At 40.8% G+C, this 288,358-nt stretch overlaps 2 protein-coding genes across 6 annotated transcripts in view; both read left to right on the top strand.

Annotated features, from left to right (window-relative positions):
* Positions 1-66,359: 66,359 nt before the first annotated feature.
* Positions 66,360-196,796, top strand: Kank1 (KN motif and ankyrin repeat domains 1). 5 transcript variants are annotated; one of them, XM_071600589.1, is made up of 12 exons: positions 66,360-66,485; positions 143,201-143,320; positions 171,697-174,378; positions 184,618-184,815; positions 185,150-185,258; positions 186,289-186,531; positions 187,739-187,826; positions 190,445-190,664; positions 192,649-192,791; positions 193,344-193,544; positions 195,273-195,371; positions 195,835-196,796. In XM_071600589.1, exons 2-12 carry the CDS (start codon positions 143,284-143,286, stop codon positions 195,895-195,897), a joined length of 4,083 nt encoding a protein of 1,360 aa, XP_071456690.1. In that variant the 5' UTR covers positions 66,360-66,485; positions 143,201-143,283; the 3' UTR covers positions 195,898-196,796. The 5 variants fall into 5 exon arrangements, with proteins under 5 accessions (XP_071456690.1, XP_027810577.2, XP_071456693.1 ...); XM_027954776.2 differs by lacking the exon at positions 66,360-66,485 and adding an exon at positions 123,350-123,436; XM_071600590.1 differs by lacking the exon at positions 66,360-66,485 and adding an exon at positions 123,632-123,676.
* Positions 196,797-276,712: 79,916 nt separating this feature from the next.
* Dmrt1 (doublesex and mab-3 related transcription factor 1) overlaps positions 276,713-288,358 on the top strand; it is a 103,387-nt gene continuing 91,741 nt past the window's right edge. Inside the window, exons 1-2 of the mRNA XM_027954779.2 lie at positions 276,713-277,060; positions 280,105-280,288. Coding sequence (XP_027810580.1) covers positions 276,713-277,060; positions 280,105-280,288 — 532 coding nt within the window. The remainder of the gene's footprint in view (positions 277,061-280,104; positions 280,289-288,358) is intronic.

A 288,358-nucleotide genomic window follows, 5' to 3' on the forward strand; every position in this document is an offset into this window, starting at 1 on the left:
AAGCCTGAACACTTCTTGCTCTTTCCCTTGTCCCCCTTCCTCCTCTTTTATAGTATTCATTTAAACAGTGCTGCCCTTTCCTAGAAGGTCACAGTGTGGCCCTTCCTTGGGGAGGGATCCTTCTGTTAGGAGAGGTCCTCTCCTCTCTGTCGGATTCTCCCCATCTCTTTGGGGGGGGGGGCGCTACTGCATAGTCATTTCCCCCGGTGCTCCCTTCAGGCACAGCTCTTCCTTCTAGCATCATAGAGTGGTTCTGTCAGCTTTTGAATTTTTTTTTTTTTAAAGAGAGAGAATTTTAATGTTTATTTTTTAGTTTTTCGGCGGACACAACATCTTTGTATGTGGTGCTGAGGATTGAACCCGGGCCGCATGCATGCCAGGCGAGCGCGCTACTGCTTGAGCCACATTCCCAGCCCAGCTTTTGAATTTTGTAGACATACTATCAGAGTATTTGGTCTTCCCATCTGGCTTTTCTCACCCTGTGTTGTAAGTACAGGACTGATCCATATTTTGGTACGTGATTATGGGCTGTTCATTGTCATTGCCATGTGTTGCTACCTTGTGTGACTGTCCCACCGTATATCCCTCCCATTGTAGATATACATTGGGTGGTTTCCCGTTTTGAACTAATGAATGGTACTGTCAGGAGAAATTTTGTGCATGTGTTCTAGTGAGCACACGTGCATATTTATTTTGGACATATATCTGGGAGTAGAATTGTTGGCCCCACGGTTCTGCTGGAGTAGATAGTATTCAAGTGTTTTTTAACACTTTATACTCTCGACAATGGTAGGCGAGTTCCTGTTGCTTCTTCAGTTCCTTGCCAGGGCCAGCTTGCTCTTGTCTGTTGTCTTATTTCAGCTCATCTTGCAAATGTGTGTTACTGAAGTTTCCAGATCATTGATGAAGACAAGCACCTCAAACATGGTTCAGCCTTTTTACTTTCAGCACAGTGAACTAGAAAAGCTAAATTGGTTAAGGAATCGATCTAGAGACTATCTGAGTTATTAAACTCATCTAGCTTTTCTCTTTCTCCATGCTATAAAATTTACTTCTCATCCTTTTTTTTTTTTTGATTTATTGGGAGATGTATTTCAAGGGATTTATGTCTAATAAAAGATTAAAGAACAGAAACTTTACTGTGTTGAAAATTAAGCATTCAGTTTGTTTTCAAGCTTATGCTGTTTCAACTTTTGTGGTTGTTGCTGGGGATGGAACCCAGGGCCCCATGTGCTGGGCAAGGGCTCCACCTCTGAGCTACATCTTTGGCTCAACTTTTCTAATTTGTCCAATAAATCTGTTGGCTTTTGCCTTTCACTGTGATATTTTGATCGGGAAAGTTGTCTGAGTCATGCTCTGTAGTTGAGTGGGAATCAAATTTCATTTGAAAGTGCAAAAGAAAATTTGAATTCCTGATGCATTACATTTGAAGGGAAAAAGAGAAGGGGCCTGTCAACAAAGGGTTAAGTTGGAAAATGGGAGCTGAATGTCAGAGCTCTAAGTTTTTGCTGTTTCTGAGAAATGAAATGAGTAGTTTCTAGAAAACTTAGCACCTGGTTTGGTGGGCTTGGGTTTGTTGTGTTTCCTGTTGGCCCTCTGAAATTTCCTTTTTCTCCTTCTACTCAGGGCACCCATTTGTTTTAGTTGATCTTTTAGTGGATTGTGTGCCTCTTTAGGAATGCCCACATGCTCTGGGGCTGGGGCTCAGTGGTAGCGCACTTTCCTGGCCTGTGTGGGGCACTGGGTTCAATTCTTAGCACCACATGTACATAAATAAAATAAAGGTCTATCAACAACTAAAACAAATATTTAAAAAATCTTTAAAAAATGCCTACGTGCAAATATCACCTAGCTCTGTATTTATTCTTTGTATATTCTGCCTTCCCCTAAGTAGCATTAGGGACCCTGCTGAGCAAGGAATAGATGCTGTGTGGTCTTCAGTACCTGTAAGGTACTTGTAGGTGCTGTCTGGCCTCTTGGTGACAAGGTGAAATCCTGGGTTACATAACCTAGCAGGCCTTGGAGAACGTAGGCTTCTGAGGAATAAGATTTCTCTGCTTCAGAGACAACACACTTTAAACTCCTTTTAGAATTATAATTCAGGAATGCAGGGAGAGTTTGCCAGATTCCTCCCAAGGAGGGAAAGGGTTGCCGTTGACTTCAGCAGTTTCTCAGCCCTGGCATGTTTTCCCTAACAACCAGGAGAGGTCATTCCTTTCAGATAACTGACTGCTGATGGCAATTTTTGCATATGGTTTTTACTTTTCTAGAGTTGAGAGAATTCAAGGCTATTTCCCTAATGAGGTCTTATGAACTTGGTTGTGTTCTGCCGTCTCTACTGGGCAGGTGGGGGCCAGCGGGTGTGGTTGTGGCTCCAGAGTAAGATCTGTGAGCTCACAACTGTTCCTAGGACTGGGAATGACAGAAATGTGGGTGGGAGGCACGGGGCAGAGACACTGGCCTGAGGAACAGCAGGGCTTTCTGTGGCGTGGCCAGGTGGGAGGGCAGTAGCCAGGTCGCCCTTTGTAGGCATTCGGAAATGCTTCTTGAATGAATAAGTGTCATTTTATTAGTAGATACTAAAGAGGTCAGGTGGCCTGAGGTTCCGACTCACCAGTCATCATTAACCGTGATTTATATGCCCACCGTGTGGCACCTGTCCTTTAGGAGATTCAGAGTTTCCTGCTTCCGTTGTTCAAGTTCAAACATTTTGGTTATAAAGAGATTGTCCTAGTGAGGTTTGACACCCTCCCCGCCCCCCCACACACTTTAAGTATGCATCTGAATCTGGGTTTTGTTCTCCAGAATTTTTTTACTTTTTCTATGAACTCAGAGCCACAAAGGAGCCATATTTTTATTGATTGATTGATTGTGTGTGTGTGTGTGTGTGTTGCTGGGGATTGAACCCAGGGCCTTGTGCATGCAAAGCAAGCACTTTGCCAACTGAGCTCTATCCTAGCCCAGGAGCCATATGGTTACGCTTCTGAAATTTGGTGCCGTCTGTTTTTGTCAGGAGAGTGTGGATCAATTCTTAGGCTAGTAGAGGGGGAGAAGTGTTTCTCTGTAGGCCTGGCCAACCTCAGGAGGCAGAAAGCGCCCATTTGGATACCCTGGGGAAATGGAAAGCCTCGTCGAGGCCTTGCTTTCCCTTGCCTGCAGCCCCTCGTGTGCAGAGGTCCTCGCCGTCCAGAGCAGCCCAGCCTCTTGGAGACGGAAGCGACAGAAGTTTCTGGACTCCACTCTGCTGAAGGGAAGGTGTACCTGCAGTTGGCCTCTGGAGGCCAAAAATGGGTGATGAGGCCGTGAGGGCTCTCCGCCAGCCCCCAGTGATTCCATAAAGTAGCTGCAGAACGGTGTGAAAAAACAGGCACTTTTCCCTGCTTTGTGAACTTCAGGGGCAGAAGGAGGAAATACTGCGTAAGGGACTGAAATTTATGTAGATTATAAGTCATTTTCTTGGGAACTTTTTCAAAGAAAAGTGTTGTCACCCTCTGACCTCACCTCTGATTTGCCCAGTGACCTTGCTTACTTGTAAACGAGGCCCATCTATAACTGATGAGGGTCCTGGCTTGGCGCTGCTGTGCACTTAGGCCTGGGTCCCTGGTGGGGCTAGGATGCCAAATCCATGCACACCGTGCTCCGTCCTGAGCCTCCCCTACTCTCCCTTGACCCTCAGTAACCCAGGGTGGCTTTTCTACTTCATCCCCATTTTTCCCCTTTATTTTTGGACTGGTCAGATTGAGGGGTTCTGATTCTACCTAAGGCAGTGGTTGGGAGTGCAGGTCCTAGAGTCTCTGATTTGCTGCAGGGTGTATGTTTTCCTTGCCTCTGTGTTTGGAAGGAAACATTATCTTCATATCTTTATGCTGTGGTGTTTAAGTGTGTCCTGGTGAGTTACATGCAGAAGTGTGCAGGGAGGGAAGATGAGAGAGGAGGACCTTGGATATAGTAGTTACTGAATGTGAAATTCCTAGAACAATCTGAAAAGAGCTGCCTTGTTTGCTTCTGGCCAGAAGAGCAGAGAAAGGGCCGTAACCCAGGTAGCCCACAGTGGAAGCTCAGCAGGAAGTAACAGGATAGAGCCAGGCTTGGAGGACCTGGTGCTGGAGGAAACCCCAACTCCATATCACCACCCTTCTCCCTTCTCTGTAAGCTCTCAGCCACTTTTGCCTAAGCAGAACAATCCTGGACTGCCTGCAATACAGGGTAGTGAGAGCCCTGCACAGAGGAGCAGAGGGGTTTAATGAGATGATCGATGGGTGAGCCTTACACTCAGATGAACCACCAGGTGGTTCAGGATTCAGGGATTCCTGGAGGTTACCGGGCAGAAATTGTGGTTGGGGCTCTGGTTATTGCGGGGACTGGGATAGGGAGAGATGTCATATTTTTGGAATTCCAAATTGGTACTATGCTAGTTACCCAGAACTTTGCTGGAAGCCTCCGGGGATCCTAAGGGCCTGGGAAGCAAACCATTCAGTCTTGTAACAATGTTTCCAGAGTTTGGAGCATGAATGCCCTCCATAAAGTACCCCGCAGGCCATTGGCTGTCAGGATGGTGGTTCCTGGGCTCTGAAGCTTGGGCAAGCTAAAGCTAGCACAGTAGCATTTATACTTCCAGGGCTCCCCTGGCATGGAAGTCTTGATGCCACTTCACTTACCTTTCCCTCATCAGTGGATTCGGTGATTTGGCTGGGGAAATCCAGAGGATTGGATTTATTTCTCAAAGCCACATTTCACATGAACAAAGTGTAGCCCTGTTTTCAGTCATTAAAATTAAGAACTTCCATCAGTACAGATTAAGAGTAAAAAGTCAAGTCACAAAGAAGATATTTGGCAAACCTACCCCACCTCCCAACAACAAAATGGCTTGTCAGGATATGTAAAGAACAGTGGCCAATCAGAAAAAAATTTAAATTTGATCAAAAGTAGTCATCAGGAAAATGAAAATTAGGAGTACTATAAAATACAAATGTATACCCACTGAAATGGCAAAAATTAAATGGCAGACTAAAAACCTATACCTACATACTTGCAGAAATGTAGAAAAGTTGAAACTCTTAAATATTGCTGGTAGAATTGTAAATTGGTTTAACCATTTTGGAAAGCTATTTGAAAGTAACTGTAAACGTATCTTAACATGTATCTGAACAGATATCCTATGACTCAGCAATGATACATATCCAACAGAAATGAATCTGTTCATAATAGTGCCAGTTAGAAACACTTTGAATACCCGAAGGTCAAAGAAACTGGTGGCACAATTACACAGTGGAGTACTACACAGCAATAAAAAAGGACAAACTGAGGCAAGAGAAAGAGTTAAAATAGGCAGAAAGGAAACTTGGGCCCCTCCAAGGTCAGGTTTCTATGTGGCAGGACTGAGATTACAGATATAAAAAGCCAGGCTTCACCAAGGACAGGGCAATTCCTGTGTAAGCAGAAAAACCTGATAGGCATCTGTTGCCTAGTGCCTAGAATAAAAAGGCATAGTAACCTGATTGGACCAAAGGGTGCGTGAAGAGCTCAGGCACACTGAGTGCCTTATCCAGGATTTGGGTCAGAGGCTAAATAATAAATCCTGTTACCTTGCTCTCAACCTTGTGCTCATGGATTTCATTCTTAGAATTCAAGGACAAAGAACCCACCCAACCCTGCTTCATACTATAACACTACTAACATACATTATTCATAAATATTATGTTGAATAAAATGTCAGAAATGAGTGGATTATGTGATTTCCTTTATGAAAAGCTCAAGAGAAAAAAACTAAGACGTGGTAATGGAAGTCAGAGTAGGACAGGGCTCATATAGAGATGTATGGGGGGCAAAGGGAGATTCTGGGGTAAGCAAATAAAATCAAGACATATTAGTACAAAAAAACCCCACAAATAAAACCCCCCAAACTCCTTTAGACTTGCTTAAACCAGCATCGACAGGAATTTATTGGGAAGAACCCAGTGGAACGCAGTCAGTCCTGGGAATTATGCTGGTGTCATGTTTTGTTTGGGGCAGTCATGATGTCTCCTTCCCAGCATCTGTACCTTTTGTCATTTCTTTCTGCAGACAGCTTTTCTGTGCTTTAGCTCCCACAGTAGAAAGGGCACACTAGCTCTTGTTGACCATGACTTCCATGTCAAGCTCGACTCCTCTTTTATACTTTGTAGTTCACTGTTTCTAGCCCTGTCTCCCTCCCTCCCTCCCGATTGACCTAGCCATGTCTCCTTGTTTTCCTCTGGGAATAGAAATCTACCATGGTCTGGTGTGCTGTGGCCAGAGAGGCTGGGCTCATGTAGGAAAGTTAGAGCAGACACAAGGGTCAAGATGGGTGGATACTGAGACAGGTGGGTGAAAAGAAAATGGTTTTCATGCTACCACACATTCTGTGGAGTTTCTGCTTTCTCTCATCTTTTCCAGACACTGTTGGATTGAGGGAAAGAATCTTAGGAAATTCTTTCTTTCCAGATTCAGTCTCTGTTTCCAAAAGATATCTGACAGCTTAATCCTGGTCTTGCAGATGTAGCTGTGATCTTCAATCATTTTAAGGTTATAGGATAATTTCTTTTATTTTTGGTAGTTGTAGATGGACAGAATGCCTTTATTTTTATGTTGTGCTAAGGATAGAACCCAGTGCCTCACAAAATGCTAGGCAAGCACTCTACCACTGAGCCACAACCCCATCTCAGATAATTTCTTAAATACATGAAGATTCAGGCCTTCTGTATATAACTCTTTGTACTAAATTATAGGAAAAATGATACCCACGTTGGTATGAATTGTTAAATAACCTTCCCCACATCTGTCATGGTCTTCTAACCCGGATGGAGCTTGTGGGTGTCCAGATTCAGGACTTTCCGGGGCACAGCATAACATATCTTTCTTCCAGTGTCTTGGGTAAGTTGTGGATTGCCTGTGAACCTTGACTTGGCCTATGCCATTATGAGGCGGCTTAGCATTGTCCTTGAGCTTCTAAGCACTTAAAACTGTGTGCTTTTTTTCCCATTTGCTCCCTCCCAACTAGCACTGACTCTCCCCAGAGCCTCTGTATATGAAAGTCTGCCTGCTTAGTGCTAGTAAAGTGTTCTGTGTTTCCCTGGACATCCCCCGTCACAGATTTACAAGTGGTCTTATGGAATATTTTCTTTTAGAAATTAGATTTTTAATTGGGCATGGTGGTGCACCCCTGTAATCTTAGTGACTTGGAAGAATGAGACAAGATCATAAGTTCGAGTCCAGCCTCAGCAACTTAGCATAGACCCTGTCTCAAAAAGAGCTTGGGATGTGGTTTAGTCCCTGGCACTAAAACCAAAAAAAGTTGGCTTCAAGTGAATTAATAAGTTTTCATTACAGTAGCTATGAGAAGAGTCTTGACTTTGGGTATTAATTTTCTTTGACTTCTAGAAAACAAGTGTGAGAGATGTCGTGATTTTCATCAAGTTCTGTTTTAATTGATCATTTAAAAAATTATTTGAATCATCAGGTCTTGGCAAATTTTCTAGGCAGACACTAATACTAGAAAGCTTAAAAAGAACCTGGGACTTTTTGAATTTATATTTTTTATTTTTATGATTTCTACATCCCATAAAATCCCAGACAATTGCATTTCCTTATTTTGCCAGAAGACTAGCCTGCCGGTTAAGTTTATAGCCTTTATCCTTGTTTTATCCCTGATCAGTTAGACATTAATTACATGCCTGTGGAAGGGTTGGCTGCTGGACCTTTTCTTCTTTGAACTTACTATTGTTCTCATCAAGGTCTTCTAAAGGTCAGCCAAACCAGTAACTCCAGTGCTCCCCCTCCTCCTAAGCACATTGGGTAAAGTGAAAACTTGATTAGAAGAAGGCAGAAGTTATTTCCATTTCATTTTTCGTTGTGCAAATGGTTAGCATGAAGATTCACCAGCACTAAGGCCTGCACATCTGTCTGCCTTCTTCAGACTAGGTAGTAATTGTTCCACTGACCATGAACAGTTTTAAAAATGAAGTAGTTCCATCACTCAGATTATACTCAGTGACTTAAAACAACATTTTAATTTCTTGGTCACATCATTTGACAGCTGGAGCTCTATGACAGGGATCTTCTTGTTTTTAGATCCAGGTTAAATGAACCACCCCACTCTAGGGTAGACTTTTACAATATAGGGTAAGAAAGGAAATGACCAGCAGTCCATTCATGGCTATTAACACTCTGCTTGTATGTCACTTACACTAGCATTCAGTCAGCTGGAGCAAGTTGTAGGGCTCACCTGCCACAGAGGAGTCTGGAGGTGTAGTTAATTCTTCCATCTGCAGACTCAGTCACATGACATTGGGAGGGGTATAATCTTCTTTCAGGGAGGGCAGAAAATAATTGGAAACAATATAATCTACCATAATGGAAAACTATATTTAATTCAGAAAGGTTTAATGGCCTGTATGCTGATTTGGAAAGTTTTTGGAACTGATTAAATCTGTTTTTTGGGGGCTTTATTTAGAAAAGGTTATGCCTCAGAAATCTGCCTAGATATGGAAAATAAGGTCTAGTATTTGAGTGACACTGATAGATCTCTTAAGAGCTGTACCCATAATTTGGTAACTTTTCATTGTTTCTCAAGCGTCTAGATCTGTATTTTAATCAAGAAATTACATTTCTTACTCCTGATTTTTATATCTTGGTTTTTCACATGCTGCTGTCTTATTCAATTAATTTTCATGCAGTTGCCTGTATTAATATGGTTTTGGCAACCAATTAAAGGTGATAGTGCTGTTAAGAAAAGGGTAGAAATGGGCCTTTTTGTTAAATTTTTTAGGATTGCTGGGAACGTGCTACACACCTATAATCCCAGCACTTCTGGAGATCAAGGCAGGCAGAGTGCAAGTTTGAGGCTACCCTATGCAACTTAGCTAAGTTAGCAACTGTCTCAATTTCCAGTACTGACATTCCTACAGCCTCCCTGATATACCCATTTTTATAAGGTAGGAGCATCTGTTTAGGCAAAGGTCTTAGATGCATTCTGTAACTTTTTATTATTTCTTTAATATTACTGGGCAGTGAACCTAGCGCCTTATGCATGCTAGGCAAGTGCTCTACTACTGAGCTACATCCTCAGCCCTTTCTAAAAATTTTGAGACAGGGCCTCAGTAAGTTCCCCAAGCTGGCTTTGAACTTGAGATCTCCCTCAGCCTCCTGAGTCGCAGTGATTACAGGCCTACATCACCATATTCAGTGGTTCTCTAATTTTTATGAGAATGTTGAAATCTCCTTCACTTGGTTGACCTCTAAAGCAGACCAAGCATAAGCTGGTGGACACAGAATTCTGTTCTCTGGCTCTTTCTGAGCGATTGAGTTGCTCCCAAGTCTTATTGGAAACTCATTTGTGTTAAGTGTGTTCATTTATGAAATTCTAAAGGATTTTACACTTTAGTGCCATTGAAGTATTGGGGTACTTGGAATGTTGAAATTCCTTTTCCCTGTAATTTTTAAAGTTGAATTAGCATCTATTATGTTCCCAATTTATGTAATGGAGAAATAGGGAATAGCTGAAGAATTACAGGAAACCTTTACACATCACCATCCCTCTTGCGTCTCGGTCTTTGCAGCCTTTTAAGGAACCACTGGAAAAGTTGCCCGAGGCCTTGATATTGGGAAATGCTGGGACATTTCTTGGGAGAGTATTTGACTTATCTTGTCACTGTTTTTTCTTGTTACTTTGGCCAAATCTATTGCCCACTGTTTAAAAAAAACAAAAAACAAAAAAACCCATGTGGAACTTCATGATGACTATTTTTACTAATTAATTTAGGTCTTGTTTTACTATTTCAATACATTTTCCCTTACTCTGGATTTATTATTTCTGTTTTTTTTTTTTTTAATTACATCTAGTTTCGAAAGTTGCCTCAAACATTTTTTGGAACAGGATTGGGTATAAACACACGTATGATGCTTGCCCCATGCAGTTGAAATTTTAAGGGTGCCATATGTACATGAAGTACACCAGAAAACACTCCTTTCTGTGCTTGCCGAGGCTTTTTATTGTTCTACTAGCAGGTGTGTATGCTGGCGGGGGTAACCCTTGGATTCTGCACTCAGGCCAGGGACCTGAGTAGGTTTAACTGGCAGTACACAGACACCAGACTGGGCAGTTCTTTCTGCACAATAGATCTGGAAGGGGCTTCCCATTAACTTTTCAATTTGGAGTTGGTATTTTCTGATAAGCTACTTTGGTGTCTAATCCAGGTCACTCTCCAAATGCTGATGTCCTGCCTGTGTGCTGCCCATGTGCTCCTGGCACCCAGTCTCTGACCTGCCCTGGCTTTCACTTCGCTACACTCTCTTGGTGCTGAAAGCTATGGGAGTTAAGCCAGAACTGGCCAAATGCTAAACACCTGCACTGCTCTGCTGCAGCTTCCCGACAACTAATGCCTTCCACTTTGAATTCTGACTTATTGTCATGCCTTTTGTTTTTATTGATGAATAATATAAGACATGATCATATTAAAAATCTGCATCTCCTATTTCTCCTCCTTGCTCTCTGGCCACTCCCCCTCAGCTCCCTTTGTGGGTTCCTCATCCTTGCTTTGGGGAGGACTTGAGGGCTTATCCCTGATCTTCTCTTTTCTGTAGACCCTCCTTTGTGGTCTCATCCTCTCATGGCTTTTGGTACCATTGGTAAATCAGTCATCCTCACTTTTATTTCTCCTGCTCCGACTTCTCTCCCAGTTCATTTCCATTCATCCCCTTTCCTCCTTACCTGGATGCCTGGTGACCACCTCACCCTCAACATGGCCAAAACAGAATTCCTGATTCTTCCCCCAACTCATTTTTTCCCACAGTCTTCTCTGGTGATAGATGGCAAAACCTAGAACCTCTGAAATCATCTTGATTTCCCCCTTTTCACACATCTCACATCAAAGCTCGTAGCAAATCCCGTTGTTCCACCTTCAGAATATGTGGAGAATATGCCGACTCCTCCGACTCCTCCGACTCCTCCCCCCCTCCCCCCCTCCCCCTCCCCCTCTTCCTCCCCCTCCCCCTCCTCCTCCCTCTCCCCCCATTCACTGTTCCATGTTCTGTCACCTGTGTAATCCTAGTAGCCTCATCACTGGTTTCCCTGTAGTCCATTCCTAGCAGCTCTGCTTTAAAAACAAAAATTCTCTGCTCAAACCCTGTATTAACCCCTATTTCCATAGGAGGGAAAGTTTCCACAGTGACAGCCAAGACTCTCCTGACCTGGTGCCTGTGGTTCTGCAGCCTGCTCTTCTGTCTCCTCCCCGCTTGCCCTTGCTCAGTCATGCCTGTGTGTCATGCCACAGGAGCCTCTGGGCCAGCTCCTTCCTCCTCCTGAAGTGCTTTCCTTGGCTCCATGAGGTCCTTGCTCAGTGTCACCATCTCAGTACCTTGAGGACGTGAAGTTATAGTCGGCCTTCTCCTGGCACTCCTGGTCCCTCTTTACCAACTCAGCCTTTCCTTTTTTCCCATCTCAACTCAACCAGTAACACACTGTAATTTACTTGTTTTATTTGTTGTGTTTACCCCAGTAGAACTGGGTCTCTGTAGATGTTGACTGATGTACATTAAGCTGTTAGAGCGGAGGCTAGAATCATAGAAGGGACTTAAGTACCTATTTGTCTGATGAACTGCTGACAATCTACTCTGCTGTTAGAAATCCCTCATAGGAAGAAGTGTACGTTTCAGTTTGTTTTTCTGGGGAAGGGGCATTCCCCACCCCACACCCCACCCCCCCAAACACTGTTATGTACTCATTGTATTTCCTTCTGTTTTGGCTTCCAGGATGTCAGGGACTAAGTTTTAAGCTCACTCGCGATACTCCATGTTGGTAGAATAATACACTCTTCCCTCCTTCTTTCCCACCCTTTTCTTGATTAAAAGATGTTCTATCATTCTGTTTATTTTTTGACAGTAACTCAGCCTTTTGATTTTAGATCCTTCAGGTATCTTTAGGGAGGGTATGATTTGTAAGATTTTCAATCTAGGTTACAGAGGAGCCGAAATCACTTATTACTGAGATTTGTTTGTCTTTCAGCTAGCTGACATTCTTGGTGCTTTGGCCTGGTCAGCACAGTTGTTCAAGGTCATATGCCGCTTACCAGTTTGATCAGTGTTCTGAAACAGCAGTTTGGAATATGCTATCTCTCCAGAGGCTTCTGTTTGAATTAATAGTAAAAGGCGAAAGATTTATACGATCTGAAGAGAAACCAGAGTATTGAATTAATAGTGATATAAGCATTAACATACTTGTAAACCACTGTTGTTCACTTCTTTGGTTAGTCAATCCCCAACTCTTGCTTCTTAAACCCAAGGCTCTTGATTTCTGACAGAGTATCCTTTGAAGTGTTTCTTGTCTCTCTTCCATAGAAGGAATTGTTGGCTAAAACTTGAAAGGATTACATATCTCTATGGGGTGTTTGGTCTGGACACATTATCCCAGTGTGCGATTGGTGGGTAGTTTCAGGAGGTACCCAAAGCCACAGAGCAACTGTCCTCCTGGAGCTTCAATTTTGCCTGAAATCTTCAGAGAAATCTATGAATGTGAACAATCTTTGCAAATTCGGATACATAGATGCTTACAAAAGAAGCAGAATTTTATATTTCTGAGTTGGACAAATTTGAGTTAATAACTCTAATGAGCTGCACTTGTATTTAAGCTGATGAGCTCATTTAGCACTGTGATAGGGCAGCCAGCCACAGAGGGTTGTGCCAGGGTCCATGCTACCCTGGCGGCTGCTTGTCCCTTACAACTAGAACTGGAGGAGGGGAGGGGTTTGCTGTAATTCCCAAAACTGTTTTTTTTTTTCCCCAAAACTGATTTTTTAGCACATCAAATATGTCACCCAAAGGATCATTGTTCAAGTTGAAAACTTTTAATTACATTCTGCATGCAAACCCACATGCGTTCCTAACTCCACTTATCAGGAGAATGAGGTTCTAAAAACACAAAGTACTGGGGATTCTGATTTTATTGTGTGATCTTACTCATTTTAGAATGAGAAAAATTAGTGTTAATGAAAAAAACCTGAAAAGTCCTAAATTTTTCAAGGAAGGTAGCCATCCTGGCATTGTTTCTGAGGCATTTATACCAGGGAATGAAACACAGGATGATGACTGTGCTCTGGCCCCACAGGTAGGAAGGAGTTAATAGGCAGGAGCACAGTCAATAGCAGGAGACCCAAGAACCATCAACTTTTCTTAGGTATTATTTGAAATATGGTTTTTATTTTGGGGGCAGTGCACGTAAGCCTATGGTTGGTTCTCATGTGGAAACACCCTTGCACATCAGCTCTATGAAAGATTTTAAGTGTTTTACATATGTATGTTTGTATACTTCAAAAAGTCAAATTCTGGCCTGGCATGGTGGTACACACCTGTAATCTCTGCGGCTTGGGAGGCTGATGTAGGAGGATCACAAGTTCAATGCCAGCTTCAGCAATTTAGCAAGATCCTGTTTCAAAATTTACAAAATTTAAAGGACTGGCTTAGTGATTAAGTACCCCTAGATTCACTCCCAGATACATCCCCGCCACCCCCCCCCCAAAAAAAAAAAATCCTGTAAAACTGGTAAGTAGGGGCTGGGATGTGGCTCAAGCTGTAGCGCGCTCGCCTGGCATGCGTGCGGCCCGGGTTCGATCCTCAGCACCACATACAAAGATGTTGTGTCTGCCGAAAACTAATAAATAAGTATTAAAAAAAAAAACAAAAAACTGGTAAGTAAAAACAGTAGCTCCTAACTCAACCTTTCTTACCCCTGACTCCTTTCCCTCAGAGGTAACTACTTGGATACTGAGATCTCTTGTCTGTCTTCTGATATCATTGAACTGCAAGAAAATGCTGATTTTTTTTTTTTTTTTTCCTTTTCCTTAAACTGGCTTAAACCCTATGAAAAAGGCACGGCTTGTTGTTGTTGTTTTTGTACTAGAGATTGACCCCAAGGACACTTAACACTGAGCCATACCCTAAGTCCTTTTTATTTTTTTATTTTGAGACAGGGTCTTAGTTGCTGAGACTGGCCTTGATGTGATCCCTTACAGGTGCGTGCCACTGCACCTGGCTGAAACTAACAGTTCTTGAGGAAAATATCCTGTGCTGTTATTTCTTGATTTTTCCCCCCCTAAATCTAACTTTGCATACTATTTATTAACTTTATGCAACAAAAGATGAAGATAAAATTCATGACTTTGCCAACACTTCTAACAGTTTTTAATTTGATCAACGGTGTTTAACTTGTGATAATTCACAGCTGAGACATGTAATGTCAATGACATTTCCTTCCTCAGGGTTTTCTCATCCAGAGTTCACAGCTGTTGGGGTTGCTTGTTAGCTTAATGTGTTGCTCACTGACCCCAACCCGAACCCTGCCCTTGCTCTCCTCTTGACTCCTCTGGAGAGATGAGGATCAGTGCTGAGGTGCCCCTGTTGTTCTTAGACCCCTCCTCTTCTCTCTCCAGATCTTGTAGCATCCTTTCCTGTGGTCTCTCCCTATCAGTGGTCTTGGTGGAGGACACTGGCCAATATCCTCTGAGAAAGCTTTCCAGGGAGGTATGCTTTTGAGATTTGGCTTATCCAAAATGTCTCCCCTCTCCCCCTTTCATCCTTACTCTTGTTAATTAAGGCTTAAGTATATAGTTCTCATTTAGAAATCATTTTCCCTCAAAATCTTGAAGAGGTTGCTCCCTAAATGTGTAGGTTTTTATGGGAACCATTTTCTCTATGAAAGTTCTTAGTATCTTTGTATCAAGAATTGTCATTGGTCTTTTTTTTTCTCATTTTTCTAGGCACACAGCAACCATCTCAATCTACAAAAGTAGGTTTTTCAGTTTATGGAAGATTTCTTGAATTATCTTTGACATCCTTCCCTTTTTCTCTTGGTCAAATTCTCATTCTCAAATTTTGTCCTTCAGGAGTGATCCCCTGATTTCCTTACTTTTACTCTTTGTTTTCTGTGTCTTGACCTTTCTATTCCCTTTCTGGTGCATTTCCTCAGCTTTGCTTTACAACCATTTTTACTGAATTCAAAAGTGATTTTCGGGCTGGGGTTGTGGCTCAGTGGTAGAGTGCTTGCCTAGCATGTGTGAGGCCCTGGGTTCGATCCTCAGCACCACATAAAAATAAATAAATAAAAATAAAAGTCTATCAACAATTAAAAATAATAATAATAATTGTCAAATGGCTAATGCATTCCTCACAGTTAAAAAGAGAGAATATTGAGAAGGCTTCCAGTTCCTACACCAGCCATCATAGCCTTCCTCAGGCATGAGAGGTAATAATCTGTGGGGGTGTGGTGATACCACTCTTTAAAAAGGGGGGATTGGGCTGAGGATGTGGCTCAAGCGGTAGCGCGCTCGCCTGGCATGCGTGCGGCCCGGGTTCGATCCTCAGCACCACATACAAAGATGTTGTGTCTGCCGAAAACTAAAAATAAATATTAAAAATTCTCTTTCTCTCTAAAAAAAAAAAATTAAAAAATTAAAAAAAGGGGGGGGATTACCCTCTTTTGAAATTATGGATGAGAATGTACCTTACATACAGTTATGCACCGTGCTTTTTTCATGTAACCATGTCTTAAGACTCCTTCCACACAGGTAAGATTTTCCCTGTAGATTTTAAACACAGATTTTCCCTGTTTTATTTTAAACACAGCAGCCTGGTATCTTTTTAATAGATATTCCATATTTGTTTAATCAGTTTCCTATTGATCTTACTAAATTCAACAGTGCCACAGGGATAGCTTGCACATATATTTTGTCCACATGCAATGGCATGTGGGATGAATGTGGAATCACCATGTGAAAGGATATGGCTATGTGTACTTGTAATAGATTTTGCTATGAATGTCTTCCATAGAAACTGTGCTCATATGTGCTCCTATCAGCAAGGTACAGAAATACCTGTTTGTATCTGTGCCAACACAGTGTGTTATGAAATTTTTAATCTGGCAATCTGTGAAGAATATCTCAAGTGGTTTTAGTTTGAATGTCTTTGGGAGGTTGAGTATCTTTTCCTGACTCCTCCTGTGGAGGAGTCATTCATATTTACCTTTCTGTAAACTGTTCACATCCTGTGCTATTGGGTTGTTAGGTATTGAGTTGTATCACTTTGTATATAGAAAGGAAATTAGTCTGTTATCTATGATTAAAAGTTAGGGTTGTTCCCTGTTTGTTGCTGATCTTTTTTCATTTTGGTTCTGAGGCTTAAACCCAGGAGAGCTTTACCAAAGAACTACATCTCCCTGCCCCAGTTCCTTTTACTTTCTATTTTGAGACAGGATCTTGCTAAATTGCCCAGGCTGGCCTAGAATTTGAAATCCTCCTGTCTCAGCCTCCTAAGTTGCTGGGATTCTAGGTGTGCGCCACCATACTTGGCTTACTGTTCACCTTTTAACTGGGATTACACTACATTTTTACATGCAGATGAATTTATTAGTTGTTTATTCTAAGATATTTGGATTAAGTGTTATGAAGAGAAAAGAGGCGTTCCCTCATTAACCATTTTGCTTTTCATTTGTCCAAGGTTCTTCTGATACTTCTATGATTTCAGTTCCATGTTCTGTTTTGTTTCTTGGTGGCTGGGGTTGAACCCAGGGCCTAGTGCACGCCGAGCATGCACGTTACTGCTAAGTTATATCCCCAGCCCTGCTTTCAGCTTTTCATATTTAAATTATTTATCCTTCTTGAATTTATTTTAGTAAGTATGGATCCCAGTTTACTTTTTGTTTTCAGAAGGCTGTTGGTTTTCCTAACTACATATTTAAGAAACCATTTTTCCTCTTTGACAGGAAGCGCTAAGTCCAGGTCCCATATGAATTTGTGCCCATGTCTTGACTTTTCTAGTATTTGTGCTTTAGTTGTTAACACTATTCCAGTTAAGAATACTTTTATATTGAGGAAATCAGGTTTATTTTAGATATTTTACCATTGTTGATAGCCATCAAGTCTACAGTGGCATTTAAAAATGAACCATGTGGGCTGGGGTTGTGGCTCAGTGGAAGAGTGCTCGCCTAGCACATGTGAGGCACAAGGTTCGATCCTCAGTACCACATACAAAATAAACAAATAAAATAAATGCATTTAAAAAAATAAAAATGAATCATGCAACTTTTAAAGAAAATGATCAGGATATTATGTAATTCAAAAGAAGTATAGAGACCTAGGCTGGTAAAAGTCAGTTTTAACTCAAGGTTTCTCTGTATTTGTGTGTTACTGGGGATTGAATCCTGGGCCTTGTACAAGCTAGGCAATCATTCTACCACTGAGCTGCTGCATCCCCAGCTTTTTATTTTGAGAAAGGGTCTCCCTAAATTTCCGAGACTGGCCTTGAACTAGTGCATTCCTCTGGGACCATAGGCATAGCCATTGCAGCCCGCCAAGTTTTGCGTTTCTTTCCTCTTCCCTCCCATGAGAGGGAAATAAGTTGTTACAGCAAAAGTAAGAAGTATTTATTCCCCTTTGGAATCAAGATTGGCTTATAATTCAGAACACTGAACCCTGGGGGAGGGAAAAAGATTTTTCTGTGAAAAGCCTTTATTTTCCTGAGTTAAAGAGACTATATGAAGCAGAGACCGTTTCAGTCTGAACCGTGGCAGCCTTTTGGTTTCTCCACAGTGTTTGAAATAGCCCATAAAATGGAAAGGACCAGCACCATTGGTACTATGTGCCTGTGGGTATCTGTGAGCTAGACACTGCTGCCTTATGTCGTGGCATCAGAAGAGGACTTGCTAAGATGCCCATCTCGTTACCAGACGGCATGCCTGTGAGGGAGGCGGTTCCAAAACTCTTCTCCAGGTGATAGTTTCAAACAGTAATTGAATATCAACACAGACACAGAGCTATTCTGGAGTAGTTAACATGAGACCCTGTGGTCAGCCTCACTTTGGACCACTTTACAGGGGAACTGGACTCTACTTAGGCATACACTGATAGGATGTATACAGTAGCTCAGCAGTATTCTTTTATTTTTAGCTTTTTAAAATTTTTGGTACCGGGGATTGAACTCCTCAGGGGCACTCGACCACTGAGCCACATCCCCAGCTTTATTTTGTATTTTATTTAGAGACAGCGTCTCACTGAGTTGCTTAGCATCTCACTGTTGCTGGGGCTGGCTTTGAACTTGGAATCCTCCTGCCTCAGCCTCCCCAGCCGCTGGGATTATAGGCATGCACCACTATGCCTAGCAGCTTTTATTTTAACTATTTTAAACATTTTTCAAGTATACAATTTGGTGGTGTGACGTATATCCACATTGTTCTGCAACCATTACCACCTTGCATCACCAAACATTTCTCCTCATCTTAAACAGAAACTCTGTACCCATTAAACACGTCTCACTCCCTCTTCTCGCCAGACCCTGGTAACCACCATTCTATGTCTATTTTAGTATGTTTAGGTATATAGTTGATGCTCAAAAACTTAAGATTTTCATATATGGAATGTTACCAAGCAACTTTACGTGAGCGTCCTGTGGGCTGTTGAAGCCTTATCCTGAGACCAAAATAGCTTTCATTTGTTTTGATGCATCTTGAAAGTGAGTGAAACTGAGTTTATTATAGAGCAATGCACTTCCAGATTTCTGGAGTGTGGGTCAAAATCTTAAAGTAGCACCTCAGTCAACCTTGTTTTTCTTATCTCTTGGATAGAGAAATGTACTCGCTGTTGTGGTATAATCAACCTTGTGTGCACAGCTGCAGGAAGGAGCAGCAAGGTGGTAAGCTCAGAGGCTGGGTGACTTGTGGAAGATAATGGGGCATCTGGCACCATGCATGTCACTGCTGGTCAGAACAGTTTTGGAACTGGATTTTTTTTTTTTTTTTTTTTTCAGCAATGGGGACTCTTTTGAAAAGGAAGGTCCTTTTGAATATTTGCATCTCTTTGAAGTCAGCACCATGGAGATAATTGTGACTTATTGCTAGTCAGAGGCAAAGCTCTCTCTGTGTGTAGGTGGGTGGGGGGTCTCTTACCCTAGAACAAAGGTTGTTGGGGAGAAAAAAGGGGATAATTATTTATTTTGCCAATAAAATTTGTTGAACTCCAAGGCGGGCAGTTTCGAGGAGTCACAGCTGGTTTAAGAATTTGTAGTTCATCACATTTATGTCATAGAAGTTAATCTTGGGTTAAGAGCATCAGTTTGGGTTCAATCTTTAGATCTGCTGATTTGTGACTTCAGGCATGTTTACCTTTTCTAAACCTCAGTTTTTTCATCTGAAGAATGGACATAAAGAATATTTGTCATAGGGCTCTTTCTAAGCAACAAATGAGATAATGCACAATGCATTTAAAGTATGTGATATAGCCTGAATATTTAACTAATGAAACCTCATCTGCCCTTGGACAAAGCATCTGAAGTAGAAAATTTATACATATTATGTATATGTGTATACATACACATGTATAAATAAATTTTCCTCCTGTTCCAGAGTACTATTAAGATCATCTAATTCTGAATATTCAACGTATTTGAATCCCAGTGTTTGAGTGTCTAAACTGTGCTTGTTAAAGATGACACTGCTTGGGTAGAAGCCAAGGATTAGAGAGCTGGCCAATCAAAACTGTAGTGGACAGACTGAATGAGACTGATGGAAAGGTCAAGGGAGCTTTGAACACTTCCTACACGTTTTTCTCTTAGAGAAATAGGTTGGAATTTGCTTCCAGTAGTAAGTTCATTATCTAATTGTCTCCAAGCCATGCCTCCCCTTTCTTATGTTTATGGAAAGTAAAAGGAGATCTCAAGACAAGTCATTCTTTTCGGAGGATCTGGAGATTCACCAGCTGACACTCCCAGATTCCACAGATCAGGGTTGAGATAAGGAGAATAACACAAATCACCCGGGCCCAGTTTTCCACTTGCGTTTTTATCCACAGACACAAGCAGAGATTTGCAGCTTGGGGAGTAGGGAAAAAGGAGTAGGCAGAGGTAAGAGCCAATTCTGTTGTCTAATGCATCCAAATAATGCATCTGCTCTGTAGCTGCCTGTCTTGATTCACTCCGAAAGGGCATTGAGTAATAGTAGGAGTGAGAAGAATGAGCCTTTAGACCAACCCAACTTGTGGAAATGCAGAAAATGTAATGCAGAAATGTACGGTCTTCCAGTTTATGCATCCAAAACAATGGATTTGTTGGAAGAACTTTTTTGAAAGACAAGATTGTGCTCAGTGGGTACATGTGCCTGGGTCTCAAAAATCTGTGCCTTAATCACATTGTGCTGGGGAGGCTGTGGATTTCACTATCCAGAGAAGGATGTGTGAGATGTGGTGTCTTCTCAGGTACTAGGAGATTTTTTTGGGGGAAAAAGCAGGAGAAGCTGCTCCTAAGCAGAAAAGGCTGTGTGGGCAATAATGACATGCCAGGAGCATGCTAAAGAGTGGTTTAATTATCCCCCACTTGGTTTTATCTTAATCATTCCTAAGATGGTTTCCCCCTCTTATTTGCACAGTGGCTTGCTGGCTGACATTTACTCTTGACTGTTGATCCTTGGAATGTCCTTTATAGTCAAGGTACAGATGCAAACAGACAAATGCTTCCAGTGCTTTCTTCCCCTGACACATTTCTCCCAGAAGCTTTGTATACAAAACTAAAAAAAAAAAAAAGGAAAAGAAAAATCATCATTCTTATGTAGAACATTCTATGAGTGTCTATAAAATTTTGCTTTGCCTTGCCTGTGGAGAACAATTGTCCTGAGTCGTACATTTTAATTCCATGGGTAGAGAAGCCTAGAGGCTGGAGAGAGGGGTGGCTGAGGTAGGAAGCCAGGCCAGAGAATTGAAAAGGATGTCTTTCTTTGAGGTTGCCCTGTCACTCCTACTGCCTGCTCTGTGACCATGGGGCCCACTGCTTCACTTCCTGTCCAAGTTGGCACAGACAGTGACACAGTGACTCTGCCCAGTATTCTCTAACTGCACTTGGCAAGCGTCCCGTAATAGAGTCACCCAGAGAAACAACTTGGCCTCCTTTTCTTCCTGCTGCTTTGGGTATGTGTCCCTTGCATTTTGGAAGGGCCCCATTGAGTCCCCAGACCTCACCTTTGATATACTTAGCACTGCCTTCCTGAGTATCCTGTTTGCCTGTTTCTTTTATGCTTAGGCTTTGAGTCTTCCCTAGAGGAAGCGTATCACGTTTTTTTCCTGGGGAGAGGGGAGAGAAGGAAGGATATATTCCTATCTATTAATTTTCTCCTCTATACTAGTCAGGAAAATAACTCACATTCTTGAGGGTCCACTATTTACTAAGAGCTTGGAGTTTTTCATTCGTGACCATCCTCCCTGAGTGAGATTTGGAGGGGTCATTGTACTTGGGTCACATAGCTAGGATGTAATAACATTCCAAGGAAAATCACTTTACCCATTAAGTGACACAGACTTTATAGTAAAACTGCTAAGAGAATGAGTTGTTAGGTAATCAATTTGGGGTCTTCACTTTTATAGTGCATAGGAAGTAGCATGTTGCCCGTGGAATCATGGTATTCTGTTCTTGACAAATATTTCCTTTGAGTCCTCACAGCCTTTAATGTCCAAGTTTCTAGTAACAGATCTGTTCTAGGCAATTTAGACTTTCTACCATGTTCCCTCCAAATTCTTCAGACTCCGCCTACTGCCCAATTCCAAAGCCACTTCCACAGTTCTTTAGTGTTTCTTACAGCATCACCCATATCCACATACCAAAGTCTGCTGCAGCTTCCTATCCCTGCTGTAAGAGAACCCCAAAATTCAATACTAGAGATAAATTTATGATATTGCAATTGTGCAGGTCAGAAGTTCAACATAGGTCTCATTGAATAAAATTAAGGGGTTGGCAGGGCTGGTTCCTTCTGAAGTTCTAGAAGAAAATCTTTCCTTTTCCCAGCTTCTAGAGGCCACCTGCATTCCTTGTCCTGTGATGCCTCCATTTTTGAAGCCACCAGTGATAACTAGAATCTCTTTACACATAAAATTTCTTCTGCTGTCCCGTCTCCCTCCCTCACCTCCCTGCTTTGAATGATTCATGGTGACATTGGGCCCATGTGGATGATCTAGAAAAAAAATCATCCCATCTCAAACTCCTTAATCTTAATTCCATCTCCAGAGTCACTTTTGTCCTGTACATGACATGTTCACAGGTTTGGGAATCAGTTGGGCATCTTCAGGTGGTGGTTTTCTGCCTACCCACAAGGTAACATGTAAAATACATAACACAGTTAACTCTCTGGTCTTATTTTGCCAATGGCACCCAGATAGGTGGAACCTGAAGTTTCTAATATAGGCGTTTTATTCAGGGTACAGCTGTTCCATCTGTCTGGCAGCATGCACCTTGCAGGACAGGTGTGAGATTAGCAAGAGCTGGTGGAAGAGTTGAAGTGCCCTCCTTCCCTCCTTTAGTGAAAAGAAATGAGAAAGAGATGCTGGAAGCCTACTTGAACTATGACAATCCTCCTCACTGTGAATTCCAGAACTAAAACTAAAACATCAACAAACATCCTTTCTTAACTGAAATACTAGTGCTAATATAAGGTTGAATTACCTCCTAAAGAGGTCCTTCCCCTTTGAAGACAAAACTAAGCTGCATTGCCATTTGATTCTCTATTCTTTTTTTTTAATATTTATTTTTCAGTTGTAGTTAGACACAATACCTTTATTAGTTTTTATGTGGTGCTGAGGATCCAACCCAGTGCCTCATGCGTGCAAGGCGAGTGCTCTACCGCAAAGCCACAACCGCAGCTCATGATTCTCTCTTCTTTTGTGGAAAAATTGGACCCCTCTCTGGCATTTGGTATGCAACTGAGCAGGGTCTCTGTGGGTGGACAACCTCCCTTCCCAGAACACCTGGAATTTGATACTAGTTCCTATCTGAGAGCTGGTTAGCCTGTTGGGCCCTCACAAGTTAAATCTTGTCTCAGGAAATGATTTGCAAGAAGATCAAAGCACAGATAGGGTAAATTAATTTTCCACAAACCACAGGTTTGAGAGAATATAAACATTATCTCTTACATTTGCCAATATCCTCAATGAAGGAGTAATTTTTGAGGCTTTTTTTTAAAAGATTATAATTCTTTGTTTGATCGTGTCTTAATATGTTGAAAAAGAACTCTGAAACTTGTACTGAACTAAAGTAAAACAAGGTCCTGAAATAATGCTAGATTATTTCAGCACCTGTCTCATTTAGAGAAGTGGTACTCAGCAGCATGAGAGGGGGAGTATCCCCCCCACTGGATGTTTAGCAGGTCTGGAGGTATTTTTGATGATCATCATGAATCAGGAGGTGCTACTGCCTTTGGAAACTAGAGGCTGTAGATGCTGCTGCAGGTCCTACAACACCCAGGATTCCCCCACAAAAGAATTAAAGACGAAATGTCACTGGGCTGAGATTGAGGGACCTTGAGTAGAGGAGATGGCTTTGTTTTTCATTATTTGAATGTCTCTTAATACTACTCCTGGATTAAATTTTTCTGAGGATGCAGGTGTATTTCTTTATTTTCTCACTCATCCCAGCAATATGTCTAAAGTGGGCTCAAAAGTCTGTCTGGTTGCTTATCCTCACCCTTGTTAAGATGTTGTCTTTTTTTTTTAAATCCCCTTTCCTTGTAGCAGAGGTACTGAGGGGGCAGCATTGACAAACAAAGGGCATAATCAGCCTGGTAGGGACAATGGAAAGCATACAGGCTTTGGACTTCTCTCAGCCTGTGCTTGCTTATCTGTAAAATAGAGGTCATAATAGCACCCATCTTGGGATGCTTATGAGTATTGAAGAAAGATGGAATTGCCAAGTAATAAGGGCTCAATAAATGTTGTCTTTTCCCAGGCAGCTGAACAGGACACTGTATACAAGGACCTAGGACCCTGCTTTTTATTAAAAAAAAAAAAAAAAAAAGCAACCTTATGCATTCTGGGGTTGTTTTCAGCTCTCCAGGAAGGAGAAAGGAATTAATAACTTTTCAGTAAAGGTTACTCCATGACTGACAAAGCTATCTCAAATAGCTAAGAGGCATGTTAGACCTCAGGCTAGAGCTATTTTTAAACCAAAGTTGACAGCAGCTAGTTCAAGTTGGAACATTCCTGACTTAATTATAGATACCTGCAAAAATTCCCTCAAACAGGTGGGTTTCAGCACTTTGGTATTGTTTGACAAAAACCTTTTTTTGTTGTTGTTTATTTGAATGTTGGCTTAGACATGAGAATAGGAGTCAGATTTGGGTTTGAATTTTGTCTCATGGGATCTGATCCTCAGTCTTTCCGTGTGTAAAATGGAAACAATACTCCCTCAAAGCATGGTTAAAAGAATCAAATTAAGACATATGGATAGGCTGAGGGTGTGTAGCTCGAAGGTAGAGCACTTGCTGGGTGTGCAGGAGGCACTCAAGGACCTGGGTTCCGCCCCCCAGCACCCCCAAAATGCAAAAATGAAGGAAAAAAAATTGTAAGACATCTGGCATAGGACAGTGAGTACCTGATAAATGTTCCCTGATAATTACACTGGTTGAAATGTTTCCAGTTTTTAGATGTCATGGACATTTTTTCAAGATTGCTCAGGGTATTCTGTGGTTCTATACAAATTTAGGGCTTCCCCCCCCCCCCCCCCCCCCCCCCCCCCCGCTTCTTTGAAAAGCATTATTTGCCTTTTGGTTGGGATTGCATTGAATCTATATATAGCTTTGGGTACTATGGATGTTGTAATGACATTCTAATGCCTGAATCTGGGGTCCTTCATTTATTTGTATCTTTTTCAGTTTTTATAAATTACAGTTTTGGTTCTACAATTCTTCTGCCTTGGTCAAATTTATTTTGATGTTGTTGTAATAAGTGAGATTATTTTCTTTGGGATAGTTCATTGTTAGTGTGTAGAAATGCAATAATTTGTGTGTGTTGCTTTTATATTCTGTAACTACTGTAAATTCATTTCTTAGTTCTAATAGTTTTTGGAGTCATTAGGGTTTTTTATAGGTAAGACTGTCATCTGCAAACAGACGATGTAACTTCTAATTTTGTGTCTTGTCCAATTATTCTGGCTAAGACTTTCTTAATTATATTGAACAGAACTAATAAAGGAGGATCTCCTTGTCCAGTTCCTGATTTTAGAGGAAAAACTTTGACTTTCTACCACTGAGTGTATTAACTGTGAGCTAGTTGTATGTAGACTTTATTACTTTGAACTACATCCTTCTGTGCTTAATTTATTGAGAGTTTTTAATCATAAAAGGATATTGTGCTGGGTGCACGCCTGCAATCCCAGCCACTCAGGAGGAGACTGAGACAGGAGGTTCACGAGTTCAAAGCTAGCCTCTGCAATGGCAAGGTGCTAAACAACACAGTGAGACCTTTCTCTAAAATACAAAAATGTGCTGGGGATGTGACTCAGTGGTTGGGTGCCCCTGAATTTAATCCCAGGTTACCCTCCCCCTGCCCCCCAAAAAAAGGATGTTGTGTTTTTTTTTTTTTTAATCCTTTTTTTTCATCTACCAAAATGACCATAAGATTTTTATCCTTTTTTCTGTTATTCACATATACATGTTGAACCATTTTTGCATCCCAGGGATCCTGTTTGATCTTGTTAATGTGCTGTTCAATTTGGTTTGTTAGGATTTTTGCATCAATGTTCATCAGAATTGTTGGCTTGTGATCTTTATTCTTGTGGTATCCTTTTGTGGCTTTGGTGTCAGGGTAGGCAATGCTGGTCTTCTACAGTGAATTTGGAAGTGTTCTTTACATTTTTTGGGGGGTGGGGTGGGGAAATACCTTGAGAAGCATTGGCTTAATTCTTTTGATGTTTGGTAGAACTGTGCAATCCTTCAGTGTTGGGCGTTTTGATGAGAAGACTTTATTACATATTTCTTTTTTTTTTTTTTTCGTACTGGGATTGAACCCAGCAGTGCTAAACCACGGAACCACATCCCCAGCCCTTTTAATTTTTAATTTTGACAGGTCTTGTTAAGTTGCTGAGGCTGGTTTTGAACTTTCGATCCTCCTGCCTCGGCCTCCCGAGCTGCTGGCATTACAGGCATGCACCACTACACCTTGATGCATCCTTTTAATCATTATTTGTTCAGATTTTCTATTCATGATTTAGTTTTCTTAGGTTGTATGTTTCTAGGGATTTATCTTTTTTTAGGCTGTTCAATTTGTTGGCATTCAAAAATGGGCTGGGGTTGTGGCTCAGTGGTCAAATGCCCCTGAGTTCAATCCCTGGTACCCACCTCCAAAAAAGGATGTTGTGCTTCTTAGTAATTTCTTAAAATCCTTTGTATTTTTGTGGTATCACTTGTAATGGCTCCTACTCTATTTTATTTATTTGAATTTTCTTAGTTTATCTAGTTAAAGGTTTGTCAATTTTGTCTTTTTGAAAAGTTTCATAGACTTATGTTTTTCTAGTCTCTATTTCATTTCTACTGATTTTTATAATGTCCTTTCTTTTAAGTTAGGGCTGTTTTTTCTTCTTCCAGTTACTTGCAATATGAACTTAAGATGTTTATTTCTGGTCTTCTTTTTTAATGTAGGAGTTTGCCATTGTAAACTTGTGTCATAGAACTGCTTTTCCTATATCACATAAATTTAGTATGTTGAGTAAAATAAAGCTGGGAGCATCATGCTACCTGATTTCAAAGTATACTATAAAACTGTGGTAATCAAAACAGCATGGCACTGGCATAAAAACAAATATACAGATCAAAGGAACAGAATTGAGATCCCAGAAATATATCTGCTTATTTGTAATCAATTGATCTTTGATAGAGGTGCCAAGTACAGAGAATGGGGAAGGGACAGTGTCTTTAATGGATGGCATCGGGGAAACTGTCTATAGGCAGAATGAAAGAAATCAGATATGACCATATGCAAAACTCAAAATTTCAAAAATTTAAAAGGAAAACCTAAAACACTCTCAAGTTTTTTTTTTTTTTTTTTTTGGGGGGGGGGGTACTGGGGATTGAACCAAGGGATGCTCTTTCACTGATCCACATCCCAAGCCGTTTTGATTTTTTTATATTGAGACAGGGTCTCACTAAAGTTGCTTAGGGCTTCACTAAGTTGCCCAGGCTGACCTTGAACTTGTGATCCTCCTGCCTCAGCCTCCCAAATCGATGGGATTACAGGCATAAACCACCAAGCCTGGCTTTAAAAAAAACTTTTTGAAGAGTAAAGAATTTCTTGACATTTACCTGGGCAATTATTATTATTATTATTATTATTATTATTATTATTATTAGATGGGACCTCAAAAAAAGTGCAGGCGATAAAAGCAAACATAGACAAATCGGATTGCAATGAAACTAAAAAACTCTGCACAGCAAAGGAAACAGCAGTAAAGAGCTTACAGAATGGGAGGAAGTGTTTGCAAATCATACATCAGATAAGTGGCTAATATCCCAATTATATAAGCAACTCAAACACTTCCATGGCAAAGAAACAACCGATTAAAAAATGGGCAAATGACCTGAATAGACGTTTCTTAACACATACAAATGGTCGGCAAGTATATGAAAATAATGCTCCACATTGTTGAGCATCAGGAATTGCAAATCAAACCTATAGTGAGATAACACACCATGCTCAACAGGATGGCCACTGTCAAAAGCCAGAAAACAGCCTGTTGGCAAGGATGTGGAGAAATTGGAATTCTTGTACTCTGTTGGTGGGAATGTAAATGAGTATAGCCATATGGAAAACAGTGTGGAAATTCCTCAACAAAACAAAACCACTGTCTCATGAGCCAGCCATCCCTTTACTGGGTACATATCCAAAGAAAACTGTCAGTAAGTCAGAGATCTCTGTATTCCCATTTTCACTATAGCATTATTCATAATAGCCAAGGTATGGAATCTAAATACAATGAATGGTGTCTAAATTCAGCCTAAGAAGGAAATTTTATCATTTTAAAAAATATGAGTTAACCTGAAGAACATTATGCTGAATGAAATAAGCCAGGCATAGAAATAGACAAATACCACATTTTCCCACTTATATGGAATCTAAAAAAGTCAAACTAAGAAGCAGAGACAGAATGTTATGCTAGGGGCTCAGGGTGGAGGGATTTGGGAAATGTTGGTCAAAGGATGCTAAGTTGTTAGAAGGAATAGATATTAATGTGTACTTACAGAATTAAGACATTCACCACAAAAAGGATAGTATGTGGAGTAATAGATGTGTTAACTAACTTGACTTGTCATTTTGCAAATGTATGCCTATCAAAACATTGTGTTGTACTGTAAATATATTGATTTTTATTTGCTAACTATCTTTATAAACTGGTAAATAGCTATTCTGTTGGGTGTTAAAAAAAAAAAAAGTGTCATATTCTGAAGTGCCATTAGAGGTAATAAGAAGTTTTCATCCATCATAACAGTTTTTCTGTACAACTCTATGTATGTTGAGAAAATTGATGTTTGGAAAACTTCCAGTACTGCCTTTTGCTTGCTATTTCATGGAGAGTAAACAAACCTATAAGATTTGTTCTCATTCCACCAAAAAGAATGACTGTTCCATTTCCCGCTATTTCCTGCCATCACTCCCCGATCACTGCCACCAGAAAACTAGCAAGGGACAGTTTATGAAAATTTTCATAGGAAAAAAACACCATGAATCCTACTGATTTAAAAAGAGTTGATTGTACTGCTGGGCTTGGTGACACATCTGTAATCCCAGTGGTCCAGGTGGCTGAGGCAGGAGGATCTCGAGTTCAAAGCTAGCCTCAGCAACTTAGTGAGGCCCTAGACAACTTAGCAAGACCACGTCTCTAAATAAAAATATAGAAAAAAAGCTGAGGACATGGCTCATTGGTTAGGTGCCCCTGGGGTTCAATCCCTGGTAATCCCCCCTCCCCCCCCCCCCACACACAAAGGTAGGTTGATACAAGATGGCAAGATGTGACATTTCCTGAGTTAATTTCTATTCTTGTCAATTTGCCCCTTACCATTTTCAAAATCTTGAGTCCAAATCCTGGGCTTTTCTCCACACTATCTCTATTTAATTCTGATAATTTCTCAATTTTATTTTCACTAGCTACCAATTTTCTCAGGCTTCATTTATTTGCATTTGTACACACATTGCTTAATAAATTCAGATTGAATGTTGCTCGCCCAAAATGCTGAGACCAGGACTGGGGTTGTAGCTCAGAGGTAGAGTGCTCACCTAATGCGTTCTAGGCCCTGGGTTAGATCCTCAGCATCACATAAAAAATAAATAAAGGTATTATGTCCAAATACAACTAAAAAATGAATATTAAAAAAATGCTAGAGACCAGAAGTATTTTGGATTTTGGATTTGTTCGGTCTTGAAATATTTACAAATACCTAATGTGAGATATCTTGGGGATGGCGTCCAAGTCCAAACAGATTTCATTATGTGGTACATAATACAACTTAACTGTGTAGCCAGAGGGTTATTTTATATGGTATTTTTAGTGTTCCTCTTGGGTGAAGTGACTGCAACCTGTCACAGGAGGTCAGGTATGGAATTTTCCACCTGTGGTGTCATGTCTGTGTTTTAAGTTACCAACTTTGGAACGTCTCATATTTCAAAGTTTTAAATTAGGGATAATAATACAACAGCTCCTGTTGTATTATTTCCCTACCTTGAGGTAATTCTTGAGGGCTCATTCTGTTGTCATATATATTTTGATATCATTGTAGCATCTGGTACAAGAGGGCATTCTATAGTCTTGGTACTTAATATAGTCATTATTGACGAGCCACCACAACAAATTTGAGGATAGCAATTGATGGAGTGACCACCCAACACCTGGTGGAGGAATAAGTGAGGTTGAAGCTGACAGGTGACAAAAAGAGATGGAGTATGTTTAAGTAGACAGGCAGAGTAAGAGCTGGGGGGGGGGGGACGACCCTGAGAACATAAGTGGGAGATGGTGGCGGGAGTTGCAGCTGAAGCCTCGTGGGTGAAGTGAAGTTAGTCAGGACAAGTGGTAGACTTGGAAGAGGATATTCCAGAGAGGAGAGAGCCTCCTGTGTTCAGAACCAAAAAGAACTTAATTTGTGATTTCAACTTGAAGAGTGCAGTTGACTGTGTTTGGGTGTGGGGGGTTTCAAAAAGGGCCTAGTAAACCATGTGAAGACATTTTGAACTTTATCTCAAGGGAGGCAAGAAATCATTGACAAATTTTAAGTTGATGAGTGGTGTAACTAGAATTTTCAGGTTGGGAACATATCTAGCTTGGGTCTGTGAGGATACCTTGCAAACTGAGGCATCTGTAATAATACCCAGGTGAGAGAAATTGTAACTTTGATAGGGCATGGGTCCAGGAAAGGTGAACATATTTGAATTTTAGGAGTAGGATCTCTCTGAAATGATTGAATGGGGAGAAGAAAGAGTAAAGTTCAGTGAGTGAGTGCCCAGGTTTCTGGAAGGACCCAGCTGCTGCTCAGTGAGAGGAAGCCTTGGAGGTTTGTGAGGGGGATAATGAGCTCATTTGTGGCCAGATTGAGTTCCAGTGTCTTCAGTTCATCCAAAGGGACATATCCATCGAAACTCTGCAGTTACAGTTCAAGGAAGAGCTGGGTCTCTCATACAGATGTTAGCTGCAGCTAAGAGGTACTAAGATCACCTGGTTGGGGTGGAAGAGCAGAAAAGGGTTTAGGTAGAACCCTGAAGAGCAACCTTCCAAGAAGACTGAGGATGAGTGGCCAAAGGGGTTGGAGGAAACCTGCGGGAGCATTTCTGGGAGGGAATGGTTCAGCAGTGCTAGATCTTGCAGAGCAATGAGAATTAAATTGCTTCTACTGGATTTGGCAAGAACAGTTTTAGAGGCTTGATGACTGCTGAATCTAGGAATGAGAGGGAGGTGAGGAAGGAGCAACAGTACAGGGAGATGGATTACTTCTTCCTGCCTGTATGGGGTCCCTTCTGGATAGGTGCAGTCCCTGGGTGTATGGCATGTGAGTGGACAGTGGATGGAACTTCAGCTCCCATATCCCACTTTAGCTGGGTGCACTTGTTCGCCATGCATACTGCACTCCTTTTACATGGTAGCCTACGGTAGATCATTGTTCTCTACCCAGGGCAGTTTTCTCACCCTTGGGATATTGGGAATGTCTGACCACATTTTTCTTAAAATTGAGCCAGGCAGGGTGCGTGCTACTATTCTGGCAGGGTTGGGAGGCCATGGATGTTTTTAAACACCCTAGAGTGTACAGGACAGTGCTCCCTACCCCCAAAACAATAATTCTCCAACTCTAGAGGTCAGTTGTGTAAAGGTTGAGAAACCCTGCTATAAATGAACCTTTGAAGATATCTGGCCACAAAAGGAGGGTAAGCCAATCAATAAATGGGCAAAGGAACCGAATAGACACTTAACAGAAGAAATTTGATTGATCAAAAATGTATGAAAAAATGTTCGACATCTCTAGCAATTAGAGGAATGCAAGTCAAAACTACGTGGAGATTCCATCTCACCCCAGTCATAATGGCAATTGTCAAGAATACACTTAACAATAAATGTTGGTGAGGATGTGGGGGAAAATGTTCACTTATACATCGCCTAGTGGAGCTGCAAATTGGTGCGACCACTCAGGAAAGGAGTGTGGAGGTTCCTCGAATAACCTGAAATGGAACTACCATTTGACCCAGTTATCACATTCCTTGGTATTTACCCAAAGGATTTAAAAATCGGCAACTACAATGATGCAGCCACAATTCATAATAGCTCAATTCATAATTACTAAGCTATGGGACCAACCTAGGTGCCCTTTAAAAGATCAATGGATAAAGAGAATGTGGTAGATATACACTCAAGGAATATTATTCAGCCTTAAAGAATGAAATTACGGCATTTGCTGGCAAATGGATGGAACTGGAGACTATCATGCTAAATGAAATAAGCCAATGACTGAATGTTCTCTGATAGGTGGATGTTAACTCACGATAAGTGTGTGTGTGTGGTGGGGTAGAAATTCACTGGATTAAATTTACTGGGTTGGACAAAGGGGAATGAAGGGAAGGGAAGAAGGATGGGAATAGGAAAGACAGAATGAATCAGACATAACTTTCCTATGTTCACATGTGACAACAGGAGCAGTGTAACTCAACATGTACAACTACAAAAATGGGAAGTTATACTCCATGTGTGTCTGCTATGTCAAAATAAGTGCTGCAGTCATGTATAACTAAACAGAACATTTTTTTTTTTTTTTAAAGTCGGTGATAGCTGGAGCTGGACCTGAGAACAGGGTCCTCAGATTACTCTGCTGCAGTCTTACTGGCTTGTGGCAGTTTTTATCTTCCCTCTCCTGTCTCTGTTGGAGCTCTTCAGCTGTTTAATCTCCTATAGCTGTTTTCACTACTTCCCTCACCCCCATAAATATGTATTGCAAAGTAATCTTGTATCTTTGTTTCTGTTTCCTGATACATTGTAAGACATCTGTATTTTAAATAGTCTACATCAGGAAATTCTGCTTTGGCAACCAGGAGACCTTGCTTTGGTTGATCTGAAGTAGCCCATAATTCATTGCCAGTTTGATAAAACCTTAATGCATGGTCAGTCAGCCCATCCTGCCAGGCTTGGAAAAGACAGGAAGTATTCCTTGTCTTTGGAAGCAAACCATGCTTCTGGCTTTGAGAAGAAAGACAGTACAGGTGGTTCTCACCAGATAGGGTTGCAGTAGCGCTCCCAGCATTTTGGGAACAAATCAAGTCATTATCTCAACACTGTCAAAACTGTGTTCCCAGATCAGTTGTTATTTGAAACATTTGGGGCTGATGTGGAGGAGAAGAATTAATTAGCATCTCCCTCTCCCAGTGTCCGTTTTCAGTCTTCTCAAATTGCAGCATGAGAATCCCTTAGACATGCCGGCTGCTCATTTGATAGTCTGTTTTGCTTGGTACAAAAGGTTGCTGGCTAAATTTTGTGAGTCCCACTAAAGTGAGGCTGACACTGTCTTGGGTCCAATGAACAATAAGATATACTGTAACATTTCATCAATGGGGAAGACCTTGATTTCACAGAACAGTCTTGGAAAGCCCTGGGTAAGTTTGAAATTCTGGATGCCTTTTCTGTTTTCAGGATTGTTTCACCCTGTAAAATGTAGTGTGTAAATCTAAACCCCTTGAAAGAATGAAAACAAACTTGAAAATTATGGTTTGGCAAGAATATGTGCAAGACAGTGAGAACATGTGGGACAAGAACAGGAAGTGTCTTAATTTAAAAATGGTGGGGGCGGGGGATGGATTAAAATGAGCTGCTGGCCTTGTTGAATGCCTGGCCTTGGTTGTGGGTACATTCTTTCTGAATTAATTACTGTGTACATATTTATTATAGGTCTCTATTAAGTCATCTCCCATACAGTTTAAAAGATTTCTCTTCCTGCATCATGAGTAGCATTCAACAAGTGATAAAAGCATCTATTTCTGTAGTACACTAGCCCAAGCTGTGATGGGAGAAAGTGGTGGTGGATGGGAAGTTTTAGGCTGAAGAACGTGGATGTAAAATCTTTCCATTTATGGCAGAGCCGTTGATCATGTACTTAAGAACCAGGGGAAGGTATTGGTCAGAGGATATGTAGCATTAGATAAGAATTTCAAGAGATTATTGTACAGCAAGGTGACTATAGTTCATGAGCATATACTGTATTCTTGAAAACTAAAGAAAATGGACGTTATATTCTCCCTCACAAAAATGATAGCTCTGTGAGGTTAGGCACCTGTAAATTAGCTAGATTTAACCATTTCCTCAATCTATATACACTTCAGAACATTTTGTCTACTATAAAAAATACACAATGTTATCTGTTCATTTAAGCAAAATAAATTTTAAAAAGCCTTAATCATTTAACAGTTTTTGTTCTTTTTCTTCATTGAGGACTCCTGGAAATGTTGATGTCGATCCTGTTAACTTCTTCATCCCATGAAATCCACAACTATGATAGCACATTTTCTCTGGTTAAGGAACTATTTCTGATGCATTTTTAATTTTGGCTAAATGCATTTATTATGAGCATTAAAAGTTATTTAATTCATTGAGAAAAATACTCATTAATAAATATTTAAAGGAAAGTAATTAAGATAATGCTAAGCCTTAATATCAGCAGTCATTGTCAACTGAATTGCAGGCTCCCACTGCAAGTGGTTTTGAGGGTTTTTCCTCAGTTCAGACAACCCTTACAAGGTGATTCTTTAGGGATATGTCCCAGCTCTGTTTTATTTTAGTTATTAATCTAAGAGGTCTTTCCAAATGTCTGCTACTAACAGATGGGGATCCCTGGTGTCCTTGCTGCAAGTAAACTTGGTACTTAATAGGCTTTCTGTTGTTGTTGTCACTGGAGTAGGATTATATGCCATTTTATTTATTTATTTATTTATTTATTTATGGTACTAGAGATTGAACCCAGGGAATGGTGCCTAACCACTGAGCCACACCCCTCCCTCGCCCTTTTTATTTCTTGAGACAGGGTCTTGCTAAGTTGCTGAGGCTGGCCTTGAACTTGAGCTGCTGGGATTAAAGGCATGTACCACCAAATATTATATATATAAAATATATATATTTTTTTGAGCTCTAAGCAGAGTAGTTGAGTTCATTCCAACAAAGTATAGAGCTCAAAAATTATATATATATATATATATATATATATATATATATATATATATATATACATATATATTGTGTGTATATATAATTTTTGAGCTCTATAGTTAAACAGAGTAGTTGAGTTCATCCCAACAAACTTTTACATGCATGGAGTTTGATTTCAGTTCATGATCTCCCCTTTTCCCTCCCCTTTTTCTTCCCATCCTCCCTCTCCTCAACTGTTATCATTGTGCTAGACTTCCTTTTGCTTGTCTGTTTGTATATATTTGATTTTTTCCTTTCTACCTAGGCATAAGGGTGCAGTTCCTTGTGGGATATTTATCTATGCACATAACATAATTTTTTAAGAATGTGTTTTCCATTGTCTCCTCTTACCAATCCCTCTACTCTGCCTCTTGATCTTCTTCCACACCACTGATCCTCCATATGTCTTTATGATATTCTGTCCTTCCCTCTCCCCTTATTTTACTCTAGCTTCCACATATGAGAACATTTGACCTTGAGTTTGACTCTGGCTTATTTCACTTAGCATCATATTCTCCATTTCCACCCATTTACTAGAAAACTTCATAGGCTTTTAAACCCTCAGCAGCATGTATAGATGCCCCTTTGTGCTTTCCAGGTCTATTTAGCAGTTAGTAGTAGGGATATTTGCCAAGAATGTTTGAAAAGTGAATGAACAAATTTATACTTATTTGCACAAACAATATTCATGACTTTTGTGAAAAAAAAATCTAATAGGTGTTATATGAGTAAATTTCTATAATCAACTTACCCCCCAAACACACTGTATATTTATATGGATATATTTTCATAGAAAAAATATGAAAAGATAGACCAAAATATTAGCAATAGCGATGTTCTCTGGAAATTGTGATATTTTTCTAATAAAGATTTTAAAGTTTTTTTAATGATCTTATATTTATGCAATAAAGATAGAGGAGGAAATTAAGTACAAATGAGTAAATGGCAGAAATTTAATAATCTGGTTGAATTGTTGATAAGTTTATAGATAAAATAGTATAAAGTTAATATTTTCATTTTAATTTTATCAATAATTCCAAAGAAATGAGACATTATTACCCTATATACATGTATGATTATACTACCAATATGACTCTGCACCATGTTCAGCCAGAGGAAGGAGAAGTTGTGTTCCATTGGTGTAGAATATGTAAAAATGCATTCTATTGTCATGTATAACTAATCAGAACAAATTAGAAAATGTAAAAATATAATAATTCTGGCTGGGGCTGGGGCTCAGTGGCAGAATACCTGTCTAGCATGTATGAGGCACTAGGTTCGATCTTAGCACTGCATACAAAATAAATAAAATAAAGGCATACTGTCCATCTACAACTACAAAAATAAAAATAATAATAATTGCAAGAATTTTTTTTTCTTATTCTACTTGTAAATAGAGGGAAAGGGAGGATATGTGAATTTTTTTCTTTCTAATTTTATTTCTTCCTATCTCCTCCTTTTGGATAGTTCTTCTAGGTTTCTTGTTGAAAACTCTGTTGAGTGCAGAGTAGGACCCTGTCAGGACCTTCTGCAGAACTTCTCTGCAGCCGTCTGTAGTAGGTAGACTGCTTGCAGGTGCCTTGCTAAGACACCCCCACCCATGCCAGACAGTGTCCACTGGGCAAAGTACACTTAGTAAGCTGTGATGGAGCCTCAGTTCTCCTGGCTGACTTGGTTCAAGTCAATGGTCAAGTAGTTGTTCATGGCAGGATCCAACTAAACTGATGGAGGAAAGTCCACAGCACTTTAAGGTAGCGCCTTTTTATGGTTAGCTATTTTGATTCCTTCTGAATAGAAGACTGGGTATCCTGAGAAAGGATTGTCTTTTTTTCCTTCCTTTTCCTCTTCCAGCTCTAACAGCTGTCTCAACACACAGCTTGAGGTGAGAGCAACCTGGCTTCAAGCATAGGCTGCCTTGTGGGGGTGAACCGAAGTCACCCCATTCTCCCTCTATCCCAGCCACCTGGCCCCTTTGTTCTTTCTTTTCCTTGTTCTCTGTGGGGGGGGGGGGGCGGGTAGTGACTCCATGACACAGGAACTGGGAAGCTGGGAATAAATCCCTGCACAGGTGGCTGGCTATTGTCTCTTTGGAGGAAGCAGGCGCAGTTCTTCCAGGGACAGCTTCCAGAGGGTAAGATGATCCTTATCTGGGGCTAGGGGATGGCAAGTGCAAAGTGGTTAGGTCAGAATGTTCCCCAGGAAAATATGCAAAGTAGGTTGAACACTGGAGAAAACTTCCTGCATGGATTTTTGATCTTTTTTTTTTTTTTCCTCTACATAACTGAGGCTTTTCATGTGTGCAGTGTCAGCAGTCTCAATACCACTTGATTGGATGTAGGATAATCAGAATCATGAGTGCCTGTCTGAAAAAACACACACCCCTCTCTCTGTAGATTAAGCAGACTTAATCTGTGGCAGGTTCTTCCCAGGTTGAAATTTTTAGTATTGTTTTGGATATTGGTAATTCTAAAAAGAAGGTTTGACTTTTTTTTTTTCTTCTGGTTTTATAAAAGCTGTTACTCATTACAAAAAAGAAACCATGCATTACTTAACAGAGCTAGCCACTACTTTCTCCCCACCTTCATACCTAGACTTGATTGCAGATCTTAAACAGCGTATGCCTTTAGGTTAAGCAACAAGAACAGATAGGCCATATTCTCAAAACCGCATGGGAAGTGACTTTTACTCCTGCTGGAGGAGTAAAAGCAGGAGGCCGTGGCATCCTGAGGAGACATACAAACCCTGGGCTGTAGCTCTGTTGAGTTGTGGGAGGGAAGGGGTTAATTAGGAACAAGAGGCCCAGCTCTCTTCTCTTCCTAACTCTTCCCTTTTAGCCTGTTTGTTTGTGGAGCTGGGGACTAAACCCAGGGCCTTGTGCATGTGAGGCCAGCACCCTACCACCTGAGCTATATCCTCATCACCACCTCACCCCACCCCCAACTTATATTTTAAACTTTATTTAACTCTTTTCCTTTCCCCAGACTCTGGAGTAATTTCCTAGTTCTAGCATTTCCTCCAAGGTAGTGTAGCTTTAAATCTTGCCCTCTTTTTGCAGTGTTTTCTTTGGTACTGGAGCTTGACCCAGGGGCACTTGACCACTGAGCCACATCCCCAGCCCTTTTTTTACATTTTATTTAGAGACAGGGTCTTGCTGCATTGCTTAGGTCACTAAATTGTTGAGGCTGGCTTTGAACTCGATTCTCCTGCCTTGGCCTCAGGAGCTGCTGGGATTATAGGGTGGGCCACTGCACCCAGCTGTGCCTCACTTCTTGAAAGAAGATGAGTGGGAGAGAGGGAAAACTGGAGAAGAAAGGGGAGGCCAGGGAAGAAAGGCAAGATGGGAAATTGAAAATGAAGAACGAGACGGGGTGCAGGGGGATGGCAACTCTCAGTGTCACCAGGGTTATGGTAATAATCCCAGGCAGCCCTCCTCCTGGCCCCAGGGTTTTCCCAATTACAGTAAACAGAAAAATAAGGCAAGAAGAACGAGAGCAAGTACAAAACAGAAAAATTTTCTTTTTTACCTAGATTGTCCAGATGGGGCATAGTTAGCCATGATATTTAATAGCAGATTCAATATACAAGGTTATTGGGTTTTATAGGCATGCTTCCCAGAGTTTTAATCTGAAGTTTGTTCACTTAAATTCAGAGGGTTCAGTTTTTAAGATTTTTTTTTCTTTTAAATGGATTTAAGATTCATCAGGGTAGTTTTTACATACATTCACATAATAGTGTGATCTTGCCTAAGTAAGTCTCAGTGTTTTGTAGTTATAAGCAGGGTCATATGAACAGTTCAAAGTCATTCTGCTTTAGCTTATTTCTCTTGACTGACTTTGCTCCCCAGCAGGTCTCACTTCTTCCTTTCACATAATCTATTATAGTCCAGGTGTTTCAGAGGATTTGTGATTTTCTCATCCAGGCACAGAAAGCCCTCTGTTCCTCTGCTCTCTCTCCTGTCACTGCTGAGGAAGCTGCTTGGCAGCGGCTCTGGCTCTGTCTGATGCAGTTGCTGCAGCACTTCAGGCCCAGAGGCACCAGCGGTTCCCAGGGTGGGGCTCAAGAGGAGAGGATGACAGACGTAAGCTCCAGTAGATCAGTGGTTAGCAGATACCATCCAAAGTGGGCACCATGGCAGTGCTGGCCCTGTCAAGTGAACAGAATTTATTATCTTACACCTCAGGGATGAGATCCTCCTCAATTCCTGGTAGCACTTTCTAGGTGGCTCACCAAATTGTTGACCTCCTCAGAAGGTGTGTGTGTGTGTGTGTGTGAGAGAGAGAGAGAGAGAGAGAGAGGGAGGGAGAGAGAGAGAGGGAGGGAGGGAGAGCAAGCGAGTGCCGACCTAATGATTGCTGTGTTAGTATGATTTTTTTTTTTTTTGGGGGGGGGGTGCGGTATTCCAGGGATTGAACTAGACCACTGAGCCACATCCCCAGCCCTATTTTGTATTTTAATTAGAGATAGGGTCTCACTGAGTTCCTTAGCACCTTGCTTTTGCTGAGGCTGACTTTGAACTCGATCCTCCTGACTCATCTTCCTGAGCTGCTGGGATTGCAAGCATGTACCACCGCATCCAGCTAACTTTTTGTTTTTTAAGTTTTTGTCTTAGAATAATTCTGATCCAACTACATAATTTAGTCCGTTTTTAGTTCCATATGTGGCATAATGTTCTCTCCTGATTTCTAATATTGCCAATTTTTATACACTATAAATTATTTTCTGGGAAAATGTGATGAAAATTTTTTGCAAGATAAAATAAAGTCAACAGGTGGGAACAAACCAAGTGTCCCATCAGTGGAAGAATGAGCAAAATGTTATATATCCATAAATGGAATATTACTCAGCCATAAAGGGGGTTGAAGTACTGAGATGTGCTATAAGGAAGGTGAATCTCATAAACATAATGCTGGGCCAGGGATGTAGCTCAGTGGTAGATCGCTCGCCTCCCTCACCCCGGGCTCTGGATTTGATCCCAGCAGGTTTCACAGGTTCAGCTGTTCCAATGCTCTGGGCCAGAGGTGAGGCAGAACATCATGGTAGAAGGGCTTGGTGGAGGAAATGGCTCACCTTGTGGCAGCTGGGAAGCAGAGGTTTTGCTTTTGGAAACCAGAAAGATGTTGAAAGAGCTCATGCTCTTATCTGACAGTATGGCGTGTGTGAAAATGCACCCAATCCAAAAGTGTGCTTATCCCATCTCTGCAAAGTTTGAAGGCCACTCTGCCTTACTGAGACTATTCCCAGAGCCCCATTTATAATTATACCCTGTTCTGTGCTCCAGACCTTGTGCTTGGTCCTGGAAGCATAGAAGAAAACAACACCTGGTATCTGCCCCTAGGTAGCTCTCAGTCTAGTGGAGCAGACTGGCCATTATACAGAAAGTTACAAATGAGCAACACTATTATAATGGTGTCTAAATTTACAAAAATAAGTAAAGGGGGATCTAATCTAGCTTAGGCAAGGAAGGCATTTTTGAGAAGTAACTTGAGACCCGAAGGACTAATAAATACAATTGGCTGGGAGAAGGCTGGGAGCAGACTCTGAAGGATAACAATGGGAATAGCATATGCAAAGTCCCTGTGGTAGGAAGGGGCTTTGGCCTGCTTGGGGAACAAATTGGGATTGTATGATTGCTATGGGAGAATGAACAGGAGAAGAACGTAAGTAGAACAGGAAAATTCATTGGGAAACTCAGATGTTTGCCTAAGGTCAGTTAGCTGATGAATGGGCAAGCCAGCACTCAAACCCAGATCTGTACATGCCCTTCATCTCTTAGCATGCATCAAACAACATTTGGTAATATTGCCTGGTAACATTTAAAAAATCTTTAAATGACTCATTTTCTTCCACATGGCTTCTTTATCTTTTTTTTTTATATTTATTTTTTAGTTCTAAGTGGACACAATACCTTTATTTTTATGTGGTACTGAGGATCGAACCCAGTGCCTCACATATGCTAGGTGAGCACTCTTCCTCTGAGCCACAACCCTAGCTCCTGATCTTTTAGTTATAATATAAATTGTTTTACTATTATCAGCCAAACATCCGAAGTACTTATTTGAATGAACCATAAGAAACTTGGGATTTTGCCTGCAGCTTCAGCCTTGCCAAAAATGTAATTTCTTTAATTCTTATTGTTACATTCTTGTCTAATCTGCTCAAGTCTGTGCTATGCCTTTGCCTCCTCCACCCCCCCCCCCCCCCCCCCCCCCGCCCCATGACATTTTAGGGATCTTTAAAGAAAATATTATGAAATGTTTCCTCTTGATTAGGGTCTTTGTGTTTTTATTTGCAGAATGAGCTATTTTTATACCATTAAATCCTTTGTTAGAAATGTTCAATTGTAGCTGTGTCACTTTCACTTAAAAAGAAAAATCATTCAGCAGTTTTTTTTTTTGTTGTTGTTGTTGTTGTTCAGTTTTCGTGCTGGGAGGAACCCAAGGCCTCTGGCCTGCTAGGCAAGCAGTCTGCTACTGAGCTATGTCCCCAGGCCACCAGGGCTCTCCATAGAAAACAATTTAGTTGCTCACAATTTCTACCTTCTAGGCACTTGTGTGTTCAGAAGTATTTAAATTCCGTAGTTCCTTTAAGCTAATAATGATAGAGAGACATTGTGCACTGAGGGATATAAGCAATAGGCTTTACACATCCTTGATTCATATAAATTCTCTGTGACAGGGTTGTAGGATAATTTTTATTTTACATTTGAGCCTTAAAGGGACTGATTTTTTTCCAAGGCGCTCCTATGTGGGAGACTTCAGGTCAGTTCAGATCCCCTAGAGGATCCCTGCTTTTCGGCACCCTGTAATTCTAGTTTCATGGATGAATTCATTTTAGGCAGTTAATTAGGAGCCACTTCAAATGCTGAGAATCTGTGTAACAGAGGGGATGAAGTAAGAGTGAGTGATGTAATCAAGTATTTTCTTACAAACTGTGAAGGTTTGTTCCAGAGACAAGGTATAGAAAAAATGGAAGCCAGTTGTTAAATTTCTGTGGTACATATACACCATGGAATATTATTCAGCATTAAAAGAGAATAAAAGTTATGGCATTTGCAGGTAAATGGATGGAGCTGGGGAATGTCATGATAAGCAAAGTTAGCCAATTCCAAAAAACCAAAGGCTGAATGTTCTTTCTGATAAGTGGATGCTGATCCATAATGGGGGCAGGGGACACAGGAAGGACGGAGGAACTTTGGATTGGGCAAAGAGAATGGGAGGAGGGGAGAGGGCATGGGGGTAGGAAAGATGGTGGAGGAAGTCATTACCCTACGTACATGTATGATTGCACAAATGGTGTGACTCTACATCATGTACAACCAGAGAAATGAAAAGTTGTGTTCTGTTTGTGTACAATGAATTGAAATGCGTTCTTCTGTCATGTATAAGTGATTAGAAAAAATAAAAAATTAACAATAGATTTCATTAGTTACTCCTTTCCAGTCAACTTTTTTTACTCAAAGCTTCCCTCTGAGCTTGCTTGCTTACTTACTTTATTTATTCATTTATTTATTTATTGGTTCCTGGGATTGAACCCAGGGGTGCTTAACCACTGAGCCACATCCCCAACCCTTTCAAATGTATTGAGAGAGTGTCTCACTAAGTTGCTTAGGGCCTCACTAAGATGCTGAGGCTGACTTTGAACTCGTGGTCCTCCTGTCTCAGCCTCCTGAGCTACTAGGATTACAGGCATGTGCCACTGTACCCATCCTGAGTTTACTTTTAAAGGAATATTAGAAAAACCAATAAATTACACCTAACAGGTTAAATGGAAATGAAATCCAAATACAATGGCAGTTTGAATGATGACTTTGTATTTATAGCAGTGATTCTCATACTTTAGCATATGTCTGCTATAGTAAAGCAGGGCTACAGTAAAGCACAGATCACTGAACCCCAGCTGTAGGCTTTCTGACTCAGGGAGTCTGGGGCTGGCCTAAGAATTTACATTTTTGACAAGTGTGTATAAGGGTTTTCCAGAGAAACAATAACATTTTGTTATAAGAATTGGTCCAAGTAACTATGGAGGCCAAAAAGTCCTAAAATGTGCCACTGGAAAGCTAGAAAACCAGGAAAGCCATTGGTGTCATTTAGTCTGTGTCTGAGGACAAAGAAGTCGGGTAGTCGCTGGTGTAAGACCTATTCTGAGCTCAAAGATATGAGAACCCTGAGAGTTGATGTGTGAGGGCAGGAGAAGACAGAAGCTCCAAGCTGAGATAGTGAGTCTCTTTCTTTAGTCTTGATGGTGTAGTCAGGCCTTCAATGAATTGGATGATGCCTGCCTACTTTAGCTAGGGAAGTCTTCTTTATGAAGTCTAATTTATGCTAATCTTTTCCAGAAACCCACCCAGAAGTGTTTTAGTGCTTAGTTAAGCATCTCTTAGCTTTGTGTGCCAACTTGACTAAGCTAACTCTCACATTAGGTAATGGCTACTGGTCTAGGGATCACACTGTGAGAACCACCAGTAGGTAATAATATATAGAGCCACTAGACAATATTGATTGCTAATGGAATTAGGGGAGCTGGAAGCTAGTCCCTGAGAAAGCCATTTCCTAGTCTCAGACCACATTCATATCTCAAAAGCAGAATGAGATCTAGTATTCACCAGTATGCAGCACCTTCATGGACTCTATGGAGCCATCTGTACTATTGAGTGGACGGAGGAAACACCTATCCCCGCCTCCCTTACCATATACACAATAGTACCCGACTTAGATATGCATAATGCACACACTGTTAGCTCTGTGATGACTAAACTCTTCCCTTCTGCTAGGTATATTGTATAGTCATTCACACTGCTGAATTGAGTCAAATGAGTAAATATAAATCTGGATTCACTTACTAAGTAACATATCAATTCAAGTTTGTACATTATCAGAATTGTCCCTCCTCTGGAATGTTGCAGTGCCACAAGCTTGGCTAAGTTTCTCCCTCTCTCCTTGCAGTGACTGAGAATTAGCTGCAGTAACTACATGTGTAAGATTCCTGGTTGGCAGGAAATTAAATCAGAGGCCGGTTTAGTAAGCCTTAGGAATTCTTTCAGATTTGATGTGTCCAGACTTGTCCTGGAATATGAAATACTGGATTTGACAAGATCTGTGGGTTCCCTGTGCATGTGTTTTTAAAAATGTTTCTCAAAATACAATTAAGAAAATATTCCTTTGAAATGCTGAAATTAACCTTTGGTGTGGTGGTAAAGATGCTGACAGACTCTTCTAAGTAGAAATAAAACAAAGCAGCCTTCAACCTTTCTGACGTTACAATAACATTATTAACTTGTGTGTAGACAAACATCCTTGGTCCTATTTAAAGTCATCATTAAGTTTTTTCAGAGCTATACTTAAGACAACTACTTTTTAATCACACTGCTTTAATTAAATACTGCAAAGTTAGGAGTGCTATGTTCCAACTTCTTAGATTCTATTTTGGCTTAGTTTGGGGAGAAATTCAAAGAAATATAACTGAACACAGCATTTTCAATTAATTCTGAAGAGGGGAAAATTCTGGAGCTAAGTGTGATAATGAACCTCAAAAAGTCATGAGAAGCTGGGTGTGGTGGCGCACGCCTGTTTGTAACTAACTGCTCGGAGGCTGAGGCAAGGGGGATCCTGAGTTCAAAGCCAGCCTCAGCAAAAGCAGGTGCTAAGCAACTCAGTGAGACCCTGTCTCTAAATAAAATACAAAATAGGGCTGGGGATGTAGCTCAGTGGTCCAGTGCCCTGAATTCAATCCCCAGTACCCACTCTCCCCCCCCCCCCCCGGCCCCCGCAAAAAAAAGTCATGAGAAAAGGGCTGAAGATGTAGAGTGCATGCTCACCTAGTATGTGCAAGGCCATGGGCTTGATTGCCAGCCCCACAAAAAAATTTGAATTCATTATTTAACTTAATTTTGAAAAATTAAGGATCATATTCATTAAAAATATTTTTTCCTTTGTATGTGTCTGAGGAAGAGAGAAGTTTCGTGAGTTTCATGATTCCCAGGGAAGCATTTGAGAATCTTCATGTGTTGGTTGTGCTTTCCTCTGGGTGTGGGATGAGTCTGTTTGGAGTCAGCAGCCAGTTCTGGAGTCCTAGTGCTGCCAGGTAGTAGATAAGCCCCAACACCACCACTTATCTTTGAAGCTTGAGTTTTCACATCTGTGAAGTCAGGCTAACCATATTAACCATCTCACATGGCTGTCAGTGCCTGGTTTGGTAATCTGTGCTGTTTGCTACCAACCTGACAAGTTGCAGGCCTTATTTTCTTTTCACGAGAGAAGTCCAAGAAACAGAAATGGGTAAGAATTAGGTGTCATCTACCTACTACAGTTTTCAGGTTTATTTTATTTTGGCCTCTGAAATAAAAGATAAACTTGTAATCAAGGTCATTTTAAACTTGTATAATTATTAAAGTGTCAAGGTATGTTAAGGTGCTTAGGTGTTATAGCCATTGTATCTTACTTCTTTTCCTAAAGATTAGGAAAAGAAGTAAGATACAATGGCTATAAGCTTTTCCTTTCTAATAGCTGTTTTTCAATACTCCATTGATCTGTAAGAGATTTTTTTTTCCAGCTTAAGTCTTTTTGCCATTAAAATAATCATTTTTTTCAATTACTTTCCTTACTCAAATTAAGTTCCTAGCTTCTTTAGTACTTCCTGGCTCTCACCCTGCTTCTTGATGTTCCCGAATGGTTTTAGTTTTGTTTTTCCACTTTTCTGGGCCAGTCCTCCAATTTAATTCTTTTGGTTGAGTGAGTTGCTTCCTTGTTACAAATCCCTTATAGCTCATCCCTCTACGGGAGCCTCAAATAGGGTGTCAGCTAAGGAGATGACGTGTGGTGACCTTGTTTGGAGTCTTATTTGAACAAACCGCTGTAATGACACTTTTGAGATGACAAAAATTGGAATATGGACTGAGTTCTTGATAAGAAATTATAACATTTATTAGGCTTGAGGATGAATGACATTGTTAAAAATGGATTTCCTCATCAGTTGTAGATGTACACAGAAGTTCTTAGAGGTAAGAAGACCATTTATGGTTTTCCTTTAAGATATTCTAGCAAAAACAGGACAGGAAGGAATATCTGAAAAATATTGGCAAAATATTGATGATCAGTGCAGCTTACTGATGGGTACATTTTATATTCTCTTCACTCTTCTATGTATTTGAAGTTTTCCATAATAAAAGACTTAAAAATTGGAACAAAAATGCATATGGAATTTCAGTATCTTAGGAGGTATTTCCAAAAGTTTCTGGAATGATGGCAGGGGGAAATGTTCACATCCTGGAGTATAAGGCAGGGAGTCTTTGACAGGTGGCTATGAAAAAAAGTTTTAAGCTGGGCATTGTGCACACCTGTAATCCCAGTGGCTGGGGAGGCTGAGGCAAGAAGATTGAACGTTCAAGGCCAGCCTCATCAATTTAGTGAGATCCTGTCTCACAAATAAAAAGGTCTGGAGATTTAGGAAAGAGGCTCTGGGTTCAATTCCCAGTACAAAAAAAAAAAAAAAAAAAAAAAAGCTAAAAGTATAAGTATAAGCCTTTGGTCAAAGACATAACTGTAAAAGACTACTCACAACGATAATGTATTCCTTAGGCAAAAAAATAGAAAGGCAGCCCCAAAGGTGGCCTATGTCACCCAGGAACTTGGGGAAAACAGTTATATTACTGGACATGTACAGAGATGATCAGCATGTCAAGTGAACCTGGGAATAAACAGAGGGTTAGTCAGATGCTGAGAGAGGAGGAAGAGAATGCCAAGTCTAGGCTGGGCCAATGTGTTTGGAAAGGCTAAAGGAAAAATTTTACAAAGGCCTTAAAGAGGAGGAGAGATCTAGGACTTGGGGCTGTTCTATAATATTAATAGGAAACTTCTCCAAGTAGGAAATAAAGAATCAAGAGGAATCCCACCCCAACATCATTGTTAGTTCTCATTTTTCATGATGATTATTCCTGTGAACCTCTGGGCACAACATTTTTGTCAGCCAATCAATGCATGACCTTGTTTTATGGGTGTTGTTTAATATATATTGTTGATTCATTAACATTGAATTCACAGCCAACAGTCCTGTAACTCAGGCCTGAAGGAAGCTTTATTTAATTCCTATATTTTGTCCTTAAGACTCTTTGCATTTAGGGACATAAGACAGCAGCTTCAGCTACATGCTTGGGGGCTATTTTAAACATCAACAAAAGGGACAGAAGTGCAAAAAACAGTGGCATAGAAAAGGACATTTGTTTACAGTAAGAGCTGAAACAAAGTAGAACATGACCTTCTTTGCCCTCAGCTGAGAATGTATGTGGAATGACTCCAAAGTTTGGATGCTCTGCACACTATTGATTTTGTGGGGTTACAAATCATCTTAGTAGTTGAATTTGCAAATACAGAATCTATAATGATCTATACTTTTTCACTTGTGTGTTTTTTTTTAAATATTTATTTTGGTTGTAGATGAACACAACACCTTTATTTAATTTTTTTAATGTGGTGCTGAGGATTGTACCCAATGCCTTACACATTTGAAGTAAATGCTCTATCCCTGAGCTATAACCCCAGCCCACTTATGTATTTTTTTTTTAAATTGAGAAATACTAATATTTTTAACTAGCCTATTTGGGGAGCTTACTGATAAATATTGAATGCTTTCCCTAAAGATTTGTCACCCTTTTATGAATTGTCTATCTGTTCTTATGGTCTTGCAGGTTTATTCTAAACTTTAAAAATCAAAGGTAATAGCCATTTAGGATTTCCTGCACATATATTTGGTGTGTGGTGGTCCTTTTTCTGTGTGTATGCACTGACATTCTTAATTACATAGTCAACACCAACTTTCACTTGTACAATTTTCTTTTTCCTTTGAACTTAGAAAATTCAAGGATAATGATCTTTAGCTGGAAAGATCAAACACGTGTAGATAAAAGTGGAAATACCTAGGTGACAAAACTCAGGTCCCCTTTCATCATATCTAAGGAAGCTTAATTCTTGCAGAGGTGATCAGTTTGAGAATATTTTGCAGACTCTGTTAAAAACATCAGGGTGTTTTGGTTTTTGATTTGTCGACTTTCTGTTGAGGATCTTGGAGGATGGGAGAAAGGCCAAAAAAAGTCTTGAAAGGACAAGTAGTTGTTTTTCACAGCTTTAAAACACTAACATTTTCTGAAGTAGAAAATGATATGTTTTTTTCCTAATTATGGCCCAAAAAGCTTTAAGGTGATTTCCTGGCAAGATCTTCCTCTTTTTACATTAACTACAGCATGGTTCTACAGTGAGCCCCGTCTGATCTTTGTGATCCTCTTTGCACATACTGTGATCCAGCTAGAAGCACATACCTTCCTGCAGGCCAGGGCTTCCACGTGTCTGGAACTTTTCTAAGGCATTTTTATCTCGTGTTGTAGTTACTTGCACATGTGTCATCTTTCTGACCCAGAAGAGCTGCAGTCTTGCTCCTCTTCTCTCTCATAGACCTAGTCTTCTAGGCCAAATGCCCCACCCTGGGCTAGACTCCCAGCCCCTTCAGTGCTTTCCAGAGGATAGGTTTTCAACCTATCCTGTCCTGGAACAAAATGAGTGGAAGGAAGAAGGGATGATTTGTGGTGACTGTATAAAGAGGCATGATGAAGTTGGCTTCAGTTCCCCAAGAAAACAAGCCTTTCCCAAACTGACCTCATTTCCTTTTTAAATCACCTGATTATTGTACTTCTTGAAGAGAGAGTTTGGGCAATGCCACTGTTAGCAACTATCAGAACAAAACCAGAAGTATAAGTTGGAAAGACATAAGGAGATACATAGTTCCGCTACAGGTTGACAAAGCATGTGGCTTGATGCCAGTCACTTGCCTCACCAGTGCCACTCCAGTGCTTCTCTACGAAAGTGTCCTCAAGGAATAGGACAGTTCATACTGTTTTCACAGGGTGTAGAGAGGTAAAGGCACAGAGGACTGTGGGCAGGACAAAGGGAGGCTCTGGAAGCACAGGTGGGAGTAAAGGGCTTTGAAGTCTTACATTTTCATATCAAGTGGATCCATGTATTATACAAATATTTTAAACTATCATCAAATAGCTTCTACCAAATGACACAGCATCAAAGTGGCCTTTGAAAAAGAAAGGTGGGTCAAATTTGTATCTGTCCTAGTTTTGGGAGGGAAGCTAACCAATTGGATGTCAGAAATCAAAATAGAACAAGGCCACAATTGCTGGAGGCAATTTGTGGGGAGAAAAAAAAAAAAAAACCCAATACAATTAAGCTCTACTGAATGCAGCTTCTTAGATTGGGGTGGGGGACAGTTTCTTGTATATAGAATGGGGAGACCTGGATCAATAGCGGCTCTTGTTAAAGATTTAAGGTGTTAGCCAACCATTTGAGTTGTTGGCGGACTTCAGTAGCACTAATGGCACAGTACTGAGAACAGAGGAGGGTGGAGATAATCGTCCTGTTGTTCTCTGCTTTGGTTTGGCTGCCTCCAAGGGCTTGTTTTCAAACAAGCTCTACATTTTAAGAGAGCAAACCAGGAAAGTAAATGGACTAGAAACCATGCCTTACCGGGAGTAGCTGAAAGGCTTTTGAAAGAGGGAAACATAATTCTCAGCTTCAAGGGAGCAGAATTGGAACTTTTGGATAGACCAAAGGAGAACATGATTTTCTACATCAGTAATTCAAGATTTTCCCTATCTGTACACACCCGAAATGGGGATTGTATATATGCTACTAATTATTAGCAATTGCTATACAAATATTGTCACTCAGCTAATGGAACTTTTGGTCTTAAATCTTTTTTTTTTTTTTTTTAGACAGAGAGAGAGAGAGAGAATTTTATTATTTATTTTTTAGTTTTCGGCGGACACAACATCTTTGTATGTGGTGCTGAGGATCGAACCCGGGTCGCACGCATGCCAGGCAAGCGCGCTACCGCTTGAGCCACATCCCCAGCCCGGTCTTAAACCTTTAATGAAGGAAGGAATTAATAAATTTTTTCAAAGAAATTGGGTCTAGTTTTGTCATTTTAATGTTTGGCTCATAATTGTAATTCACTAAACATTTGTTGAATGAATGCAAGAAAATTTGTAGACTATAGCCTGAAGTAGCATAAAACCATTAAAAACAAAACAATACAGCATTTTCCCCCTTGAGAACATGTGCTTATCATCTTAATGGAATAAGTACTGCTATTCATGTCTCAGAAACGGGAAACTGAGATCCATGGAGATTTGCAAATCACACTGATTGATATCTAGATTTTTAGATTTCTAATCTGTGATTTTTAGATTTCTAATCTTATACTGAGTATTTTTTTGTTAAGAGATGGAATTAAGCCTATCTTTTATAGATCTGTTTTGTAAGATCATTAAGAGAAGTAGATGAAATGTTGTATCAGATTTTATTTTTACTTAATAGAAACTTTTGTTTATTTTATATGAGCTAATTCTGTTTTCCTTGTTCCTAATATGGCAACTTTGGGCTGGGGGTGAAGCTTTGTGGTAGAGCACAAGCATTAGGCCCTGGATTTGATTCCTGGCACCACCAAAAAGAAACAAATCTAATGTGGCAACTTTGTCTATATTTCTGTTCTTTGTCCTTTGTATTTGGTCTCAAATTGTGACTATTCCATTAACTGAAATTTCTGAATAGCCATTGTGTAACTGGAGTGCTACTCTGTATCAGTTCTAGATGCATTGTGCTTGAGAATAATTGTGATGTTTTATTTCTGGTGAGACTTCTCTCACTGCCACTAATAAGATGATGTTACTGAAAAGGTAAGCCATGGATAAACCTCATAAATACAATGCATATTTTAAACATTCTTTTTTAAATTTCAGGATCACATGATTATGTGTATCTATATTTAAAAAAAAAAAGAAACAGTAGTTTCTTATTCTTGGGCTTTAGGTGAAAAGCATCAATGACATTGAACCCAGAATTGTATTTATGTATGCTTTCCCAGGAGACATTTCTCATATATATGAAAAATACACATATACATATATATTATATGTATGTGTGTATAGTATACACATATATGCACACGCACACACACACACATACACACACATACACAAAATCAGAATCTCAAATTGCTTCATGGTCTAGAAATGTCTTGGGACCACTGGCCCAGCAAATTTGATTTAGTGGTTTGTTTGATCCATGGTGACTTTATATGTTCCTGCAGTGTAGAAGGTTGCAGACCTTTTATAACTTAAAGTGGTGCACAGGTCTTGAATTTAAAACTATCTAACAGGGAAAAAATGCAGTCTTTTGGGAGGGGGGTGCGAGGAGAGAAAGAAAACACACCTGAGTTCAGCACTTTGCACTCTTATTTTTCCCTTGTGAGATAAGCTGTATTATTCCAATATTGAAGATCTGAGAAGGAGGGGACAAAAAAGCTCAAAAATTAAGTAATTTGATTGCAGCTGCAGACTAGTTGGGTATGAGGTAGAAATGATCCTTTGTGAGAATAACTTATGTTTCTGTTCACAATATGTTAGTAAGCATTTTAACATGCATTATCTTATTTACTCTGACCACATTTAAGACTTAGAGGTTTAAAAATCAGTCTCCCAAGACTGTCTTTAGACCAAGGGCAAAACCTGATGTTCCTCCTTCCAGTCATTTATGTATATTTGCTTAATATATTTGATATATTTGCCTAATATCAATCTTCAACCTATATCCAGTTTTCAACTTTATAAACCAAGTATTCCTCATCTAAAAATCCTCATAAACATGTTTAATGTCTGCATAATAATTTAATGTTACGCTCCAGAAGTTTGCTATACTAACGGAAGAATGTATTTGTTCCTAAGTCTATGGATTGTTGTTGTGGTGGGTTTTTTTTTTTAACATTGTTTTCTTACTTTGTATTACTAGATGAAAAATTATAGGGCTAAAAGTAAGATTTAAAAATTATAACCACTTTAAAAACTCATGATACATTTTCACAAATTGATTTCTTTAAAAAAAAAAAAAAAAAGGCAGTGTGAGTGCCTGTACACCTAGTCTCTGAGGGGTCCTTCTCTCTATCTGCTGCAGGGATTCATCTAGGACCAGCTAAGCCCTGTGGGTTTTGAGAGGCCTGCAGTGCTGTGTGTCTTCTTAATACCCTGCTGTCTCCACCTGCCTCACCCAGGACTTGGAGACCTCCCTGCCTCCCCTCAGTTGTTTTGACTCTGTCTCTGAAAAGAGCTTCCTGTCTGCTTTTTGTTCTTTCACTGATGTCCCCTCAGTATGTTATAGTACTTTTGTCATTTCTCATTTTATTCATGTTTCTCTCATGCAGACTCTTTATAAGAGATATGCCTCTTTGATTGGATTTTTAAAGATACTCTTGGGATTTATTATGTTTTTCTATTTAATATTGTCATTGTTACTGAAGTCTTTTATATTAATTTTTTCAAACAAATATTGAGTTTTTTTTTTTCTCATTTGGATATGTTTCATTTGCTTTAGTCACTCAAGGCTTGCACTTATCTTCTCACCTTCACCAGATCTCATAAAGTTTAATGTGGAGGATGGCTGTATTCATTAATTCTATACTTTTTCTACCCCAAGGCTTTTTGTTGTTTTCAAAAGGGCTTATGTTTCTTTAAAACAGTAACTATTTACTAGAACAGTGATTTGTTTTTTTACTCCCCTCCTTCCACATATTGGGGTTTGTTTGTACAAATGCTTATTGTTTCTATAATGGTTTTGTTTAATCGATATTTGAAGTATAGTCTGCCATCACTACTTTGAAGAATTTATTCTTTGGCCTAATATTTTATTTGTGTGGAGTGTGTGTGTGTGTGTGTGTGTGTGTGTGTATACACACATCTGAAAAAAGTTATCTCTAACTATGAATTGGGCTTGACTTTTCAAATCTATACGTATATTTTCGCTACTGTGAAAATATGGTGTCCTCAGCATGCCCTGGAAGGAAGCCTTTACTCACTTTCCTAGCATGACAGTCTTGCTGTCTGGCTGCACTGTTGCCCAGTGGGCCCAGCTGGGTGTACAGCCTGCCTGTAATATAGAAATCAGGACACAGGTCCCTTATAAGCTCAATCTGTCACCTCCATCCTGTCTGAGGTGCTCTTACCAGCAAGTTAATCCGTTAGAGGCTCTTTCATCATTATGAAAGACAGAAACAATTTTCTTAATGCTGTTGATAAAATCTGGATGCATTCTGCTTAATACTATTTACTATGGAAACAGCACTGGAGCCTTTTTTTCCGTTTTGAAACCACCTGCCTCCATTAACTTAAATTAATTGTTGTATATACCACACATTTGAAAATTTGTATTTTTGTAAGGTTTTAGGATATATTAGTGACTAAATTATGTTGGCTTTTCATATGAGTTTAATGAATTTATTTAAGATCTTTTATAAGTGTGATTAATGTCTCTAAATTTGTTTTACAATGGAGGCAATGGATATATTTCTGTTTAAATCTGTTTTTAAAAATTATTTCCTTACTATATATTATTAGAGGCAAAAAAAAAAGGGTCAAAAGTTTTACAAACATTTTTAAGGAAAAAACAAAAACACTGTAAATACCCTTGATGTATTTTGCCAAATTTCTACCTTAAGGAAAAAAAAATGACCAATTTGTAGCTCTACCCAAGTGTGTGCGTGCCTATCTACCTGAAAACCTTGTCTCTGGGTGAGATGGGGGTTCTGCACAGTGTCCAGGGCCAGCCCCACTGTGGATTGTTTTGTGTGACAAGGTGGTGTCATATGTCTTCTCACAAGAAAAAGCATTGTTTCCGAAGCAAACAGTGATACTTAATACAGCTATGTATATGCCAGAAAGAACGTTCTGTAGAGATTGTTGATAGTTGCTAGAGGTTGTGATAGTGCAGAAGTTACATAGTGTTCCTTTGGCAACACATGTTAATAGACTTGTTCTGATGTTGCAGTCCTTCTTAAATGAAATCCTGAACACCTACACTGGAAAAACATAATAATAAAATAAACAGTCTTAGCCAGGAACATAGTGTTTGTTAAGATTTAGCTAAGTAGATCACATGTTACTACTGAACAAGGCAGATTAATTTTTTTTTCTTTTTTAATAGGGAAGGAAGTAGCCATGTTTCTTACTTTTTTTTTTTTTTTGTACCAGGGATTGAACCCAGGGGCGCTTAACTAATGAACCACATCCCAAGCCCTTGTTTTAATATTTTATCTAGAGAAAGGGTCTCACTGAGTTGCTTAGTACCTTGCTAAGTTGTTGAGTCTGGTTTTGAACTCGTGATCATTTTGCCTCAGCCTCCTGAGGCATTGGGATTACAGGTGAGTGCCACCATGCCTGGCTCATGCTTCACTTTTAAATAAATATTTTTTGAAAGTGAACATATTTGGTCTGAAAACATGATTCAATGATAGAATGCTTGTCTGGAATGCATCGAGGCCCTGGGTTTCATCTCCAGTACTTCAGAAAGAAAGAAATTCTTAAAAATCATGACCAAGATATATTTTTTGGGGTGTGTGTGTGTGTAGACATATAAAAACCTCATATAAATTAACTTTTAGAGACTTAATTCAACTTTTCTGAATGAATGCCAGAAATGCAATTGGAGTATGGAGTCCATGCAGAAAAACTTAAAACACAAAGTGGTATGTAATCCTTAATTTATCAGAAAAATTAAAGGCAACTTATTTTGCTTAACGGCAGTAGATAGATTATTCAGAGAGAAAAATTGTGTTTATAGAAAAATGAAGTGTTTGGTAAGGACTCAGAGTTTTGTTGTTTACCCTTGTCTTATAAATCAAGTCCTGAGTTTACCAAGCAATATTCCTCCCAGTTTACTTCTGGGTCTAAGTTCAGAACAGCTTGGGAACATTGTGATTGGGCAGGTGGCAGCTGGGAGGTAATTCAGTTTAAAACAAGTTGAAACTGGAAAGTCAATGTTTTCCCTCCACGAATCCATCTTTAGCTTATATTTGTAAAAAACATTGATTAAAATATATAGATAGGGGTTTCTTATATGACAGCAGAATGCATTACAATTCTTATTATACATATAGAGCACAATTTTTCATATCTTTGGTTGTATACATAGTATATTCACACCATTTGTGTCTTCATACCTGTACTTTGGATAATAATGATCACACATTCCATCATCATTAATAACTCCATGCATACCTAGGTTTTTTAAAGGGATATATTCTATTTCAAACAAATTTAATGTTAATCCTTTCTTTCTATTGGTACATGTTTTAACTGAGAGGTGACAAAGGCCATTTCCGGCAGAGTGATTTTTTTTCCATCTTTCTGTCTTTATATTAGAAAGTGTCAGATACAATTTCCTACAGATACAATGACGTAAGATTAGACTAAGTGGTAAATGTCTATAGGACCTACTTTTTCATACTTCATAATCTCTTCAAACATTACCACAGTGTATGCACTAATCCAATCAAGCTTTCTTCTAGCATGTTCTGAGAATCATGTTTGAGCTTGGGCAGGTTTTGATACTGGGAGAGGCAGAAGAGTGTCAGGGTTTATGATGCTGCTGAGCTGCGGCAGAGTTCCTGTCACCATCAAAGGGTAGTCTTTATATTCGAAGAATAAAAGATAATTTGTAAACATGGAGGGATTTGTATAATAAATTAAAGTGGCTGCCTTACCTGTCTCTAAATTTAATGAAACTTAGGATTTGTTTTTCTTTAAGCTAGAACTAAATGCCATTATCCCTGTGAGAAAGTGGCGAGTGTGGCAAGAACTAAGAAAGACGTAGGCATTATTTTCTTTTTATTCTAAAGAAAATGTTACTAAAAGGTTTGACAGAAGTCTCTTTAAGTCAACACTCTCCACTGATTGGTTGCTTTGCGGATTCTGAGTGAAAAGACAGACATTCTTTCCCTGTGATAAGAGTGGCTGATGTTGGAAGGTCAGTCTTTCTACATTACAAGAGAGACACATTTGAAAAGGTTTACCACTGGAGTGGTGGACTACAGATGAACACTGCATTTCTTATTCTTGTAGTTGCAGTTAGCTTTAATTAGAGGCGCAAAGCCAACAACCAGGAGCTACATGGAGGAGCCAGGCAGGGGATTAGTGGTCTGTGCCCACCCGCTGCAGCTCCCGGCTTCCATGATGTGGCTGGGGTAGCCTGCGCTTATCTTCGCGAGGAGGAGTCTTGTCCTGCAGAAGTCACTCATGCCTCATTAGCATCACGTGGCCTTTGTTCTCTAGCTGGAAGGGTTTTAAAGGCCCACCTCAGTCCCACTCCCCTTTTCAGAAGGGCGACCCACATTATGCACCTGTAACATTCCAGGAAGGCTAAGGAGCAGGCGGTTGGTGATTGGGCAGGGTGCCAGCTATCTGCTGAAATACCAGAGCTTGCGCTCTGTTCACTAATGAGGTTTGAGAGAACAGTTCCTTGGTGTATTTTACTGCTTGATCCAGTTGCCTGGGGTGCTCTGGGAAAACGGTCTCACACCCCACCCTGTCCTCCCTAGATTGAAATATGGCATTTATATGATTGTTAATATTGAAATAAGCAACCGTACTAGTATTCTCAACAGGAAAGAAGACTTTGTAATGCCTTATTAAAATATATATACTTAAGACCTTAAGTATATATATTTTTAATTGAAACCCCTGTTGATTCTGTTTTCATATACACAGTGGAACTTGACTAAAGTAATTGTTTTTGTCCCATTAGGAACAATCAGCTACATGTCAGATTATTTTGAATTATTCCAGGCTATGGAAAAGAAGAAAGAGGGACCTTGTCTTTCTTGTAAACATTGTATTCCCTGTACCTAAACATGGGGCAGGTGTTTGGTAAACAATTGTTGAATGGATTTTCTTACTATGAACACAGATTCTCATCTCTAGAGTTCATGCCTATCCTTCAAGTTGACATTTTTATTTAAGGCACTAGTTCTCAAAGTGTGGTCCCTTGATCAGAAGGAGCATCACCTGGGAACTTGTTAGGATTGTAAATTCCAGGGTTTTACCCCAAATCTACTGAATCAGAAATTGAGTATAGGGCCCAGAAATCTGTTTGAATAAGCCTAACAAGTGATTTTGATTTTTACTAACCTTTAATAACCATTGGTTTTAGACATGAGAAGTAAGATTTTTGAAAGTATTTTTAATTGGCAAATAGTAACAGTTCATAGTTATGGGGAACAGTGTGATATTTTAGTACATTTATGGAGTAAACATAAATGATTAAGATAACTGGAATATCACCCAGACATTTGTGTTCTTCAAAATGCTCACTACCAACTATTTCGAAGTAGTTAGTTGTCAACTGTAGTTACCTTATGGTGGTGTAGAACATTAGGATTCTTCCTCCTATCCAATTGCTACCCTGTACCCGTTAATCATCCTTTTTTTTTTTTTTTAAAGAGAGAGGAATTTTTTTTAATATTTATTTTATTTTATTTTTTTATTTTTCGGCGGACACAATATCTTTGTTTGTATGTGGTGTTGATGATTGAACCCCGGTCACATGCATGTCAGGCGAGCGCGCTACCGCTTGAGCCACATCCCCAGCCCCATTAATCATCCTTTCTCCATCTTCCCTTCTTTTCCCAGGTTTTGATAACTACTCACAAGGTAGTACTATTTGTATGAGATCAACTTTCAGCTCCCACATATGAGATTTAGTATTCCTGTTTCTATGCCTGATATATTTCCTCAATGTAATGCCCTCCAGTTACATCCATGTTGCTGCAGGTGACAGAATTTCATGCTTTTTTCTAGTTGAATAATATTCCATTGTGTCAATATACCACATTTTCTTTATCCTTTCCTCTGTCAATGAACAGATTTGTTTCCATATTTTGGCTAATGTGAACAGTGATGCAATAAACATATTTTTTATTTGTTTGGGGACCTGAAACTGACCCCAGAGGTACTTTACCACTGAGCTACATACCCAGTTCTTTTTGTTATTTTGACACAGGATCACACTGAGTTGCTGAATATCTTGCTAAGTTGCCAAGGCTGCCCTCGAACTTGTGATGCTCCTACTTCAGCCTCCCGAGTTCCTGGAAATACAGGAGAGCATCACTGTTCCTGGTTTGTAATAAATAAGTGAGTGCATATGTTTGAAAGTAGGAGTTTTTAATGGTGCTTTTTATTAGAGCAAAGCTGTTGACATTTGAACTTTGGGGATAAGACCACACTGAAGCTCACAGTGGCATCCTCCAAAGCTCTCGTCAGAGCACTGATTGTCAATTGTTACCTTATTCACACTTTGTGCCCTCACTTGGAGCACAGTGGGGCCTTCCACCCCCTCCTCAGCACTGGGAGACACAGAGCACTCCTTCCTGAGGCTGATAGGTTGTGTGGCACAGCTGAGTTTAACAGTGATCCTGCAAGAGAGGCAATTACTTTCTGACCTGACCACCAAAAATGTTTTTAAAAGACATTGAACTTCTCATTCCATTTTCTTTGCTTTAAACAAAGCTGAAAAGTCCTACTTCACGTACTTTATATATATCTAGATAATGAGTAAGGAAGTATATTGGGATGACTAAATGTCCCTTACTCCTTATCACTTTCTCCAGTGTGACTTTTTTTTTTTACTTTTGCCAAACTGTAAAGGATTAAAAACCTGTATATATTAGTAGCATAGTTAAATGTTTCATTTCTGATTAATTCTAAAAGAGAAAATTCTCCCCCTCCCCAAGCCTTGTATACCACATTTTAAAAAATAATTAATTTTATCTCCCTGTAACAGCACCACAGTTTAGGAATATATCTCACCATTGATTTTTTTTTTTTAAATAGCTGAAGAAAGGAAATAAAAATACATACCTGGGTTTATATTATACATTGTTATGGCATCAATTTAAATTCTTAAGGAAAAATCAAGTATGAAAATAGAAAATAAAATTCCCATTACCAAGCTTTACCATTTCAAGAAATTGTACTTAGATGTTTATGGGACAGATTACTTCAGACCCTACCAGTTCTTGTAGAAAATGAAGACAACCATTTTCTCCCACCTCTATATAATATCTTGATTTTTATTTGAGATGCAGGCTTAAGCTAAGCTAAAAATCCTATCTTAAGATGACAAACCCATGCAAGGGCAAGGGACTGGGAGCAGGGGACCCTCACACCATGTACTCGTAGGACTTAATAACTTGTCTAGAGTTGAAAAGAGGAGAAGTTGACTACATGCAGGTTTGTACATAAGACATTAAAAAAAACAAAAAACAAAACTAGAGTCATGTTCTGCATGCAAGCCTTAAAAAATATGGTTTAATGAGGCAAAATTAAACACAATGATGTGTCTGGAGGAATGAGTCTAGTCACTGGGGAGGTGTTCTGGTTGAGGGCTGGTATTACACCATGTACTGTCCCCCAGGTAATGCCCATCCCACCCTGGGTCTGCTGGTTATTAGCTTGGTAACCATGTTAGCTTTTTATCACTAAGAAAAGAACAAGAACAATTTAGAAAAGATTTGTTTTGGTTCCTGGCTTCAGAGGTCTTAGCCCATGGCCGACTGACTCCATTGCAGAAACACATGGTGGATGGTAGGAGAACATAGTGGAGGAAAAGTACTCAGCTCTTAATAGCCAGGAAGCCGGGTGATGGGCCGGGGACACATATAGTTCACACAGCCCAGTGACCTCTTTCCTCCAGCCCTACCTGTGACTAGTCAGCACCACTTCTAAGTAAGTCCATTTAAATTGTTAATCCATAAAATGAGTTAATCACTGAGCTCAGAGCCTTCATAATCCAAGGTGAAAGGTCACCTCTGAACTTTGCCTAAACACATGAGGTTTTACAGGGTCAATCCACGTCTAAACGATAATAGAAAGAATAAGAAAAAGATGGTGTTCATCTGGGAGTCTTTGGCTGCAAGGAACAAAACTAGAGAAAAAATTTTCAGGGCTCTGAAGTACTCCTAAGAGTCTGTCATCCTCAGAAGAAAAAGGAAAAAAGAAAAAAACAAACAAACCCATACTCAAGAATAGAAAAGCACAAGGAAGCTGAAGGACTTGTCAGTTCCTGTTTCTCTCAGCTCCATTCTTGCCCAAAGACCAGCTCTTTTGTGCTGTCCGGAGACAGACATCATAGATCCACTTGTATCTAGCATCTAACTTGCAGCTCTCCGGCCCCAGTTTGAAAACTCCAGGGAAGAATTGTCTTGCTCAGCCTGTGGCTGATGTCTTTGCTTGTTCTGGAGTCCATGGCTGGGCAAGGTGTGTACGTATTGGGAGACAGTAGAGGAGCCTACTTTTGACCCTGTGGCCCAGTCAGAAGATCCCAAAGAGGAGAAAGGCTTGCAGAGAAGGCACAAAAGTATTCTACCTACACACATCATTAGCCTGTTGCTGTGCGTTTATTCATTAACCCCACACTCTGGGGGAGTTAACATCTTTGGCTCCAGGAAAATCTGGATGTTGGTCTTGAAAACCTCAAGCCAGACAGTGAATTAGAGGATTGTGGTTAATCTGCCCAGGTATCCACCACTCCCTGAGTCTGGCTGTCAGAGCCTGGTGCCTCTAGAGATGCCTATCTTTGTCAGCACAGACCCTCTAAACAGCAGAGGCAACAAATGATCATGGAAGCTCTTGGTGAAATGCTTACATGGTACAGAATCCTTCTAAAGACACTCTACTCTGAGAGCACCCTTTATTCTGAATGCCATTCTGACCAACTGCTGGAAGCCAGCAACTGAACGAAGAAAAATATATAGGTTGTTAGGTTTTAACGCTTTTCCCTCGTTAATTCATTCACCTACTCAGTTGTTGATTTTTAATGGGGACTGAATCTTAGTCCACAAACTAGGGGTGCAGAGAGTATTGCATTTTTCTAAGTTGACTTTTAGTGTGGACTCTAACCTTCTAATTCTGTGGAGTAGCACAAAGGATTTGTCTTGGTTGTTCCTGAGACACTTTACCGTACCATCCAGGCACTCTGGGTCCTCTGTTCATACTGGTTCCTGCCATTTCTGGGCAGGCCATGCTTGGGGCCAGGGAGGATGCCTTGTCACAGCAAGGAGTCCAGTCTCCTTGCTATCTAGCCATTCTCTTGGGGCTCCTGCACATCTGGAGATACAGCCAGAGAGCAGATGTGGCTTTGTTGCTCTGAATTCTAGACTTTCTCTCTCCTAAGAATATCCTAGTTGGGGAATCTTGTTCTCTTCTCAAACTCAGTTCTCCTCAAGGAAGCCCTGAAGCAGAGAAGTCTACCTACATGAAAGAGGAAAATTCAGAGAGAGAAGCATTATTAAGAACGCCACCTGCCTCAGAGTTAGTAGCTCTGCAAGTACCAGCTGCAGTCAGGCAGTGAGGAATTTTTTTAATCCCTTCCACTCATGATCTGCTTCCTCTGTGGTCACTCAGCTGCTGTCTCCCAGGGCCAGAGTTCCCCTGTAAGGCCACAGCTACACTTCTTCGGGGCCACTGATATGCAGGGGGTGTGCCTGCATTTTGGTGACTTTCCAAAGACTATTTATTCCATAAGTGAAGGCTTCAAATTCCTAAGCATTTTCTATGAATTGGCAGTGAATTAATAAATATATGGGTAGAGATTTTCTTTTCTCTCTTTTGGCAATGAGTAATTTAGTTTTGTTAGTAATCAAAGAAACCCAGCCACCAGGCTCACCCACGCTCTGCTCTTTTCCCCACAGCATCTTCAGTGACTAGGTTCTTTGAGTTCATCCAGTTTCAGCTACTTGCTTCTTGCTTTTATTTTAGATGTTGCCTTTCCCACAGCACAACTAATGTACCAAAATTGTATAAATACAAACTTTTTGAGAGGGAGATAAATAGGATTAAATAAAAGAGGCTCAGCAGGAGATGGCAAAGCCTGCACTCAACACTGACAATGTTTGGGCCACCATCGTGTTATGGAGGCTCTGTGAATGCCTCTTCATCTGGAATTTCAGTACAGGGTGTACATAAAATATTTATAGAGCACATGTGCTTTGCCTCTGACAAAAGCTTGGGTTCAGGTGTATGCTGTTACTATGGATGTTACTATGTCTAAGCTGCTGAAGTACCTCTAAGGGTACTCGGGAGAAAGGAAAGCATCTGTTATTGGGTTGAGCTTGTAGTGACTGATACAGTTGTCTTGGTGCCTAGCCAAAAATAGTTATTATCAGAATGATACTTAAAGATACATAATAGCTGGGCACAGTGTCACATGCCTATAACTCCAGCAATTTGGTGTGCTAAAGCAGGAGGATCACAAGTTCAGACCAGCCTTGGCAAATTATCAAGACCCTTAGCAACTCAGACCCTGTCATAAAAGAAAAAAGAAAAGGTGGGTAGATGTAGCTCAGTGGTAAAGCATCCTGGGTTCAATCCCCAGTAGTACCCTACCTCCCAATCGAGAAGGGTGTTCTTTAGAGAATCTTAAAAGGATGGACAAAACAGAAGCTAGTACCTTGATTTACTGCTGGTAGTGAAGTTGGAGTAGACTCTTTGATTATGTCTAAGGAGGGAAGAAATGCTCCTGCAAGCACAGCTGGGAATGAAGTGTTAAGAATACAGAGCTTCAGGGCTGGGGATGTGGCTCAAGTGGTAGTGCGCTTGCCTGTCATGCGTGCGGCCCTGGTTCAATCCTCAACACCACATGCAAAAACAAAGATGTTGTGTCTGCCAAGAACTAAAAAATAAAATATTAAAATTCTCTCCAAAAAAAAGAATACAGAGCTTCCCAGTCCCCCCCCCCCCAAAAAAAAGCTTATTTGTAAGGGTAAAAATTGAATTATCACTTTACTATATGGACACTTATTCCAGTTTATTTTGTAAAAGAGGAACGATAATGCCTGCCTGATGGGCTCCTCATAGGATTGGAAGAATAAGGCACCTTATTGCAGAGTAGCAGCAAGGTGCTTTTTTGTTTGTTTTTTAAATTCCTTCCACTCCGTGACTTTCCCTGCATTTTCCTTAGTCCTCTAAATAGATCAGTGAAGTAATGATATTTCAGTTTTTGAGATAAAATAAGCTGGGAAAATGATTTGCAGCACATAGGAAAAAGTTTCTTAGCTTTTCATTGCTGTAACAAAATATCAGAAAAGCAACTTGAAGGGTTTATATTGGCTCATAGTTTCAGAGGTGTCAATCCACAGTCCCTTGGCTCCATTGCTGGTGGCTCATGATTAGCCAGAGCATCATGGCAGGGAGGGTGTGACCCAGCACAGCTGCTGCCCACAAGGTGGCCAAGAAGCAGAGAGAGCAAGCAAGGGGTCAGATATGTCCTTTCAGAGCACAGCCCCAGTGACCCACTTCCTCCAGCTAGGCTTCACCTCCTATTCCATCCCTTTCCAATAATGCCATCAAATTACAAATCTATTAATGGATTAATTCACCATTGAGGTTAGAATCCTCATGATCCATCTCTCCCAACGCCCCACATCTGAACATTGCCACATGGGGACAAAGCCTTGAACACACAAGCCTTTGGGGAACATTCTAGATCCAAACTGTAACAATATATTATCCTTACATAGGAAAACTACTTCTATGTCCTTATAATAAGGAATTTTTCTGGGTCTAATAGTCTTATTAAAGTGAAAGTGGTTTTGCTCCTTGTAGTCAAAAGTTTGTAATGTATAATTTTCTCTCCATTATCAGGGTGCAAAGTTAACACCTTTGATATACTGAGAGATTATAAATTACTGTGATGAATACATCAGTAGAGAACTAAACAAAAGTCATAAAAAGAAATGTAAAAGCATGAAGCGATTGATCTCAAACAGATGCTAATTAAAATGAATTTTTAAAAGATAATTGTTATATTAAGGACATTTTAATACAACCACCAGTTATAGATTTGTATGACCTTGAATGAATTTATTTTTTCTGAGTATTTGCTTATTAACTTCTTAGAAAAACAGTAGGATATATTAAAATTCTTGCATGCTTTACAAAAGAAATGAATTTTTAAAAATACTATCTAAGAGTGGAGGAGTGGGTATTTTCATGTGTCAGGGGATTGTATATCCTGTGGGGTAAGTGATGATATAGATCCTTGGATTTCCTGTACAATGACCTGTGACTTTGCCCTAGGCAAAATACTTAATGGTATTTTGAAGAATATCCATGTCAGCTTTAATAAATAATTGGAAGGGTTTATTAAAATGAATTGCTGTGCAGTCACTAAAAATGAACATATAGAAGAGAATTGAATGAACAGTATTAAATTCTATCAGAATGGGAGAAACTGATTACAAATAATGCTAGATTGTTCACTTTTAATAAAATATCTGTGCTTGCATGTTTGTGTACTACATTTATGAATGCGCCATGCATGCAAAGTAAAAGGAGATTAAACAAAATGCTAACAGTGCTCAATGATTTTTACTTTTTCCCTTATTTGATTTTTTTTCTAGACTTAAAGAACAAGCACTGGTTTGAAGGGAAAAAGTCACCTTTTATTAATTCAACACAAATTATATGTTACCTACATATTATAATACAGTGCCTGACTTGAACCTGTACTTTTGCTCTGTTGATCTGACAGATTTTAGTATCTATTTTCTTTCATCTGCTAAGCAAGTAACTGTCATTTTCCAAAAGCAGCAGAAGAATAGGTCAATCTCTTGGTATTGTAACCACTATTCCTCCTCCTCCTTGACCCTTTACTGTGGCTTCTACTCATTCCCCATCAGTACCATTATTTAGTCCTGGGGTTTCAACTTTGACTTACTGAGGTCAAAGTCTAGTAATCATCTTTCCCCATGGTAGGTCATCCTTTTGGCTGCTGAGCATTTGGTCATAAAGTTGTGTTTGAAACTGGAACACGTTTACTTTGGTTCAAAATCGGACAGGCATTGGACAATACTTAGAACTTGTCTCCAGGCTCCATGAGGAGGTTCTCAGATTATCTGTGAAGGGTCTATCCATTGATGATGGGACCAGATCTTTCTGTGATTCTCTCTACACAAATAGAAATGATGGTATTATTAAAAGAATCTATAAGAAAATATTTTAACTGGTAAATAAAACATAGAAATCGATGGGGCAATGTGAAGTTTCAAAACATGTATACATTGTATAATGTTTGAGTCAGGTGAACTGTGTCTGTCTTCTCAAGCTTTTGTCATTTCTTCATTGTGGAAACTTTAAAAAATCTTTTCTGATAAAAGTCTAAGGCACAATGGCGTGTCGGTTGCAAGAGGCATCGGCAGAGCTGATCCAGAGAATAAAATTGTTTTGTTAAAAACATGGATATCGTTCACTTGGAAGTGAAAAGCTGAACTTAAAAAATAATCAGAGCAGCCTTTCCAGAGGGGACAGCGATGCTCAACACACATGAAACAGTGGACAGTACTGCTTAGGGGGTGCCTGAGGATTACATCGTGTGGATGGTGGGCATGGCTGGGCTCACGATCCTCGACAAAAGGGATATAAAGTGTGTCTTGAGGGAATGACAGGATCGTGAAGGAGCTGAAAGTCAGCAGAGGAGTTTATATTTGATAGAAGAGAAAGTCATATCGTGGATATAAGAGAACATTGGGCGCTGGGGCTGTAACTCCACTTGTGTAGCACGAGTGAGGCACTGGTTCAATCCTTAGCACCACATAAAAGTGAAGGCATTCTGTCCATCTACAACTACAAAAAACAAAAACAAAACACATTGGGTCTGAGAGTTATAAGGCCAGAGAACTTTATAGTCGGTAGGATTCTTTTTCTATTAGTGCATTATAGTTCTCCATAATATTGGGTTTCATTTTGACACAATCATACAAACACGGGATATAATTTGTTCCACTTCAGTCCCTCTTACTTTTGTTTTCCCCTTTCCTGTTCCATTTCCCCTACTGGTCTTCATTTATTTGTAATTTTTGTAAATTAGTGCTTCATAGATACACAAACAAGTGAAATTCACCATGGTATATTATAGATGCTCATTGCATATTTTGGTCAGTTTCATTCCACGGTTCCTCTTTCCCGATCCCTCCTCCCTCCCTGTTAATACCCTTTCTCTGAGTCACTGATATCCCTTCTATTTTCATGGATTCTCTCCCTCCTTCCCCCCTTATTTTGGTCCAGTTTCTGCATATGAAAAAAATATTGACCCTTGACTCATTCTGGCTTATTTCACTGAGCATGATGTGAATTGGTGGACTCCTGGCTGGGGGGACAGGAGTCACTAAGGTTGGTGAATATCTACTGTGAGATCTGCAGCGTACAAGGTCGTATCTTATTCTTACAGCAACCCTAGGGATAAATAATGTAATTTTATATTTAACAAAACTGGATTCTGAGTTGAGCAGACATAAATTCTGTAAGTTGTGCAAAACATCTGGAGCAGGATTCATGCCTAGGGGTATGAGGATGGAGAAAACTGAAACTGCTGAACCCAGAGGGTGTAGTGGTATGAAGGCAATTGCTTGCAAGGGAGAGTTGACAGGTCAAGGGCTCCTAAAATGTTGTAATAGGTGGGGTATGGCAGACAATTTGGTTACAGAGGGGGTACAGGTGTCAAGAACATTCCAGAAAAAGTGATGGGCTTATCTTGGAATGGGAATGATCAAAAGAAATGACTTAAACAGTCTCAAGGTTTAAATCCCGGGGAACTGCCGCTTAGTGTTTATGATGGAGTGGTCTCGGTCTAAAATGATAGAAAAGTAAAAACCAGGTGGAACACACGGCCTGAGTTATGTGTATGTTAGTAAATACGCAGAGGAAGAGAATGGTAACAGAAGTGAAGTGGAAGGTCTGTGAGGGATCAAGCCCTTTTCTTTAAAACTATGATGAGTCACAACAGTGAGCAACGAGTTTTACCTAAAGCTATAAACTAGTGTTTGCATGATATCCTTGGTTCTCTTTTATCCTGACCTAGCAGAAGAGTGTTTTGATTTCTAAAATGTATAGTTGCCTCTAATAATTGATTTCCCCTTTCTTGTGGGTCTCGTGTCTAGAAAGGAGCACGACTCCATCACATTCCCCTCAATGAGATTCTTTTTCTTTCCAGAATGATGGTCACCATACTAGATGGACTGCTGATTTACTGAATAACTTTCATCTTCTGACCACACTAGGAAGTTGTGCATGGAGTTGAGAGATTTACTGCAGTCATTTCTGACCTTACATAATTAAGGTAAGATATATATTTTACCCTATAACTATCATGAAGTTGTCATGTTAGTCTCTTTTAACTTTGCTCTTTTTAAAGACGTGAATCCATTCTTTTTCCCTGCCTTTTATGTTCTAATAATCCATTCAGAGTGATCTTAATCTGTAGATGTGGAAGTGCAGAAAAGACTTTTATAGGATGAAATATGAGCAGACTGTTTGACTCTGAAGAATGAAGTGAAATGTATTACTCCTTAGATTAAATCAGTGAAAGGACTCCATTTCCATAAACACAATATGCATAGGCTGGATTATACTAGAAAAACTTAATAGATCTAAAGGAGTATTTATTAAAGCTACTTAGGAAATATGGAGATACTTAAACATTAATATATTGCTGACTTTATTGAAGTAAAGAAAATCTAAAAACCACAGTGAGTTTAAAAGAGAATGATGTGCTATTCCAATTCCAGAGATAATTAGTGTTAAAATTTCACTGCATATTTTCCTAGATTTTGGAGTGTGGGTGTTAATTTACTAGCTTTTTGCAAATGATTAACATCACTTTTTTTTTTTTTGCCCTGTGCAAAAGCACTTGATGTGCGTTAATTTATAAATTCTCTCAACCTGTGAGGTTGGTACTTCTATTTGCATTTGCATGTAAGAAAGTTGAGACTCAGAAATTCAATGACTTTTCCATGCTCACATAGCTGACAGACTCCCTCAGAACTTGACCTAGTCAGATACTAAAGCCCATACTAAGGGCTTTCCCACACTCTTCTTTTCCTAAATAAAATGCCTGATCCTTTTTCTACATCATTATTTTATATGACTGCCTAATGGTCAGTCATATAGGTGGACAGTGGTTTCTCTATCCTGTTTTTTTGTTGGACATTTACACTGTTTCTCTTTACTTACTTGTAGAAACAAGGTTGCTGTGAGCATTCATATTACACATCCACTATTATTTTCCTAGGATACATTGCTACCTCCAGCACATTGCCCTGTCAGCAGGAATCTAGCACCCAGGATTTGATGTACTCTGCTAATTGTTTTCTCAGAAGGTCGCGCCAGTGTATTTTCTTAGCGACGGTATACTGAAGTACCTCAGTGACATTTATTGTTAGCAATTTAAATAATGATGTTGATTTTTTTTTTTAAAGATCCCGAGTGTTCCTGTTTGGGCCCATATTAATTCCAGCCTCTAGGACTTTAGAGGCCATGACTTCCTCACTGGTCTCTCTCTCTCTCCCCATCTAGAGTCCATTTGTCCCTGTGGAATGGTGGGTAAGGGTGTAGGCTTTAAAGTAGACACCTGGGTTCAAATCAGGGCTGTGCTGCTCTGCCTCATTTTCTTCATCATTAAGATGGAAACAGGTAACAGTAAAACCTCTTGTAAATTGCTTGACTCTTGTACCTACTCAGTAATTGTTGGCCGTTTCTGTTGTCTTTCAAAGTCCATGCTCATATAATTAAAAAAAAAAAAACCCAAAGGTAATATTTGCTTTGAGTGAAATATGATTATTACCAAATTAGTAACTCAGAAGAAACTAAGGTGCTGACCCTGTAGTATTGTAACTGTTACCATGTGACCAGCCTGCAGATGACAGATAACCATTTCTGCCTCACATGATGCACAGAAGTCAAGGATAATGAAAAAGAGCAATAGCAGGAGTAACTAGGGTGTTAAAGAGCTTTATGGCTCCTGGAGCACTTTCTCACAAATGATTTCATTTGATCCTTACAACATACCTTTAACGAAGGTGGAGCAGATGTTATTAACCTGGTTTTACAGAGGAGGAAATTGACATGGAGAACTAAGTGGCTTGCTCATGGAAGGTCATGGAAACGGTGAATGGCAGAGCAGGAATGTACTGCTGGCTTTGTGACTGTGACTCCTCCCTCATGATGCTTCACGTAATAATGATAAACTGAGGAGTGGTAGGTGGATATCCAGGGCTTGAGAATCAATGGATTAGAGGGAGCAGAGGGAAATGCCACCAGCAGCAGGGTTGGGACAAGGAAATTGGTCTTGTTAAAAGGGAGGAATCCAGTGGAGAGAGGGGGAAGAAGTCATAAAGACAGGGGAAAGATTGCAGGGAGCTAGGACTTCAGTGCCCTCAGGGGTAAGGGGAGGATCAAAGGAAGGGAGCTTAATTTTTTAAAAATTGACACACAAACGCATATATTTTTGGGGTATAGTGACATTTCAATCTATGTATATATAAAAAGTAAATATTTATATATAAATAAGTAAATATTTATCATTTCTTCATTTCCTTTTTTTTTTTTTTTTTTGGTGCCAGGGATTGCACCCAGGCATGCTTAACCACTGAGTCACATCCCTAGTCCTTTTTTATATTTTATTTTGAGACAGGGTCTCACTAAGTTACTTAGGGCCTCAATAAATTGCTGGAGCTGGCTTTGAACTTGGATCTTCCTGCCCCAGTTTCCTGAGTTGCTAAGATTACAGGCTTGTGCCACTGCTCCCAACTCATTTATCATTTCTTTGTTGGGAACACTCAAAATCCATTTTTGAGAGACGAAGGATACTTCTTCTAAGCCAACAGGAAAGGAAGAGATGAAGGATCTAGACTCAAGTGCTCTGAAGTAGAAGGGAACATTTCAAGGGTGAAAGCCTGATGGCCTGAATAAAACTCCTGAATAAAGAAAGTATTTGTGGGGAATAGCAGTGGTAGGTTTTGGGTGTTAGATTGGAGAAAGAGTAGCTCTTTGCAATATCTGTTGTGGGATGTGGGCCAGGAAAGGAGAAACAGCTGTCAAAGGCCCCTGCTGGGAAGGAGGTAGGATCCACACAACTCTGGGGTCCCACTCTGCAGATTCTGTAAACAAGCAGCTTCACTTAGGGGTGTTGAGGGTGTGCTTGCTAGATGTTTCCAGTTTTCAGGATGTTTCTTCATGAGCTCAGCTCGAGAAAGGTATAGGATCAGTTTTAGGAAAGCAGAATTATCTAGTTGCCTATGGAATGAGAAGTGACATTATGCTGTAACACACTTGGTATGTGTGTCTCTGTGCATTTGCATGCATGCTAGGGATTGAACACAGGGCTTTGTGTATGCCAGGCCAAGTGTCCTTCCACTGGGCTGCATCCCCAGCCCCACAAAAATCCTCGTTTCCAAACACCAAGGCAGCTGTCAGGCTGTGCACCTGTCCTGGGATAGGTTTTGCTCAGGAGTTAGGTACCATGGGAACATGGCTTCATAATCAGTGGAGAAACAAAGAGTAATAGCTCTCATGTTTGTTTCTAAAAGCCTTTATTGAGGGCTGTGCTTTTTAGTCAGGTCAGCAAAATAAAAAGATGGTAGCGGTTTCCCGAGCAGTGAAATGAGAAGTTGAACTCCGTAAATGTTTTCCAAATCCCTTCTACCATTACATTTTCTGATACAACTCCATTGTATACTTAGCCTCCTCTCCATAACTGTCTTTACTAGGTAGTTTAGTGTGCCTCTATTTTATAATGATCTAAATATATTTTGTTTAGAGACTTTGCTTATTATAGGCAAAGTATACCAATAGTAGAAAATTAAAGATAAATTGAGAAATAAAAAAGACCTATTAAAAATGAGTAATTAGGGCTGGGGCTGTAGCTCAGTGGCAGAGCACTTGCCTCACATGTGTGAGGCACTGGGTTCGATCCTCAGCACCACAAAAAAAAAAAAAAAAAAAGGCATTCTGTCCATCTACAACTACAAAAAAAAATTTTTTTAATGAGTAATCATACCACCATCAAATCACCTCTGTTAACACCCTTCCAGAGATTTTTATACATGTGTATGCTTAAATAAGATTTTTAAATACAAAAAATACAATGTGCTTTTGTCAACTGATAAGCTATAAACCTATCAATGTTAGTAGTTACTAGTGTATAATTATTAAAAGTTGTTGAAATTTTTATTTTAGGAATTTAGTGTATTTAACAAATTTCTCTTTGGATATGTGCATTAATGCATATCCTTCTAATTATTTTTGAAGATATTAGTTTTTTTCTCATAATCAAGAAAGAGGTTTTAATATAGATAACTTGGAAGTCTTAAATAAATTTATAGTCTTCCCAGCAATATACAAGAGGTCTCTTTTTCCCATTCCCATTCCTTTCTTTACATTAGATGGTGGGATTAAAAATAAGAAATCCTTATGGAGTTTTCTGGACAGATGGACTCTTTTCATGTGCCATTTATATTTCCTCTGCAGTGAATTTTCTACTCATGCCCTTTGCCCATTTCTCTGGAGGCCTGTTTTCTATTTTTGTTTCAAATTTACAAGAGTGTTTTTATGTAAAAATATCTTTAAAAATCATTAACTTTTGGCTTTGAATCATGTATAGTGCTTTTGAATGTCTATAAATTTTAAATTTCAGGCAGTCAAGTCTTTTCCTTTATGATGCCCATGTAAATTAACTAGGAAGTAAAAGGCCTTGGAACCTGCACCCCAGCGTCTCTGCACACAGCAGAGTAGTCTTTTTGAGGTATGATTGCCTCTTGGCATACCCCTGTCTGAGCCTAGTCCTGGCATTCTCACCATGGCCTAAAGGCCCAGCAGCATCCGGCCATGCCTGTTTCCAACTCCACCTCTTGTCACTCACCCTTGAACACCCTGCTGCAGTCCTCTGGCCCCCTCTCAGGTCAGGGAACACACCAACCTCTTTCCTGCCTTATGATTCTGTAGGTGCTCTTCTTTTGCTTGGAACATGTAAGTGCACGTGCACCCACACTTGTGGGTGCTCATACACGTTTCTTGTAGCTAACTCCTTAGGCAGGAGTGAGGATCCAAGCATGCTTCTTGGGGTCACTTGCTTCCCAATTCACTAGCCCTGTGCCCTTGAGCAAATTTCTTTACCTGTTCTTCACCTGTAAAATTGGAATCATCATCATAATAGTACCTATCTCAGAATTTGTTGGGAGGATTAAGTAGGTTAATTCTTGGAGATCTCTTGGAAAACTACCCTGTGCACACAAGTGCACATCGGCACTTAGCTGTTGTCAGATTCATCATCTTATAGGCTGTAGCATAAGTTTCACCTCAGAGTGAATGTCATCCTAGCCAACTCTAGTCATTCACTGTGGTATTCTCTATCATAATGTCTTTTCTCCTGCTTCCCCCTCCAGCCTGTAACTCCAGAGCAGTAGGGACCATGCCATGGTAAGGCATCCTGGGGCTCGGCACTGACAGAAGGAATGAACCAGTAGCACATCCCCTCCTAAGACTCCACGGCGGTTAATTATTTTGTTTCACATTTTTGAGCATTTCATCTGTATGAATTTTAGCTGGAGATAGGATTTGAGATAGGAATCAAAATTGCCTTTTCCCCCCAAATGAGTAGCCAGTTGCAATTTTTGTTATTTCTTTTAAAAGACCCCCCACTCAGGTTACATCCTTGAGGATGGTGATTTTTATTTTTGTTTATTTTGTTTGTTTTTCTCTCCCTGGGCAGTCTTCTATGCTAAAAGTAAAAGGCAGAAGCTGTTCATAGACTTGAGTCAAACTTCTCATGAGCATGCTCCTCATGGTGCAGTGCCAGGAAAGATGATTCTGGGGTCCTCTGCCAGGGCCTACCTTCTAAGAGGAAGGAAAACAATGTCACTGACTTAGGGGCTTGTGCCATTATTTCAATGTCCAATGCTGCTAAACCTGATAGATATTTTAGAGTCTTGTTTTAGATAATTCTGTCTGCCATTTAAAAAATCATTATGGGAAACTTTTGGGGCTGGGGATGTGGCTCAAGCGGTAATGAGCTTGCCTGGCATGCGCGGGGCGCTAGGTTCGATCCTCAGCACCACATAAAATAAAATAAAGATGTGTGTCCACCAAAAACTGAAAAAATAAATATTAAAAAGAATTCTCTCTCTTCTCTCTCTCTCTCTTAAAAAAAAAAAAAAATGGGAAACTTTAACATTTCAATGACTAAAGGACTTTCCCTAAACTGCCTCTTGTCACTAGATGTGGGACAAATTGACTCAGCAGACCATGTGTTCTGGATTTTTGGTTTGGAAAATGTTGCTCATGATTCTTTTTTGTCTTAACTCTTTTAAAATTAAGATTAATGACAAAAGTAATACAGGCTCATTGTCACATATTCAAACAGTAAAACAAGTATACAGGAAAAATGTACTATAGTATCTTATCTTCTGACTGCTCGCACAACATTACCACTGCTGAGTTTATTGTGTACCCTTCCAGACCTTTTTTTCATGTTGATGGATATGTAGGACCTCCACACACACTCTCCTATCTCTATACTTGCCTGGTTTTTTGAACAGTGTCATAAACCCACTTTCTTATACACATCAATGGGCTGTTTTGAAAACACTTGAAGCCTTTGTTTCTTGGCTGGCAGAAGTCACCATTTCATGTTTTCCCAGGGCTTTAAAACACCAAACCCCATTTAGTTTCTGCAACTCATTGGATATGGTCTTCCAGAAGGCTGAGGCTCAGGCACATTCTGGAATGTGGCATAATCTGATAACGATTTCTGTCTCACTGCAGAGGAAGAACTGGGGACTTGGATGGGAAGCCAGCAAGTAGGAGAGGAGTGAATTCTTCTAAGTTCATGAGGGCAAACATTTAACTACAGTGTTCTCCCTGGGTTATTACAAGTAGTTTGATTTCCCAGGAAATGGGATGGGAGATAGGGTGCTGTCAGGTTATAAAATTATCCATAACTCTGCTCCCTGTGATTTTCTTCTGTTTTTCTTGCCCCACAAGAAGAGAAGTTTGGGGTGGATGAGGATAGAGCATGAAGTGACTCCCTGGCTGTGCCCTTCACAGTGGCTTTAGAAAGTGTGCAGTTGACTGCCCTGGGCTCTGATCTATGGCACTGCAGCCCAGAAAACTATAAGGTTGGCTGTAAGTGATGGGGGCTGTGGGCTTATGCAGAATTGCACTTGTTGGGTTTTTCACAGTGCCCATCTTATTACACTTGAGAGGCAAGTTTCATTGCATAAGGGGACAATTTACGGCAATGAGCTTATCTCCTTGTTTTAGCTCTTTATGTTTTTCTGCCTCTTAATAAAATGTGAAGTCACAAAGCAATTAAATAGTAGTGTAGTTTTCAGGCAGGAGGTGGAGAAAGGCTAACTAGGGGTAAAAGCTAACATGATTGACAGAGGCTGGTTGGAGATTTACATTGAGAATAACTCGTTCTTCAAAACTTTTTTCATTTTCTGGTGGAAATTATGGGGTAAATCATCGACCAGGAGGATGGATGATTAAAAATGTAGGAGTTATGATTTCTTTTTGACTTTGTAAGTCTCTAAATCCTCCACCTTAACATAGAGTTCTTGACTTCAATATGGGAACCAGCCCTTCTAAGGATTAAAGTGAACTAGAAATACTCTGAAATCTTAAATTGTTAATAAGGTCAAGATTGTTTAATTTTTATTGTGAAATATCTTGGATTGATAAATGAAATAGAGAATTCATATTTTTTTCATTCCCTAATTGCAGTTCTACAACTATAGACATTTTTTTTGAATGTTGAATGGAGGTTTCAACTGTTTCTAGAATTTTTAAAAATAGCATTAATTTTCTTTTTGAGAAACTAGAGGTTGAACCCAAGCTTAGTGCATGCCAGGAGAGTGATATCTCTAGTAATTTTAAAATGAGGAAAATTTTTTAAAAACTGAACATAAAAATCTGGAGAGTTCACATTCCCTGACCTTTCTCTTCCATTTTTCTGTGACATATAAATTAAATCCTTTTTGATTTAGCCACTTTGAATTATTGATAGCCTATTCCAATGAAAGTAATTGAAAAAAAAAAATGAAGACATAAAATGTTCACTTCGTCCTTTCTTGTTACAGAAACAATTGGATTTTAAGTTGTTTTGAAAAGCTGCCCTCTGAAATTGAAGTCCTTGTTTTTAATGATCCCACTGAAATAACCAGAACAAACTATATGGTTAACTAAGAATTAATTTACATGACTCAGAAAACAGAAGGCTAAAATGAAATGCTTTTTGTGGGGTGATTCCTATGGGAAGGCCTAATGCCTTTGCAGGCACTCCCCAGCCCCAGATCCAACAAGCCAGTAGAACTACAATCCCAGGAATAAGCTGCAGCATTTGCAGCGTGATCCTGCTGCTCTTTAAGGTGTGCTTCTGTATAAGGTACTCATGAGAAGAGTTAGGATAAGAGAATAGGGGAAATGGTGACTTCCAGAGCTTGATGAAAGGGTGACAAGAAGCTTTTATAGCAAACCACTGATTATTTCCTGAGTTCCCACCTGTGGTCTGGTGCACAGGCTTTGGATGCAGCTAGGGTTCAGTTTCTTCACCTGCAAAGGAGCGTACAAGAACTCCTTGAATATGCATCCCTCTAGATTAGGCGTGGACAGAAAAGAAACAAAAGGCAGCCTGGGTTGACCAGGTCCCAGCCTTCTGACTAAGCTGAGCTAGGTGTTGTTCCTCAGGCAGTATCATTTTGCTGCTTTGGGGCCAGTGATGATTCACAATCCCTGGTTTTTGAGTTTGTCTCCTTTTCTCCTGCTAACAGTCCTTCATCCAGAGTGCCTGCAACTAGATGCAGAAGATGCTCATCCATCTGTTTTTTCTGCCCTACTTGTTCCTTATAAAGTAACAACATAGAATTGGTACTTTGTTCTTGTCTAGACATTTTTAAAAAATTGTTAGGTGAAATTTAAAAAAATTTTTTTAAGTTGTAGATGGACACAATATCTTTATATTTATGTGGTGCTGAGGATCGAACACAGTGCCTCACACGTGCAAGGCACACACTCTACCACTGAACCCCAGCCCAATAAGGTGAAATTTATGTAACATAAAAACCATTTAAAAATTAAAAATTTAGTGGCATATTCACAATATCATGTAGCTGCCACCTCTGAGTAGTTTCAAAGTATTTTCACCATGAAAGAAAACCCTGTGCTCATTAAGTAGTAACCCCATACCCTCCTCTCCCAGCCCCAGAACAATCATGAATCTGCTTTTATTTTCCATGAATTTGAAAATTTGGGATATCGTGTGTAAATGGTGTCTTATAACATGTGACCTTTTTTGCCCGGCTTCATTTATATTGTGTGTTTTTAAGGTTTGTCTATGTTGTAGGATCAATCAACCTTTTTTTTTGGGGGGGGGGGCGTGGTTCGGATAGTATCCATTGTATAGATATACCACAATTTGTTTATTCATTAATTTTTTAAATGGACATCTGGGGTTTTTTCCTCAACTTTTGTCTGTTCTGACTAATGGATATTGGGCATTTTTGCCTTATTTTTGGTTGTTTTTAGTATAGATCTAGAGGTGTACAGGGTCCTATGATAATTCTGTTCAGCTGTGAAAAACTGACACTTTTACATGGCAGCCAAATCATAAGATTGCAATTGCTGCATATCCTTGCCCAGACTTATTTTCCTTAAAAAAAAAAAAAAAAAAAAAAAAATCTTGCTATAAACAACTTTGTGACTATTTAGTAGTACTTCACTGTGATTTTGATTTGTATTTCCCTAGTGACTAATAATTATTGACCATCTTTTCAAGAGCTTACTGACCATTTGTATGTTTTCTTTGGAGAACTGTCTGTTCAAGTCCTTTGCCCATTTTTACATTGGATTGTTTGCCTCTTTATGGTTGAGTTGTAGTACTTATATTTTGGATACTGGCCTTTTAACAGGTGATTTGAAAATATTTTCTCCCGAAGAGCAGGAGAAGAAGATTAACATTTAACAGGGATGAGAGGTGGGAGGGAAAGGGAGAGAGAAGGGAAATTGCATGGAAATGGAAGGAGACCCTCAGGGTTATACAGTGGAGGGGGTAGAGAGAGAGGAGGGGAGGGGAGGGGAGAGGTGGGGAGGGGGGAGGATGGGAAAGGCAGCGGAGCACAACAGACACTAGTATGGCAATATGTAAATCAATGGATGTGTAACTGATGTGATTCTGCAATCTGTGTATGGGGTGAAGGTGGGAGTTCATAACCCACTTGAATCAAAGTGTGGAATATGATATGTCAAGAAATTTGTAATGTTTTGAACAACCAACAATAAAAAATTAAAAAAAATATTTTCTCCCGTTTTTAAGGTTTTTCTTTTTCACTTTTTTTGATGACCTGTGGTGCACAAAAGTTTTTTATTTTGATGAAGTTCAAAAAAGTGATGTTTTCTTTTGTTGCTCATACTTTTTGGTATTCATTGCCTAAAGTTATGAAGTTTTACCCCTGTTTCCTGCTAAGAGTTTTATTTTTTTATATTTAAGTTATTAATTCCAAGTTAGTTTTTCATATTCTCTGGGGGATAGGTCCAACTTCAATCTTTTGCATGTGGATTTCAAGTTTTTCCAGCACCATTTGTTAAAGATGTTATTTTCCCTCAATAAATGGCCTCTGCACCTTAATTTATAACCAATTGACAATATAAGGGAGACCATCTTTTCAAGAGCTTACTGACCATTTGTATGTTTTCTTTGGAGAACTGTCTGTTCAAGTCCTTTGCCCATTTTTACATTTTATTTCTGGACATTCTATTCTATTCCATGGTCCATTGGTCTGTCCTTATGCCAGTGCCATGTTGTTTTGATCACTGCAGCTTTGTAGTAAGTTTTGATATTTGCAAGTGCAAAGACTCCAGTTTGCTCTTTTTATCCAGCATTGCTTTGATTATTTGGATTACTTGCAGTTCCATGTGAATTAAAGATCAGTTTTGCTATTTCTGTGAAAAGGGCTGTTGGAATTTGGATAGGGAGTGCATTGAGTGTGCAGATGATTTGGGATAGTGTTGCCTTCTTAACAATTCTAAGGCTTCTGATTTATGAACATGAGATATTTTTCCATTGTTTAGGTCTTAATTTCTATCCACAATTTGTAATTTTCAGGAACAATTCTTTATTCTCCATGACATTTTTCTTAGATATTTCATTCATAAAAAAATAAATAGACTTGTTTTCTTGATTTTCTTTTCAGATTGTTCATGCCCAGTGGGTGAAAATACAGCTGCCTACAATTTTCACTTTCTAAAAAATAATTGCTATTTCTGGGAGTGTAGCTGAGTGGTAGACATGTATGAGGTCCTGGGGTTTGCCTACCGGAACCACATGCACATATACAAAATAATAATTTCTATTGGTTATTTTAAAAATTAGGGTAAGAACTTTACTATTCCTCCAAACATTCTTTGGAATGACCCCTGTTAGGTTTGACATTACATCCTTCCCTACATTTTCTGTCTTTTCAGCAATGCATCTAAACTTATTTCTCTTAAATGCTACAGAATATCCTATTGTTCCGAGGCACTATGCTTTTTAATTGACATTTAGTATTTTTAGTTTTTTCTACTATAAACAATAGAACAATTTATTCTTATACCTTATACCAGTGTATACCTGTGTGAATATGTCTTTAAGGTATTAAGAATACCTAAGGCAAAAAAGTGCACATATTGCCTTTCAGTTTTTTTCCAAGGGGTGGAGGGATGGCTTAGTGGTAGAGCATTTGCCTAGAATATGGGTTCAATCCCCAGCAACACATACACACACACACACACACACACACAAACCCGAAACAATAACAAAAATTTTTTTTCAGAATTTGTGTTAAAATATACATATCAGAAGATTAACCAGCTTAGCCATTTTTTCCACAAACAGTTCAGTGAGGTTAAGACCACACTATTGTGCAACCAATCTCAAAACTTTCATCTTCAAAAAAAAAAGTGCTACACTACTTATCATTCCCCTCTCCTGTGGGAGCCATTCTACTTTCTGTTCCTATGATTTTGACAACTTGAGGTACTCACATAACTAGAATCATACAATATTTATCTTTTTGTGACTGGCTTACTTTACTTAGCACAATGGCTTCATGGTTCATCCATGTTGTAACATGTCAGAATCTCATTCCTTTTTAAGGCTGAATAATAATAGTTCATGGTACCATGTATTACCTTTTGATGAACAGTAAGAGATCTTTTTTTCCCCTTGCCTTTTTAAAGTGCATGTTTACTTGTAGTCATATCTTAAGAGCATTACGTTGAGTCTTTAAGTGCTTGGAAAAAAGAAAGGTATGCCTAACTCCTTATTTCCATGCAGTGTGGTAACATATATAATTAAGTCGAATGTATTCAATGAAATCCTTTCGGGCATGTGGACAAGCTGTGTAAACAGGGTATTTTTAAATGCATGTTGGTCTAACTTCACATTGTTAGGTGAAGAAGCAACTGTCGGCACGTATGTGCTTTTTGGGCTCCTTTTCCTTCTTGCCTTTCATACACCCCACACCACTTCTTCTTTCATTATCCCTCCACCCATTGCTGGCAGTCACTCTTAAATAGTTTTGGATTTTATGCCAACAAATCTTTTGCTTGTTGACAGATTCTCTGAGCACCGAGTGTTCCCTTCACTGGCACCATCTAAGAAAGACCAGATAGAGAATGTGTCTACATGTTTTGAAGATAGACTTTGTTTTGTTCAGGGCTAGCTGAAAAGTTCAGCTGCACTCAGGGTAGAGCACGCTCATTTCTTAGCAGGGTCACTGTGAGTCTCAATTCTTCGTATGGTTATTCATAGTTAACAAAGTTAAAATAAGAAAGATACTTTTTTGTACAGTGCCCAAGAAAAGAAAGCAAAATGGAAGTGACGGGCAAGAGTAATAGTACTTGCTTTCTTTCTCCATCAGGTTTTCACATTTTTTTTTATTTTGAAAGACTGTTAGAGAAAAGTTTGAAAGTTAGTACAGAGTTCACAGGTATACCACCCAGTTTCCCTTATGTTAACATTTATATAACCATAGTACAATTACCAAAATCATGCTGTTTCTAAACGTCATACTAATTGAGCCTTACATCTGGTCTTTTGCTACCACTCCTCTCCTGTTCCTGGATCCAGTCCACATTGCATTTAGGCCTTCCGACTCATTAAACCCTGACAATTTGTGTCAGTTTCTCAGTCATTTCTTCTCTTTCAGGGTCTCTATACTTTTGAACAGTACTGGTTAGTTATTTTGTGGTATGGCTCTAGATTTAGGGTTGTCTGATGTTTCCTAATGTTGACTTTGGGGTTCGTGTTTTGATAAGAATACCACAAAGGTGATGTTGTATCTTTTCCACAGCTTCGTAAAACGGGTTGCTAGATGTCCATTTTTGTTGTTAGTGGTGCTTTGTAACCTTGTCACTTGATTCAGATAGGGTCTCCTGGATTTCTTCTCACTAAAGTGACAACTATTCCCTATGTAATTAATTAATAACTTTGGAAAGATACTTTTTAATTCTGTGCAAATATCCTATCTCTCCTCAAACTATCACCTATGGGATTTATCATCCATTAGACTGTTTATTCCCTACAATAATTATCACAATGCTGTTTGCCCAACAGTGATTTATATCTGCCTCTTTCCTTATACATTTGTTAATTTTAATTCTTCTGTAAGGAAGAGCTTTCCTTTTTCATCTGTCCATCATGCATTTACTTACATTGTTGCGAACTTGTAGGTAGTTATTTTATGCTATGAGTTTATAACCAATAGTATCATTTTCTTGCTTGATTGTTTCAGCTTTGGCCATTGGAAGCTCCTCCAGGCGAGCTCTGAAGCCCTTCTGATGTGTTCCTACCCTTTTTCAAGCACTTCCTTACTTTGAGGCCTTTCCACATGTTCTAGCCTTGTCTTGTATTTTCCTTGCCCTGCCCTTAGCACCTACTACTACTCCTAGGAGTCTTGGGCCCTTTATTGGGCAGCAATGTTTATAAACCATGTCTGGGTGCTAGGTGCGAACGTTGTACCTGGGGTATCTTTTTATCTTTTATCTTTCATCAGTCCATCCCTGAGAACATGGGTGCAGCAGGTCTGAAACTTGGGTCTTGACATTTCTAGGTAGTAAGTCATGTTGATGTAAAGCCATTTCAGTCAGATCACTTAAGGCAGATTTTTAAAAATCAATGCACAAGGAAAGAGGAAAGCCTTGTACTTTGATTATAAATGCAATGGAATGGCTTGTTTTTGTGAAAATATACCTTTACAGTGAAAGGCTAGTATTAACATCCAAGCATCCTTAACATTCCTATAATGACCTTTCATGAATGTTTTTTTAAACACTCATTTTTTTTTTTTTTAGCCCATTCTGTACTTTAAGGAAATAAAGAATTTTAGATTAGTTATAGGTATTCCTTAACATGTTTACATTGGGATGTTTTATTCAATATCTAAATACAGATTGATCATCCTGGAATAAACTAACTTGAGTTTTACTTAGAACTTTTAGTAAATTAATTTCTTCTTATTGTTTTATCTGTGAAGTCATACAGAGTATACTGATAAAATATTTTTATGACTTATAAGCCTTGGAGATCTAGTGTAATTTCTCTTGATGCTTTTTCATCCTTTCAAAATGGATCTTGCTTAGATAGCTTCCACCGTGACCCATTTTTTTCCAGTACTTGAAATATGTAGAGATCTATCATTTGGACATTTAGTATTTCTTTACTGTAAACAGTTCTTACACTAGTCATCAGCTTATTTATCTTTTCCTAGTTCTAGGACAGAATAATATGTATTTAGATTATATTATTAAAAGAATAATGCATTATTTTCTCTCTTAAAAAATCTAAAATTATTTTGAACTTACATGTTTGGTGTTTTGTCTTTCTAGGGTTTTTAGGTTCAATAAGTCATGGTTAGAGAGTAGTGTGGTGTGTTAATTGCTCTTCATTTCAACAAGAGTTTCTCATCTTATAGAATCTTAACTTTGGGGTAACCATTCATAGATCCATTAGTGTCTAAAGCAAAAGTTACAGCTCATATTCCAAGCACCTAACAAGTAGTTGTGATTATTCTGGTTCTTTACTTCATCTCTTTGCTGGAGACTTGGAAATAATAATGATTCTGTGATAAAACTGTTTATTGAATGGGCATTGTGTGCCAGACATCATTTTGGGCATTTTGCAAATAACCATCCCTCTTCCTTGAGACCAGTGAATATGGACATGAGGGAAGATAATCTCTCTAACATGGAAACCATGGCTTTCCTTCAAACTGAATATGGTTTATCTCTAGAACTTTCTTTCTATAAGTGGAAACTCATGGCTTTGAGCTGGTGGAATTTTGAGTGAGCAGAAAAAGCACTAAACAGTGTGTGGATTGTGAACACAGGTTGATACTAACAACCTTGACCTGTAGTGCAAATGTCCCTGGCTTCACTCTTTTCCCAAGTCATGCTGTACAGAGTTGGGATGTGGGAAGCCAGCAAAATGGGCTATTTGGGAACTTTCCTGGGATAAATAAAAAGCCCTACTCGAGCTCCACTTTCCATTTGTCTTTCCTAAATTTCTAATGTGTGGGCCTTTGTGTGGGACTTATGATAGAGGACTTTTTTGGAAGAAGGAGGTTTTGAACAAAGGAGGAGGTTAGATTGTCACCTGGCATATAATTAAAAACCTGTGTTGCAGGTTCTGCAAAAGTGGGGTCATAGGTGTTGGCCTTAAGATATAAGAAGGCTTTGCTCTGATAGATGATTGGGGACTTAAAAGAATTATCCTGCTGGTAGAGTCTGAAAGTTTCCTTCTTAGGTTCAGAAGGGACAGAGTGGAGATCACAAACACAACAACCACATGACTTAAACACTAAAAGAAACTTTTTGACTAATGGGTTTGAATGTAAAAGCTTCGTGTGAATTTCATGTTAGCTATCCTTAGAAATATGAGATGGAAAACTAATTGTCCGTGCTTTGTATTTACTATTATGCCTCTGAAGTAGGTAATACTCCCACCTACTTAAAATTTATTTTTCAGATAAAGTTCTTGTCGATGTACTCACAAGTTGTGAAGAAACAGCTGTGTTGGTAAGGAGCAATTAGTCCCAGCCTGTGTTTTTTTTTTTTTTTTTTTGGTGTTATGAAGTGTCTTATTACCACCTGGTGTCTTAAATCATACTAAGAAAGTGACAACAAAGAAAAACTTGCTTTAATTGAACATGTGCCATTTATAGACTCTTAAAGATGCCGGGGGTGGGGACACGCTGAAGTCAAATACATTGTGAAATGGGAGATGCCTCTCTTCATTAGTTTCACTGTTTTAGAACATCTTAATCTCTTGACCCAGAACAATGAGAAATTCGGGGGTTCGTGGGGGAAGGAGGGAGAATTCTGCCTTTCCCACTAGTGTAGGTGCTACAAGGAGAAGTACCTCAACAGTGCTGGAGGATGGAAGGACAGAAGCTGTTTTCCCCACATCCCTGCTTTCGTTCTCATCCTTTCCTTTTTATTTGTACTCACTCACTGAATCCGTTGCTCCTAACAAAATCTGGGGTGCAGAGCTCAGCGCTGAGGGTAGACTTCATAGGACTTGCTTGTGGTTTCAGATGGGGCCCATTTCAAAGCAGATATAGGATGTCAAGTAAGTCTTCTCAACTTCTGTTTTTAAGAGTTTGGATTTAAAACAGTGCTACACTGAAGTGGGTGGGAGCCACTGGTCAGCAGGGACATTAGGGTTTTGGGGGGATGGTTTTGTTTTGGACTGGGGATTGAACTCAAGGGTGCTTTACCACTAAGCTACACCCCCAGTGTCTTTATTATTTTTGAGATATGGTCTCTCTCACTAAATTCCTGAGTCTGGCCTTAAATTTGTCTCAGCCTCTCAATTCTCTGAGATTATAGGTGTGTATCACCATGCCCAGAACCATCAGAGATGTTTTTGATTTGTGAGACAGAGTACTCTGGCTCTGTATTAAATGTAGGAGAATTTAAAATGTGTGTCACATGATATTGTGAATGTAAGCTAAAGATACTTGATTAACGTCAAGTTGATCTTCATAACTCCAAATTGCCTTATAAATGTGTACCCAGAAATTCTTTGTTTATTTTTTCCATGTAGCATTGTTTTATCTAAATATTTTCATAAATGGGCAGAAATCACATAAAGGTCATTTTTACCAAGAATGCAATCTTCTGTTAAATTGATATAAGGTTTCTTTCTAAGCTGTCCCCTAATGTTGGATATTGTTGTTTCTAGCTTTTCCCTATTATAAGTACTAAGGGGTAGAAAGAGCTGTCTTTGCTGTGGCAGTTGTCGAGCCTCTACTTGGTGTCCCATGCATGATGCCTGTGCTGCTGTGGTGACATGAAGGTGGAGAGCTGGAGAAAACTGCAAGAGCCAGCCGCATGCCTCCTTTGGAGGTGACAGTTGATTCTGGTCTTGGAGCATTAGTACTTGTAAGAAGGGCAGATACTAGAGAATGGGACTCCTAGTAGCTGAGTGAGAATTTCAGGGTATTATAGCTGGAGTGTATAGGTCCATCTGCTAAAGAAACTGAAATAGATTTCATCCAAAAAAATATTCTGCTGTATGAGTGTGTCCTAAATGTCTTAGGGAATGTACTACATGCATATGATTAAAATGTGTTGTCAAAGGTGTGTGTTTAAAAATCATGTTACTGGAGGCTTAGCTCTTCCTATCACTTCTTAATTTTCCCTAACAGTGATTCTGTAGACCATTCTTATGAGGGAAGCTCACTAATTTCCAAGTGTTGAAAGAGAAGAATTGAAGAATGCCGTTTTCCATAAAATATTGGAAGTCATCGGATTATACATACAGATAAACTCTAGCTCTTAGTTATTCATGCGTGCATCAAGCATTTCAGAGGTGATTATGATGTGCTCGATGGTCCAGTGCTAGAATAGATGACCCCACCCCCTAAAGGAAAGATGGATTAACTGAGGAAAGAACCAAAACGGACAACCCCAACAGTAAAAACAAAACCTCAACAAAATGTGAAGCTCTTTGAAGTTATGCACAGCTTGCTATGGCATGGGGAAGAGGCATCCAAAATATGGGGCATCAGGGAGGGCTTTCTGAAGGAGGAAGAGACTGTATTCATCTTAAAAGAAAGAGTGATCATGGACAAAGGCTCAGAATGGTAAGAGAATATTAAACAGGAAGAAAATATGAAGAATATATACATATTGTTTCATGTGAACTCTTCTGTGTAGCTGAAGAGGCAAGGAGAACCTAAATAATGAATAACTTGAATGGCATGCTATGATAAAATTCTGAGTTAAAAAAAAAAAAAAGTAGGCAGCATAATCAGATTTACCCCCCAAGAAGTGAGCAGGACGGTCTAAGGTAGAGAAGTTGAAGAGTGCAGGGAAAGAAGGGGATAGAGGGGGAGCATCATCACTGGCCCACTCTCTGCCCCAGTGCTTTGGAATATGGGAAAGGAACGACTTAGTCAAAAGAGCCACAGTGCCTAGAATAGTCTGCAAATGTGGTTTACAAGTAAAGGAGTACCTAATGAGAATTATTTATTGTTTGGGCAGTGAGCAGCGTGGGAGAGAGAAACCGTGATGAGCTGTCTGGTCTCTGTGTGCCAGATGGCATTTGAGGGCAATGCTGGATCTGTGCTGTCGCCGGGCCCTGTGCTCTGACTTCCTTCTCATTAGAGTAGGTTGTGGCCAAACAATTTCTGTCACACTCTAAATTCTGGTTTTCCTATTCAGCCAATTGTATAAAATTAACATTGGCATCTAAGATTTTGAATATATAATATATGAATTTTTTAATGCCCTTTCTTCAAAACTTTTTTTTTTCTTTTTTTAACTTTTTTGGCAGTGGTGTTGGGGATTGAACCCAGGGCCGTGTACATGCTAAGCAAGTGCTCTACCACTGAGCTATATCCCCAACTGACACATAAATTTTTAAACATTTCAAAGGTGTTTAACCCATAGCTTTTGTATGACAACAGCAGCTGAAAAGGACTAGAATTAGCAAGTTTCTAAAGCATATTCATCTACTCAACAAATGCATGTCGAGGACCTGCTGTATACCAGCTTCTTACTTCTGTGGAAATAGAGGGGGCAGGGACCCAGAGACACTGAAGGATACAAAGTCCCTGCCTTGAGGGAGTTCGTCCTCTAGAGGATCTGAATGAGATAAAGAAAGCTGGCTACTGAGTTGGCCACTCACATTTTTAAGTATCGTTATGACCAAAGAAAACCTTGGGTTGGCACTCCAAGTCTAATTTCTGTGTGTCCCGTGTGTCATTCTTTAAAACACCACCTTGGACTGATCACCTGTACAATGACATTCCCTTTCACCTTCCTGAATTCCTTTGTGTGCTCTTGGGTCATTCAGAGTGGCAGTAAGGTTAGCTGTGGCATGTCCTAATCCACTTGAAAACAGATGGTTATGCCTGCTAAACACAGGTTCCCTTGGTACCTCTCCTGTGGGCTTGTTGGTTCTTGTGCAGATTCTTGCTTCCACACAGTCCCGGGATCAGCTGCACATACTTGCACACATGCCTCACCCTGGTCCAGGGATGGTATTTACCCAGCTCAGAGGCGTAGTTCTAGAAAAATTTGCTTCCAGAACTATAAGAATCATAGTTGCTTCCCTTCCTTGTTTGGGAGGCAATATTATGCTGGAGTGGCAAGGATTGTAAGCAAGGGAAGACACTGGAATAGATGTGTTGAAATTGGGTTGAGCTCTTGGAAGCCCTTAGCCATAATTTCTCATGTTCCTGGTACCCTTACCCGGTTGCCTGTATTGTAACATTTGGCTTTTTTCTTTTGATAATCTGTGTGTGTGATTTGTACAATACCTTGGAATATTTGAGGAGAAAGAAGATGAAACTTTCAGGATTATAATAATATTGACTTCATTTGATGTATATCACATTCCAGTAAAGTATTCACTAATATTTTACTTTAGTCTTTTATCAATATTTTTGTATTCTAAGACCTAAAAGAAAAAAAACAAAATTTCAATATGGTATGTAGAAGAATGTCATTGTTTTAGACATGTGAGATGAAGATGGTTAACTCTAGGGCATTTGAACGTGGGACCTGTTGAGGCAGTTGAAGTTTGAAGGTGGGCTGTATTGCAGTCTTGACTTAAGGGACAGCGTAGTCATCGCCTAGGCCCATTGGGCCAGTCTGTCTTTCATCAAGCCAACGGGATAAACAAAATCAAGAGCTTGTTCACAAAGACTGTCAGTTATTAGGGAGTGGCTGAAGAACCACACCTGAGAAGCCACCTAGATGAAGCCAGCTCATAAAGTTACTTAAGAGCCTCCACCCCAGTTGATGGTCCAGATTGTATCCAAGGGAGGTGAACTAAGCCAGTGTTAAGACTCTGAGTGGGATAAGGCAGTGGCGATATGCATAATAGATGCATTCATGCACATTGTCAGTGCAGCATTCTCTTGGATGGAAGCTTGGGAAATAACACCCGGGCCTGTACTCACGCCTCTTGTTGGCTCTCAGGGTCACTGCTGACCGCCACCTCTGTCCCTTGCCCAGTTACCCGTTGGAACTTGAGCCCTTATAAGAGTAGTGAAAATCCTCATGTTCTGAGAACCCAAGGGGAGGAACTTTATGCCCTTAACCCCTCAGAAAGCTGGTGAAGGTGGAGAGATTGAGGTCACAAATAGCAGTTGGATTCGACTAGTAAAATTCACCATAAAAAAAAAAAATTATTAAACTGATACTTATTGTGGTGTTGTTATGATGTCACTATACTATTTTAATTTAGAAAGCATTTAATAAGTTTATGAATTACAAGTTGAATGAATTTGTAAATTCTTCAGAGATTACTTAAACTCAATTGCTGGCTGCCTCAGTCCATTTAACATAGATTTGGTAGACACTGATCCTTCCAACTTATTCTGCCTTTTAATCAATTAGTGCTTCTTGTTTACTTAGTGAACTTCATTAAAATTTAAGAAAGCTTATAAATTCCAGTTTAACTTTAAAGGAAAGGTATCTTATTTTATATCCTAGTTGAGAACTATGGCAAAATTAATTTTCATCAGACCACTGGTTAGCAGGTCTTTTATATTTATTTGTTAAAGAAAATTAAAATATTTTCAAATTACTTCTAAACTCTACCACTATGATATAACAGAATTTATCATTTTTACATTTTTAGTTTACATTTTATTTATGTGGTTTAAGTTTTATTTAGAATACTGCTTTTACTTGTCAGGGTTTTCCACTCATTCATGAATACTTTATAATTATTATAAGTTATATTCAACCAAATTAAGGTGCCATAATCTATGAACCATCTTTCTAATATTAAAAATGTACTTTGTGTCTGTTTCTTTACTACTTTAGATATCACTGCAGTAAAATTTTCAGGTCATACTAATTTGTTCCTTGGGATATATTCATAGGAATAATGAAGTCACAGGAATGAATGTGTTTTAGTGTTGTTAAATACTTTATATTTATCAAAATTCTTTAAGCCTTTTAGCAAATGATGAATAGAGTGAAGAAAACTAGTTCTAAGGGTTGGAGATGGCTCTGATAGAAGTGATGATGGTGTACAACAAAATGAAATGAAATGTTGGTTGAGCTCTGAGTTTTAATTTTTTAAAAAATTTTTAATGGAATTTAAACACTTCTCTCCCCCAAGAAGACACAGCAGTGTCCACTGTTGGTTTAATGCAGCAGCCAGTTTGATGAAGCATAGTTACCTGCTTAGGTATGTGAAGTGATGTCCAAGCCCCTGGAGAGATGGTGGAACCATCAGCAGCTTTCCTGGTCTTAAGCATCATTCAGAAATCCTGGCAGATAAGAGAGGGATTGTCTATTGCAGACAGAATGGCTAGCCTCGGAAAGCTGGGAGTGTAAGTTGAGACAGTATTTCTGGCTTGCGGTATGTGTGAACTGGGTATCTTTGGGACTTGCTTTCATGATTTAGACCCACAGGCAGAAGTCAGATTTGTAGTCTTTCTCATTTTTTTTTTTCCTGGAAATTACAGCTAAGCAAAGGGAAAGAGGCCCAATACATAAGACCACTGTTTACAAAACGATTAACTTCCTCCCAGCGCCCATGGGAGGGGGCAGCAATGGTATTCCTATTTGCTGGTTTTGTGGGGTTATTTTTAATCTTTGTCTCTAAAAGGTCTTCTGTGACCTGTGCTCCCTTGCTTTGTGACTCTGGCTAGAACATCATCAGGTGGCCATCTCACTGTGTCTGCTAGCCCTGCCTCCAGCCCCCATGTCTAAAGGGAAGGTGGCCTGGCATGCTGGTGGGTTTTGGCCTTCAGAGGTGTCATTGTCAGCTGACTGAATTCCATTAGCTAGTACTCAGGCCAGTCTCCAACCTTCTATTAAAAACAACAGGCAAGCTAAGAAGTCTTTTAGTAAGTCTCAGACCATTTTCACTGAACAACGGTGACTCATTAGGCCAGGTTCCTCACTGACTCCGTGGCTTAGTTTCTGATTTATAAAACTGGGTAGTTGGACTTTATCTCCAAGACTATGTCTAGAGCATAGATAAGAAGAAAAGGGGTTGCCTCAAGTGACAACTGAACGTGGAATAAAAACCACGAGACCCTGGTCTCCTGTCTTACTCTTCAAATGCATCTTCCTTGGGCCTTGCAAGGAAGGCCTGTTCCACACAAAGAAGCCGCAGAGGACATTATGTTCCACGTCACTCTCAAAATAATCTGTCTCGTTACATAGGAGTGTGTCTAAAATTCTCAACCCTGGACACTAATTACCTGACCTTTAGATGATACTGTTGCTCATTTTCCTAGGCCTTTTCGATCATTTATCTTCCCTATAATTTTTCAGTTTTCATTGTCACCTTAACCATCTAACTCTGCATAAGCCTGAACCTGTAAAACACAATGTTTTAAAATAAGATCTTCTTTTATTTGCTTAATGTACATACACAATACCCAGAGTATCTGCTCCAGCAACCCACCCACTTCCTACACTATCCTTTGCCATAGGAAGCTATCACTTGTTTTGTGCTTTGGGCAGTTCTGAAGAAAATGGACGGAGCCATGTGTTGGAGGCTCTTGGGTGTAGGAATGAGAATGTGATTTTTTTGCAATCTGTATTTTTTTTTTTCTAATATCTAATTACTGGAGATAAGAAACTTCAATGCAAAGTCTGAGATGTCCCAGTGATGAACTCTCCCTGGGAGTCATTATCTAAACATGGATTGAAAGCAGTTGAGCAGGACGTAGGCCTCACTTCTTAGATAAGAATGGTGTGCACTGCAATGGAGATAAGCTAGCCCATATCAGCCTGTTTTTCAGGGAGAGCCTTCAGGGTTTCTGTATTGTTCTCTCCCTGCCTATTGCTCATAAGTTTATGTTCTGCCTTCAGACGAGCCTTTATATTGAGATAGAAAAAAAGTAATATAAAAAAGCTTTGTAAATTGTAATACATTGGTCAGCTACCTAGGAGTGACAGAGTGTAGAAATAAAGAGACAGAGTGGGGTTTGTGGGATGAGGAGTAAAGAAACTATCCCGTCAGTTGAAGAAGCAGGAGAAATTTAAGCCCCACATCTTAGGAGGCCACATTGGAAGGAGAAGAGACGACAGCAGTTATAAATGAGTTCTTTGATGGAGGCACTGGTTTGAGCCCCAGTTTAGATCATCAACAGCCCTTTTAATGGAGAGTTCGCAAGTAGAGACAAATCCTCAGAGTCGAATGAGACAGGGATCACCATTGCCTTGCATAACTACATCCATATCCATGATCAAGATCCCAAAAGCAGCGTCATCTATGCAGCAAATATCATTAATGTCTTATTTGGGTACACCCAATCTTGTTTCAGTTAAAACAAACAAACAAAAAAACACAAACATTTAAAATCAGACAAAGATACTAGGACAGAGGGAAAGTAGTACAAAGGAGGAGTGTGGAGCAAAGATGGAGATAGTGGGTATTGGGGGAGGACTTGGAAACATGCAGGAAGAGGTTACTCATTCAATTCCATGCTCCTTCAAAGCCAAGGCAAATGAGGAATTGTGACCAGATATAGGCTACTAACCCAGGAAAAGCACAAGCTCTCAGCATACAGGGACAAGCGGACCCTGCTGCAACAGCATACTGACGGGGAGTGTGGCTGTGTAGTCACTGCTGGAGGCAGCAGAGCTTCAGTCCTTTGGAGAAATGAACCTTGCTGGTACATTCCAATGTGCTCATTTTTGAAATTTTGCTAATTCCTAAGTAGAATAATCTGTAGATTGCAAACTTTATTACTTTATTTCTCATATCAATTTACAGGACGCATTACTTCAAATGAAATTAAAAATCGGGTGCTCAGGCTTCCCAAACTCTTTAGGATATAGCCCCATGAGCCCTTAAGTTGTAAAGAGGGCAGTACTCACTAGATGGCAGCATCGACAGCCTTTTGGGAAGCTGCATGTGATCTTGACTCTTAAATACAAAACTAAAAGGAAGAAAACCATCAAATGCAGCACACAGAATTCCATCTCTACACCCCCCAGGAAGGGGTATTCCATCTCCTCCTCCCCTTAAGTCGGCCAGGGAGAAGGTGCCACCCAGCAGCTGCAGGCCTCTCTAGAGGACCTGAGGGTCTCTCTCCACAGGAAATGACTGCCAGCAGTGCTCATGGTCATGCCAGCAGCTGCGGGGTTTCTGGCCACTTTCTTTACTCTTTCTCTTTGAACTTGGAGACCAGAGCAAGAGCTACTGGGATCTTTCAGGAACCAGCTGTGTTGATAATTCTTAGAGCCTGGGTGTCTGCTCACTTATCACCTCTAGCCTGAAAGCAACCCCACCTCTTAGGAAATGAGGTGGTTTTCCCAATTTATGTAAAATCTTTTCCTCATTTTCATATTTGAGGAGAGATTATGAAACAGACCCGCTTTGAAATAAAAAGCTCCAAATTGTTTTAACTTCAGAACTTCCTCACACTGAGAATAAAAACTTCCTCTTGCTGAGGACCGATGCCAAGGGAATGAAGGCCGGCTTTCTGATTAACATAGCCTAACCAAATCGACATATGTAGATCGCTTGGCTTGTTTACTCCTATAAACTGTAACTGCTTTTGTGGGATGTTTGATCAAACTGCCTGAAGTTCATTTTTCCTCTTTCTGTTTGGCCTGTTTCTTGTGTGGGCCAGCAGAAAATCCAGCCAGTGCAGGGTCCCTGGGCTAGGATGCTGGTAGCAATTACAAAGTTTTTCAGTTTTTTTAAATTAAGAATTACAGTATTTTAAGACCATAATGGTATTAAATTAACGGTATGTGGTTGAATTTTAGGGTGTTTAGAGTGTCTTGGGTAGCACTTGAAAGTCCTGGAAAGGTGGGTCCCTGTCCTAATCCTAGTGGCAGTTTCTCAGCAGTAGTGCTGCTGGTGCTTGAGTAGGACAGGACTCCCCCCCACCCCCTTGTGAGGAGCTGTCCTGTGTGTCACAGGGTAGTTGCGTCCTTGGCCCTTGTCCATTAAATGTCAGAAAGGCGCTCAGACATGACTCCCCAATACCACCCACAGGTTTCTGTGTGCCTCCTGGGAGGGGGATTGCCTGATGTTGAGAACTGCAGGACTTAGAGGTTTTGGTGTGAAAAATGAGGCTGTGGAATTTAGTGGAACAGTCTTTTTTTTTTTTAATTTTCTTTATATATTTTTAAAAATAACAATCATAGCCTATCTCCTCAAATTCCTGTTTGTGTTTAAATATTCTGAGTGTGGTTAATTCTATACAAATACAGCCTTTACTTAGTACAAAATTGTGCATGTTTGATTTTATGGTTTACTTTTTATACAGCCCTTTTTAGTCAGCTTTTTCACTGCTGTGACTAAAGGACCTGACCAGAACACCTGCAGAGGAGAAAGAGTTTATTTGGGGGCTTATGTTTTCAGAGGTCTCAGTCCATAGAAGATCAGCTCCATTCCTCAGGGCTCGAGGTGAGGCTGAACATCATGGCAGGAGAGTGTGGTGGAGGGAAGCAGCTCACATGGTGATCAGAGAGCAGAGATACTCCACTGGACAGATACGAATATATACCCAAAGACATGCCCCAATCCCAGCCTCCTCCAGCCACATCTAACCTCTTAAGTTACCACTCAGTTAATCTCTATCAGGGCATTACATAACTGATTGGATTAAGACTCTCATAACCCGATCATTTCTCCTCTAAACTTTCTTGCATTGTCTTATCCGTGAGATTTTGAGGGGACATCTTTCATCTAAAACATAATACAGCCCTAACATGTACTTTTCCTCATACTCCTTGTTGTCTCTTTACCTGATGCACCCTGTTGGGGTGATTCATTATGCTTAAATAATGTTCTTTGAGGGGCAGGGGTTGTAGCTCATTGGTTGAGCACTTGCTTTGCCTTGCATGCATGAGGCACTGGGTTCCTTCCTCAGCACCACATAAAAAATAATTAAATAAAGATATTGTGTCCATCTACAACTAAAAAATATTTTTAAAAATGTTCTTTCAAAGCAATGAATTATAGTATCATTTTCTTTTATTGCATTTTAATTGAAACTGTTACTAGATACACATGGGTGGAATTAGTCTTTGCTGCTTTAGTCCCTGTGGCATCCTACACGCTTCCTTTTCTCGCCTCCTGTGAAAGTTTCGTGGAGTGGAGCCTGGGATGGCTTGCACATCACGTGCTGTTCGTTTCTTAATTGTGCTAGTTGAGGAATGAAATAATCTCATTACCTCTCTCAAATTTTTTTCTTATTGATTAAACTATAAAAAGTCCTTGGGTTAGAATTTAGGATTCCTATTTTTTTCTCTTGGTGCTTAGTCCAGGGCCAGTCAGTCCTGTAGCACATCCTCTAGGGAAAGACTTGATTGATGGTGGGTTCTCAGTTCACTGTTCCTGCTTGTTCTTTGCATTGGCGCAGTTAATACCAGCTTCTGGTATAGGTTAAGTCACCAATAGGTCCATGACCTTAGGAACAAATTTATATATTTCTCTTGATGTCTAACAGTAGAAAACAGTGGGAGAGGAGATATCAAGTGGCACCTGACCTAACTAAAGACTCGTGAGGAACGGAAGAGAAAATGGAGAACACAGCTGCTGAGTCCAGGTGGAAAATGGTGACCTACTTCTGATCCTCTGTGTGCCAACATCTATAGGCAATGCCAACTGATGCACATGTTCAGCACCTCAGTGGATGCCAGTTGCCTGCCCAGACAAGCCCCATCTGGCATAAGAGCTTAAGAAAGACTTCAATGTTAGGGATTAGCAGGGACCTCTCTGCAGCTGTCATACCAGTGTCACCTCCCCAACCCAGCATCAGCCTTGCACCACACCCCGACCCATGTTCAATAAAGAAATGTTTAGTGCTTCCGTGGTTCAGTCCATAAGGTGGAATTCTTAGGTTTAGGCAAACTTAGGAACTTGTTTGGGTTACTAGGTTTTTAAATTTCATCCAGTCTCTAGAACTGCCTCATTGTAAGGATATCCATGAGGACAAAAGTGAGGTCATGTTTGGTAGTCAGTCATTTAGTGATGTCTTTGGCTACAGTTGCTCTGTCAGCTCACGTCTGGAGCAACTTGAACTAAAGACGGCAGATCTTGTCCTGAATGTTGGACTAGACATTTGAATCACTAATTAAGTTACTATCAAACTGCATAATCCAAATCTTTAAATAATTGATAAGACCTTAATTTTGTCACTTAAGCTGACATTTAATCTAAAAGCTACTTGTCTTTACACCCTGTAAAAGAAATATTTGGTTTATACTTAATTCCTACAAATTTTCAACACTGAGATTTTTAAATGCTTCCCATCATCCATCCCTCCATCGAAGCTTTCTCAAGTGCCCTATACAAAACATTCAATATCAATCAAGACAGTAATTATACAGTGTGACAGAGTCTCAGTGCCTTTCCACAGCAAACACTAATTCCTCACTCACATTTCTTGTGCATTGTGGGTCAGCCACAGCTCTGCTCATTGTCGACCTCTGTGTGTTGATGGAGCAGCTTCTATTTGCATCATGGCCATGGAGAATAAGGTGAAGTTCCATGCATGCTCTTAAAACTTCTTCCTACAATCACACTTCGACCATTTCAGAAAAAAGAATCATGGTACTTCAACCGTCTCTAAAGTTATTTTACCTTGTCCAGTTCTTTTGTCTATTTGTTTTACAACTGACACTTGTTGGCATTTATTTTTCAAAACCAGACATTTCTTTTGTCTTCAGAAGATAAATGGACAGTGTCCACCTAAAACTTAAGAATAAATATTTTTTTTAAAAAAAAAGATAAATTGGAATCAGGATAAGGTCAGAGAAGAAATGAGAAGTAGCACACATCTAATAGTCTAGGTTTCATTTCCTTTATTTTCTCAAGATCACCAGCCTTTGTTCAAGGGGGTTTATCTGTTTAGTCTGAGAAGTTATTACCTTTACTCTCAAGCCAAAGTAGTTTGGGGACCCTGAAGTTATGTTCTGTTTAATCTCAAAGCCAGCCAGGCAGGCAGAGCCCAGTGTCACTTTTACAGCTGCTAGATGGTGATAAGGAGCCAGCTACTCCTCTTTCATCTGGCTGTTGGGGGAGGCACAAGCCAAAGGGGCTGGTAGGAAGAATGACTTCCTGATGCAGTTTTCCCACTGTTCACTTAGGCAGATAGGCTGACGCCCTGCACCTATCTTCCTTGGCAGAGACTCAGATCAGCAGGCCAGTTCCTGACACCTACGTGCATACACTTCAAGTTGCTTGTTCCGCTTTCCTCTTTCCTGCTCGAGTTTCTCACAGGAGTAGGCTCCATTTCAGATTTATCACTTCTGTAAAGAAGAAAACACGTATTTATAGAGTGGACTATCTTCTGGAGAGACAGTGTGGGCAGACTGAAGCATGGAATGAATTCTGGCTGTTGGTCAACAATATTTATGGAGCTACCTTCCGGATGCCACGCTTATTGTGGGCAATTATCAAAGAAATAAGCATGGCCCACCTGTCCCCTACTATAACCCACCCAAAGCACATGGCATCGACCTGAAGATCATTTCTAATACACTGCCCATGGAATTCAGCTTCCTTTGAGCAAACAACTGTATTCCAAAGTGTAAAATAACAGATTTGGATCTTGTGTCATATAAAAACCATGCATTTGTTAAGAATAAATTTTTAAAGTCAAGAAGCATGTTATCTCATAGTCAGAATATTTATAAGGACATAGTTCTTTCAAAGAATGCATTTGAAAAAAATCACTTGTAGGCACCCAGCTTGCTGCTTAACATACAGTGGGCATCCATGAAGTTGTTTTTGTTTTGTTTCTAATGACAGTGAATGTTAGAATTTGGTTAAAAAACAAACAAAACCAAAAAACTCCAGCCTCATTATCCAAATTGGTCATGGGGAAGTCATGCTTCAGTTCAGTAAGAAGGTCTTGCCTCCTGGGTGGGGGCAGTCATTTCTTCTCCTGTGCTGGACATCTAGTGTCTGCCCTGAGGTAAAACTGCCTCCACCCTGTTATCCCAAGCACAATTTATGGCTTCTAGTGGTTTGAACAAACTTACCTGCCACCTTAAAACAAGAGAAGAGTAGAGAATTATTGACCAAAGTTTGCTCATCCAGATACCTTATGACTGAAGAAAATACTGCTTTTCAAATGTGGACTTAACCTTTTCTGAACTTAAATTCACTATCTGTTGGTAAAAATCCACAGCGCTTAAAGGAGGAAAAATGGCCAAAACTAAATGCAGCCCCCCCCCCCCCCGCCAGCCCCAACTCTCAAAGAGATTTCCTAGATTAGTTAAAAGCCCCTTTGCAGGTCTGAATCTTCCATTTTGCTTCAGAGTCAATAGCTGTCTCAGAAGACTGGGAGAGATTTATGGTGCTTCTGAATTTGGAAGGGACTCTTATCTATCCCTCAGGACTAGTTTGTACAGTGTTATCTTTCAAGCTGTACAGTACTTAGAAGCATCCTGCTATTTAATGTATCTGGTTGGGTGGAAGAGGGACCAAAGAAAACAGAGTAGGACTAAATCAAGGTTGCAGCCTCAAGGACAAGCTGATTTGATAGCAACTTCTCCCTTTGGACAAATAACTGTACACAATTGGCCCTTCACATGGCATCAGATTTTCTTGTGCCAATTGCTTTGAATTTTGAAAATGTAAGTATTTACGCAAAGAGCTGACATAGTTCAGAACAGCTGAACCTATCCTCCTCTTAGAATTGATGAGCTACTGTGTGATCATAATAGCTTTCCTGTATTCAGCTAGGAATAAACGTGTGTGTGGTGACCTATCAGTATTTTCACCTTCAGTTTGTGGATGTATTACAGACTATAGGACACAGATTTTTCTCAGGTCAGCTTTCCCATAGTTTGTAAGGGTTTCATATACAATATATTGTTCTATTAAAATACCAAAATGTATTAAAATATTGAGAATTTACTGTAATTTAAAAACATATTAAGCAGACTCTTCCTCCAGAGGGATTATTTTTTCCAAGTATATTTAGCTCACTTAAATTTTTGGGTTGTGTTTTCAGTTATCTAGTTCAGGTCTAGGCAGGCCAGACAACTTTTTTCAAGTACACTGGTATCTTCCAAAATGTTCTTACTGGCTGTTGCTCAGTGTCATTAATCACATTCCATTGCCTTCCAGCCTTATCTTGAAATGGGACATTAACTCTTCAATCCCCCAAATCAAAATCGCCTAAAACTTGACTTTCTGAGCCAGTGTGTACAGCAATTACTAGCAAGAAAATAAAAATAATAATAATTATTTTTTTTTTAAAGGTTCTTGGGGCTGGGGTTGTGGTTCAGTGGTAGAGTACTCACCTACCATGTGCAAGGCCTTGGGTTCCATCCTCAGCACCACAAAAAAATAAGAAAAATAAAAGTATGTGTCCAACTACAACTAAAAAAATAAATATTAAAAAAAAATGGTTCTGGGTATTGAACCCAGGTTCTTGTGTATGCTAAGCACAAGCTTTGTTACTAGAATAAATCGATCCTCTATCTCTCACCCTGTATAAGACTCAATTCAAAGTGGATCAAGGACCTAGGCATTAGACTAGAGACTCTGTGCCTACTAGAAGAAAAATTAATCCCAACTTTCCACCCTGTCAATTTAAGAACCAGCTTCCTCAAGAAGACTGTTCAAGCCAAGAAGTAAAATCAAGAATCAATAAATGAGATGGTATCAAAGTAAAAAGCTTCTTCACCACAAAGGAAACAAGAATGTGAACAGATGAGGCTGGGGATGTGGCTCAAGCGGTAATGCGCTCGCCTAGCATGCGTGCGGCCTGGGTTCGATCCTCAGCACCACATACAAACAAAGATGTTGTGTCTGCCGAAAACTAGAAAATAAATATTAAAAAATTTTCTCTCTCTCTCACTCTCTCTTTAAAAAAAAAAAAAATGTGAACAGAGAGCCTACAGAATGGGAGAAAATCTTTACCACCAGCTACTCAGAGCATTATTCTCCAGGATAGACAAAGAACTCAAAAAACTTAACACCAAAAAAACCAAATAATCCAATCAATAAATGGGCTAAGGAACTGGCACTTCACAAAAGAAATATGAATGGTCAACAAATATGAAAAAAATTGTTCAACATCTCTAGCAATTGGAGAAATGCAAATCAAAACTACACTGATCTTCTATCTCACCCTAGTCAGAATGGCATTATCAAGAATACAAGTAAAAATGTTTGTGAGGATGTGGGGGAAAATCTTCACTCATAGATTGCTGGTGGGACTGCAAATTGGTACAACCACTCTGGAAAGCAGTATGGAGATTCCTCAGAAAACTTGGAATGGAACCACCATTGACCTAGTTATCCCACTCCTCAGTTTTTTCCCAAAGGACTTAAAAATCAGCATACTACAATGGCACAGCCACTTCATGTTTATAGCAGCTCAATTCACATAGCTAAACTATGGAACCAACCTATGTGCCCTACACAAAGGAATATTACTCAGCCATAAAGAAGAATGAAATAATGACATTTGCCAGTAAATGGATGGGACTGTAGACTATCATGCTAAGTGAAATAAGCCAGTCCCCCCAAACCAAAGGCAGAATGTTTTTTGATATGTGGTTGCTAACCCACAACAAGAGAGGGAAAGATTAGAAGTTCACTGGAAAAAAGGGAAATGAAGGGAAGGGAGTGGGGAATAGGAATAGTGTTCTTACATAATGTTCTTAAATTAGAAAAGAACAGAGATTTCAGTCATCAGCAGTAAAAAGTCTCAAACTTCATGTCTTCCTTTCCTGTGACTGCTAGATATCCCTGCAGTTGGAGGTGATTCCTCTTTCTTTCCCTCTCAGCAGGAGCATGTCTTGCCTCCATTCAGTAGAATGAATTGGATATATCTTTTTTATCCTTATATATGAATATGTGACCAATGTAACTCCACATCGTATACAACCACAATAATGGGATTCCCACCTGGAAGAATACATTCTGTGCATGTATTATATGTCAAAATATACTCTGCTGTCATTTATATCTAGAAAAAACAAATTAAAAAAATGTGTAACTAATGTGATCCTGCAATCTGTACACGTGGTAAAAATGGGAGTTCATAACCCACTTGAATCAAATGTATGAAATATGATATGTCAAGAGCATTGTAATGTTTTGCGCAACCAATAAAAAAAAACTACTGAACTATAACCCCATCCCACTAATAACTTTTTTAAATTATTTAGCCATTTAGGTGGAATAAGAGTACCCCTTTTCCAATGACTAAGCCCTGTTAACAGTTTTACTCTTGAACAGTTTTGTTAGTATCCCATTTGTTAACTGATTTGATCAAATTCCAGATTTGAAATTAGTCATCATTTGATAAATCAAATTAAGCCTCTTAATCAAATTCTATAATTTATTAAGTGCAATCTGGTCCAAATCCTCATTTAAGGGCTCACCTACCAAAATGCTTTCAAAATGCTCAATACCAGAAATTTTAGGTATTCAGTCTCCCCTCTGTTCAGCTCCTTACCTGAGGTCCCCCTGACCCTTTGGGGAGCTTATTCTATTTAAAAAAAATTTATTTTTAAAAAATAACTTATTCTAGTTAAAAATTTTTAGCTGGGGACTCCATCTGGTAAAGGTAACTAGACAGTTGACAGATATCGGATAACATGTTAGTAGGCTAAATGGTTAGTAAATAGCCTTGAATATAAATTAATAATTTGGGGCTATTTATATTAGCTTTTCCAAAGTTGTATTCTTAAAGTTGAGCTTTATGAACTGTTACTGATTGTAGTCCAACAAAGCAAAGCCTCTGCGTCCACTGAGTTGGATTCAAGTTCCAGGTCACACTGACCTGACAATGTGGACATTCTTAAGTCACCATCACCCAAAATGAGTCTTAAGTCCATATAGATGTGACCCATTACTGGAGGCTAGGAGGGTGCACGTGCGTGTACACACACAAGAACGCATATGTACACACATACACACACACACCCTTAAAGGTCTTAGACCACAGTCATTTGTATTTTCACTGTTCTTAAATTAACAAAGAACAGAGATTTCAATCATTAGCAATAAAAAGTCTCAAACTTCATGGCTTCCTGTGACTGCTAGATATCCCTGCAGTCAGAGGTGATTCCTCTTTCCTTCCCTCTCAGCAGGAGCATGTCTTGCCTCCTGTGTGCCAAGCAGGACCTTGCATGAAAGCAGGTCCCTGTTTCCAGCACTGCTCATGCACTTGCTGGCTTCTGAACTCTGGCACAAATCAATGTGGCATTTTGCTGTCAGCCTTCCCATGGGGCTATGTACTCAGGGAGATGAAGAAGCCCGAATGTTTTTCCAGTGGCACTGGTTTGTTCTGGGGATCACAGGTGTTGCTGAAGCCTCTGGGGAAGGAAGGGAGGAGGAGAAGAAAACACATTTATACAAAATTTGTTCTTTCAATAAATTTTCCAGCCCAAGTGGGTGCAGTAGCACATGCCTGTAATCCTAGCTACTAGAGAGGCTGAGGCAGGAGGATGGCAAGTTTAAGGTCAGGTTGGACAACCTAAGATCCTGAATCAAAATTTTAAAAATGATAGGGAACGTAGCTCAGGGGTAGAGGGTTTGCCTAGCACCCTCCAGGCCCTAAAAGGTTTGATGCCTGGCATCACAGAAAAAAAGTGGGGGCTGTTTCCAGCCCTCCTTTAATCTTACAGAATGAGGGTCTCTTTTGCTATATAAACTGCTTTTAGAGCTTTTGTTGCTCTGTTGTGGGAATTTACAGGGAATGTAGAGAGGGCATAAGGACAGTATAATTCAGGTCAGCCAAGGAGTACCTAAAACCTGATTAAATTGATTTGTAACTGATGATTTTTGTTTTTAGTTTCCATAAAGTGCTTCCCTTGGAGTACAAAGAAGCTAATATTCTGTATCTCATCACTTGCTTCTCTTCTGAGGCTCTGTGTGATGGGTCACTGATCTAGTATTGTGGAAGATGGATACAAGGACAAATTAGGCCTGGTCCTGCCCTGGAAGAAGGTTAAAGTTGGTGGGAACAAGAAATAAATGAATCCTTAGACATCTGAGCTGCTTAGAAGCATGAGGGTGTCGAGAAAACACAACAGGGAAAGGATAGTGTCTTTAATACATGGTGCTGGGAAAACTAGATATCCACATGCAAAAGAATAAAATGGGATTCCTATATATAAAAATTAACTTGAAGTGGATTTTGGCTATAAGAACAGAAATTAGAAAATTCCTAGAGGAAATCATGGGAAAGTTCCTGGACAGGGGTCTTGGCAATGAATTTTTAGCACAGGCACCAGAAGCAAAACTAAACAAGGAAGACTGCATCAAACTTAAAAGTTCTGTGTATATGCTCATACAACTCAATAGCAAAAAAGAAAAACATAAAAACAACCAGATTTAAAAATGGAAAAAGACCTGAATGGACGTTTCTTATGACATACAAATGGCCAATAGTATATGAAAAGGTGCTTAAGATCATTAAGCATCACAGAAATGGAAATAAAAGCCACATGAGTTCTCACCTCACACCTGTTAAGGTGACTATTATGAGAGAAAGTGTTGGCAAAGATCTGGAAAAATATCCCTTGCATACTGTTGGTGGGAATAAAACTGGTATAGTCACTATGGAAACCAGTATGGTTTCTCAAAAAATTAAAAATAGAACTACCATATGATCCACCATTCCCACTTCTGGGTCTATCTCCAAAGAGAATGAAATCAGTATATTGAAGATGTATTTGCACCTTTATGTTCACTGCAGTGTTATTCATATGGACATTTCAGATAAGAGATAAAATCTGCATTAGCGTCCATCAGCCAATAATGGATGAAGGTATGGAATCAAATGGACAGATGACAAAAAACTGTCATGAGGAAAATTTGTATACACACACACACACAGGAATACTATTCTGCTGTTAGGAAAAAAGAAATCTTGCCATTTGGGACAACATGAATGAACCTGGAGGACATTATATTAACTGAAATAAGCTAGACACAGAAAGGGAAATACTTGTATGATCTCACATGTGGAAATTAAAGTCAAAACCACAGAAGCAGAGAATAGAATGGCGGTTGCCATGGACTGGGGCATGGGAGAAATGGAAATTTAAAAACGGAAAAAGGGGAGTTAGTCAAAGAATGCCAAATTTCAGTTATAAGAGGAATATGTTCCGAAGATCTGTTGTAGGATAGTGACTATAGTTATAATATTGTAGTGTTCACATGAAATTTGACAAGAGAGTAGCTTACCTCCCCCCACCCCAAGTGTACATGCATGCACACATAGGGTAACTGATGATGGACATGTTAATTTGATGGGCGTAACCTATAGATTATATATATAATCTCAGATCATCATGTTGTACATCGTGAATTGTTCAGCTTATATTTGCCAATTATACCTCAATAAGTTTGGGGAAAAATATTTAAAAAAATAAAAGTTGCATTAAAAATCAGTGACAACAAACCAATATTTCCTTTAAAAATGATTCCCCACCTTCCTCCAACAAAAGCTTCCTTACCATACAGACCACCAATGAAAGCCCATCTCTGAGTGAGGACTGGGTGTTTGCAGTGAGACAGACTTCAGTTTACAGTAGAAATCTTTTCAGGGTTTTACTTTATGCCCTTCCTTGAGCAATCTATTTCATGTTTTTTTTTTTTTTTTTGTTTTGTTTTGTTCCTTTGTATCTAAATTATAAAATGGCAATGGAACCCCACATGATACTGTGTTTGTGAGGTCTCTGGGTTCTGCAGGGTGCTCCTCTGGGTGTGTGGTACTTTGATCATTGGTGTCCAGATCAAATCCCACATGCCCATAGCAGTCGTTTTTGGCAGCGATTTCCTGCAGATTAGCCCTAAGAGCCAGATTTCTTCATGGAGGAAAACTTCTACTGTCATGAGAAATGTTTGATGAAACATGTTTTTTAGTACATTTACCTAAGTCCTTATCAAGTTGAGTCCCCAGATAAGAATTGCTGGCTAACAGCCTGACTGAGGTGGAACAAACCTTTTTCCAAGTTCCCAGAAATATCATTTATGTCTGGGCAAACCATGTTTTTGTTTTTCTTTTCCCATTTAATCCACAGGAAACTTGTGGGTTGGGTCTTCTGATAGTCATCAGTTGTTAAAAGTCGTGCATTTCCACATACCCTCTTGTGCAAAGCATGTCTGGAAAAGGCTGGAACTTGAAGTCACTTTTTTAAAAAAATCACTCTTTAAAATTTAGTATTTTGAGCAGCTTTCTGCTTTGCCATGTTTTACTAAAACAACTCTATAGAAGAGATTTACTCAAGTGTTTGGAATAAAACAAATGGAAAGAAGTTTCAAGCCTTCTCAGGTAAAAATGGACCTGTGAGGGCTAGGGCTGTGGCTCAATGACAGAGGACTTGCTTCACATGTGTGAGGCACTGGGTTCGATCCTCAGCACCACACAAAAATAAACAAAGGTATATGTGTGTGTGTGTGTGTGTGTGTGTGTGTGTGTGTGTATATATATATATATATATATATATATATATATATATATATATATATATATAAAAATGTACCCATGCTTTGAGATGATCAGTCCCAGAGTGTGTTGGCTTAGGGTCATGCTGTATCTTGGGCAAGTGGCCCTCTATCTAGACCGCTCCTGTCTCCCACCACTCAGCTCATCTCCCAGGTTTAACTGCTTCCCACCATCCCAAATGATCATTGCTTCAGAAACTTCCTGGCATTCCCGTCACTCTCTGGACCTCCCTCTAACTTCTTGCATGCCAGGTGTTTGGGTTTCTCCGTCTCTTCACTGCCCAGCTTATTCCTCTTGCTCTTCTGTGCAGCTGTTTTGTCTTTCCATCCTCACTTGACAGCATTCCTTTTTCCCAGCCAGCAAGGGGGATGGTCAACAGAGAATGAACAGCTCAAAACACTGTTCCTTCCACACTGCTGTCCTGAGATGCCTGGAATCCTGAAGTGTGAGGTACAGATGGTGCCTTCGATCTTCCTGCCAAGTCCACCCAGAGGCAGGTGATAGAGGAAGGCAGAGCCTGCCGTCTCCATTCCCTCCCTTTCTCCCTACACAGCAAGGCCCCCTTTGGTGTGCCCAGGGCCACTCAAGCTGGGGAGTGGAAGCCCTCACCTTCAACTTCCACTTCCTCACTCCCAGCCACAGTCTTACTCCAAGCCATACGTGCTTTGTGGGGAGAAGCTCCTTTCCCTGTCTATCCCTGGTAATATATCAAGATATTCAGGGAGGCCTAGACGCCGACTTCTTCTCCCAGAGGTGATCGTTGTTGTGGCTGAGGAACTTTTTGTCGGTGATGAACAGTACTCTAGGTTTGTCCTCTGTCCTGGTTGCTCCTGTTAAAAAGTTGTCTCTTGGAGTCTAATTTCGGTTATATAAACATCACGTCACTTGTATGGGTTTTGTTGTTGGGATTTCCAGGGAGGACGTAGGTAGGTATGTGAGAGCTGTGTACTTGTTTAAGCACAAATATATCCCATCCCACAATGATGGATTTGCTTTTCTCCCCTATTTTCAGCAATAGTGGTAATTGGTCCTTAGGAATTTGGGGCCAAATAGGACTGGGCCAAATGTTGGCAGAATTTATTTAGTTACTTAAATCAAGCCTTTACAAAGCCTTCATTTATGTATAGCCCTCTGTTAAACAGAAATTGAGGAAATAATTAAAACAGTCTGTCTCAAGGATGATTTAGAATATTTACACCAAGAATAATACCTTTATTTTATTTTTATGCGGTGCTGAGGATCAAATCCAGCACCCCACACACGCCAGGCAAGCTTTCTACCGCTGAGCCACAACCGCAGCTCCTACATCAAGAATAATAAGCATAACTTTATTGGCATAGTGCTTCATAGTATGGGAAGTACTTCCAAAAAAAAAAAAAATACAGTTACTTGTTTCATTTCCTCAGTAATCTTAGAGAATATATTTTTGTCATTTTACTGATGAGGAGTGGAAACTAGGAGCACTTCACTCCTGACTTGTAAAGTCAGAAAGCCAGAGGACAGAACTATGGCTTGGGCTCTAGCCTGCTGGTCCCTGGCCTGTCTTGGCCTCCACGTCTTGCTCTGGCCCTTTCTGCCTCCCAGGTTCATTTGTTCCCTTCAGTAGTTGATTGCCTTTGGATCCTTTTCTGAACTTTCGTTTCTATCTTGACTGCTTCCCATTTTGATATTCTCAACTCTAGACCCTGAGTAACTCCTGTTAGGAGCCTCACAGCATGAGAGTTTGTTTCTTTCTACTCCCAGATGTGTGTATTCTTATGTATCTAAAATCAGGAAGCATCCTGTGTCACCCCCTGGAAGTCCATGGCTCAGGCATTTCACCTCTGCTGGTCTCTTGAAGTTCTGCGAGACTGGCACCTGTGTGGAGATGCTGCCTGAGGGCATGTGGACCACACTGGTGGTGTGGATTCAGAATGGTCAGGTATCCAGGGAGATGCCCTCCCCCCTCGCCCAGTTCCCAGGTTGAAACACGGGTTTCCTTGTCATTCTTGATCGCAGGATAGTTGATTCTTTGTGACCTTTTGGTGCCCCAGCTTCATATGGGGCTGCCCTGTTCAGTTTCCTGCCTTAGAAGTTGTTGCTTTCTCAGTAACACATAAAATAACATACATCTCATGGTTGTTGACTTCTCAGATTTGATGAGATGCAGTGTCATGATAGCTGTCCCTGACTGTTCATGGGGTCTCCTGTCTGGTACACTCTGGCTACAGGGAAACAGGCAGGTGTTCCTGAGATGTGTCTTGCTCATCTGCTAAGACAAAAGCCAGAAGGGATCCACACTCACTTGCCCTCCCCCTAGCCTCTGTAGCAGATGCCTCGCTTGATTTCTTGCTGGTTGCACATGTGCAACAGAAATTCAATGTTAATAAATATTTCTACATGTAATGGAGAAACAAGCCATAAAAATAGTCATTTGCCATCTGCTTAGATGAGTTACCAGGAAAAATGATGACGTTTTCTGATTCAGTAACTTAACTATTCTCATGCCTCCTGTTGAGGTACATCTATACAAACAAATTGTAAATATCCAAGCACATGTCCTGAGAGAAGGACATTGGTTTCTGAGGCACATATGAATAATAAATGATTATTGATTCTCTTCTCCCTTCGAAGACCCCAAATATCTCAGTTACATAGCTTCATAGTTGTAGCCCATAGAGGAAATGTGTTAGAGATAATACCATCTCCTGTGCCCATCCATGTAAAGAGAACCAGTCTAACAAAAGGGAGAGAAGTGGGCAGGCGGACTCCCCAGTCAGTGAGTTGGGGAGAGGACAATGTTTTACGGAGCTGGCAATAATAGCTTATTTGCTGAGGGCCTTTTATGTATCAGGCACTTTACTAGGCACTTTGTATATATTTATATGTTTGTATATATTAGCTTCTTTACTGATGAAATCTGAGTGCTCATTTTAAGAACAAAGGGAATAATGATAAGAATGAAGGGCTGAGGTTGTGGCTCAGTGGTAGAGCGCTTGCCTATCACATGCGAGGCCCTGGGTTCCATCCTCAGCACCACATAAAAATAAAAATAAATAAATAAAATAAAAGTATTGTAGCCAACTACAACTTAAAAAAAAAGAGAGAAGAGAAGAAAATGAAAGACTTGGTTCAGGTAGAAGATGAGAGGCTATAGGAAGCTTAGTCAAAGTCTGTTGAAGATTAACAGAGGCAAAATGAGGGTATTACTGGTTGGTAAGAAGGAGAAATATGTTGGTATAAACCATTCTAGGAATGATATATATCTTTTTTTGTTATTTCTGTTCAGTGTTAGTGTTTTGAAAGAGTATGAATTTATAAGTTGGCAGTAGACTAAGTATGTAGTGCATTCTATGCCCAGCAAACAGAATTGTTTATCCAAGTTTATGGGACCCATAAGGAAATGAAATGCTGTGAAGACTCATCAGCACCCTGGGATTTGTGGAGCTTCTCCCCTAGGCAGCCTTAACCAGAGAATTTTATGGTCCCTATCATATTCCACCTCAAGATACAAGACTTCCTCTTCTGAGGACCACCAGCTCTACACCCTTGGATCCCACATGAGGCTCTTTGTTGGTGTCTCCAGCCCAGACCTCCCTTCTAAGTCTTACTCTGTACTCCAGCCTGGAACACTCCTAAGGGTTTCTTTGCTTCTTCCTTCTTTGGGCAAGTCATTCTTCTCATTTCATCCAGAGAATTAATTTCTAAAAGGTAACCCAATCCCGTGGCTTCTGAGCCCCAGTATCTTTCCCATTGCTTTCAGGATGAAATGCGAACTCCTCAGCTGGGCATGGAAAGCCCTTAGTCATCCAGCCCTTGCCTGTTTAATTTCCCACAGCTCTGTGCACACACCCCATCCTGTGGTCTCTGCATCTGCTCCTGTCCTCTTTGAAGACTGTGCTTCCTCCCCTCCAGGGCCAACTTACTCATGTTTAAGACTCACTTCAGGGGTGGTGTCTCTCATGACCTTTGAGTACACCCCATTTATCTACTGCACCTGTGTGGTTCTGCCACTCTCAGCTCACACCAATAGGGCAACTACCTAATGCATAGTGAAATTACATTGTCACAACTTCCCCAGCATAGCTCTGCATTCCAGGATTACAGAGGCCATGGTATTAATCCCTGTCTCCCTAGGGTGAACACCATACCTACCCCTTAACAGTCACTTATGATTTTGAACGCCAAGGAAGTAACATTTAATCCTCAATGTAAGGTACTGGTGAAGCCTAGAAAGTAGCAATGCACCGATGATGTCAGAATTCATGTTTCCACTTAATATCAGGAATTGGCAGGCAGCATTTCCAGGCTTTCTTGGCCAAAAGTACTACTGAAACCCCATGCTCCTAGATTTTGATCTTTGGATGATACATCCTGGGCATGTAATTATTTGTCTTCATAATTAGGTTTTACCTTGGGGCTCTAAGAGAAGAGGTTAAAGGAATCAATGGTTTAGTAATTGTATTGTCAAAAGGAAAGTTGAATGGAAACTATTTTAAAAACTGGTTAGAAAAGATAATTATTGGAAGCATGGGGAAGATAATTACTTATTGTATTAACTGGTACAGATGGAGGTTTCATGCAAAATAAAGCAGCTTATAATTTTTTTTTTAATAGTTTCTTTCATAAGCAGGTTTAGCAACCTTCAGGGCACAAGGCAAGGCCTTCATCCAAGAGGATGAAGTTCTAAAAGCCTCTGTAACCAGGACTTTGCCTCTCTGAGTGGGGAGAAGGCTCATTTCCATCCCAGTGAACTACTCTGAGGATTTCTAATTGACTGTCACTATGCAAGAATGGGGTTTTTGCAAAGTAAAAAAGCATAGGCAATGAGGCTGTTTCCCTCCACATCTTATGAGGTTCTGTCCCATTTTGTTCCCAATCTTGACTTTTTTTTTTTTTCAGTGTTCCATGAGAAGATTGTGGAATAAAACTTTCTATGGACCGTTGATAAATAAACTTTTTTCCCAGCCAGTCCTTTTCACAAGACTCCCACTTAATAAAGTCTTTGCCATAGAACAAAATCCAGATTCCTGAACCTGGCCTTCAGGACCCCAGGAACTCATTCTGACTCATCTTTCTAGTCTTCTCGTTTAGATATGTTTTAAATGCAAATAAAATCACCAGAAAACCTTGCATCAAATTGTTTTACACAATAAGGAAAATTAAATTTTTTTTCATAACTTTAGAGAGCAGCTTTTGAGGTTAGTTGATTCAGTGGTTAGTTCAAAGGTTAATTGATTGACCAGAGGCCCAGGTTCTTCCTGCACCCGACTCTACCCGTCTCCGTGTGCTGATACTGTGTCTCTAGGCAGAGCCAGTCTGAGAATGTGTGTGCAGATTACCAGGCATGGCACACAGTCTGGCATTATGCATTTCTCTTAGAAGCCAAAAAAAACTTTGCCCAGAAGCACCTCAGGGAATGCTTCCTTACAGCTCATTGACCAGAATTGAGTCGCATGTCCTTTCCTAAACCAGTCACTGGCCAGGGAGTAGGTTACCTTGGTAGTCAACATGGAGGGTGGAGTGTCAGCCCTCAGGACTCCAGGGCTTCTTCATGTGTTCCTCCTCTTACTCCACCCCAGCCTCTTCATGGTGACCTTACACAACCTTGTGCCTGACTATCACCAAGCCTCTCCAGATCCTGAGCAGCCCTAAGTCCTCAAAATCCCTTTGCTCCATGGCTCTTCTCTGGCCTGCTCCTGATGTCCCTAGGCATCTGTCTGAAGGTCACAGCTCTGCAGTGGTGTGGAAGGTCCTTCAGGGCATGTCTCTGCTTCTCTGTGTTCTATAGCATACTCTTCAGAGGACCACAAACCCTGACTTTATTCATGAAAACCCTTTCTCCAAAGTGTTATTCAGACTAATATAACCTACAGAAGGAAATGCTTTTACATCCTGTTCACAATAAACCTCCCTGAGATCAGGCTAGTACTTAAAATAAGGATCCCTTTCCATTTCCAGACTAGGAATTCTATATGAATGGAGTAAGAAAAAGTAAATGTGACATTCCCAATTTATTAGTATTCTTTTTTCATTCACCCACATTCCTTTTTATCCCTTTATAAAAAATCATGAACTTGGGCTGGAGTTGTGGCTCGGTGGTACAGCACTTGCCTAGCACCTGTGGGCACTGGGTTTACTTCTCAACACCATGTTAAAACAAAAAAGGTATACAAAAATTCATGAGCTCCATTTCTGTGCAGGACATATAGGCTTTAGATTTTACTTCATTTTTTCCCCTGATATTTTCCAATAAGTCATTATACATCAGAATTATTAGGAAGTTTTAAAAAAATACATCAATGCCAGCCTGATTTTGAGACTCAGTTGGTCTCAGGAAGGCCTTGTCTATTTGTGTGTGTGATCTTGGTTTTTTTGTTTGTTTTTGTGTTGGTGGTACTGGTGATCCAACCCCAGGCCGCACACATGCCAGGCAAGCACTTTACCACCGAGCCACATCCCCAGGCCCAGTCTGTTTGCTTGAAAGTACCCCAGCCATTCCAGTGGGCAGCCAGGGTGAGAGCCATGCTCCTAGATTCCAGAGGCAAAACCCTTCTTGTATAAAATTTTCAGAGTAATTTCTCTTCTATCAGGATTCGTGTCTAAGCTGTTGCCATTGGGTACATTTCTCATTTGTACCTCTGATTGTGCAGGGTATGTATGATTTCTTGTGAGTTTGGTGGTTAAGTTCCGTCTTCCCTTTCCCCTATCTAGTTGTAAACACCCCTTGATTTCTTGGCTCTCTACAGCACTCAGGGCTATGCTAAGGAAGCCCCCACTGTCCCTGTCAACAGATAAGTTATTGCCTAGACCTGGAATGTCACTTGTCATTGGGAAGCCTAAGAGGCATGCTACTCAGAACATCCTTAACCTTCTTTCAGGCCTGGAAAGCTGACCTCTTTCAGAGCCCTGTACCATGCTGCTTCAGAGATGGCCTCCCTCCTCTGGATCTCTGTTCAGACCTTTGCACTCTGAGGAATATTTTATATAGTGCTTCATTTTGTTCACCTAAATGCCCCCACCCCCACTGCCTTTTGACAAGTTCAACTTTATTCCACTTCTCCAGCAACTCCTCCATTTCAGCTGTGTCAGGAAAACATTTCTGAGTTCACTGGGAGAGTTATCCTTCTTTCAGCTCTGTTCTTTTTCAAGTTTGTGATCCTCCGTTTTCTGTTTGCTTCAGACCCAACCAGATATTCTCATTATCTATTCACAGTCAGGATGTGAAAACTTTTGTGTGAGCCTTTGTTGAATGCTCCTTGTTTTCTGGCCTTTCACCATCTGTGGCAGTACTTGTTTAGTAATTAGAGGGCAGGGCAGTACTTACTGGCCCATTTTTGCATCGTTCAGCATTTGCTTGGTTATGACTGATGATGACTGGAGCCTGGTGTTGTAAGTTGTTCTTTGCAGCATGTGTTCTTACCCTTGAGCACGTACCAGGGTCACTAATGTTCTTATTTAAATGGTTTGCTGGGTCCTACCCTCAAAGATCTCTGATACAGCAAATCTGGGTGAGGCCTGGGGATGTGTGTGAAGTTGTTCTCTGGTCATGATAATGCTGCTGAACTTGGGGACCACCCTTGGAGAAGCACAGTCCTATTGGATCAGGAAATGACCAAGAAATGAGTGCATATTTTTCAGGTTAAATATTTAAAACTGTTTTAAATAGATACCTAATAGTAGGTACTCAGAGCATTTCATGTGAGACTCTCCAATATATCATAGATTTTAAAAGGAACTCTTAAATAGGGACAGGTGGGAAATTGCCTTAAGCAGGAAATTGCCTTAACCATGATTGAGTCAGTGACTCACTGATAAGAGACCTGGTTCTTATTGGCATTCCATACTGCCATTGACTGTGTATTTGTGTCCTCAGACTGGCTCTTCATGGTGGCAAAATGGCTGCAAAATTGCGAAGCATCACATCCATGGACATGCTACTCACTATCCCAGCTTATGTTGTATCAGTAACTCTTGGGGATACTGAAATGGAAGATCCAGCAATTCTTATAAAAGATAACCATTAAGATATGAGCAAAGCAGTCATTGAGGGACAAGTTGACTTAGCTATGTGCACTCTGTGATTAGTGGTAGATTAAGACATTGCTCATCCAAGAAGTATACTGTTGTGGTTCTTTCTCCACCCACTCCGTAATTATTAAAGCTTTGCATCAGTTTTTTAAACGTCTTAATACATTCAGGGTATATCATAGAATCTTCCAGTTCCAAAGATTCTGTTGACAGGCTAGTAATATGAAGACTGGTGCCAGTCCCCTGTCACTGCCTGAAATTCTGTGGTCAGTCCAACATGACAACATGAAACTGCAGATGGTCTCACCATCTGAGTCAGAGGCTAATTGCAAACAGGACTCAGCCAAGTGGAAATAGGCAGTGAGTTTGCTGACTCAGGTGCTGTGCTCCTGCTCCTGCTGTGTGTCTGTCCCATCGTGCCCAGAGAGCCTGCTGGGCAGAAGTCTGCCTTGAGCTGGTTAAGCACTGCTTTCTCCTCTTCTGCACCTCTCTTAAGGTTTTGCTCACTTGGTCGTCATCTTGCCTTCCAAGATCTGTAGCTCCTCCCCCTCTGCTATGTCAGGATATTCTATTTTTATTCAGAATAAGCACATAAATGGTCTCTGATAAATCTTCATTCCCTAAGCATTGGGGCTAAAATGACATTGTTGGCACCAAATGTGTGGCGTGTCCCAAATGTGTCTTGTTAGAGGTAGAATATTTGGGAAAGAGTGCGTTAGTTCTTTACTCCCAGGTTCTGGGCAAACTTTGAGTTATCCGTTATTTTGAAGTGGATCAACTTTGTTGTCTGCCATAAACTTGTTAAATTTGACTTCTGTTGAAGAAGTATGTGGTACCTCATAATTCCCTTCTATGGATTCCCCCCATCCTCAAATCAGTGTCAGTATTGAAATTTTCTCTTCTGACTCCTCCAGAGTGATCTTCTCTCTGCCATCCATTTCACTGTGTCAGTCATCAATTACCCTTCAGTGGTATTGTTGTTACAGTAGCCCAGACTAAGAGATCTTGCTTAGAGCCTGAAGCACAAGAAGGCAGAAGGGCGTGGCACTGTTCAGGAAACCATGCAAGATCAATCTGCATATGGGACAAAGTGGGCTCTTGACACACCTATTACTGTAGGGAGGGTGTCTGTTTAAGGGAAATAGTGTGGAATTTAATCCTAATTAGAATGACAGTTGTAAAGAAACTTGTTAAGTAAAACAAAAAGTATTTAGTATCAGATTTGTGGGGAAAAGTATGTTTTAAAGAGTGTTTTTATGGGGTCCCTGTAGGAATGTAAATCTTACATTGAGATGTAGTCTTTTATGTATTATGTATTTCATTTAGTTTTAAAATACACAAAATTAATAGTCAAATGCATTTGTGGAGACTTAGGTTAAAGGAGTAAAGTGCCTCTAGAGTACTGGTTCCCTCATGAACTGATCACCCCCAAAGGCTCTGCCATACCATCACCCTGGGTGTTGTTGCAACATTTGGGGGGTATGGGGAGGGACCAACATTCAGACTTGAGCAGTCTTCAGATCTCATTGTGCACAGCTTCTTTTTAGGGTAGCTCCAGAACTGAGGGACTTAAGAGCCCTCCTCCCAACCCTATGCCTTTAGGAAACTGAGGACTCCTGGCTGCTCAGATTTTAAAATAACTGCCTGTGATATGATGAAATTGGAAAAGGAAGCGCTAAATTTTGATGTCAGTTTTTAATAGATGTTGACCCAGAGCCATATTGTAACCCCAACCAACTTTCCATTTACCACCAATGTTACTTCAAGCCAGAGAAATGTAGGCCTGTGTTTGGAAGAACCCTGTGATGGTGAGAAATTCAGCTGAAAGAGACAATGATCCCTGTGGAAGTGATAATTAATGCAATTAGATGTGTACAGCATGTTTAGAGGGAGTTTGGGCAGGTGTGCATATGCCATCTTTGTCAGATAAACAAATGAAAGTCTTTCACCTAATTGTTGTTTCCTGCATTAGAATCTTCCTCATCAGAGGTTTGCTTTGGTCGTGGGAAGCCAGGTCAAGCATCCACCTTGGTAGTCCTCACTCTTTCCTAGTGTCTTATATAGCCTTCCCAAGATATGGCTTGTTTTGTTAAATGACTAATAAGACCATCTCCACCACCACAACACATAAATGGAACTGCTTGCAAAGTCCAGGATAGTCTACCAAGCTTTGGAATTCCAAGGAATTTTAAGGCAAAGGCCCTGCACTGAAGTTATCAGAGGCCTCCTCAAGTTCTGACCTCAGGGATGCTCGGCTGGGCCTTGGTTGTTGGAGGCCCCAAAGTGCTTTCTCTCATACATCTTGTTCTCTTGCCTTTTCTTCTAATACCTTTCATCATGCCTTAATCTTCTCCTACCAGCTGACCCTGATCTTAATGTCAACACTGTTCAGACTTTTTTTTAAAATAATAGTTTCATTGAAGTATAATTCATAAAGCATGCTGTTTAACCAGTGTACAATTTAGTGGTGGTTGGTTAGTAGATTCACAGAATTATGCAAAGCCATCACAAACAGTATTAAAACATTTTCATCACTCCACAAGGAAAACCCATCCTCACCAGCTGTCATAAGCCATTTCCTCCTACCCTCCCATCCCCCCTCCACCCTGAGCAGCCATTAATCTACTTTCTGTCACCACAAGTATGCTTTGTTTTTATTGGGGAATTGATGCCTATAATCTGGAAGGTTGAACTCAGATGAGCTGTTGGCTCATCTCTCAGTGGGTTAAACCACTAATTTTTACGCAGCAGTTACTGGATTTTTACCTCTCTCCTAATTGTGTCTTTGGACTTGTTACCTCTGTAGCATAATAATGTGAAAGGCCCTGGAACAAACAGGTCCACAGAAAACTTGACAGTTAAGTCACCATATTTGTTATAAAGATAGTGGGGTATTTATATATGTACCAAGGAAATCTCACCATCCTGTACATCCACAAGACTGGGGTCCTAATTAGACTAAAATATATTCCATGTGTGTATAATTACATCAAAATAGATTCTACTGTCATTTATAACTAAAAAGAACCAATAAAGAAAAATAGTGGAAGGGAATAGCCTTTCTTTTTGAGGGTCACACAGACAGAACCATTTCCTTGTCCTCCCTAACCTTAAAAAAAAGACACTGTTTTCATAGTAGCTTCTCTAAATTGATTTACACTTAAGCAAATAAAAAACTGGAAAGATGAGAGCAGAGCTTAGCTGGCAAGACTGGTGTTTTTTGTTGTTGTTGTTTTTTTAGCAAGTATTTGATCTCACTACTTGGTAGCACATAAACTGACTGTTGTACATTTCCTGTCCAAAATTCTTGATTCTTGGACATACTCCGTCACCAGAACCGAGAGATGGTTGCATTTATCTGCATTGTCAGCTGATAAAGTTCTCTATCTTTGTGGAGAAAAACTCAAGCCAGACAAGAACTTTTGTGCCTGGTAATCCTTATTCGAAAAATGTCCTTAAATGTCTAGAGGCAAATTTATTTCTATGTCCTTCATGATAAATAGGTGCCTGTCCCTTTTTTTCCCCACTCCATCAGTGACCTTCAACTGTGGATGGAAGGAAGTTGGTGCCTCCTTTTGGTATTTTGAGAGTTTTATTTTTGGGCCTTCCTTTGGCAGCCTGCTTTTCCCCTCTGTAAAGCCAGAGTTGAAATGATAATGTGGGTAAGTATCCTTGGTGGTACCAAAGTTTTTTTTGTTTTTTTTTTTTAAATGTGTGTGTTTGTGACTGAATAAATTTATTGTTTTTTTTTTTTTCTACTTTACAGTTTTATGTTAGGTTTGTTGGAATCTTTTTGTAAACAAAACAGAGTAAAGCCTATTTGGAAACATGAAAATAGCCCAGGCAAGGTCACTTTTAAGTGCCTGGTTAAATCACAACTTGAACAGATCTTATGCTTTAAAACAAAAGTTAAAAGAAATTTTATTATAGATCCACAAAGGATACTTGTATGCATTTTCAAAATGAAAGTTTTGAACTAAGAATATGCTGAGAGGGGGTGGGAATGACATTTCTCTATCTCCATCTCTCTTTGAAATACCATACAGATGTTTTTGGGCATGTGTGTACCTGCATTTTCTGATGAGAAGGTCCAGAACTTTCATAAGCTTTTCAAAATCACTGCTTGCAAATATCTTGAAGTGTATCTTACAATACTTATTATTTGAAGGTCTGCTTTTTACTATTTACAACTTTCAATATTAACTCTTTAAATATTTCTTCTGCAGAATAAGATACTCTTTTTTGTGATATAGTTTTGTTTATTGTTTCCTCAAAATATTGGTGCAAACTTGGAAGGGCCTTCTCCCATAAAAATTTGGTATAAAAGCAAATAAGTTTTAAACAAATGATCTAGACTTTTCTTTGGTTTGTTTTGCATGTGGGAACAGCAAGGTCTCTTGCAGTGTGGGTGTGTCATTACTTGGAGTCATGTTGATTATCGGAGTTGCTCTGTGGTAATGCCACTCCTTTTCACCTCTGTAACAGAGGGACCTGAAATAGACTTGACCCTGGTGTTTTTCAGACCCTGGTCTGAAGAACCTATATTATCTTCTGGGAAGGCAGCTAAACAGAGCACAGATTTTTTTTTTCTTTTCTTTTTTTTTGGGGGGGGGGGTGGTAGTTCTGGGAATTGAACCCCAGGGGCACTTACCCACTGAGCCATATCACCAGCCCTTTTTTGTATTTCATTTTGAGATAGGGTCTCACTGAGTTGCTTAGGGCCTTGCTAAGTTGCTGAGGCTGGCTTTGAACTCATAATCCTCCTGCCAGAGCACAGATTTTTAAATCAATGTGGTCACTAAGATTTCAATCAAGATGATAAGTATCTATGACTTGAGATTGTGTTCTATTCCTTTGAAAAGAATCATCAATTTCCATTAACATTGGTAAAAAGAAATTGAGTTCTACTCTGAAATATTTGAAGTTTGAGAACTAGACCTTAGGCTAATAATCAGTGAAATAAAGAATTCACATTTTTAAGAAATGAAATATCTAATGATTAAAAAAATGATATATATGCATTGGTATGTACAACGAAAGCAAGGTAAATAGTTCAGAAATTGTTTCTATGATTGATCCAAAAAATAAAAGATTTAAATGCTCACATACGTGGGGCAGGGGTCTAGGCTATGTCCAGATTGTGGCATGTCTGAGCCCCACAGAGCTCACAGTTCAGCCAGAGCCGATCCCTATGGAGGTTATTGCACCACCTTAGTTTTCTATGAGTTTTTCTAAGTTCTTTAGGATACCTATTGACAGTCATGTCGACCTGTGGAAAACATGATTATGACCAGGCACAAGGAGATAAAAGGAAAAACATACTTAAAAAACAATTAAAAAATAGACTATATTTTTTCATCAGGAATAAGTTGTTCTCGATAGCCAAACTTTCCATTGGCACAAGGTTTGGCCCTCTAATTATATCTTTTCTATTCCTGTCACTTTAATAATTTTGTTGTTAAAAGTTTCTGAAACTGTGTACTTAGACTTTCTTAAACAATATATTGAATATGATCTGATCTCTAGTGCACTAGGTCTATCACTCTTGGTAATGAATTGGGCTGTAATAAGTGTCTCGAGGAACTGTACAGATTACAGAGCTCTGTGCCCAAAAGTGCTTCTTTGAAAATATTTAAAATCAATTCCCTTATTACAGTAATTTGCTTTTGAGATGCTGTGCCTTTCTGAAACCATGGCCTTGTAATCTGACCAAGGCTAGTGGGGGTGGAGGGACACAACCAAAGTTAAAATAGAACTGTAGGTAAACTGGTCATGAGTGTAGACTTCTGTGTAAGTTAAATTCTTAGATATTTTATTTTCTTAGTTGATTATATTCTGTTCTCATTAGTGTTTCAGATCCATGGCTAGACAGCTAAGTTCTGGATAAGTCAGTTTGTTATTATATAGAAATGTGTTACATTATTTCTGGACATTATAAATTGCTATATTTTTTATTACATACAAGAAATAAACAAACAGAAATTTAAATTTAAAACTATCACTTTATGCCTCTTTGGTTTCTTTCTGTGCTTTTCCATGACATATAAACAAGCCATTATAGCCATCTTTGGCATTGGTTGAATCCCAAAGTAGTGAAAAGTATTGAAAACTAGTACAGTTTTTTTAGTGTCTGTACTCTTTCATTTTAAAAGTATATATTTAATTCCATCTTTCTCCAAAAAAAAAAAAAAAAAAATACAGTTTGTCCCAAGGGAGTAGCCTCAAGGAGAGATCTCTCAAGAGTTGTGTGCATTTAGGGTGTCAGAGGAGGGGAGGCACTGAGAGAATTGTTGGGAGCCTGCTTCTCACCACAACCCCATGAGGTGTGCCAAGCTATGTTTTTACCCGTTGACTTGGAACAGCAAATATGACTTTATCCCCAGCACTACCACCACCACCATCCCCCAAAAACAAAACAGAAGATCAGATTCTGAAGTACTAAACAACCCTAGTTCTTGTTCTGGCCCACACTTACATATGCCAGAGATATGAAATATTAGCCCTAATCTAAGAGCCCTTGAATGGATAGTTTGGGGAAAGTGTTCCATAGAGATGTGGAAGTCTAAGGAAATTGTAAAGAAGATGGAAGGATATAGCTGATCCAGGACTTACAATCCTCTACTTACTTTCACGTGTGTGTGTGTGTGTGTGTGTGTGTATTTAGTTTTAGATGAACACAATACTTTTATTCTATTTATTTTATTATTATTATTATTATTATTATTATTATTATTATTATTATTATTATTTGTGGTGCTAAGAATTGAACACAGTGCCTCACGTGTTAGGCAAATGCTCTACCACTGAGCTACATCCCCAGCCCTAAAATTCAACTCCCTCTGGGTACCCTTCTATCTTAAAGCTGTATTAACTATAGAGTAGTAGATCCTTTGTTTCTTTTATCTTTCTGCAATAGGATCATCTCCACACCATTTTTTTTTAAATGGAGATATATATATATATCAAGATTTGCCTTTTCTGGGTCATAAAGTAAGACAAAAAGAAATGTGCAATTCCTTTTCTTATGGAGTATGTCCATCCATTCAAAATACAATTGTACTAGAAAAACTTAAAGCCCAGTGGTGAAAAGCAATACAGTAGGATCAAAAGTACAGTAAAAAAAATGCTGTTTCAATCACATGCCAAGTGGAGCAACCTCACTTTCCAGTTCTTTATCTGTTTCAGGGGGAGAAGAATCTCACAAAGCTGTGTTGAAGCTTCACTAAGGTAGTACATGTGAAAACATTGCAAAAAGTTGTAAAGCTGAGGACGTGTCTGTTGTCATGTTTGGTTTAAAATAGAAGCTGGGAGGACATATCCTGACACCATGTAGAAATTACAGGCGACTCTGTGGTTAAGGTGGGGAAACCTGTGGATGCAATTCCCAGGAGAGAGTGCACTTGCATTCACAGGAGCCTCCCATTCCAGAAGTCATGTTGTTTGTTACATTTAATTGATGATGACCCTGGGAGCAGCACAGCTTCTTGACATTGATAACCTAAAGCCCCCTGCAGTGTGTTTTTATTGTATCTCATTAGTAAAAATGTGTTGAGTCTCATTACATAGGGATCCATAGACATGCCTGCTTTACAGTTGCTTTCTTGTCTTTTTAGCAATCTGCAATTATTTCTACTTATTGTTAGTCCCCTCCCTCTTCATTAAAAAAATAATAAAATTCTTTAAAAGTAAAGAAATTACTGACCCAATTTGCCTGGGACAGTCCTACTTTATACCTTTTATCCTGGTATCCCATTTATTTTGCATTTTATTTATTTTTTAAAATATTTTTTTAGTTATACATGGGCACAATATCTTTATTTTGTTTATTTATTTTTATGTGGTACTGAGGATCGAACTCAGGGTCTCACACATGTGAGGTGGGCGCTCGAGCCACAACCCCAGCCCTGCATTTTAATAGTCTAAAAACATTTCTGATTTGAACCTTAAGTTACCTGGTCATACTGGCTCGAGGCATAGAAAAAAAAATTAAATGAGGAGCCAGCAAACTACTGGAATTGTAAAGATCTGTGATAACTGACCTTAACCAGTGAACTAACTCACAAAGTATGGATTTGCTTCAGTAATATCATGGAATGCAACTTGCAGATTTAAGTCAGTAGTGTCTGATTATAGCTACACATCACAGAAGGTTTCCTAATGAGCTGTTAAGACTAAAGCATGTGTTTGTTCACCCTGGCACAGAACAGCAGCTTTGACACTTTGAACAGTTTTCACTATAGCACGGCTTGTTGGAGCTTGAAGACTGACATTCCTCCTGAAAACCCATCAAGGTTTTCATTCCGCGGGAGCACATGCATGAAGATGGTATTGATCCCATTTTGAACCATCATTCACCCATGTCAGCCAACCAAGGAGGTGTAAAACAGGTCTGTTACCTCCTCCCTGTAACTCCCCTGGTAGGAGCCAAGGGGAGGGGAGGGGGCTGGCTTCTGCATGCCCCTTCCGGTGTAAGAAAGAGAAAATTCTGCAGCCCTGTATTTTCATAGCAAAGGGAAAGGTGACATTTTGTGTGACTGCTTGCAATTCCCAATATTATAGAATGAAACTGTCCCTTCCTGCCAGCATTAATATGAAATTTGTATAAAGGCCAAAGGGATACTAAACTATTTTTTTATATGCACTCCCAGCTTTTTCTGGGGAAAAAAGTTCAAGGCAAGTTATGCTTAGTTAAAATCAAATGCATAACTCTGCCTTTCTCTGTTGACAGCTATATTGGAGTTTAGGGTTGGTCTCTGTGCTTAGGAGCCCCAAAGAAATGTGAATAAAGAAAAATCAATGGGATGGGACATTTTTAGTGCTTTCTGCATTTTACTCTCCAACAAGGGAACAGTAGTGAAAAATCTTTGTTAAAACAGTGCTTCTCACCTTTTAATATGATGCTCTTATTGAAATACAGATTCTGACTTAGTCTGGGATAGGGGCCTAAAATTCTGGTTTCCATCTAGATCTAGGGGATGCCTGTGTTGTGGGACCCCCACTCGCAAACCCCCAAGCCTGTGCCACACAACTTGAGTAGCATATTGTCAGGAAAAGTGTGCTTGAACTGGCTCCAACTCTGGATGTCACTGTTGCACCATAGGCCAGTTAAGAGTGGCACACCTGGGACCCCCGACTGTCAGGAACAGCTGTGTGTTAGAGGCTAGAGAACCTCCCAGACAACTAGGACTCAAATATTGTTCCCAGTCTCTAAAAATCTTAAGGTATCCCCAGCAGAGGCCTGGTGTTCTCACTGTGAAAACTACTAGAACCCGAATTCCAGTAACTGGCTTCTTTGTATCTAATTGGGCCAGGAGGAAAGGGACGCAGGGGAAGGGAAGAGGCCAGAGACTAAGAAGATAGATAGCCAGTGAAAGGAGAGGAAAGTTCCATTCCCCCTGCTTCCCTCAGTGGAAAAAAGTTACGTGCCAACCTCTCTCTGCACCTCTAAATAAGGCACTGGGTTCACTACTAATTACTTTATGTGACTGTGTTCTGGCTGTTTAACCTGCTATTTCACAAAATGTCCTCATCTGCAAAAGGAAGAATTTGGATTTCAATTGTGAAAGCATGCAACTAAGTTATAACCATACAACGCAGTAGAGAGTGTGTGTCTATGTGTGTGTGTCCCCTGTTTTACTACTTGTTCTTTGTCTTTAAAACAAAAACCCTTTTTGTGGCTTCAAATTTTCTAAAAATTTGTATTTTTATATAATCCCTATTTGGTTTTATTTATATCTGCTTCCATGAAACTAATTTAAGACTCTGACCTTGCAGTGGCAGCAGTAGCTAAAAATTTCTTCTGTGGTTTACCAGCTCTTCCCCTAAGCAGCTGCTTATTTGGGTGGGCAGAGTGAGCCCCAAGCATTGGGTACACCCTCTGTTAAGAGGATGGAGGAGTACTTATCATAGAAGGTACCTTGAAGTCAACTTTGTTCCCAATTGTGTTTTCTGAAAACATACTCTTCAGTCCTAGGACAGAAGTCTCTGTTCTAATTGTTCCATTTCAAGCCCCTTATAATGCAGTGAGCAGTGAAGCATTCTCCATTAAGTCAAGGATTTCTGGTTCTTAAACTTGTTGTCCATGAATGATGTTCATAGAACATAGAGGAGTTGAGTTTTTTAACATAAATTGCTCTGAGTCAAGGATGAAGAATAAACATAGAATCCCATGTTGAATAGCCAACATTAAACCCAAACTTCAGTTCATTAATTATACATAGAAATTTTGATTGTTTTGAAGGATGTGTTTACTGTATTCAAAGCAACAGACTTAGAAATAGAGGCCTGGGGCTGGGGTTGTGGCTCAGAGGTAGAGCACTCACCTAGCATGCATGAGACACTGGATTCAATCCTCAGCATCACATAAAAATAAAATAAAGGTATTGTTTCCACCTATAGCTAAAAAAATATATAAATATATGTATTTATTTATTTTTATATTTTTATATATGATATTAAAAAAAAAAAGAAATAGAGGCCTGTTTCATTGTCCCTCCTGTGAGGTTTTGGGTGAGGGTATAAATTGGTGCCTCCTTTCTAGGGGGCAGTCCAACATTGTACATATTGTTTGATATGTATAAGCTCCATCTTTTTATCTCACAAACCTACTTCTTGGAATTTACTTAAAAGAAATTACTGGACTGCCGCAGTCTGGCTGGGCACACAATCACGAGCCACCACACAGCTTGTAGATTCAAACAGCAACTCTTTATTCCCGAACTCACACCAGCCGTCTACAATCACGTTCTGGGGAAATCCACGTTCTCTGCCCAAATCCACATCTACTGGGCTTCTATCTCCAAAATATACTGTCTGAATCCCGTGAGAACTCAAGGGGAACTCAGGCAGCAGGATACGCCCTATTCCCAGCAGGAATAATCTTAAACCTTAAACCTGGAACCTAAACCGGGAACGCCCTAATCCGCCTTGGTCCTTGAGCAAGGTCACCTACATTCAATGTCACTGCAACATGGGGTACGCTGGCAAGGAAATTGTCATACCTACTTGGCTAATGGCTCCCAGCATCTCCCCCCTTCTGATTAATTAAACAACAAGCAATGTGGCTTAAGGACCATGCCTGGTGGGTTGTCCAATTCAACATATGGTTCTTACCCGTCATCGGAAAACTGACCTTTAGGCGTCAGCCTCCTGTCTTAGGTTGATACCACTGCAATTGAATCATACCCGTCACTGACTACCGGTCCAGCATACAGCCATACTTGTGGATAGGTCTATGCACCAGTGGGGGGGTGAGGTTCTTTGCCTCACCTCTGTTGGCCCCCAAATTTGGCCTTGGTGCCAGTGGGGGAGTGAGGTTAATGTGGCTTAAGGACCGTGCCTGGTAGGTTGTCCAATTCAACATATGGTTCTTACCCGTCATCGGAAAACTGACCTTTAGGCGTCAGCCTCCTGTCTTAGGTTGATACCACTGCAATTGGATCATACCCGTCACTGACTACCGGTCCAGCATATAGCCATTGGCCCCCAAATGGCTCCCAGCACTGGACAAGTACACGAAGCTATATTGAAAAGTATATTCATTAGAGTGCTACAGTGTGAAAATATCGGTAATAATCTAAATATTCAGTAATAAAAGAAGGTAAGATATAATACAGAACAAATATGAAAGAAAATGCTATGCAACCAGTAAGAGAAATAATTACTGTCTTCAAAAGATGGCTGTGATACAATGTTAAAGTTATATGGTAACATTTTAAAATAAACGTTTATATAAGCACAAGAAAGAATTGGAAACCTGAACACTTTTTTTTTTTTTCTCTCTGCACTGGGGATGGAACCCAGGGCTTCACACGTGTTAGGCAAGTGCTCTACTACTGAGCTACACCCCCAAATGCTAATAGTAGTGGAATTATAGTTGATTTTTTAAAAACTTTTTAAAATATGCTTTTGTTTATTGCTAAATTTTTACTAGTATTGCTTTGAGTGGGAATAGAATACTTAATTTGGGAGAGGCAGAATAAAGCAGCCTCTTGGGGAGCTGAATTAAAAGAGAAATAGAGCCCCAGTCATTTCAGTGTCCCTGGCATTGACTGAGAGAAACTCTGTCTAGTGACCTCTGTACCAGAGGATCTTCTGAGAGGCAAGCCCTGAATCCTGCTGACCCATGCACAGCATCCCATATGGTCTTACTTTATTAGGCAACATCGACCCAAGGGAGCTTTGCATTCCCCTTTGGGCCCAGGATTTAGAAGAACACACTCATAGAATATCAGTCAGATCTGGAAGTGTCATTAGAGCTGTTCAGTCCAGCCAAGAAGAATCTGAGGCCCCAAGCATTTAACTTCCCAGAGTCTTAAAGGTGGGTTGAGGCCAAGTTGAGCTGAAAATGTGGTTCTCAGCACCTGTGCTATGTAATGCTGCCACTACTATCTCCAAGTTCTGCTTTGGGGTCAGTGTGTGTGTGTGTGTGTGTGTGTGTGTCTCTGTCTGTCTGTCTCTCTCTCTCTCTATTTCCCCTACCCCCCTAACCCCCTCCCATCTCTCTCCCCCTACTCCTATCCAGCTCATAGCAACTTTTCAAGCCAGAGAAGGTTTCCAGGTAAGAGGATAAATTTTCCTTCATATCTTAAAACATGAAATTGTGAAATATTTCATCCAGTGAAAAGCATGGGAATTCCAAGGTGGGTGACCTTCCTTGGGTCTGGCATCTTTTGGATTTCTAATACAGATTGCAGACCTTCTCCCTTCAACAATTCATGCATACTGAGGTAAGGTACCACTCCCTTTGGTTTTGGAGGTTCCAGGAACCCTTTAAAGGTTTCCTGTGCTGTTTTGCCTTTTGTCTTGTGCTCCTCACATTCTCCAGTATTTCTCTTGCATTTGGATCCTATGGAGCTAGGAGTTAGTTTTCATATCTGTTTGGTAAACATGTTTCTTGCCAAAATAATAGTATGGAAAGACAAAAGAGAGATGGATACCAGCAACGTGAATAAGGTTCATCACATCAGACGTGATGGTTTCTTTGCTGATTGTGATGTTAGATTGTCTTTGCAATGAACGATACTTTCCAGCTCACTAGCACAACTGCTATAACTTTTCCTAAAACTTGCACTGTGCTACACTCTGTTCCTTTCAACATGTCTGTTTCATGGTCATCCCCAAACTGTCTTTATTATGTTCCTTCATCCTGCTCCCTGGAAGAGCACAGCTCTCTTATGTGACAGGCCTAGGCTCAAAATGAAGCCAGGCCAGTATTTTTTGTGCTTCTCAACAAAAATAGGGCCTTTGAATGAGAGTAGGTAATGTCATCTTAAATGATATGAGGGTTTGGAGAATGGTCTTGTGCAGTGGCATTCAAATCAACTGTGAACACAGATACCACTAGGCTTTCCTGGAGACTTTCTGATCAGTAGCCCAGGACAGATTTTAGGAATATGCATTTCTACTATGTTCCCTGGTACTACTGCCATGACTAGTCTAGAGCAAAACATTGCTTAGAGAAAAAGCATCCTATAAAGCAGCATCTCTCATAACTGGAATCACTTGGGGATGTATGTCAAAAATATAAATTTCAACCCCATGCCGAACTCATAAAATCTGAATCTTGGGGGAGAGTTTTGGGTGCTATGTTATCAGATTTGGGGGAGATACTGTTGCTATTGGCTAAACCCTAATGGAGCATCGCTTGTTTTCAAACAACCCATGGGACTGTAGAATTTAATCTCTACTCAATTATCATTTCCTTATCCATTCATGCTTTGATCCTGTGACCCTGCTTAGTTCCTAGAAGCATACCTAAGTGAGGGAGAAAAATAAATATGCATTTTTTAGGAAGTGCTTTGGCAGTGGTGATTCTGCTGGCCCTGGGAGTCGGCCTTGTTGAAACACAGGTTCAGCCTCTTTCTGACTTGAGCCCAACCTTTGCAGCCTGGGTCAGGCGGGCATGAAGCCTTTCCTCTGCTAGATTCCATCCTTGTACTTTTCCTATTGTACGGGAGTAGAGGCTGCCCTCACACCCTTTTGAAGGGGGAAAGGAAGAGGCAGGGCCTCTGAGGAGGAAGGGTTTCAGTTGCAGCTATGGGATCCGCTTCCCCAGTCTGTTGGTTTTCCCCAACTGAACAGTTCACAAGTGGCTGATGGCATTTGAACTGGACCTCAGAGGACACTATTGTAGCGTCTCACTGCTTGAAGTTGCTGAGGATGGTCCATTAGTTCTCCCTCTGGCTCCTTCCCCTGCTAACCAGGGAACAAGGCTCTCCTACCTGGGTGTGGCCTGTCAATGGTCAGACTGTCTCCACATAGCTATTCTCCAAGCATCCCTTAGTGGGATGGGAGCTAGGAGGAAACAAAATTTTTAGTCATTTTTATTTTTTTAGTACCGGGAATTGAACTTAGGGTGCTTAACAACTAAGTCACATCCCCAGCCCTTTTTGTTTTTTCTTTTTTCTTTTGAGATAGGGTCTTGCTGAGTTGTTAAGGTTTGGCTTGAACTTGTGATCCTCCTGCCTCAGCCTCCCAAGGTACTGGGATTACAGGCTCATGGCACCACACCCAGCCATTTCCAATTTTCAAATGATAACTCCACCACAAGTTCAGCTCCCCCCTTCCCCTGCCTTTTTAAATCTTTGAGTTGAACCTCTGGCTATAACTTTTCCTGAAACCTTGTGCTCTGGAATTTGCGAAGCCAAGCTTGATTCCAATCACCAGAGCTGTGAGAGTACTGTGCTTGTCCCAGCAGGAAAAAACAAAAACATGACAATTAAAATGTTCTTTTTTTTTTTTAAGTCTCCATATTTAAAAGGGGAAAAGCTCAAGTGAGATTTATTTAAACTAGAGGAAAGTAACATTCAAGATTTGCTAAACTGCCTGCCTGACTTGTGGAGAGCAGTTTGACCTTGAGTGTGATTGGGGCACTGTAGATGTTAGACTGAACTTCATCGTTGTGTTTAAAAACATATAGATTACTCTCAAGGTTTTAAGTGTACATTACAATGCTGATTGTTAACTATGTATGCACAGTTGTGTAATAGATCCCTAGACTCCTCTTTTCATCTTCAAAATCCTTTTTGCATCTTGCAGGACTGAAACTGCACTCATTGAAGAGTTCCCTACCTCTCCCTCCCTCCAGCCCTTGGCACCAGTGTTCTGCTTTGTTTGTATTGTATTTGTATTTGTTTGGTCACTTTAGATAACTCATGTAAATGAAGTCATGCAGTATTTGGCTTTATTTGGCTTTCTGTGGTTCGTTTATTTCACTTTGCCTAATGCCCTCAAGGTTTATCCATATTGTAGCCTACATGTATGGTCCACATGTGTATCCTAGCCATAGGATAGGATTTCCTGTACCATCCTGCCATGTGCATAGACCACATTTTCTTTACTCATCTGTCAGTGGACATGGAGGTTGTCATCTACAAGTTGGCTAACAATTCTGTAGTGAATACAGGGATACAAATATCTGTCCAGGTTCCCGTTTCAGTTATTTTGGATAAATACCAAGAAGTGGGATTGTGGGATCATACAACAGTTCTATTTCTTATTGGGAGGGACGGGGGTGGGGACTTCCGCTACAGCTGCATCATTTTGCAATCATGTGGCTATTGTACAAACATTCCAGTTTCTCCACCTGTTACCCACACATGTTATTTTCTGTTTTTGTTTTTTTTTTTTGGGGGGGGGGGCGAGGTTAGTGGCCATTCTAACAGGTGTGAGGTGGCATCTCATTGTAGTTTTAATTTAGTTCTGTCTCTTTAAATCTTTGAATTTAGCCTCTGGTCATAGCTTTTCCCAAAACCATTTTCAGCGGAAGTGCACATGCTATTCTGGTAACACAGTTTAACATTGTGAGAACTTTGGTTGGGCAGCAAATCAAAAAGTACCTCTTGGCTTAGGCATTTGACCTCTTTGAGTCTACCTTAAATTAGTGGGAAGTTTTATGTTCTTGGGAAAACACAAGAAAATGTGGAAAATTCCTGTTTAGCACAGCCAAGCCCTTCTGCTATATACAGTAGAAAATTGTTTTTAAAAAATATTTTAAGTGAAATCGAAGGGCTGATCTTATCTGGGAGATCCTTATGAGGGGTCTGAATAACCATTCTTGGAATATCCAGTGTGTCCTTTCCCCAGGATAGTATCACGTTTGAGAACTTTAAACCTCACAAAGGGAAGAACAGAGTCTGACTTTTGTTTTTGTTGTTTGTTTTTCTGTGGTGTGGGGGATTGAACCCAGAGTCTTGTGCAAGTGAGGCAAGCACTCTACCAGCTGAGCTGTATCCCCAGCCCCCAGAGTCTGTTTTGTTAACCATTGTAGTGCCTAAAACCATCAAGTTTCACGCTGTGCATGTTCAATATATGTATAATTTTTGAAGTTGTAGATAGACAGCATGCCTTTATTTTATTTGTTCTTTTTTTCTTCATTTTTATGTGGTGCTAAGGATCAAATCTAGTACCTTACAAATACTAGGCAAGTGCTGTGCCACTGAGCCACACCCTCAGCCCTCAATACATTCTTAATAAATGAACAAAGCCAGGCTCACTGAGGGATGTTTTCTGATCACTTGGTATCATTTTCTTAAAATCAGAGGACATTCCTGGCTCTTGAAATCTTAAAACTTAATTCCCCCCACCCCAATTAATTCGTCTTGTGTTTTTGAGAACCTCTGGTGTACATCAGAGTCACTCAAAAGGTTGTTAAAATACAGATTGCTGGGCCCCATCTCCAGTAGATCTGTCATGGTCCAAGAATTTGCATTTCTTACAAAATCCATGAAGATAATGCTAATGCCATTTTTCTGGGGGCTGTACTTTGAGACCTGCTATTAAAGAGTCTGGGAATGTGGTATTGGTCCCCATTTACATGGTAACAGTCCCAATAACATTATTGAGCAATATAAGAGTAGAGAAGAAAGACCACGTTAGAATCCAATTCCAGAGGAATTAAAGGGGAAATGTCTGCTGAAGCAGTAAATAAGAACTGTCTCTTTAAAATAGGAAATGAAGGAAAAAACTTTCAAACTACACCAAACTAATTTTCTTACATCTGTTCGGTTACGTTTTTGTCCTTTAAAATGTTTGAATACACTAAGGTACTGATAATTTAACTCGTAAACTGCAACCAAAAGTAATTCTTTCTCAGCAAGAGCAAGACTTCACTGACGAGGCCATATTTGTAAAATCAAGGCTTAGATTCCTACGAGGGTCTGTTTTCCCTAAACCCTTGACACATGAACCAAAGCAAATCAATAAAATCGATATCCTCTTACCCCATCAAGCCATACAATTACTTGCCTCCGAAGTCAACAACAGCTGTAAAGATGGTAACTGACAGAGGAAGGAACCTTAACGATTTCACTTTTCATTGGGATGCTCTTACCCAGGCCGTCTATTGATCCTTTTTTTTTTTTTTTTTTGCAACAGAGCAGCTGGCTTTCAGCCTCTGTTGTCATGATCTGATAAACTTTCACCATAGAAAATTTCCTGGAAAGAAGCTTTGCAAGCGTCAGTTCTCATTAAGTGTTCAGGAAGCTGTGTGGGTCCCAGCCACGCAGCTGGGAGCAGAGCCAGGTGCAGCTCCAAAAGCATTCGCAACCTTCCGGGTGGTTCTAACCTGCTTGCTGGCAGCACAGCCCTTGTGCACACTCTTGAAAAGATGCCCTGTCCTTTCATGACATAGAGTGGATGAGCAGTGAGGGTCTGTGAGGAGGTGGGACACATCCATGCCTGCTTTGGGGCAGGAAGAGGCAGGTCTTATCATGAATACTATTTTCAAGATAAGTGAGTAATTGGCTTTTAGTACAGTTAATCCATTAAGCATGCTGTGAATGTAAATATTCTTTAGACCCCAAGTGCAGATCTCTAGTTAATGTTGGAGGAAAGGGTGAGTGGATATCTGCTTTGTTCACTGATGTATATCCTAAATGCCAAAACCAGAGCCTGGCACATAATAAGCATTCATTTAATGAATAAACGAATGAACATATTTGCTGTTGCTTCTTCCATATTTTTCTCTTCATTGTCTGCATTTTAATTTGTTCTTGTGATAAAAGTATCTCCTTTAGGTTTTTATACCCCAAGGAATAAAGTTGGGTTGGGGGGGGGAGGGGGGAGAGAGAGAGAGAACGAACGAATGAACACTATTTGGACAAATATAGCATGCAATTTCTATAATAGGCAAATCCAGCCTTTTCTGTACTTTAGAAATGAAAGCCAATATCCAGGTAAGATTCTAATTTAGGTCTTGATCCATACTTGAGATTTCCCTCCACCTCTTCTCCACTCATACTGAGAAAATGATCTGCTGATTTTGAAAAGGGTTGGGTCACATAGGTAATTTGGTTACAAAACAAACCAAGAGCTAGTTAATATTATCTCCATTCTCACTGTGGCAGGAGCCAATATTGGAAATCACTGGAAGATAACCTGATGATGATCTGTGGCCAAAGTTTACACTTCAGCATACTATTAATTTAGATTACTTTTAATTAAGTTGTTGACTGACTTTGCAGAGTCTACAGGAATATGTGGACAATCATACTTGATAACAATAAATTAGAGAGATTTGGGGATATCTTCTGGAAAGACTGACTTATTTAAAGGAATAAATGAACTCGTGTGTGTGTGTGTGTGTGTGTGTGTGTGTAAATGTACCAAATACAGTGCCATGCACGTGCTTGGCAGTTCTCTATCACTGAGCTGCATCCCCAGCAGCTCTGCATTTTTTATTAGGATTAAGGGGTGTGTGTGTGTGTGTGTGTGTGTGTTTAACCTTTATTTATTTATGTTATGCAGTGCTAAGGTGTTAACACAAGTGCCTCACATATGCTCTGTGAGCGCTCCACCACTGAGCTGTGATACCAGCCACGTGTACCAGTGTTTTTCAGTTTGGCTTTTCAAGACTCTAGTTCCTTTAAGTTCCTCTTAAGCACCAGGAGCTTTGTGTCATCTTTACTTCAGGCAGTTTACCTCATGCTCCAGCCTCGGCACCTATTTGCCATGCACCTTCTCTGTCTGTCTTTGCATGGGCCATTCCTTTGCAAAATGTCTTCTACCTTCCGGCCCTGAAGAATACTCATTTTTTAATACTTAAGCCAGTAGGTCTCTTATTTGAAATACATTTTTTTCCTGGTCATTTCTACCCATTTTGGGCAAAATAAGACTATGAATTGGAACTGAACTGTGTGTACGCTGTTCTAGTGTTTTCTCTTTAGGAGACTGCGTGCCTCGAGCAAGAGTGTGTGAATCTGTAGGGAAGGTACAATGTCTTAATCCATCTTATGTCTCCAAAATGGAAACAATAGTGCCCAGAGCAAATACTTATTATATTGTAGATCTTTAGAATGTATTAAGGCAATTAATTAAAATATTCACATAATCATATAAAATATCAAAGAAATTTGCCTCCATTAATAAGAGCGGTTATGTTCAGGCTGCAAAATTAATTTTTTTGGCAGGTTCTGTCTTTTCCAGATTTTAGGCAAAGTGAATTATATTGCTTTCTTAATTTTATTAAGAAAAAATATTATATGTAAAAGAGATTCTAGAACTTTCTCAACACAATTTTGCTTCTTCTTTCATGATTGTTGTTCTGGGTGACTAGATTCTTATTCCAACTGCCCTACCTCTATCAATTTTTGAAACTCCTGCCATCCCATTTAGAGCTTTCCACTTGTCCTCAGTGGTCAGAATGCCTCCCCTACTACCCTATTGAAAAAATACTTGCTTTTTTGGAAGACTTTATACGAATGTCATTTGTTTCTAAGAAAGAGGGTTGAAAATGAAGTAAATTCCATGTGCAGTCTAGAATAGGGGATGGTAGATAAGTCCTGAGACAGTTGTTCTGCATGGCATAAGTACCTCCTCAGGCTCTTAGTTTAAGATTAAAAATACAATTGCTTTAAGGCTGGGGTTGTGGTTCAGCGGTAGAGCGCTTGCCTGGCATGTGTGGGGCCCTGGGTTCGATTCTCAGTACCACATATAAATAAAATGATTACAACTAAAAAATAAATATTTTTTTAAAAATACAATTGCTTTAGGGCTGGGGTTGTGGCTCAGTGGTAAAGCTCTCACCTAGCACATGTGAGGCACTGGGTTCAACCCTCAGCACCGCATATAAATAAATAAAATAAAGGTATTGTGTCCCCCTACAACTAAAAATTTTTTTAAAAATACAGTTGCTTTAAAAACTTATTACAGAAAATTTTGAGACATAACTTGCAGTCTCAAGTGTTTTGAGCAAAGATCCTTTCAGTAAGCATATGCATCCCTACAGTGACTACCTCAAAGGGATGTCAGTCATTTGTGCATGTAAGATCTCGGGTTAAGACTATAGTGCTTTCACTCTGACTCACAGAACCACAAGACAAGAGCCTGGACTCCAGAGTCGAACTTTAAGTGTCTGCTCTGATATGCTAGCCATGTGAGCATGGCAAATCCAAGCCTCCTTGCCCCTCAGTTCCCTGTCTGTAAAGTGGAATAGGGCTTTTAGTATTTGCAAGGTTGTTGTGAATTGTTTTTGGTTGGTTGGTTGGTTGGTTGGTTGGGTTTTTTTTCGTTTTATTGATTTTATTTTTTAAATACATGATAGTGGAATGCATTACAATTCTTATTATACATATAGACTATAATTTTTCATCTTTGTATATAGAGTATGTTCACTCCAATTCATGCCTTTATACATGTATTTTGGGTTTTTTTGTGTTTTTATTGCATTACAATTCTTATTACACATGTTGTGTTTTAAGTTTGTTTTTAAAAAGTCTTAGAGTATAACATAATTTCATAGATTCTAAGACGCACATTTTTGAGATTTTTAACAATTTGATTCAAGCAGATATGAACTCCCATTTTTACCCCGTATACATATTGCAGATTCACATTGGTTCCACATCCACTTTTTTACATACTGCCATACTAGTGTCTGTTGTATTCTGCTGCCCTTCCTATCCTCTACTATCCCCGCTCCCCTCCCCTCTCCTCCCATCTTCTCTCTCTACCCCATCTACTGTAATTCACTTCTCCCCCTTGTATTATTTTTCCCTTTCCCCTCACTTCCTCTTGTATGTAATTTTGTATAACCCTGAGGGTCTCCTTCCATTTCCATGCAATTTCCCTTCTCTCTCTCTTCCCCTCCCCCCTCTCAACCCTGTTTAATGGTGATCTTCTTCTCATGCTCTTCCTCCCTATTCTGTTCTTAGTTGCTCTCCTTATATCAAAGATGACATTTGGCATTTGTTTTTTAGGGATTGGCTAGCTTCACTTAGCATAATCTGCTCTAGTGCCATCCATTTCCTTGCAAATTCCATGATTTTGTCATTTTTTTAGTGCAGAGTAATACTCCATTGTGTATAAATGCCACATTGTTTTAATCCATTCATCTATTGAAGGGCATCTAGGTTGGTTCCACAGTCTAGCTATTGTGAATTGTGCTGCTGTGAACATCAATGTAGCAGTATCCTTATAGTACGCTCTTTTAAGGTCTTCATGGAATAGTCCGAGAAGGGCAATAGCTGGGTCAAATGGTAGTTCCATTCCCAGCTTTCCCAGGAATCTCCATACTGCTTTCCAAATTGGCCGCACCAATTTGCAGTCCTACCAGCAATGTACAAGTGTACCCTTTTCCCCACATCCTCTCCAGCACTTGTTGTTGTTTGACTTCATAATGGCTGCCAATCTTACTGGAGTGAGATGGTATCTTAGGGTGGTTTTGATTTGCATTTCTCTGACTACTAGGGATGGTGAGCATTTTTTCATGTACTTGTTGATTGATTGTATGTCCTCCTCTGAGAAGTGTCTGTTCAGGTCCTTGGCCCATTTGTTGATTGGGTTATTTGTTATCTTATTGTTTAATTTTTTGAGTTCTTTGTATACTCTGGATATTAGGGCTCTATCTGAAGTGTGAGGGGTAAAAATTTGTTCCCATGGTGTAGGCTCCCTATTTACCTCTCTTATTGTTTCTCTTGCTGAGAAAAAAACTTTTTAGTTTAATTAAGTCCCATTTGTTGATGCTTGTTATTAACTCTTGTGCTATGGGCGTCCTATTAAGGAATTTGGAGCCCGACCCCACAATATGTAGATTGGAGCCAACTTTTTCTTCTATCAGATGCAGAGTCTCTGATTTGATATCCAGCTCCTTGATCCATTTTGAGTTAACTTTTGTGCATGGCGAGAGAAGGGGATTCAGTTTCATTTTGTTGCATATGGATTTCCAGTTTTCCCAGCACCATTTGTTGAAGATGCTATCCTTCCTCCATTGCATGCTTTTAGCCCCTTTATCAAATATAAGATAGTTGTAACTTTGTGGATTAGTCTCTGTGTCCTCTATTCTGTACCATTGGTCCGCCCGCCTGTTTTGGTACCAGTACCATGCTGTTTTTGTTACTATTGCTCTGTAGTATAGCTTGAAATCTGGTATCGCTATGCCTCCTGATTCACACTTCCTGCTTAGAGTTGCTTTTGCTATTCTGGGTCTTTTATTTTTCCATATGAATTTCATGATTGCTTTATCAATTTCTACAAGAAATGCCATTGGGATTTTGATTGGCTTTGCATTAAACCTATAGAGAACTTTTGGTAATATTGCCATTTTGATGATGTTAGTTCTGCCTATCCATGAACAGGGTATATTTTTCCATCTTCTAAGATCTTCTTCTATTTCTCTCTTTAGGGTTCTGTAGTTTTCATTTTTTAGCTCTTTTGTTAGGTTGATTCCCAAGTATTTTATTTTATTTTTTTGAGGATATTGTGAATGGGGTGTTTTTCCTCATTTCCAGTTCAGAAGATTTGTCGCTGATATACATGAATGCCTTTGATTTATGCATGTTGATTTTATATCCTGCCACTTTGCTGAATTCATTTATTAGTTCTAGTAGTTTCTTTGTAGACCCTTTTGGGTATTCTATGTATCGAATCATGTCTTCTGCAAATAGTGATAATTTAAGTTCTTCTTTTCCTATTTTTATGCCTTTCATTTCTTTCATCTGTCTAATTGCTCTGGCCAGTGTTTCGAGAACTATATTGAATAGAAGTGGTGATAGAGGGCATCCCTGTCTTGTTCCAGATTTTAGAGGAAATGCCTTCAGTTTTTCTCCATTCAGAATGATGCTAGCCTGAGGCTTAGCATAGATAGGTATTACAATGTTGAGGTAAGTTCCTGTTATCCCTAGTTTTTCTAATGTTTTGAACATAAAGGGATGCTGTACTTTGTCAAATGCTTTTTCTGCGTCTATCGAGATGATCATATGGTTCTTACCTTTAAGTGTATTGATGTGGTGAATAACATTTATTGATTTCCGTATATTGAACCAGCCTTGCATCCCAGGGATGAATCCTACTTGATCACGGTGCACAATTTTTTTGATGTGTTTTTGTATCCAATTCACTAGAATTTTATTGAGGATTTTTGCATCTAGGTTCATTAGAGATATTGGTCTGTAGTTTTCTTTCTTTGAGGTGTCTTTGTCTGGTTTCGGAATCAGGGTGATGTTGGCCTCATAGAATGAATTTGGAAGAGCTCCCTCTTTTTCTATTTCCTGAAATAACTTGAAAAGTATTGGTATTAATTCTTCTTTAAAGGTTTTGTAAAACTCCGCTGTATACCCATCCGGTCCTGGGCTTTTCTTGGTTGGTAGTCTTTTGGATGGCTTCTTCTATTTCATCCATTGATATTAGTCTGTTCAAATCATATGACTTAAGAAATTTATCAATGTCTTCACTATCTTCTATTTTATTGGAATATAGAGTTTCAAAATAATTTCTAATTATCTTCTGTATTTCTGTAGTGTCTGTTGTGATATTGCCTTTTTCATCCCGTATGTTAGTAATTTGAGTTCTCTCTATTCTTCTCTTCGTTAGCATGGCTAAGGTTCTGTCGATCTTATTTATTTTTTCGAAGAACCAACTTTGAGTTTTGTCAATTTTTTTCAATAGTTTCTTTTGTTTCAATTTCGTTGATTTCCGCTCTGATTTTAATTATTTCTTGCCCTCAGCTACATTTGCTGTTTTGCTCTTCCTTTTCTAGGGCTTTGAGATGAAGTGTGAGCTCATTTATTTGTTGTTTTTTTTTTTCTTTTTTGGAGGAATGACCTCCAGGCGATGAATTTCCTGCTTTCATTGTGTCCCATAGATTCCGATATGTTGTGTCTGTATTTTCATTTATCTCTAAGAATTTTTTTATTTCCTCCTTTATGTCTTCTGTAACCCATTGATCATTTAGTAACATATTGTTCATTTTCCATGTGATGTAGGATTTTTCCTTCCTTCTTTTATCATTGCTTTCCATTTTCATTCCATTATGATCAGATAGAATGCATGGTATTATCTCCACCCCTTTATATTTACTGAGGGTTGCCCTATGGCATAATATATGGTCTATTTTTGAGAAGGATCCATGTGCTACTGAGAAAAAAGTATATCTACTTGATGATGGTTGATATATTCTATATACGTCAGTTAAGTCTAGGTTATTGATTGTGATATTGAGTTCTATAGTTTCTTTATTCAACTTTTGTTTGGAGGATCTGTCCAATGGTGAGAGAGGTGTGTTGGAGTCACCCATAATTATTGTGTTGTGGTCTATTTGATTCTTGAACTTGAGGAGAGTTTGTTTTATGAACGTCACAGCACCCTTATTTGGTGCATAAATATTGATATTTGTTATGTCTTGTTGGTGAATGGTTCCTTTTACCAGTATATAATGTCCTTCCTTATCCCTTTTGATTAACTTAGTCTTGAAGTCGATTTTATTCGATATGAGGATGGCCACCCCTGCTTGCTTACGAGGACCGTGTGCGTGGTATATTTTTTCCCAACCTTTCACCTTCAGCCTGTGTATGTCTTTTCCAATCAGATGTGTCTCCTGGAGGCAGCATATTGTTGGATTTGTTTTTTTAATCCATGTTACCAGCCTATGTCACTTTATTGGAGAGTTTAAGCCATTAACATTTAGAGTTACTATTGATATAAGGTTTGTACTTCCAGCCATGTTTGATTATTTATCTTTTTTTTTAAATTTGATTTGTTTCTCCATGATTAGCTTTCCCCCCGCCCTCTGGCTTTACTGAGGTACTTCCCACTGTTGGTTTTGGTTATTGTTTTTCATTTCTTCTTCGTGTAGTGTTTTGCTCAAGATGCTTTGCAATGCAGGTTTTCTGGCTGCAAATTCTTTTAACTTTTGCTTGTCATGAAAGATTTTATTTCGTTGTCGTACCTGAAGCTTAATTTTGCTGAATACAAAATTCTTGGTTGGCATCCATTGTCTTTCAGTGTTTGAAATACATTGTTCCAGGATCTTCTTGCTTTCAGCGTCTGTGATGAAAAATCCGTTGTTAACCTTATTGGTTTACCCCTGAATGTAATCTGCCTCCTTTCTCTTGTAGCTTTTAATATTTTCTCTTTGTTCTGTATATTGGATATCTTCATAACAATGTGTCTTGGCGTTGGTCTACTGTGATTTTGTATGCTCGGTGTCCTGTATGCATCTACAATTTGTACATCTGTTTCCTTTTTTATTTCTGGAAAGTTTTCTATAATTATTTCATTCAGCAGGTTGCTCATTCCCTTGGTTTGAACCTCTATACTTCCTCTATCCCGATGACTCTTAAGTTTGGTTTTTTTATGTTATCCCATATCTCTTGGATGTTTTTCTCGTGATTTTTTACCAGCCTTTCTGAGTTGGCTAGACTCTTTTCAAGATGATATATTTTGTCTTCATTATCTGACATTCTGGCTTCTACTTGCTCCACTCTGTTAGTGATACTCTCATTTGAGTTTTTAATTTGGTTTATAGTTTCCTTCATTTCTAGAATTATTGTTTGATTTTTTTTATAATCTCTATCTCCTGATAAAGATGCTTATTTGCTTCTTTTATCTGTTTATGTAATTCATTTGCAATGTGTTCTTTCACTGTTTGAATTTCCTGTCTCATATCCTCTTTAAGATTCCATTCCATCTGTCTAAGGTATTCCTTGAGTTCTTTATTTGACCATTTTTCTGATGCCTCTAGGTCCTCCTGAATATTTAGGCTGTCCTGCATTGTTTGTACTCCTTTTCTTCCTTGCTTTTTCATGCTGCTCATGATACTTCTTGTTTTGTTTGACTGCTGAGTTATTGTTTACTCCTTTAAATTTATTTGGTGCTTGGGAAGAAAGGTATTAGAAGGGAAGGGAAGAAGTCACTAAAGAGAATGAAAGTAAACAGGTAGAATTCAAGGAAGGGGGAATAAGGAAATTGAAAAGACAAAAGAAAAAAATAGAAAATAAAAAAAGAAGAAAAATTTAAAAAAAATCAATAAAAATAAAAAATAATTAAAAAAATATTTTTTAAAATGAAAATGGAAAAAAAAAACCAAATTAAAAAAAAAATTTAATAAATGCAGTCTTAGAGTTTGATTAACTTATCTTCCAGTAGGTGGAGCTGTGCCCACCAGGCCAAGCTTCTCCTCTCAATACACGGGAACCAATCAGTCTGCAGCAGCTCCTCCTCCCCGACTGGGCGGGTCTCCAATCCTCAGTGCCTAGGGCCTTTTCCTGTGTCTAGTTACTTCCCCACTTTTCCTCAAGCCAGGCCGCGCTCACCGGTGACGCTCACCACAATACTGGCTACATGCCAGGTCTGCTGCTCCCGGGAGCCCTATTTTCTTGAACGACTGGGCACACTCTCCCTGTTTTCCATTCCCTCAGACCCTAAGTTTGTGGAGCTTGGGGCTGAGAACCCTCAGCATATTTTGCTTGCCCTCCGGTAGCCACGCCCCCAGTAGCCGGTGCAGGAGACCTCAGTTGTCAGCACTGATGGGAGCAGTAGCAGGGGTCCCGCGCCACTCCTGATTCCCTCGGTCTGACTATCGAGCTCACTGGAGAGCTGGGAGGGTCCCTTAAGGTTTCCCCGCTGTGTGGAGAGGGAAGGCTAGGGGGTTACACACCTGTCGCCGCTGGTTTCAATGGAGTTATCTCCTCTGCCGCATTCTGGGGACGTCAGTTCTCTGCCATGGTGGTATCCCATGCAAATGGCGACAGTTTGTTCCCTTTGCCGGGTGATCAATGTAACGGGTGGGTCCTGACTGGCTCTCCCAAGCCCCATCTCAATCCTGTGGCCACTGCCTATGAAGGCTCGGTTGGCATTAACCTCCGCAGGTTCAGAAGGGCCAACCAGTTGTTTCAGCAGGATCGTTTAGCGCTGAGTCACAGCGGTTTGTCTGGGAGACGCAGGTGAACTGGAGCTTGAATTCAGCCGATCTGGGCTCGGTATGTGTTCTGAGAGGCACAGACTGTTTGCCCCAGATCCACGTCAGCTCAGCATTGCCTAGTGATCCTGAGCAAACAGCATTTAGATGGTTTAAGACTCCATATGCCCGTGCAGCTGAAGAGGTCAGAGACTTGATCTCTCCGCACCCGCCGCCATGTAGGATCTCTATCGAAATACTCAGAACTACACACAGTAAAAATTATTTTCCTGTCTTACATTCTTTCATAGCACCTTTATTAAGATCCTTCCAAGATTCTAGAATAATTGACAAAGGTTACCGCTATTGACCGGTGAGGAGTCTTTGCTTCCCCAATGTTGAAGAATAACACCAGAGAAGCACGCCAAGGCAAGGTCAGAGTAGAAATTAGAAGTTTATTAAAGGACAGCAGAAAAGACTTCTCCCGGAGGAAGAAGGGGACCCAAGAGGTGGAATACTGATTTTTAACAATTTGGAAATGAGGTTTCATCCCATACTTAATTTTTACATGTAATTATTTTAAGTGTTGGGGACTGAACCCAGGCCTCTCACATGCTAATAAGCACATGCTATACCCCTGAGCTGTACTCCCAGCCCAACTAATTTTTTTTATTTTATTTATTTTTTGTTAGCTATACATGACATTACAATGATCTTGGCAATTCATACATTTGAATCATTGGGGTATAATTTTTAATAAGCATTTTATCATCATTTAAATTTTAAATTTATCTAATTATTAATAAGCATTTTATCATCATTTAATTGTTGATATTTTTAAATCAGTGGTACTTAAAAATAATAGTTTACCTTAGAGTTCATGACATTTTAGATTTCAGTAACTATTCATAGTAAGAAATCAACTATGCTAGCTGTCATCAGCATTATTATCAGTGTCATTATTATCACGGTCCTAACCAATACAGTGGCATTGGATTGTTTAGCTGTGCTAGCCCAGAATATATATATCAAATCTCAGTTTCATCTAACTACTGTTTTCATTGGTGTGTTTTCTTGAGGGGGGAACCTAGTGAGCTGTTTTTCATAATTTCAACTAATGTAAAGCATGGGGTCAATACATACAGTGTTTATGTTTGCTGAACTGTACTCGGAGAACTATGAAAATGTTCTTTATTTAGTCTCTTGAAATAAATAAGAAGATTCTCAATTTTCTCTATTGATATATTTTTTCCTAAATCCTTTCAAAGAAATGTTTTGTTTTGTTTTTTTCCCCCTCAGCTAGCAGAACTAAGCCACCATTGTACCACTTAAGATTTACTGGTTTGCACTCTCCTCCAAGGGAGAGAAGAGACAGTTTATTGATCTGTAACAAAGAAATGGACCATGGCCAAGCCTTTTCTGGTTTATACAATGCACTGACATGAGAATCTGCATATCATTAAGAAGAACAAGTCCTCACAATTTGAGGCCACCTGTCAGACATGAACAATAACTGCAAAAAAAAAAAAAAATCAATAGACAATATTACAACTGTTCTCTGCCTGCACTGCTAGATTCCGTGCTGGTGACAGGGTCTTGTTATTTTACCAGTGATATGCTTGTAGTGTCTGATTTTAGGCTTCCTCCTCCTCCTCCTTTTGGTTTTATGGTTTAGTTTGGGGGAGGGTGGGAGGGACCAACTCAGATCTGAGGGAAAGGTCTTCTGCCAAGTGCAAGAGGTGTTCAGGAACAGGAGAGAACCTTAGGCCAAAGTTGATGAAGCTTGACTAGGAAGATTTGGGCACATCTCCTTCCAGATATCTCGACACGCACTTCATCCACCCCTACACATGCAGCTTGTCTCTTCTTGTCTTTGGTTTTGCCCTCCAGAGTTTAAATGGTGGTATTTACAAGCCACGATGAAGCAAGAGCGCCAACACACAGGCTAGCAGGGGGCCAGTAAACAGGGTTTGAGTTTAGGTTCTGGTTGTTGTTGGCTTTTAGAGTATGATTAGGTGAATAATTCTCTCCTTTACTCCTCATTTATCCACTCCTTCCCCTCTAGTTCCCCCAGCTCGCTCATTTTATTTTAAAGCTGTATTTGTCAGACTTTGCTAGACATTCATTCTTTTTCGGGGGTGGGGTACTGGGGATTGAACTCAGAAGCACTTGACCACTGAGCTACGTCCCCAGCCCTATTTTGTATTTTATTTAGAGACAGGGTCTCACTGAGTTGCTTAGACACCTTGCCTTGGCTGAGGCTGGCTTTGAACTTGCAGTCTTCTTCCTTCATCCTCTGGAGCCAATCCGCCTGGGATTACAGGCTTGCGCCACTGCGCCCAGCACCTGATCATTCATTTTTAAGAGATAAAGTTCACACTGTCCCTGAAGCCTGGCATTAATTTAGCCACCTCTGACTGTGCACAGGGGTTATTACTGTCCCAAGTTCAGTGCCGTGGACCTGAACCAGTGTCCCTGTTTCCCCTAAAATGTCAGGTGGTTGCCCCTTAGAGAAATTAGAGCTATCCTGTCATGGTGTTGCCAGCCAGAGACTGGGGACCAGCATGGAGTGGAAGGTTCACCACCAGAGCTGACCACTGGTCCCTGTAGCTGGAAGAGCCAAGCAGGGAGCATGCTTGTCAGAGTAGCCGTTCAACAAGAAAGAGAGGAGGAGTCCTTTCGGATGTGCACTGAGCTGCTTTCACAGAGGTTGACTTTGAACTGTGGTGCAAACCTTTTCAACAACAAGGACAGTGTCACTAGCTAAGCAGCAAGGTCTCACCTAGTGTGATCAAATCCACCAGTCCTGTCCTTTTCCTTACTTTTTATTTACAAACATTTCTGACCTCTTATAATCTCCATTATGGCCAGATAGTTTCGTTTTGCTAAATTTTAAGATACTTTTTCCTTTCCCCGATGATTTTAAAACAAATAAAATTAAAATTGACAAGATGGGTCTAGATATTTATTTTAAATGGTTCGCATTATGAAAGGAATAAAGGAGCCCCAAATCATCTAGGTCATCACCCAAGGCCAACCACAGGGAACACTGGTCCATTCACTCGCAGTTATTTTAATCGATGTGTAAATATGTACATACATATTTTTGAAAAAATTTGTTTTAGGATTTGTTTGGTGGCATCTTTCTTAGATCAGTGGTACGTAAAATAATGATGTACCTTAGAATGGGTGACATTTTAGATTTTAGTAACAGCAGTAAGAGATTGATTAGTGTTAGTTGTCGTCAGCATTATCCAGGTTATTATCATCATTATCTTTTTTTTGAGCAACATATTTTGAGTATTTTACCAGACTATTACAAATTTTTACATAATCATAGTGCTACATTAGGATTCAATATATAACTATTATTATTTTTAGCATCCTTTTCTTATTGGGAGGTCATGTAGGCATCTTAAAAGTTTTTTTTTAAGAGCTTTTAAAATTATTATTATTATTTTTTGTAAATGGACACAATACCTTTATTTTATTTTTATTTTTATGTGGTGCTAAGGATCAAACCCAGTGCCTCACACATGCCAGGTAAGCGCTCTACCACAGTGAACCACAACTCCAGCCCAGTATACTTTGACATGTTATACATAGAATAAGTATAACTTGTTCCAATTAGGATCCCATTATTGTGGTTGTACATGATGTGAAGTTACATTGGTTGTGTACTCATATATGTGGGTAGGAAAGATATGTCTAATTCATTCTACCATCTTCCCTCGTCCCATCTCCTCTCCCTTCCCTTCATTCCCCTTTGTCTAATCAAGTGAACTTCTTCAATGTTTATAGTAGCTCAATTCACAATAGCCAAGCTATATAAACAACCTAAATGCCTGACAACAGATGAATGAGTAAAAAAAATGCAATGTGTATGTATGTATGTATGTATGTGTGTGTGTATATACATACACACACACACACAATGGAATATTACTCAGCCATAAAGAAGAATGAAATTATGACATTTGCTGGTAAATGGATGGGACTGAAGAATATCATGTTAAGTGAAATAAGCCAGTCCCAAAAACCCAAAGGCAGAATGTGCTCTCAGATTAAAAGTTCAGTTGACATTTTAAGTATGTGCTTGAGGTTTGTTCAGCTCAGGTTTGCTTTTGTGGGTCTAAAGTTAGAATTTGGTCACATTAGAAATGGTCTGGGGGCTGGGATTGTGGCTCAGAGGGAGAGTACTTGCCTTGAACACATGAGGCACTGGGTTCAATCCTCAGCACCACATAAAAATAAAGCAAAGATATTATGTCTACCTATAACTAAAAAAAATAAATATTAAAAAAAGAAATGTCTGTTTCTATATTTACTGTTGTTTGCTTTTTTCTGCCAGTATTTTTCAGAAAGCATCTCCAAAAAGCAAATGTTGGAGTAATAATCTTCTTTAGTTTTAAATTTTGTGATTGTAATATGTCTCATAGTAATCTCAGGTAACTTTAAAATAGAAAATCAATATAAAATAAGAAATATGTTGCCCCACATGGAGTCTAATGTTTCCAAACTCTGTGCCTTGTATGTCATCTGAAGTTTCTCCAACAGACAATGGAAGGTTTTGAATTGTGCTGTGTTTTTAAGAGGGTAACTGACTGGGTCGGATTTGTGTTTTAGAGAGAGAGGTGCCTGCTTGGAGAAAAGGTGGGGTTGGGAGAAAGGACTTCAAACATCTCAAAAAATTTGCACAAAGTTACCTTTTTAAAAAAATGTTAACATCTGGGGCAAGAGCGTTGTGTTTGGAGGTGTTTCAGTTCCTAGCGCCTGGTCCATGGGCTTGATAGCTGTCTTCATACTGAGTGTCCGGGTCCACTGCAGCTGCCTCCTGGATCCTCAGTCTCTCTCCTCCATTCCAATTTGCTTTCTCCATCAGCCATCTTTTTTGTAAACAGAATTCTAAGATTTAGTGTTGTACATATTTTTAAATGATCCATTTTGATGGGGCTGTCTTTATTGTTTCAGGTTGAATGCCTTTGGGAACTTGATGTATAAAATTTGCATGACTCCTCGCTCCTTTCTGGGTCTGTCCTTGGATTCCAGCCAGCATGGCTCACACCACAAAGGTTAACGGCTGTGCCTCAGGTAACTCTGGGCTCTGGAGGTAGGGGTAGGGAGTGTGTGTGTGTGTGTGTGTGTGTGTGTGTGTTTCCCCACATTTTTTATTGGTGCACTATAGTTGTACATATTGATGGGATTGTTGTCACGTATTTGTACATGCACACAATAGAACTATATAATTTGGCCAATGTCACTCCCTAGCACTTCCCCTTCCTTCCCCACCTTCCACCCCTTGGTCCTTTTCCTCTACTGATCTCCCCTTGAGTTTTAGGAAATCCACCCCCCACCCCCAAACACTTTTCTTTACCTTTTTCCTTCTGTATATGTTTTAAATGATGTCTTTTGCTCAAAAAAAAATTGTCTTTTAATGATAGATAGATAATAGCAAGTTGCCTTGATAAAAGTAGGATTCCGGAGCAATTTTCTATCCACTGAAGTTTTATTGTTCCTTACTTAATCTCTTAGAAAATTTGTATTTATCTTTAGACTTTCTGTACTGAAATCAGGTGAATTATTTATCTAAGTCAATTCTTTCAAGGTGTTGAAAGGGAAATGTAAAATCCTGAATGCTAATGCAAGTATAACAGATATGTTCTCGTGCTTATGTCAAAGGGATTGAAGAAGGAGAGAAGAAATATGTTTGAATGCTGAAAATAATTCCTACTGTGATGATGATGATGATGGTAATAATCAGAGGGAAAGGGGAAGAGATGGGGTATTCCGTAAAGTGACTCCATAAAGTACTATACAACAAGCGTGTTTGGAATCATACAGACCCGTATTCCAGTTCTTACATCGGTTATATTATAGGAATCTATAGGTTGAATACCAAATATTGTTTATGAAAGATTTGGGAGAAATCCATAAACAAATACAGAGAGATGGTACATGACCTGAGATGACAACCTGTCTAAAATGGCAGGCCAAGTATTTGGTTTTCTTTTGAATTATCTGCCAAATAGCAGACTGAGTGAGAACAGGAATCCTCTGGGAATTCTTTCCCAGAGCCTGTGTCCACAGTCCTAGCTCTGCTGACTCTGAGCACCCCCAGTGGCAATGCTGTGTAGAGGAGGGTGCGTGGCTTTTGAGCCAGGAGATGAGAAGTGGAGTCCTAACTGCAGCACTAATCATGAAACACGGGGCAGACAGTGTAAGACACGTGTCTGCCTGGGGGTGAGGATCAGCGAGAGCACTGGACTTGTAGTCACACATGCTGTGTAATCTGTGAAGCACTTTCAGACAGCAGAGGAGGAGACCTCAGAAATGGCCATTCCCAACCCTGTATGTGATTTTTTTTTTTTTTTGGTACCAAAGTTTGAACCCAGAGGCGCTTAACCCCTGAGCCACATCTCCAGCCTTTTTATATTTTATTAGAGACAGGGCCTCATTAAGTTTCTGAGGCTGGCTTTGAACTCGAGATTCTCCTGCCTCAGCCTCCTGAGTTGCTGGGATTACAGGCATGCACCACTGCACCCAGCTGTATATGTTTTTTTTTTCCCCCCTAACTTTTCCTCACAATATTAAGCAAGTGCTCTACCCCTGAGCTACACTCCCCACCATGTATGTGACTGATTTTCTGTTTCACCAATCCTAGATGCAAAAGTAAACCCCTCTGGCAAAAACACTGTGACTTACCCAAACCCAAATAAACTCAATTGTTTTTTTGTGGGACATCAGATTTTTCCCATCCATTCCTTTGTCCTTCCTACTGCCCACCTCCTTAGGCCTTTTTATAGATTCTGCTCAGGGACTGTCCATAATAAAAATACGAATGACAAGATACTCTGCCCACATTATTACCCTTTAGTCCTCACGATAGTCCTGTAGAATTATGCCACCATGATTATCATCATCATCATCATTATCATCATGGTCACCCTCTGGTGTCTATGACAAAGTCCTGTCTTCAGGGCTTAGATCCCTGTCATGCTTGCCCTAATGCCTTTTCCAACGTGGCCTGCCCTGCCCTTTCTCCCTGTTCCTGGGGTCAGAGAGGCCAGCTATAACTTCTCCTTCCCCACAGTGTCCTGCAGCCAGAACTGGGCTTTGAGTTTGAAAACTAAAGAAAGTTGTCTGATTTGTGACAGAGGGTGTCTGGACCAGACAAGGGAAGGCTTTTCCTCGTTGTACAGATCATGACCCCTGTAAGCAGATCTGTTCAGAGGCACAGTCTATCGCCAACCGTCCTAGCCGGGGACCTAATGCTGGGTTCGCAAAATCTGACTATTCCAATAACTCAAGAAAACGACAAAGGAAAGCATACAACCACATATTTTTCAATATTCCAGAGACGACTCTGTGACCCTAACGGTCCTTGGAAAAAGAGAGCCACCAGAATTCTTTATTCTTATATAGGGAACACACCCGGGGAGGTTCCATGGAACATTCTATCCCCAAAATGGCAATGGGGTGGGATTACAAAGGAATGGGTGAGTGTGGCTCAACCCTCGTGGGGGATGCAGGACTGGAAGGCGTGGTCATTCACAGTGGCTCCCCACAACCGTCATTCAGTCACTTTGTATACACCCATGTGCAAACGTGTGAATGTGATCACTCACCATAGACAATTGAAAATATCGAAGTACAATTGTCTAAAAAAAAGTAATGAATAACTGGTGATGCTACCACCTAGAAATAAATGGTGTGCTCATTTTCCAATTAGTCTTTAATTAAGGACACATCCCCACTGTCTTTCAGTTAGATTGGATAAAAGGCACTGATTTTAAAACGAGAGCAGTTGATGGTGTCATTTATATGATTTATGATAAGTTTCTGACATACACTACATGTAAAGGTAGGTTGTATGACAAGCACTTGGATGACAAGCACAGTAAACTTTACCTGTACATGGCAAAGATTATTGAGCACCTACTGTATGCTAGGTCCTATTTCTGATACTAGAGATACAGCAGTGAACAAAACAGGTAAAGATCCCTACCCTGGGGCTGGGGTTGTGGCTCAGAGGAAAAGCATTTGCCTAGCATGTGTGAGGCACTGAGTTCGATTCTCAGCATCACATAAAAATTAAATAAGGGTATTGTGTCCACCTACAACTAAAAGAATAAATGTTTAAAAAAAAAAAAAAGATCCCTACCCTGCAGGATTATCTATTCTAATGGAAGTTGAGGTCTCACCTGTGTACAGGTTGCCAGACATACTCACACTGAAGAAGTACTTTTTAAATTTAAATTTAACCAGGTATTCTACTTTTGTTGCTAAACCTGACCGCCCTACCTGGGTACCCCTTCCAGATTGCATCCACCTCCCTGCCACCCACCCTGTCATTGTCAAACCTTCGTCATCGTGTTATCTGTTTTTTACCAGAGCCTCCACCTTACTTCTGTTGACTGGTACAGTTTTGTTTTATTAATTCACAACATTTTGTTATAGCATGACTACTCTTCTGTTAATGTAATGAGATTAGAGCATCATAAATTGCTCTTGACTGTTCTGCTGTAGCTAGTGAGGAAGCAAAGAGGAAAATAGCTGTATATCTTCAGGGAGTGGAGGTGGGGACAGTCTGCTTTTTACCTGGTCCCTGAATCATGCTGTGAACTGAATACTGATTGATACTTCTCTGAACTCTAATTAACGTTGTGAAACTTTAATTAGAGCTTAGAATTCCTTTGGAAGCCAAATAACAAGTGGCTTATTTGTCAGATGACGATAACAACACCTGCCTTATCTTTTTCACAAGACTTTTGTGCAGAAGAAAACAAAAAGCTATTAAAAAAAACATTTCTGGTTTTTTTGTTTTTTTTCCCCACGGGTTTTTTTGAAATGTAAACTGATAGGCTAGAAGTATAGCTCAGTGGTAGAAAGCTTTCCCAGCACGAGTAAGGTCCCGGATTTGATCCCTAGCACCACGAAAAAGAAAAAAGTGAAGTACAGTCAGATGTCAGGGGCTTGCACCTTGGACCTTGCCCTGTTGTGTGCATGAGCTCCTGTTCTGGTCAACACCTGCCCAGCGCCCTCGTGTCAGACTGCCCAGCACTGCGACATTGTGGCAAGAATTGTATTTCCAGCCTTGCCCAACATTTGGAGAAATGGATGGATGAGCATTGTGAAGTGGCTTCATGCCTGCCTTTTCCATCTTGATTTTATTTTTTGCTGCTAGTTACCTTTCTCCATTTTCCCTTGCTCTCATTTCTCTTGCTTTCTCATAATTCGTGCTCTCACACATGTGCTCTCTCCCTCTCTCTTTCTATACACACATACACACACACACACACACACACACACACACGTGCACGCGCATATGCACACATATATAATACATATATATTTAAGGCACTTTTAAAAATTAATATAAAATTTATAAAATTTGATAGGAAAATAGGGCACAATCACTCAAAATTCCACAGAAGGCCTTGTTTTTAGTATTTCCTTTTTTGTCTTTGTCCAAAGAACAAACTTTGTTTTTGTACATTTTAGAACTCGGCTCTTGGTTTTAACATCCTTTGCACTCTTCCAATTCTTCAGGGACCATAGTTTTCAAATTAATATTTTTGATGACCATATACTATTCTGTAGACTGTTTCTAGCAGTTGAATCACTCTTCCTTTTTTTGTTTGGTAGTTTGGATTGAACATTTGCATATTTCTCATTGTAGATGATGATGCAAAGAACATCCTCTTGCTTAGTCATTTTTCTTCTCCTTTTTGATTGTTTCCTGAGAATAATATCACAGAAACAGGACAAGTGGGTGAAAGGGCAGGGCTGTTATTACATGGCTGCTAAAGCTGCTGTGAGGCTTGATTCTTATTACCCTGGTCAGTTATTTGGCTTCAGGTTTTGTCTCTATGCTGATCTCAAATGAGGTCCAAAGGCCACTGATAAGGCGGGTCCAGGAGACAGCTGAAGACTCCTGCGGAGCAGGCAGAGCTGCAGCACATGCAGCCCACTCTCGGCTGTGTAAATATTTTTTCTGGGCAGGAGCATTTCTCAAACAGAACTCTGGGCCCACTGCAGCGAACCTGGGCGGGAATTGTGTGCTATTTATCAACATAAGACTACTTTGCTCTGACTGGTTTAGCTGGAACGAACCTGCTCTTTTCTGAGACTGTAAGGAAAGACAGCACAGCAGAGGTGGTGCCTCCGTGGTGGTGAGTCTTAGACCTGTCCTGTCACCTCAAGGGGAGAGCGTGAGCTGGTTAGAACGGGCTGCTGTAACTCCTGGGCTCCTTCTGTAACTTCCAGGGCCCCCTTATTCCGCTTGCAGTCGGATTGAAATGTGTGTTCTCGTTTGTTATTTCCCCATATGTACTGTATGATCAGACAACCAGAAGAGCGGAGGGGGTAAAACAAAAGTTGCCTAACACTGTAGAAATGTAGGTAAGAGGTTTTGTTTTCAGTTCTCTTTCCTCCCTTTCCTATCCTGAGATGACAAAACAACTTTCCTGGCTCACGTGCTGAGTTAAGGAAATTTGATGTGGGCTCTTTTTTCTTTGTTCAAGGCACTTATATCAACCTTAAAACTTGGAAGAATGTTATCCCTGAAGGTCTGATGGAACAGATCAAGGGGAAAGTCTGTAGATCAGAAATCTACATAAAGCCTGAAAGTAGAATGGTTCAAAATAGCCAGGTCCAGTGGAAGTCTCCCATAATCCTGGCTATTCTGGAAACTGAGGTAGGAGGATAGCTTGAGCTCATGAGTTTGAGACCAGCCTGGGCAACACAGTGAGACACTGTCTTGACTCAAAAATAAAATATCCTCCCTGATAGGGATTATGTTGTGTTTTTCCCTTAATGTGAATTATTTCACTGAGCCAAATTAATAATCCTATTCTAATAAAGTAATATTTATTACATCTTGCAATTTCACTCTAGCATTAGATGTGTTTATTAATTGAATTTAAGGAGATTTTGGCTTCAATTGAAACTGTCAGTTATTAGTCGATTGAAGGCTAATTTCACACTGAGGATTATAAGTGCAATCATTTGTTTTCTTACATGGTGGAGTTTGAGAAGATTTCTTTTTTTCGAGCGTGAAGCAGTTACATTTGAATTTCATAGCTGTTAAAATGCCAGGACCACCTACGAATAGTAGACCCTGGCTTTTGGAGTCTCTCTGTCTGGTTAATCAAAATGCCAGAATTCATCCAGCCCTTGCAGAGGTTTTTCGGAAGTTCTTCCTGGTCAGGGCTTGCCTCTTTTATAAACTCTCAAAGCTGCAGCCAACTTCACCTTATAAGCTTTCTTGCTCCAAACCTTGAGCAAGTCATAATGGGTTAAGCATCAGATTTCAGACAGAGCTAAGCCGAGGAAGGGCAATTTGTCTTCCAGTGAGTACTAGCCTGCTTGGGTCTAGCTAGGATAGAATCGCACTCCTTCTATTCCCCGGTGCTGGACAAGAATCCCTTGGGTTGGAGATTTCTACCCAGATGCTCTGTAGGTGCTAACAAGAAAGAAAGAAAAAAAAAAAAACCCACAAAATAAAAACAGTAGTGGAGAGATTCACTATGTTAAGAACTTGAGCGGTTGCTGCTATTCCAAGAGACTCTTAGTCCAGGGATCACAACAGCCCTTCCTACAAAGATTTGCATATAGCCTGCAGACTTCCCAGTGTGAGTATATTGGCATTTATTTCTGATTATGCACTTCCCCTCTTTCTGGAAGGACTTGGGTGGGCTAGCTGAGCCCATCAAAAGTATAGCTCATTTGCTTCCTTTTTCCATGATGTTTTGCTTTCTTCCTGTGTTCTGTATAATTTCAGTTCATCTTCTTTGTGCAGTTTCTGAGGAACATTTGTATGGGCTTAGAGAAAGATAAGTAGCTAAAGCTCATCTTCTGCATTGGGGTCCTTTTCTGTAAAAAACTGTTTGATTCTAACTGGCATGAAAAATATTAGCATAGTTCTCAGATTCATAGAAAGCAATAAATTCTTAATTCTATTTCTGGCAAAAATTTTAAAAATTGCATTGAGTAGACTTTTCTAATAAACACCTTAAAGAAGACGCAACCAGGAAATCAGATTTTATAAGATACATTCAAACGGTTGTAGAAATTTTCAGCCCAAATAAAAATGGATTTTTTTTTCCTTTCTTGGCTTCTGCATTAAATATATTTGGAATGAGCTGTTAACTGATTTACTCATTTCCATATGCTTTAGGAAAAATATGTTCATATTTAGAGGCCAAGTTGGGCTCTGCTTTTAGGCTGCAGTTCATTAGGAAGCCTGAAAACAGGAGAAGGTTTAAAATATGTGGCTCATTTGTGCATACAGCATTAGTGACCTCAGTTGGTAGTTCTATAAGAACAAGTGATCTCACCACTTAAAAATAAGTATGCTGCTATTTTGAGAAAAAAAATTTTTTTTTTCACTATTGGAACCAGATTTCTTATTCTAGCAGTTGTTAGAGCAAAGCATGACTAAAATTTAGATTAAGTGATATTCCCAAATATTCCAAAGGCTTTTCTAATCAACAGATAAAAAGTAGAACTAAATGTGAAAGAGAGCTTTGCCAAGGGGCAGATTTGGGGGATTGTGGGATTTGTTCTTATCTTGAAAGTCAAACGGGGTATTCTTAACTGTCTGATCCATGGCAAGCGAAATTTGAATGATTCAATAGTTGTCCAAGCTGGATCAAAGGTTATAGTCTTGCTTACAGTTTCACCATAAAGACTTTTATTTAAAGGAGATGGGACTAGTGTACCCATTTATGGAAACAGTTTGCTATTCATAGTCACAAGTACTATGCTCATTATAGTTCCTTTTTTTTAAATTTAACTTTTATTTGTATTTCAGATATGATTCATTTAGGTAGAATGAAAACATAGCTATGTGGTTTTTCAGGATTTATTCTCACAGTATTTATGTTTGTTGATAAATCCTATTAGCTTTGCAAACTTTGTGAAAACATTGATTCTGCTCATCCTGCTAATCTCCTTGGGTTGGAGATAACCCTCTTTTTTGAATGCCTCTTCCCCTGCACCAACTGTTCAATAGGCCTGGGCATTTTAAGTGTCTCTGTACCATAAGCGAGCGTATTTAAGAGTATCCTGCAGGAATAGAGGGGGATATTTCCAGTAACTCAAGCCCGGTGCTTAATATCTTTGTAACCTTAGTTATATGCATCAACTTATACTTTCTTCTAATAAATAAAACCTAAAAAAGTTCTTTCCTCCTCTGCTCTTATTATCCTCTTCATCTACGTCCATATATATATACCTACCAAAGTATAGCTGATGCAGTTTCTTTCCATTGGTGTCTTAGATTGATCAGCCAAGATGCTTTATTCAAATCAAGGACACACCATAGAAATGTTTTTTGGGGGAAGCTCCTTCTCCTCCAACTGGGAGGACAGAGACTGGTCTGTCTTCCCATGACCTGGCAGAGGAGGCAGAAGTATTTGCCCAGTTTATGTAGCATGTACCCTAACTGGTGCCTGCCTGTTCAAGTGGTGAATCAGCCTGATGAGACAGAGTTTTACAACACACTAGGGTGGAGACCTGGAAGTCTGTAGGCCAGTGGGGGAGGAAGGGGTGGTTTGCCTGTCAAACCATTCCAACAATGTAGCTTACAGGAAAAAATTGCAAAACGCCAAAGCCCTGTACCACCAGATTTTTCCATTAGCACCATAATTCACACATCTTCCAATCTGCCCCAGAGACAGCTGATTGGCAGCATGAGGGGAAACAGCCACAGCACATCATAGACTCTGGTTGGTTACCTCTCAACTTGTCCCATAAGGAGTCATAGCAGGCCCTTCCCTACACACTCCCTTGAATCCTGCACACATACTGGAGCTGTCTATCCTCCGAGGAGAGGTGCTGGGACTTTATCTGAGCACAAGAAGTCAGCAGCTGGAATTCAGGATACTGATTTTAAATGAAGAATCCTGAGACGGAGCCTCTTCCAGAAAGGTAAAGGGGGCTTAGAGCTGGGGGCTTTTCCTCTAGGTATTGTCTTTGGTGTTCTGTTCCCCAGGACATTTTGACGATGAAAAAGTAGAGTATCCACACAGTGGTGAATTTAAATCGGGTGTAGTCTGGCAACTACTGGGAGGAATGATATGGGATTCTGCAGAAATAATTCAATAAGTTCATTCATTCAGTTGCTTTCTTTAGAATGACCATACAGATTTACTTGGCAGAACAGCCCCTGCTTCTCTCCTTTGTGTAATGGACCAGCCCCAAGGCACAGTGAAAGTTACTCTTTGCTTTGTTTCTCACTACTTTATGGTTTTGTTTTGTTAAGGATGGCTGGCAAGATTACAGATCCTTGAGCTTTGTGTTCTTTTATTTTTCTCCCCCCCCACCCCCCCCCACACACATACTTTTACTAACTTTATAACTTTGAACTTTTGTTTGGGGCCTTATTTTGACAGAAATTATGGTTTAACTCTGTTTTCATCCAGCCTTGTGCCTGCAAAAACCATGGCCTTGCCAGTCTTCTATAGCTCTAGGTGGTGGGTCTAGATACGTGCAGACTTATGTAAGAAGGAGGGGCACTGGCTCAGTCCCAGCAGCTGTTCACCCATCCTGCTGTGCCCTGCTGCCCAGCTCATGGCTTTGCTTAAGGCACTGTTCTCTGGTCCTAGGTAACTTTCTCATATCTAATAATGCAGACCCTTCTTATCCTTCAAGTCCTGCCACTCTCTCCTCCCCCAACAGTGTTCTAGATAAACCCAGTGAGATTCATCCCTTCCTCTCTATTCCTAGAGTGCTTTGTATTTCTATGAAATAGTTGCCATCACTTGCTTTTAGTTGCGGTCATGTGCCTCTCTGACCTGTAAACTCTAAGGTTTAAGAGGTAAGAGTCATGTTATCTTCTTCTTGGACTATCTTGCCTTGCTGAGAACTCTGTAGCGCCAGCCGATTCCGTGGTCAAACAGTAAACATTTGCATAGTCTTTACGTCGTGCTGGACAATGCTGGGCATAGAACCTGGAGCAAACAGTCCGCCCCGAGCTGCTTACTAGTCTGATGCTGCTCCGGTCTTTGCAGTTTTCTTCCAGTCTGTTCTCCTAAGTCTCCGTCGATTACCCTGTTAATTCATGCTCTGACAGCTCCCCTGGAATTTCTCCTGAGTAAACAGGTGGCATGTCACACAAATTGTCTTGCTTCTGCGGCTTCTTGTAAAAGTTGTTGTACCTACTTTCTCTCCATCATTGGCTCTAAGGAAGCCTTAAAATGGAATTGTCTGAAATGCTTTGGGTTTCAGAGAGAGATGACCAGGTATAATGTGGTTGTCCCTGGAAGGATTATTGTCAGAGGTGATTTCTAACTCCCATGGCCTGGCTTTCCTCCTTTCACTGCAATTATTAGCAGTCCAGCCAGAGGGGGAGAAAGGATGTGGAGCTCCAGTCAATTCCTCTTGCCCTGGGCTGATCTGGTCCGGTTTGGTTGGAACTGTGGATAAGGAACTAAGCTGGTGACCTCTGGGAGTCTGGCCCATTGGTTTACCTGCTTCTTTCCTCACTCTTTCCTTGGGAAAGTCTTTATACTTATTAACTCTTATGAGCTGTGAGAAAATAAATAGCATTTACTATCCCTTAAGCCATTATCATTTTTGTGATAATCTAATGTAAGGTTTTAATTCTCATTTAGTTCTCTGACCACCGTTCATTTCGTCATTTAGCTTTTTAAAATGTTGATATTAAATCTTGGATAGAAAATATACTATGAGACAGTCTCTTAAAATTTGATGAAGATAATAATGGTGGGGCAACCCAGACTATAGAGAAAGCCCGGAGTGTAGAAACTTGGTGTGACTCCCATTTAAGCCTTTGTGTGTTCTGGGAAATGCCCTTTGGTGAGTAAGGGATTACAAAGACAGAGGACTTTTGCTTGTCTTTTGGACCATGGGACTATATCCTCTTTCTAATGTCACTGTCCTGGCAGGAATCGAACCACCCAGGCACACCCTCCTCCTATTGAATATAGAGTGGCCTCTCCTGGGAAAGTCTCCCCTATAAGCAGATTCTACTAATCCAGGCAAGTAAGAAGTGCTTTTCCAAAACCTGATGTAGTGTGTGGCACACACCTAACAGGAGGGAAAGGGCATGGGGCCCTTGCTGGACTAGTCCTTTTAATCCCCTGCAAGTCCTGCAGCCCTCTTTAGGCTATGATAGGGTGGAGACAGAGCCTTGGTGTGGTGGACAGGAACCGCACCCACATTATCTCTCCTTAAAGGTCCTCAGACACCCAGCTTTTTGGTATCAGACCCCATCTCACAAGTCTGAGGTGAGAGGACACGTATAATAAGGTATTTGAATTCTTTATGGGGTTGGGTGGAGTCTCCCACATGCCAGAAATAGCCCAGGCCATGGAGAAGGGAAGCAGAGCATTCTGTCTTCAATCTATCTCTTGTTATGATCAGTACTCATGGGTAGAGCTTTTACAAGGCACGTTTGCCTAAGAGGGAGTCTAGGGTGGTGGTGTGGTTGTTTTCTTAAAGTGTCTCATTAGATAAAGAGCTAAATTTAAACATAAGAGATAATCAAACTAATATGCAACAGAATTAAAATAGTTTTTGTGATTTGTGTTTTAATTTGTCCTTCTTCCCCAAAAAGCTTGTAAGATTAAAATCCATCTAAAATGAGAAAGGAGGAGATGACCAGCTGGAAAATGGGGGAAGGAAAGGTCTAGAAACAAATGAAATTGGGACACTAAGGATTAGCAGCAAGTAGTCCTTGCTGATGTCAGGTGTGGACTGAGGGTGTGTCGTGCATGACCAATCCAATGTTGTGCTCTAATTTGAATTAACTGCCAAGATGTTTTTAAAAATAGTTCATTTCATATAAAAGCCAATTTCTTCAGTTTCTTTGGGGGAGAGGAGGCTTAGATCTGGCCTCACTGGTATGTTCTTCCCCATGGCCTCAGTCATGGTGAGTGCTCAGTCTCCCCAATCCTTCATTATCCTTTCCTTTTTATACCAGTTTCACACTGAAGGTATTTATACTTGTGGCCTAGACCCTGAGGGGACTTGATTGTTTAAGTGGGGTACCGCCAGTTTGGCTCTAATTTTCTAGAAATCAAAAAATAAACAACAACAATGAAAACATGGTTTAAGTTGCAAACTTTGCATAGTTTAGCTGGGCGTGGTGGCACAGCGCCTCCAAAAGCTACAGCAGGGGGATTATAAATTAAGGCCAGTCTGGGCAACATAGTGAGATCGTGTCTCAAAATAAAAAATCAGAAGGGCTAGAGATGTACGTAGCTCAGTGGTAAATGCCTTCGAGTTCAGTCTCCAGTGCTACAGATAAAATACCATGGTTCTCATCCCTGAATACAGAAGAGCATCACCTGGATAGCTTTTTATATTTAGAGACAGGGTCTCTCTGAGTTGCTTAGAGCCTCACTAAGATGCTGAGATTGGCTTTGAACTAGCCATCCTCCTGCCTCAGCCTCGCAAGCCACTGGGATTGTAGGCATGCTCCATCGTGCCCAGCACCTGGAGAGATTTTAAAATGGCTCATATCCCAGCCCCACCCCAGGAGATTCTGATTCATGAGCGGGTGTGGAAGTCAGCATTTTTAAAAACAGTCCCAGCATTTTAGCCCAGCAGTGAGGAGAAACTTCTGGCACTAGAGTACCTGCTCTGGGAGGTTCCAGACTTGGCGCCATCACCTTGAATAGCAGAGCTAAAGTCTGACACCTCTCTGCGCCCAGAGTCCTGCCTCTCTGTAAAATGAGGGTGTGGACTAGGAGTCCTTGGCATAGTCATAGAGCTCTATAAAAGAAAATAAATGCTCAGAGTTTCACTCCTCAAGGAGGAATGAAATAAAAAGTGTCCCGTCCACTGAAGGTCTCAGGGTACAGCACTGGTTGAGATGAAAAGGACAAAGCTCTGTAAGTTCATAAGGGATATATGATGCATGCCCAGATGGGAAGAAGCTGCTCTGAGACCGTGAGGGGAAAGGTGGCTGGAGAGGGGTAAGGGGAGGTTTCAGAGGGAGCTGATGCTCTGTCTGGTCCTTGCAAACTTAGAAGAGTTTTGCCTGAGAAGGTTGGGGGCTTCCTCAGAGGGGGAAGGAACAGTAGAAGCAAATCCCTGAAAAACGAGGATGCTTTTCTCCTCCCCAAGCTTCAGGACTGCCAGCTCCCTTCCGCCATCCACCTTTCTTTTCCCTCTAAGGACTACAGGAGAGAATATCCTTAGTTTATAGCCCTTGGTACGACATAGTATGAATGTAGTAGTGGAACAGCAGTAGCTTATGAGTGATATAAGTTCATCCTTTAAATGCCCAGATGACTCTTACTAGAAGGTTATGTGACAATTACACAAGTTCATGAATGCATAAAGCACTTGCATCAGTGTGGTCTGGAAGAACTGTGCACTGTGGGTGGTTGGGGAGGATGTGGGCAGGCTGTTAGACTGAAAGCCCAGGGCATGCGTGCAGTAGGGCGAGCCTGGGAGGGTGCTGTGAAATCCATCTAAAACAAGAGGAGCACATCCAGAAGGAAGGTAAATCAGCATTTGTCGAGAGATGGGCATCCTGAGGTTTCTGCAGTGCAATCCACCTCCCCATTCACTTTTCTCTAGATTAGGGGGCAGGCTGTCAGGGAGATTCTTGATACAGTCATCTTGTTTGGCTTCAGATGTGCCTGATTGTAGTCCCAAAGTTGTGGAGCCACCATCCCGGGACAAAGACTGGGCTAGTGCACTTCACAGAAGCCTCCTTGCACAGTGGTCTATCTCCCTTCCTTCTCCCTGGGTGTTGTATTTTCTGGCCCCTCCCCCTCTATCCACAGAACAGCCTTAAGTACCTCTTCTTCCCACAGCTCCTTTGGCTTCTTAAGAGCAGATAGGCGTGTCTTTCTCACATTGGTGAGAACCTTTGTGACTGAAGGTTTCCAGACTGAATGAGCTAGTATTTTCAGTCATTTCCCTCCCCAGCCCTGTCATCCGAAGGAAGGACTAGACGTTCATTTTCATACAATAACTTTTTCTGCTGGACCTCCTCCTTAGAAGTGCATGGGCACACCCGCAGGATCAAGCATAAGTGACCTTAGCAAGATGATCCTCTTCAGTTCCTTCACAAAATAAGCTATGTTATTACCAGAACACAGTATTTATAGTAAAAATTTAGCAGAGTGTTTTTATAGTGTCAAGAAACAATGCATTCCAAAGCTTTCCTCAGTTTAATTCTTAAGAACATATTTTTCTTAAAATTTAGTTTTGAATATAATAACATCTATAAAATAGCTGATTTTTTTTAAAAAATAGAAGAAAATTTCTTTATCAAAAGCAAATGACAGAGAAGGGATATAGCTCAGTGGTAGAGCACCTGCTTGGCATGCATGATGCCCTGGGTCCCATCTCCAGCCCTGCAAACACAAAAAGGCAAATGACTAATTTTTAGGGTGATGGCTATGTTCTATATATCAACTTTATACATAGTCTACTAAAATTCATCAAATTGTGCTTACAATGGGTGAACTACATGGTGCATAAATGAGAGCTCAAAGGGGAAAGAAAGCCTAATTCAAATCTCTTAGTAATGGAGGTTATCTAATTGGTGGTTTCAGTGATTTGGAATTATTGGGACCTGATAATCAAAGTATCTGGCACTTGAAACTTTGTTCTCAGTTTGTTGTTTCTATGAATCAGTTGGTTTATTCAGGGGAAAAAAAACTCAAATGAGTGCTACATCTTTAAAAGTTAAGCCTTTGGAGCTCAGCTTATAGTCCTAGCCTCTAAGAGCTGAGGTGGGAGGATCAGTTGAGCCTGAGAGTTTGAGGCCAGCCTGGGCAACGTGGAATAAAGACCCCTCCCCCACTTTTTAAAAGTATCTGTAGCTTCACTCAAAAAATATCTATCTCAAAGATGATCAGATATCCATCCCCTCACTATGATCCTATAAGAAGGAGGACTGAAGAAGGTGAACGGATTGAGGTAGGGTATGTGTCAATCCCAAGATAACCAGTGACCCAGGCAGTCCAATGGGTCTTCCTAAAACACCACCTCTCCTCACATAGCCGTCCCCTGTTGTGAATTTTTACTAAGCAGGCTATTTAGAGTTGTTACTAATCTTTGTTGATCTCTGTCGTATTATTTAGAACTAGCTTTGCTTGTTTGCCCTGAGATAGAATTCAAGCATAACTTGTTCCATATTTACCTATGTACTTAGATGCAAGTGAAGCAGACATTTAAAAAAAAAAAAAAAATTCCCCTTTGTGATCAATTTAAGCATTTTAGGGATATAGCATGCTTACTAACTTTTTAAAACAAATAAAAGTTTGCTCAATGATGTTATCACCCAAAAGCAGAGTGTACTTGTTTGGGAAATAACTCCGCAGCTTTGAAAGTAACATGATCTAATTTGGGATAAAATGCTTAAGGGGATGGGGGTGGGGGTTGGGTCTGTGGTTTACATCTGGTGTTTTTAGCCTTTAGATTACATGTTGCCTCTCATGAGAATAAACCCAGGAAAGGTACTTGCCTCTAGCCCAGCTTGGGCTCAGACTTAGACTGAATCTCTCCCTTTCTCAAGCTAAACTGTGGCTCAAGTTATAACAGAAGCCCCTCTGAGCCTTGGAGGGCTCAAGGGAGAGAGAATAAGTTAGCAGAAAGAATGAGGAAACATCTGCTCCCTTTTTCTAAGTTCTTCCTAGAATTAGCAGGTTTATAGCTGCATTTCTAAGTCAAAATTTCATGGGTCTAAAGAGGATGAGGACAGTTTGAAAAATTAGAAGGGGACAGGGTCTGCCTTTGCTTCTTGTCATTAAGATCCTTGCTCACAGTTTGGTTCATCAGTAATTTTTGCTGTCTCACTGACGCTGAGTGTCCCGGAATTAAATCCCACGGCTAGCAGGCTGTTAGTTGGTCAGGAAATTCCAAATGGGTATAAATAAGTTCTCGGCAACAGCTCCTGGGCTCTGTGCCTGCTAATGTGTGTAGTCCCTTTAATGCTGAGGGAAGGATGCCCGAGACTTGGCTTCCTGCTTGCTGAAAATCACAGTTATTTTGTTTCTGGGTGGGTAAGTAAGAATGCCCAAAAAAGAGAGACAGAGAGCGTGACGTTTGGGTGGGTGTTGGTGAAATATAAAGTCAAGCTCTGTATGGTATGAAAAATATTTACTTTTATTACAGGCTGGAAAGGATAACTCAGGACTTGGTTTTCGGTTCAGTGAAAATTTCAGCTTTAGCTACGGCTTTAACATAAAGATGTCATTGTTGCAAGAGTGAAAGGTTATACATATATGCTAAGACTTGAGTTTATGACTTACTTAAATTTCAGAACTTCCCTCTTTGGGTGTTAAATCCATCTTTGGTCCTTTGTTTTCAGTTTAATTTTTCTAATGGGGAGTTGCTCGGGATCTGTTAAAGTGGGTTTCCTTTTCTTATATTAACACTATAAAACAAAATAACAGCTGGGATTCATACTATAGTTTTTCATCCCTACCACCCCCCCCAAAAAAACTTTTTTATTTTGTAAGAAAAAGTCTTTTCTATCCCAAAGTCTTAGCTTGTGCACCTTCTCTGTGTCTCACAAAATTACACTTTGAACTGGCACATTTTCTACTTACTCTTAGAACCTGTAATTTTTGAAGAAAGTTTGGAAAACAGCAGTTAGTACCCAGGCTAGTTTTTTTCTGTACATGCGAGGTGAATTTGGACAATTTTTTTAAAATAACTCTGTTTTTATGTGGTGCTGGGAATTGAACCCAATGCCTCACACTGCTAGGCAAGCACTCTACCACTGAGACACAGCCCCAGCCCAAATTAGGACAGTTTTTCAGCAGTAATTCTTTAAATTAGCCTCTGTGCATTAGAGAGCAGTGTGGCCTAGGCTGGTGAAAACCAGGCACTGAGGTGCTCATGGAACTCTGGCTTTTCCCAGATCGATTTCAGGAGAAGAGGGCCACTGTGCAGACCCGGAGGTGGGTGCCCTCTTCTGTCACATGATTCCCTAAACCCCACTGCCTTTAGTAAGACATAGCTGTTTCCTTGCCAGGAATAGTGACCCTTCCCACTTTCTTCCCCCTCACTCTCACCTGCTACTTAGCTTCTGGCCTCTGAAGTCATATCCAGAGTTGAACTGATGGCATGGCTAAAAGGACTCTGCACTTGGGGGCCACCTGGCCATGCCAGTTAGGAGGCAGCTAGAAAGGTTCTGTTGAATGGGACCTGCAGAGAGCAAGGCCACAGGCACCTCTGTCTGAGCTCACCTGGCCTGACAGCTGCTGTGATCAATTTGTGTTCACCTAGTCACTTGGCATGGTGTGTTTTGAAAAAATTTATGTAAAGTATAGTCAATGGTTAGTCTAGTGTAGAAGCAGCTTTGGAAACTACAGTGTCCCATTGATTCCCTCATTTTATACATGCAAATTTTGTCACTGCACTGCATTGCATGACTCTGGGCCCTTGCTACCCATTGCTTGTCTGTGAGCTAGGAAACATTTATAACTCCTGTTCTTGTCCTATAAAAAGAAAATTATACCTTTCCACACTTGGGCCTTTCTGGATGCCTGCCACGGAAGTACACTGGGTGGTTCTCGAGTACTGTTTCTGCACAGTGTTCAAGTGTCCTTTGCTCTAAGGATTTGTCCGGGGCAGCAGAATGAAGGTGCTGAGAACCATCAGTGTAAACCTTTGTCGTCTTAAACATTTTAACATACTTTTAAGAATTGGGGGTGTTTGTCCACTTTTGCTTCATTTTATTTCTTTCCTGTGTATAATTAATGCTGGATTAGGGCTCACTGTGCAAACCACTACCCTCCCCAGCCCTCATGTGAGCATGCACATCCCCTGCCAGGTCCCCACCAGCATCTTCCTCATCCATTCTATGAAGCAGAAACCAATGTAGACCTCAAAAATTCAGCAGACTCAATTGATTTTGAACAAGTATCACAGATACCTCAAACCCTGACTTCATGGGAGTCGGGGCAGAGTATAAGGGAGGAATCCTGGGTCATTGCTGGGATGCCAAGGCTGTGTCCTTCCCCAAGTAAATGGAGGAATCCAGTTAAAGTAGTACAGACCCCAGGTATCACTCCACATGCCCACATCAACAAGAGGACACAGGTGCTATTATTTTCCCAGTTAAACAGTTGGAATATAATCTATCTTGCCAATTGCTAGGAAGTGGCATGGGCAGTCTGGCCCCAGAGTGCCTACTTCGGATCACTCTTTTTCCACCATACTTATTTATCAGTAAGTCCAGAGATGTGAGGTTTTTGTTTTGTTTTGTTTTTAATTCCGAATTTTAAGCATGCTATGTGCCAAGTACCATGTGAGGCACTTAAGGGTTACAAAAATAAATACTGCTTGGTTTCTTCCTTCCCCAAACACAGTCTGATGGGGAGGATGAACTTGTGCCTGCTAACCATAACACAGGCCATTGTATATGATCAACATATTTTAGGAGAATGGAGGGGAAAAGGTAACCAGGTCTTTATAGGTAAGAGTCCCTGGGGGGTAAGAGAGGCTTTGATTCAGTTTTGATAGTTGGGAGAGTCTGGGGAAGGGTGTGCTGGGCAGAGGGACTGAATGAGCAAAGACAGGGCGAGGCGAGAGTTGCTTGGTATATGAGGTTCAGGGAGGTGAGGAACCTGGGAGATGCTGGTTTGGGGTTATATTGCTGTAGACTTAATGGAGCTTTTAGACTTTATTTTATTTTATTTTATTTTTAATAATGGGGCTCTGAGCATGTCAATCCACAAGATTAATTTAGAAGCCATACAAGTTGCCAAAGAGATCTCAAACAAAGGTAAAATTCCTCAAAGAATATGTAACACCAGAGAGCAAGGACATCTGACCTGAAAACAGGCTGCTTAATTTGCAGTATGAGCATAAGCAGAGTCTTGGCTGTGCTCCCTGGGGACTGGATGGCACACCCTAAATAATGAAGCAAAGGGAAGAGAGGGAGGATTAAAATTTATTTTTAAGTAATTTAAGCTTACAGAAAATTTATAAAATAACTCTTACCCCTTCCTCACCAGATCAGATTCCCCAATGGTTGGTATTTTACCATACTTGCTCTCTTTCTGTGTGGAGTGTGGTATTGCAAAGAGACTACTGTCTTAACCTCTTTAGTCTCCTTCAGTCTGAAAAATTTTGGTTTCTTTTCTTTCATGATTAGGACAATTTTAAAAAGAGCCCTGTTACTGTTTCAAATGGGATCTGTGCTGCGACTTTCTTTCTTTTCAATTCTTTTTAGTTGTACATGACAGTAGAATGTATTTTTGGCCAACTATATATACATAGAGTATAACTTACTCTAATTAGGATCCTATTCTCATGTTTGTACATGATGCGGAGTTACCCTGGTGGTATATTCAAATACAAGGCTAGGAAAGTTACATCCAATTAATTCTACTGTCCTTCCTCTCTTCCCTTCATTCCCTTTTGTCTAATCCAATGGACTTCTGTTCTTCCCCTCCTCACCCTTCCTTGTTTTGTGTTAACATCCACATATCAGAGAAAACATTTGGCCTTTGTTTTTGGGGGATTGACTTATTTCACTTAGCATGATATTCTCCATTCACTGGCAAATGCCATAATTTCATTCTTCTTTATAGCCGAGTAATATTCCATTGTGTATACATACCACATTTTCTTTATCTATTCATCTACTGAAGGATGCCTAGGTTGGTTCAATAGCATGACTGTCGTGAGTTGTGCTGCTATAAACATTGTCCATCACTGTTTCTAGACTCAGTTTACACATTCTTGGCAGGATGCTGCAGAACTGATGTGCAGCTAGTATATTTCAGAGGGCCATGTTGTCAACTTGAGCACCTGGTCCAGGTGGTTGCCTGTCAACTTTTTCATGGTGTTTCCCTTTTGGGTTGATCATCTATTTAGTGGTGAGGTGTTCTGAGGCCACAGGAGTCTCCTTGTCTTTGGTAGGAAACAGTTTATCCACTAGCTTTAGCATCTGTTGATGATTGCTGCCTGAATCAGCCACTGTGATGGTGTTTTCCACAGGGTGATTTAATGTTTCTATGATTCCTTCTGTTTATTAGACGATACTCTCTGTGTTTATTTATTATGGCATTATGGACTTGCAGATACCTAGTTTAGAATTTCTGAGCCAAGCAGACTCCTGACATGATTTGAAAGAGTTAATCTGATGTGTGTTGATGAGAGAATAATAATTTGGGGCAGTGGGTGTTAACTCTGTTGGAGCCCTAGAAGTTGTATGTACTTTGGGCAGTATGAGTCACTGCCAGCAAGATCCTTGTCGGACAGGCAGATAATAACATTTAAGTGACTCTAGAGACAAGCAGACCCAAAATTCAACTTGCAAAGACCATCTACTAGGAATTTTGAATTTGGGGAATGTATTGCTTAAGTGCCCCCAGGCTCCAACCTTGGCTTTTGGCTTTTCCTGGCAGCCAAGTCAGGCTCCCTGAGCAGGCATAAGTGAAGAAGCATATGAAAGGTTGGAAACATCACTGCTGTCTGTCCCCCTGCTCCAGACACTTGTCCTCTGCCGTTTCTATCTTAGAGTCCCCAAATACAGAGCACCCCACAGTCTGCATTCCATGTCTCAGCATGCTAAATGAGGGCCTCAGTTCCTTAAATGTCCTCTCTGCTTTCTTCCCGACATCATTCATGCCACATCTGTCCTTCCCAGATTAGATTTATCAGACTTTAATGACCCTCAGAAAAGGAAATCCCATCATTTTTCTCTGCATGAGTCATCCATTTGTTAAAGAAAAATATTTTCTTTTTAAACAGCAGCATGAGGTAACGGGTAAAACCCTCAAGGACAAATCCAGAGCCCTGATCCTGGTCTCCAGTTCAGCCCAAAGTAGCTGAAGTTTATCAGGCATTCTCAGATTTCTTCTCAACATTTTGGGGTGAGGAGGGGAGTATTACACAAGCCAGCTAGCTCCAACACAGGCAGGATTGAGGTTCAGATGGTTTAATACCGTAGCCCACACTTGGTATCTATCTAGTGACATTAAGAGAAAAGTTCACGGAAACAATTCATGGAGAACCTAATGGAGAATGTGGAAGAATTTTTTCATGCATACTCCAGCATGTAGCCAGAGCAGTCTTATTAAAATGCAGATCTGATCATTTCACTCCCTTGTTGAAAACAATTGGGTCTCAATGCACTTAAAAACCAAAAGGTGACTTCTAGACCCTATAGGGCTTGGGCTATATTCCCTCTCTGCCTCACTCTCTTACTAAGTCCCCCCTTCTGTTCCTAAAAGTGGCAGGTTTCACATATGCTGTTTCCCTGCCATCCGCCACATACTCCGGCTGCCTGGTGAACCCCTCAGATCTGGCTCTGGCAGATCACTCCCAGCCCACTGCCCCAGGGGTGGGGGACCCTGCTGGGTCCTGACAGCATGACTGTACTGTACGGTTTTATTTATTTGTGCCACCATTTGTCTCCTCCTGTGGTCTTAAGTTCCACCTGGATGGGCTTGATATCTTTTTGCTTGGACTAAAAACAACTTTTTGCTTAGTTCCTTGTAGTGTTTACCACCTGATAGGTTCTTAGTAAATATTTACTGAATGAAATCTGTCTTTCAGTATGACAGGCACATCTTCCTTGGATCAGCATTCCCTTTATAAAGTGTAGGACTATTCCCAGTAAGCTTGGAATGTGGAACTAGTGTGGAGACAGACGGGTAGTGATAGGAGACAGTGGAAGAAGTGCGAATTGTCCGCAGGCAGGTTAGTTAAAAAGGCAGTAATGAGATGGCATGGGAGAAGACATCTTAAGATTTAGGGAGAAAAGCCAAAAGGAGTTACAAAGAGTCATGACTATTTAGAAGCACCCTGTTATACCTTTGCAATACAAATAAACCAAGCCTATAAAATTGCACTTAGCTATATATGGCATGATTGGCTTAGTACTTCTTATGCACAGCTTTGCTTTCTTTAATGTTACTTTATTTGTATGATGTATTCAGGTAGCTATTCAGGCAGCTCTAAGATATTGGTGAACTTGAAATAGGAAGTATGATCTCCATGGAAAGAGTGATCACACCTTCTTGAACAGTGCCTAACACTCTGTGGGTGCCCATCTTTCAGATGGATGAATGGATGGATGGTGTTTAGCTGGGGGGGAAAGCAGGTTTAAGAATAATTCTTTGGAGCTGGGGATATGGCTTAAGCGGTAATGTGCTTGCCTGGCATGCACGGGGTGCTGGGTTTGATCCTCAGCACCACATAAAATAAAATAAAGACATTGTGTCCACTGAAAACTGAAAAATAAATATTAAAAAATTCTCTCTCTCTCTCTCTCAAAAAAAAAAAAAAAACTCTTGGTAAATGCAAAAGCAAAGGAAAATCTCACCTGCCGTACATCCTTTTACTATAGAACAAGAAAACTCAATTACCAGCCTCTTGTTGAAAACATTGCAATAGGGTCTCAATGCACTTAAAAACCAAAAGGTGACTTTTTTGCTGGTTCTCTAAGACCAGTGTTCTTCTCACAGATTTGGTGCAGAGAGTGAAGCTCCTTGGGTACAAAAGAGCTTAATGCTCTTTTTTTTAACTTAACAGTGTCACCAGGGCACGCTTAACTGCTAAACCCGCTCATAAGGACGACATTCCACTGTGCTGTCTTTTTACCACTGCATCCTTCCTGGAGAAGTCGATCTGCGAACTCATTTACTTTCATACTCTGAGCAATTAGACTCGAGAGAGCTTGCCTGTCTCTAGGGTTCATCCTGCCAGGTTTCTTCCCTGCCTGCAGGCCCTCGCTGACACAAGGCTTTGTGCCTGCCTCCAACAGCAGGACGCTTTTGCTTGCGCTCTGCCACTTCTAGATGTGGGAATCTCTCATAATTAAGTGCTCCTCTGGGACTGACTCAGCTCTCTGGGCTGAATTTCCACGCTTCCTGTGAGGGGGGACAATGCATGACTAGCAATTAACAGAGTTCTTCAGTTTCAACAGTCAGGGAGAATATCTGGTGAAGACAGACACATACACAGCGCATGCAGGTTTTGGTTCACAGGTGTAGTTATTCTCTGTGATGCCATTATTTGGTGATTGGGCCTATAGTGTGCCATAGTGAAACCAGAACAAAGAACTTGGTGTATCCTAATTAATGAATAAAGTAATGATATCAAAGGCATGTCCATTAAAAGTCTACCAGGACACATCATTTCAGAACCTTCCAGGCTCTTTGTTCATATTAAAACACAGCTCACTATATAGAGTTGTAGAAAAGTACTGAGTACAGTACTGAGTACTGTCTTACTCAAGAGTAGTATTTTGGGGGCTGGGTTATGGCTCAGCAGTAGAGGACTCGCCTAGCAGGTGTGAAGCCCTGGGTTCTATCCTCAGCACCAGATAAAAATAAATAAAGGTATCATGTCCAACTACAGCTAAAAAATAAATATATTTTTTTAAAGTGGCATTTTGTCACCCTGTCATTTACACATAGTATTATGGTCTTATTAGGAAACAGAAGGTCTAAAAGCCACAGTTTATGAGGCCACAGTCTCAGTTGCTAACTGTGAGTTTTTCCTCAGGTTGCTGTCCCCAGCACAGGCTTCCTCAGCCTCAGCACTGTTGACATTTTGTGCTGGATAACTCTTTACTGGGAAAGGGAGGGACAGGTGTGCCCATGTGATATTTGTCAATGTCTGCAATTGTTTTTGGTTGTCATTGCTGGGGGCAAAGGGTGCTATTGGCATCTAGTGAGTAGAGGCCAGGTGCTGCTAAACATCCTACAGGACAGTCCCTCCCTTCCTCCAACAGGGAATTATCTTCACTTACCTGGTCTTCAGAAGCCAATTCTTGGTTAGCTCCCTTCTGTTTGGTCATTTATTCACATACCATCATATTGACTTGTTGATCATAAGTCTTTGGGACTGATCTCCATTCAGGTTATATTGGCGTTTACTACCCAGCTAGACTGTATCTCATTTCTTATAAATTCTTCCTCCTACTCTTTTCACTAAATAGAACCTTTCTCCACTCCCTGTTAAACTTCCAGTTAATGCTATATAAAGCAGGTAGCAGTGGGGCCTGGAGGGGTCTCCACTGAATTTCCAGACGTCCAGAGAATTCTCACAAACTTCAGGGGCAGAGTATCCGGTTGGAAGCTGTTACTTCCAGGACTTCAGTTGCAGATATATAGCCAGTGGATTTTTGGCTGTGTAAAGCAGGCATAGTTTCCTTAGTCCAAAAAGTCTTTTTAGGCTGTTAAGAATCTCCTCATAATCCAATTAAAGATTTATTAAAAACCAAATTTTTGCTGTAAAAAAGGTTCATTGTAATATCTCCCCAGTTTATCATTTATCATTTTCTTTTTGAAATACAGTGTTAAATTGGTGGGAGACACTGCTATATCATGTTAAAATTCAGTGTCATTCCAAGTAATCAAAACCTAGGTAAGCAATAGCTAAACAAAATAAATTTATTTCTCTTTCACATTGAAGTACAGAGGTGAGCTCTTTAAGGTCAATGTCCATAAAGCCTTTTGAGATTAAGTTCCATCTAGCGCATGGTTCCTCCAACCCTTGGTGTATTTTCATAGTCCAAGATTGCAGCTAGCATTCCAGTCATCATATCTACATTCCAGTAGCAGGATGGAAGGAGGAACAAAGAAGAAAGGTGATCAAAGAACTATTCCCATGTCTTCACTGGAGGTTCCTAGGCATTGCTACATGGCGTTTCTGCTTGTGGCTGTACTAACAGTAAAGGAGGTCAGGGAGATATAGACTTTATATTTGCCCATATAAATAACAGGGGGTGCTTTTAGTATGGAAGGATAGGAAAATGCATACCAAGGAACACTAACTATCTTTGCCATGGTTGCTTATATTCATGTCCTTCCCACTTGAACTTTCTCAGAGTTTATTTCAGTACATTTCCTTTTGCTTTACCAACAGTGACTTCTTGTAATCATCTTTAAAGACAAATACCCAAGTGATGTAAAAATCCACAAAATACAAAGAACAAAATGAAAATCACCTATAATTCCACAGCCTAAAAACAACTACCGGAACAGCATCATGTAAGAAAGGTCTTTAACCCTAATATTTAACAAACAATTATCTTCAGAGCATTGATATTTTTCAAAGTTTATTATGTTATATATTCAATTATTTATTTTGTCAGTAAGTATTTTTAAACATCTACTTTAATCCCAGCATCTAATTACCGTGTGGTTGGAAGAGGGGAGCAATGAAGGTTATTTTAAATTATATTTGTTAAGGCTGGGAATGTAGCTCAGTGGTAGTGCACTTGCCTAACATGCACAAAGCCCTGGGTTAAATCCCCAGTGCTGGGAGGGAGGGATTGCATTTATTCTTCAGATGTTCCGATTGACCCAGAGACACATACATACGTCAAAAAATTAGGAAATAAGTCAGATCCCATAAGTGCCACATTGATGTTAATGTATATAAAGATACCCTGAAAGGAGATTTAAAAAAAAAAAATGACACTGAATATTTTAATGTAATTGTAGAACACTTGGTACCACGGACAATTGTTATACAAAAGGCACCTTGAGAATACATCTAACTTTTTTAGTTGCTGGAAAATGAAACACGAATTACAAGGCCCTTGGGTAGCCCTGGTTAAGTAGTGTTGGGAAACAGACCTAACATGGTTAAATTCTAACTTCTCCTGATTTCCAGAGGTAGAAGTCCAAAATTCACTTAGTAATGATTTGGCATGACCCAGGGCCTTTGGTGATTTGTACAAGTTGAAATTCAAAAATAACTAAGATGGGCCAGTTAATTTTTGCTGAAAAGTGTCATTTGTTTTGTTGTGTTCTATATCCTGAAATTGAGTCAGCTTACCTTTCTGTTAAAGCTTCAGAAAGAAAAATAGCTGCGTTCAGACCTATGTAGAAAAGCCTTGAAGCATTTATACCAAAATATCCACACTTGAGATATGGGTGATTTTCCTTTCTTCTTGAAAACACCTGAGATTCGAGTGAATTTCTTTCTTTCTTTTTTTTTTTTTTTTCTTGAAATGATCTGTGTATGGCTTTTTTCCTTTTACTTCATACCTCTCTTGTAACTGGAAACTGGATTTTGTTGGTTTGGGTGTTGGGGATTGAACCCAGGCTCTTGAACTGCTAAGGATGCAGTCTACCACTGAGAATACACCCCCAGCCTAAGAAAATGTTTTGTTTTTAATTTTCTTTAAAGAAGCTTTCAGCGGTGGCAGGGCCCCCGCTGAGATCTGTGTTAAAGGGTAGTGGCTTGTCACTTGCCAGGAGCTGTGCTGAGATGGTCCTGTAGTGCTCTGGGCCCAGCGCGCCCCGGCTGACCGCTCAGGCTCTCAGAACCGCGGAGAACAGTGGCCGATTGTGGCCCTGCCCTCCTTCAGGTGACTGAGGGCCCAGGCCGCTAGGTTTGCACTCCGGGAACACAGGCTCTTTCATGAAGAAGTGGCTGGCACGGGAAAGACAGAGCCACTCTGTGGGGATGCTTACATTGCCGCCTTTATTTGTACTCCTGGCAAAACTGGAATGAAGTCCACACGTTTTCAGAAGATGCCGGTTTCCTGTTTTCATTAAGAAAAAAAGGGAATGCCGAACAGCTGAGTGTGCTGGGGGTGGTGTCGCCGAAGCCGAAGGGAGACTTCATTGGTAAAAACCCGGCCTATGGTATTGCGCGTGGCAGAACTAAGTGGCTTTTCCTTATGGGGAGAGGAACCGGGGCTTCGGGTGTGCTGGCCGGGAGCGAGCCGGCTGCTGTGCTGCGGGGCGCTCGGTAAGGTGAGTGCTGCGGGGTCCCGGGCGCGGGAGGCTGAGAGCCGCCTGCTGGGGCCCGGGTTGAGTGGCAGATCTGTCTGCCGGCTCCTTTGACACCCGAGCCTGCCCTTTCTCTTTGCTTACAAAATTTCAGACAGCTCTGAAAACAGGTCTGGCCACATATTTTGGGTGGTGAACACTTTGTTCATCTGGAGTTGAAAGTTAGAGAGGGAAGCCAGACGGGGAAAAAAAAAAAAAAAAAAAAACATTCTGTTAGCATGAGCCCAAGTTTCCGTGCACAAGCCCTGTGGATCAGCTCTCCCGTGCTTAGTGCTTAAGCTAGAAACGCTTTGGTGCACGGCCCTTCTTTCAAACGGAATTCCTTTCCCGCCTGCTTTTAGATGAAATCTAGCGCCTACCTTCTATCAGCTAGTGTAGTTTAATATTGTTTTAAATTGAGACATGAAGAATGCTTACGATCGATCTTTAATTCCTCTAATTCCTCCGGTTGGCAGGCTTTCTGTACTTTTCTTTCCAGTATTTCAGAAGAAGAGTGGAAGCAAAGGGCCAGGCAGGCGGAGCATTGGTCATTGGTGTTCTCCCCTGTAGTGTTCAGCAGTGTTGGGGGCTGGGAGAGCAGATAGGCAGCCCATGATTGCCAGGCCTTGAACCTTGACGGCAATCAGGTGGGTGGGTGTACTCAGGATAGGGCAGGGGTACAGATGGTTTCTATTTTCACTCCTGGAGTTGGATTTTTTTTTTTTTTCTGTAGTCCTGAGAATGTAGAACTTGTGAGTGGGACTCCAGGAAAACACATTACTTAATCCCACACTTTAAACAAACAAAAATGGCCTTGCTTTTAAATTTGAAATGCAGAGCTCAGGTCAGCAGCAAGGTCTATGCTTTGAAAGGTTCCTGTTTCCTTTTTGAAATGTTTGGTTTAGCAAGAAGTAGATTTTACTGAATGCCACATGATCCAGTGCTTAGAACATAGGTTTGCTCTTGTTGTCATTTTCCTTTGCATCTGTTTGGATTTATCAATAATAGGAAACAAGAATTCTTGAAATAGTGAATGTTTTGTTCAAAAAAAAAAAAAAAAGAGAGTGGAGAAAACAATGCCTATAGTTGAGAGGATTTTGTTTGATTTTTAAGCAGGGAGAGAAATTGAGAAATGGGAGACACAGAAAGTAGAGTTGAAGTCTGCCCTCTGACCAGATTCTTGCTTCCATGCTGCCTAAGTTAATACCCAACATCCTATGTCCCAGATTTCTATCAAGAAAGTGTCAGAGCAAATTGGGATCTTGTACCAGTGGGCAGGTGCTAGGTGGCTCTTGGCCACTGGATAGAAAGGCTATGAGGCTTACAGAAGAGCAGGGGCAGAATGCACATCCTTGGCCCCCTGGCCTGACCTGTTAGTCTTCAGCTGAATTTTAACATTCTGTGCTTTGGAGGGTACTTTATAAAATAGGAGTCTCAATGTCTATCCACCACCCTTCAGGACACTATAGAGGACAAATGAGATAATACTTGACAGTGCTTTAAAACCTATTTTAATGCATTCTTTTGTAAATAATTTGCTAAGGGTTTACTGTGTGCTTAGTTATCAAAATCATTTTCTCATTACTTTATTTAACCTTATGTGTTAAATAGAAGTTCAGAGAAGTTTGTCAACTGCTTACCAGCTAGGTTGTAGATTCAGGGTTATAGGTCTGTCAGCTCTTTTAAAATTATTTCAGGTTGCTGCTCTGCAACATACACAAATAATTATTTTTGCCATTATGTGCAATGTATGGTATTATAATATTCTCTTCTCTGTCCTAGAAAAAGCAGATGATATTCTGAATGGAGACCATGACAAGGAACAGAAAGACCCTTATTTTGTGGAGACACCCTATGGCTATCAACTAGACTTAGATTTCCTCAAATATGTGGATGACATACAGAAGGGAAATACCATCAAGAAACTGAACATCCAGAAGAAGAAGAAACCTTCTGTGCCATGCCCAGAAACCAGGGTCACATCTGGTCAGCAAGGTGCGTGGACTTCTACCGAATCCCTTTCATCTTCCAACAGTGATGACAACAAGCAGTGCCCCAGCTTCCTAGCCAGAAGCCACGTTACATCAACTCCAATCCCAAAGCCACCTGCCCCTCTGGAGACCTTGCCTACTTTTCTAACCATCCCAGAAAATCGACAGCTGCCCCCTCCTTCACCACAACCCCCAAAGCACAACCTTCATGTCACCAAGACACTAATGGAGACCCGGAGAAGGCTCGAACAGGAGAGAGTCACCATGCAGATGACACCGAGTGAGTTCAGAAGGCCTAGGCTGGCCAGTTTTGGAGGCATGGGCTCTACAAGCTCCCTCCCCTCTTTTATGGGTTCTGGAAACCACAATCCTGCCATGCACCAGCTTCAGAACGGATACCAAGGCAATGGGGATTATGGGGGCTATGCCCCAGGGGCTGCTACCACCTCCTCCATGGGGAGTTCTATCCGCCACAGCCCCTTGAGCTCAGGGATCTCCACCCCAGTGACCAATGTGAGCCCCATGCACCTGCAGCATATCCGCGAGCAAATGGCCATTGCCCTGAAACGCCTAAAGGAACTCGAGGAACAGGTGAGAACTATCCCTGTGCTCCAGGTAAAGATCTCTGTCTTGCAAGAGGAGAAACGGCAGTTGGCCTCACAGCTGAAAACTCAAAGGGCTGCATCCCAGAATGATGTCTGTGGTGTGAGGAAGCGCTCCTATAGTGCGGGAAATGCCTCCCAGATGGAGCAGCTCTCCCGGGCCCGGAGAAGTGGCGGGGAGTTATACATTGACTATGAGGAGGATGAGATGGAGAGTGTGGAACAGAGCACACAGAGAATAAAGGAATTCCGGCAGCTCACGGCAGACATGCAGGCCCTGGAGCAGAAGATCCAGGACAGCAGCTACGAGGCCTACTCAGAGCTCAGGGAGAATGGGGAGTGCCCGCCTCGTGAGTGCCGCTCTGTGGCTGTGGGTGATGATGAGAGCATGAATGACCTTGTTGTGTACCACCAGGGCTCTAGGTCCTGCAAGGATGCAGCCACAGGGACAGTCACTGAGATGAGGCATTGTGGGGTCAACGTGACAGAGGCCATGCTCGGAGTGACTACGGAAGCTGACAAAGAAATTGAGCTACAACAGCAGACCATAGAGGCCTTAAAAGAAAAAATCTACCGCCTGGAAGTACAGCTTAAAGAAACCACCCATGACCGGGAGATGACTAGACTAAAACAAGAACTGCAGGCCGCTGGATCAAGGAAGAAAGTCGACAAAGCCACGATGGCCCAGCCACTTGTCTTCAGCAAGCTGGTGGAGGCAGTGGTGCCGATGAGAGACCAAGTGGTTGGCCGTCACGTGGATATGGTAGACACGTGCGTTGGGACCTCTGTACAAATAAGTAGCATAGGCATCTCCTGCCAGCCCGAGTGCAGGAACCAAGTGGTGGGGCCCGAGCTGCCCATGAACTGGTGGATTGTTAAGGAGAGGGTGGAAACACATGACCGAGGTGCTGGGAGGTCTGTGGAGATGCGTGACGAGAGCGTGGGTGTAGAAGTCAGCGTCTGCGAAACAGGCAGCAACACAGAGGAGTCTGTGAGCAACCTTGCGCTCCTCACCACTAACTTGAACCTCAAAGACGTGCGGTCCATTGGCTGTGGAGATTGTTCTGTCGATGTGACTGTTTGTGGTCCCAAGCAGTGCAGCTCCCGGAGCGTGAACACAGAGGCTGTTGTGCAGGTGGAGGCAGCTGTCATGGCAGCACCTCCGACTGCACACCAGCACACCAGCACGGTTTGGGAACAGGCGCACCAGTGCACCAACACAGAGACAGCTACCCTCGTAGAATCCTGCACCAACACTTCCCTGAGCACTTTGGATAAGCAGACCAGCACCCAGACTGTGGAGATGCGAACCGTGGCCATAGGAGAGGGCCGCGTCAAGGACGTCAACTCCTCCACCAAGACACGGTCTGTTGGTGTTGGGACGGTGCTTTCTGGCAATTTGGGATTTGATAAGCCATCGGCTGTGAAGACTAAAGAGTCAGGTGTGGGACAGATAAATATTCATGACAACTACCTGGTTGGTCTCAAAATGAGGACCATAGCATGTGGGCCTCCACATGGATCACAGTTGACTGGGGGGCCGATGGGCAGCAGGAGGAGCGTGGGTGTTGGGGACGAGCCTGTTGAGGAGTTCCTGGAGGGCCCCCAGACCCAGGCTCCATCTGGAATGGTGACTGGCCTGGATCACTACATTGAGCGTGTGCAGAAGCTGCTGGCAGAACAGCAAACACTACTGGCTGAGAATTATAGTGAACTAGCAGAAGCTTTTGGGGAACCTCACTCACAGATTGGTTCCCTCAACTCACAGCTGATCAGCACCCTGTCATCCATCAGTTCTGTTATGAAGTCTGCAAGCCCGGAAGAGCTCAGGAACCCTGACTTCCAGAAAACCAGTCTGGGTAAAATCACAGGTAGGTGGCACCCTAAGAGACCTGGGACTTGGGAAGTGTCTTAGGCCATTTTCTGGTACTGTAACTGAATTCTGTGGAATGGGAAACTTATAAGGAATAGAAGGTTTTTTGGATCATGGTTCTGGAAGGCTGGGAAGTCCAAAGCATGGTGCGGGCATTCGGTGAGGGCCTTCTCGCTCCGTCATAACAAAGTGGAGGGCCTCACTTGGTGAGGCAGAGCAAGCATGCAGAGTGTCCTGCAGTAATGATCCCACTCCTGCAATGGCAACTTTAACCCACTCATGGAGGCAGAGGGATTGTTTCCAACCCATGAACTTTTGGGGAACACATTTAAACCATATCAGGAAGGATGTCTTCTCAGGAGATAAGAAATGGTGGCGGATGGTACTAGGGATCGAACATGGAGTCTTGTTAAGCTAGGCCAGTGCTCTGTGGCGGAACTACTTCCCAGCCCTTTATTTATTTTAATTTTTTTAATTCTTATTTATTTTTTGAGATGGGGTCTTGCTAAGTTGCTGAGACTGGCCTTGAACCTACAATCTTTCTACCTCAGCCTTGTGAGTAGCTGGTTTCCAGGCCACCAAGCCCACTGAGGAATTTTTTATTTTTATCTTTTTTTAAACTGCTGGAGCCATTTTGTGGAATCATAAAGAAAGCTCTAGAATGGTAATAGAATGAAAGCCAAGAATCACAATCCATAAGCAACTCTGGTGGTTACTTTAGCCCGTAGCTGAGGACTAATGGGGGGGGGGCAGTAGTAAATTGGTTTTGACTGGCTAGATGTTGGCCCCTGTGGATGCTAGTTTTATGCTGCCTTCTTGTTTGTATTTCAGTTACTTACTTGTTCATTTTATATAGAACTATCCAAAAAAATATTCTATTCTGTTTATACCCACAATTACCAGTATATTATCAGTCAAGTTTTATGAGGGGATAGAGACTTTCATTCATTTTATTAATACAGCAAAGAGTCTTTGAATTCCTACCCCATCTCCAGGATAGGCACAACAAGAGTCCTCTCCCCTCAGTGCTTACGTTCTAGTCCGGGGCACAGGTAATGGAAAAGAGACCTGCATAGTGGTAGATACTGTGAAGATGATGACTGCAGTTATGGGGACAGGGACTGGCAGTGGTGATAGGTGGGGCTATTTGAGCTAAGGGACCCTTGAGCAAGAAATCTGAGTGGAGGGGTCTCTTCCCACTGCTCATTTTGGTAGAGCTTTTTTTTTTTTTTTTTTTTTTTTGCTTTTCTCATTCTTTCCCTTATTCATTGGGACTCCTGCTCACCTCTGCCTTCCTTAACACTGAAGCTCATCAATGAGGAATTGCCCAGGGAAATCTCTCCCTGCAAGCCTCATTCAAATGACTTCCCTGGTGTCGGGCACTCTGTGTGTCTGACAGTGCACAACACCTTCCTTGGCACTGCCCAGCTTCCGTTCTTGGCACTCCAGTCCTCACAAACCAGTGTGATCTGGCCATGGGTGTGCATCCAATTAATTTTTTCATGTTGAAATGTGCACAATAGACTTCAATAAGATATCAGTCTTTCTGTTTCCCTTTATTAGCCTGAGAGGGCAGTGATTAAAATGGACTGAAATAGATTAGATCTTCCTATGTTTCCGCTTTCAAACCTGAAAGAGTATTAATTTTTAGTATCTGTGCTATTGGACAGATAGTTTATTGTGGAAGAAAAGAAAATGAATGTGATAGCTGATGTGTGGGTTTTTGCCTTTTAGAATCCAAATAAATGGACATGGGAGTCATTTAGGATAAGCAGGATTAAAATGATACATGGACATAAGTGATGTCTTAGGTAACTAATAATATGTCTGCTTCCACATCCTTTTACAAATCATGGTGTCAGATGTTGAAGTCAAAATAAAATTCTTAAAAGTCCTCCAGATATGACACAGAGGATCATGAAAGCATTTCCTTCCCAGCCTTTCTCCCTCCTCCTCAAAATAGGGTTTTTATTTCACATTCTTGCCTAAAATATTCAGCTGTAACACTGGAGTAATTTTGGTGGCCCTCGGTGACTGGGGAGCAAGTTTTGTCTGGCTGTGCTGCAGTGTGTGTTGGTGTATTTCCAGTCACGCTGACATTCCACACGTCACATTGTGGATCTGACCCTTCAAATGAGCACCTAATTAATCAGCTAAAATTCATGAGACCTACAGCACTTGTGAACCAGAGAATCAGTATTTTTAGTAGCATTTAGTCATAGTGGCAGCCTCTCTTGGAGCACACAGGGATAACTTTAAAGTATGTCTAATTCACATCACATTTGTAACCATTTTGCTCTAATGTTCTAATGAGGAAAGAATTAGATTAGGAGCTCAACCCACAGTATGGTACTTAAGGCAGCTTGATATAGTAAGGTGAGATTCCTAATAACTGCCAGCTATGAAGCAAAAAGGTGTGTCAAAATGTACCAGGGACACTGCACACCCTACAATACAGAGTAGTACTGTATAGAATGTGTATCTGTACTGAGAGGTATAATGGAGTGTGGAAAGGTGTCCATTCACATTTTCTTTCCCCCCAAAAGATAATAGAGAATTTGGGCTTGATATCTAATCTCTTGTGTGAACCTTATATTTTGAAGAAGGTAAATTTGGGCTCTGAAACTAGGCGGTCTCTGCCCCAGGACAAGTTGTCTTTGTTCCCTCACAGACTATAGTGAAGATGGGGTGAGTCATAGGAGTAGACCATTTGGAGTGTCTGCAGTAGGGTCTGAGTGCTCTAGAAGAGCTGGCCACCACCATTTTGAATACTTCCAGAACTGGAGATTAAAGATTTTTTTTTTCACAACACCTTTATCCTATTTATTTATTTTTATGTGGTGCTGAGGATTGAACTCAGTGTCTCATGTGTGCTAGGCAAGCGCTCTACCCCTGAGCTACAGCCACAGCCCTGGTCATTTGTTCTTAATCCAGATTTTAACATTCGTAATTCTGGCTTGTGACCTCCCCCCACCAATTATTACACCTTCCTAACTAACAATTTTATCAAGATAACAAAATATAGAGAAAAAATGGCAAAGCAAAATTAATATGATATTCAGAGTCAGTGTTAAAGCTCAAAATAAGGCGTATCAGTGCCCAATCTGTAGAATTTTACTAAAGACAGATACTAAAAGATACTCCTTTAAGTATGCAGAACATTATTTTTAGCAGCATCATAGTGCCCAATACTCTTGTTTAGTTTCTTAGATTTAGAACTGGAATATATGCTTACAAATTAACAGTGTAGAATAAACAAAACAGCAAAACCCACCCTTACAAAACAACTATGTGCTCAGTTTATACAACTGCATACTTAAGTTTTTAACAAGATTTGAATCATACATAGTCTTCCTGTGTATTTTATTTCATTTATTTATTTATTTATTTAACCTAAAAGCTCACTCACATTTTCCCAGGATTTGAGAGAGAATATCATGGCTTTAATGAATTGAAATTTAGTGGTCATCAAAGGTGTCCTACCAAGTTTTTTAAATTCCTGGTAGTGTGAGTTTCATGCATTTAATATTTTTTCATGAAATTGAAAAGAGGAAATAAGTTTCTATTGTCACCAAAAACCTTAGAAAGGAATATTTATTTTCCCTATACATCAATTGAGTTGTACTGGTTTGAGGAGTGATGAGTTAATGTTTGTTACTGTGTTTTTCCTTCTGGAAAGAGGGGGAAAAAATAGAAAACTCTAGACAAATTACTTGCAGTTAAAAAAAATACTCTAAAATATATATAACTGTCTTTGAGCAAATACGAACAAAACTATTTCTAAAAGTGGAGTTTAGCATACTACAGGGACACAGCCACATCAGTATTTTTAGCAACACAATTCACAATAGCTAAATTGTGGACCAACCCAGATGCCCTTCAATAGATGAATGGATTAAAAAATGTGACATGTATACACAATGGAGTATTACTCAGCAATAAAAGAGAATAAAATCAAAGCACTTGCAGGTAAATGGATGGAGTTGGAGAAGATAATGCTAAGTAAAGTTAGTGAATCCCCAAAAAAACAAATGTTGAATGTTTTCTTTGATATAGGAGGCTGATTCAGTGGGATAGGGAGAGGGAGCATGGGAGAAATAGACAACTCTAGATAGGGCAGAGAGGTAGGAGGGGAAGGGAGAGGGCATGGGGTAATTAATGAGATTGAATGTGATGATCATTATTATCCAAAGTACATGTATGAAGACACGAATTGGTGTGAATATACTTTGTATACAACCAGGAAAAAATAAATAAATAAAAATAAAAGTGGAGTTCAGGGCTGAGGTTGTGGCTTAGCAGTAGAGTGCTTGCCTAGCATGTGCAAGGCCCTGGGTTCGATCTTCAGCACCACATAAAAATAAATAAGTAAAATAAAGGTATTGTGTCCAGCTACAATTAAAAAATAAACTCCACTTTTTTTTTTTTTTAAAGAATTTAACTACCTGCCACCCAGTTTGTAGAAAATTTGTTTCTCAAACTCAAACAAAAGTACTGCTTTTCAAGTTAGCTTCCATATTTGCACTCCTGGTTATTTGGGGTTTGATAAAATATGTTTCTTCAGGGAGATCTAAGCCAAAGCAAAAGCAGGGAAATGACATTGTTACAGAGTACATTTCTAATTGTCTTCTATTTCAAATAAGGCACCATGTTCTTATTATCTGTTTTTATCACTTTAAAAAATGCTGCAAGGGCTGAGATTGTGGCTCATTGGAAAAGCACTTGCCTTGCACGTATGAAGCACTGGGTTCGATCCTCAGCACCATGTAAAAATAAATAAAATAAAGGTATTGTGTCCATTTACAACTTAAAAAAATTTTTTTTTAAATGCTGCAAGCAAGAGCATCAAAATAATCCAAACCTAGTGTTTCTGGAGCCCTGTGGTGTATAATGGCATGGTGTGGTGGAGGGCCCACATGTCAAGAGAATCCACTGCTGGTAGTGACTGACTTAGTAATTTGTAGTATCAGAAAGAGAAAAGAGTGTTTATGTTCGTGTGTGAGAAAGACCGAGCCCCCACATCCTCCTGTGTCAAATGACAGGGTTGAGTTAGATTTTTAGGTTTTTCTCACAGGGCCCTCTCAGCAGGATTGTGTGTGGGGTGGGGGTAGAGGATGGGTATTGGGGACTGAACCCAAGGGTGCTCTACCACTGAGCTACATCCCTAGCCCTTTTTACCTTTTATTTTAAAACAGGATCTTGCCAGGTTGACCAGGCTAACCTCGAACTTGTGATCCTCCTGCCTCAGCCTCCCAAGTATATGGGATTAAAGGTGTAGGTCATCACATCTGGCAGAATTTTTCCATAAAAGTATGCCTTCATAAGGCTAACCATCAGATTCAGCTGAAGAAACCTTTCCTAAAACACATGGGTCTCCTACCACCCAGTAGGCACCCCAGATCCAATTTCAGGGAAATGACCTTAGAACAGAGCCCACAGCTTCATGAACAGTTAACTGTTTGTTTCTGTGGTACTGGGGATTGAACCCAGAGCCTCATGCGTGCTAGGCTCCACCAGTGAGTCACATCCCCAGTCCACACATAGTTTTGCATTTGGGCTTCTCATGAAGACAATGCATAATTTTCTTTAGATACTCAAAAGGGATAGTTGACCTTCTGCAAGACTGAAATTGCAGATCGAAGTCATCTGTTAGAGACCTTGGGGGGTAAAAAACACTCTAGTCCTGAGGAAAAGACCTTCCAAAGATTTAATCTGCTCATCACCTCGGTGAGCCTTGAGTTGACACTTGTTTGGAAACTCTTAAATTAATCATTTAAAATGGATATTAGTAAAATGCAAATGTGCTCTGGAGAAAGATGCAGGTTTGACAATTTCACGCTGAATGAATCCAACGTGTTCAGTTCATATTGGGCTAAAGCATGGACGTTAGTAATTGTCAAGTACAGAAATGAGTTGGAGTTCATGAGTGTCCAGTCAAAATGACAAATGTAACTGATATTGGAAGATGGCTATAGCTGTTTGTTTTCTGAGTAGCATATTTCAGTAAAGATTTTTAAGTCTGCATTGTCCCTATCAGTATCAATTGAATGTCAAGTATATGCAAAATGTGATACTGCAACAAGGAGATATAAAGATGTACCTTGAAAAACCTGCCATCCAGTTGGGAAGCCAAGGACAGCCCCCAAAATGTGAATGATCACCTGTGGCAACATCTATCGGGTACCAAGTACTATGCAAATAAAAAGTGCTCAGAGTTCAGCTGCCATCAAGGTCTCAGAGGTCTGAGGAGGAGGAGGCCTTAGCACTATTGGGAGGAACACAGAGCACATTTAAACTCAGCTTTAGTTAATGTAGCCTGTCAGGTTTTTTGGGTCCAGTCTTAGAATGGCGTTTAATTACATGTGGGTGGGGTTGTGGTGAGGGAGAATTTAATTCTTAATCCACTCTAGCATTTTAATTTCTAAATGAGTAGCCACTTTTTGATGGCAGCTGTTTGATATGTTCCCATGAAAATATCAAAATGGATCTAGAAATGATTAAACAGCAGCTCTGATTAATTAAGTTTTCTATCTCCAGTTTGAGTTGGCTGTTTGTGACCTTCAGGCAAAGTCCTGAGAGGAGAGCATAGAAAAAGAAAGGGACTGACCTTTGTCTTCTGCCAAACGTCTTCTACATTTCCCTGAAAAAAATAATATACATCAAGATAGAAGGTGGTCCTTCATGAAGAATCTCTGCTGTTTGTCCCTCAAATGTTTGGGCTGAAAAGTGTGAATTCATGGTGAACCCTTTTTATGGAAAACTAGAACTATCTCAGATTCCTTTGAATTCTTATATTTGGGGAAATAATAATTTACTAAATACTTTACTCACTTCCATAATGAATCTGGAATTTCAGTCCTTCTTGACAAATAAGCTAGACATCCAGTTGGAAGGCCTAGCTGAGAAGTTGGCTAGGCAACATGGTTAATTAGATGGTCACATGATTCAGAGCTGTTTTCAGAAAGCACTTGACATTATAAATAAAAATATGGATTCACATGTCACAAAAGTTACCATCTGTCAACAGAGATACTTAACATCCATTTTAATACATTTCTAAAGTTAATTTCCTAACAAGTTTGGTATATTTCATCAACTAATATCCATTCTAGATGGATAAATATCACAGCAGACTGGAGAAAAGGAGGTCTGTAAAATTCTCCCAGCTCTAGTTTTCACTGGGTCAGGGTTTTGTTTGCTTGCTTGTTTGCTTCCTTCCTTCCTTCCTTCCTTCCTTCCTTCCTTCCTTCCTTCCTTCCTTCCTTCCTACATTCTTAAAGTTCAAGGCATTGTGAAGTAAATTTTTCATTATGGGTTTCCCATTCCCCTCTTCTCTAACGCCCCAGTTGTGTCTTTGGAAATAGCTGTTAACTGGTGGGAATCTTGAGCATGTAGGTCAGAGGGTCAGAATTCTGAGAGTGTTTATAATTAGTTCTTTTGTTTCATTGCTCTTGTTTCAGTAGTATTCCATGTTCACCAGGGTTTTCTAGCACCAGTGATCCACAATTGTTAATAAAACCTCCACCAATTCCTGAGAATTCACGTGGGTCCAAGTTGATGAGTTGAGACCAGAGAGGAGTCTACACTCTTGTTTTCAGGGCATGTTCTATTTTGGTTAATTTAATTCAGTAGTTCTTAATCCTGACTGCATGACAGAATCACCTAGGGAGAGGTTAAAAGTACTGAAGCCTGGCCACCTGCAGATAGTGCATTGTATAGACCTACCCCAGGCTGGGGTTGTAGCTTGATAGTGGAGCACTTGCCTGGCACTGGGTTCGATCCTCAGCACCACATAAAAATAAATTAATAAAGCAAAGGTATTGTGTCCATCTACAACTTAAAAATTAAAAAAGCCCCACCCCTAGTTCAGGAGACTCTAAGAGGCAGCCAGATTAGGACTGCTGGATATTGTAGTTAACCTCTTCATCCCTGGCTTTCTTGACTGCACCTGTCCTTCACTTTGCTTGAACATGGCAGTGAATTGCCATGGTACGTAAATGTCCACCCAAGTCATGCAGATGAGCTCAGAGAATTGGGTAAGAGCCATTCAAGTCCAGCCAGAGTGAAAAGATTTTCTGGCAATGCAGGGTAGCAGATTCCCTTGACAAATGAGAACTAGCTTAATGTTTAATGATGTTCTGGCCTTAACCTGTTAGTCTCAAACAGACTGTCTTCTAGTTGAATGCATGGGCACTTGTGAAAGCCCTCCTATTGTTAAATGCTGTCCCAGGCACTGGAGAGGGCAGATTAAAATCCAGCACGAAGGGGCTCAAGCTTACCGCCTCTTGGAGGGCATACTCGTGAAGCCAAGAAATAGGGCAGAGCATAGTTTAGTCTGCACAGTAGGTGCTACAGGGCAATGTTGGAAAAAAAGCTGTCTCTGGAATCATATCCTATCAAAATGACTATAGTGTTAATATCAACCTTATTAATTTGTTATGAGCCCTTCATATAGTGTATTACTTCTTTGTCACTAAATACTGATTTGTTCCATTTATTAAAAAAAAAAGAAAAGAAAGAAAGAAAAATGACTATAGAGGAAATAGAATTTGGGATAAGCCTTAAAAAGAACATGGGTAGAACTTAACTGGTGAAGGGTACTAAAATCCAGGCCTGGTGAACAGTCTGCTTAGGAAAGAGTCCTGGGCAATGAAGTCACAAGACCACCCTGGGCACATGCGGGGTAGGAGTGGTTGAGCAGTGCAGCTTCCACTGGCAGATGAAGGAGCTTCATACTCTCGCCTGAGGGACTTGGCCATTATTACAGAAGCTTTAAGAGGTCCCAACTTACGAAACCAAGTTATGTTGAGAGAAATTAGGGCATTTGGCACCTCAGGGTGGATAAATTATCTGCAAAAAGTTGATGAGAGAGGGGTTTACTAGGTTATTAGGCATATTTTATATCTTATGTGGTTACATAGGCATGTACATTTACAAAACTCATCAAACTGTATGCTTAAATTTGGTTTTATATAAACTATACTACCACAACAAAACTTAGTACACTTATAGTGTATATATTTATATGTGAGTATGCACACACACGTGCGCAGGGGTGTGTGTATGTGTTATCCTTGATGCAATGCTGGGGATCAAACCCAGAGCCTTACACATACAGATAAATGTTCTATCACTGAACTATGTCCCCAGCCCCTAATTTAAAAGCCATGTTTAAATAGAAGAACCTATGGATTTAAAGACTTAAAATCCACACCAATCAATGGAAAGTTGGTCAGTACTAGTTCATGCCCTCAAAACATTTAAGTCCAGAAGGAAATCTAAGACGGTCACAAGAAGCATCTTGTAGTTGGTATGAAGGTCCCAGAAAAGGATTGGAAGATGAACTGAGATAGCTCAGAGAAAGGAGAGCTGTTTTCAATGAGGGAGATCAGAGAAGGCCCTGAAGAGGGCATGATGGGAGGGGCTGGCCAAGTGGAGGTGGGAAGAAGGGCTTTCCAGGTGGAAGAGAGTAAGCTATGGTAGCCATGAGGAGGTAAGAAATGCCCTCCCTCTAGACAGAGCAGTGGGAATTAAGATACCAGATTATAGGTAGTTTAGAGTTTCTGGCTAGGATCTTCAGTGACTCAGGAGGCTGGGGCAGGAGAATGGCAAGTTTGAGACTAGCCATTTAGCAAAGGCCCTAAGCAACTTAGTGAGAACCCACTGCAAAATAAAAAGAACCAGGGATGTGGCTCAATGGTAAAAGTGTCACTGGTTTCAATCCCCAGTACCCACCCCCCCCCAAAAAAAATTATTGATACGTATGTCCTGGTGGTGTGGACTACACTTTTTTTTCAAAGGGATTACTTCTTAGGTTGCATCAGGTTTTGTTTTAGCTGGACTAATGACGGCATCACAGCTGGGTTGGGTATTGCTTTGCATCAGTGTGACCCGGGAATAGCCGTGCAAGAGGGGCCAGCAGGATGCTGCTCTAGAAGCAAGGATTGCAACAGCCAGAGCAGAGAGAAAAGAGGAGATGCTGTGGATCTCTAGTAACATAGCTCAGCATATCTAGATGTGATAATAAAGGAAAGATTGAGTCAAAGGAGGACTTGGAGATTTGAGTTTAAGTGGTTTAGGTGGTATTCCCATTTACTCGAAAGTAAAACACGGCAGGGACAAACACTTTTAAAAAGACCAAGTTGCAAGAACCTTTTTAAACAACAAAAAAAAAAATTTAAGTCCCTTTCATCCACTCCCAGCATTACACACTCTATATCCTTCTCTTTCCTGACAGGAAATAATTTGGATTATACCTGTAAGTGTGGAGGCCTTCAGTCAGGAGGGCTATTAAGCACACAGTTATCCTGGCCTGTCCAAGAACTGGGGACCACAGAAGGAAAGCCTAAGAACAGCCAGGATGGCTTCCCTTCCCAGGAAAGTGTACCAGCCCTGGTGAACCTGACAGATGACCAGATAGCCGCAGGCCTATATGGTGAGTCTTCTCAGGGGCCTTGACATCAGGTCTCTAGGGACATTCCAACTGAATGACACTGTACCTTACAAGTTGACCTGGAAGAAAAGATCATGCAGATGGTTGGAAAGAAGGCCTAGTCTTTAAGATTATCAAAGCAAAAATGAGCCTGATAAAAATGCCAGTTGTCACTGTTTTGTGATGTCTCAAAGTACTAATAGTCCCCACCCCCTGTTTAAAGGACGTTTTTAATGTAACTTTGAGTTATTGTCTTTGCATGCACATACTTTTCCAATGGAATTGGTGTGAATTCAAGTTATATTAATTTTGATCACCTCAATTCACTTTTTTATAGTATGTACAAATAACGAAAATACACTGAAGTCCATCATGAAGAAGAAAGATGGGAACAAAGATTCCAATGGTGCAAAAAAGAATCTTCAGTTTGTCGGCATTAATGGAGGGTAAGGAAAGATGGTGGTCCTATAGCTCAGCATCATCTGTATCTGTCTTCTTTGCCTCCTGTTTGAATCCCATTTCAAGGTACCTAGTCTGGGATGCTGCCACATCTTGGTGATGGAAGATTCCCTTCTCATAAAGGTCCATTTGGGCTTCTCTTCTCCCCTCCTCTTGCTTTCTTTAAGGATGTATCACTCTCTTAAGGACACCTGATGAAGCTGAGCAATTGACATCTCATCTTTTATCTGGAAAAAAAAAAAAAGGGTCTTCAACCAAAAGCAGCAGGCACCAAGGTGGTTGCACTGTGTTGGACAGCTGGTACTTACCTGTGCTAGAACTCAGAAAGGAGCAGAAAGAGGTGGAGCGCATCACTCCCTGGGCCAGTGACTGTCATTCACTCCTTCAGCATGGGTTGCTTAGCAACCCATGTTCATGAACAAAACCATGGGGCCTTTCACCTGAAGAGCAACCTAGTCATGCCATCAGTTCTTTGCTTTCTGAATAGAATGTTTATTATTTGTTCTGTCTCTTCTAGTTGGCTCAGGTAAATAGTTAAGATTCTTCATCTTCTTATAATTGAACCTAAACAATTGGCTGATAGACCAACAAGAAAGCAATGGTGCAGAGTTAATACTTATAAGAAAGTGAGTCACCAGGGTTGACATGATGGTACCTGTTTTCCAAATCTTCTAAGTTATATTTGGCACAATATGTCCCAGGAGATTTTGGAAGACATGTATCAGAAGACTATTGGTTACTTATGTGATCTTTTAACACTGGGAGAATGAATGGGGATGAATGGAGAAGATAAAAATGCAGATCTCGATTTGTTCTAGGCTAGAAGTCCCATGTTGTTCTTTTAACAAGGAGTGTATGGGCCCAAGTTGGCCCTTTTAAATCAGAACCCATTCAAAACCCACCAGGCCACTGATGAAATTTCTGCAGCCAATCAGCAGGTTTGCCCTCATAGATATTTCTGTCACTGGGTCTTTATGGGCACACCTTGCATCTCCTGAAATCCCAATTGCCACCTAGGTATGAAACAACTTCAAGTGATGATTCCAGCTCAGATGAAAGCTCTTCTTCCGAGTCAGATGATGAGTGTGATGTCATTGAGTATCCTCCTGAAGAAGAGGAGGAGGAAGAGGAGGAAGACGACACTCGGGGAATGGCAGAAGGGCACCATGCTGTTAATATTGAAGGTTTCAAGTCTACCAGGGTGGACGATGAAATGCAGGTTCAAGAATGTGAACCTGAGAAGGTGGAAATCAGAGAGAGGTGTGGTACATTCCCCTCCCCTCCCCTCTCCCATGTTAGTGTATTTCGTCAATAGAATTAGCTGATTCAGATTTTTGAGATTATATATATTTGTTTGATCTATTTCTTAGCATCTTGAACAGATGTACATACTTCTAATAAAACAAGTACTACATATGGTAACTCCTAGATCCCTTAGGATAGCAAAGAGAATGGCTTGGTAGCTCATCTCCTTTGAATTCAGAACTCTTTGCTATCTAATTTTACACATGGAACCACTAGCCACTACAGGTTCCATTATTTGAATACCTCACACTTAAAGACAGATTTGAAATTTTTGCTGACTAGCACACTTTTAAATTTTGTCTTTAGTCATTTATCTTGATGCAAGTATCATTACTGTTATTACCATTGGGTGATGAGGATTATGTACTTTGCCTCAACCAAATATCCCATTTACTGTAAAGATCATAAGTATCTGTTTCACTGCTCTTTGAGTGATCAGGAACAAAACAATGGACTTAGTGATATCATAAATAGCAGCTGAAATAAAAGATCAGAAACTCTGGTTGGCCCAAAAATGTACATAAAAATTCAGTTTTAAAGACAATTAGTAACTAAGGATTTGATGCTCATAAAACAGGACAGAATAGAGAAGATAGGTACCTCAATATGGTTTTTCCTTCTGTGAAATATAAACATTTTAGAAAACTTTAATTTGAAAATGATAGTTAACTGCATTAATACAAGGTAAGTGCTTCTAGTTTATTTTTCCAAGTGGTTTCAAATGGCTTGAAATGTCTTGTCATCTGTTTTTTTTTTTTTTAAAAACAACTCTGTTGAGATATAATCTGTTTACCATATGTCATCTGATGTGTAAATTTTTGTATGGGTTGAACAAACAATTCTGAGTTACCAGATGTGTGGTAATTTAGGCTTCTTCAAGCCTTTAAGGATTAAAAATATCTCCAAATGTTACTCCATAATGTCATGAAGTCCCAACTGGTCTATCTAGAAGCTGCTTTCACAAGGAGACCTTGAACTCTGGCTAGAGATGTTGGCTTATATGATAACATCAATCTTAGATGTCTAGAGGTACCTCCAACCATCACAACCTGCTCAGGATGGCTCAGGGCCACTTGTCTGTGAAAGGGTTAGTAGGTTTAAGATAAAAATGACTTTCCCTTTCTGGTCATTCCTGAGCTATCTTTATTTCTCCCTCTTTTAGGTATGAATTGAGTGAAAAGATGTTGTCTGCATGTAACTTACTGAAAAATAACATAAATGATCCCAAAGCTTTGACCAGCAAAGATATGGTGAGTCTGACCCATAGGCACAGAGTCTGTACTGAGTACCCAAGTGGCACCGCTGCCAGGGTTATCAGCAGCCTGCCCTAGAGCTGCTGTTGCATTCAGGCTTCTCCTTGAACTATTTCTAGCAGGAGTGAGCATTGTGCTGTCCAGCTCCCAGGAGCACACTATTTCCTGAGGCCCAACTTTGGATGTCCTCTACCCACCGTGTACTTTCTTGGGGTGGAGGCATTTATGAAGCACAGACTTGCAGATAGAAGGGAGAGCTAATTGCAGGCAATCATCTTTGTTTCCTTTGTTCACAGAACCTTCTGATTGAAAGAACAGCATCCCAGAATTATTTTTAAGTTGGTTTATTTTTTTTAAAGGAAACCTATGCTATCTGGGCTGAGGTTAGCATTCCTTTCAGTTATGAAATTACATATTGTGTTCTGACGTGGAATGTAGGCAAAGACTTTTTTAAAACAAAAAATAATGTGCACTTATCATTTCAGTTTGAAAGATTCAGAAGCAAAAAGGTTGTGGTTGCCTTAGTGATCATGAACAGATACAACATAGGACACACAAATATTTATATGGTGATGGTTAGTATGATACTATTGCCTAGCACGTCACCATTTCATGCACTGAGGATTTTGACTGTGTAGCTTCCTTCCTAGGCTAGAACCACAGTTTATAGCTCCATCTTCAGTGCATTGAGAAAATGTGGCTTCTGGTGTTCAGATACTAATGTACATCTGAAACATTACTGATGTTTAATGCTAAATAAAAGCAGCAGCAGGTGAAAAAGCTGATTTATAAGGCTCTCAGTTACGAAATCAGAATGGTGGAAGGGACCTAAGGAATTATCTAATCCTAGATAGTTTTCCTTCTTACATGACAAACATAATTGGAATCCTGTAGCTCCATCACACTGTTAAAAATCTGCAGTGGCTGGCAGAAGTACCTGCTACACCTGCCCATGAGGGTACTCTAGTCTAGTTCAGCGTCCCCTTCACTGAGGGCCTGAAGATTGACTTACCTGGAGCAGCAGCTACTTGATTAGGTTAGTAGTGCTGGGAATAGATCAGATGTATATTGACTTTGGGTTTGTGTTTTGCTTATTCTAATTAAACCATATGACCTTATGTGGCACTTTTTTTGTTTAACTTCAGGTGTCATTTATTTATATTGCCATATAAACTTAAATTTATCAGAGCCAGCTAAGCCTTTATTTCTGGTTAGTGGGCTGAGAAAGGAACGTGGCTGTGACATTCAAAAGGAAATGCATAAATTTCCTGGTCAAAGGGTTACATAGAATTTCACACTGAAACTCATTAGTATGAGACCATGCCTCAGTCAGACAGTAAAGCCATGAACAGTCACTACAGTGTCAAATATCCCATCAGGTTTAGCCTGACTTTAAAATAGATGCTTTAGGACCCCAGATTTTATAGCCGTAAGTTTTTTCTTTTACTGTTATTAGAGTATGAGGTTATATGCTGTCTGAAATACTTCACATTTCTGCATCTCCCAAATTGCTGAGCATGGTGTCATAGACTGTGATCCATATATTTTGTTGAACTTTCTTTCACTGTAAAAGTGTTACTTTTGGATTGTGTGAAGTTGTGGACATATGAGTGATCACAATCCTGTCAGGACACCAATTTTTAGCAGTAATAAATTTAGGACAGCCAGCAGACATAATAGCCCTTCTTTCTGTGTGATGAGTCCAAAGAAATTTGAATGTTATAGATTTGTAGAAAATGAAAATTTTTTTACTCCCCAGACTGTTTTTTGTTGAACCCAGGAGTGCTTTACCCCTGAGCTACATCTACTCATTTTTTTGATGTAGGTTCTTGCTAAGTTACCCAGGCTAACCTCGAATTTAGTGGCTCTTACCCAATTCGTGCCCAAGTTGAACATGAAGCCAGCCCCGCAGTTGTATGTCATGGTCTAAGGTCTTCCCATGCAGTTGATCTTAACAAAAAATGCAATTTCTTCCAGATTTATTTTTGTTCTTATAACAAAATGGCTGAACATTTGCATTTGGGATTAGAGTCAGAATTGATTGGTTACACTCTGTATGGGCTTCCAGCCTAGAGTTATGGAGGAGCTGTGAGAGTTGCAGTTGGTCTGGCTTGGAAGGAAGCAGTGTAATTATAAGTGGGCTAATTAATGTCTTCCTGATTTCTCTGAAAATCATTTGCAAGGCCACTATAATTCCAAACTATTAGCTCATAAGTAAGGCCAGGCTTAAGCATTTTATCTTCATCACAAACACTGTAAAGAGAAGATATCCTCAGTTTCCAGGCAAGGAAACAGATGCAGAATAAGTAACTTCCCCAGGGTAATTTTGGAAATTTGCTCCTCATGAAGGAACCCAGGGGAGAGAGGGTGTTGCTCCAGCCCCATTGCTCTTAACAATGCTGTACAACCTCTTTTATGGAAATTAGAATGTAATACTGTGAACAGCTTAAAATCTGGAGGAATGTTCCTGGTGTTCAAGGCTGTTCTTGGACTCTGTTTTGGGAGCTGATTCTAATTGCATGCACTTTGACTATAAAAGGCTGGTTACTTGGGCTCTCGGCTACATCTCAGAAAAGCCTATAAATAGAACTAATGGCAGCGTGGTCTGTTGGCAGAGGTTCTGTCTGAACACCCTCCAGCACGAGTGGTTCCGTGTGTCCAGTCAGAAGTCAGCCGTACCAGCCATGGTAGGGGACTACATAGCTGCATTTGAGGCCATCTCCCCAGACGTGCTCCGCTACATCATCAACATGGCTGATGGCAATGGCAACACAGCCCTCCACTACAGCGTGTCCCACTCCAACTTCGAAATCGTCAAGCTGCTATTGGACGCAGGTACCTACCGTGGCCACCCCTCATCTTATTTGTCACGGCACTCAGGGTTGTGACTCAAAAGAGCAGGTTGGTTTACTCGTGGATTCTTTGACCATCCCAAGATCCTTTGTTTTTCCACATGTTGAGGCAAGAGTAATGCTGTCAGGCAGGGGAGGCTGAAGTTTAAACAAAATTGGACAACACAGCTTCCAGCTCTATTCTGGCTGCAGCTCGGCTACATTCAGGTGAGGTATAGCCCTGGTGCCTGCACTGAATCATGCAGGCTTGGCTGGTCTGTTCTCAAGAGGCAGGCTGCTGCTCACGGGGCCCAGTCAGAGCTCTTGTGCCTGTGGCCCACTTGGCTTGTCCTCATACACCAACCACTGACCAATGGCCTTGCAAAGAGAGTGGGTATTCAAGACGAGGACCAAGCAAAGCCACAGTCCAATCACTGTCTTACCCAAATGTACCATTGAGAAATCAGCATAAATCAAAGGAAGTGATATTCTTCTATCTGAACCATATTAATGAGAATAGTGGAAAATTATTTGCCATTCTAGAATACAGCCCACAAATGCATTCAATATGAAGTAAGAGCAATACTTGAAATTGACTTTTTTAAGTGGTGTATCTCAGTGGTACATAACTGTTTTCAGTTTAATTAATGGACATAATGTCAATACCTGATTTAGAATATATAATGCAACTGTCCAGTTTTTGGACAAGAAAATATCTTGTCCAATTGCCTGATATTTTCTACTGTTTGGGGAATGTTAAATTAATGCAGAAAAGAAATCCAAGCAGATTTTATCTTTTTCCCTATTTTAGTTCCCATATTAGGGTAGAACTGCTTCCAGCTGACAGGGAGGAATTTCAGGCCTCCTCTCTTTAGACTTTCCAGACTATAAACAGAGCTAGTGATAATGTCAGCTCCTATTAAAATAGTAGTGGACAATATCCAGGGAAGCTGAAAAGGATTTACTTTAGGATTGCTCCAGAAAGGTACAATTTTATATATCTTTGAAATGGTAGAAAGTATGTTGGCAAATAAAATGATTTTAATTTTGTGGTTGAATCATTTTTGCTGCTCACCATTATGGGCTGAGATTCTGGCTCCATCAAGTGTGACTGTGGAATGCCCAAGATCCTGGGGATCCTTGAGAGCACATATGCTCCTAGCTCCTCCACCACACAGCCTTTTCTTTTTCCACATAAGATGCACTTTTGTAAATGCCATTATGTCCTTGTGTGCACTTGATTGGGACCTCGAGGCAAGTTTTCTTGGTACCATCTCTTCTTGCCCCTTTCTGATACACCCATACTAGACATTTGGTCACACACAAAAGCTGCTTTCCAGCAGTCACCGTCATCTTGTCGTTTGATTAGAACATGCTAAAGGAACTTTTAAATGCCTGGAGGATAATTTAGAAGAGTTTCTAGCTCATCAGGTCTTAGTGCCTGGCAGTTTCTTAGAGGACTTCTACATTGTTATTGCTCAAACCACAAGTACTAAAGTTTGGTAATTGAAGTTCTGTGTTTAGGCACCTGTAAGAGCAGTAGTAAATTGAGGGCTGCAGAGCTGAGTAGTGCTGGATAATTGGGCAACACCATATTCAGAGCTCTGTGCTCAACCTTTGCAAACCCTCAGCTTTCTGCATCCTTCTCTCAAGTTCCTAAATGTCTAGATCCCACATGAGTGCTTCTTCTCCAGAGCAACCGTTCCTTAGAAACACCTCAGACAGACCTGTAGGCTGCTATAGTTCAATCAACAGTTGCAAGCAAGGTGTTCCATAGATGCTCACTGTCATTTCTGTTGCTGCAGGCCTTGTGAGAGGGTAAACATTTTTTGTTTGGCATAAAAACATCCTAAGTTTCCTTGTGAGTCACTTAGTCTTTGAGCACTCAGTGCCCTTCCACTGAGTTCTTTTAGATACCATTCCTTCAGTTCGCATGAATATCTGCTGTTAGGAGATGGCTCCCCGCTAAAGAGACTCGTTTCTTACAGACGTGTGTAATGTGGATCACCAGAATAAGGCAGGGTACACTCCCATCATGCTGGCAGCCCTTGCAGCTGTGGAGGCCGAAAAAGACATGCAGGTTGTGGAAGAACTCTTTGGCTGCGGGGACGTGAATGCCAAGGCCAGTCAGGTCAGTGCACTTACTTGTTAATGGCTGCTTGAACTGGCCTCAGCAGATCTGCTGTGGCCCACTTCCAGCTCTGGGTCCTTGCTTACCAAGCACACCAGTTCACATGGGCTTCAGTTTCACACTGGAAACCTCTCCCTCCTTTGCCTGGCCTTCCCTGTCTGCAGAGTTTGAAACTTGCACAGAAACTGTGCAAGCCTGGCTTCTTAAATGACTAGGAGTCCTTATCATATACTCAATACCTACTCCTTCCTGTCTTCATGTCACGTTAGAGTCCCAAGTCCAGATGTATTCATGGCTTGACTTTTAAACATCATCTGAACTTTCCAGCTATGCTGAGACAGAGCTAGTGAAAAGTTGACTCCTTACTTTAACCTTCCTTATCTCCTAGCTTGCAAGAAACTAGTTGGTCCATGCCTGCCACCCTGCCCTAAGTAATTACATACACAATGCTTTGTCTTCACGCTGTTATGTCTCCCCTCCCCACAACCACCAGTCACTTCCCTGGCAGCTCATTCTGCACTTCTGAAGTCCAGTTGTCATTTCTCCCCTCAGGCAGGGCAGACAGCCCTTATGCTGGCAGTCAGTCACGGGCGGATAGACATGGTAAAGGGCCTGCTGGCCTGTGGAGCTGACGTCAACATTCAGGATGATGAGGGCTCCACAGCCCTGATGTGTGCCAGCGAGCATGGACACGTGGAGATTGTCAAGCTGCTGCTAGCCCAGCCTGGGTGCAATGGCCACCTACAGGACAATGTAAGCTGCTTCCACTGGGCCAGTGGGACAGGGGCACACACATCCTCTGCTGTTCTCAGGGATCAGTGTTGACATCCAGGTCCCCCACTTTGTAGCTAAGCTTGGCAGCTGTGCAGACTAATGCTCCCATTAACTAAAGGCAAGGGCAGAAAGACAAAGAGGCCTCACACCAAAATTTATAAAAGGTGATTTGTGGGCATGTGTGAGAACCCATATGCTAAAGGAAAATAAATTCAGCGTAGGCGACTTCTGAGAAGTTTTATCTAGAAAAGGAGATTCTTAGTAGAAGCTGGGTCATTTGTGACTGAAACCAGTTCCTTTTCCCTTGGGAAAACACTTTCCTTACCCAAATGAAATACAGGTGATATACTGTGGCCCATTAAAATGAGTAACTTAGGACAGCTCATAAGATGTGGCTGCTTTGCACATTTCCCAAGTTGTTTCCATGCACAGATAACCCCTAACCCTGTAAGGCCAGGGGATACTTCTGGGGTATGTTATCCAGGTCCAAGGGGAGGAGCACTGATAGAAGGCACTTAACTAGCCTGTGAGCAGTAAAACAAGCCAAGGGTCACAGAGGTTTGAACCAGAGCTTCCTTTAACTCAAAACACCAAAAAGTTAAGAGGAGAAAACATCCCCCTTTGCAATAAATTTCAAATACCACTGGGCTCAAGCCAGTACCATTTTGCTTAGCTAGAAGAGCAAACTGGTAGAGGCTTTTTACTGCTCTGTAGCTTGACGAGCTTCTGCCCTCAGCTACCTCCACCAGAGAACACTTGAGATACCAGGTGCCCTCAGTCCCCCCTAGAGGAATTAGTTGCCAACTTATCATTCCTCAAGACTCTGTTACATGTGTTTTGTTTATTGGCTTTTAACTTTCTTCAAAGAGCAGCTTTTAGATTAGTAATAAGATTCCATAGAGCCACAGGGAATTCCAGAAATTCTGACCACACCAACCAGTTACCCACTTCCTTATCTATAACTGAGTAGAACATCCAGCTGGCCTCCAGAAGAAAAGCAGGTCCCAAGATTCTAAACCACGTAAAATTGTTTCCTGCTGCTCATGACCAGACCCAAGTCCTTTTAATTCAAGACTAGACAGAACAGCTGGGGTTGCTCTCGGCCTTGCTGCTCCATCGAAATCTCTGCAATTTAATATAAATCAAGGTGTTAACTGAAAATTTTTTTTGCCATATGTACTTGTTTCCCTGGTACTTCCAGAAGATTCACAAGTCCCTGGGTTTGAATGCTTGCTTACACATGGATGTGACATGCAGCATTCAGTAGAGGTGGTCAGGATTTTAGACTAATATCTTCCTCCCCGAGAGGAAAGTTTAGAAAATGTCCAGGTACCTCATGGTACTTGGATGGTCATTTGTAATTTTCAGAAAAGAAACTTCAGCCATGTATAGACCCCCATTCTGTCCTACTGCCCTCTTCTGGTGGGCAGAATGATTGAATAGGAGTTGTTCATGGGCAGCCTGCAGTTTTTAAGGATCCCTGGTAGACAGGCCTCTGTGCTGAACACTAATACAAGCCAGGGGAATGAGTCTCCTCATTCACATCCTAGGACCTCAACACTTAGAGATCCAACTGATATTTCTAAAGAACTGAACAATGGCTAGGTATGGGGACCTCATCCATTACTGGGGATTGTGATGGTAAGTTTTGGCTGTTTGAAGGTTTGAGAAACCCAACCTGGTTGCTTGTTTACCTTTCATCCTCAGGATGGCAGCACTGCACTCTCTATAGCCCTGGATGCGGGACACAAGGACATCGCCGTTCTTCTGTATGCCCACGTCAACTTTGCAAAAGCCCAGTCTCCGGTTAGTGTGTGCATTTGGAAATAGGCTAACATCCACAGACTAGCAGGCCCCTTCCTCCAGGAGTTAACAGGGAACATGGGTTTTATGCTAAAAAAATTCATTTCTATCCCATCCCCAAGACCTGAGGTGTAGTGGAGGCTACTCCTTGGGAAACACCTGGGTCTCATGTGGAAGGTTTTATTCTATGCCTAATTATCCAAGTGGTTTAACCCAGGGATACATGTCACCTTCCTGAAGCTATCAGTGGGCAGCTTGAAGTCCCAGCACAGCTAGACATACTGAGCCTCACTGACCTTGGAAGAAGGCCTACTCCTGGTGAACATCTGTCTCACATCTGCAGCCAGCACTCTTAGCTCATGGGTGGTTTTCAGCTATGATGGTCCAAGTTCCAGTGGCACAGGGGACACTGTGTCTGAGGTCATCTATTAACCCCCAATATATTTTTCCCTTTCCTGTTCTCTAGGGCACCCCAAGACTTGGAAGGAAGACATCTCCTGGTCCTACCCACCGAGGCTCATTTGATTGATTATTTGGAAATAGCCTTCCATTTACATGCCACCGTGAAGCTGCTAATTGTTCCTGTTGGGGTGACAGATACTGAATGTATATGTTCTGTGCCTGAGCTCACCAGCAAACAGAAGCATACGGCACAGGTTAAAGGCTGACACTTAGGGGAAGCAGAGCCATGGGGGATTGCCAGCTTGGGCACCTCCCCTCTGGCCATCTTCTCTGCATGGGGTGTGCTTGAACCCCATTTCAGTGGCTGTTGAGTCTCTGCTCCGTTATGTACAGTTCTAGGATATGGTAACCTGATCTGAAAGGGCACCTTCTTCCTATAATTCAAAGAAGTGTAATTCTCATTGTTATATTTTTGAAATTTTCCACAAATATATATTTACCCAAATGTGGAACCATTGGAAAATGCTTAAAAATTCCATTCCAGCATGGTTTTGTTAAGGAAGTTAAGGTGACTTTGATCATCAGCAACTTGGGCTGGTAGCTTCTGGTTTAAAAATAGAAGATGGAATCTCAAACCATATAAAACTCATGAAGCATTTTCGGTGGGTTTTATCTAGGTGGATGTATTATAACTTTTTATATAAAAGATATGACTATAAAATTGACACAGTATTTTCAACTTTTATATTCCATAGTAATTAAAAAGAATTACATATAACACTACCACATTTTTAACAATTGCACAACCCTGTCTATATCTAATGATAAAGGTTGAATTGTTAGAGGAATTGGCTCTGTATTTGCCTCTAGAGAAACAGTGTAGTTCTCCATTTATTTATGGATTCCTTTATATCATGTCACATTTACTTTAAAGTCCTGTATGTATTTAAATGTTTGAAGTGCCTTAGACTCTTGCCATATTTTCAAAATAAAATTTCATTAAGCTCTTGTCCTTGCTTCATCTGACAGCTGTCTGCCCAGAGTCTGTTGACTTACAGCCATGGCAGCAAACTGATAGATGGATCGAGAGGAGAGCAGTGCACTGTCCGCTAGGCTTGGGCTCCTAGTGGGTGGGTCCTCAGAGTGCGAATGACTCCATCCCTGAGTTACGTGTTATGAGGTTGATATATAAGACTATATTAGACAAACATCTCATCAGTCAGGTAATCTCCCAAGGGAACCTCTGACTCTTCTCAGGTACAATTGTCCTTAACTCAGTTGATTGTGATAGTGACAAAAAAGGAGACATGAAATCAGACCTTTTTTTTAATGTTTTGCATCTTGTAGAGAAGACCCTGCAGAGATGTAAAGCTTAGGTGGCAATTCAGGCCGAGCCAGGGTAATTGACTGCTCCCAATACCGAGCCCTTCTTTTCTGCCCATGGTAGATCTGCTAGCTGTAGGATTTAGGCTAAGTATTGGATCAGGTAGTTTTTCCAAGCCCAAGTTCCTGGGGATCCCAAATGGCACATTAAATTAACGCTTGAGAAGAGGAGCCATGTTTTGTTTGCCCCTTAATGGCCTGACATGCATTTTGAGCAAAGAGGACTATACCTCAGGTGGTTTGTGATCCTGGGGATTTTCTTTGTTCCATCTGAGAAAGAAAGGTATTAATATTTTAAATGCTGAGAAGATAAAACCCCTGCCTGTGTGTGCTGTCTTTTAAAATTGAGCACCAGAAATCTAAAAAAGAAAAATGAGTGCTTGTTTTATCTTTGAGTGAGGTCTTGTACAATGTATATCTAACCTCTCAGTAACACAGGCTGGGGCTGACCTTGTTTGCTCTCACAACATGGGCACTTCAAATGCTCTTTATCTTGAGATCCTGGCACTCTACCTACACAAGCCTGATTATCCCCAGTGGTACAGCTGTGAGTTGCTGAGGTACAGTTCCATAAAGGGACTTGTGACAGGGGGCTTGGGCAAGGTCCCCAGCTGAGTTAGGCAAGAAAAGTGGGAGGAGTCCTGCCCTATGCCAAAGAGGTTACAGAGAGCCAATTTCCCAGAAACCCTGGCTCTGGAAACTGAGCAGCTGAAGGCTGGAAGCCACCCTAAGACAACAGGAGTGGAGCAATGGGGACCTTGAGACTTTGATGCTAAAGTCATAAATGGCAACTTGTTCTGTTACTATTATGAAATGACTACTGGACCTCTCACCATGGGGAGATAATTTGCTACTGGAGACATTTACCAGGAACATGCTACCTAGCACAAGTCTCAGAATACATGAGTATTGAGTCCACTTCTGTAATTTGTCAGTACTCGAGAACAGTTTTACCCCTGACTTTTTCATACTGCAAGTATGTGACAATCCTTGTATATAGAAAACTTATTTTTCCCCTCAAAGGAAATAATGAGCAACTAACCTTCCTTTAAATCCTGGTGGATACTTTTTCAGGTTCCCTGATGCAAATAGAAACACCTTTGTTTTTATGATGCTTTTACTTAAGCTTTCCCTTCACAGCTTGCATGAGAGCTTCCTGAGGAGTGGTAGAAAATGCACATTTCAGCCGCACCCTGGGAATTCTGACCCTGTAGCCTGGGAATCTGTATCAGCACGTATCCAGGCATTACGACCTCACTAAGGATTTTTAACCCCAAATTATGAGAATCTACATAAGTTCTTTTCCAAACAAGTCAGGCAGGCTAGAGTGGGGTGGGGTGGAGGGAGCTCTATCCAGACCAGAAACACTAAATGTTGTCTTTGATGTTTCAGAGTCTGTCTTGCTGCTGTTGATGGAGATACCACAGTCTGTGTCATTTGTCCACTCTGAGTGGCAATTTAATATAAATCAAGATGCATCTAAAAGGTCTGGAAACATGACTGCCCTGGTACCATTTTCTGTGCCAACAGGAACGTGAGGCTTAGTCAGTACTAACGTGACAGCAGCTGAGCAGACAGGCAGCTCTTCAAGTATTGTCCAACTTGATCTTTTGCTTCCCCACTTCCCCATGGAGCTGGGCCATTACTGCTCAGGAAGAAGGCCATGAACCCTTGCTTTGGCTTTGAGATGACAATTTTCCATTTTCTTTTTTACTAAATTTTTTTAAGCCCTGAGCCTTAGCCAGAAACTATTTCATTCTACTCTCTGCCTAAGGAAATTACTAATCACATGTTTACTCTGCTCTTATTCAGTATGGCTATAATTTAAAGGCCAACTGATTATTAAATATATATATATATATATATATAATATATAAAGTGCATCTTGTTGAACATTCTTACCACAAAAGGATGTGGCTGGACTCAGCCACTGGGTCCCAGAGCTGCTCAGGTTCAGCTCCCTCCCACTATGGTCACTGTCTCCTCTGGGCAGAATTGAACAGTCCCAGTCCACTCTGAGTATGAAGATGGAGTCAGGATTTGTAATGGCTTCCCCAAGATACCTACCCTAAATTCAGATTCTGCAGAGAAGCTGAAAGGCAAAAGGCCATTTTTAAGTGGGTGCATCCTTGTAAGAAATGTCAGGTGCAGTGGATATCTGCAGAGGAGTCAGCCTTTAGGAAATCAGCTGCCTCTCCACTAATACTTTTGATGATCAATTAGGCAAGAGAATGGAAATACAGCCCTAAATTTCATATAATGGAAGCTGCTTAAAAAATACTCCTATTCCTCCTCTACTTAAGCCATAACAAGTTTTACACTTGGTTCCCATTCCCCAGCCCACGAGGAACCAGTTTACCCCGTCTTAAAAGGCTGGACTTAGCCACAGGGTGGTTATCAAGAGGACATACCTGAACTGTGACGGGCAGTTCTGCCAGCACTGTCATGTGACTCCAGGCTGTATAGACTGGTTGTAGGAGACCAGGTGTCGACCTCATGGACCTCTTGTCTGGCAACAAAGAGATTCTTCTGACTGGTCCCTTCTGCTCTATTAGGAAATGTTGGATGTGTGTAAATAAACAAGAAATAAAGACAATAGTCATTAATTGAGTCTCTAAGAGTTCAGAGAGTTCACCCAATTACACCTGCCTGAAATATCCCCTTCTACAAAAGCCAGTCCTTTTTTTTTTTTTTTTTTTTTTTTTTTTGTGGTGCTGGGGATTGAACCCATGGCCTTGTGCATACAAGGCAAGCACTCTACCAAAAAAGCCAATCTTTTGACAGGAAGCTCACTAGAATCAGCTTTTCTGATCGAATTTGTAACACCATCGGTCAGGACTAAAGTTCTAGTGCCTGGTTGAATGAGTGTGTTTAAAAAAAAAAAAAAAATGCATAGAAACCAGAAAAGAGTTGCCACAGGGGGCAGGCAGAGGACTGGGAAGGAGCAGAGCGAGTGAGCCCCTGGTGACAGCTTCCTGGCCTGTGTGGTAGTGGCACTGTTATATCCATTGTAGCTTATTAACTTCAATATTTTTTAGTTTATAAAAAATGAAAAAGCAATAAGAAAAGATCTTGAGAAGGTGTCAATTTGAAGGTCAAGAGGAATGAATGTGAAAACCGGAGGCTCTCAGCCCTGCCATTTACATAATGTTAGTACACGGTTTTGCGCATGGTGAATGCTGTGGTCCACTCATGGCCTTGCATAGTAGCCATTAGGGGGCTGATCTCAGACAACCCACTTCTTCTTCTGGGCACAAAACAGGATGTACTTGCCTGCTTTTGAAATTAGATTTGACCATGTGTGTTGTTTCACCAACAAAACATCAGTAGAAATGACAATTAATTCCAGAGGGAGGCTTGAAAAGCCAGTGCGCCAGTCACCACATCTATGCACCTACCTCCCCACAAAGGATCTTAGAAACAAGTGCTGAAATGTACATCCCTCCTTGCCAGCCTGTATTGCAGGACTATCATGAGTAAGAAATAACCATCATGTTAAGTTTTGAGAAGTTTGGGGTGATGTTACTGCAGCATAATTTAGATTGTCTTTGATAGAGAATTTGGTTCCTGAAAGTGGGGTACCACTGTAACCAAGTGATTGAATAGTTTATCTGTGGACTGCAACAAAACTATCACAGGGGACTCAACCACAGAAAACCAAACACTATGTGAATGACTATTTTAATTCACAGAGGACATATACCAGGATCATCTATATCACATGTAATCTATCACATGCAGTGAATGTCCTCAGCATTAAAGAACAGTTTCCTGGTGAAAGAAACGCCATTTGCTATGCACCTTAGGAGGCAGACTGTGTCTCATAAACCTATAGCTCTCAAACTTCCTTGTTCATTGAAATCCCCAGGAGAGGTTGTGAAAACAGATCGCTGGGCCCCATCCCCAGAGCTTCCAGGCCAGTAGATCTAGGGAAAGCCCCAAGAATTAGCATTTCTAACAATTTTGCAGGTCTGCTGCTGCTGATCTGGGAAGCACACTTGAAGAAACACTACTCTGGGGCAAGGGTTATTAGTGCAGACTTTTCTCACCTCAACTGCCAAGAACCAGCTGATGGCTGGCCTAAGTGTCTCCACTCCTTCATCTGTGTGGGATTTTCTTTCATTGCAAATGATTTTGCAAAGACACCATTGCTAATGGCAAGTCTTTCTTTCTGCAGCTCTACAATATATCAAGTGTTTCTAAATCCTGTATTCACCCAGAATTGGGTTTTAGAATTTGGCCAGAGGACCTGACTTGAATCACAGTAATCTTCTAAGAAAAAAAAAATGACCCTCACATTTCACTTAGAAAGGAAGAAATCTTCCTTTATGCCAACCCACTGAGTCTCTCCTTGTGTTGGTTCACTCCCTAGTGAATGCTCGCTTAGAAACCACGGTCTCTTCTCAACCTCAGCGAGGCGCAAGGGGAGAACGTGCTTCATCCCCATCCCTCAGCTGCTGCCTCTGAATTCCGCCCTCTGTTCTTTTTCTTCCACTGGGCAGAAGCACACAATGGCTGTTCTTTACAGAGCCAGCACTGTGGTCATCAATGTTCACGCCAAAGTCTGAGACAGAGTCATCTGTGAGGGAAAGTCACAGGGGACCATGGGACCAGGAACCAACTGGAGGGATTCCCCCAGCCTAAAGGCACAGAATGTAGGTCACATTTACGCTGCAGGGTCAGAGAAGAGCTGAGCTGAGCAACAAGAAGCAGAAGAAATCTGTTTTACTGGGAAACTAGAACCAACTTGTTTATATCCTCCCTGTCTATAAATTAATCTCCAAAAGACTTTTTAAAAAATTTCTGAGGTTGATTGATGGAAGGCCTTGGATAACCAAAGGAACATAATGAAGTTCCCCACAGGCTTCCATCATTGTCAGGATATATGGCCAAATACACAACCCAATAGCCAGAAGCTTGGTGTAATAAACCCTGCTGTAGATTCTGGTCTGTATATTCTAAAAGGTAGAACAGAGCACTTTGATGTACCTTTGTGTGTCATAGTTTAGAGGAGGTCAATATTCCTACAACCTCCAGAGCCAAGGCTCTTGGACCCAGGAATACAATGACCGATTCTTAGCTGTGTTTCTAATCCATATTAAAGTTAGGAAGGCCAAACCCTGCCTTTACTCATCAGTAATCTAAAAATTGCCTCTTAACCATCCACGCATATTTCAACCTTTGCATGTAGAGGAACCTGATCCAGATGCCACAGAATGCATGTTAACTGGTGCAAACAACTGCTCCCCTCCTCCCAGGCAGAAAGGGTATCACCCCCATCTATGGAAATACAGGGAGTCACTCATCTGGCTTTTGCTTCCTCCTGCTCACTTGATGCCTAACAAAGACTTTTCAGGTTGTGCTCATTCTCTGGTTTCTCCCAAGATAGTAAATGCATCCACAGAGTCGAAGGCCAGTGAAAGCTCTTCAGCTTGGGGCAGTGCAAGTGGAGTGCACTCTACGGGGAGCCATTTTATTTGAAAGTGAAAGTTACTTCTAATAATTCTTCAAAGAGTCCACCCCTCTTTGATTTCTAAGTAGGCCTGTCAATGACCTGTGACCACAATAGTGCTACATAGCAAAGCCCTCAAAGCTGCAGGGACATACAACAATAAGTGTTTATTGCTTACAAGTCTGGGTGGTCGGTGAAATGGCTCTGCTGACCTTGGCCAGTCTCACTGATGTGGGCTGACGGGTCATGAGATTGAGAGGATTCAACTTGGTTCCACATGACCCTAATCTCCAGCCAGACAGCCCAGCCATGTTCCCACGGCTGTACAAAGATGCAAGAAAACTAGTAGGCAAGGATTATTGGGGCCTAGGTTCAGAACTGGCATCCCATCATTTCCATAGCATTCTGTTGAAACCAGCAAGTCACAAGTCCAGCCCACATTCAAGGAAATTGGGAAACAAATTCTTCAGTGAAAGAAACTATAAAGCCACATGCCAGAGTATTTGGCTATCGAAAGAAATAAAGAATTTGGAGCCATAAAAGGCAATAAATCCGTCATAGTGGAATCCACCTTTAATAATAGCCTGGCCAGGATGTTGGGATTGCTCAAGAGACATACTTCTATTGACCTACGTGATACCTGTGGGAAAGGGTGGAGATAGAAAATCGGGTTCGCCCTTGAGATTAACTGATGTTTGTGGAGTGTTCTACCTGGTAGAGACCTGATGTAAATTCTCAGGCATATCATCGGTCACTACCCTATCACTATAGGGGAGCCCATAACTAGGGTTTTCTGCCACAAAGCACCCAGTGGCTGTGAAAGTGGAAGGTAGAAAATTGCAACTGCTTAGAAATTCTGGGGTTGATGACCCATACTAATTGAAGAGGGTTATCATGGAGTCTTGGGAGCTCAAAGGAGGTGTTTGAGGAGGTCCAAGGTGGGACTGCGTGAGTCATCTCAGAGTTCCCTTTGACTCTAAACTGAACATTATTTTTACCACAAGTATGGCTACTTCCTGGGGCCAATGGGGGGTGCATTCCACAATCATTTCTGAATTCTTGTCCTTCAAATTGCCCTGAAGCAGTCTTATACTGAGTAAGGGCGGCTCAGTCTCTGGGCACACCCAGATACTAAAAGGCATCACTTGTCACCTTTTGATAGCTGATCCCAGCCTAACCTCTCACTTAGGGTTGGACCTTGGTTAGGCCATGCTAGGGTGTGTGAATGTAAGGTTGGGGTGGCGAAGCTGGCACAAAGGAGAGCTTTACCACTTGCTAATGAAGTTAAAGGAATTCCTTGCTGCTTAAGGACATCTTAGCCCTTCTGGCTTGTTCTGAATAGATGCTCTATACTGAATCTACTCAAGTACTGAGGTGTGTATTCCCTGCTCCTACTGGGAGGACGGAACACATCACAGACATCATTTGGTCAAACATGACACATAGGAACAGGGAGAGGTAATAGAACAAGGAGGGCAATTACGTTAACTAGCAAATGCTTTCTGAAGTGAAGATGTGGTTAAATGGTCAGTGATCTGACCACGCCCCTCCTCCCTCCCAACCCCTGCTCACAGAGGAAGGCTGAAACACCTGGTGGCCTGTGGCTTTTCTCTGCAGACTGAGGTGTTCCTGAACTGACCTAGATGACTTCTCGCATCTGCAGGGGTGATCCCACTGCAGCTGGCTCCACATGCCACAGAGGTCTTCTTGTCTGTGCCCGAATTCCACATCACCAGGCCCAGGCCTGTGGCTTCTCAGACTCTCATCTAGGGGTCTCATTTTCCTAACAACCCAAATGGCAAGCAGAACCAGCCTTATTTGCTGAGTTTGAGAGGAGGATGTCTGGCGCGGAGGAGAGTATAGAATCTGTCCAGGGCAGGGCAGTCTGCAGGCTTGTGGCAAGTCTCAAGGCAGTTAGTTGTTAACTTCTGAAGGGTAGTTGTGTTAAGAAGGAAGAGACAAGCTTTATGGTTCCCCAAGAAGAAGAGGGTCTGAGCACTGAGCCAAAAATCCAACTAGCACATAATAAAACATTTAAATGGGCACCCCCAGAGGCCATGAGCCTTAGTTGATTTAGTCAGTCAATTAAATTCACTAAGTAGATGCTTGTTCAACTACATAAACTGAATGAGCACCTGTGATCCTTCTGTATGGGGCTTTATCAAGGGGTGTGAGGTTGAATGGGCCTCATGAGGTCCCAGCCAGTGCAGGGATAAGTCGACCTCCAACACCCATCAGGGCCCTAGATTCCAGCCTGACCCATCTGCTCCCCCTAGTGGCCAGTCGTGGACACACCCCAGCAAGAACTATGTTACAATAGTTTGTCACAAAGGACATATCAATATCACTATAGCATTTATAAAAATTGAACAAATACGAATCTCAATGTATTTTAGGTTGTAATAATCAGTATCATTTCATGAAACTTTACATGCATATATGTTCTGGGTCCCAAAGTTAAATGCATTTGTTAGAAGTAGGGTGGAAGTTTAAAATGTTTGCAAAATCCAGATCTAGAACATGGTGCAAGCAGATCCTGCACAGTACCTCATGGTGGGGGGGAATTGTCTTTAAGCACCCATTTGGACTCTGTGCTTCTCCCCACCCCAAGTCCCTGGGTCAGGGACTTGGGGTGGGGAGAAACACAGAAGCAGGAGATACAGTCCCTGCCCATCAAGGGGCTAATGACACAACTGAACAATGGAAGTTACCACCTGAGGCAGGAGAGGCAGGTAGAGCCCAGGACAGGCAGAAGTGCTGTATAAACAGAGTAGGGATCTGGGATGTCACCTGCCATGTCACTAAGGAACCAACAGCCACACAAAAGGAGAGGAACAAATTCATAGGGATAGACAAAAGGGAATGAAGGAAAGGGAAGGAGGATGGGGAATACAGGAAGTAGAAAGGCCAAATTCTCCCCAAAGCCATGTTATATTTCCCCTGTTAAGTGACTCAAGTTCCAGACAGGAAGTAGAAAATAAGATTTATTCTCCCCCCAGGGAAAAGACCGAGTTGAGTCATACTAGATTTTTGCATAGAATGAATTAGACAAGACTTTTCTATCCTTATATATGAATATAGGACCAGTGTAAAGCCACATCATGTATAACCACAAGAATGGGAAGGTACACTCCATGTATGTATAATATGTCCAAATACACTCTACTGTCAGATCTACAAAGAACAAATATTTTAAAAAGAGAAAAAACCTACATCATGGCAGGTTGGAACTGGAAAGAACATGCAGGCTAATGTCACCACCTCATTTTTTTTTTTCTGGTTACCAAGAAAAGTAATTCACAGCAAGTGTCTCTCCATTTTAAAGTCAGCCTTTCTTTTTTCGCTAGCCTTTGTGTTGGAATTTTTGTGGCAAAATACATAACATGAAGTTTGTCACTTTATTTAAACATACAATTCAGTGGAATTAAGTACAGCCATGATCATGTAACCATCAGTCTCCATTTACAGATCTGTTTCATCACCCAAAATAGAAACTCTGCAACTATTAAGAGGTAACTAGGTTTTCCCTGTCCTGGGCCGAGGTGGCCTAAATTCTCGTCACTATACTTTTGTCCACTCTAGATTCCCCACATAGGTGGCATCAGGCAGTAGTTACTCCTTGCAACTGTTTCACTGAGCAGCATGTTTGTAAGGTTCATTGTGTTCTAACCTGTCAGAACTTAATCTTTTTGTGGCTGAATAACGTTCCGTTGCGTGACTAAGCCACGTTCCACCCTTCCAGTCATCTGCAGATGGACATGCAAGTTGCCACTGCCACCCTGTTTAGACAGGATGGGGCTGGGGGCTCAATTACCCACTACCTCGTGGGAATCCTGACCAGTAAGGCCGGGCCTCCTGCCTTCCGGGCCAGGACTTTGTCACTAATGCCAGCTACTAGACAGCCCGTCTTGCCTTGAGGCCATTCTACTTCACATTCTGCTCTGGTTTTGATGGCGAAAACTAACGACAAACCCTTCTATCACACTTGGTTCCATACCAGGCGCCGGATGCAGGGCTCTGTACATGTCAACTCGCTTTCTCCTCACCACAGCCCCATGAGGTAGCCTTACACCATCATCATCCCCTTTTCCCAGATGAATAAACAAGCAGAGAGGTGAGGTGACTTGCCCACAGTGACACAGCTGTGAAGTAACACAGCCAGGCCTGTGTGGCTCCAGAGTTGCTACACGTCGCCCTCTACCACTCTGCCCTGGTAGAAAGGGCCAAATTCTCCCCAAAGCCATTTTATATTTCCCCTGTTAAGTGACTCAAGTTCCAGACAGGAAGTAGAATATAAGATTTATTCTCCCCCCAGGGAAAAGACCGAGTTGAGTTATTCTAGACTTTTGCATAAACATTCACAGCCCCAAATTTTACAGGAGCTTGTGAGACAGAGTCTCCCCTGATCATGAAGATCTAGGGTCCACAGGGCAAATAAAGTCTGTCATGTACACAGGGGTTCCCTGACAGAGTCAACCCTGCTTTAAGACATGGAGATCTGATTCTAGGAAGCCTCTACTTCTGTCAGTGCTGTTATCCCAGGTTCCACGGGCCAGAGTCCCACATTCCAACCTATGAGGGTCACTGAGTCAGGGCTCAGCCAGCATTACCCAAAGCCCAGAGCCTCTCATTGCTTCAAGAACCCTGCCCTACTTATATTTAGGTAGGAGGAACAAGTTCATTGGAATAGACAAAGGGGAATGAAGGGAAGGGAGGGAGGATGGGGAATAGGAAGGACAGTAGAATGAATTAGACATTAGAAACTCCCAGAATGGAAGCCAAAGAGAATCTGCAGCTGCTTTCTCTGAGCTCATTATGCTTGGGAAATCCAGCAATGAGAAAAATCCCTCCTACCTTAAGTGGGGTAGAGGAGGAGGCAGGCCTGCTGTCTCCAGTAAAACAAACAAGGACGCTTAATTTCCAGGCCCTGTGGAGAAAAGATATTATTAGAAAGTCTGAGCTCACAGGGACTCTGTGTCCTTGCAGGGTGACTGTCAAGTTCTCTGGGTCATGGGTTTAGCCAGTAAGTCTAAGGACTTTGGTTCATTAGAAAACAAGAGCAGAACTTGTTTACCTACGGCAGTACATGGGGTTGTATCTCTGATAAGACTCCCTCAATGTGCCTTTCCAAAGCACCCAGTTTGTATTGCCGTCTCCTTTGGGGAAGCCCCAGACTGCAAGAAGTCCCAAAGGCACTGCTATCTTGTGTGTTTAGCCATTTTAAATTTTTTTTCAAACTTGCTCATGCACAAGTATTCACCAATATCTCCTATATGGAAAATAAGCTCCCATGGAAATCAGGGTGATATGTAGAACAAGGTTTGCAAGGACAGTCAAGTACAGGGAGTTGTTTTTCCTGTCACAGAATGGAGCCCACAACTCCAAACCAATTCTCTGGTGCCCAATAAAGAACCTTCCAACCCCAGCTCTGTACATATTCCTGATAGCCCTTTGTATTAATTGGGGTTTTCCAGCAAAACGGAATAGGACATAGATACACAGAAAGCAATTTATTATGAACAACTGGCTTCTGTAATTGTTGCTGCTCTGACACAGCAGGCTGGTGGTGTAGTTCCTGCCCATACTCAAAGGCCCGAAGCCAAGGGAGCCAAGGTCTGAAGGCAGGAAAAGATGGAGATTCCAGTTCAGAGGGCGAATGTGTCCTTACACTTTTTCACTCTATTTGGGCCCACTGTGGACTGGATAATGCAGATCTTCCTTACTCAGTCCACTTATTCAAAAGGTAATCTCCTCCAGAAACGCCCTCACAGACTTACCCAGAAATAATACTTTACCAGCTATGTGGTTATCCTTAGCCAATTTGACACATTAACTTAGGCATCACACTCCTCTTACCTAGAAGTCTTTGCAGATGGGTACCCTGAAACCCTGTCTTGCCTAAAACTAGGGCAAGAGAGAATCCACACAGGTAGGAAACCAGCAACATCTACAGGCCACAGCACCCTGCAGTAGCGTCCAAACCCCGCCGGAGTCACAAAAACTCCTGACAACCCTGTCCTGTTTACATTCAGGTCATGTGATCCATTGACCAAGAAGAAAGAAATGTCCAGAATGAAAACCAAAGAGAACCTGCAGCTGCTTTCCTTAGGCCTGCCACAGTTGGAGAAAAGAGTGATAAGGAAATTACATGAGCCCATGCTGGTGACAGCACTTCCTAAGCTTATGCAGACACTGTGGAAGGACTGACAGTTTTGCTGAGGAGAAAGGGACTTTTTCTAGAGGTCAGGTTGCTTTTCATTCCGAGTTTTACCCACTGGCACACCTCCCCAGAGCAATGAGGCATTTGCACAAAAGCAAGCTTTTTCCAAGCAACCCCGTGAGCATGGACAATGGCTGGGATGACAGGTACCCAATTCAGCTGCAGATACTGATGCTCTGATTGGACTGTCCTTGGCAGTGCCAAGCCCAAGCAGGCTGCTCTGATGGGGAACAAAGAAAAAGAGAGGAATCTACTGGACAGATCAGGTCCTCCTGAAGAAACTGTAGGCTCTCTCTGTGAGGAGGGGGGAGGAAAGGAGTCCTCTAAGAAGGACAATGTGCCATGAGGCAGCTCCTGGGGCTCTTGTCATGCCCCCGTCCCTCCCTGCTCAGTGTGCTAAACAGTGGACAATGTTCATTCCTGTGTGTGGCACACCCCCCTGTCAATTGGCTCCTGCACCCAGCCTCCCATGCAACAGCAGCAGCTATTGACTGGTTCCGTCCAGAGTTTCTGACTTGGTGCTAATGGCTTCACCTGCTCACCCGGTCCCACTAGCTAGGGGTCACCTGGTCCTCAACAGCTCTCATTTCCATCTCCTCCCTCCACCACTGCTGCCTTAGTTCAGAGCCTATCCCTCTCTCCTATATGCTGAAAAACTGTCCCTGACACAAGCCTTGTTCCCTTTGGTGTGGTCACTCAACAGCTGTGCTCCCTTCCTCCTCCAACTGGCATATTGCAGCGTCCTCTGGAAGCAGAGCTCAAGTGAGCTGGGCCAAACTGCCACAGGAGGTGTTGACCGGAAGCCTGGTGTCACCCACTTTATTACTCAGAACTTTTCTCCAGGCCATTCAGTAGGGAGCTGAGGCTCCTCGAGTTCTCTGTTTTTGAACATCAAGGGCAAGCATCTTTTGCCAAGGAAATGAGCACGCATGATTCAGAGGAGCAGGGCCTCCACAATGGTGATGATGATGCCTTCTCCACAGCAGTCAGTGCACTCGCAGACAAACAGGGTTGACCAGGACAAGACGCTCCCCATATGCCCATATCCTGGAGCAAAGGTGATCCATGTAGATATTAGATTCAGCTTAAAATGAGACTAAATAGACAAAACACCAGCCTCCCTGGCAAGGCCCCAAGTCATAGGGCAGGAAGGCGCTGTCCCAATACAATGGTCCCTCTTTTCCATTCTGTGACTGATGGTCTCAGTCTCTCCCCTCATTGGACCAAGAGCTTGACTTGCTCCAAGTGTTTCTTTTCTCTGAGGAAGCTTAAACGACCAGCCACTGTGGCACACAGAACACTTTGGACTTCATGCAGTTAAAGAGTGAGACGCTTCATTGTATTTTATGTTTTTTGCAATGTTGGGCATCAAATACAGGGTCTTGCACATGGTAAACAAGTGCTCTACTGCTGAGCTATATTCCCAGACCTGGGATGCTTCATTTTAAAAAGCAGGTGCCAGACACCTTGGAAAAGGCAAAAGCCCTTTTCCTTTTTTTGGGGGGGGAATGAGAAGTGGGGGGCCACTAAGGATTCAACTCAGGGATGCTCTACCACTGAGCTACGTCTCCAGCCCTTTTTTTAAAAAACACTTGTTTTTGTTTTTTAGTTGGTAGATGAATACAATACTTATATTTATTTTTATGTGTCCCAGAACAACTAACCAGCTCTCTCCTTCACTTCACTCACCCTATGGGCAATATCAAGAGATAAGCCTATTTTTGCCTATGGTTGTAGAAAAAACATATTTCAAGTCTTGGTACTAACATTTGAAAATACTGTAGCATCAAAATACACCACCATTGAAGTAGATGTCTCTCCTATAAAGTGAGATCGCACATCCCTGTCTAAAACCAGAAGGCAGCTCTCTCCCCCTGCCTCCCAACACTAGGGAAAGGAGAATTTAAAGGGTCCTATTTCTTTCAAAAAATTGGTAGGGATTAAATAAAATACACCCTTAAATATTTCTAAATGAAATACTGGAAGTATTATTTAAATTATTTAATTATTATTTAAATTATTTTTAATTTATTTTTTATTTATTTCTTAGTTTTAGGTGGGCACAATATCTTTATTTTATTTTGATGTGGTGTTGAGGATTGAACCTAGTGCCTCACTCATGCCAGGCGAGTGTGCTACCACTTGAGCCATATCCCCAGCCCCTCTAAAAATATTTTTTTAAAGAGAAATTTTAATTGAAGCTTTGCCTTTTATAGCATTGATACTTATCATTGCTGTTTTTTCCTTTCCACATTGGTTTTTTTTTTGGGGGGTACCCGGGATCAAACTCAGGGGCACTTGACCACTGAGCCACATCCGCAGCCCGATTTGTATTTTATTTAGAGTCAGGGTCTCACTGAGTTGCTTAGAGCCTCACTTATTGCGAGTCTGGCTTTGAACTCACGATCCTCCTGCCTCAGCCTCCCCAGCCGCTGGGATTACAGAGGTGCACCACCCACCCGACTCTACATTGGCTTTTCATTCTTCTCCCTTTATGTCTTGAAGTATGAAACCTTTACAGTTTGGAAACTATTTAATGTTTGCACCAACCATTTTCTTAATGTCAAGAAATTCAAGATTTATAGTAGGACAAATCCTTAATGTAAAGGAATGCAAGCAAGACTCAAGACCCAGATCCATACCCAGCAGATCCAGGCCAGGGGAGCTGTCTGCCCTGTGACACTCTGCCACCTAGTGCCCAAATCTGGATATTGCAGTCTACCCAGCACTCCAAGTCTGCGGATGAAGTCCTTCCCTTTTACTATGTGGCCACTGCCACCACCATACAACCAACCCCAGTGTTGTGTAATGAGAACTAGTGCCACCATGCTGCAGAAGGAAAGAAAGTCTGGAACCAGACAGACCTAACCTAGACATGTAGCTTCCCCTGTTTACCAGCTGAGACTGTGGGTGAAGGACATCAGGGCAAGTGCAGCTTTTAGCTTCTGCATCTGTAGAATGTAGGTGAGGACTACACCTGCCTCTAGATCCATGCCCACTCAACTGCTAGAGAGCCAAGTGGGTGTCCTGTTGTAAAGACTAAATGAAATAGCATATGTGCCTGCAAGTCATAGATCGTTGAGCGCTGCATGGGCAATCAAAGAATGAATGGAATAACTGATGGTAGAGACTTGGCAAGAAGCTTGGGGCCACCAGTCCAACCTCATTCTCAGTGCTCCCAGGAGCCCAGTGAGGCAAGAAGCTGGATTGCCGCTGCTTAGGGTGAGGCCGTCTTTGGGTTGCTCTTCCCCTGAGACCAGGGAGGCCTTCGAAGTGAACCTTGTGAGATCTAGACTCTAGACTTTGAACTTCTAGAAAGCCAATGGGTGTGCACCGATTCATTCATCCTCTCTTAAAAGAATCAACTGGTACAAGTATCATTTATTATTACCACTTTAAATATAAGAAATTTATATTTAGATTCAGTGCTGCACGTTTCAGGAATAATTTGCCTGAAGCCGGATCCCACATTCTGGTTGAGGTCTCCTTTCATGACAGCACCGCGACCCCCATACAAGGAGAGCATCCGGAGGGACACTCTTGAAGGCAACCCTTCAGGAAGGCCTGCCAATCAGGGCAGGAGGCCTCGTCTTCTACCTTCTGTAAAAAATTGTGTGTGTGTGTGTGTGTGTACACACCAGTACGTGCACATCCCTCTACCAGAGCAGGGGACTGAACCAGGGCCTTACACTCCACCACAGAGCTACATCACAGCCCCACTTATGTTTATTTTGTCTTTCCTATTGCTTTATTGAACACACTTCATCTTTAGGATTCACAATTAGAACACAACCCAACAATAAATTATTTTAGCAAAGAAATTAACCACTTACAAGGTCATTTATAAATAATTTTATTTTTAAAAAATATTTTTAAAAATCAATATTTTTATTTATTTTTTATTATTATTTTTAGTTGTTCAAAACATTACAAAGCTCTTGACATACCATATTTCATACATTTGATTCAAGTAGATTATGAACTCCCATTTTTACCCCGTATACAGATTGCAGAATCACATCGGTTACACATCCACATTTTTACATATTGCCATACTAGTGTATGTTGTATTCTGCTGCCTTTCCTATCCTCTACTATCCCCCTCCCCTCTCCTCCCCTCCCATCTTCTCTCTCTACCCCATCTACTGTAATTCATTTCTCTCTCTTGTTTTTTTTTTCCCTTTCCCCTCACTTCCTCTTATATGTAATTTTGTATAACAATGAGGGTCTCCTTCCATTTCCATGCAATTTCCCTTCTCTCTCCCTTTCCCTCCCACCTCTCTAATGTTGGTCTTCCTCCCTGTTCTTAGTTGCCCTCCTTATATCAAAGAAGACATATGGCATTTGTTTTTTAGGGATTGGCTGGCTTCACTTAGCATAATCTGCTCTAATGCCATCCATTTCCCTTCAAATGTCATGATTTTATCATATTTTTAAAGTAATACAATAATGCCAGGCACAGTGGAGCATGCCTGTAATCCCAACTATTTGGGAGGCTGAGGCAGGAGGATTTCAAGTTCAAGGCCAGCCCCCAGGCAACTTAGAGAGATCCTGTCTTAGAATATAAAAAAGACTGGGGATATAGCCCAGGGGTAGAATGCCCCTGGTTTCTATCACTAGTACCACACACACAAAAAAAGGAGGCCATTGCTACAGGAGGGATATAATCACATAAATTTTTATCAGAACATCATTGTGGCAGCGGGACCCTATGGTTGTTCCAGTCATTGAGGCCTCCTGGTATTCCACCACTGCACTGTTCCTCCACCTTAGTGTGGGGGTACCCTGGGACTTGCTTCTACCAACAGAATATGGCAAAGATGACAGGATGCCACTTCTGGGATCATGTTGCATGCCATTGAAATGCCTCTTACCAGGAGCCTCCCCTCCAACTTTGAGGAAGCAAGCGGTCATGTTGAGAAGACCCATGTGGCGAGGAGCTCTGAATGGTGTCTGACCAACAGCCAAAAGAGACTGAAGCCCCCAGTCTGACAGTCCCCAGGACACTGATTGCTGCTAACAGCCATGTGAACAAGGAAGTGGGTCCTTCCAGGCTAACGCCCATGGAGGGAGACTCAGCCCTGGTCATGGCCCCTATTGCAGCCTTCCAGCCAAGCTGAGCCTGGCCCTGAGGAAAATAAATTGCAATGAGTGTTATTTTAAGCCACAAAGTTTGTGGTGATGTTATATAACAAGAGATACCTAAAACAATTACATAATACAAATACACCCAAAAATTATATTCTCACTATCTAGAATTTACCACTATTAACAGTTTTGTGTAAAATTAATTGAGTAAAATTAATGGACTACTATGGAAAAAACAATAAACAGAAGTTAATAGGTCAGAAAAAGAAAGTCCCTTCCTCTCTTTCTTTATCTGATCCTCTCCTACAACTCTGAGAAAACCACTGTTAACAATTTTGTATGTTTTTCTCTCTTTTCCTGGAAATACAGGTCTATCTACATCACCATATATATAAAATAAAACCACCTATATATAACACACACATATAGGACACAAATGGGTAGAAGTATGTTTTATTTATGTTTAATTAGAAGTATGCATGTAGATATTTTTAAAAATTATGAAGACTATATTTTTATGTTATTCTGTACCAGTCATTCAAGCTGAAAAAGTAGGGTCATCTTTTTCTCTTCCCTATCCCTCATGTCTGAGTCACCGTAGTCCCCATCCTTGAATATGACCCATACCTGCAGTTGCTGTCATCACTTCCCCAGTCTTTCCACAGACCCAGGCCTCCCCTCAGGCGGTGGTGCCCCAGGCTCTTCTGTCATTAGTGGGCTCCTGTTTGGGTCTTGTCCCCAACAGCTTCTCCTCCCCACAGCAGCCAGAGCAACCCCGTTGGCACCTGTGGCCACCATGTCACTCCCCTGCTCAGAACCTGAGAGACTCCCATGCCACGTGGAATAAAAATTACAGCTCTTCCCACCCTTTACCACTCTGGATAATCTAATGGTCACAAATGTACCCAAGTTCAGAATGAACACCGTGATCAAAGGTGTTCATAGAGAAAAAAACAGGCAAAAATAATTTTTAAGCAAGTATTTTCAAACACATTCCCCACTACTCTTCCTCTCCTAGTTCCCCGTGCCCCAAACAAATACCAGTTTCTGCACAGTGGATGGGTCTGGCACGCTCCTTATCTGTGTAAGGAGGCTGAGGGGGCATATGCCCCAAAGACCTGTCTTAGCCACAATATTTAACTTTGGCCTTCAACTCCAGTACCCCTGATGTCATTGTCATCCTCAGAAGACTTTTTAAAATCCTTAATAACAATTTTTCAGACCCTCAAAGAATTTTTTTTTTTTTTTTTTTTTTTTTTTTATCCTAAGGGCTCTTCCTACACCATGGACATTCTTTCTGACTGAGGGTGGAATGACCCTGGTAAGTCTCGGTTGCCTGGGTTAGGACACTTTGCAGCTTCCTACAGCCTGTACACTCCTCAGACCCCACCTGACCCCACCCCCACCCTTGCAGCCCTCATTCACTCTCTACTCTACTACCCACCACCCCGCAACAGCCTTTGCAAGGGTGCTCCTCTCATGTTTGCATATTGAAATCCTACTTGTTCCCTCCAAATCACTCACATCTTAACCTAAGTATTCTCCAATCTATGAAGATCCAGTTCAGATTTCACTTCGTACATGAGCTCCCAGTAACCGGTCTATCACAGAGTACTTTCTCCTCGGTGATCAATATGACCTTCCAGAGTTATGGCCACAGCACACTTATGGTTAACCACAACACAGTAAACTGAGTGGAACTCTGAAATATTTTCATTAAAATAACTATTAATTAGGGAGGAGCTGGAGGTGCAGATCAGTGGTAGAGTGCTTGCCTCCCATGCATGAGGCCCTGGATATGGATTTAGCACCACACAAAGCACAAAATACTTACTGTAGATTCTTTTCTTTTTAAAAAGCCCGTTCTGAGGCACTCCTCTACATTAGTAGTGGACTGTTTTATTTTGTTGACCAATGAGCAATTACACTGCAAGCACTCTCAGCTGAGAAGAGCTCACACTACACACAATGAGTTCCAGTGTGTTTTACCCCGTGTCTCTTTCTGCCAATCACTTTGTGCTCCGGAAACCAGTTTGGGCTTATGATGGCTGAGAAAGTTTTTGCAGGTAAAATTCTGGACCTGCTTCAATGACACAGGAAGAGAATCAGGCTGAGTATTAAAATACAAATTTGGCAGTGATTCTAGGTAACTATGTGGAATGGATGAGAAAACAGAGAAAAGAGATCAATAGGAAATATTAGATGGATGGTCTGATTTTGACATGACTAAGAGGACCATAAATTTCACCACAACACAAGAACCCCATCCAACAACTGGAGGGACAGACAATAGTTGGAAACAACCATGCCCAGAAATTTACCCTGTATTCAATTGTTTTAGAGAATGGAAAAGGCCTTTTTAAGGTGTGGTACTGAGCCTGCATCTCTTAAGGATTAGGCCACATGAACCACTTAAGGAATGATACAAATGACACTCCCTGATCCAGGAACGCATCCTTCACACAGAGGAATGCTTATGAGTGATGTCAGCAAGATGACAGAATACATCACCCACAGGAAGATACTGCATTCACCCACAGAGGAAAGTCTTTGTAAGAGCTTCAAGGTTTGGGTAGATGGCTCTTGAGAATCATTTGGAGACTACAGACCCTCAAACAGGTAGCAGACCTGTTGATCATGCTCCTGAGCACCATCCCAGAAATGATCCTGTTCCCAAGGGGTGCAACTATAGCCCATTTGGCCTGGAGTCTACAACCAAAACCATCTGCTGTGGGGGTCTAGGAAGAATCCAGCACATGAGTGCCTCAGTAGAAAGGCTTGCCTGCCAGGGCTGGTGCTGGCAGGGGACCTGAACATCACCCAGTGCTCAACTCCAGTTTCCCATTGCTCAGCTTCTAGCTTAGTGCTGCTCACACAAGGACCCAGAAGGAGTCTTGCCCATATCTCACAGCCTGATAGTCAGGAACCTATAAGAGCCTCCAAGACAGGCTTGCTGGCCTCTGCCCCACAGCAGGTCTGGAGGAGGCCTGGTCTCAGCTCTGGCCGCTTTTGCTACAGTTGAGGAATGATCTTCCCTGTGCAGGGAACAGCAGGGAGACAAGTGCTCACTTGAGCACCAGGATGGCTCACAGCCTCTGTGCCACACTTCGTCTTGAGGTGCCCAGTCTTGGCTCCTATCCTTCATCTACAGTCTGGAAACAGCTCCACCTGTGCAGGGAGTGGCTGGCAGATATGTACTTGTCTGGGCCTCAGGGACAGGCTCACAGCCTCTGCCCACAGCCAATCCCAAAGGGGCCACACTGCAGCTCCTCATGCTGCACCTGGGAAACTGTCCTTGCTTATGCAATGAGCTGTTGGGAGACACACAGTTATCTAGGCTCCATTCCATAGCAGACCCTGAAGGGCCCCAATCTCAGCTCCAGCTCACCTACCTGCTTTGGGGGAACTATCAGGTGAACCTATCTAGGATGCAGGGACAGGCTTCCAGGCTTGGGTCCCTGGTGGACTTACCCACACAGCCCAGGCACCCTCCTTGCATCTTCCCAAGATACAATGAGTCTGGAGTACTGAGCCAACCCAGGAGAACTCGCAATTCTCATGGCAAACCTGGGCTTAGGAGACCTTCTAAGGTTGAAGCAATGGCAGTGATCACGTGCTTAAGAATAAATCAGTCCACTTAGAAATTCTGGACAGGCTTGCAAAAGAAGGATGGGTACAAACAAAGCCAGGCTATAGATACTAGAATAAACACCTAACTCTAGTGAGCAGACATCCCTGCATACCCACAGCACTGAGAACAGAGAAACAGGAACTCACCAAACAATAAGATGTGAGTGAATGACACCGAAAGACTGGAGATGTATGATCTGTCAGAGCCTTCTAGACACTTGTTTTAAGGAAGCCTAGTAAACTTCAAGAAAAGACAAACAATTCATAAATTTATTATAGATTAAATAGATTCACAGTATACTTGAGAGATGCATGCATACCCAAATCCATGCCAGCACAATTCACAACAGTCAAGTTATGGAACCAGCCTAAGTGTCCATCAACAGATGCAGATGAAGAAAGTGTGGCATATATGCAGGAGAGTTTTATTCATCCCTAAAGAAAATTTTATGGTTTGCAGGAAAATGGAATGAAACTGAAGAACACCGTGTTAAGTGAAATAAACCAAATAAACTCAGATAAGTATCACGTTTTTTTCTTATATGTGAAAGCTAATGGGGGAAAAGAAAAAAAAAAGAGGGGGAACATCATGAAAGTATTAGAGAAACCATTAAGGTAGAGGAAGGGGACCAGAGGGAGGGAGGAAGGTAAGGTAAGGGGAGTTATTAGAAGTGAAATTCATCAAATAATGCTATATGCATGTACCAATATGCCACAATGCACTGCACCATTCTGTATAATATGCATCAATTAAAAAAGAAAATAAGCAAACTGAAATTTTAAAAAATCCTAGAAGAGAAAAATATAATAGACAAAATAAATAAATGCAACAACAGAATGGAGCAAGCAGAAGGAAGACTGTTGAACTCAAATACAGGTTATTTGAAAATATTCAATATAAATAAAAATGAACCAAGCTTATGAGATTTGTGGGAAAACAAAAAAGAAAAAAAAATTGTATAGTTCATTGAAGTCTAATGGAGAATGGGTTAGAAAGCTTAAAGAAATAATAGAAAAGTTTATAGACTTGGAGAAAGGTACAATTTCCAGGGACAAGAATGTCAAAGGTTGCCAACCAGATATAATCCAAATGAAACTACTGAAAGACATTATAATCAAATAGTCCAAAGCCAAAGGTAAGAAAGAATCCTGAAAGCAGGAATAGAAAAGAAGTTAATAGCGTAAGAGGCCTTCAATAAACCTCGCAGAAGGCTTCTCCACAAAGACCATACAGGCCAGGGGAGAGTGGAATGATATTTCCAAAGTGCCGAACAAAAAACTGCCAAGAGTATTGTACCTACAAAAGTTGTCTTTCAGAAATGAAGGCAAGATAAAAACTCCCAAACAAAAGCAAAGGGAATTTGTGGGGAAAAAGAAAAAAAAGGAGGGGAACTTCATGAAAGTATTAGGGAGACCATTAAGGTAGAGGAAGGGAATCAGAGGGAGGGAGGCCTGCCTTATAAGAAATGCTAAAGGATCTTTTTCAAGCTGAAAGAAAAGGATGCTAATGAGTAACAGAAATCTCTCAAGGTGTGGAACCACTGGAGAAAGTAAGGATGCAATCAAATCCAGAATACAGTGATAATGTAAAGGTGGGTCATGAGCCACCTACATCAAATGTATAAGACCAAACTATTAAAAATAATAACTATAACTTAAGGAATATATAATATGAAATTATGTAAATTTAATTCATAAGGTAGAAAGGGAAATAGAGTTAAAGTGTAGAGGATTTTCTTATTATGCAATTAAATTTGCTATCTGCTTAATATAACCTATTATAAGATTTTTAAAGCCTCATAACTATCCATGAGGATGAATATACTATAATAAAAAGAAATCAAAACACCACTAAAGAAAAATCACTGACCCATAAAAGAAGACAGTAAGGGGAAAAATGATATACAAAATAATAGGAAAACAAAAAACAAAACTGGCTGTAAGTCCATATCAATCAATATTTACCCTAAATGTAAATGGATTAAATTTTCCAATTAAAGGACATAGAGCATGAGTTAGTCAGATTTACATTGCTACATTGAAATACCAGAGGCAACTATCTTTATAAAGAGAAAAGGTTTATTGTACTCTAGTTTAGGAGGTTCAAATCCAAGTTAGGTGGTTCCATTGTTTTTGCCTCTGGTGAGAGCATCACAACATGATGAGAGTACCTGTAGAAGGAGTCAGTCACATTTTGTACCAGAGCATGAACTAAGGAGGTTGAAAACTAGGGCTCCACAATCCCCTTCCAGGATGTACTCCCAGTAACCTAAGAACCTTCCACTAGGCCTCCACCTTTTAAAGTCCATAGCATCTCTCGATAGCCCTACCTTAGGGATCAAGTCTTTAATATATAGACATTAGTGTGTGGCAGGGGAAAAGAGTTACCTATATTTAACTCATTGAAGAGCAGAGTAGGTGAATGGATTTTAAAATCCAAGTATATGCTACCCACAAAAGATTCTCTTCACCTGCAAGGACACACACAGAATATAAATTTTTAAATATATATTTTATATATATATACACACACACACACACACACACACATTTTTTTTTTTTTTTTTTAGTTTTTGGTGTACCTTAATTTACTTTGGAGTTCTCTCGAGGATTGCCTGGGGAGTTCACATTGGTTGGGGAAGTTCCCGGAGAGGGAGTTCCGGTTGGTGTGTGGTGTTCCTGGAGGAGCCGCATGGGTGGCGTTCGGGAGAGTTCCCAGGGAGCGTGTGTGGAGTGTGCTGGTGGAGTTCAGAAATAAAGTTTGTTCCTGCTTGAGTGGCTCGTGATTTGTGCCCAGCCAGACTGTGGCAGAAAGTATAATAAAATTCAACATCCTAAAACAAATAACCCAATCAATAAATGGGCTAAGGAACTGAACAGACACTTCACAGAAGAAGAAATATAACTGATCAACAAATATATGAAAAAGTGTTCAACATCTCTAGCAATTACAGAAATGCAAATCAAAATTACTCTAAGATTTCATCTCACTCCTATCAGAATGGCAATCATCAAGAATACAGGAAACAACAAGGATGTGGTGAAAAAGGTATACTCATACACTGCTGGTGGGACTGCAAATTGGTGCAACCACTATGGAAAGCAGTATGGTGATTCCTCAGAAAATTGGAAATGGAACCACCATTTGACCCAGCTATCCCACTCCTTGGTCTATACCCAAAGGACTTAAAATCAGCATACTATAGTGACACAGCCCCATCAATGTTTATAGCAGCTCAATTCACGATAGCTAGATTATGGAACCAACCTAGGTCCCCCTCAATAGATGAATGGATGAATAAAATGTGGTATATATACTCAATGGAATATTACTCAGCCTTAAAGAGTAAAATTATGGAATTTTCCAGTAAATGGTTGGAGTTGGAGAATATCATGCTAAGCAAAATAAACCAATTATATAAAAGCAAAGGCCAAATGTTTTCTCTAATATGCTGATACTAATTCACAATAAGGTAGAGGGCACTAGGGAAGAATAGTGTTACCTTAGATTATGTAGAGGGAAGTGATGGGAGGGGAGGAAAGGGATATGGGAATAGGAGAGATAGTAGAATTAAACAGACATCATTACTGTATGTATATATGTGACTGCATGACCAATATGATTCTGCAACATGTACACTCAGAAAAATGAGAAATTATATCCCATCTATGTATGCTATATCAGAGTGCATTAATACATTCTACTGTCATGTATAACTAATTAAAACAAATAAAAAAATTTTATAAAGAAACAAAAAGCATGATAAAAAAATAGATACAGCTAGGCATGGTGGCATACACCGATAATCCCAGTGACTCAGGAGGGTGAGCAGGAGGATCGCATGTTCAAGGCCAGTCTCACCAACTTAGCAAGACTCTATGCAACTTATTGAGACACTATCTCAAAATAGCAAATAAAAAGGGCTGGGGATGCAGCTCAATAGTTAAGGGCCCTGTGTTCAATTCACAGTACCCCCCCCCCCAAAAAAAAAAAAGAATGTAACCAAATGCTATAGTCTATATATGCCAAACCCACAGCTGTCATCATGCTGGGGAAAACATGAAAATGTTCCCTCTAAGATCTAGAATAGATATCCACTTTGACCATACTTATTCAACGTAGCATTGGAAGTCTTAGAACAATTAGAGGAGAGAAATAAAGGGCATCCAAATAAGAAAACAGGAAGTCAAATTATTCCTGTTTACAGTTGATATAATTTTATATACAGAAAAACCTAAAGACACCACCAAATAGCTGTTAGAACAAAGGAATTAAGTTTCTGAATACAAAATGAACATACAAAAGTTAGTAGGTGTTCATATTCCAGTATATGCTGATAAAGAAATGGAGCCAGGTGTGGTAGTGCACACAATCTAGTGACTCAGGAGGCTGAGGCAGGTGGATCACAAGTTTAAAGTTAGCCTCAGCAACTTAGTGAGACCATGTCTTAAAAAAAAAAAAAAGAACTAAGAATGTAGCTCAAAGACCTTGTATTCAATCCGGTACCAAAAAAGAAAATCAAGAAGGCAATCCTACTCAAAATAGTTACTAAAAAATATGATACTTAGGAATAAATTAAACTGAATTGAATGATCTCTACAATGAGAATTATAAAAAATGAAGAGAACCCACAAAAGAGGGAAGATACCCCACGATCATATATTACAAGAATATTGCTAAAATGTGCTCATTGCTCAAACTAACTTACAGATTTACAGCAAGACTCATCAATGGCTGAGGGTGTAGCTCATTGGTGGTGAGCTGGCCTAGACTGCCCCAGGCCATGGGTTCATGGGTAGAATGCTCACCTAGCATGTGCGAGACCCTGGATTCAATCCTCAGCACCACATAAAAATAAATAAAAAATTAAAATAAAGATATTGTGCCCAACTACAACTAAAAAATAAATATTAAGAAAAAACATGATGAGATATCAACTTACCCTGGTTAGAAGGTTATAATCAAGAAGGCTAACTAATGCTGGCTACGACACAGAAAAGGAGGAACTTTTCATTCACTGGTGGTGAGAATATAAAACAGTTGTGGAAAATAGTATGAAAGTTCCTTTAAAACAACAAAAACCTAAAATTACCATATGAGCCAGACATTGCACTACTGGGTACATATCCAAAGGAAATGCAGTCAGTAGCACTTGTGTGTTAACTGCGGCAATATTCATTGTAACCAAGGTAGCGGGGTTGGGTTGTGGCTCAGTGATGAAACACTTGCCTAGCACATGTGAGGCACTGGGTTCAATGCTCAGCACCAGATAAAAATAAAAATAAAGGTTGTATTTTGTCCATATACAACTAAAAAATAAAAAAAACTAAGGTATGTAATCAACCAAGGTGTCCATCGATGGATGGCTAGATAAAGAAACGTGGTGTATATACATAATGGGATATTGTTCAACCACACAAAAAGAAAAAAGAAAGAAAGAAAATGGAATCCTGTCATTTTTGACAACTTGAGTGGAACTGGGGGATATCATGTTAAGTGCAGTAAGTTAGACACAGAGAGGCAAGTACTGCATATTCTCACTCATATGGGGAAACTAAATAAGTTGATTCCATAGAAATAGAACTAGAGGGCAAGGAGGTAGGACAATCAGTACCAAAATAGGTAGGAGGATTAAGAATTGTTCTGCAGAATAGGAGGGTGACTAGAGTTTACAATAACCTATTATATAGTCTATAAAGTGGTAAAAGAGATTCTCAACACAAAGAAATGATAAATGTTTAAGGAAATGGAAATGCTCATCTCCCTGATTTGATCACGGCACATTGTATGCATGCATTGAAGTATCACACTATACTCCATAAGTACAAATCAAAATAAATTTGAAAGAATAAAAATAAAACTTAAAACGAGTACCATATAAATATTTCATTTGTTTTGCTTCATTTTCTTTTATGAAATTGTAAATGTCTTAAAATCTGAATTTATTCTGATCACACACTGCCTTGGTAGTTCCCTGTACAATCAAATTCCTATAAATTAACTAGATTATGTTCCTTGCTACAAGTATGGAAGAAGCTTATGGACAGTTTTCTTTAAAAGCTTTCTCTTACACCCTCACTAACTCCACAGCTCCTTGTATTCCAACTACTGTCATAACACAGTATGTTTTCTTGTCATTTGTCTTTTTCACTGGTCTGCAGTAGAGCTGTGGATCAGTCAGGGCACCATAGGAAAGGGTTGCCACATGCAAATTGTGAAAGTCCAGAAGGATTTCAAACATAAAATCTGACTTTTAACAAATGGTGTTTAGAAAACTGGACATCCATGTATAGATGAATGAAATTAAATTACTTTATCTCACTTTGCACAAGTGTCAAATCAAATGGATCAAAGATTTAGAAACTCGACCAGAAACCATGCAACTACTAGAAGAAAATGAAAGATCAGCACTCCAGCATTTTGGTTCAGGCACAGATTTCCTTAATGAGACCCCTAAATCTCAAGAATAATACCAAGACTCAATAAGTGGGATGCCATCAAATTAAAAAGTTTCTGCACAACAAAAGGAAATGATTAAGAGCATAAGAGAGAACCTAAAGAATGAAAGAAAATCTTTGCCAGCTACTCCTCTGACACAAGATTAAAATCCAGAATATATAAAAGAACTTAAAAAACTTAACACCAAAGCATATAAATAGGTAAAAGAACAGACATTCTGCAAAAGAAGAAACAAATGGCCAACAAATATATAAAATGTTCAACAATTCTAGCAATCAGGGATATGCAAAAAAAAAAAACCCTACACTAATATTTCATCTCACTCTAGTCAGAATGGCAATTATAAAGAATACAAACAACAGGGCTGGGACTGTAGCTCAGTGGCAGAGCACTTGCCTAGCACATGTGCGTACTGGGTTCGATCCTAAGCACCACATAAAATCAAACAAAGGCATGCTGTCCATCTACAACATACATTATATATATATATATATATATATATATATATATATATATATATACACACACACATACACACACACACACACATTTGTGTATATATATATATATATGTGTGTATTTGTACATATGTGTATATATGAATACAAATAATAAATGCTGGTGAGGATGTGGAGAAAATGGCACACTCATACCTTGTTGGTGGGACTGCAAATTAGTACAACCACCCTAGAAAGCAGTATGGAAATTCTTAAAAAGACTAGGAATGGAACCACCAGCTACATCCAAAAGAACCAAAATCAGCATATTACAGCAATACAGCCACTTCAGTGTCTAGAGGAGCATACTTCATGATAGCCAACTTATGGAACCAGCCTAGGTCTCCATTGACAGGCGAATGGGTCAAGAAAATGGGGTGTATATACACGATAGAATTTTACTTAGCCATAAAGAATGAAACTACAGCACTTGCTGGTAAATGGATGGAAATGGAGAACATTGTGTTAAGTACAATAAGCCAAACTCAGAAAATCAAGGGTTGAATGTTCTCATATGCAGAAGCTGGAGAAAAATAAGGGAAAACAAGAGACTGGATATCAAAGATATTTGAAAGATCAGTGGAAAGATGGAGGAGATCAAGAGGTAATGAGGAAGAAAGAGGGAAAAATGTGGAATGAATGTAACAAAATCACATCATGTGCATAAATAAATGTACCACAGGGAATTTCACCTTTATGTGTGTGTGAAAAGCATTAACCAAGGATGGATAAATGAATGAGCAGGGGGAGGATCAGTGAAATGGAGCATGGAGGGGTGAGGGAGGAGAGGCGACTGAAATGGAGTGGACCAGTTTCCATGCATACACGATTTTGTCAGGATAAACTCAGCTACTGTGTATAACTATAATGCTCTAATAAAAATAACTCAACACACACACACACACACACACACACACACATACAGAGAGAGAGAGAGAGCTGAGTGTTGGGAAGCCCAGAGCTAGTGAAGCCAGGGGACCATCATGTTCAAAGAGCCTTTAATCTGAGGGGCATGGGCAGCTGGAGGCAATCATAGATGGTCAGGGGCCTCAGGACGCCAACCTCACTCTCCTCCTAACCTCCAGTTTCTGCCTGGGCTCTCTATCAACTGAACCAGGGCCAGAGGACAAGGAGCCCGCGGACGTGGTGCACAGAATCATGTTTATAGGCAGAGGGCAGGGTAGAGCGTATCTGGATGGACAAATGAGAGCTATCCAGCGTGGTGCATGTCCCCTCATGCCTACAACCATCCCCATTTAAGATTTACATTCCCAGATTTACATTAAGTCTGGTTAACTTAAGTGGTTGCATTTGAGGATCTTCAAAACTCCTCTTTGGGGCTGAGTCAGGCATCTCCAAAGGTTAGGGTTGGTTTAGCTAATTCAGCAAGCCTTGAAGTGGGTGCTAAGAGGCTTCCTTTGTAGTTCTCTGTATGCCTCAAATCTCTTTGCTGCTCCTCTGAGACTCTCCATAACCTGAATCCCTACCGGTCAAGTGAAGAGTCTACTCAGTTTCCAGAGATTTTCAAAAAAATGCTTCCATGATATCCCTTGATAATTAAAAGTTTTACCAATCTCAGACTTAAAACTGATTGTCTAAAACCACAGTTCAGTCTGTATATAAGTATCCTAAAAGGCTCTTATTAAACCACAAAATCTTCCCCATGCCCCTACTTTCAGAGCCTATAGCATCTCCTTTCTATCGGAATCAGAACGACTAAGCCCCAGCGTTCATTTCCTGGGCTGACTGTAGCAAAGCACACAGACTGGGAGGCCTGAGCAGAAGTAAGTGTTGGCAGATTAGTTCTTTCTGAAGGAGAGGAGGAAAGTACGTGTCCAGGGCACTTGGTTTGTGGATGGCTGTCTTTCTCCTGGGTCTTTATACTACCTTCCTTAAGTGTGTGTTTGCATCCAAATTTCCCCTTCCTAGCCTCTGGCAATCACTGTGCTACTCTCCTTCACCCACACTTACATATGGATTTGGGGGTAAGAAAATACAATTCAGTCCATAATAGTCACTCTCCAAAAGGTACCATTTGGAGTGTACCTGTGTTTATGAAGATACAGATAGACAGACATGGTTGGTTTTCAGGATGCATTTAGTAGAAGAAACATGAAAAACATCAAGCAAATCTTAGACCTATATGGCCTTAGTTATCCTCTATGTGCCTCTGTAGGGTAAATCCCACTCTTTTGGGTAATTTTTACTTAGTACTTAGCACAGAAAGGGTCTCAGGACCTGAGTCCACAAATATGAGCTGAACACACCCCAGGGACAATGAATATCCACTTGCTACCCATTAACATTCATTGACATGGATTCCATTCAACAAACCCTTGTAGCCCTTGGCTCATTCTTTAGGCACGACATCTCTAAAAAGCCAGGAATATTAGAATCCACATTTCAAATGTACTTTTCTTTTTCAACTGACAGGTAACAATTGTACATATTAGTGGGCTACAGTGTGATAATTTAATACATGTATATAAGGTATAATGACCAAATCAAGGTCATTAGCAATTCTTAAAAATTTTTTAGTTGTGGATAAACCCTTATTTGTTTATTTATATGTGGTGCTGAGAATTGAACCCAGTGCCTCGCACATGCTAGGCAAGTTCTCCACCACTGAGCCACAACCCCAGCCCAGGACATTAGCATATTCATCTCCTATGAATCATTTCTTTGTGTATAGAGCCTTTCAACTCCTCTCTTATAGTTCTTCATAAAGTAGAAGTTGTTGTAAACTGTAGTCGCTCTGCTGTTCAGTGGAACACTGGAACTTACTCTTCCCACTTATCTTTATTTTTGGCACCCATTATCCAAATTCCCTCAGCCTCCTTCCTGCTGCCCTTCCTAGCCTCTGGCAATCACTGTGCTACTCTCCTTCACCCACAATTACAGAAGAGATGAAAGTGGAAGTCTTTTAGCCAAGATCAAAGATGTTCTGGGAAGTTTCCAGATTGGCTCCTTGAAGGGAAGGATGGTATCTTATTCACAGAGAGGCCACCTGGCTCAAAGGTAGAGTGCAGGCCTCAAATTGGTCTAGCTCAGTGACCTTCTGCAAATAACCCCACTTGTTTTCTCATCTGTGAAATGGACATTTTTGTAGTTCCTATTTCCTTGGGTCATTATAAAGATCAGAAGGGATACTATATGCAGATCCCTTGGTATAGTGCCCAACACAGAGTGAGTGCTGCATCTGCTATTATCACTCCTAGCTTGCAGCATAGCTACACAGAACTTTATGCTAGCACATAAATAAGCTCCATCTCTCTACACTGAATAATGGAGTCAACAATTGAATGAGGGAGAGTGGTTGCTTAAATGGATGTAGCTAGAGAAACGCAAGATCAAAGAGGTTTTTGATGTTTCAACTGATTTTGTTTAATTTAAGAGAGAGACACATGTTTACAGGCCAAAAAGAAAAAGCAGAAAAGGTAGGTGAGACAGTATAAGGAGAGTCATAGAGGCCTGGAGCTGATAGAAGCAGACATTAAAAGAACAGGAGCCATTGTGAGCACCAAACAGGGAGAGAGCCACCTCGGCCTCCACAGCTGGAGACAGGCTGATGGACTGACGCACTTCATTTTTCTGTGGTCTTCAACCACCCCTGACTCTACAGTGAAGTCCATGGAGATTATAAAGCAATCACATTAAAGTCAAGATCCCTGTTTCCCTTAACATACTTGGTACTCTAAACTAACCCAGCATGGAATCAGATTTGGCAGTCTTTCCTGGAGGAAAAGGATCATTAAAAGTCATGTTGGGCTGGGGTTGTGGCTCAGTGGCAGAGCGCTTGCCTAGCATGTGTGAGGCCCTGGGTTCGATCCTTAGCACCACATAAAAATAAATAAAGATATTGTGTCCTACTACAACTAAAAAATAATTTTAAAAGTCATGTTAGCAGCACGTGGATATAATAGATTATATCCATCTAAATTTGCGACAAACATACAGTGTTTTATAGGATCTTATGATTTTAAAGCTATTCTGGTAGGGAGAGGACGACTGGTGGTAACCTTAGACAGTGGCAATTACCAAGGATCCCAAAGAAATTAGGCCAAGTAGATACATGAGTCTCACCACCACCTTGACCCAGAAAGATGGCAATACTCCCTTCACGGTCACTCGGGCTCCTCCCTGGGGCAGGAGCTCTAGCATCTGCCACAGGATTAAAAGAGAAACAGTCTTTGTCATCAGGAAGCTAGAGACCTTAGTAGAGCCCAGAACGAGGCCCCTGGCTCTCTGAATAGAGGCACTTCCCCTACTCCAGAGAAACTGATCAGCTGAGGCCATAAAGTTGATGAGAGTCTTGGAATGAGAGGTGCTTGACTTTTCATCCCTGAGTTACCATTACACTATTGGCAATCTGTCTCCCTCTCCATCTCTGGATTCCTCCAGCCCAGCTCCTGTCTCTGCTGCCCTACCTTGCTTACAGGAGCAAATCTTCCAGATGTGATGACACCACTCAGTAGGTATGTTTGAACAAATTCATGCACACACACCGCAAGGAGTTGGTATCCAGCTAGAATGGTATGGTAGAGGGTGGTGCGCCTTGGCCGACTACACAAACCCTGCAGGCCAGGGCACAGGGCTTAAACCTGGAAGGCTGGTGTGTCCACACTGAATGGTACTGGCTTCTTACTTTCTACTGATGACCGTTTGAGGAGTTAAATGGCCTAGGTGTATTACCCTACCCTCACCCTGATGCCAACAAAAGCTGCTGCTGCAGCAAGTTTCCAAGTCCAAGGGTAACTGATGCATTTTCTATTGCCCTCCTTGATCTGCTCTCGTGCCCTCTAACCTAAGGAGTTACCAGCTACAGTCCATTTACAGTCCATTTTTTCAAAACTTCAAAGTTCTCCTAATCTCATTCATGCTAAAATTTCTAAGAAACAGGAGGATTTTGCTAAAAGCAGGGAATAGGCATTCTCAATGCAGTAGGATCTGCTAAGTAACTGTGTAGGCTTTGCTAGGGCTGATATAAAAAATTACCATGAATAGGTGGCTTAAAAATGATCTCACAGATCTGCAAGCTGGAAGTCTGAAATCAAGGTATCGCAGGCTGTGTTTTCTTTGAAGCCTCTCCAGAAGGACCCTTCCTCATCTTTCTGTGCGTCTGGTGACTCCATCACTCCAATCTCTGCTTCCATCTTCACATAGCTCTTCGGTGTCTGTTTTCACCTGGGGTCCCCAATGTGTCTGGGTCCACATTTCCCTTTTCTTACAATTATACCAGGCACTGAATTAGACCCCTTTCTAGTTTAGTGTAACATTACCTTAATTTGACTAATTATATCCACAAAGACCCTACTTCCAAATAAATCACATTCTGAGGTTCCAAGTGAACATGGATTTGAGTGGGGGGACACCAGTCAACCTAGGACAGTGACCAAGGTTTTCTATGTGGGAGATGGGGACATGCAGAGTAACTGGGTGATACACTCAATGTCTGATCTGCCACTGAGTAGTGGTAATAGTTTAGCACTAAGTCTGGGCCAGGCTTTGGGTAGTTCTATATGCAGAAGCTCATCACATTGCACAAAAATCCTAAGAGGCCACACTATCATCCTCTTCCTTTGTTACCAGGGGACATAAAGGCTGAGAGTTGCAGAGGGCCCCTACAGGTGAACCAGTCACCTATGTGCCCTTGACCTTGTCCTGGGCACTTTACTGCCTGCAGGGCAGCCTGGCTTCAGAGCACTTAGATCTGGAAAAGATTTGCTTTTGTCTGTGTATTTTGCTCTTTGTATTTTTAAGGAACATAAAACTATGACACACAAGAGAAATATGTCACTGTCCAAATTTTTAAAAGTAAAGCAATATTTGAAAAGCAAATCAACCAACATAATTCAAACCACTATATAACAATGAGAAAACAAAGTCCACCTATGAAAAACAGTAAAAATCTCTTTAAGTCAGTCACAATGAAACCAAGTCCCAAGTTCAGATAACTTAGGGTTAGGTTTTAGGTTTTTTTCCAAAGCAATGGGCAAATGAAGAGAAGGCACTGGCCCTATCCTACCCCTGATTTTGACAACAGTCAGTCTCTATTTCAGGAGTACCCTGGAGGAGCCACCATCCCATGTGACTGAACATCTGCCTCTCCCACCAGGAGCCTCCCTCCCAGCTGCATACAGGGAGTGGACTATCTCTAGATTGAACACCTGGATGTTTTAAAGGAGACACCTCCCCCAACATCACCTCTCCCTGCTGCAGGTCAGCCATAGCTTCCCACTGCACTCTGATGACATCAGCACTGTGGCCTCATACCCATTTCACATTTACTACAAAATATTCATCGAGTGGCTTCCAGGCATGGAGGAGGCAAGCATGGCAATTCCTTGGAGAATAAGATGGACCAGTGCCTCTCGTCAAGGAGCTTATGTGGGGAGATGGACATCAACCAAATGAGCTCATTTTAGAGAGTGAAAAGTACTGAGAACCAGTGACAAGAAGTTGGCACGTGCTGGAGCCCTTGTGTTGGTCAGCTTCCATTACTGGAAACATCTGAGGTAGTCAACTGATAAAGAGGCTGATTTGGGGCTCACAGTCTGGAGGCTCTGCTCCATGGACTGGCCCTAGAGCTTTTGGGTCTATGGTGAGGCAGCACATCATGGGACAAAGTTCAAGGTAGAGCAAAGCAACTCATTTCATGGCTGGGAAGCAAAAGACATAAGAGACCAGGGCCCATTCCCACTGACCTAAAATTTCCCACTAGACCATTCTTTTTTTTTTGGTCGATGGACCTTTATTTTATTTATTGATGTGTGGTGCTGAGAATTGAACCCAGTGCCTCGTACATGCAAGACAAGCGCTCTGCCACTGAGCCACAACCCCAGCCCAAGACCTCAACTCTTAAGGGTTCTACCACCTCACAATAGGTCAGGCCAAGGATCAAGCCTTTAATACATGGGCCTTTGGGGTACTGAAGATTCAAATGATAGCAATGGTCAAGCAGTGCCTCCTTAAAGAGATGATGTTTGAGCTGCATTAGGAGAAGGCGAGCTTTTGTTCGGCTGGAGCAGGGCCCGAGAGACATTCAACCAGGCTTCCTCAATCTTTCTACCCTGCCTAGACCTGGGGGCAGGCAGATCCTGCTAAGGAAATGAGCTTCAACTGTTGGTAATCAGAGCCTTGATTTACCTTACAACCAGTACTGTTAAAACAATGTCATTTAGTAGAACAAGTATAAATTAAATACAAAGATTTATTTACAAAGATCTTGCTCTGATTACAGAACAAACCTATGCAAATAGCTGGATGTGACTTTGGCAACTGTTCAGTACTGACAAACGGTATGCTTCATCAAGACAGGAAAGGGATATTCTCTTGGGAACTTCTAACTCACAATCCTAAAAGGCAATTAGGAAGGAAATTATATTTAAAGCACAGGTTATTTCTGTCATCCTTCCAGACTGCATCTAAGAGTTCCTGAAACCTATGGAAAGTCTTTGGATTCCAGGACGTAGCTGGGGTACAGATCCCAGAGTGGGAGTTCTTGTGAGGTTATCTGTCCCAGGTTGGAAAAGGATTAGGTGACCAGCTCTCTACAGCTTTCACATTGGACCCTACTATGCTGTACAAGGCTGGCTCATGTGTCAAGTCTTATGAAATCCCTAAGGGCTCATGCATATAGGTTGACAGTAGATACGGAAGTGAGCTTTCTCAAAGTCTATTCCAACCACCTCCCAGATTACTTCTGCACTACAATCTGGAAAGCTGAATTCCATTCCTTGGTGTCTTTTGCAAGTAGGGTACCAGCAGATGATGTCTACCCAGAGGATGACTTTCAGGAGTCTCTGAGCTAGAAGTGAGTAGCCACGTGCAGAAAAATGAAACCTAGCAAAGTCACTGGCAGACTCTCATGGCAGCTGTGGCAGTTTTAGGTGTCCAGTGCTTAATTTTTCGGGTGTCAGAGTGGGAGGAGGCAGCTGTGGTACACCTCTAAAACTATAGGTGGCGATTTGCAAACCTCACCATACATCAGAATCACTAGAAAAAAATTTAAAACAGATTACTGGGCCCCACTCCAGAGTTTCTCATTCAGAAGGTCCGAGGTAAAGCCTAAGAATGTGCATTTCTACCAAGTTCCCAGGTGATGATGATGCTATTAATCGGGAAACATCCCTTGGAAACCACTCTTTTGGAGTATGATTCATTTCTCCCTGGCTCCACTACCTGTGGCTGCATTGTTCATAGACAACTTCCAAGCCTGTCTGGCCTTCCTGAAGATTTGTGAATCAATTAACACCCTTGATAAACCCCTATGCTTAAACGAGCTTGAGTGGAGCCTCAGTCTACAACTGAGACCTGTGGTCTCATTTATTCATGCACTAATCATTCTTGTAATTCTCCACTAAATCCAAATCCTCCTCTTTCCCTCCGTTGGGGAGAATTCCCCATGTCTATACTTGTCCTTGGCCCTATTTCCTATAGGAGTCACATGACCCATGCTGACACATGCCCCATCTGACCAAGATGTTCCTCCATTTCACAATCATACCCAATTAACTTCCCCTTGTTCCATAATGTTCCAATCTCCTCCCCTTCTCCAAAACTAATCAAACCAGGAATCTTCACAAAAGAGGTTTAGGATCTATTTCCTCAAAGGCAAGAGCATGTTGGATTTAGCATTCAAGTAGCACCACTGAAGAAAAAGTAAGTAAAAAAAACAAGAAAATTGGTGGGCGCAGTAGTGCACCCTTATAATCCCAGTGGCTCAGAAGGGTGAGGCGGGAGGATCATGAGTTCAAAGCCAGCCTCAGCAAGACCCTGTCCTTAAATAAAATACAAAAAAGGGATGGGGATGTGGCTCGGTGGATACGTGCCCCTGAGTTCAATCCCAGGTACAAAAAAAAAAAAGGAAAGAAAAGAAAAGAAAGAAATCTTAATAGTCCAAAGAGAAAAAAGTCAGAGACTGGGAGGTGTAGCCTAGCATGTGGTTCGAGCCCTAACACCACACAAAATAAAGTCAGGTGCCTGGGTCTTTTTTTCAGACTCATTTATTTTAGGTTGTTTTTTAAAACCCATTTTTGGAAATATCTTTATGAAATTTAAAATAAAAATGACTTAAAAGAGCCCCCTCTGTAGGGTAAGAGAGTGCATAAGATCGATAAAATGGCATCTTGTGAGACCTATCTATTTAAAAATTGGTTAAATGTTATTATTTACCCAATGAGCCACAAGGACTCAAAAAACCCTCACAAACACAATAACAGTCCTTCAGGTAAATGCCCCTTCAGACAGATTTTTAAATGTGTATCATTTATTTGATAAAGCATAGCAGCCTATCGAGAGAGGAGTTATGGTCTGCTGCATAAATAGGCATTTGGACAGCTTTAAAAATGCATACTCTTTATACTCAAATGCCGAGTGGAAATCCCGACAGAAAGTGGTTATTATAAGTAAAGAGCAACCACTTTTCAAAACCAAGAGGTGTCTGGCCCAATGGTGTCTTTTTTTTTTGGGGGGGGGTAGCAGTCTTTTTTATAGACCTTTATTTATTTTTATATGGTGCTGAGGATTGAAGTCAGTGCCTCATACATGCTAGGTGTCGGGAGCTGCCACATGGGAGTGAGCACGGACCTTACCCTTGAGTGACAGAGGTGTGGGACTGGCTTCCACTGGCTCGAAGTGCAAGAGCAGGTGGACGAAGCTCTGGGAGTGGGTGTCACCTAATGGGACTGGGCTACACCCCATGAAACACCCCTCTCAAGTGTCTTCCCCTCCATAAATAGGGCTTCAGGCGTGCTCTCTCTCCCTTTTGTCTGCCTCTCTTGCTTCCCTTGTGGGAGCTGGGGCCGAGGAGCCGTCGCTGAGCCCCATGAAAAAGGCGTTTTCTGTCTGATTATTCAGTGCCAACCCAATTCACCTGGAGTGACCCTGACTGATTTAGTTGCATGTCGCGGCAGTTTGGCAAGTGTTCTACTACTGAGCCCCAACCCCAGCACCCCCAATGCTGGACATTTTCTTCTCTAGTAGCTGCACAAACATCTTCTGAAATACCTATTTAAATGACACTAATCACTGCTGGGCTTGGGCTGAGAGCCGGTCCACTGTCCACAGCCCCACAGTTCAGGCTGGCTTCCTGTTCTCCACCTGGTCTATTCATCAGACTTATCTGGGGAGACTTTCCAGGCCCTGCCTCAGAGGCACTGGGACACTGTTGCTTTAAAAGCTCTCCAGGTGATCCTAAGTGAGGTCTGGGATGAAAACTCCAGATTGCATTGAGAACCTAAAGTCCAGAAACCACGTGCCTCCCACGAATTCACACAGTAAGCCTTGGGGGTGAACCCAGGTGTGCAGATCTTGGGTTTTCACTCTGGCTACTTTGTAGTCTGTCTTTCAGAGTGGTCTTATTTCCTTTAAACACAATTTCATGCTTTCTTCACCACATCTAAATTTAAAGCATGTCAATAGTGTGACAGTTAATAATTACATTATCAGAAAACACAAGGGAAATTCCAAAACACATTGCCATCCCAATACCAGTTCAGTTAGTATGTTTTCATATTCACCAAGATTGTGTTTTCTTCTATATCGTCCCTATCTGTAACTGAGTTTGTATATTTAAATATTTTTATACTCCAAGAATTCTACTTTCCAATCGTCTATTGGTTTTTGTTTTAGTCGGTTTTCTGTTGCCATAACAAAGTACCAGAAGCTGGATGATTATAAAGGAAAGAGTTTAGTTTGACTCACAGTTCTGAAGGCTGGGAAGTTCCAGAGTGAGCCACTGCATCTGTCAAGGTCCTTGACCTGCCTCAGGACACGGTGGTGAGACAGTAGAGGCTAAAGGAGTCCAGGGCAAGAGAGGGAGAGAGGAACCAGACCTGCCTTATTATCCCTTCAAGAGGGTGGAGCCCACAAGATCTAATTACACCTTAAGGCTCCTCCACCTCTCAAAACCATTATATTGACAATTAAGTTTCAACCTGAGTCTTGGTATTGAAAAAACCACATTCAAACCTTAGCCGGTTTATAGTAACTAAAAAGTAATAGATGTTTACTGAAAAATTCAAGGAATCCAGACATGCACAGAAGAGAAAATGAAAGGCTCTAAACCCTTCCAACCCTAGTTTCTAAAGGAGGAAATCTTTTATCTATACACCTTCTGAAATGGGATTATATGATGGGACTAGTTCTGCCATTTGTTCTCTCTTCTTTTTTCAACTTAACAGATTGTTCAGACATCATTCTATGGTAGTGCAAACTGAGCCACCTCATTTATAGTATTGCACTGAATAGATATTCCATAATTCAGTTAGTCAACTTCCCCTTAAAACATTTAAAAGCTCTTTCTATCAAAAACAAGCCTATGAACAAACAACTAGCCAAGTAATCACTAGGCTTCTTAGCTCAGTCTATACTGTGGTCCCTGCTGTCACTCCAAGGTGCATCTCCCAGATGATGTCAGTCTCAAAGTGCTCTGAAGATACAGGGCTGGAGAAGAAGCCTTTCCCAGCCCGTGGAAAAAAACAAAATAAAACAAACAAAGTGAAAAAACACAAAGAGAAGCACTGATAATTCACCTCCTGTGCATGACAACTCAGAACAGTGAGGCCAAGTACAAGATGCGCCTCATCTAAGTACACTTCTAGAAATCGCCAAAGCTGGCATGATTTAAGGACTTCAGATCTTCTGTGCAGACAATCTTCCTTTCCCTGGTCCTTCCTCCTACTGCCAGCTGGAAAATGGAAGGCAAAATGCAATAGAGCTAGTCAGCTCAGCAACACAGGTGTTTTGTTTTAAACATCAAAGGAACAAAGAAAATAGGAAAAGAAACATTTAAAAGCTTTTTCTAGCAAAAACAAGCCTATGAACAAACAACTAACCAAGTAAATCTCTAGGCTTCTTAGCTCAAAGAGTGAAATTTGTAGAAAGGAATTTAGGGATGTCTCAAGAGCCTGAAGTGTGTTTGTGTTCTTGAACCTTAGACATGGACATGTTATATTAGGCAACACACTCTAAGAAAATAATCAAGTCCCAGAGGCAGACTCTCAGGGTTGGATCTCCAATCTATTTTTCACAAGTTGATAGTTCCCTCTCAGCACCTGTCCCCTCTTCTCTAAAATGTAAATAACACTTGTACCTCCTTCTTAGGCTGTTGTGGAGACTGAGTGAATTAACAGACATCAGTCATCTAGGAAAGGACCCAGAAAGCATTGTAAATGTTAGCTAGTATTATTTGGAACAGCAAAAATTGATAGGAAGCTGGTTACATAAGTAATAGGATATTATGTGGCCATGACAAATCATCATGGGAAAATTATTAAATACCTCTAGACTGTAAGGTTTATGAGCATTTTATATTTTCAGGTATTTTATGAGGCTTTCTACAATAGGCATCAATTACTTTTTATAATCAGAGGAATTTTTTAATAAAAAGGCATCTTGAGACACGTACGTATTTCAATATATGGTAATGCTCTTTTCCCAACGTGTCAGTGCTATGGGTTTAAATCTACGGGGTTGATGTGGTTCCTCTGCTATCTGGGTCTCTCTAGTATGTGTGGCTCTTTCCCCAACACTGCTGCCCACCCTCTGCTCACTTTTTTACTTCCAGCCCCTGAATAGGACTGATTTGAGTTTTATCAGGGAACAAAGACAAAGGATGAAATTCCTAAGAGTGGAATTATAGGCCACATCCGGGACAGTGGAGTAAGCTGTTGAATACACAAGAGGCAAAATGGTTTCAGGGAGGAGGACCCTGCAACCAAAGCCTGTTGATTCATTAGGCACATCCATTCCCTCTGGCTCGGTTCAGAAACAATAGTTCAAAGTGAAAAAGTCCTTCTTTCCTGAGAGGTAGAGACCTGGATAGAGCCAACAGCAATGAATAGATCTACACAGAGGCAGGGTGAAAGAGGGCTGTGGGAAGAGTTCTACTCTGGAATGTAAGTCTGTAAGGAAGCCTTTAGGGTGTCAAGAAGTCTCCCAGGGAAAGAAAAACACCAATGACCTCCAAAAACTAGATAGGCCTGACTTCCTGCCCCCACGGGTAGCAGGAAGAAAAATGGACGCCCTTCTAAGTTCAAAGGGCACTGTCCTGGGAAAAGGAAACGATTATAATTTACATCTGAGCCCAGGTTTGTAACAAAGAAATTGCTTTATAATTTAAAAATTATTCATTCCCGCCTATGCCCAGTGGCCTCATCCCAGGAAGTAACAAGTCAACTGTATCCGATGAGGGATTAAAGATAATAAATAAAAGAGTAGCAATTAATTGTGCATCCCCATTTAACAGGCTGGGCTGCTGGGTCACGCTCAAGTGGTTTATCAAATTCAGTCCTATTATGACTGCCCTGTATTTCAATTGATGTCTGTGCTCACAAGCAAGGGCCCTTGTACCACGAAGTATTCCAGATATTAAAGAATCTGAACATAGAGGTTGTTATAGGATTCTGTCATTCCCATAGCATGAGGCAAAAGTGTTGAAAATGGCAGCTTAATGAGTCATGTAAAACGGCTCAGTATTCAGTCACGCATTTATTACCATCCCCCTGACTTGCACCAACCCCACTCATCCTGGAAAGACCACTGGAAGTAGAAGGATAGGGCTGTTGGCTACATGCCTTGGTTCAGATGTGCCTTTTAAAAACTCTTGCCCATTTCCTTGCTCTTTAAAAAACAGAGCCATCCAGAAGTCAAGGCTGTCTGATAACCAGACTCATTATCAGAGCCACACAAAGAAGAATAAATAACAACAACAATGTGGGGATGAAGGGTCCTTTAAATGCAGGACTCACGTGTGCCACCCCTTCCTGAACTGGGAGGCAGGGGCAGGTGGGAGGGCCTCTGCTGGATCGAGGTAAATATTTTCTCCTTTCCTGCCCGCCGGTGTCCTTGGTGAAGACCTTTGAAGGTGCCCCAACAGGCAAAGGTTTCTCTGCTTGAACGGCAAATCTAATTTGAACAGTGCACTAATTCTTTCATTTGCTGCCCTACATGTTCTCGTCTGGGGGCCATCATTTTACCTGTCAGCTCAGGTAAATAGTCTTTAATAGGACAAAGGCTCTGAAAGGTTATCCGGGACTTTATTTTGTGCTGAGACTCTGTACTTTCACTGTTGAGTGAAACCAAAAGTCAGTCACCCCTGAGGGTCACCTCCTTGTAGTACTTTTAGGGAGGAAAGTGTGGTCATATCTGCCCAACAAACTTGACTGACCACTGCTCCGTCAAACAGGTGCTTTCCCACCCACTGTTGTCAATAAGCCAGAGGGGACTGAAGAATGTCCCCCTTAATGACCACTTTCACCTCCCTCAAAAACATCACTGCACACTGTTTTGCAGGGATCTCATCTGTTCTGATGGACGGGAGAGAGCTCAATGGAGCTCCAGGTTATGGGACAAGAATTTAAAATTGAACAGAAATATGACTTGCCCCAAAATATAAGGGTATAATAGCTCTCAAGAAAGAAAAGAAACAGCATTTAAAATAATTTCCATGTATTATAATACTTATATATCAAGTGAGAAAAGGAAAAATCTCTAAAAGTACAAAGACTTAACCAGGATCCTTCAGTTCCCTCCGTAGCTCCCTCGGCTGGTGTCACACAGGGTAGTGTAGCCTGTCGACAGCACAGCAGGCTGGGACCACACAATTCAAGGCCTTCAGAAACCCCATAGGCTTATTAACTGGATTTTAGGCAGACTTTGTAATTTGGAATCTGGCAATTTGTAGCACTCCAGACCACATCCAGAAATTGGAATCACAGGCATATCATGGGTGAGTGAGCGTAGGGAGGGTTCTCCTCTGTTCTCCAAAGGCACAGCCATGCATTTCTGGTCTCCCTGATCCATGAAATATCCCGTAGGCATGGATATGTTATAAGTTTGCTCGGGCTGTGTACAAATGGTGTACAAACCACCACATCTGGTGATTTTCTAGCAATCTCAGCATTTCTTGGCTTGAAAAACCGTTTCCCTCATCTCTTTGTCTTCACATGGCCTTCTCCCTGTGTGTGGGTCTGGATGCAGATTTCCTCTTTTTTGTAAGAACACAGGCATGGTAGGGTCACCCTGCTCCAGTACAACATCATCTCAATTTAACCATACCTGCAAGGGCCTCACTTTCAAGGAAGATCACATTCAGAGGCACTGAATGATTTTTGTTCCTTCTACTTATAAGCAAACCCCTGCTAAAATTTCCTTGGTTTTCAGTGCTGAGTACACATCAAAGCTCACTAGTTTCAGAATGTTATTCTTCCTTCCTGTGTGACAATAGTGTTGCTAATCACAGCTTAATTCACAAAGACTAGGTCACAGTGAACTTCTTGCTTTGCTCCCTCATCACTATGCCTGATCTCACAATGACAGAATCGCCCAACTGTACTTCTCTTTTAGGTCATTAACATATCAATGGGCAAATCCTTCAACTTCATATAGTCTTCAAATGAACTTCTTTAGGGGAACAAAGGAGTCCATCTCAATGCCAATCAAAATTGGAACCCATAACAACCAAATAACCTGTTTAAAAAGAGATGGTTTTATAACACAGTAGTCCCCTTTTACTGATGGGGGATAAGACCACCAAAAGCCCAGTGGATGCCTGAAACTATGGATATTATGAACCCTACATTTACTATGGCTTTTCCTATACATACCTATGATAAATTTTAATTTGTTAATTATACACAATAAGAGATTAGCAATAAAGTTGAACAATTATAGCAATACATGGATATTTTCTTGTACTGTATTGGTCCTTCTTGTGAAATAGTACAATGTCCACATAATGAGACGAAGCAGGGTGAAGGATATAGGCATTATGATGTAGCATTAGGCTGCTGAATAAGGTTTCTTGAACACAAATATTGTGACACTTCAACAGTCGATCTAACAATCAAGATACTAAGTGACTAATAGGTAGGTAGCATATACAGTGTGGATACACTAGACAGAGAGATGACTCACCTCCTGGATGAAACAGATTGAAAAGGCATGAGATTTCATTCACACCCTTCAGAATGGCATACGATTTTAAACTTATAAATTGTTTATATCTGGAATTTTCTATTCAATAATTTTGGATGACCTGTGGTTGACCAAGGGTAACTGAAACTACAGAAACAAAGCTACAGATAAGGAGAAACTACTGTAAGTCCCATACTGCCACTCAGAAATATTTGTTAAGAGGACATGTCATTCATAAGAAACATGGTTAAGTTAATTATTAAAGATCTGTTTGTTGGAATGGTAAGTATTGATTTTAACTGATGGCTCTGAGCTCTATGTAATGACAGCAAAGTGTATTAACAATGTCAAGGGGAGAAAAGCAGAATGATAAATGTGCTCTTAAAATTTTATATGTAATGATTAGCAGAACAAAGTTCCACTCTTGCCCAGATATATGTACTCTAGCTAGCCCTATGCCTGGCTCTTTGACCACATCCTCTCCCTTTCTATAGGTCCCACACTCTACTTCCAGCCACCAGGGCCTCTTCTGGTGACTCCTACACACCAGTTTGTTTGCACTGCAGGGCCTTTGTGTGAACTCTTCCCTTTACCTGAGGTGCACTTCTCCCACCCTTCACATGGTGGCTCCTCCCCAGCAGTCAACTTTGCGTACTCAGGAAGGCTTTCCTGAGCACTGATTTAAAGAAGAGCCTCCTGCCTCCTTATCACCTTGTTCAATTTTATCAAATTGCGCTGGCAATGACTGAAAATATCCTTTTTCATTTATTCATTTGTTTGTTTCTTGTTTGCTCCGTGGCATCAAGAGTGTTGATTATTGTTTTCTATTAGATCCTTAGGTCCCAGAATAAAAGTTGGTCATTGAATAAGTGTTCTAGGAATGACTAAAATGTGCATAAGAAAAAGGAAGGCAATATATCAAATTGCCAGCACTTTCTACAAAGGTACTAGGGTGAAGAGCAATTTCCCCCTTCTTTTAAAAATAATATAATTCTCTTTTTAAAGGAAAAAAAAAAGTTGTTAACCTTCCCAAATGCCCACAGGAACATGAAAAGGCCAATTCTATTGTGTACTCAAAACTATGATAAATTTGTAATTTGCTTCATTAAAAAATTAACTCCATAAACTCCACAGAAAGAACTCTTTCATCTGCTTTTTGAAATTTTAGATCTAATTCAAAGATAAATTGATCAGGGCTGGAGTTGTAGCTCAGTGGTGGAGTGTTTGCCTAGCATGTGTGAAGCACTGGGTTTGATTCTCAGCACCACATATAAGTAAATAAAAAATAAAAGTCCTGAGCCTGGGTTTATGGCTCAGTAGTAGAGTGCTAGCCTAGCATGTGCAAGGCCTTGTGTTCAATCCTCAACACCAAATGGAAATAAATAAATAAAATAAATATTTTTTTAAAAAGGTCCATCGATCCCTAAAAAAATTTTTAAAATAAAAAAAGATAAATTAACATATTAATTAGTTCAGGTGTGTTCTATTTTTCATCTTTTTTTTTTTGGAAAAGAGTATAACAAAATTTAGGCTTAGATGGTTCACCTCCACTTGAATCAACTTTTCTATAAATACTATGGTGCGATGGTCTGAATGTTCCCCAAATTCAAGTGATAAAATTTAATCATCAGCCAGGTGCAGTAGTGCACACCTGTAATTCCAGCAACTCAGGAGACTGAGGCCTGAGGATTGAGAGTTCAAAGCCAGCCTCAACAGATCAGCAAGGCACTTGGCAACTCAATGAGACCCTGTCTCTAAATAAATACAAAAAAGGCTGGGGACCTGGCTCTGTGGTTAAGTGCCCCTGGGTTCAATCCCTCGTACCAATGGTAAAAAAAAAAAAAAACAGAATTTAACCACCAATGTGACAGTATGAAGAGACAAGACCTTTGGGAGGTGACTAAGTCATGAAGGCAGAGTCTTTGTAGATGGGATTAGAATCCTTGAAAAAGGGCTGGAGTGAGTGGTGAGAACACAGCCGAGTACGCATGGCAGATTCCAAACCTACCACTGCCTTGGTCTTAAACTTCCCACGCTCTAGGACTGTAAGAAATTTCTGTTGTTTGCCCTGTGGTGTTTTGTTATAGCAGCACAAATGCACAAAGACACATGGGCTCATACTTGCAAAGTATCTAGGCTTCTTCCTGGAAAGGTGCTTAGTTATCACACTAATTGTGAACAGTTTTAAATCTAACTTCCTTCAAGATCAGATAAAATTGATAATCACTGCATTGGTGGGATGATCAGCATATAGTTGGTAAAATGGACAGAAAGAAGATACACATGGAGATGTCTGGAATCCATGAACTTTGAACAGAAAACTCTGGGGAGATAAGGGGGGAAAAAGTTAAAAAGTATTCCAATGTTGAATGATTTTCCTTGTTTTGTAGTTAAATAAGGGAAGGGAGGGGTTGAAAAGGAAATAAAAGGAAGCAAGGAAGGAAAAAAGAAAACAAAAAATCACCAAATTGAAAAAAGAAAATGACAGATGAATGCCTTCCAAATTACTGGCCTATTTATGCCACCTACTGGATTCTTGTTGCACTGCTTAGTCAAGCCCCAATTTTCCAGGGTTGATTCTTAACCTTGGACAATCCACAAATCTTCCGCAGAGGAACACAATACCTTTTTTTTAAATTTTCTTAGTTGTAGATGAACACAACACCTTTATTTGTTTTTATTTTTTAATGCGGTGCCAGGGATCCAACCCAGTGCCTCACACATGCTAGGTAAGCTCTCTACCACTGAGCCACAACCACAGCCCATTCCAGTCCTTTGAATCTCACCTGGATTTCCTTCCTTCCTTAAGGGTCTAGAACTATTAACTGATGTTTGCTGGACACAAGTCCTTTTTTAACTAATAAAAAAGACCTCTGCAATTCAACTCATTCTGGAACAACTTGCTCAAGGCTCCTCCTCAGCAAAGCCCTTCCCTGACCCACCAGGTGCTGTTCCTACAGCCCCTCCTTAAGGCTGGGAGTCCTTATGTCTGAAGGCTGGTGTGTCTCCCTGAGTATGCAGGTACCTGGATGATCCTCCCCCCTGCTGCACATATGGGGTTTCATAAAGATGGTGCCAATTCAGCCAGACCTTGTTCAAGGGCAAAGCTCTCATTTCATTCTCCCAACTACTCTGGGGATGGATATTATTATTCCTATTGCATAGGCAAAGAAGCCAAAGTACAGAAGGGTTAAGTGTCTTGTCTGAGGTTCCAAGGTAGGAAGCAGTGACCAGTCTCCAAACCCAGGCAGTCTAGCACTACTACAGCCTGTGTCCTTCAGTGCTATTCTACCAGCCACTCAGTGAAAACAGAGCCATCCTGTGTGCATCACTTAGGAAACTGGCACTGTGCTCTCCTGTCGTGGAGGGCACTGTGCTGGGTTTTAGCACCACACCCCAGTCCCCATCTTCTCCATTCCATTCAGTGTCCTGGGAGTCTGTGCTCCATAGACAGCATCAATAGACCCTGGACCCTCTGGCTTTAGTTTGGGGGTGGACAGTTGGAGGTGCTACTACAAGTGGTGAAGGCAGGAACCTAAGAGCAAAAAGTGGGATTTCTTCCCACTGAGTGGCCAGAGGTTGGCTGCAGATCTCTACTAGAGTCATTGCTTCCGCCAGGTGGCGCTACCAAAGCTTCAGTCCCTCTCTTTGGTGACTATTTATTCCTCCCCTTTCCCCTTCAGGTCTAGGTGTGTCACCATCCCATAGTGGTTTCTCTTAACCTTTCTCCCACCTTTGTAAGTTGTCCCTTTATTAAAATTTTCTCCATTTTCCACATGAGGGTGGCATGAACTTTCCATCAGTACCTTGAATCATACAGCCTCCAAATACACACTCCAAATGTGTGTTTGTATATGTGAGGGGGTGAGGGGAGGGAGAAGGAGAGGGAAGGAGGCAGGGAGAGAGAGAGAGATTGAGGTCTTAAGGAATTGGCAAAGGCAACTGTGGGTTTAGCAAGTCTGAGTTTTATAGGGCAGGCTGGCTGAAAGCAGAGGCAGAAGCTCTATGTTACAATCTTCATACAGAATTCCTTCTTCTGGAAATCCCTTTCTGCTGTTAAGGCTTTCAAATAACTAGATGAGGCCCAGTCACATTATTAACAGTAATCTACCTAAGATAAATCAGTTGGAAATAATAATTATATCTACAAAACATCTTCATAGCAACAACTAGACTAGTGTTTGACCAAACTGGGCACCAGAGCTTTGCCAAAACGGACACATGAAACTATCACAATCACCATTGGGTTTTTAGTGTAACAATTAGTTAATGTAACTCTTTAAACATTTAGTGTAACCCTTCAAAGACCATAAGGTAATGTAGCTCTATGACTCTTAAGTGTGTGTGTATATAGTTCCCCCCGCCCCTTGGTTTTCCTTTAAGCTATGAATTCTCAACAAGGTGGGAGATAAAAATTAGTTCTTGAAGGGTCAAAAAAATCTTAGAAATTATAATAATGTGGTGCTCTTTCCAAAGTAAAGCCCTACCAGACAAAATCTTATTCTTTTGAATTTAATTTTTTTTTCATTAGGAAGAAATTAAATTTAATTTTATGCTATACATTTCATATTACAGAATTTATTCAATTAATGTAACTTCCGTTTCCTCCTTAAGGGGGTGCGTTACAGACCTAATGTCTGTGTTCCATCAAAACTCATATGTTGAAATTCTGGAGCTGGGGGCATAGCTTAGTGGTAAAGTACTTACCCAGTATTCATGAAGCCCTGGGTTCCATCCCTAGCACGAAAGAAAGAGAGAGAGAGAGAGAGAAAGAAAGAGGGTGGGAGGGAGGGAGGGAGGGAGGGAAGGAAGGAAGGAAGGAAAGAAAAGAAAGAAAAGAACCATTTTTTTTAAACTATAGTTTTGTAGTATAGTTTAAGGTCTGGTATTGTGATGCCTCCTGCTTCACTCTTCTTGCTAAGGATTGTGTTGGCTATTCTGGGTCTCTTATTTTTTCAAATTAATTTCACAATTGCTTTTTCTATTTCTATAAGGAATAACGTTTGAATTTTAATTGGAATCACATTGAATCTGTATAGTGATATGGGTAGTATGGCCATTTTGACAATATTAATTTTACCTATCCAAGATCATGGGACATCTTTCCATCTTCTAATCTGTTCTAAGGTGTTCTTCAATTTCTTTTTCTTTTCTTTTTTTTTGTACTTGTAGATGGACAGGATGCCTTTATTTGTTTATTTTTATGTGGTGCTGAGGATCGAACCCAGTGCCTCACATGCATGCGCTCTGCCACTGAGATACAGCCCCAGCCCCAATTTCTTTCTTTAGTGTTCTGTAGTTTTCAATGTAGAGTTCTTTTCACTTCTTTTGTTGATTCCCAAGTATTTTATTTAATTTTTTGAGGCTTTTGTGAATGGGATATTTTTCCTAATTTCTCTTTTGGAGGATTCAACACTGATGTATAGAAATGCTTTTGGTTTATGAGTATTGATTTTATATCCTGCTACTTTGCTGAATTCACTAATTAATTCTAGAAGTTTTCTGGTGGAGTTTTTTGGATCCTCTAAGCGTAGAGTCATGTCATCTGCAAATAATAATAGTTTGAGTTCTTCTTTTCATTTCTGTATCCTTTTAATTTCTTTCTTCTGTCTAATTGCTCTGGATAGAGTTTTAAGGACTATGTTGAATAGTAGTGGTGAAAGAAGGCATCCTTGTTCTTATTCCAGTTTTAGAGGGAATGCTTTCAATTTTTCTCCATTTAGAATGATGTTAGCCTTGGTTTTAGCATAGCTTTTACAATGTTAAGGTATGTTCTTACTGTCCCTAGTTTTTCTAATGTTTTGAACATGAAAGGGTGATATATTTTGTCAAATACTTGGCACCATAATAGACATGTAGACCAATGGTACAGAATAGAAGACACAGAGACAAACCCACATAAATACAGTTATCTCATACTAGACAATGGCACCAAGAGCACACATTGGAGAAAAGATAGCCTCTTCGACAAATGGTACTGGGAGAACTGGAAATCCACAACCAGCAAAATGAAAATAAACTCCTATCTCTCACCATGCACAAACTCAACTCAATGTAGATCAAGGACCTAGGAATTAGTCCAGAGACACTGTGCCTAATAGGAAAAAAAGTAAGCCAAAATTTTCATCACGTTGGATTAGGCCCCGACTTCCTTAACAATACTCCTAAAGTGCAAGAAATAAAATCAAGAATTAATAAATGGGATGGACTAAAACTAAAAAGCTTCTTCTCACCCAAAGAAACAATCAATGAGGTGAACAAAGAGCCTATATTTTGGGAGCAAATTTTTGCCACATGCATGTCAGATAGAGCACTAATCTCCAGGATATATAAAGAATTCAAAAAACTTAACACCAAAAAGCAAACAACCCAATCAATAAATGGGCTAAGGAGCTGAGCAGACAATTCTCAGAAAAAGATGCACATTTGATCAACAAATACATGAAAAATGTTCAACATCTCTAGCAATTAGAGAAATGCAAATCAAAACTACTCTAAAAGTTCATCTCATGCCAGTCAGAATGATAGTTATCAATAATACAGACAGCAATAAATGTTGGTGAGTGTGTGGGGGGAAAAGGCACACTCATACATTGCTGAAGGGACTACAAATTGGTGCAACCAATCTGGAAAGCAATTTGGATATTCCTTAGAAAACTTGGAATGGAACCACCATTTGACCCAGCTATCCCACACCTTGGTCTATAACCAAAGAACTTAAAATCAGCATACTATAGTAATGCAGCCACATCAATGTTCATAGTAGCTCAATTCACAATAGCTAAACTGTGGAAGAATCTAGATGCCCATCAGTAGATGAATGGTTCATATACACAATGGAATATTACTCAGCATTAAGAGAATAAAATTATGGCATTTGCAGGCAAATGGATGGAGTTGGAGAATAACATGCTAAGCTAAGTAAGCCAATTCCAAAAAGCAAAAGGCTGAATGGTCTTTCTGATAAGTGGATGCTGATCCATAACTGGGAGGAGTGAGGCATGGGGAAAATGGAGGAACTTTGATTGGGCAAAGGTGAGAGAGGGTGGGGAGGGTGCATGGGAGCAGGAAAGATGGTGGAATTAGATGGACATCATTACCCTAGGGACATGTATGACTGTACATATGGTATGAGGCTACATCATGTACAACCAGAGAAATGAAAAGTTGTACTGCAATTGTGTACAATGAATCAAAATGCATTCTGCTGACATATATACCTAATTATAATAAATAAATTAATAATAATAATAAAAGAAACAGCATAATAGTTATAGGAGGGGAGGCCTTTGGGAGGCAATTAGATCATAGGAGACAAAAGTCTTCATGAATGGTATCAGTGCTCTTATAAAGAGACTCCAGTCATGGGCTGGGGCTGGGGCTCAGTGGTAGAGCACTTGCCTTGCATGTATGAGGTACTGGGTTCCATCCTCAGCACCACATAAAAATAAATAAATAAAATAAAGATGTGTCCATCTACAACTAAAAATATTTTTTTTAAAAAGACTCTAGCTAGGTGCAGAGGCACACACCTATAATCCTAGCTAATCAAGAGGTTAAAGCAGAAGGAATGGATCGCAAGTTCCAGGACAGGCTGGGGATGTAGCTCAGTGTTAAAGCATCCCTGCTGTACCCCTGGGTTCAATTCCCAGTACCAAAAAAAAGGTGTGACCTGGGAGGTGACTTGACAACTCAAAGCCTTGGTATCTTTATCCTGCCAGTGGAACTGGTAGTACCAGCCTGCCAGACTCCAGGAAAACAATGAGTGAACCACCAAGTGCCACTGAATGTAGGTGTTATGATAATGAAGCCACAGCTTCAGGATCTTCTATAATTCTCTTGGCCTGACTATTATTTTCTTTATCAACTGATTACCAGATCTAAATTATTTCTCAGCTTCTGTGCACTCAAATATTACCTCAAAAAGTATTCAGAGGAGGATGGGGGTGTAGCTCAGTGGTAGAGTGCTTGCCTAGCATGTGTGAGGCCCTGGGTTCAATCCTCAGCACCATATAAATATAAATAAATAAAATAAAGGTATTGTGTCCATCTACAACTAAAAAAAAAAAAAAAAAGCTTTCAGAAAGCTAGTTCTAAAACAACATCCAGGCAGCCCTAGACGCCGCTGCTGCTGACTCCCAGACGTCTTTTCTCTGGCCAGGAGGGTCACTGAGGCCTATGCCCAGGTCTTTTCTCCTGGGCACAGCTGCAGCCTACATCACTGCCAACTGATGCCCAGAGGTCTAATGCCACGGAGACTCCAGGGTTGGTTGCATGTGGCTGCATCCATCTTGGGACCCAACCAGGGCCTGGGGATTGGGGTGCCAACAGATTTGCTTCCACCGCCATCTTGGGGCACAGTCACTTCTGTGTGGGGACTCTGGCCAGGACCTGGAGGTCCAGTGTCAGGGAGCCTATGGATTTGACTGCACCTGGGGTCTTCCTGCTGGGAGTGCTGGTGGCCACCATCTTGCTGCTACTGCTCAGGGTGAGCATATCCCTGGTGGTCTCTCTGCAAATTAAAGCAGCATAGAGAAAAGTGTAGATAATGACTGAACTCATCATTTCTGTTTATTGCAAGAAAACAGAAGATGTCTCAGTGGGAGCTATTAGGTTTAAGACTATATATTGTTTACACTGGGTGCTATTGATATTGGTCTCCCTTTTAAAGGTGAGGTCCTGAAAACCTTCAGAGACAATATAAGTCTATAGGGGAGAATAGGTACTTCCTCAGATCCATACTGCTGTATGAGAAAACACACAAACAACATTTAAAAACAAGGGAACAAAGCACCGCAAACAAACCAAGATGCTCCAATAACAAAATCACTGACAACACATTAGAAGAAACGTCCAAGAAGGAGTTTAGAATGCACATAGTTAAACAGATTCGCGAAGTAAAGGATGGTACAAAGAGTGAAAACAAAAAGAAAATACAGGAAGTGAAAGATCATTTCAATAAAGAATTAGAGATTCTAAAAAAAAAAAAAAAAAAAAAAGGAGAAACCCTCAAAATGAAGGAATCAATAACCTAGATTACAAATTCAATGGAAAGCATCACCAGCCAACTTGACCATGTGGAAGACAGAACCTCAGGCAATGAAGACAAAATAAATAATCTTAAAAATAAAGTTGACCATGCAGAGAGAGAAGATGGTAAGAATCAATGAACAGGGCTGGGGATGTGGCTCAAGCGGTAGAGCTCCCACCTGGCATGCGTGCAGCCCGGTTCGATCCTCAGCACCACATACCAACAAGGATGTTGTGTCCGCCGAAAACTAAAAAATAAAATATTAAAATTCTCTCTCTCTTATTAAAAAAAAAAAGAATCAATGAATAGAACTTCCGAGAATTATGGGATAACATGAAAAGACCAAACTTAAAGAGTTATCAGGATAGATGAAGGAGCAGAGATACAAACTAAAGACATGCACAATCTTTTAATGACATAATATCAGAAGATTTCCCAAACCTAAAAAATGAAATGGAAAATCAAATACAAGAGGATTACAGGACCCAAATGTAAAAAATAGAAATGGGCTGGGGATGTGGCTCAAGCGGTAGTGCGCTCGCCTGGCATGCGTGCGGCCCGGGTTCAATCCTCAGCACCACATACAAACAAAGATGTTGTGTCCACCGATAACTAAAAAAAAAATAAATATTAAAAATCTCTCTCTCTCTTTTAAAAAAAAGGAGACAAGAAACACAAAGGAAGGATAAGGAAATAAAATTAAAAAAAAAAGAAACTACTCTAACACATGGAGACTAAATAATACACTACTGAATGATAAATGGATAGTAGAAGAAATCAAGGATGAAATAAAAAATACTTACAGATAAATGATAATACCTAGACAATATATCAAAATCTCCGGGATACTATAAAGACAGTACTAAGAGGAAAATTTATTGCATTGAGCTCATTTATTAAAAGAATAAAATGTCAACAAATAAATGACCTAATATAACATCTCAAAGCCCTAGAAAGAGAACAAATTAACACTAAAAACAGTAGAAGACAGGAAATAATTAAAACCAAAGCTGAAATAAATGAAATTAAAACAAAAGAAATAATTTTAAAAATTGACAAAACAAAAGGTTGGTTCTTTGAAAAGAAATAGATAAAAACCTAGCCATGCTAATGAAGACAAAAAGAGAGAAAACTCACATTACTAAAATATGTGAAGAAAAAGGAAATATCACAACAGACATGACTGATACAGAAGATAATTAGAAACTATTTTGAAAATTTATATATCAATAAAGTAGAAAATATCAGGCTGGGGTTGTGGCTCAGTGGGTGGAGTGCTCACCTAGCATGTGTGAGGCACTGGGTTTGATCCTCAACACCACATACAAATAAATATATAAAGTAAAGGCATTGTGTTCATCTACAAATATATATATATTAATAGAAAATATCAAAGACATTGACAAATTTCTAGAGACATATGACCTACCCAAAATGAATCAGGAAGTTATACATGATTAAAATAGATCAATTTCAAGTAATGAAAGAGAAAATGCCATCAAAAGCCTATTAAACAAGAAAAGCCCAGGACCAGATGGATTCTCAGTTGAGTTCCATAAGACCTTCAAAAAAGAATTAATGACAATATTCCTCAAATTATTCCATAAAATAGAAAATGAGGGACCCCTTCCAAACTCATTCTATGAGGTTAACATGACCCTGATACCAAAACCAGACAAAGACACATCAAGGAAAGAAAACTTCTGAAAATACTGCTTATGAACACAGATGCAAAAATTTAAAAATTCTGTCAAATCACATACAAAAACATACTAAACAATAGTGCACTATGATCAAGTGGGGTTCATCCCAGGGATACAGGGTTGGTTCAACATACAGAAATCAATAAATATAATTCATCATATCAATAGACTTAAAAACAAGAATTATATGATCATCTCAACAGATGCAGAAAAAGTATTTGACAAAATACAACACACCTTTATGTTCAAAACACTAAACTGGGAATAGTAGGAACATACCTCAACATAGTAAAGGCTATCTATGCTAAAACCAAGGCCAGCATAATTCTAAATGAAGAAAAATGGAAAGCATTTCTCTCTAGAAGCTGGAAAAAAACATAGGTGCCCTCTTTCACCACTTTTATTCAACATTGTTCATGACATTCTAGCCAGAGAAATTAGATAGAAGAAAGAAATTAAAGGCACACAATAGGTAAAGAAGAACTCAAACTATCACTATGTGCTGATGACATGATTCTATATTTAGAAGATCCAAAAAATTCCACCAGAAAACTTCTAGAACTATTAAATGAATTCAGCAAAGTATCAGAATATAAAATCAACACCCATAAATCAAACATTTTCCTATACATCAGTGATGAATCTACTGAAAAAGAAATTAGGAAAACCACCCCATTCACAATAGCCTCAAAAAATAAAAATAAAAACAACTTGAGAATCAACCTAACAAAAGAGGTGAAACATCTTTACAATGAAAACTACAGAGCACTAAAGAAAAAAATTGAAGAAGACCTTCAAAGATGCAAATACCTCCCATGCTCCTGGTTAGGCAGAGTTAATATATCAAAATGGCCATACTACCAAAAGCATTATACATATTTAAGGCAATTCCTATTAAAATACCAATGACATTCTTCATAGAACTATAAAAAGCAATCATAAAATTCATTTGGAAAAATAAGAGACCCAGAGTAGCCAAAAAATCCCTATCAAGAAAAGTGAAGCAGGAAGCATCACAGTACCAGACCTTAAACTATACCACAGAGCAATAGTAATAAAAACAGCATGGTATTGTTACCAAAGCAGAAATATGGACCAATATTCTGCTTCAGAATAGAAGACACAGACAAACTCATACAAATACAGTTATCTCAAGACAAAGATGCCAAAAACATTCACTGGAGAAAAGATACCTTATTCAACAAATGATGCTGGAAAAAATGGAAAACCACATGTAACAAAATGAAATTAAAACCTCTATCTCTCACCATGCATGAAACTCAACTCAAAGTGGATCAAGGACCTAGGAATTAGTCCAGAGACCCTGCGCCTAATAGAGGAAAAAGTAGGCCAAAATCTTTGTCACTTTGGATTAGACCCCAACTTCCTTAAGAAGACTCCTAAAGTGCAAGAAATAAAATCAAGAATCAACAAATGGGATGGACTGAAACTAAAAAAACTTTTTATCAACAAAAGTTCATAAATAGTGTGAAGAGAGAGCCTACAGATTGTGAGAAAATCTTTACCACATGCACCTCAGACAAAGTATTTATCTCTAAAATATATAAAGAACTCAAAAAACTTAACACCAAGAAAACCATTCACAAAACCTAATCAATAAATGGGCTAAAGAACTGAACAGACACTTCACAGAAGAAGAAATACAATTGATTAACAAATACATGAAAAAAAATGTTCAACATCTCTTGCAATCAGAGAAATGCAAATCAATACTTTAAGATTTCATCTCACTCCAGTCAGAATGGCAATCATCAAGAATACAGGCAACAATAAATGTTGGCAAGGATGTGGGGGAAAAGGTACACTCATACATTGCTGGTGGGACTGCAAATTGGTGCAATCACTATGGAAAGCAGTGTGGCAATTTCTTAGAAAACTTGGAATGGAACCACTATTTGACCCAGCTCTCTCGCTCCTTGGTTTATACTGAAAGGACTTAAAATCAGCATACTCTTAAATCAACCACATCAATGTTTACAACAGCTCAATTCACAATAGCTGAACTATGAAACCAGCTAGGTGCCCTTCAATAGATGAATGGGTAAAGAAAATGTGCTATATATATTTGATGGAATATTACTCATCTTTAAAGAAGAATGAAATTATGACATTTGCAGTTAAGTGGACAGAGGTGGAGAATATCATGTTAAGTGAAATAAGCCAATACCAAAAAGACAAAGGTCAAATGTTGACTCTGATATGCGGATGCTAATTCACAGTGTGTGTGGGGGGTGCTAAGGAAGAATAGAGTTACTTTAGATTATGTAGAAGGGAGCAAAGGGAGGAAAAAGGATATGGGGATATGAAGGATAGCAGAATGAAACAGACATTATTACCATGTACAAATATGACTGCATGACTGACGTGATTCTACAATATGTACAATCAGAAAAATGATAAAGTATACCCCATTTATGTATGATATACCAAAGTTCATAAATGCATTCTATTGTTATGTTTAACTAATTAGAATAAAAAAACATATAAAGTTAAAAAAAATCAGGGGACTGGGTTGTGGCTCAGTGGTAGAGCAGTGGTAGTTTCCTAACACACGTGAGGCACTGGGTTTGATCCTCAGCACCACATAAAAATAAGTAAGTAAGTAAATAGATAAATGTATTGTGTCCATCTACAATTAAAAAATATTTGAAAAAACAAATCATCATCCTATAGAACTGTTGCCTCCTAAAGCAAGCAACTTGTCCAACTGTATATCAGTCAAAATCAGGTCTTCCTTAGGTTAGGCAAACCTAAGGAAGCTATAACACCCCCAAACACAATCCATAACAGAAAGAAAATGATAAGTTTTCATTTTATTAAATGAGAAATTTAAAAATGGACTTAATCAAAATTCTAAACTTTTACACTTCCAAAAGTTACCATTAAGAAAATGAAAAAACAGGCCATAGACGGGAATAAATATTTGCAAATCTCGGGTCTGATAAAGAATTTCATTCAGAATAAAAACTCTCAAAGCTCAATAATACTAAGATAGCCAACCTCACTTAAAAATGAGCAAGTTAGAGCTTCCAATCACTCCTGCAAGGTAGGCGGGCCTGCGACCCACCGGCAGAAGAGGAGCAGCCGCCTGCTGAGAGGCTGAGCCGCCCCCTCCCCCTGCGCCGGCATAGTAGAGGGAACTGGGACCAAACACAGAGCAGGCCCAGCGGCCTGCTGAGGGGCAGAGCCGCCCCCCACCCCCCTCGCCTGCCAGGTAGGGGAAGGGTGACCACCGACAGAAAAGGCCCAGTGGCCCGCGGCGGGACAGAGCTTCCAATCACTCCTGCAAGGTAGGCGGGCCTGCGACCCACCGGCAGAAGAGGAGCAGCCGCCTGCTGAGAGGCTGAGCCGCCCCCCTCCCCCTGCGCCGGCATAGTAGAGGGAACTGGGACCAAACACAGAGCAGGCCCAGCGGCCTGCTGAGGGGCAGAGCCGCCCCCCACCCCCCTCGCCTGCCAGGTAGGGGAAGGGTGACCACCGACAGAAAAGGCCCAGTGGCCCGCGGCGGGACAGAGCTTCCAATCACTCCTGCAAGGTAGGCGGGCCTGCGACCCACCGGCAGAAGAGGTGCAGCCGCCTGCTGAGAGGCTGAGCCGCCCCCTCCCCCTGCGCCGGCATAGTAGAGGGAACTGGGACCAAACACAGAGCAGGCCCAGCGGCCTGCTGAGGGGCAGAGCCGCCCCCCACCCCCCTCGCCTGCCAGGTAGGGGAAGGGTGACCACCGACAGAAAAGGCCCAGTGGCCCGCGGCGGGACAGAGCTTCCAATCACTCCTGCAAGGTAGGCGGGCCTGCGACCCACCGGCAGAAGAGGAGCAGCAGCCTGCTGAGAGGCAGAGCCGCCCCCTGCCCCCCGCGCCTGCAAGGTAGTCGGAACTGAGACCACCATCAGAACAGGTCAGACCTGCAACCGAGAGACAGAACAGGCCCAGTGGCCTGAGGAAGGGTAGAGCCGCCCCCCCCCCCACGCCTGCAAAGTAGGCGGACCTGCGACCCACTGGCAATACAGCCCCAGAGGCCTGCAGAGGGGCAGTGCCGCTGCCTGCGCCTGCAAAGTAGGCAGAACTGCGACCACCGACAGAACAAGCCTAGCGGCCCGCAGAGGGACAGAGCCGCCGCCCGCGCCTGCAAGGACGGCGGACCTGCTACCGACTGGCAGAGCAGGCCCAGCGGCCTGCCGGCGTGGTAGGCACATTGCCCCAATTGGGCGGAGGGGCAGAGCCGCCGCCCGCGCCTGCGAGGGAGACTTTGCAACTATACAAGACCAATATAAATATATAGGGGGAAAATTCAATAGCACAACAGTTTCACCAAGAAGAAAGGAACGCGAACAGTATGAAGAGACAAGGAAAGAAAGGACCACAAGCATTGCAGGTCAACTCAACTTTAGAAGAGGTAATAGCTGCAGCTGATGGAATGTCAGATAAAGAATTCAGGATATACATGCTTCAGATGATCTGGAGTCTCAAGGAAGACATCAGACAGCAAAATCAGACAATGAAAGATCACTTCAACAATGAATTACATAAACAAATCCAAGAAGCAAAAGATCAACTATACAGGGAAATAGAGGTTATAAAAAACAAACAAACAGAAATCCTAGAAATGCAGGAAGCAATAAGCCAACTTAAAAACTCAATTGAGAATACTACCAGCAGAGTAGAACACTTAGAAGACAGAACATCAGACAATGAAGATAAAGTATTTCAACTTGAAAAGAACATAGACAGCTCAGCAAGACTGTTAAGAAACCATGAGCAGAACATCCAAGAAATATGGGATAACATCAAGAGACCAAATTTAAGAGTCATTGGGATACAGGAAGGAACAGAGTTTCAAACCAAAGGAATGAGCAATCTATTCAATGAAATAATTCGAGAAAACTTCCCAGACTTGAAGAATGAGACAGAACCCCAAATCCTAGAAGCCTACAGGACGCCGAATGTGCAAAATCATAAGAGACCCACACCTAGACACATTATAATGAAGATGCCCAACATACAGAATAAGGAGAGAATTTTAAAAGCTACAAGAGAAAGGAAGCAGATCACATTTAGGGGTAAGCCAATCAGGATAACAGCTGATCTTTCAACACAGACTCTGAAAGCTAGAAGATCCTGGAATAACATATTTCAAACACTGAAAGAAAATGGGTTCCAACCAAGAATTGTGTTTCCAGCGAAATTAAGCTTCAGGATGGAAGATGAAATTAAAACCTTCCACGATAAACAAAAGTTAAAAGAATTTGCAGCTAGAAAACCATCTCTTCAAAACATCCTTGGCAAAACATTACAGGAAGAGGAAATGGAAAATAACAATGAAAACCAACAGTGGGAGGTAGGACACTAAAGGGGGGAAAATAATCAAAGTGGAAAACAAACCATGTTTAGTAACATAAATAAACAAATATGGCTGGAAGAACAACCCATATCTCAATAATAACCCTAAATGTTAATGGCTTAAACTCACCAATCAAGAGACACAGGCTAGTAGAATGGATCACAAAACAAGACCCAACGATATGCTGCCTACAGGAGACGCATTTGATAGGAAAAGACATACATAGGCTGAAGGTGAAAGGTTGGGAAAAATCATATCACTCATATGGACTTCGGAAACAAGCAGGAGTATCCATACTCATATCAAATAAAATAGATTTTAAGCCAAAGTTAATCAAAAGGGATAAAGAGGGACACTACATACTGCTCAAGGGAACCATACACCAACAAGACATAAAAATCATAAATATATATGCCCCAAACAATGGTGCAGCTATGTTCATCAAACAAACTCTTCTCAAGTTCAAGAGTCTAATAGACCACCATACAATAATCATGGGAGACTTCAACACACCTCTCTCACCACTGGACAGATCTTCCAAACAAAAGTTGAATAAGGAAACTATAGAACTCAATAACACAATTAATAACCTAGACTTAATTGACATATATAGAATATACCACCCAACATCAAACAGTTACACTTTTTTCTCAGCAGCACATGGATCCTTCTCAAAAATAGATCATATATTATGTCACAGGGAAACTCTTAGACAATACAAAGGAGTAGAGATAATACCATGCATCCTATCTGATCATAATGGAATGGAACTGAAAATCAATGATAAAAGAAGGAAGGAAAAAGAATATATCACTTGGAGAATGAACAATAGGTTACTGAATGATCAATGGGTTATAGAAGACACAAGGAGGAAATTAAAAAATTCTTAGAGAATAATGAAAACACAGACACAACATATCGGAATCTATGGGACACATTGAAAGCAGTTCTAAGAGGAAAATTCATTGCTTGGAGTTCATTCCTTAAAAAAAGAAAAAACCAACAAATAAATGATCTCATACTTCATCTCAAAATCCTAGAAAAAGGAGCAAAACAACAGCAAAAGAAGTAGAAGGCAAGAAATAATTAAAATCAGAGCTGAAATCAATGAAATCGAAACAAAAGAAACAATTGAAAAAATTGACAAAACTAAAAGTTGGTTCTTTGAAAAAATAAACAAAATCGACAGACCCTTAGCCATGCTAGCGAAGAGAAGAAGAGAGAGAACTCAAATCACTAACATACGGGATGAAAGAGGCAATATCACAACAGACACTTCAGAAATACAGAAGATAATCAAAAATTATTTTGAATCCTTATACTCCAATAAATTAGAAGATAGTGAAGGCATAGATAAATTTCTTAAGTCATATGATCTGCCCAGATTGAGTCAGGAGGATATAGACAACCTAAACAGACCAATATCAATTGAGGAAATAGAAGAAACCATCAAAAGACTACCAACTAAGAAAAGCCCAGGACCGGATGGGTATACAGCAGAGTTTTACAAAACCTTTAAAGAGGAACTAATACCAATACTTTTCAAGCTACTTCGGGAAATAGAAAAAGAGGGAGAACTTCCAAATTCATTCTACGAGGCCAACATCACCCTGATACCTAAACCAGACAAAGACACTTCAAAGAAAGAAAACTACAGACCAATATCTCTAATGAACCTAGATGCAAAAATCCTCAATAAAATTCTGGCCACTCGGATACAAAGGCACATCAAAAAAATTGTGCACCATGATCAAGTAGGATTCATCCCTGGGATGCAAGGCTGGTTCAATATAAGGAAATCAATAAATGTTATTCACCACATCAATAGACTTAAAAATAAGAACCATATGATCATCTCGATAGATGCGGAAAAAGCATTCGACAAAGTACAGCATCCCTTTATGTTCAAAACTCTAGAAAAACTAGGGATAACAGGAACATACCTCAATATTGTAAAAGCAATCTATGCTAAGCCTCAGGCTAGCATCATTCTGAATGGAGAAAAATTGAAGGCATTCCCTCTAAAATCTGGAACAAGACAGGGATGCCCTCTCTCACCACTTCTGTTCAACATAGTTCTCGAAACACTGGCCAGAGCAATTAGACAGACGAAAGAAATTAAAGGCATCAAAATAGGAAAAGAAGAACTTAAATTATCACTATTTGCAGATGACATGATTCTATACCTAGCAGACCCAAAAGGCTCTACAAAGAAACTATTAGAGCTAATAAATGAATTCAGCAAAGTGGCAGGATATAAAATCAACACGCATAAATCAAAGGCATTCCTGTATATCAGCGACAAATCCTCTGAAATGGAAATGAGGACAACCACTCCATTCACAATATCTTCAAAAAAAATAAAATACTTGGGAATCAACCTAACAAAAGAGGTGAAAGACTTATACAATGAAAACTACAGAACCCTAAAGAGAGAAATAGAAGAAGATCTTAGAAGATGGAAAAATTTACCCTGTTCATGGATAGGCAGAACTAACATCATCAAAATGGCGATATTACCAAAAGTTCTCTATAGGTTTAATGCAATGCCAATCAAAATCCCAACGGCATTTCTTGTAGAAATAGAGAAAGCAATCATGAAATTCATATGGAAAAATAAAAGACCCAGAATAGCAAAAACAATGCTAAGCAGGAAGTGTGAATCAGGCGGTATAGCGATACCAGACTTCAAACTATATTACAGAGCAATAGTAACAAAAACAGCATGGTACTGGTACCAAAACAGGCGGGTGGACCAATGGTACAGAATAGAGGACACAGAAACCAATCCACAAAACTACAACTATCTTATATTTGATAAAGGGTCTAAAAGCATGCAATGGAGGAAGGATAGCATCTTCAACAAATGGTGCTGGGAAAACTGGAAATCCATATGCAACAAAATGAAACTGAATCCCTTTCTCTCGCCATGCACAAAAGTTAATTCAAAATGGATCAAGGAGCTTGATATCAAATCAGAGACGCGCCGTCTGATAGAAGAAAAAGTTGGCTACGATCTACAGTCGGTGGGGTCGGGCTCCAAATTCCTCAATAGGACACCCATAGCACAAAAGTTAATAACTAGAATCAACAAATGGGACTTACTCAAACTAAAAAGTTTTTTCTCAGCAAAAGATACAATAAGAGAGGTAAATAGAGAGCCTACATCCTGGGAACAAATCTTTACTCCTCACACTTCAGATAGAGCCCTAATATCCAGAGTATACAAAGAGCTCAAAAAATTAGACAATAAGAGAACAAACAACCCAATCAACAAATGGGCCAAGGACCTGAACAGACACTTCTCAGAGGAGGACATACAGTCAATCAACAAGTACATGAAAAAATGCTCACCATCTCTAGCAGTCAGAGAAATGCAAATCAAAACCACCCTAAGATACCATCTCACTCCAGTTAGATTGGCAGCCATTATGAAGTCAAACAACAACAAGTGCTGGCGAGGATGTGGGGAAAAGGGTACACTTGTACATTGCTGGTGGGACTGCAAATTGGTGCAGCCAATTTGGAAAGCAGTATGGAGATTTCTTGGAAAGCTGGGAATGGAGCCACCATTTGACCCAGCTATTCCCCTTCTCGGTCTATTCCCTAAAGACCTAAAAAGAGCATGCTACAGGGACACTGCTACATCGATGTTCATAGCAGCACAATTCACAATAGCTAGACTGTGGAACCAACCTAGATGCCCTTCAATGGATGAATGGATAAAAAAAATGTGGCATTTATACACAATGGAGTATTACTCTGCATTAAAAAATGACAAAATCATAGGATTTACAGGGAAATGGATGGCATTAGAGCAGATTATGCTAAGTGAAGCTAGCCAATCCCTAAAAAACAAATGTCAAATGTCTTCTTTGATATAAGGAGAGTAACTAAGAACAGAGTAGGGTCGAAGAGCATGAGAAGAAGATTAACATTAAACAGGGATGAGAGGTGGGAGGGAAAGGGAGAGAGAAGGGAAAATGCATGGAAATGGAAGGAGACCCTCAGAGTTATACAAAAGTACATACAAGAGGAAGTGAGGGGAAGGGGAAAAATAATACAAGGGGGACAAACGAATGTCAGTAAAGGGGGCAGAGAGAGAAGAGGGGAGGGGAGGGGAGGGGAGGGGGGATAGTAGAGGATAGGAAAGACAGCAGAATACAACAGACACTAGTATGGCAATATGTAAATCAATGGATGTGTAACTGATGTGATTCTGCAATCTGTATATGGGGTAAAAATGGGAGCTCATAACCCACTTGAATCAAATTGTGAAATATGATATATCAAGAACTATGTAATGTTTTGAACAGCCAACAATAAAAAATTTAAAAAAAAAAAAATGAGCAAGTTGGGGCTGCTGTGTAGTTCAGTGGTAGAACACTTGCCTAGCATAAGCAGGAGCCTGGGTTCAATCCCTAGTACTTAAAAAAAAGAGCCAATTATGTAAATATATATTTTACCAAGGAGGGTATAATAATAATTAATAAGTACATAAAAGATGTTCACTATCATTAGTCATTAGGGAAATGTAAATTAAAAACCACAAAGAGATACATTTCATATCTACTAGGATCACTATAATAGAGAATACAGACATGGGGCTTGGGATGTAGCCCAAGGGTAGAGCACATGCTTAGAATGTACAGGCCCTGGGATCACTCCCCAGTGCACACATGTGCACACGCACTACAGGCAGTTGTTATTGAAGATGCAAAGACCCCCTTACACAGTGCTGGCAGGAATGTAAAACAGTATAGCCACTTTGGAAAACAATTTTAAAGTTTTTTAAAAATTAAACATAAAAACAACATAGCCTCTCAATTCTACTCCTAGGTATCTACCTAAAAGAAAGTAAAATATATGCTTTTATAAAGACTTGTCTATGAATATTCATGGGAGCATCATTCATAATATTCAAAAAGTGAAAACAATCCAAATGCTTACCAACTGATTAATAAATAAACAAAATGTTATATTCTACACAGTGGAATACTATTCAACACGAATGAGCCTCAGAGGTATTAGATCAAAGAAGGCAGGTTAAAGAGACCCCAATTTCAATTTGCATCTTCTCTCTCTCTCTCTCTCTCTCTCTCTCTCTCTCTCTCTCTCTCTCTCTCTCTCTCTCTTTCCCCCACCCCTCTTTCTTTTTTTTTTTTTTTTTGTACTGGGGATCCAAAGCAAAGGCTTATGCATGCTAGGCAAGCACTGGACCACTGAGCCACATCCCCAGCCCATATGATTTCATTTTTATGAAGTGTTCAAGAGAGAGAAATCTATAGAAACAGAAAGCAGATCAGTGGCTGCCTTGGGCTGGGGTAAAACTGGCAAGAGGCTGTAAGTGGGCACTAGGGATCTGTCTGGGGTGATAAAGACGTTCAGACTGGGTTGTAACAATGGATCCCACTATTCACTTGAAACAAGTGAATTTTATGATTTGTAAACCACCTTAATAACATTATTTTAAAAAATTGGTTCTGTTGGTCTGTGAGTTTTTAACCTAGGTTTTAAAAACAATTAACACAAATTAAAAAGTTATGGATTTATTTAATATTCGCTGATTTAAAAATTTACATTGTAAAATAATATTGAAAGAACTGCATGTGGGTGATAAGGAAAACAAAATCAAGTGTAAAAAAATATTGATCCAGACAAAATAAAATTCAAGAAAAAATCATTAAAGTGACAAGGACATTCACTCTCCATAAAGGTACAACCCACAGAGAGAATGTAATAATCATCAGTCTTTATGCCCTCTATAGCTGGCCTTCAGATTATATAAGGCAAAACCCAATTAGAGCAATAGATGAAATTAACAGATGTGTGTTTCTGGGGACACTAAGACACTCATCTCAGAGATGAGCAGATCAAGTAGGCATAAAGTCAGAATGTGAAGTGCTTGAAAAGAAAATATGTGTGTGTATAAATAAAACTTTGAACCTTTTCCAATAGTCTTAGAACAAACTCCTAAATTAATCATGTATTAAGTCTTACAAAAAGCTGAATAAATTCTAAATATCAGAATTTATTTTTGGAAAATCACATCATATGTTTTTTTACTGCTGTCAGAAAGTTCATAGCATTCTCTTTGAAAATCCTCTGCCTTAAGTTTTCATGGTTTCAATTTGTCAGATAACTTCAACACTTGGGTGTATGGTTACAATTACTCTACCATTTCTGCTAAGAAAGTTAAGAAATTAAAATCTCAACACATGCCTTGCTTTCCCTTGTTAAAATTTGCTTAGATTCTATTTTACCTGGTTCCTGTGAATTGAAGAAATGCTTGGCTATCACATTCCCTGGGCAATTCTGCCAATTCCAAGCATTCACTTCTTTTCATTTTTTATTAGACTTCCCCTAAGGTTTATTTCCTTCTTTTCCCAGGTACCTACGCTTGGAAGCACCAGCACTAATAAGCTTCACTCTGAATTAAGGTGACAGTTTCCCTAGTGACCTCCTTGCCTCCCATGCTCCCTGACCTGGCCATAAAGATTCTCCAGTTAGGATCCAGACCTTCTTAGCAGGTTTGCTGCAAATTTGACTATTTACTTAGCAAGACCCTGATTCTAAATAAAATATATAAAAAGGTCAAGGAAGTGGCTCAGGGATAAAGCACCCCTGGTTCAATCCCCACCCCACCCTACCCCCCACAATGGACTGTTTACCCCACCAGACAGCTGTGTTAAGCTCTAGGGAGACAGTTGTGAATAAAACACACCGGCTTTCCTGAAAATGCAGAGCCCATTTGCAGGTAGAAAAGATGGGGTTGCAATCCCCAGTACAGGGATCAAGCAAAAGGGAGGGGTCTGGGTGGGTGGAGGGGACAAATAATCTTGAGTTGCAGATCCCCCCACCTGGAGAACTTTTTGTTTGTTTTTGCCTGCTTCTGGAGTTCTTGAATGGAACTGTCATCTCTCCCTCTCTCTGGGATTAATGTGACTCTTCTCCATTTTTTTTCTTCCTCAAATAAGCTTTGTTATCTATTTTCTATCTAGGTTCCAGTTGGCATCTTACTCAGTCTGATGACTTGTACTTTAACTCCTATACGTACCCCTTCACTTCCAACCAGCATAGATTTAAATACTGAAAAGAAAAAAAAAAATCACAGGCAAATGCTAACCATTTTTAGTTTTCTAGTTTTCAGCTTTTGCTACAAAATGATAAAATGGGCTAATGTCATTTCTCAAATCCAGCCACAAAACCAGCAAACATTTTTAAGTCACTGATGGGGCATAGGTATGGGTACATTATCCAACAAATTACCTGGCGGGGTGTAGAAAATATCTTCTGCATTTTGTTTAGCAGAAGGGCTATCAAGATTGTGCCTTCTGCAGTGAGAATTTCGAGGACATTCCAGTGAGAACTTTTCAATCTGTGAGCCAGCACTGGGATGTGGGACAAGGGAATTCCAGCCAGCTGGAGGAGAACAGCTCTTCTGTGGAGCAACGTGTTCATTGTCCCAGCACAGTGCCTTCCTGTCCAAGTACACCGGGACTTGAACCTTTAGGAATGAAACATTGAGATACTGGCTATGCAGTTTGCAAAAGCACGTAAGTTCCTTGCAGAAGAACCATGTTCTGTGGTTTGTGTGGTTCCCCTTGCCAAGCAAAGACTTAAATTTAGCCAAAGCTAGCTTCTAAAGTATAATTGATGAGACGGGACAAGGAGATGTAGGTGGCACTTACATTGGTACAGGCAAATGTACAGGGGTACAGTTCATAGAGGTGAACTCAGGATTCTTGCACTGTATGTGTTACCTCTCTTTATAAAAATTTAAAAACACAGATGGATGGTGGTGCTACTTACACAACCATGTGAATATACTTAATGCCACTGAACTGTCTTCTTTAAGTAGACCATTTTTAAAATGGTCAAAATGGAAAGGTTTATGTATATTTACCACAATAAAAGATTAAAATGCACATAGGTCATTGGGTACAGCTCACTACTATAAATTAAAGGATGACAATTAACTTTAATGATGGAAAAGTTATCCTTATAAATGGATGGAAAAAGACACCTCTCTGCCTGGAGAGTTTGCCTCAGTGCTTCACTCATTTTCCCAAGTTGCCTCCTTTCCGAGGTCTATAATCTCTACTAGAAAATGGAATAATTGACGGTGTGGCTCCTGTCCAGGCCTCCTCACGACCTTGACCTGGCCCAACCCTCACACTCTTCCCCTGCATGCTTGGACTTCCAGGCTGGGGGGAAGCTGAACAAAGACCTAAGGTTCAAGGGGAGGGCAGGGTACAGGGTAGGGCAAAGACAGGAGGGAAAAGGCCCTGCAAGTATCTGCTCTCTGCCTATCTCTGGCTTCACCCACCTCTCCTCCCCCAGCCTAGGCAGGAGGCAAATGTAGACTTTTCGTCAGGAAACAGACCTTAGGTCATCAAGATCTACCTCCTTATTTTTAATTCATTTCATTTTTTAATGAGACAAGGAAAGCACAGAGAGGTGAAGGGGCTTTTCCAAGGTCATACAGCTGGAAGCTGAGTTAGGACTAAAAATCAGGCCGACTCCTGTTTTGTGCTATACAAGACCTGTACTTTCTGTACAGTCTTGCCTCTTCTGCTCTTGGGTCCCTGTATTCCTTTTTCCTGGTCTACCCTGACTTCCTGCCAGAACATTTTTATGACAACTTCATTGAGGTTTAATTCACATGTCAACAAATTTACCCATTCAAAGTTTACAATTTAATAAGCTTTAGTATACTGAATGTTATGCAACCACATCAATTTTTAAACATTTTCATCAACCCAGAAAGAACCCTGTACCTGTCAGCAGGAACTCCCCAGTTCCAGTATGTATCCTTGTGACTGGATTTTGCCTTTTAGCATCATGTTTTCAGGGTTCACCCATGCTCTGCCCTCTGGATCATTAAGTTGTCCTTGTTGAGTAAATGGAATAAAGTGGGCAGAGGGAAGAATAAGAAAGAGAATTCTGAGTGACAAAATAGCAGTACTGTGAGGCGAGGCAAGAATTAACTCCTCCCCATGTACCCCTCCTAAGCAGCCTCTAGGATCTCATTTACTTTCATCTTCATAGTCTAGAAGCATCTATCCCCAATTCAGATATGGAAGAGGAATTCAGTAGTTTCTCTAGGGGAATGCAGGTTACAAGGAGCAGAACAAGTACTGGAATTCAGGTTGCCTGGCCCCAAAGCCCTTCATCTTTCACTGGCCTGGGCCACCTTTGGAGTGCTCAGACTCTGGCAATGATTGTCTCATATCCACAACTGGTGGGGACTTCTGGACAATGTGTAAAAGCAGTGATTACTGTGCTTTGGAGGTATTTGTTTCCCTGGCCCAGAGACTCCTCATTTAACACTCAACACCCATCCTTTCCTCATTACTATCCTATTTGGGATTTTTTGGCATTGGGGATTGAACCCAGGTGTGCTTAACCACTGAGCTATATGCATAGCCCTTTTTATTTTTTGAGATGGGGTCTCACTGGGTTGTTTAGTGTCTAGCTAAGTTGCTGAGGCTGGCTTTACTTGAGATCCTCCTGCCTCAGCCTCCTGAGTCACTGGGATTACACATGTGCTCCAACATGCCTGGCTTGCCACCTTACTTCTAAGAGCAAAGGAAGAATATAGACTATGGGCCAATGTAGGGACTGGATAAAGTGCAGCACATATGCAGAGGACACAGCTGTAGAATGGATTGAGGAAGATCCTTATGGACCAGTAGGGAAAAATCTTCCTGTACACCGTGAACAAAAGCTACCGGCAAAACAGCCACCATTTGTATTAAAAACTGTGCCAGAGGGAGAGTGGAGAGTAGACACACATGTATGTGTTTGCCTGTGTGTGCATACAATAACCGAAAAAAAATCTCCAAAAATGTAAAACCCACTTGCCTCCATAGAGAGGAACTCCAAGGCTGGGGACAGTGGTGGTGGGAATTTCACTCTTCAGCATTTTGAATCTTTTACCTTTTGAATCATCTGCATGTTTTAACCTATTCAAAAATAAATAAGTATTTCAAAATCTACTCACACATTCAACAAATACCAATAAGCCCCTCGGGCATGAGAGGTCCTGATCCAAGTGCTGGGGATACAGTTGGGAACAAGAATAAACAGCAGAGATTTAGAAGACTGTTGTAGCCTCTAAACCTCTTTGTTTCTGTGTCCAAGAGACCAGCTCCAAGATCAGTTCCTCTGACAATCACAGTCACTCTGTGAATAGAAATCTTCCTCTTCTCTTCTGATTTGACAGTACTGATAGTTTGCACCACACCAAACACTTCATCACCTGCCCCTTTGTTTATTTGGTGTGGATTTAAGCCTATTCAACGTATATCACGTTTATTAAGTTGCTGGAACCTTTCACATAATTGTCTGAGATGGTCCCAAGACCTACGAAATACCCCACTTCTCCATTTCCATCACCTATTGTTCCCTGTTGCCACTACCTGAAGGGCAAGAGATGGGCAGTGGGAATGGGGTGAAGACTGTGAGTCTGGGTCCAACTCTTGCTGTTCCTCTTTTCTTTAGATTGGGCAAGTCACCTCACCTCCACACACCTCCCATTCCTTATCTGTAAGGTGGGGATAAGGATAGGATCTATGTCAAGGGCTATTAGTGTAATTAAATTAATTAATAGAGAAAGCACTTTAAGTATCAGGCACATGGAAAGTTCTACATGGATTTTGTTAATCATTGCTGTCTTTAATCAGGCCCTCCCACCAGCCATTCTCTGCCTCTCAGATTCACCAAATACAGCTTTTCCTCGTTTCTGGAAATATATTCCATATGCATACACTCACACACATCTGTTCCTTTATCCTCCGGCTTGACATCCAGGCTGGCCTAGTTAAGTCCGGGCTCTGCATCTCGCTCCTCTCTTCTCCCAGTAGCTTCTTCCTCAGGATGACCCTGTCTTTAATAACTTTTCAGTAGAACATTTTTTTTTGGACAGCCACCTCCCCTGGTAATCATGAGCTTAAGTCAGCTGGGGTTTGGGGGAATGACAAATTCAGGACAGAACCAACAAGGGCTGTCTGAAGGGCAAAGACAGGATGGACATTCTAGATCAAGCCTCCCATTTAACAAAGATTTTGATGTACCTCTCCAAGTGTGTTATCCCATTTTGATATAACTTTATTTGGGACTCTCAAAAAAAATGGAAGTCTATAGCAGGGGTTACACACTTTTTAGGTAAAGGACCCAATAATAAATATTTTAGAATATGTGGGCCTACTGAACCTTATCTTTGTTACCTCTGAAGTAGCTTAACAGTAGGACTAGTTGTGGCTGTGTTCCAAACTTTATTTATGGACATAGAAACTTGAATCTCCTATTATCATTTGTGTATATATATATACACACACACATTTTGTACCAGGGATTGAATCCAGGGGCCCTTAACCATTGGGCCACGACCTGACCCATTTTATTTTTGATTTTGAGACAGGGTCTCACTAAATTGCTTAAGGCCCCCCTAATTTGCTGAGGCTGGTTTTTAACTCAAGGATCCTCCTGCCTCAGCCTCCCAAATTTCTGGAAGTCGCTGGGATCACAGGCATGTGACACCACACCCAGCAAAAAAATTCTATTTTTTATTTTCTTTCAACCACTTAAATGTAAAACCCATTCTCGGCTTGCAGGCCTTACAAACACACAGGGTAGGCTGGATTTGGAACAGAGAGCTGTAGCTCGCAGATCCCCGGTCTAAAAAGGTCTTTCTATTTCTAGGAGGCCTTGGGGCCAGGATTAGTGGCACATATCTGTAATCCTAGCTACTCAGGAAGCTGAGGCAGGGGGATGGAAAGTTCAGCCAGTCTGGGCAATTTAGCACAAAACTCTGTCTCAAAATAAAACAAAGAGGTCTGGGGGACATAGCTTAGTGGTAGAGGGCTTGCCTACCATGTGTAAGGCGCTGTTTTCTTCAATCCTCAGCACTGAGCCAGGAGAGGGGGGGGAAAAGCCCTTCCAAAGCCTCAGATTTAGCAAGTAAAATAAGAAAACACCCAGGTAACTGAATTTCATATAAATAAGAAAAAAAATTGGTGTAAATAAGTGCATGCAACATAATAATGCATTTTATCGGACATCCCCAGATTTCACAGGTTGTAGTACTCTCTAAACATAAGGATACCATCACCCTCTTCTCACCCCACCCCGCAACACCGCTGTATCCCCTCCCCCGCCCAGGAGTTAATCCCAAATGGAGATTCCTCGGACTTCCGCAGTGTGCGCAGGAGAACAGACATTACTTATCAATCACTGGAGAGGGGCGGGTGTTCCGGGCAGAAAATAGGGAAAGAGAAAGGGCGGGGAGAGGCCTCCTTGCCACGCACCGGACCCCTTTCCCTCCGCGGAGGAACCGGTGGAGGGTGGCGCAGGTCACGGTCACGTGGGCGCACTTCCTGGCCCACAGGGGGCGCGCCGTGGAGCTGGAGCGGCTTGAAGGCGAACCCGGCCCCGGCTGGGAGAGCCCCCCCAGAGCCCTTCTGCGGGGGATTCTCAGGGAAAGGAGTCGGGGTTACGCTCTGCTAACCACAGTGTGTGGATTCACCGCGTTCACTTTGACTGTTTCCTCTGTGATTGCCTCCCACTTGTACTAATCAAAGCTAATATTAATAAATTGTAATAGATAAAAATACTCCAGCTTTGTCTCAGTAAGGCTTCTGGAAGCAAAAGAAGGGCTTTGTATTCCTCCTGAGCCTATTTAGGTAGGAGGAGAGCTCTCAGGAAGCACAGTTCAGGCAGCAGAGGGTTGGGGCATGGGGATCTGGGCACAGCCAGGATGAAAATAGCAAGGGCAGAACTGGAAATGCGTGACTGTCCCCACCCTGAGCGCCCCAGTCCCTTCTTCGATCATCATCATCATCTTCTTCTTCTTTTTTATTTTTATTATTTTTTTAGTTGTTGATGGACCTTTATTTTATTCATTTATATGTGGTGCTGAGAATCAAACCCAGTGCCTCCCACATGCTAGGCAAGCGCTCTACTACTGAGCCACAATCCCAGCCCCTGGAAGATCTACTTCTATTCTAGTTCATATCATTTTGCCACCTCTTCTTGATTTGGCTTATTAATCCAATTGATTGATGAATCAGGCTCCTCGGAAAGCCTGATTCTTTTGGGCAGCCTCTGTCCCTTCTCCAATCCCCTTTAAACTCCTTAGGGGCGCTTCCTATCGCTGTTCAACTGACAGTGAATCCTTCACTAACTTCAGATGCCTCTGGAGCTGAAATGTTAATGAGTTGTTTTTTAATTTTTGTTACTGGTTTTTTTTTGTGGTGAAAATTTCACTTGTTTGTACATTGCCAGAAACTTAGTTTAACATATGTGTGTTTGGGTAAGGTACTTTTGACCCTTCAAATCAACAGCAATCAACTTTGACAATAATCATATAATCCACTCAATAAATATTGTCATTAGGAATAGGGAAATAGAAAAGTGAATATAATTTTTTGTCATTTTATAGTATTAAGTAATTTCAATCAGTAATTACTGTAATGACAATTACCCTAATCCTTGACATCAAATACTGTACCTGTCCACATTATTTTGATTCTCACCTCATCATTCTTTCTTATGCTAATTAGGTGAATCTTAGGTTTTATAACATATCCCTAAAATTCATGTAGTTTTCTCCCATTATTTGGTAATGTGGGAACCTGACAGGCCTTCTTTGGAGGGGAGGGGGAGAAGAAAAAAAAAGCTAGATAAAATACATAATAGCTGATATGTATGTGTCTACTTAAGGTTTCAAATTTTAAACTTCAAATTAGTCACAAACTATTCATTTTACTATTACCAATTCTCTACCACATGTAAGTGGCCTATGGAAAAATTACTGGTACACTTACATTGTTATTTATCCTAGCAGTATCAACTCTGCTAATCTATCTGCTTTTCTTGTTTTATTTTGTAAGCCAGAGAAATCAGCAAGATAGTGGCTACTGAACCCAGAGGGGGAATGTATATAGGCACCTTTGCTAAAATACATTTTAACTTCCAATTCAGCTTGAAACTCTAAAATGAAATTTTATTTCAGGATTTGTTTTCAGTGTTTCCTCTGTTCTTTTAAAGTCTCTTACAGCAGAAGGCACAGGAGAATCCTTGAGATAGTTTTGACTTACCAGAGCATCCATTATATAAGAAAGTACATAAATAAAAAGATGTTATTTGGTGTACATTTAAAAATTTAAAACAGAATCATCTTTATTTTTAAATGGTTGGTTAAAATAAGGTATGTATAAGTTAAATCTAATATAGCAATTTGACATTTGCTGTCCACAAATATCAAATAATAATGTATTTTATTTCTTTGATCAAATTTAACTTTGTAAAATTGAATTTTAAAAAGCTGATTTCTTCTTAAAGTTTTAAGCAACTGATTCTATGAGAAAAAATTATGTTAAGCCATTTTTAAAAAAATTAATGGGTGTCAGTATACTGATATTTTCTAAACAACAGTGGTACTGAAAAGTCATATACAATTATCTACAGAAATGCATTCCTTAATTTAACTTGAATGATGTCCAGTTATTTTTCTAGATGATAAGCTTTTTCTTTTACAGATCGGAAAATTTACATTTTAACAATTTTTACTGAGGAAAATCTAAAATATTTATACTTCTCTTAGATAGTAATGAACTGACCCTGACTTAATCTTTGGATGATACCTCACAGGGGCATTCCTTGTGAAAATCATTCCTTGTACAGTCTTATGAAAACATGATGGCCCCGACCCTGACTAACAGAAGGACTTCCCTGCTTTTATGGTGGTACAGTCTCCTCCCATTAGCTCTCACCTTTGCTAGCCTGCCAGTGTTCTCATGTGATGTGACACTCCCAAAAGAGGGTATTTGTAAGAGCCTGAGACTGATTCCAGATACTGATATTGTGAGGATGATGTGCTTTGTGACAGGGGTTTCCTACCTAGAGGCTTTATCATGTACTGCCAGGCTCCAAGTGGGCTTCTATTCCTGACTTTTCTGAGGCACCTTATTTGGGAAGAACTAGCAAACTGTAGAGATCCTACAGCCTGCCTCCTAGCTCTCCTTCATCTTGTGCTTCAAAATTATTCTTGCAGACTATGAAAATAATAGCTCACCCTTGGAGAACACTCATTCTCAAGGCACTGTTGAAAGCTTTCCACATTCACCAACCATTGTGTCCTCACAATGATTTTTAGGTTATTTCCAATTTCCAGATGAGGAAAGAGAGGCACGAAGAGGGTGAGTGACTTTCCCACAGGCACATACCTGAGGAATTACCAAGTTGGGCCTCAGACGCAGGCAGTCTGACAGTAAGACCTGTATTCCTAACTGTCATGATAAGCAGAATTATGTTTCCTTCATCTTCCCATCACTACTGGAAACTTGAATGCATAGAGAAAGGTGGCTACAGTAAGCAGGTTTCACCATTGTAACCTCAGGTATAGCCATCTTCCAGAACAACTAGGTCCCTGCCAGCATTATCTGCTTTCAGATTCCTCCTGTTCCTTCAATCCAAGCTACAATCAGCATCAATTACCAGTGATGAGGACTGGAGATGTAGCCCAGTGGTAGAAAACTTGCCTAGTGTGCACAAAGCTCTGGCTTCCTTCCCTAGCACCCTAGCCCCAATCTATCCATGATGATGAATCACATTATATATATATACACACACACACACACATATATTAGATGTTAATAGACCTTTATTTTATTCATTTATTTATATGTGGTGCTGAGAATCAAACCCAGTGCCTCATACATGCTAGGCAAGCGCTCTACCACTGAGCCACAACTCCAACCCAATGAATCACTTTTTATATGATAGACAGAGTGATTGGTAGAAATGATACTTTCATTTCTCAAACACCTCAAGGACAAACATCTCCATCATTTTCTATTTGCCTACAGAATAAAAGCCAAATTCCCCACTAGTAGGCAAGGTGCCATGCTATCTTCCCAACCTTATCTCCTGCTGGGCTCCAGCTTGACTCCTCTGTTCCAGACTGGCATGTCGGCATCTTCTTCCCCAACCCACAGGCTGGCATCCAATGCTTAGCTTTCAATTTGCTGTTCCCACGATAGAATGTCCTGTTTTCACCTTTATGCCTACGCATATCTCCTGAGACTACAGGGTAGTTCAGTCTTCTTTATGCCTGTTCAGATCCTGTGCAGCTACATGGTAGTTGTGTTCCATGTCAAGTGAAGTCCCTCATTAAGTGCTCAGGCCCTACTTGTCCCACTTCTCCCTTGATTCCTACTGCTCATATCAGTCATGGGACACTGATCACATACCGCTGAACACCAGCTGACTCACAGCTGCATACTATTGGGACATGGAAAGCTGACTATTTCAATTCATAGAGTATCTCACTACATACTTGTGTGTGTGTGTAGAGGAAGAGAAACAGAGACAGAGCCAATCCAGAGAATTTTCCATTGACCTGTTTCACCAAGATCCAGGGCAAAAACAGCTTTCCCTCAACAAAATGCAAAGCAGATAGAATTTATCACTAGTGCCTTGTAAAATAGCTTTCCCTCCCCACGGGTTCTTCAAATTTGTAGATGTGTGTGCATATGTACCTTGCTTTCTCCTATTTTCTTTCCAATGTGGAAATACCAACAACAGACAGACACCTTTCTAAGCACTTCATAAGTATTAACTTAGTCTTCCTAAAAACTCTCAGAGGTAGGCATTATTATTATCCTCTTTCCCTTTTACAGATGAAGACACTGAGTCACAGAGTGATTAAATAACTCTCCTAAGGTCTCTTAACTGAGGGTCAAAATTAAGCATTCAGTTAATATGCCATGTACTGCCTCATCAATAAAATGATGCATTTTTTTTCTGATAGTGAAAGTAATGCCTATTGTGTGTTAAAAAAAAAATCAGAGGGGCTGGAGGCATAACTCAGTGGTAGTGAACTTGCCTAGCATGTGAGAGGCCCTGAGTTTGATTCCCAGTAGTTCACACACACACACACACACACACAAATCAGATAATACCTTTTACTTAGTATTACATTGTCATATTTCATCCATGCTGCAGCATATATCACTACTATACTCCTTTTATGGCTGAATAATATTTCATTATATAGATATACCACATTTTCTTTGTTTATTCATCCATTTATAGACATTTGGATTGTTTCATTTTTCTGGGGTAAATACAGAGGAGTGGAATTGTTGGGTCATTTGGTATGTATTTCAAAATGACTGTATAATTTTACAATCCCATCAATAATCTATGAACATTCAAGTTTCTCTACATTCTAGCCAATATTTGCCATTGTATATTTGAATAATGATATTCCAATGGTTTTTAAATATATATTTTAAATTCTATATGAACACAATGTCTATTTATTTTTATGCAGTGCTGAGGATAGAACCCAGTGCCTTACATGCTAGGCAAGCGCATAACCACTTAGCTACAACTCCAGCCCCATCGCAATGGTTTTGATTTGCATTTCTCTAATAACTAATAGTATTGACCATCTTTCTAATTGTTTATTGGCCATTCAAGCCTTTTCTTTGGTGAAATAGGCACTTTTCTGGTTATTTTTGTTTGTGTGTGGTGTTGGGGATCCAACCCAGGGCTTTGTCCATGCTGAGTAGATACTCATCACTCAACTATATCCCCAGTTCCTGATTTTAAATTATTGAATTAAAATAGTTTTAAAAAATATATTCTGGGTACAGTTCTTTATCAGATATAACTTCTAAATATTTTCTCACAGACTATGGCTTTTCACTTTTTAAATTGTGGCTTTTGAAGCATGTTTTAAATTTTGTTGAAGTTTATTTTTTTTTTTTGTATTGTGCTTTTGGTCTCATATCTAAGAATTTTTATTTAAGACATATTTTAAAACTGGCTTCTTCCCCCACTAATCAGTATGTCTTGGGCATATTTCTAAGTCATTGAGTACAGATCTGCATGATCATATTTGGACTTTGGTTTCTGGAAAGAGGAAAAAGGAGATAACAGGGTGAGGCTATTAAAAATGTCCAGTAGGAATCTATTTATTTTGGGGGGTCTTCCTACTTCCTTTATGGATCATCTCCTGTCTGGTGCCTCCTCTGTGCCTTGTAAATAAAAACTTCACTTGGCTATTAATTTCATTACTTCATTTTATGTTTTAATACCTTGGTCACATGTTCTTAGCACCACATTTTCTATAGGTTTAAATTCTTCCATCACAGATTCTGTTTATAAGAAACGTATTTTTCCTCATGATCTGGGATGTGACAGCTGTTGCTTCCTGCATCTACTTTATTGTCTAAAGCTAGACTGGGCCTTGGGAAAGATTCAACTTCAGCTCAGGTACTAAAGCGTAGATTAAAAAAAAATGGATAATGGCAATTGGCTTATGTGTTTTAATAGAAAGGGAGAAGGATGTCCCTGAATAAAATGTTGGTTATCATCTAAGAGGTTCTAACATGGGTGTATGGTTGTATCTTGATCCCTGTCAGGAGTAGAGCTTCACTGACTTCATGGTCAGGGTGCGTGGCATTGTGTAAAGCTGGAAGGAAATAATTTTCAGAGAGCTAACACTAATGGAGAAAATGCACTCTGAGGATTGTGTAGGAGGCCTAAGAATTAGAATGGGAGAAAGGCAAGTGAAGGGACTTCAGATCTCAGTGCTGAACATTCCCAACTGTGGACAGAAATGGCCACTGAACAACCCTTTCAATTGAGAAGCCAAGTGAGGTGGCTATGCTCCTTTTGAGAACTACTCCCCTGAGGCTGTGGCCCAGAATATTCAAGGCAAGTACTAACTGGTGAAAAGCAAGGAAAGTGGGAGAGGGGTGTAAATTAGCCCCAAGCACAATTGTCAATACAAGGTTAGAAAAGTGGTGATGAACAAAGGGGCTGTACCAGGTCAACAAAGAGCTGTTCCAAGCTGGTAGAATAGGAGGCTAAGAAATGCAGAGATGAGTCAAAGTGCTTTAAGACTAGCCTGAGGTCTTCAACTTTTGTTTTTCAGGTGGAAAACAATAGCTAGGCACTGAAGGGGCCTGGGGCTGTGTACTTAGAATACCTCAGAAGAAAGAGAAATGGAGAGATCTGTTGGAAGCTACTGCAGATTGAGACTCTAGATGAAGGACTGGTCACATGGATGTATGGGAAGAACTGATCAGCAGGCCCAGGGATGGATTAGCTGTGCAAGTGCAGAGGAGACAAATGTGGCAGGAGATAGGGGATGGGGAGTTCATGGTGGGAACTCGGGAAAGGTAAGATCACGGAGTTTTTAAAAATGTACACTTAAACACATAAAACGTGCAGATCTTAAATGTAGAATGAGTTTTGATAAAGGTGTACATGTGTGTAATCCTCCCACCCCCATTCAGAGTCCAAATGAAGCTGCCTCAAATGCAAGAAGTGAGAAGAAACTAGGGCTGGAACTATGTAGACTGGAAAAGTTATCTGGGGCCAGGAGGTAGAAATCTTGGGAACAGATGAAAACAGGGGATAAATGGAGAAGAGCTCCAACTTTTAAAGTTTTGGGCGCACTTCAACCCCAAGTGAAGATCTTATCTGCTGACATAGATGTAGAGATTTCTTCTCTCAGACTTTCAACCTTATTATCAAGGGAGAAATAAACCACTTTCTGAGTTTGCTGCTGCAAAGGTCTCCTCTATTGAACCTGAAGAATGGTTCTCACTGGGGGGAGGGGAAAGGGGGAAGGGAGCTAGACTACCCGACAGGTTTCTGCACCTCCTCCAAGTAGCACGCTGGACTCCACTCCTGACCTGGGAGGCTAGCTTCCTCCGTGCAGCGAGCTCTGTCTGGCAGCCTGGCCCCCGGTACCCCAGAGAGCTATGAGGTCATGCTCTGCACCCCAGTGCGATTGCAGCATCCCTGCAGCAGCGCCCTGGTTGCGTGCAGCTGATGTGCAAGCTTGCACTCAGCCGGAGCGCAGTGGCTGGAGTTGGGGGACAATGGGCGTGGCTGAGCTCCCTCGCGCCCTCTCCCGCCTCTGCAATCCCGGGAACATTCTGAAAAGTATCCAAAAGTTCTATGCCGCGCGCCAAAAGAAAAAAAAAAGGGCACAACCCCCCACCACTCCCGGCGCTGCGTGTCCCGACCTCGCCACTCGGGCTGCACCTCTGGCTGCTGCATACACGCCTCCTGCACCTCCTCCTCTAGAGCCTAGCCGTCTGTTGGGTGCTTCCTTGCAGCCGTCTTCGGGCGTGAGAGGCGGTGTGAGTCCTTTTGCCGCTCCTTGGGGCAACATGCCCAACGACGACGCTTTCAACAAGCCCTCGGCACCGTCCGAGACCCCGCACGCCCCCGGGGCACCGCCTCAGGGCAAGTCCGGGGGCTTCGGGAAAGCTTCTGGGGCGCTGATGGGCGCTGGTGGCGGATCAGGCGCCGGGGGCAGCGGTAGCGGCTCCGGCTCTGGGGCGTCGGGCCTGGGCGCCTCGAGCAAGAAGTCCCCGAGGCTGCCCAAGTGCGCTCGGTGCAGGAACCACGGCTACGCTTCGCCGCTCAAGGGCCACAAACGCTTCTGCATGTGGCGGGATTGCCAGTGCAAAAAGTGCAATCTGATCGCCGAGAGACAGCGCGTGATGGCCGCGCAGGTGGGTGCGGGTGTCCGGAAAGGGGGGTTCAGTTCTGAGCTTCAGGGATAAAGTCCTTCGACTTGGCCGGAGTTAAGCCGGGCCCGGGATCGGGAATGATCCGGCTAGTAGCGCCGACGTTCGCGGCGAGCCGGGGACGCGGGACTCCCAGCCAGGGCCGAAGCCACTCTGGGTAGGCGGGAACGAGTCCCAGTTCCCGCCTGCGGAGATGCGGGGTTCACCCTGCTTTTAAGATCACCCCAATCCTGCACCAGAGTTGTGGGGCTCGCTGCAGCGGCGGGGCCCCCAAATCTCCATCCCTGCAGAGTTGAGTTTGTTCCGCTAGGGATTCTCCACGATCTCCGGACCCGCGCTTCAGCTCAGTTGCGGGGTTCGCTCCGCAATGTGGGGGCGGCTGGGATCTCCAGCCTCGCTCTCAGAGCCGATCGCCGAGGGGTTCGCTTGGCTGGGCAGTCCCCGCGATCGCCACCGAGCACAGAGTTGCGGGGTTCGCTCTCCTCGAGGGTCCCAGGCACTACTCCCCGCTGAGTTGGGCTTAAATCAAGTAGGGTCCTTTGGAGCGCCGCGAGGGACGCTTTGTAGGGGCCAGGGGAGACCCTTGGGTAGCTGCGGAACGCGACGCCGCGTTTGTTTTTTTGGAAAAGTCCCTGTGATGGACGCCGCGCGGCGTGGTCTCCTGCTCATGATGCACTTGGCGTCTTCGCCCCCGGCGGCTCCCGGCCGATCGCCTCAGCCATTTTGAGCACCGTGGAAATGCTAGTATTTTAAAATTCGCTGTCTGGCCCCAAGTTATGTAAATGTTTTGACTATATTTAAGAATTAAAAAAAAAAAACTGCCTGGGTTTGAAGCCAGCCGTTAATTTTTATTTTTAATTTTTAATGGCTTCAACAGTACGCTAGTAATTTAGCATGTTAACGAAAGTTCACGTCTTTGGTTTCCTAAAAGGTTTTTAAAAGGTAATAATACACATTCTTTCCAGCTAAAAGTTGTTTCATCTTTTAAAGATAGATTATTTAAAATGAAATGATACCAAAGAAGTGTTTTCCAGTGGTGTGCTGCTTTTGATTAGAAATGTGTAAAATAGTTTTAAAAAAACATAACTGCACAAATGCTTAAAGATCGTTTACTTTCTACGTGCATCAGAGTTTTAAGCACAGGGAAATTAAAACATTTACAATTACAAGGGTTTTGTCTTCAGATATTATAAGGGTAGTTAATGAAAATATAGGTAGTTTCTTCATAGAATTTAATTTAATCTGTAGTGAATTGTAATGCTGGATGTAACAATAAGGTGCATCACAATGAGATTAAAAAAACATCCAAATATACTTGTAGGCAGGAAAGTATTCCGGGCATTTGGTCATTGGCTTAAATATTTAACGTGGAGCAATCAATACTCGAGGGATTTTTCCTCATAATGTAATAAAAATATACGAGTAGGGGCATTAATTTTGAAAACCCTTTTTAGAGGGACTAATTTTGAGGAGACAGCTGAATTAACAACAAAAACGACTCAAGATTACTTTTAGAATATGAAACTTCAGGATTTTTTGTACCAGAGGATTTGTGTTATGCTAATGAGCCCTTAAAAAATCTATATAGCAATTACTTTCTAGTTATTCTAAAATAGTTTGAAATTGATATTAGATGAGTGAAACAACTGCATTTGCAATCCATTGCGAGCCCCTTTCCTGTGTAATAATATTCACTAACAAACCTTGGAGAAGATCTTTGTAAGGGCATCCTTAGTTTGTGGACTAAATAAGCTGTGCCTTTTGGGTATGCATGAGGTTTGTGTAAATCAAGGTACAAGTATGTATTAATATTTTAGAGGTTTGCAGGGTTTTAAAAAACTTACTTCTGGGCAGTTATTGATAATGCTGTTTCCAAGCCCTTGGTTAATAGCAGAAAATCCAAGATATATGCTTAAATAATTATCCAAGGTTTAGTTTTCTAAGGTGAAGACTCTTGGTTATGAGTGAAATTTACTTCCACATGAATCAGCTAACTTTGGACTATATAGTTTTCCTAAGCCAATACATAGATTGTAGCTGGATTTCTGATTTACCATTTTGATTTTACCTTTTCTCTTGTCTTTGAGCCTTTAACGTGTAGGGTGCTTCATTTTTCTCCTTTCATGACCGCCAAGAGTCAAGTTCAATAGAAAGTCTCTTTTTGTTACAGGTAGTAAACAAAAATACAACTTGTTTTAAGCCTCCCCCCAATTTTTAACAATGTTATTAAAAAGATTATAAACATAAGAAGCCCCTTGAAGTGTTTCCTAAGTATGTCAGATTCTTACCTGTCTCAATTCTGTCTCTCTTTCCCTGCTTAGACCCCCCCCCCCAAACCTGTCCTCTCCCTTGCTCCCCACCTCCCACCTCTTCTTCCAGGGACTTCCAACACCAGATTCCAGCCTCCTTGCTCTTCCTTGCTTCTCCACATGCTCCCTCATCCCTGGGGAACAGGGTTTTGTGGGGTTTCATTTCCTAGCTGCTCTGTTCCATATTATTCTTATCCCTTTTTCCTTCCCTGTGTGAGTGCTACTCATTCCATGGTTCAGGTCTCTGCTGCGTTTCTACGCAGGCTGATTCTTACATTTTTGCTGTAGATTGGTGTTTGCTTCTCGTCCTATTTTGTAGTCGATGCTTACTTGCTTCTTGTTTCTCCTTTTAAATGGGGAGGAATCTGTGATCTAATGTAAGCTTACTGGTCACTGTTTCCAGTACAGTGGTCTTTTACATATTTGTAGGGTGAAGGAGTCTAGGTCTTCCTAATCCATCAGTGTGTTTTCCTACTCTTGAGATTGAACTCCCCTCTTTGGATGAGTTTTTCCTGATAGTTTGCACACTCATGTGTTTTGGGGACATCTACTCTGGGCCAGATAACCCTGTCTTTATATCATTTTTCAACTTTGGCTGCACATCCTAGTTACCTGGACAGCCAGGTAAGAGAAATGAGAAACCTCTTTATGTTCAGAGCCTATCCATGGAACTGGTGATTCTAGAGTGCTGGAGAATGATTTACTGTCCTGTGCTTCCAGGTGGCTCTGAGAAGGCAGCAGGCGCAGGAGGAGGAACTGGGTATCAGCCACCCCATCCCGCTGCCCAGTGCAGCTGAGCTGCTTGTCAAGAGAGAGAACAACGGTGGCAACCAATGTCTCATGAATGAGAGCAGCAGCTCTTCACAGCCACCAGCAGCCAGTACACCCACAACAGCGGCCTCAGGTAACCTGGGGGGGGGGGGCGGGGGCTGGGGTTCACATTGAGGTCTGGCATGAGGAAGAAGTGCTGTGGCCATAAAAACAGACTCAGGACCCTCCTGGGTCACCTATAACATTTACAACTTGGAGGAGTTTCGTAAGGAATTCTCCCTCTGCTTTTGTCTGCCTCACAAGGGGATGGCCATAGCTTCTAGAAGTGAAGGTTCAGCAACTTTACTTTCCTGTTGATAGTTAATAGTCACAATTACATAGTGTCAGGGGGGAGTGAGATTGTTCATGTTTCATATTGGTCCACCCCTCTGTTTGGGGGTCTAGTTGGGTAGGTGCTAAAGATCCTCGTTTCTTAGAACTGGAAGTTTATTTCGTCAGCAAGGGCAGCATCCCTTTGGGAAAAGTGTCTGAAAAGGCCAAAACCTAAGTGTCAGATGTGGATGAACCTGAGAAGGAACAGGGAAAGTGTGTCATGCAGGCTCCCATGTGCTAAGCACTGTGCTAGGGGCTTCATATGTGCCAGTTTGGTCTTCCTTCCTCCCAGAGTCATTCTCTTAAGTAGGAGGTAGTAGTCCTTTTTAACTTCATGAAGACAGAGGTGTAGGAGGTTAAGTTCATGGTCAAGATGACTGAACTAGAAAGCATATGAATCAGTCCATCTATCTCCCAAGCTCAGTGTGCTTGGTATACTGGGTCTCCAAATTGCTTCAGGAACCTCAGTGGTCTGGAGTTCACCATTCACTATGAAAGCCTCCAGCCATAGTTAATTATTTAATAAATAAATTATTAAGAAATAAAAAGAAAACATTTGGTTTCTCCTATGATCCACATTTTGAGTGTTCATTAGCCACATATAGCTAAGAGCTGCCATATTGGATGATGCATTTCTGTTTCTCAGAAAGTTTCATTTGATGGTGCTGGTCTAGAATGCAGAGAAGCTCTAAGAAATCCACCAAAGATCTGTGGAATTTTGGAGTTTATGGCAGTTAAATACAGTAATCCCCCCTTATCTGTGGGGCATAGGTTTAAAGACCCAAGTGAATTTCTGAAACTTAGGGTAGTACTGAACCCTACATGTATATGTAAATGTGTATATTTGGAATAAACATTTTTGTCCTATATATTCATACCTGTGGAAAAGTTTAGTTTATAAATTAGGTTCTATACAATTAATAATATCTAATAATAAAATAAGGCAATTATAACAATGAAAATTATTTAAAACTTGAGAATCATTTGCTTATTCAATTTTCCATTGAATGTTTCTGGATCATAGTTGACCTCAGATAACTGAAATAGCAGAAAGTGAAACTCTGGGTAAGTGGGACTAATGTATATGTGCTGAGATTGTCTTTAGGCTCTACCACGGTTTCATGAAATATGGCCTTGCCATGTAGTACCATCTTTGCTAAGCTTGTACGAGTTACTCAGTTTGCTGTGCTTAACCACTAGACTAAAGTTGCTCAGCTGCATATCTAAAATTAGTGAAATTTTGGAACAAGTCACTTAAGCTCTGTGGGCAGTTTGTTTCTGGTTCTCAAAAATGAGGGAGAGGGTTCTTAAAGATTGCATGAGTCTTTGCCATTGTAGGGAGGAGAAATGCACAACAGGGAAACAGGTAGGTGTGTCTGTCTCTGTGTTACTGGAGCTATAGGTTCTGTAATGAACAAAGGACAAGGTAAAGATGCTCCTTGACTTATGTCCTGATAAATCCAACATAAATAGAACAATTCCTAAATCAAATGCATTTAATACACTCAACCTACTGAACATCATAGCTTAGTACCATAGTACTGTGTGCAGTACCAGTTGTTTATTACTCTTGGGTCGTATGGCTGTCTGGGAGCTGCTTTTTCTGTGCAAAATTGAGAGGATCATATCCCATATTGCTAGCTTGGGAAAAGATCAAAATATAGTTTCTACTGTCCCCTGCCCCCCCAGCATTGGGGATTGAGTGCAGGGCCTCATGCATGCTAGGCAAGTTCTCTGCCACTGAGCTATGTCCCAGCCCTTATGGTTTTTACCAAAAGTGTATAACCTTTGCACTGGCTTTTGCACCATTGTAATGTCAAAAGATTGTAAAAAATTGAACCAGTATTGTGTTTTTCTTTTTGGGCTGGTTGTTCATAGTGTATACTTAGAACAGTTTCCAAACTTTGCTTTCCATAGGGCAAAACAGGTTCTGGCAGAGTGTTTCAGAGTGGCAATGGGAGGAAAAGTAACAGAGAGGAGCCACAGGGTAGAAGGATTTAGGGGTCAGGATCAAGGAGGATGCACCCAGATCCCTTGCTTGTCTCTGGAGTAACATACCTTGTAGTACCTGAACTCTTGGTCAGTACTCAAAGGCAAGGGGAATGTTGGACCTAATATGTGTTCTGCTCTTTTGCTTGGGCATAGGTGGATACTCATAGCTTTGGGAGGCTGTGCCTCCCAAAGGAAGGTGGGTGCCCCACTAGACAGCTCATCTCTGGGGCACGATGGTCATCCTTTGCAGGATTTCTATCAAACCTTTGGAGTTGGAATTAATAATTAATATGGACTGAGGATGTGAGTGAGAGGGAGGTGGAGAAGTTAGTAGAATACCAATTACAGAGAGAAAGAGGGAGAAGGAGAGTGAGATTGTGAAAATGGGAGAGGCAGACAGAAGATGGTCCTACAGCTTTTAGGTGGCTAATGGAGACAAGTTTCTTAGATAACTTGGCACTAACAAGAATAAAGCTTACTTTAAGTTTTTCCAAGATTGCATGTATTTGAAGTAACATTTAACTATTGCAATGTAAAGGGCAAACATTTGTAGTAGAGTCCAGAACCTATTTAAGGAAAGAACATTGCTTTTCCAGCACCAGTCTTGAGTTTCACCTCTGTCATCCTAGGATTACTTGCTACATGTTCAGGCTTTTGTGTGTAGTTTTTCTTTCCATATACGTATGTGTATGTATGTACATATACATATTATATATATATATACATACGTACATGTATGTATATGTATATACATACATACACACATATGTGTACAGATTAATAATATTTACCTGTTTATAATGGGAGTGTGTTTGCACCCATTGTCATTAGCTTTGTAACATATTAATGCAGCTTGGAATTTTTAAAAAATATTTTTTTATTTGTCAATGGACTTTTATTTTACTTATTTATGTGTGGTGCTGAGAATCAAACCCAGTGCCTCACACATGCTAGGTGAAGCTCTGCCACGGAGCTACAATCCCAGCCCCAGTTGGCATTATTAACGGCCTAGAATTCTTTTATGTAGATGTGGAAGGCCAGGGTTTGAAATGATATAGTGAGAATTGAAAGTTGTAGGAGTTGTCATGGAATAGTAAGACCTACTGACCTGGCTCACCTGGGTGCAGTTGCTAACCTCCTTCCTACCCCTGCTCCCTAGGGTCTGTTAGGCCAGTTGCTTGGTGAAATTGAGTAGATTTTTATGTCCTTGAAGTTTCTTAGTTATCTCCTTTTGGCTCCTTAAAGTGCCAAAAGTGAGAGTAAAAAATGCTCAAGAATTATTGGCTGAATTCTAAGGACACTTCAAAGTAAATTGGATTTACCAAGCTGTGATTCATTTTTTGGAGAACTAAACCTTATAAATAGGATAATGCACATTAGAAGACAGTCCTTAGTCAAAGGCTGGCTAACAATGACCAAAGGATTTATTGGATATCCTCGAAGATGGGTATAAGAGACTTTGTTGTTGTTTTCTTCTATGATTGTGGATGTAATTGTGGGGAAAAAAATAGCCCTTTGAAGAAATTGTTTTGTTGCTGATTCTTATACTAGTAGGATTAGATGTTAGCAGGTATGTTATTGATTAGAAAAGTTTCTTCCTGGTCATTTGTGGGGCACAGAGCAAAAAAAGATGAACATTTTTGACTCTAAAGGACCATGAATTAATTAGCAATCTCAGCATTTTCTGTGTGCCTTCAGTTTAAATATTAGCATAAAGTATACTTTTTTTATTTCAAGTTATCAGCTTTTGAAAAAAATTGGGCCTTCTTTCTTTGTAAATTTGGGCTCGTCTGTTTTATTTTACATTTTACTTTTCCTTCAACCTCCTGTGCACACATAGAACACTGTTCTACCCAGTATGTTCCCTGAGGTCTGCATAGTTTTTCATCTCCTTTTCTGTACAGAAACTGTCAAATGAAGGGCTGTATTGTAGAGAACTTGGTTCTGCATGCATGTCCTTTGTGAGGACCTGAATGTTATCTCTTGGACCCTCCCTTCTGGAGCACCCTGGACTTGCATCCACACCCACAGCACATCCACCCTCCCCCAGATCAAGCCACCTCCTACCGTCTGGGGTTTTCCTTGGCAGCTTCAGCCTTTCCTGGAGCCCATGGCCCTATTTCCCTCCCCTTCCCCTGTTGGAAGGGTAGCACTGGTCTGTGCCTAATAGTGGAGGGGCCCCTCCTCCATCTTCTTCAGCAGGAATTCACTTCAAGAGAGCGCAGGCCAGAAGAGGAGCATATTTCTTTGTGGGTCTTGAGAGATTAAATATTTTACAGACATGAAAAGTTTTTCCTGGTCATTTTTGGGACACAGAGGGAAAAAAAGGTGAACATTTTTGGCTATAAAGGACCATGAATTAATAGCAATCTCAGCATTTTCTCTGTGGCTTTATCTTTTAAAATATTAGCATAAAGTATACTTTCTTATTTCAAAATTCCAGTTTGAAAATGGAAGAATGTCCCTGGGGTTTTTGTTTGTTTGTTTTTGGTATTGAGGGTTGAACCCAGGGGTACTTTACCACTGAGCCACATCCCCAGTCCTTTTTATTTTTTATTTTGAAATAGAGTTTTGCTAAGTTGCTGAAGCTGGCCTCAAATTTGTGATCCTCCTGCCTCAGCCTCCTGAGTTGCTGGAATTACAAGTGTGTGCCTTGTGTGGTTTTTGTCAGTGAGAGATGGGACTGATGAATAACAACTGAATATACTGAATTTAAATTTTTAGAAGAATAGACTATTTTTTAGAGCAGTTTTCGGTTGTTTACAGCACAATTGAAGGAAAGGTACAGAGATTTCCCATGTATCCCCTGCCCCCACACATATGTGGCCTCCCCCGTTACCATCTAAATCCCCCATCAAAATAGTGCCAGTGTTACAAAGAAACCTGCATTGTCATATATCCCCCAGAGTTGGGTGCACAATGGGGTTCACTCTTGGTGTTGTCCTTTCTGTGGGTGTGGACAACATCTTTATGATATCAGACAGCATATTTCCACAGCCCTAAACCTACTCTTTGGGGTTATTTGAATTTAATATAACATTTAAATTTTTATTTTTGCAGTTTTCTAACATCACAAAGAAGGAAGCATTTCACTCAAATGAATGATAAAAACATTTTACACACAATGGATTAGGAGTTTATTTTTGAAAGATTCTGACCACTTATGTGAGATAGTCTCCCTTTGATTTAAGCCAGCTCTCCATTGCAGGCAGAATAAGAATTGATGCTAGGTTAAAAAAGTCTTCAGATCAAAAGCATCCTCATGCTTTCAGAGTCAAAGAAGTTGCCAGCAGATTGTCTTAACCCAAACATAAACTGAAGCAACAGTTGGAAGTTTGAAAGAAAGAAAATGCTAGATGGTAGCGATCATTTTGATAGCTTGCTGTTTTAAATACTGTTTTAGACCATTTTGTTTATTTCAAGGGAAGTCTGCTTATACTTGTCAAATACAGCAGTTCAGTTGGTCTGATAGAAACTCTGTGTGGATAGTATTTCAGTTTAGCAACTATAACAACAAAGTACACAGAAAATAGCCTAACCAGATTACATGTGGCTAGAAAGGAAATTTAGCTAGAGCCTTAAAAAACAGAGAATTTAAAGTCACAAGTTTTAAAACACCATATATAAAACACATAAAACCATTTGATTGGGTTACATCTATATCTCCCTTGTGAAAATAAGCTGGAGAGCATGGATGGCCTTTTACTTATCACTTTGTTCATCTATGATAGAGTAAACTACCGGCTTTATAGTTGATGGTCAGTAAACCTTTGCTGAATGAATGATACATGATGTTGAATGAATACATGAGTTGTTTTAAAACACTTGAGTTTTCACGAACCCACATACAGATGTCAGAGAGAAAAATCTTTGATGTTCAGTGTGCTTTTTGTGTATTTTTAAAATAGTTAAAAATGCAAATTAATTTCTTAACAGGTTAAGGTATATTTCCTATACTGTATAATTCATTTGTTTAAAAAAATCTATGATTCAATTTTTGAGTTTGTATGAAGTTCTTGGGTTTGAACTCAGAGATGATCTATCGCTGAGCTACATCCACAGGCCTTTTAATTTTGAGATGGGTCTCATGGAGTTGCTCCGGCTGGTCTTGGACTTGGCAGTCCTTCTGCCTCAGCCTCCCGTGTTGCTGAGACGATGCCACCATGTTGGGCTATAATTTATTGTTTTTTTTTTTTTGTAAATTCACAGTGTTGTTCAACAATCACCAGAATTTAATTTTGGAAAATTTTGTCTCCTTTTCTAAAAGAAACTGCCCTTTTGTGATCATTCTCTACCTGCACCCTACCCAAGCTCTCAGTGTCCACTAATATATTTCCCTCTCTACAGATTTGCATGTTCTGGACATTTCATTGTCATAGTTGAGACAGTTCACATAAATAAAATAAGCTGTATGACCTTTTGTGTCTGGCTTCCTTGACTTAGCCTGATTTTTTCAAGGTTTATCTATGTTGTAGCATGTCATTATTATTTTTTTATTACTCCATTTTATTAGCAATTAATGTTTCATGTATGGGTATGCTACATTTTATTTTTCTGTTCATCAGTTGATGGACATGGACATGTGGGTTGCTTATAATTTTTGGTCATCATGAGTAATGCTATTGTGAACATTTGTGTACAATTTTTTTTGTATAAATATACATTTGTTTTTCTCCTGAGTGTGTATCAGAGGGTGGAATTGCTGATCTTATGGTAACTGTATGTGTAATATTTTGAGGAATTATTAGACTGTTTTCCCAAGAGGCTGTACTGTTTAACATCCCCACTAGCAATATATGAAGGATCCAGAAAATTCACACTTAAGCTTTTTTGGTGGTGGGGGCGGGGCAGGTACTGGGAATTGAACCCATGGGTGCTTAACCACTGGGCCCCATAGTTTTTGTGTATTATTTAGAGATGGAATCTCAGTGAGTTGAGAACTACCGGCATGAATCACTGCTCTCTGCTACACTTAAGCTTTTTAAAACTTTTTCAGTTGTAGGTGGACACCATACCCTTATTTATTTTATGTGGTGCTGCAGATCAAACCCAGTGCCTCACATGTGCTAGGCAAGCATCTCACCACTGAGCCACGACTCCAGTTCCCACATTTAAACTTTTTTAAATTGAAAGGAAAGATCCCTTCATTCTGACAAGTATAATAGATAGTTCAAAGCAGTGTGAGTCTCTCTGATGAGAAGATCAGATCATGAAGGAGTCTTCAGGTTTGCATTTTATTATCACTAGAACTATGTTAATGTTCAGTCTCTGTAGAAATTTCTCCATTTACCTCTTTGTCACAGTTTGTAGTGAAAACAAAAGTGAGGAAGCCAACAATTCATAGAGGAACCAGGGATGGTCTTTCCCTGTGCATGGCTGGCCGATAGAAATACTGATATCTTTTTAGAAAGGACTGAAGCATCTTTTCAGGTCTTAGGTGATCTGTATTTCCTCAAAATGAGGGTGCAGGAATTCTATTACCCTAGACACTTGGCTAGGATAATTTTTATTTTTGATTTTCTGAAAATGGAAGACCATGGTCACCTTTCTGTAGAGTGGAAGAAAATCCTGAGAGTTTGTGAAAATAGACTGTTGTCCTACCTGGCACCCCTAGAAGAGGGTAGTTTACATGAACTCTTAGAACTTCCTGCCAATGGCTGGTCATAGTTTTGGAGTATGTGGTGTCAAACTCAGGGTCTCATAAATGCTCCCAGCACTACCACTGAGCTACATCCCAGCCCACATTGGAGAGTTTATGGATGGTAACACTAGGTGCTGTCCTTGTGTGATGCAGCCTTAAATTTGTTGCCCAAGGAACCCTTTGAAATGTCAAAAAGTT

This window comes from Marmota flaviventris, chromosome 13 (assembly GCF_047511675.1).
Source record: "Marmota flaviventris isolate mMarFla1 chromosome 13, mMarFla1.hap1, whole genome shotgun sequence".
Taxonomy (NCBI): Eukaryota; Metazoa; Chordata; class Mammalia; order Rodentia; family Sciuridae; genus Marmota; species Marmota flaviventris.

Coding starts and splice junctions, on each gene's coding strand:
- Kank1 (XM_071600589.1), top strand. CDS start 143,284: ATGGCTCACACCACAAAGGTTAACGGCTGTGCCTCAG. Junction 192,792..193,343: donor TGAATGCCAAGGCCAGTCAG/GTCAGTGCACTT, acceptor TTCTCCCCTCAG/GCAGGGCAGACAGCCCTTAT. Junction 193,545..195,272: donor ATGGCCACCTACAGGACAAT/GTAAGCTGCTTC, acceptor TTTCATCCTCAG/GATGGCAGCACTGCACTCTC.